General features: G+C 44.5%; 3 protein-coding genes and 1 long non-coding RNA gene across 7 annotated transcripts; 1 reads left to right on the forward strand and 3 right to left on the reverse strand.

Annotated features, from left to right (window-relative positions):
- The first annotated feature begins 41,912 nt into the window (after positions 1-41,912).
- Positions 41,913-63,136, forward strand: LOC132474175 (uncharacterized). Its single transcript, XR_009529612.1, has 2 exons — positions 41,913-41,992; positions 62,847-63,136. It is a non-coding gene; the product is annotated as an uncharacterized LOC132474175 (long non-coding RNA).
- Positions 54,855-192,190, reverse strand: fer1l6 (fer-1 like family member 6). Its single transcript, XM_060074699.1, has 46 exons — positions 191,640-192,190; positions 183,482-183,567; positions 181,584-181,695; positions 181,319-181,373; positions 157,960-158,091; positions 157,494-157,556; positions 157,229-157,307; positions 156,843-156,999; positions 156,454-156,640; positions 156,061-156,162; positions 138,010-138,100; positions 137,743-137,860; positions 137,014-137,233; positions 136,613-136,721; positions 136,221-136,521; positions 135,916-136,033; positions 135,679-135,779; positions 135,450-135,552; positions 135,147-135,266; positions 134,477-134,629; positions 134,142-134,313; positions 114,383-114,507; positions 113,996-114,130; positions 112,941-113,093; positions 112,746-112,850; positions 112,450-112,512; positions 112,222-112,320; positions 111,660-111,909; positions 110,579-110,712; positions 110,278-110,385; positions 86,354-86,399; positions 86,054-86,098; positions 77,933-78,009; positions 77,720-77,848; positions 72,266-72,394; positions 72,028-72,155; positions 71,290-71,460; positions 70,442-70,596; positions 70,178-70,317; positions 69,860-69,948; positions 61,119-61,217; positions 58,987-59,107; positions 57,770-57,890; positions 57,153-57,310; positions 56,726-56,826; positions 54,855-55,372 (listed from the first exon to the last, which is right to left on the reverse strand). The coding sequence occupies exons 1-46, from the start codon at positions 191,672-191,674 to the stop codon at positions 55,192-55,194; spliced, it is 5,676 nt and encodes a 1,891-aa protein (XP_059930682.1). The 5' UTR covers positions 191,675-192,190; the 3' UTR covers positions 54,855-55,191.
- Positions 147,519-149,569, reverse strand: LOC132474725 (putative nuclease HARBI1). The gene is given in 3 exon segments (XM_060075575.1): positions 147,519-147,536; positions 148,519-148,946; positions 148,949-149,569. Coding segments are annotated over 3 exon segments (945 nt in total). The 5' UTR covers positions 149,448-149,569.
- A 7,156-nt stretch (positions 192,191-199,346) lies between the features above and the next one.
- On the reverse strand, positions 199,347-232,247 carry prkag3b (protein kinase, AMP-activated, gamma 3b non-catalytic subunit). Of its 4 annotated transcripts, none has more exons than XM_060074804.1 (13): positions 231,835-232,244; positions 229,911-229,959; positions 219,823-219,938; positions 209,980-210,061; positions 209,836-209,894; positions 208,960-209,005; positions 207,745-207,799; positions 206,867-206,993; positions 203,919-204,084; positions 202,540-202,577; positions 202,227-202,373; positions 200,223-200,316; positions 199,347-199,808 (listed from the first exon to the last, which is right to left on the reverse strand). In XM_060074804.1, the coding sequence occupies exons 3-13, from the start codon at positions 219,901-219,903 to the stop codon at positions 199,792-199,794; spliced, it is 912 nt and encodes a 303-aa protein (XP_059930787.1). In that variant the 5' UTR covers positions 219,904-219,938; positions 229,911-229,959; positions 231,835-232,244; the 3' UTR covers positions 199,347-199,791. The 4 variants fall into 4 exon arrangements, with proteins under 4 accessions (XP_059930787.1, XP_059930785.1, XP_059930786.1 ...); XM_060074802.1 differs by having other exon boundaries at positions 231,846-232,243; XM_060074803.1 differs by lacking the exon at positions 202,540-202,577 and having other exon boundaries at positions 202,227-202,366; positions 231,846-232,247.
- Between the last annotated feature and the right edge of the window lie 16,631 nt (positions 232,248-248,878).

Below are 248,878 nucleotides of genomic sequence, written 5' to 3' on the forward strand. Positions count from 1 at the left end.
ACACACACACACACACACACACACACACACACACACACACACACACACACACATAATACCACGTTTGACTTTCCCTTCAGCTCCCTATTGCCTGTTACAGTAGACAGTCTAAAATATTCTACACGGTTAGACACTGACACCATGTGGTCAATAACTGCTATTACTGTGTGTGTGTGTGTGTGTGTGTGTGTGTGTGTGTGTGTGTGTGTGTGTGTGTGTGTGTGTGTGTGTGTGTGTGTGTGTGTGTGTGTGTGTGTGTGTGTGTGTGTGTGTGTGTGTGTGTGTGTGTGTGTGTGTGTGAGTGAGTGAGTGTGTGTGTGCGGGGGGGGGGGGGTTAAAGAGAGATTTAACCCAAATTATCCCGCGCTGTACGAGGTAATGGGATCCGCCTACACAGCTGCTTTGTTTCACAGCGAGCCAGGATGGCTGTCACGTGGGGAAGGTTTTATCCAGGGTGTTTGAACTGCAGGATGTGATCAGAATCTTCTTGGCAGGGTAATGGGGCAACGAACTTGCCCACAGGTTTAACAACAACAACTTCCTCATGAAATTTGCATATCTCAGTGAAATGTTTCAGAAACTCAATGAAGGAAATCTGCAGATGCAGCACAGACCTAGAGATGTGGGAGCAGCGGATGAAAGAGGCCGAGGGAATATAGACTCATTTGAGAACCTGAAATCATTCATCGAAGTCAACAAGCTCCAGAACACATTGATCCCATGTATGAAAACTCATATGTCGGCCCTACAAAAGCATTTACAGAGGTATTTCCCTGTGCAGGATCCTGCAAAATTTGACTGGATCAGAGACCCCTTCAGTGCGCAACCCGGTATCACGCCAAAGTGTGAAATAGATACGTTGGTCCACCTCGCAAGACGTGTTCAGTGTCACGCTTTGCCTGACCAAAGCGTGAGGAGGAGACGCTTTCCTCCGCTCATCAAAATTAATGGAGGAATAGCACCAACAGGGGGCGAGACGTTCTCCCAGCATTTGGTGAAATTGTTACGTAGCCTATATTAATCTGTATTATCTGAATGGGAAGAGAGAGCGGGAGAGAGAGCGGGAGAGAGAGCAGGAGACGAGAGAGGAGTCTACTACTGGCTAAACACAGGCGTAAACGGTATTATTCTCAATATTGAGTATTAGTATATATTAGTATATATGTATATCAATATTGATGTATTAGTTAATAATCTGTGAAAATAATGTACGTGAAATGTGTTTTATTTGCTACAGTTTTCACGGTGTTCCATAATTTTGGAGAATAAACTGGCTGTGGACATCAGTACGAGGCGTAGGGGAGAGCCGGGTCGATTGAAACACGGGACGATTGAAACACAGCGATTTCCTCGAGAACCACGCAAGGCTTTCACGTCAAATTTCGTCACTACGTTCAGCACGCAAGACTGACCAACCCCACGAAATTTCATGTAATGACGTCCCACCGTTCAAATGTTATCCCCCAACCTGTTTTAGAGACCGCTAACTAAAATCCTTCCTGCGGTATTTTTTTTGTAATAAATAGTTGTGTTTTTTGTCTCATGCCATAATAATATGACTATACAACAGATGAATTAGTACTTAAACCTGTGTTAAAGTGTGCGATGTCAGAGTTTTGAAGTTTAGAGGTAAAAAAGGTTTAAGTGTCAGTAGTCGCTGTCGGGACGATTGAAACACTTGTTTCAAACGCAACAGGAGTCATGTTATCCGGTTGACGTGGTAGATTTTGTTTAAATAAATAAAAGGATGTTCAACTGTGTATCCTTAAACATGACTTAGGACAGGGTAATAAGTGAATTTAATGCAAATTTAGTCGTCCAAAAGAAGAAAGGTGAGTTTTAATCGAAATGTGCATATTGACAATTACGCACAATTACGCACGGGCCAAAAATATATTTTAACCTATTTATATTATGCGGAATTATGTGAACTTTTAGCAATGACGAATACACTACTATGTTGTCCGGTATATTGCATAAAAACAAGAGTAAGTTCAATAGTTTCTTTTTAAAATATGCTGTTTCATTCGTCCCGCATGCGTGTTTCAAACGTCCCGACTAGGCGGGGCGTTTGAAACAGATGTCAACTTACTTTCAAAGTTAAAAAACAGCTCGATCATCCAACATATGTATTAAATTACACTTGAAACTAAGATAACACACATGTGAGTTGTTGATCACATGTTGAAATTATTTGTATACGTAACGTCATCTTTGAAAAAGACGTTTAACTGAAAAGTGTTTCAATCGACCCGGCTCTCCCCTACATTGTTTTGTAACCAGATACAATGATCTTTATTAATCTTTATCTGAATGGGAATTGCAATATATTACGACTGATTAACCATTAAACGTGTTTCTAATGACATTTCTAGCGAGAAATATACTTTTTACTTGCATAATATTCAGTCAGTGATTGTGTCTGATCTTTAGTTTTATAGTTATTAGGACGATTTAATCGTCTCGCTCGCATGTTTCAACGACATCAGGTTGCTATAGGGACGCTGCTTTCGCTGAACTAGCAGCTCACGTGTTTTCTGTGGTTGTGTTATTAAACCGTTACTTTATGCATCTTTTAATGATATCATCTTGTTAGAAACACGTATATCTGAGAGCCAACCCAGTCGCCAAAAGCATACGTTGACAGTTTACGTTTTCGTGAACACAGGATTATGTCGCATTTCAACATAAAATAGCGTGTTATACCTACAGTATCCGTAGCGCTGTGGAGGCGCCTGAAGAAAGCACAACCAACAAGGTTTTAAAGGCGCGGGTCACAGCTTTCTTGGCTACTTTCAAAACCCACCACAAAAACAGTTGGGGTGTAATATGCATTGTATATCTTTATGAAAACTCAGTCAGAACTATTAAACACCAGAGGATGGGCGGGGTTGGGCATTGGACACACACACACACACACACACACACACACACACACACACACACACACACACACACACACACACACACACACACACACTGCATTTCGCTGCTACAAAAAAAAAAATAGAAGAAAAATATTATTACTTTCAAAAACTTGGCCAAAGTGGAATATCTTTTAATTTGGGCTGCTTCTAGGACATTTTGGGTGGATTTTGAATGGTACGTGGGCAGGACGTTTTTTGCAGGACCTGGCAACCCTGTGCTGTTGCCCGAGGTGCTGAAATGCACTGGAACAGATCTGGATCCATGCCCCCCCCCCCCTTAAATAAATACTATGAAATGTGCGGCATATTTATGCAATTTTATGCAATGAAATTGCAGGAACTTGCAAAAAATGCAGGAACTTGCGGAAAAATGCGGGAACTTGCAAAATGCGATAACTTGCCACAAATGCGGTTTGATGAAAAAGAGGGGAAAAAGTGATTCCCCCAACACCCTGTTCTCACTAGGCTACTACCTTAATGTAAAGAGTCATTTCTTATTACTTTCAATGATAAACAAGCGTTCTACATCACAGAAAGTGCTGGGAATATTTAAGTTCTCATCTTGTTTTATTTGAGACCTTAAAACATGGCTCAAATTACAAAACAGTGAGTACAACTTCTGTAGCTTTACAAAAAGAATCTGCTACAACTTGAATAAAAATGAATAAATAAATAAATGTCCCTGTTTTACAGAGGTAGCTTTTGAAAAAGGGACAAAAAAGTGCAATCTTACAACTGTAAAGCTGCATCTAACGCTAGCCAATCATTCCTCATCCTCATCCTCCATCCCCTCTCCCTCAACGTCCATCTCTTCCCCCTGCACCATCTCCTCCCTCTCAAATGATCCACTGCAGACTCGTTGGTTGTGGTACAGGAAGACCAAGGCTTTGAGGTTTTGGTTGGTAGTTGATCTTCGGTTAGACAACACCAGTTTGTAGATGCTTTTACTGCGTTCAGCATCAGCTGAGTTTGAGACAGCATGTTTGTACCGTTTTGCCAAGGAAGTCAGCCCAGGAAGTCTCTCCTGTACGCTATCCCATAACACATCCAAATCCACCACGCCGGATGGTGCAGCTCCGAGTGCTGCTGGACCAAGAGTTTTGAAGTAAGAACCAAATTCATCACTCTGCACTTCAGTGAAACCTGGAATGGCCTTGTAGCTTGCTACGGAGTCATCGAGGAATGCGATGCGGCGAGGGTCAAACACCCTGACCTCCTGGACAAACTCAATGGCCGGTTGCCCATGTGACATGTACTTGGTGAGCTTTTCTTCATCGTTGTCATATGCCTGACCAACTGTGCTGAGGATCTGTGTCTTCGTGGTGTGTGGTAAGACAAACCCTTGAAAGTATTCGGCACACGCCTCATACTGCAGCTCTTTGTTGGCACCAAAGACCACCTGCAAATCCTCCAGATAATTGAAGATCTTTGTGGTCACAGGACGTCTGCTCTGGAAAAATAAATAAATAACACATATAGAAGGAAAGGAATTAGGTCAAGCATACAATATTTATGTTCAATGCAATTAATTTTTTTTACTTTGATCTTACCAAACTATTCATGTTGGTATGTGCAAAGGGGGTTAACTGATAAAGAAAAAGAAATGTTAATTGTACTGAGGAATTATGTGAAGGAAGTCCGGAGTCTCATCGAATATCACAGCAAGAGGTTAAATCCGGTGTAAAATGGATCTGGGATATGTTTAACATGGTAACGAAATGGGATGTTCATTTGGGAGCAAAAAAGTGAATGTAGACGCATTCTTAAATAGGCTGTTTTTAGCCGATTCTACCAAAACACTATAAACTTGGAACGATGGGGGCAAGTCTCATGGTAAAAACGAAATTGCTATTTTAAACCACTTAAAAAGATAGAAGTAGCTCGACACTTCTTTGGTAGTATAATAAGGGTCTTAAAATATAAAACGAGGCATTGATAACTTTGTAAGTGTACAGATTGTTTATTAAAAATGATATTTTATGCACACAATACCATCAGTAGTTATATGAGAAGGCAGCAGAGAGAGAGGTCATGTTTCCCGAAGCTCCGCTAGGCATTGGAAAAAACTACTTGATTCATCGTTCAGATCTACTGTATCTTATTTTATTTCATGATCATAATACCTAACAATATATAGTTTGTTTCCGTCGTCCTCCATCGCTCACTAGGCAACAATACATTTTGGCACTTTTTATGACTCCCGGATCAGACCGCAGAAAAAGCCTTGGACTTTCCTATCGCCAACATGCCTCTGTACTCGGATATCTCAGAGACTGGGAAATGTACAGACTGCACCAAACTGCAACAGACAGTGGCTTTATTTGAAACGAGACTAGCAGCATTAGAAAAATGCAAAGGACTCCTCCAGGATACAGTGCCGATGGGTGAGTTTGCTGAGCTCACTCAGATACAGCAAGATGATCAAAGCTACACTGTATCCTTCCCAAAGCTGGACAAGAGAGAGACAGTTCCAGCTGCGTCTCACTGGCACAGAGTCGGCGCTAAGCCAAAACAACATACCAAAGTGAATCAACAAGTTCACTCAACGCCAAATGCTAAGCTACCCAAAGCTAAAGTTACATGTATCAGCCGGATTAGCCCGTCACTGAAATTAACCCTGCCACTGAAGAACCGGTTCCTGCCACTTCAAGAGTCCACGAACGCGCCTGCCACCGATGCACCCCTGAGCCCCGAGATGCGTCCGGACGGACAGTGCGGACGGAGACGGTACGGACAGAGATGGAACAACCAGTCGCCACGGAGGCGGGCTGCGCATGTGTCTGCCACCGTCCAACAAGGGCCCATCTCAGAGAAAGCAGATGAACCAGACACTCTGATTATAGGAGACTCAACCATCAAGGATCTAACCGGTAAGAAGATCAAAACATGCAACTTCCCATATGGAATGGTTAGTGATATCAACCATAAACTAGCCAAAATCATATTGGAAAACCCCAAAATCTCACAGATTATTGTGCATGCAGGATTTAATGATATTCAAAGAGAACAGTCTGAACTTCTGAAGAGGGATTACACTGATCTATTGGATACACTGGACAAAATACACATCAAGTCATTCATCAGTGGACCCATACCAGCAGTTGACAGGGGAATAAACAGATTCAGTCGTCTACTTGCACTGAATACATGGCTTTCCAGAGTCTGCAATGAAAGAGAAAGGGGGTTTATTGACAATTTCAATTTATTCTGGGGGCGCAAATATCTTTTCAGAGCAGATGGCCTACACCCAAACAGGTTAGGCTCAAAACTGTTGAGGGAGAATCTTCTCTTCTCGCTTTCCCACAAATCTCCATGGTCTGACGCACAGGCCACAGTCAGAGCACAGGTTGAGAAGAAGCGAGACTACAGCATCCCCCACACATCTACTCTGCCACTATCTGACACACAGATAGCAGACAGCCCACAGACCTTGAAGAGAGACAACAGCCCGCCCGACGCCATCAACACTGTGCCTTCCCCCATCGCTGATGCTGGCTTGGCAAGGAACGGCCACCCCCCTCCTCTGCATTCCCCCATCGACGATGACCTCCAGTCTCATCTCTCCCATAGCCACAACAACAACTCCAATCTCTCCTCCCTTTGCGATTTTCCAGCCGAATTTAAGAAACTGGAATATGTTGGCATCAAACTTGCATCTGTGTCAATGATAGCATCGCCACGTCATGGCCACAGGCTGATAACACCCAAGAGGATGGCGCCCCAGCCCCCCCCCCTATACCGATAGTAGTCCTGAGTATTACTGAGACGAAAAAGGGTTCAGCCGTAGACACAGTATAAAGGAAGTTTCACATAATCTGCTGAACCCAAGGTTGCCTACGTCAAAGCAGGGCAACTTTCGCATTCATGCTGTAACCACTAAGAGAGTAAACAAAGGGAGACTTAGACACACTGCTAACCTCACAAATCTCATATCTATTGCCTCCAAACCAAAAACAACCTTAAAGCCTATCAACAACACCATCAGGATGGCTCTACTTAATGTGAGGTCTCTTAATAACAAATCATTTTTAGTTAATGATTTTATTACCACTTCTAAACTGGATTTTATGTTTTTAACTGAAACATGGCTGGAACAAAATAACAGTGCAACCGTTCTGATAGAGACAGCTCCTCTCGACTAACTTTTTTGATGCATGTAGATCTGGAAAAAGAGGTGGAGGGGTTGCTGTTATATTTAAAAATGTATTTCAGGGGAAACGGATGTAATTTGGTGATTTTCCATCGTTCGAATACCTTAGTGCTGTATTGAAATGCTCCCCCAGAGTTCTCCTATTAATTATTTACAGGCCACCCACATATTCTGCAAATTTTTTCGATGACTTCACAGAATTATTGTCTAGCATTTCCACAGAATTTGACTGTCTAGTTATAACTGGTGAGTGTGCAAAAAAACTTTTTACCATTTTGGACACATTTGAACTGTCTCAACATGTGAAAGAGGCTACTCATTGTAAGGGGCACACTCTAGACCTGGTTATCACAAAGGGCCTCAATGTTTCTGATCTCTCTGTGACTGATCCTTCCTTGTCTGACCACTTTTGTGTTTTCTTTAACATATCTTTTATTCCCGACATACAGACAAAATCAAACGCTGTCAAAAAATGGTATATCAATGAAGATTCTAATGTAAACTTTAGAAAACTTTAGTCATAGATGTCATTGCACCTTATAAGGTTAAAACGATTTCTGGAAAGCAAAAGGCACCCTGGAGAAAAGCTGCTTCTGTAACAGCACAGAAAAAAGAATGCAGGAAGGTTGAACGCATCTGGCGTAAAACAAAACTTCATATTCACCATGATATCTATAAAGAGAGCCTCCGTGCCTACAATTTAGACTTAAAAAATGCTAGAGAAACATTTTTCTCCAATATCATTAAAACCAACACTTATGCCGCTTTTCCACTGCATGGTACCAGCTCGACACGACTCGACACGACTCGACTCAGCTCGCATTTTTTGCGTTTCCACCGCGGTACCATGGTATCTGGTACCTGAAGTGGCTGCTTTTTCTAGTACCTACTCGCTCTAGGTTCCAAGCGAGCTGAGCCGATGCTAAAAGGTGACGTCAGCAGACGGCCGGCGACTGATTGGCCAGAGAGTGTGACGAAGTCACGAGAGCGACATGGCAACCATGCTGGTAACATCCATAGCAGCGCCGCAGCCAACATGTTCCACTTCTCCAACTTCTTCAACATGCCAGCTAATAATAGTAATGTGATCGATGTCCTCCATTGTTGTTATGTGGGTTCTTTCCATGTGTGGGTTGCGTATGTGTTGTTTGCGTCGCGTACACAAATACGTCACAGCCCTTTCGCGCAGCCGACCCCGCCCACGTCCAGGAGGTACTATTTGCGGTTGAAAAGCACCCGTGCTGCTACCGTGTCGAGTCGTGTCGTGTCGAGTCGAGCTACATGTGCGGTGGAAAAGCGGCATAATAATGCAAAAACCCTATTTGCAACTGTTGACAGACTGACCAACCCCCCAACACAAATTCCACCTGATCTCCATTCCACGCAGAAATGCAATGAGTTTGCAGCTTTTTATACTGATAAAATTGAAGGTATCAGACACGCCATCAATATCTCCACTTCAAACAAAAATGTTGGACTACCACCCTGTTCAGGCAAAAATAACGTGGCAACATGCTTTAATGTTATAGACTCTCAAAATCTTGTGGAAACTGTGACACAACTAAAGCCATCCACCTGTTGCCTTGATACTATACCTACCAACCTCTTTAAGAATGTTTTCGACTGCCTAGCAGTAGACATATTGCAGATAGTTAACAACTCTCTCCAGTCAGGCAATTTCCCAAAAGCTTTGAAAACTGCAGTTATTAAACCCCTTTTAAAAAAGCGGAGCCTAGATGCCTCTGTTATTAACAACTACAGACCAATATCAAATCTACCCTTCATAAGTAAAATCATTGAGAAAGTTGTCCTCCAGCAACTTCCTGGCATCAACTGGTTGCTATGACACCTTCCAATCAGGATTTCGACCCCTGCACAGCACGGAGACCGCCCTTATTAAAGTTGTAAACGACATCCGTCTTAACACAGACTCTGGCAAAACCTCAATACTAATGTTACTTGACCTCAGTTACTTGACCTACATTCGACACAAATCATGCAAAATAACAATATTGACCATCATTGCTATGCTGATGACACGCAAATCTATGTATCGCTATCACCAAATGACTATCGGCCCATAGATCTGCTGTGCCAGTGAATTGAGCAAGTGAAAGAATGGATGTGCCGAAATTTCCTTCAACTAAATGAGGACAAAACAGAGATAATTGTATTTGGTTCTAAAACGGAAAGGCTTAAAGTAACCCAACACCTTCACTCTCTGTCCCTGAAAACCTCAATCAAAGCCAGAAATCTAGGGGTTATCATGGATTCAGATTTACATTTCGACAGTCACATCAAATCAGTTACAAAATCGGCATATTATCACCTTAAAAATGTGACTTAGAGGGCTCATGTCCACCGAAGACTTACAAAAACGTGTACATGCCTTTATCACTAGTAAGCTTGATTACTGCAATGGTCTCCTTACAGGTCTCCCAAAACAAACTCTGAGGAAGCTTCAGCTTATTCAGAATGCTGCTGCTAGAGTTCTAACAAAGACCAAAAAATTTGATCATATTACACCAATTCTGAAATCGTTACATTGGCTTCCTGTAGGTCAGAGAATTGATTTTAAAATCATGTTGCTAACCTATAAATCCCTACATGGTTTAGGCCCAAAATATTTAACTGATATGCTTCCACTACATCAGCCTTCTAGACCACTAAGATCCTCTGAGACCAATCTGTTAATTATCCCCAGAGTAAACACGAAACATGGGAAAGCAGGATTTAGTTACTATGCAACAAATAGCTGGAATAAACTCCCAGAGGATTTAAGACTTGCCCCAACTCTGAGCACCTTTAAAACAAGACTGAAGACTTTTATGTTTGCTATAGCTTTCTGCTAAATCTTAATTGCATATGTTTTTCTTTTACTTATCTATTATTTTATTTTATTGTATGACAATGTTTATATGTGAAGCACATTGAGTCTGCAAGTTCCAAGCTTATAGTGTTTTGGTAGAATCGGCTAAAAACAGCCAACTTAAGAATGCGTCTGCATGTGCTTTTTTGCTTCCAAACGAACATCCCATCTCATTATCATATTAAACATATCCCAGATCCATTTTACACAGGATTTATCCTTTAATTAAAAAAACTCTCTCCTTTCACCCCTGTCCCTTTAACCCTTTTTTGGAGAATGGTATTAGTTATTTTTTCCTCTTCAGGTCTTCAATTTTAAGTGCAAGTTCTCCAACAATTTTGGACTGGCAGAGCTTTGCAAAATGAAGGAGCCTCTGTTCGCCTTTGATTTCATCCAGGACACTCCTCTCTGCAATGTAGAGCTCCGCTATTGCTGCGGTGTCCTTAACTGCGTTTCTAGAAACGCGTGCCTGATTGGTTGAATTAGTTTAAGGACCCGGCGGTACCTTTTTACAACATCCGATATTGTTGTCACTGAAAATGGAAAATAAATTAACAACAATAAAACACTAATATAAATACAGTTTACTGCTCCCCAAAGATTGTTGTGGTGTGTCTTAGTTGCAGGGTTAGTAAGTACTTTTAGAAAAATGAAATTTTCATAGGGGTGCTAATAATTCTGCCCTAAGCTGTATACACTATATGTAATGTCCAAACCTAAAGAAATACAGCATAAAGTATAGTTTACTTTACCTCGAAGTCCTTTGTTCTTTGACATCTTTGAAGCCTTTTTGCTCTCCTTTTTGTTTTTCTTTTTGTGCTTCCTCTTTTTCTTGCGGCCATCAGAGGAGGAAGAGCTCGTATCCCTGCTACTGGAATCTGTGGAGTCAGTGCTGGAGTTGGTACTCCAGTCAGTGTCTGACTCTGGGTCGGTGGCAGTGTTGTCAATTTTCTCACCTAAGAAATGACAAAAAGCAGAAAAATAAAACTTAAAACAACCTTAAAGTACAACTTTACCCCCAGTCTCAGCATAACTTCTCCCACTGCACAATTTAAAAAAATACGTTCTGACCAAGGTTCTGACGGCTGATAGTCGGGAAGGGGATGGCTGTAAAGGAGGCGGGGTTAAGCTAGCTTTCACTCAGGAAGATCTGAATGACATGATTTCCTAGAAAAACGGAGTGACACAAAGTCTAAAGGTACTGTCGCTACACGATGTGAGCTCATATGCTCATATGTCTATCAGACGTTGTGACATTGAGTGACCCTCATACGATGGGTGAACCCCAATATTGTTGTGGTATATTGTTGTAAAATTCTAGTGAAGCCACATACATTCTTGAAAGTCCTTAAAGGTCCCATGACATGAAAATCTCACTTTATGAGGTTTTCTAACATAAATATGAGTTCCCCTAGCCTGCCTATGGTCCCCCAATGGCTAAAACTTGCGTTTGGTGTAAAACGAGCACTAGCTGTTCTGCTCGCCTTTGAAAAAACGGAGGCTCAAGTGCGCTGATTTGGAATGTCTGTATTCATGACATGTGTGTGTGTGTGTGTGTGTGTGTGTGTGTGTGTGTGTGTGTGTGTGTGTGTGTGTGTGCGTGTGAATACACACACTGTAACGCAAGTGTTTCTTGACGGTTCTTTGACGTGTCTTGTATTTCCACAACGAGACTGTTTTGGGGGTTATCAGAGCCATGGTTGAGAAGGAATTGGGGGAAAGGAACTTTGGCTTTGACTGGCTGAAGTACATGAACTGCGACATGCCGCCGGTTGCCGCGAGGCACCATCGCCCGGCAGCGGGCAGCCGGCAGCCGGCAGCAGGCAGCGCCCGGTTCAGTCGACTTCAGGTTGATGTGAAAGTGGAAGAACCAGAGACGTCGCAGAACCCGACAAAGTCGTTTGTGATTCATAATATCGTCTGGAGGCGCACACAGCTTTTGGCCGTGATAATATGTATTAAATGATATAGATTTCTATGTATTATATGATATTATTTAGATATAGAGCTCCAGGACTGTAACGCAAGTGTTGTACACTTCCTTATTATTTGGATAACCGTTCTGCTTTTGGCGTTATGGCGCATAACACGTCGGACTCTCGTCTCTGGTATTTCTACAACGAGACTCGTATTGGGGGTTATCTCAGCCATGGTTGAGAAGGAATTGGGGAAAGGAACTTTGGCTTTGACTGGCTGAAGTACATGAACTGCGTCATGCCGCCGGTTGCCGCGAGGCACCATCGCCCGGCAGCGGGCTGCCGGCAGCAGGCAGCGCGCGGTTCAGTCGACTTCAGGTTGATGTGAAAGTGGAAGAACCAGAGACGTCGCAGAACCCGACAAAGTCGTTTGTGATTCATTATATCGTCTGGAGGCGCACACAGCTTTTGGCCATGATAATATGTATTAAATGATATCGATTTCTATGTATTATATGATATTATTTAGATAGAGCTCCAGGACTGTAACGCAAGTGTTGTACACTTCCTTGTTATTTGGATAACCGTTCTGTCGGACTCTCGTCTCTGGTATTTCTACAACGAGACTCGTATTGGGGGTTATCTCAGCCAAGGTTGAGAATGAATTGGGGGGAAGGAACTTTGGCTTTGACTCCCTCAAGAACATGAACCACGACATGGAGGAGAAAGGGATTGTTGGCGGCGAATGTCTCCAGCTTGAGTCCCGCTGAGGGACCACCGCCGGAGGCGGAGGTGCCTAAGCGCTGCCCGGCAACGATCCCTTCCTCCTCCTTGTCACGGTTCAGTCTATTCACATTGATGAGGACGTTGAAGAACCAGGAACGTCGGAGAACCCAACGCGGTCGTTTGAGATTCATAATATCGGCTCACACAGCTTTTGGCCGTTATAATATATATTATATGATATAGATATTTATGTAGGCTATATGATAATATTTAGATATAGAGCTCCAGGACTCCTGTGTGTTCTAGAATATTTACAGAACACGGCTAAAGGCTGTGTGCGCCTCGCCATTGCGATACATCCACTGTAAACAGAGCGCATGGTACCGTGGCTGCAAGCTGCTCAGGGCCACACCCCCACCCTCCTCCTTGACCCGCCTCGCTCCTCCTCATTTGCATTATAGCTACAGACACCAAAACAGCGCATTTGGGGGAAGCTCAATGTGCGACTGGCTCGGAGTGGTTGTAACTCTGCACCACGGCTGAATTTCGGGAACGTCTTTGAATACTGTGTTAGTTGCCCACTAATACCTATATTAAAGAATACATAAAATAGCATGTCATGGGACCTTTAAGTACAACTTTTCTCCAGCTTTACTACCCTTGATTTGCTGAAGGCCTTTGCTCAAGCTTGAGCAAAGCATTCTCCTCCTCCAGCTCATTTATTCGGGACTGCAGCTCTTCCGACCTTTTCTTCCATTGCACTTTATGTGGTTGAATATTTTCGATATTACTAACTGCAAAATAGGATAAAAAATAGAATATATGAGTCAAACCTTGTAGGAAAATTTAACATGTTAACTTTTGTACAATGGTATGAACTATACATGTATTACCCAGTTTTGGCATACTACTATCCTTTGTCATAGGTGAATTATCAGGACACACAACGGAAAATTATGGTTACTGACAGAAGTTGATGCATCAAAATGAATGCACCAGGGGCCGTATTCACAAAGGATTTTAGGGCTAAAAGTAGGTCCTAACTGGCGAATTTAGGAGTAACTCCTAAAAATAATGGGCGTGTCACTCTTAAATTTAGGACTCCTAACTTTTTTCACTAAGAGCAATTCACAAAGTATTTTAGGCCTAAAAGTAGCACCTAAGTCTAGGAGAGCTTAAAAGTCCTCAAGAGGACTCCTAACTCAGTAAGACCTATTCACAAAGAATCATAAATGCCTGCGAGACGAAATGTTAGGGCATTAAACTAAAATGTTTGGCCACACTACGTTATTTAGCAACAGGGGAAATGCAACTTTGCAATGCAGACGATTTAAAAATATCGCAACCATCAGTCAGCCGTGCCATAAACTTTCCTTTGGACATTCAACAATTACACAGGATCAAAGCCAACTTCATGGCAATTGCAGGTATGCCCGGTGTGGTCGGTGCTATTGACGGGACGCACATAAAAATAATTGCGCCATCAAAAGACGAGGACGTGTTCGTCAATAGGACGAAAGTGCATTCCATCAACACGCAGGTTGTTTTTGATGCAAATTTTAACATAGCCTACTGGATGTTGTTGCAAAGTGGCCTGGATCTTCAGCTACCCATGATTCGCGCATTTTAATGGAGAGTGGCCTTAGGCAGCTTTTTGAGATGTACCAGTTGGGTGTCACTTGCTGGGAGACAGTGACTATCCATGCAAGACGTGGCTCTAGACACCCTACCTCAATCCACAACCGGGAGCACAGTTAAAGTATAACATGTAAGTGATTACGCATATTACGCTTAGTCCTACGTGTAAAACACATCGTATTGGCTCTTTGACGCCTTTTATTTGTTGAATCCATATTTATTATTGTTTACTGATTTCTTCCATATATGCTAGAGCACACAAACATACACGAAATGTTGTGGAGAGAGGAATTGGGCAGATGAAACGTCGGTTCATGTCCTCCACGGCGAAATACGCCTCACCCCAGAGAGGGCAAGCACAGTCATTACTGTATGTGCCATTCTACACAACCTCTGCAAGCGGAGGAACACAGCCAGACGATGGTGATGATGATGATGATGGCGATCAACATGACAATGAATTTGGCCGTGTGGAACCGAGTGGACCGGCATTTAGGGATCACTTTGAAAACACATTTTAGGTAAACACCTTGGCACAAATCAGTCAACACTTGTGTAGTTCATAACATTTATTTTCTTTTAAATTGTACGTATTTTTATTGTTTGCTTTCTCTCTCTTGAACGTGCAGGCTACAACGTCATTATCGTGGTCTGCACAAAATTGTCATCATGCGTGTATTCTGCTAACTGCACTATAACTACTTAATAGGAATTCATTTCTAGCCTAGGCTATTTCCTTGTTTTTCGGTGATTCAGTGGGCTCGTCTGAACAACCAATCACCGAACTGACTGCTTCTAAACTCGTGCATGAGAATTGACGTAATCCATAGCAACGGCGCGTCACTCTTAGTTCACTCTTTGTGATTTAGTAAGAGTCGGTCTCAGCGGCTTTGTGAATAACTTTTAAGAAAAAACTCCTACGTAAAATGTTTTAGCGCGAGTTAGGAGCACTCCTAGCGGTAAGATAAAATGCTTTGTGAATACGGCCCCAGATGTCTATATTAATGTTATTGGTGTCCAAAATCACACAAGAAATTGTTGGTTATAAACAATACATTTAGCATTGTTAGGCCGCGTTCACATCTAGCGTTTTTTTAAATCTGCCAGCGCTTGTTTTACATTATATTCCTATGGAGCAGAGCGTTTCTGGAAAAAGTCACGGCCACTTATTTAAACGCCTCTCCCAGCGTTTTTTTCTGCCATACGGAGCGTTGAAAAAAGTTCAACTTTCAGGAAGAAAGCGGCCGACGTCAGGCGTCTTTTGGGCAACTGACCAATCACAAGTGGAACATTGACACTTCGTCACGAAGGAAACTCTCAACTGTCAAAACAAGAAACAATGGCACTCGGGAAAGTGCCGGTGGAGCGATTAATAGTTTTAATTACAGAACATGTCGAGATCTACAACATGTCTAATGGGCTCTATCCTGGATACATAGTAGGCGGGTAACGTCGGGTCTAGAATGGGTTCGTTGATAGGCAATAGAAAAAACGCTCTCGGCGCTTTTAGGGCCAAAAACGCTGCCAGCTTTTCTTTTTGTTGAAAAAACGGTTGGCTCAACTTTTCCCTATTACAAAAAACGCTAGATGTGAACGCGGCCTTAAACAGCAAATGAAGTGGATGTTATAAATAAAGACATTTAGAGACAGGACAAAAGGGCATTATCACTGTGGAATCACTTTCACACATTTTTAAAGGCTTTCACACATTAAAGGCATTATTAATAATAATAATAATAATAATAATACATTTAATTTAGAGGCGCCTTTCAAGACACCCAAGGTCACCTTACAGAGCATATAGTCATCATAAATCGTTGAAAAAAAAACAAGACATTGTGGAAAAAAACTAATATTTAGCCTATAGTACAAGCTTTTATACATTCATATTTTGATTATTTATGTGTATGTTTTAAATTGAGATATACAGGTTTTAAAACTATAAATTCTCACATTTTCCTTGAAAACCAAGCCAGTACAATCATAATTCCTTTTTATATATAGCATCGAAAATCGCAATATTGGCCACCATAATCACATCGCACAAATTCTCCAAATCTTCGCCACACTTATTGGATGCACCGCTGGCGCAACAGGCATCTCTGGAGGGACGACTCTTACCAGTCAGACGTTTCGTTACATATTAGTGGTATTAGATCAGTGTCATTGGGAGGGTTTATACAAAGATTCTTGAGTTGAATTTACTACCTTTTTTAATACCTTCACAATATTTTTTAATACCAGCACGACTTCAAGCTGCAACTGTAGCAGCGTGAAGTAAAGTGATGAACAGTAAAGGTACGAACACACCAAACGCGTACCCCGCGTACGATTTACGCACGTAACGCAGCTAAAATGTTGCTTGACCATTTTGTGTCAAAAATGGTCCTACGTACGCAGCTACGCGCCTGTGGCTGCGCTGGATTTAGGAGTCCGAGGAAGGAAACCCAAACGCCGCCGTGTTTGGGTGCATGATAGAGCTTGGATCGGGTTAGATTAAATAATCTCAGATATAAATAACAATAATCGGGTTAAATAACTTCACATGGTGTGTCTGGTGTGTTTCCAGCATTCGTAGTGTTGATCAGCAGAGATATAGTCTGCCAAGACGTTGAGGTTGCATAGCAACCAGAGACGCTGTCCATGCAAGTGAATGGAGCGTTCCCTCTTCGTCATAACTATCAAACCAAACATCCTTCACATTCACCGAGCGAACATTATGAAAGTAAAATTCACATTTCTCACTAAAAATGTTTACATAAACCGGGCGAGGCTAGCCCATTTTTAGGGGTGCTGAAGCACCCCTAAAAAGGGGCTCAGCACCCCTAAAACTTGGGAGTAAGAAATGTTATTCTAAATTTTTTATTTGTTCGTCTTTGAAATTGTTAAATAATGTCCAAAACATACTCTGTAGTTTTTGGTTTAAAATGTATATGTTAAGGAAGAAAATGAAAAAACATCCCCGCTTAGCAAATGGTATCATCCTCTTCTCAACCATCCTCCTCTGTACCTGCACCGCTCCGCAGCCCGACCGTCGTCCAGCGCGACTCACGCAGAGTGAGATCTGTTTAGTTGTAGTGTTGTGAATCAATCAACTAAGTAAGTTGCTCCAAAGCTGTGTCTCACACTTCTTTCCTTTTACCTAGAGTTGTTCCGATTCTGATACCATATCGGTGACTGCTGGAGTCCAGGCACCGTTTACCAGTTAGCTCGGTAGCCCGGTTAGCTCCGTTAGCTCCATTAGCACGGCTACCGTCGAACTACAGCGGTCCATTTATTCAGCAAAAACAGCAGCGCCACAAGTACCTGTGTAGTGCGTACGTGTGTCTCTGTTGTTAAAGTTTATCGTTAGTTTGAGACTCATTTTAACAATCGGGAGTCATGTCAACATGACGTCAGGTGCGTCTTTTCTGGTGTGTGTGCGTCGTCATGGAAACATGAAGCCCTGCCGGTGGTGCGGCGTTTGGACCCGAGTGAAAACATACGTGTGTACAACTGAAAAACGAACGACATAGCACTGTGGGTAGAGTACTGAAAATCTATACTCAAGTAAAAGTAAAATTACCTCCTTCAAAATCTACTTAAGTAAAAGTAAATATTCCAATTTGAAAACCTACTTGAGTAAGAGTAAAAAAGTACTTTGTTTTAAAGTTACTCAAATTATAAGTTACTTTACATTTTTGTATTGGAGTGCTTGGATCAGTGAAAAAGACATAACGTGTTAGAATCAGTAGCGTGCGGTGCCCCTTCATTTCGGTGTGGCAGAAACTACTGCGTATGACCACACCCACAATTTATATATATTTTTTATATATTTTGAGCTACATTAAAACATGTTAACTAAACTAATTGTGAGTAAGAAATAAACTAATAGCCTAATGTTACTGCACGCTTTTGAAGTGCCATCCGCAACACTCGTCATATGATGTCCCTTATAGGGAAGTTATTTCTTCCATATTTTATTTTAACAACAGGCGAGTGCATTGCAAATACATGAAAAGTAGAAATACAAGTCATCAATCAAGCAGACCTTCGATTTGGAACTTGGCCCGACGATGTGTGCAAATCTCTCAATAACAACACTTTTGAAATCAGATATTTCTCAATAACAGCTGTTTAAATCAGGTATGAAATCAGGTATGCAATTTGAATACCTGCTGAAATAAATAAATAAATAGTTTTCAATGCCGAAAGATACAGGCGGAGTAATTCCTAGAATATGACCATGGGGCAGACTACTTTACGACCATATGGGCGTCTTATAGCGCTGATTGCAATTCTTATTGCAGCCTGCAGGGTTATGCGAGAAACATACGGAGGGACGCGGTCGTTGAGCTCCGCCGCCCCACATTGCATGACACGTTAAACTCAACTAGAATCGCCATCATCAATTTGATATCAACAGACCAAAAATAGTCGGAAAGCCTACAGAAACTATAGATAGTTAATGTGACAATCACATTATTAACAATAAACTTGGAGCAATGATTTACTGAGGAACTATTTTTTTGGGAGCATGCTTTTGCAGGGAGTTCGCCGCCCCACCTGCCCATATGGACGGCACACGGCTGGTTAGAATGCGTGAGTGAGTGAGGGAGAGAAAGAGATGCACTCCTAAAACATTTCTTCACAAGTTGTACAACAAAAGCAATATGTACAACAAAAAATGTAATTTAATTTCAAACAAATTTGCATTAAGCTCTGTGCATGTGACAAAAGGCAAGAGCTTTGTAGGAACACAACCAATTAAACACAAACGAGACTGACTTGGTTGGCTGATTGGGCAATCAGATTTATCCAGCCTACGCACATAGCATGCACGCACACTCACAGAGCCAGACACGACAATGACGAAGTTTGTGAGTGGTCTGCAGAATACAGTGTAACATAGTTTCTTTAGAATTATATAAACTATAGCCTACGTGGACCGTTTAGAATTATATAAACTATAGCCTACGTGGACCGTAAATCCGCACCCCCTGGCGAAAATATCTTCCTGCGCGTCTGTATCCATGCGTTTTTAGTCCTCAGTCCCAACGTAACGGTCGACTCACGTTGCAACCTAGGGAAAGCGCGTCGCTAACGTCTACGCTTGTATTACAGTCAATAGGGGTGTAACGGTACACGTATTTGAACCGAACCGTCACGGTACAGGCACTTCGGTGCGGTTACAGAGGTGTACCGCGGTCCGTAAATGTGGCGTACATAGCGTTAATATGGCGAATGTAAAGGCTTGTTTTGCGGTGCGGAACTTAAAACTTGAAGTCGGAGTTCCCCCCGGACCGTTTAGCCTTATTAGGCTCGGCTCGCACGTGCGCGAACTCGTAGTAGCAGTAGCAGAGCGCGATCGCGACTGTGTGTGGATTGATGTCTACTAGCGAACTGAGAGCGAACTGCATGGCGAGCGACAACAGAAAACCGGAGCTTGAAGATGCCCCCCTGTCATTTAAATCCCAAGTGTGGGAGAACTTTGGATTCCAGGTTAATTATCACAATGGGGAAAGACGAGTGGACAAGTCTCCTCTCCTGGAACCGTCACCTTATCGTGGTGGAGAGGTTTGCGTGTCCCTGTGAACCTGAGAGCTGTGTTGTCTGGAGCCTTGTGCTCCTGGTAGGGTCTCTCATGGCAGAGTGGTCTCAGGTGAGGGGCCAGACTAAGAATGGTTCACAAAACTCCAATGAAGAACGAAAAAAGAGGAGATGTGACCCGGCCCGGAGGAAGCCCGGGGCCCCCGTCTGGAGCCAGGCCCAGACGGAGGGCTCGATGGCGAGCGCCTGGTGGCCGGGTTTGCCACGGAGCCCGGTCGGGCACAGCCCGAACAAACTACGTGGCACCCCCCCTCTCTTCATCCCATGGGCCCACCACCTGTGGGAAGACCCGTTGGGGTCGGGTGCGCAGCCACATGGGTGGCAGCGAAGGTCAGGGGTCTCGACGGACCAGACCCAGGCTGCAGAAGCTGGCTCTGGGGACGTGGAACGTCACCTCGCTGTGGGGAAAGGAACCGGAGCTTGTGAGGGAGGTGGAGCGCTATCAGTTAGATCTGGTGGGGCTTACCTCCACGCACAGTCTCAGCTCTGGTACCGTACTCCTGGATAAGGGTTGGACTCTATTCTTCTCCGGAGTTGCCAAGGGCATGAGGCGCCGGGCGGGTGTGGGGATACTCATAAATCCCCGGCTGAGCGCCGCGGTGTTGGAGTTTACCCCGGTAGACGAGAGGGTCGCCTCCCTGCGCCTAAGGGTTGTAGGGGGGAAAACTCTGACTGTTGTTTGTGCGTATGCACCAAACAGCAGCTCAGAGTACTCGGCCTTCTTGGAGACCCTGAATGGAGTCCTGTATGGGGCTCCAGTAGGGGACTCCGTAGTTCTGCTGGGAGACTTCAACGCCCACGTGGGCAACGATGGAGACACCTGGAGAGGCGTGGTGGGGAGGAACGGCCTCCCTGATCTAAACCCGAGCGGTCGTTTGTTATTGGACTTCTGTGCTAGTCATGGATTATCCATAACAAACACCATGTTCGAACATAAGGGTGCTCATAAGTGTACCTGGTACCAGAGTACCCTAGGCCGAAGATCGATGATCGATTTCGTGATCGTGTCATCTGATCTGAGGCCGCATGTTTTGGACACTCGGGTAAAGAGAGGGGCGGAACTGTCAACCGACCACCATCTGGTTGTGAGTTGGATCAGGGAATGGGGGAAATTTCCGGATAGACCTGGTAAGCCCAAACGAGTAGTGCGGGTGAACTGGGAACGTCTGGAGGAGGCCCCCGTCCTAGGTATCTTCAACTCACACCTCCGGCGGAGCTTTTCTGGCATTCCTGTGGAGGTTGGGGGCATTGAGCCGGAGTGGGCGGTGTTCAAAGCCTCCATTGCTGAAGCTGCGGTGGCTAGCTGTGGCCTCAGGGTCTTAGGCTCCTCAAGGGGCGGTAACCCTCGGACACCGTGGTGGACTACGGTGGTCAGGGAAGCCGTCCGACTGAAGAAGGAGGCCTTCCGGGATATGATATCCTGGAGGACTCCTGACTCGGTTGCAGGGTACCGACAGGCTCGAAGGGCTGCAGCGGCTGCCGTGTCGGAGGCTAAGCAGCGGGTGTGGGAGAAGTTCGGAGAGGCCATGGAGAAGGACTTTCGGTCGGCACCAAAGTGTTTCTGGAAGACTATCCGGCACCTCAGGAGGGGGAAACGGGGAACCATCCAAGCTGTGTACAGTAAGGATGGGACTCTGTTGACCTCAACTGAGGAGGTCGTCGGACGTTGGAAGGAACACTTTGAGGAACTCCTGAATCCGAATAACACGCCCTCTATGTTGGAGGCAGAGCTCGAGGTTGATGGTGTTTCGTCGTCAATTTCCCTGGTGGAGGTCACTGAGGTAGTCAAACATCTCCGCAGTGGCAAAGCCCCAGGGATTGATGAGATCCAGCCAGAAATGCTAAAGGCTCTGGGTGTTGAGGGGCTGTCATGGTTGACACGCCTATTCAACATCGCGTGGGAGTCGGGTACAGTGCCAAAGGAGTGGCAAACCGGGGTGGTGGTTCCCCTGTTCAAAAAGGGGGACCAGAGAGTGTGTGCCAATTACCGGGGTATCACACTTCTCAGCCTCCCTGGTAAAGTCTACTCCAAGGTGCTGGAAAGGAGGGTTCGGCCGATCGTCGAACCTCAGATTGAAGAGGAACAATGCGGTTTTCGCCCCGGACGTGGAACTACGGACCAGCTCTTCACTCTCGCAAGGATCCTGGAGGGGGCCTGGGAGTATGCCCATCCGGTCTACATGTGTTTTGTGGATCTGGAGAAGGCGTATGACCGGGTCCCCCGGGAGAAACTGTGGGAGGTGCTGCGGGAGTATGGGGTAAGGCGGTCTATCCTCAGGGCCATCCAATCTTTGTACTCCCAAAGCGAGAGCTGTGTTCGTGTTCTCGGCAGCCAGTCAGTTTCGTTCTCAGTGGGTGCTGGTCTCCGCCAGGGCTGCGCCTTGTCACCAATCCTGTTTGTGATATACATGGACAGGATATCGAGGCGTAGTCATGGTGGGGAGGGGTTGCAGTTCGGTGGTCTGAGGATCTCGTCACTGCTTTTTGCAGATGATGTGGTCCTCATTGGATCATCGGCCTGTGACCTTCAGCACTCACTTGATCGGCTGGCAGCCGAGTGTGAATCGGCTGGGATGAGGATCAGCACCGCTAAATCTGAGGCCATGACTCTTAGCAGGAAACCGGTGGATTGCTTACTCCGGGTAGGAAATGAGTCCTTAGCCCAAGTGAAGGAGTTCAAGTACCTCGGGGTCTTGTTCGCGAGTGAGGGTACTATGGAGCGTGAGATTGGCCAGAGAATCGGAGCAGCGGGGGCGGTATTGCGTTCGCTTTACCGCACCGTTGTAACGAAAAGAGAGCTGAGCCGCAAGGCAAAGCTCTCGATCTACCGGTCGATCTTCGTTCCTATCCTCACCTATGGTCATGAGGGCTGGGTGATGACCGAAAGGACGAGATCGCGGGTACAAGCGGCCGAGATGAGTTTTCTCAGAAGGGTGGCTGGCGTCTCCCTTAGGGATAGGGTGAGAAGCTCAGCCATCTGTGAGGAACTCGGATTAGAGCCGCTGCTCCTTTACTTAGAAAGGAGTCAGCTGAGGTGGTTCGGGCATCTGGTAAGGATGCCCACTGGGCGCCTTCCTTGGGAGGTGTTTCAGGCACGTCCAGTGGGGAGGAGACCTCGGGGAAGACCCAGGACTAGGTGGAGAGATTATATCTCAACACTGGCCTGGGAACGCCTCGGGATCCCCCCGTCAGAGCTGGTCAATGTGGCCCGGGAAAGGGAAGTCTGGGGCCCCCTGCTTGAGCTGCTCCCCCCGCGACCCGACCCCGGATAAGCGGATGACGATGAGGATGAGGATGAGTGGACAAGTCGAAAGCTGTGTGCAGACATTGTTCAACAGCGATCGTCTATGCAAATGGGAACACATCGAACTTGCACAAATTTTCGCCCCCGGTACAATTTTAACGTGACGGCACCATCCAGGTGTTACTGTCACCGCTGCAAAATGAAAAAAAGTTGTTCAAATCGTTCAAACCCAGCTCCCTACACTATTTAATCAACCCCTACACCTGTCTGGGAATTCAGAACGGGCAAATGCCATCACCAGGTCTATTGGTGTTTTCATTGCCTCTGACCTACGAGAGGCAATGAAAACACCAATAGATTATAAAATACATAAGCTGTAATTTAAGTTAAGGCTGCAGTTGCACTTTTATTTAATGATTGATTATATTTATGAGAACTTCAGAGCTTTAGAGAGCTGCAGGAATATGTTACAAACTCTTTGTTTACATACCAGCTTAAAGAGCCTAGACTGAGCATTAAAACTGGATTTTTCATTAATTTTATGTTAGGGTTATTGGAGAATTGCATCATTTTATTTGTATGTTTCATACTGACAGCTAAAACTGTTGTGTTTAATTCGTTACTAATTAAACTTATGTTCGTTCTGTCAAGCAATCCGTTTTTTCACCATAACTATGAACCGAACCGTCCTGTACCGTACCGTGACTTCAAAACCGAGGTACGTACCGAACCGTGACTGTTGTGTACCGTTACACCCCGTCAGCGAAGATAATGTTTTTATCAAAATACTCATTTTAATGAAAGCAAAATGGAAAATGTAATTGAGTAAAGAGTAGAATTCTAAATCAAATATTTACTTGAGTAAGAGTAAAATTACAGACTTAAAAAAGGAACGTGAAAAGTACTCGTCACCCGAAAAATTTACTTTTTTACTCATTTGCGTTACTTGTAATGCGTTACTACCCACCACTGTGTATACCACCAGTATGTGTGAAAACACTCACTGTGGCTTTTTTAATAAATTGTTATTTATTCATAGATTTATATCAGTTATTTTTCAGTTGTGTCTGACTATCAAACTAGACAATAAAAGAAAGTTAAATGTTTTTCTTTTGCTGTATTCATTCATGTTTTACAGAGGATTTAACCTGAACCAGGCTTTGCAACAATAATAATCACATCACCTTCATGCAGGCGTAGTAGTATATACTAACTCCTAGCGTTACTGTGTGTGTGTGTGTGTGTGTGTGTGTGTGTGTGTGTGTGTGTGTGTGTGTGTGTGTGTGTGTGTGTGTGTGTGTGTGTGTGTGTTGCCTGCCAGTGAGCAATGGACATACGACAGTTCTTTAAAAGAAAAAAGACAGATTCAGGTGAGAGACTAGGGATCTTCTTTTTCTTTTTTTTCCTGAAAAGTGTTAAGCTAAAGTAACATAATTTAAACCAGCTATCTCTATGTTGTATCAAATTACTTATAGGCAAAGGTCCCCTGCTTTTCTTTTTTTTCAAACCCGCAACGGAGAATACAGCTTCTCTTGTGAAAGGAATTTGTGATTAAAACATTAATGTGTTTCTAAGCCCAATAATAATAATAATAATAATAATAATAATAAAGATATTTAAAATGACACGCCTCTGTGTGCATTTTGATCATATTCTTAGAATCTGTAAATGGTCTCCATAACATTTTTGTGACATGACAAACTGACCTCAACTCTCCTGCCTACAATATATTCGTGTATGATTGTCAGTGTCAAAGGAAAGAGAGAAAGATGGAGATGGAGAAGGAGAAAGGGAAAGGGAGAGCATGCAAGAAGAACCAGGTGAGAAAACACCAACAATAAATTGACATAGTGAATAGTGGCAAGCAAAACAGTAACTACTCATAACCCTAGACTAACTTATTGGCATTAAGTAGCCTAATTACATTTACTTTTTGTAACATTATTTTACACCACATTTTTTCATATTAAAGGAGGAGGAGAAGAACAGGGAGAGTCCATAAGGGATGAGAGGGAATCGACTAGTGAAAGAAATGAAGAGACTGAGGGAGTGCAACATAGAGACCACCAAGCCAAAGCAGCAGGGACAGAAGAGAGCTGTGAGAGCTGTGACTTAGGGGATAAGGACACTGGTCCTAAACAGTTAAAGCTGCCTCAATACCCTCATACTCAGTTTGGCACACAAAAAAGAGCCTTTTAAGAACAAAAATGTCAGAAAGGATGCACTTGTTAAAGATGGAGTGAATGGACTGGCAAAAGGCACTTGGCAAACTTCAAAAACATGAAACAACACAGTCACATAAGGACAGTATGGTTTGTTGGAACAGCTACAAAGCAAGCCTGTCAAAAGGTAATGTTGTGGAGCAGATAGAGGCAGCAAGTGCCACTGAAATCAGTGAAAGAAGGGAGTACCTAGAGCGTATTTTGGCAGTAACCTGCTTCTTGGGGAAGCAAGGCATAGCATTCAGAGGTCATGATGAAACTGATGAGAGTCACAACAAAGTCAATTTCCATGTGCATGGCACTTTTGACCAAATTTGATCCCTTCTTGCAGAGGTACACAGCCCCTTCAAACACCACATACCTCTCATCTGATAGCCAAAATGAGATGATAGAGTGCTGTTCACAAGAACTAACAGAAAATATCATCAGTGAGATAAAGGGAGCAAATATGTATGCCATTATGGCCGATGAGGCCAGGGATGGAAAGACAGAACAGTTGGCACTCTGTGTTAGGTACGTATCTGTTGAGGGTGCTGTCAAAGAAAGGTTCCTAGCCCTTACAGAGGTGTCACAGTTTGATGCTACTTCGATAACAGCTGCAATTGAAAATCAGTTGGTAAAGAAGGGCATTGCTCAGTTGAAATGTGTGGCACAGACCTACGATGGGGCAGCTGTCATGAGTGGGGATGTTGGGGGTGTACAAGCCCATTTTTTAAAAAAAGCACCCTGAGGCAATTTATGTGCATTGCTATGCACATGAGCTAAATCTTGTTTTATGCCACACATGCAAAGCTGTCTCTGAAGCCACAGAGTTCTTCAACATGCTGGAGAGTCTCTATTATTTCTTCAGTGTCTCCCTTGTAAACCACCATAAGTTTGTAGACACTCAAAAGAAGTTAGGGTTGCAGCCAAAAGAACTTGTGCAGTTGTCAACTACACGCTGGGCATGCCAGCTTCATTCTGTGACTGCAGTGATTGATAATTTGCCTGCTATCATTGAGCGCCTCTCCACAATCAAGACACCTACAGCAGTTGGATTGAGGGCAAAACTCAGTAAATTCTCCTCAGTGTATTTGCTGATGGTTTTCCACACTCTCCTGTCTGTAACAGCAGGATTACACAGATACCTACAGAAGGAGACAATTGACATTGCCCAAGCAGTGACATACAGGGGCGGACTGGCCATCGGGAATACCGGGGACATCCCCGGTGGGCCGATGGCACAAAATATAAACCCACCGGCCCACGCCCATCATCGCATCAGCCCTACAATGGTTAACACAGCGGCACAAGCGTAATTTTCTCCAAGAGCTATACCTATCTAATCGCACTGACTGACTTTTATACTGCTACTCGCAATCGGTCTTTTCTTACTTTGGAAGTCCAAAGTAAGAAAAGATCTCCACCTTATTAATAAACACCTCTAAATTGGTTCTTACGCAGCCAAAGTGTTCTCAGCTGTGCGGATTGAGGTAGAGAATTTGGATTTGCATACATACACGCAACGCGGCACCCAGTTCTACGCATGCGCTCAACCCATGAGGCCCAGCTCTTCGTTGCCTCTTCCAAACTCTTGTTTTAGGTGTTATTAAATATCACTCACTCTAGCTTATATTATATTTTATTTATTTTGTGCCCTTTCCTTTTATTGTTTATTTATATCACATTGAGTTGCATAAAAAAATAAGTTGCCTTTCCTTGCCTTGCGTCATTCTCTAGCAGACTAAGTTGTTTTTGAGAGTGAGAGAGCATGTCGTCGGCACCAAAACGAAAAGGTGGAGCTGAAAAGCTAAGAGATAAAAAGAAAAAATGTCTGGAGGAAGGTGCCTCAAAACATTTAAAAATATCTAATTTCTTTGGAAAACCACCGACTGGTGACAGTGAAAAGGTAAGATGTGGCGTTGACCTTGCCAAATGTGAGCTTTCTATTCCCAGATGAGGTAACGTTCCCTACTGATACCACTGATGTTCACACCCCATCGTATGTTCTGTTCTGTTCATTTCTAATATATTGTTCATACTAATTCTACCCTCTGATTCCAGTTTCTTTATTGTGTGGTCTTTCTCTGCTGACATTCATTCCTTAAGGCTTTGTAGTTATACTTGTATAACCATCTGATACTAGCCAAGAGTTAAGCATATTCATCTAGCAAACTATACCTACCTTGGAGTGTTAGAATAGCCAATAATCATTTTATTCCATGTGTCCATCCAGGCAAATTGGTGGATCCAAACAGTCAGTGGACCACTGACTGTTCGATACGCGCGATCCATTGAGTGGGCAACGCGGCGTGTACTTAGTGGGCCGCGTGCCGTGTATTGAGTGGGCCGGTCTGACAGAAACTCCCGGGCCACTTTTTTCCCCCAGTCCGCCCCTGGTGACATACAAAAATGCAGTGACTGACACCATGAAGCAGAAACGCAGTGATACCACTGCTGCAGATCTTTACTCCAGAACGAAAGCTATGTGTGAGGCAAACCAGATAGCAGTCTTAGAATCATCCTCAGGACAGAGGCGGAAGACAAAGAGAATGGAGGAATATGTTGTTGAGTCAACTTGTGGGGCAGGCAGTGAAACCTGTGGCTCCTCAGAGTCTGAAGATCTCAAGAGGAAACTTTTGTTTCCTTGTCTGGACCGAATGATCTCTGAACTTGAGAGGCGTTTTTCTGGTGTGAATGAGGAGGTGCTCAATGGAATTCAGGCATGCAGTCCAACCTCAGGCCACTTCTTGTCTGAGTCTCATCTGACAGCACTGGCTCTGCATTACCATATTGAACTTAAGTCAGAGGAAGTGATAATTGCAAAAAACTTTCTGAAGCGCAAGATTGAGGCAGGTACAGTTCAGGACATGCTAGCAGTGTACAAACTCCTAGATTCAGAAATGTTCCCTTCACTGAAAGCTGTTATGCAGGTTGCCTTGACAATACCAGTTAGCAGCTGTACATGTGAGCGGTCTTTTAGTGCCTTGCGTTGGCTCCATACATGGCTCAGGAGGACCACAGGCCAAAACAGACTCCAGCACCTAGCTGTGATGTCCATTGAGAAGGAGTTGCTTGAAGGAATTGAACACCAAAGGGTCATTGACAGGTTTGCCACCCTCAAAGTTCGACGACATAGATTAACTCTCCCAAAGTAGAGTGTATCACCTGCATACATGGAAGAGCCAAATGGGGATTCAGGGGAAGTACAATCAAAGATTTCCCTCTCTTTCTTTTTTTATATCTTTAATTTCTAAGTATTTTCAAGACCTGGGTAAAGTAAACTAATCTAATCTAATCTAATGACTGTTGATACAAAAGGAGGCACATGGAGTTAACGGTCAGTAAAACCAGCTGAGTGAAGAGGGTTTTGTGTTTGTTACAGGGGGCTGTGTGAACTGTCACAATAAAGATGGTGTTCTGGAAAGGGCTCCAAAAAAATAAAAAAAATCTTTAGAGTTAGTTGAACCAATGTTAAAATGATTAAGTTATTTTTCAATAGACATATTTTTTGTTTTTGTGTGAAAAAAGGGTGGGTGGTGTGGCAATGGGGCTCATTGAGTGCTCAGCACCCCTAAAGCTCTGACCCTAGAATCGCCCAAACGCATTTAATGGCGTAACTATGTTACTATTTCCACCCAGAATAAAGAAAGATGTCGGCCGTATGCTTCTGTGCAAGCGTCACTACTCTCTGCCAGTGACGTCGGGTCAAGCTCCACGCTGATTGGCTATCGCGGCTAAGCATCACGGATACGAGCGTTGAAAGTTCAATTTTTTGAACTCCGGGCGTAGGCGCGTAGGTGCGTATATACGCAGCTCATACGCGGCTAACGCGGGTAAAATGTTGCTTTAGCGCATGTAACGCATATACGCAGCTCATACGCGCGTAAACCAATGGTTCCCTATGGAAAAATTGCCGATTTTATACGCGTCTATACGCGGGGTACGCGTTTGGTGTGTTCGTACCTTAACAGTAAGGCTACAACACTTTGCCCTTCACAAGCCATGTGACTGTGGGTCAATGTTAGTCACAATGGTGGTAGAGTACTTGAAGAGCCAAATATTTTCTGAGGGGGTACTCATTGTTAAAAAGTTTGAAAACCACTGGCTACCTCACTTTCTCTGTCACTCATACACTTGAATGAATAAACATGTGTGAACATTGAAACTACACCCAGGGGTAGGCAACCTTTATATTTTTGTCCAGAGCCACAAAACGCCTTATAAGTGGAGAAGCCGGTACAATTTCTGAAAAGTATGCTGTTGTGTTTTCTGTTTGAGAATTGGAGAACCTTCAGGCTCACACACACACACACACACACACACACCTTCCCGTGAGGATGGACACTGGGGTTTCAACGGCTTTCAGTGTGCATATTGTATACAGTTCTCTGCAAACCTATGTCGGCATCATGCCTTCAGTGTGTCTTGAACAACCACAAAGGTTGCACATATTATATTCATATTTTATCGTATTTGTCAAAACGCATACTAGACTGTAGATAGATTTGAGTGAAGTTACCAACACAATAGATTGCTGAGTTTTAGTAACCCATATATTGATTTAACATAAATAACATGAATACCTTGTGCATGTGTATATTTATTGCACCTATCTGTTCTGTTTAATGTTAATTTCATATGAAAACTCATGGTTATAATTGCATAAATAAATCTCTGTACAGGGTGGGGATTTCAACATGCAGCCTTTCTTGATGTATATTTGTAAAGGGAAATCTTGTACCTATTTTAGAACATTATTCTATTTTTCTTAGAACCTAACAATTATTCGTAGGTGTGTACTGTCATACCTACATCTCTGACGTTTATAATAAACCAAACCGTTTGAAAATCTGTTGAAAATTGAGCAAGTTATGGTTATTTAAGAAGTACATGTACCACTACCAACACAATGTTACAGGTGAGCAGCTTACTGTGGTAAGATTGCCGCCAGTGGTGACGTTCAACTCCATTGGCCAGCAGCGCGGACGAGACATCTAGTTCTATATCTATCTATGGGTATTAACGTCGTCACCTCCCAGCTAAGCAAAGCTAACGTTACTAGCTCTTGCCGAGCCCGGCCAGAAACAGTTTGAGTATTACAATAACTTTACAAATGTGTCAACCCAACTTACCAGCAGTAGGCATATCGGAGCTTTCTCCTTCATTCCCCCGCTGTCCTTTTGCCCGGGTAGAGCGCTCCGGCCTTTCCACCATAGGCCTATTCATATTTTGAGGCGAGGCCGAGGGTTGATCCGATCTTAACTGATGAAAAATCCTATGCTGGTGCTGAAACAAGAGATAGGCCTAACATTAGTGGTTCACACATACAAGTAATGGCGCCTGCTTTCGAAATAAAACAATAACTGTTGAGAGAGGGTTGATACTTACTAGGGCTGTCACTTTTTATTCGAAGTTCGAATATTCGTTCGAAGGTGGGGTGAAAAGTTCGAATTCGAAGTGTAATTCTCCATTCGAACTGTGTGTGCTGCCGTCTCATAAGAACTTCAGACCATTTTAAGTAGTCTGCTTTCGATCCAGCAGAGGGCGCGCTAAAATTTGATATCAGTTTGACCTGTTGCCGACCCTCTTGGCCTGGCTATCTGTATCGAATGTTGAATCAACATTCGATACAGATTTTTCACCCCACCTTCGAACGAATATTCGAACTTCGAATAAAAAGTGACAGCCCTAGTAAGTATCAACCCTCTCTCAACAGTTATTGTTTTATTTTGAAAGCAGGCGCCATTACTTGTATGTGTGAACCACTAATGTTAGGCCTATCTCTTGTGGGTGGAAAAGTCACAAACAAAGACAAGGCCGTTTGTCGTCTTTGTAAAAGAGAGCTGTCGTACTTATCGACAACATCAAATTTGCGCACTCATCTGCTAGCTTACCACCGAAATGTAGCAGCAGAGGAACAACTGCCGAGCGGAGCAGCACAGAGTGTACAGCCGCGCGAGTTATTGTTAATGTGTAAAAGACAGCCGCACTTGTGTGTCGGAGCTTCCTCTTGTTGTGTTTACAAATGTGTTATCAAAGATGTGTTTTTATCCTGTGCCGTTATGAATTCAGTAGGTATACGTGATTTCCACAAGAAATAAAAAGAGCAACATAAAAAATCAAGACTGTTGTCGTGTTCTATGGGGGGGGGGGGGGGGTCGAATGTATTCGAATGTATTCGAATTAATTATGGACATTCGAAATTCGTTCGAATTTCATTTTTGGAAAAAGTGACAGCCCTAATACTTACCATAGCGACAAGATCCAATTTATTTTGCGCAGACTAATAGCTTATTTCAACGGCACCGAGTTGGCGGTGCGGCTTAGCCAACCGGACGGTAGAAGCGCTTGATTATTATGATTGAGTCAGGCATCAACCAGGGAATCAGCCCAACCTTAGCGGTGGGAGGTGTTTAGATGTAAAAATCAAGCGTACCTCCACATATTGAACCAATAACAGAAAAGTGCGCCAGATTTTCAAATCAGGGACTTTTTGGCCAGTAACATCAGTTATTTCCTCTGCCCACCGGTGCTATGGCTTCGCTTGCGGGAACACTTTTGAGAAAAGTGAATGTCAAGGAGACAAAAAAAACATCACTCAAGTTGATAACATGGTTGCAAAAGAAAAGATTGCTGCAAAGAAAAGTGAAATGCAAAAACTGCAGACACAAAATGAAGATGGTCTACTATACACAGTCCACAGACCTCCACATCTGGTAAGTGTGCTAATGTTATTAATTATTGTTAACTCATGGGCCCATCAGTTGTTTGGCAATCGGCACAACCATTTAGGTTGGAATATGATATTATTGCGAGTTTCCGCGCCTCCACCGCGCAGCAGCTCGCCGCCTCCCTTCATTTCAATGAGGGAACGCGGCAGAGGGGAGGCGGTTGCCCTACCGCTCAGCTTTCCCAAACTGTGTTTGTTCTCTCGACTTTATTATTCGTAAAAGCTCATACAGAGACTATTACACCGGTATACATGTTTTAAAAGAGAAATACATGTGATGAATTTCTGGCCAAGCTATCCCAACGAGGATGATTTGTTTTAAAAAGGTCACTTTTCTTTTTTCGTGTTTTGATTTCCAAACGGATATGGATTGAATGGAAGATACACGGATTTTGGGGCCATAGGATTTGGTGCCCCAAAAAAACAAATGCTAATATTGAAATATATGTATGGTAGTGTTACGCCCCTGTGAGGGGGGTATAGAAATAACAACGAGGACGCAGTGTTGTGGTCAAGTCCAAAGTTGTAATGGTGTTCACAACATTCAACAAACAGTACATTCCTTATGCAATTCCAAATACCAGATATATCTGTACAGTATTCATAAAATGGCATTTTCACAGCATGCAAAACCAAACAACCTTCAAAACAACATTCAAATAAACAGCATATTAAAGTGTGCATTGTTTGAGTACTAAGTACTACATTTAAAGCTTTTCACCATAAGACATCTTTCCATAACTAAAAAGAAAGATAAACCTCTCAAAAGTATTTTTTACTTTAACACATTCTTCAATAAGTATTATTTCAGCTAAAACACACTAACAACACTGTCTAACGACACTTAAACTGAATACTGTACCAGCTTTTTTTTTTTTTTTTTTATATACTTTATTGTAGGATCATTTGTTATTCTGATGAGTTATTTTTACATTGACATCATCCCACAAACATATATATATATTTTTTTATATATATATATATTTATTTAAATGTAAACAATATAAATAAATGGATAAGTAACAAAATAAAATAAAAAAATAGGTAAATAAATAGAAAAAAATTATAAATCTCATCTCATCTCATTTTCTTCCGCTTATCCGGGGTCGGGTCGCGGGGGGAGCAGCTCAAGCAGGGGGCCCCAGACTTCCCTTTCCCGGGCCACATTGACCAACTCTGACGGGGGGATCCCGAGGCGTTCCCAGGCCAGTGTTGAGATATAATCTCTCCACCTAGTCCTGGGTCTTCCCCGAGGTCTCCTCCCCACTGGACGTGCCTGAAACACCTCCCAAGGAAGGCGCCCAGTGGGCATCCTTACCAGATGCCCGAACCACCTCAGCTGACTCCTTTCTAAGTAAAGGAGCAGCGGCTCTAATCCGAGTTCCTCACGGATGGCTGAGCTTCTCACCCTATCCCTAAGGGAGACGCCAACCACCCTTCTGAGAAAACTCATCTCGGCCGCTTGTACCCGCGATCTCGTCCTTTCGGTCATCACCCAGCCCTCATGACCATAGGTGAGGATAGGAACGAAGATCGACCGGTAGATCGAGAGCTTTGCCTTGCGGCTCGGCTCTCTTTTCGTTACAACGGTGCGGTAAAGCGAACGCAATACCGCCCCCGCTGCTCCGATTCTCCGGCCAATCTCACGTTCCATAGTACCCTCACTCGCGAAACAGACCCCGAGGTACTTGAACTCCTTCACTTGGGCTAAGGACTCATTTCCTACCCGGAGTAAGCAATCCATCGGTTTCCTGCTAAGAGTCATGGCCTCAGATTTAGCGGTGCTGATCCTCATCCCAGCCGCTTCACACTCGGCCGCCAGCCGATCCAGTGAGTGCTGAAGGTAACAGGCCGATGATCCCATGAGGACCACATCATCTGCAAAAAGCAGTGACGAGATCCTCAGAGCACCGAACTGCAACCCCTCCCCACCACGACTACGCCTCGATATCCTGTCCATGTATATCACAAACAGGATTGGTGACAAGGCGCAGCCCTGGCGGAGCCCAGCACCCACCGAGAACGAAACTGACTGGCTGCCGAGGACGCGAACACAGCTCTCGCTTTGGGAGTACAGGGATTGGATGGCCCTGAGGATAGACCCCCTTATCCCATACTCCCGCAGCACCTCCCACAGTTTCTCCCGGGGGACCCGGTCATACGCCTTCTCCAGATCCACAAAACACATGTAGACCGGATGGGCATACTCCCAGGCCCCCTCCAGGATCCTTGCGAGAGTGAAGAGCTGGTCCGTAGTTCCACGTCCGGGGCGAAAACCGCATTGTTCCTCTTCAATCTGAGGTTTGACGATCGGCCGAACCCTCCTTTCCAGCACCTTGGAGTAGACTTTACCAGGGAGGCTGAGAAGTGTGATACCCCGGTAATTGGCACACACTCTCTGGTCCCCCTTTTTGAACAGGGGAACCACCACCCCGGTTTGCCACTCCTTTGGCACTGTACCCGACTCCCACGCGATGTCGAATAGGCGTGTCAACCATGACAGCCCCTCAACACCCAGAGCCTTTAGCATTTCTGGCTGGATCTCATCAATCCCTGGGGCTTTGCCACTGCGGAGATGTTTGACTACCTCAGTGACCTCCACCAGGGAAATTGACGACGAAACACCATCAACCTCGAGCTCTGCCTCCAACATAGAGGGCGTGTTATTCGGATTCAGGAGTTCCTCAAAGTGTTCCTTCCAACGTCCGACGACCTCCTCAGTTGAGGTCAACAGAGTCCCATCCTTACTGTACACAGCTTGGACGGTTCCCCGTTTCCCCCTCCTGAGGTGCCGGATAGTCTTCCAGAAACACTTTGGTGCTGACCGAAAGTCCTTCTCCATGGCCTCTCCGAACTTCTCCCACACCCGCTGCTTAGCCTCCGACACGGCAGCAGCTGCAGCCCTTCGAGCCTGTCGGTACCCTGCAACCGAGTCAGGAGTCCTCCAGGATATCATATCCCGGAAGGCCTCCTTCTTCAATCGGACGGCTTCCCTGACCACCGGTGTCCACCACGGTGTCCGAGGGTTACCGCCCCTTGAGGAGCCTAAGACCCTGAGGCCACAGCTAGCCACCGCAGCTTCAGCAATGGAGGCTTTGAACACCGCCCACTCCGGCTCAATGCCCCCAACCTCCACAGGAATGCTAGAAAAACTCCGCCGGAGGTGTGAGTTGAAGATACCTAGGACGGGGGCCTCCTCCAGACGTTCCCAGTTCACCCGCACTACGCGTTTGGGCTTACCAGGTCTATCCGGAAATTTCCCCCATTCCCTGATCCAACTCACAACCAGATGGTGGTCGGTTGACAGTTCCGCCCCTCTCTTTACCCGAGTGTCCAAAACATGCGGCCTCAGATCAGATGACACGATCACAAAATCGATCATTGATCTTCGGCCTAGGGTACTCTGGTACCAGGTACACTTATGAGCACCCTTATGTTCGAACATGGTGTTTGTTATGGATAATCCATGACTAGCACAGAAGTCCAATAACAAACGACCACTCGGGTTTAGATCAGGGAGGCCGTTCCTCCCCACCACACCTCTCCAGGTGTCTCCATCGTTGCCCACGTGGGCGTTGAAGTCACCCAGCAGAACTACGGAGTCCCCTACTGGAGCCCCATACAGGACTCCATTCAGGGTCTCCAAGAAGGCCGAGTACTCTGAGCTGCTGTTTGGTGCATACGCACAAACAACAGTCAGAGTTTTCCCCCCTACAACCCTTAGGCGCAGGGAGGCGACCCTCTCGTCTACCGGGGTAAACTCCAACACCGCGGCGCTCAGCCGGGGATTTATGAGTATCCCCACACCCGCCCGGCGCCTCACGCCCTTGGCAACTCCGGAGAAGAATAGGGTCCAACCCTTATCCAGGAGTACGGTACCAGAGCTGAGACTGCGTGGAGGTAAGCCCCACCAGATCTAACTGATAGCGCTCCACCTCCCTCACAAGCTCCGGTTCCTTTCCCCACAGCGAGGTGACGTTCCACGTCCCCAGAGCCAGCTTCTGCCGCCCGGGTCTGGTCCGTCGAGACCCCTGACCTTCGCTGCCACCCATGTGGCTGCGCACCCGACCCCAACGGGTCTTCCCACAGGTGGTGGGCCCATGAGATGAAGAGAGGGGGGGTGCCACGTAGTTTGTTCGGGCTGTGCCCGACCGGGCTCCGTGGCAAACCCGGCCACCAGGCGCTCGCCATCGAGCCCTCCGTCTGGTCCTAGCTCCAGACGGGGGCCCCGGGCTTCCTCCGGGCCGGGTCACATCTCCTCTATTTCCGTTATTCATTGAGGATTTTTGAACCATTCTTAGTCTGGCCCCTCGCCTGAGACCACTCTGCCATGAGAGACCCTACCAGGAGCACAAGGCTCCAGACAACACAGCCCTCAGGTTCACAGGGACACGCAAACCTCTCCACCACGATAAGGTGACGGTTCCAGGAGAGGAAATAAATAAATAAACAAAACAAATCAATACTACATATAAAAAAAGATAATAATAATAATAAGATAATAATAATAATAATAATAAAATAAAAAACACATACAGTATATATATACACAAGTTAACTCTTCCAGCTCTTCACGACTATCTTCAGAATATTAATAATAATAGTTTAATTATAATCCATATATGTTAACCATTTATTACATCGTTTCAAAAACTCAATTTCTAGATTTCTAGTTGTATAGGTTATTCTTTCCATTTCTAAAATATGATTTATATTTGACTTCCAGTTTTTAAAAGATGGTGGAGTAGGTTTTAGCCAGTTCCTTGTTATTTGTTTCATTGCTGCTATCCTAAGTATCCTAAATAAGTATTTGTCTCTTTCTGATATGAGTTCATCCGGTGTTACACCTAGAATGAAGCATTTTGGTTCAGGTACCTGGTTAATTTGGAAAATATTCGAAATAGAATTTGTAATCAGTTTCCAGAAGGTATTTAGTGATGGGCAAAAGTAGAAAACATGTGAATGGTCTGCATTATTTTCCCCACAGTTTCTCCAACACTCTGATGAGTTTGATGCCTTAAACTTTGATTGTATTTTTGGTGTGATAAAGAATCTTGTGTATATTTTCCATGCATACTCCCTCCAAAACCTAGAGTTTGTTGTTTTATGTATTGTTCCATAAATGTTTTCCCAGTCCTCTTCTTTTAACTGTCCCTCTAATTCTAAGTTCCACCTCAATGCCACAGTGTCTTGTGTTTCATTGTTTTCTTGTAGTATTTTATATATTTTAGAAAGTGTATTCTTGATGTCAATATTATAGTTTTTAATCATAAATTGTACAAAGGGATGCTTCTCATGAATGCCTGCTCTTTTTTGAAAGGTTTTTATATAGTTTCTAAGTTGTAAATATTTGTAGAAATTTGACTGGACTAGATCATATTTCTTTAAAATAACATCAAAGGGATTTACTTCATACTTAGTTATTATTTGTGAATATATTTGTAGTCCTTTTAAGGACCAGACTTTTAAGACATTGTCCATTTTGTTTGGTTTGAAATCTGGATCCCATGCCATTTCTCTAAGATAGAATAATTCCTTATTTATATCATGTTTTTTACAAATTTGTTTCCAAGTACATAAAGTATTGTTAATCCATCTATTTTGTCCTTGCAGTTGTGTCATATCTTTTCTATCAATGAATGGTAATGTTTTTATTGAGAATGGAGTTTGTTCCTTTTCTATCGGAAGCCACTTTGCTTTAATATTATCATTAGTCCATTTCATTATGTTACTTATATGTGTGGCATGAAAATTGGTTTGGAGGTCTGGAAGTGCCATGTTCTTTCGATTTTATTAATGTTTTGAATTTGACCCTTTTCCTTTTGTTATTCCAGATAAAATTAGTTATTATGCCATTCCATCTTTTAAAACTTTGAAAAGGAATTGATGTTGGCAGGTTCTGAAAAAGGAAAAGGAATTGTGGAAGTACCATCATTTTAATTGTGTCCACTCTACTAAAAAGAGAGTTTGGTATAGTTTTCCACCTGTTCAGATCCTGTTTGATTTTGTTCTCTAGATTCTGATAATGAACTTTGTGAACTTTACTTAAATCTTTATGGATTATTATTCCTAAATATTTCAGTTTATCTTGGTTCCACTTAAATCTGAGGTTTCCTTTAGAGTAATCTGTCAATTGTTTACCAATGCATATAGACTCACATTTATTTTCATTAATTTTGTATCCTGAATGGTCACTGTATTCTTTTATTGTTTCCATTAGTTCTGGGAGTGAGTGTTCAGGGGAAGTAAGATATAAAATAATGTCATCTGCATACAATGCTAATTTATGACATTCTTGCCCTATAGTTAATCCCTTTATGTTGTCTTGCTGTCTGATTGCTTCAGCAAGAGGTTCCATACACATAGCAAAGATCAGCGCTGACATTGGGTCCCCTTGTCTAGTTCCCTTATGAATTTGAAAGCGTCTTGATAGGGTGCCATTGACTCTCACTTGAGCAACTGGGTTTTTGTATATTAATTCTAACCATGAGATGAAATTGCTGTGAAATCCAAATGCTTTTGCTGTTTTGAAAATATATGGCCACAGTACTCATATCAAAAGCTTTTTCCGCATCTAGTGTTAATAGTAGTAAATCCTTATTATGTTTTTGGGAAAAGTCAATTCTGTTAAGAGTACGTCTTACATTGTCAGATAGGAATCTATTACAGATAAAACCAGTTTGGTCACTATCAATTAAGTCTGGCAGGATGTCCTTAAGTCTATTTGCTATGATAGAAGTTAATATTTTTTGGTCTGTGTTTAATAATGATATTGGTCTATAAGAAGATGTATCCATTTTTTCTTTCCCGTCTTTATAAATAACTGTGATCACAGATGAGTTCCATGTTGATGCCCACACACCTGATTCTAAGGCAAAGTTATAGGCGTTTAGTAATAGAGGTACCAATAATTCTCTGAACTCTTTATAAAATTCATTGGTGTACCCATCGTCTCCTGGAGCCTTATCTGTTTTTAGTTTCTTAATTTGTTGTGATATTTCCTCTTCTGTTATTCTTATTATGAGATTAGTGTTTTGCAGTGATGAGACTTGTTTTAAATTTAGTTTCTCAAGATATAATTCAGTTCTTGCTGAGTTTGTTTTGTCCGTTTCATCTTTGTACAGTTTTTCATAGTATGTTGCAAATGTTTCTGCAATTTCATTTTTGTCTGTTATAACTTTAGATGTGTCATCCTTTAATTGAGTTATATAAGATTTACTTTTTTGATTCTTAAGTCTAAAAGCTAACATTTTGATTGATTTTGGTCCTCCATCATAGTGTTTCTGTTTCGTAAGAAGTATTGATTTCTCTACTTCCTGTGTCAACAATTTGTCTAATTCACCACGTTTCTTCTTTAGCAGTTTGTTTAATTTCATATCAAGTGATTTTTTATTTTTATCTTCAAGAGCTTTTATTTGTATTTCAAGTTCTGTTTTAAGTTGTTCTCTTTGTTTTTTCTTTAAAGAGGAGTATCGTATTAGTTCACCCCCTAAAACGGCTTTTGCTCCTTCCCATAGAATTATACTGTTAATGTCTTCCGTGTCATTCAATTCCAAATATTCCTTTAAGGTTTTTTTGACTGTATCTTTTAGGTCTCCATTTTGTAGGAGCGAGTTATTCATTCTCCATAAGTATTTCCCTTTGTTTGAATTCAAGTTCACTTTTAAGGTGAGCTTTGCATGATCTGATAGTGTAATTGTGCCAATAGTGCATTTAGTGATATTTATCAGGAAATAGTCCAGTCTATTATATGTAGAGTGTCTATTAGAGTAGTACGTATAATCCTTTGTTCTTGGATGAAGAGTTCTCCAAACATCTTTCATTCCCAACTCTTTACAAGCTCTTCTCAAAATATTTGCATTTTTCTCAGATTTATGTTTAATTCCTGCTGTTGAGTCCACGTTAGGATTTAACACAAGATTCAAGTCACCTCCAATAATAACCATGCCTTTGCCTTGGGTTACTATTAAATCAATAATTTCATTCATAAATTGAGCTTTCTCATCTGGTGGGTAATAAATATTTATAAGAGTTATTTCAACGTTTTCTATCTTGCCCAACACCAAAACAAATCGTCCTTCTTTATCCACTATGGTTTTTGTCTGCTGAAATGGTACATGTTTTTTTATAATTGTTGCTACACCTCTCCTTGATGACGTATATGAGGATGAATAAATTTGTGCATTTGCAATTCTGCCCAGTTTCTTATGTTCCTCTTGCGTTAAGTTTCTTGAAGAAACAATATATCTCCTTTTTCTTTTTCCAGCTGTTGAAGGATCTTCCTCCTCTTTATATAATTATTAAGACCATTTACGTTTTGAGAAATAATATTCAGATCAGTCATATCTTTCATAGATATTGTACACGTAGTTGGGTTTTAAATTTTCACTTTTAGTTAAGTTTGGGCAGGATTGCAACATTTCCATGCAATAATTCAGTCGTGAAGAGCTGGAAAAAAACAAACAATAAAAAGGAAGAGAAAAACAAAATGCTGAGTAGATTTTACCTTGAAAAACATTTGGGGTATATATACAACCAATTTTTAAGTTTTAAGATATCTATTTGATCAAGTTATAATTTATGTCATGATCATCAATTAGGATTATTTACATTGCCACAATGTTTTAGGCTGAGCAGTTGGTAGACTTATACATGTCAAACTTATAGACATCATTTAAATTTCCAATTTGTTTGCAATTTTCAGGGAGTGCCGTCGTAAAAGATGTGGACGTTTGAGGAGAAGTGTAAGGACCAAGTCTCTTTTCTCAAACTCACACTGTAGTCTCTTCACATGGATGAAGTACATTCACAGGTAATCATTTTAGGTTTTCTCCAACTCCAGTATTTCACAGATTACAGTTCTAGGTTCAGAGTGTGTAATGTTTGTACAATTTAAGCTGAAACTATAGTTGCAAGTTGCAACAGTAGTTTTTCAGTAGAAAAAGCTTTGTGACTTGAGTAGACTTACGGATTGATCAAACAAGCACATATTTTCTTTGTGTATGTAAACAGTTCTGATTAAATCTTTGTTTTCTTTGTAGATTTGCACAGGGTTTGCAGCTACGGCAGGTAGACATGCTTCAGGATGGCATCACTAAAAGCACTGCTACACTCTCAATGATGTCCAAAAAACTGCGAAGAATTTGCCTGAAAAGCCTTAAAAGGCACAGGAAAAAAAAAGGCCAGAAAATCGGTGGAGTCAACGCTATCGTCCACATTGACGAGAGCAAGTTCTGCCATAAGCGCAAGGTATATTTGTAATATACTTCACTAAATATGGGGTCATTCAATTTCAACTCATCAAAAATCTGATCTTTCCTCAGTTCTTGTTTTGGATTTTATTAAAAACTTAATGTTGAAATATCAATTGTCTTCAAGAGAAATCTTTAAGCTTTACTTTTAGATTAATTATTGTGGAAGTTTGGCTCTATGAACATAATTTCTGAATTTTCTCAATTTGTATTTAAAGCCTCACCGTTCAAAATATTTTCCCTGGAATGGTTTTAACCAGTTGAAATAAATTATTAATTTAAGTACTTGATGATGTTAATCTAATCAAATAAGTAAGGAATAATCACAGAGAGGCCGGGCAATAAACAGTTTGATATGCCCGGCTCGTGGACGGCTTACCGGCTCGCGGTAACCTTCCGCGAGCCGGGAAGTCTGCCTTTTTCTTATTCGTATTGCATGCTTATTAAATGTATACTCTGTTTAAGTTCATCTCCCTCGAAAAGTAGTTCCCTTTAGAACTACGGTGAATAACGTTAGCTCAGCTGTAGGTAACTCGTTTCTATAGCAACCACACAAGGCTGGATCTGATCACTAGTTTAATAACGTAGTTGCTACATTCGTATCAAGTCAGCTTTAATGACGATCGATCAAACATGCACTCCTTGGTTTATTTTTACTATGGACCATGTTGGAAATGTATGTGATAGAAAACGATGCAAGCGGCGTATTGATCTACTGTGCTCAGTCAGCAGCAAGTAGAACCGACAAGTCAGCGGCCAATATGCCGGATTAATGCACCCCTCCCAGCCAATCAGAATCGAGCATTCTTAAATGAAGTAGAATAAATAGCACTATGTACTGTATTCACATGCAAATCGGCATATTGGAGGGGCCGATGAAAAGTTACAAGGTCAAGACTTGTGTGCTGTATGCATCTTTCAAGAAGTATGGAAGACGCCTCGGAGTGTTTTGATACTATTTGCTATAACTAATCTATGCCTTAAGAAAACATGAGCTACATTATAGTTTTTTCAGGGAGAGCAAGTTGAAATAAGAAATAAAATTAGACCGTAGGCTATATCATATCAAGGTAATAATGCAACTTCTAGGTAACTGTCAGGTAGTTCAATGCATGAAAGAGTTATCAACTCATTCACTGTTGACATGCAACAACACATACTAATAATAATATGCATTCCAAACTTAAAAAAACAAAAGTTTTTATATTACTCCATTATTTATATCATTTGGAAATTAGCATACTCATCCTACTTCTCACTGGCTGTAATATAACATTGAGTGGTTTTCTTGATTATGTATATATTTGACTAGGGTATTATTTATTTTATAACATTTATATTGTGTTTTGGCAGTACGGAAGAGGGCGCTTCAGGAACAGCTGGAGGAGAAAAAGGACATGGGTCTTTGGAATGCTCCAAATCAAACGGTCTGACAGGCGTCCTATTCTTCGCCTCGTGCAGAGACGAAATAAGGAGACCCTTGTTCCTATCATCAAAAAGCATGTGAAGCGCAACAGTCTCGTCGTAAGTGATGAGTGGAGAGCGTATGCCGGTCTCGCCACAGAGGGCTACAGGCATGTCAGGGTGAACCACAGCCAACATTATGTTGACCCTCAGACAGGACTCCATACCCAGAACCTCGAGAGCGTGGCAGAATGCGGGGGAATCGGTCGGAGAAGGCCTTGAAAGAGCAGCTCTGCTTTATTGAGTGGACCTACTGGTTAGCGAGGGAAAATTCAGAAGGTGTCCTTGGCAGGCTTGTCAAGGACATAAGGCGTTCCTATCAGACATAGGAAGCAGAGCTTGGCATTGATCAAAATAGGCTGAAATGGACAGAGGAGAAAGGGGAGAGTGTTTTAATTTATTTTTAAAAGAAAAGTTTTTGTTGTATTTGTTCAAACGGCTTATAGTATTCTTGGTTCTTTTGACTCTTTGAACTCTTCCTTTGTAAAAAAAAGTTCTGTTAAAGTTTATTTATTTTTTTAAATAATAAAGTTGCTTTCTTCTCTGATATGCTGCTTAGATGTTGTTTATTTCACTTTACGGTCATCCAGTGCAAAACTTGTCTCTATTTTGTACTGTTACTAGTTTGTAGAGTGTCTACTGTTCTCAACTGTTTTCACTTTAATTTGACAGTCCTAAGACCTCTCTACTAATGCTTAGTTGAACATCGACTGATAGTTTGTTGAGAATCAACTAGGGGCGTAACGATTCATGCGATGCATCGATGAATCGATTGTCAGTCCTACCGATTCAACTAAATCGATCTGCTAAAATAAATAAATAGAATGAATCGCTTTGGCTTCACCAATAATCAAGATAGATGCTTTAAATCGTTTATGATTAATGTTTTAAGACTTAGTTTACACGTTTATTTTGTGAAGTGCAGCTCGGTAATCCGTAACTCTGTCATCAGCTAGTCAGCTTGCAAGGAAGTCCCACGAGAGTTTTTTTTCTCCCTCACCCTCTACTGGTGCATTTCAAACATAGCAGAGAGCGGCAGCGAGATTGTTAATGCACCAGCAAACTTGAAATCCAAAGTGTGGAAGCATTTTGGCTTCGCAAAGAATAATGGTAAAATTGACAAGGGGTGTGTGACGGGGCGCATAGCTTCCGTCAATGTTGCCTGTGTGTGTTTGTCTTGTTTGACTATGTATTCCGTTACCTTCCTACTGTTTTAAAATCATTTATCAACCATGTCATTTATCATGCGCGCTACGGCAGTTTAATACAATCTTGCAAGAACCATCATTACAACGTTCTGTTTAATACCATTTACCATTAACGTCACCTGTTCTGTTGCAATAACCATTCAAACAAGTATGTCGTTGTCAAATTCCAGGTTTGTTTATTTAGTTTAAAAGTTACATGTTAACACAGCGTAAATGTTCGTCTTATCAGCGTCTCTCTAGACTTTAGCTGTGTTCGAAATCGTTCCCTATCATGGATGTAGTGCACTAAATAGGGTGCACGCCATTTTGTAGGGTGTTCGAATTCTCAGTGGTCCACTAAATAGGGCACTATATAGTGGACTTAAAATAGGGTACATACGATGTTCCCTACATGTTACTCCCGTATACCCAACCCGGTCTCACGAAAAGTCGTGACACTGTCACGTTATTTAATCTATTGAAACGTGTTCAGGATCACGTATTTTCAAAATTTTCGTGTTTTAAAGCACAAATTTCAAACCCATGTATTTCAATTGGAAGTATTTGTCGTGTCACCAGCACGACTTACAAACTAAGGTTCTGTGCAGGAGCGTTCTCCCTAATGTCCCTTAAGGAGCTCCGTACAGTACATTTATTGTTCAAAATTGTGAACAATATGACAGCTTTAGGCCACCCGTTTCTACTTTCACCTTTGATTCTGAGAAATTGTGACAATTCACGGATATAGGCTATTAAATGCAGGTGCGCTGCTCAGGCAAACCGCAAAAGAAAAAAGGGTAGCTGCTTAATCTTAATCTGAATTGTATGTCTTGATGTTTTGATCTAGCCATAGATCTATTGTCTTGTTTTTGGCTATGTGAATGGAAGTCCGCGTCGATGCCTCGCAAGTCCAGTGTCGCGAGCGGACGTGACATCTAGAAGTCATACCGTATAATAATGGGTTATCATTAATATTGATGCGTAGGGGTTGATTATAACTCTTGTTTATTGTTTATACCACAGTCTGGGGGAATACTCGTATTCTGATTGGCTGCAGGGTGTGTATTATCTCCTGATATAGGCTACAGACACCTGCTAAGTAGTTCCAGTCAGTGTTTAGATTCTCTGCCCGAGCGTTTTTACTTTTATTTGATCATTATCATAAATTAGCCTAATCTGAGGAGAAATCTATGCCATAAACAGAAATATTATGGGTCTTTATTACACGGGTCTTCTCAATGCCGTGGAACGCTCCGTTCACTTGCATGGGTCCGGGGATATCTCGGGATTGGTTTCTTTATTAATCGAATGGGAAATGCAATAGGTCTATTTTAGGACCGAATCACCGTTGAACTTGTTTCTAATAACATTTCTAGCGAGAAATATACTTTTTACTTGCATAATCTTTAGTCAGTGATTACGTCTGATCTTTAGTTTTATAGTTATTAGGAAGATTTTATCGGCTCGCTCGCATGTTTCAATGACGTCAGGTTGCTAAGGACGCTGCTTTCGCTAAACTAGCACACACACACACACACACACACACACACACACACACACACACACACACACACACACACACACACACACACACACACACACACACACACACACACACACACACACACACACACACAATGCATTTCGCTGCAGATATTCCCTCAATTATTATTACTTTCAAAACGTTGGCCAAGGTGGAATATCCTTTTTATTTGGGCTGCTTCTAGGACATTTTGGGTGGATTTTGAACGGTATGTGGGCGGGACGTTTTTTGCAGGACCTGGCAACCCTGCGCTGTTGCCCGGGGTGCTGAAATGCTCCGGAACAGATCTGGATCCACTATGGCCAAAAGACTTGTATGCCCTCCCCCCCCCCCCTTAAATAAATTCTATGGCAGAATAAAGAATAAATTCATGCATTAACATTCAACTTGAACATGTGTTTTTACAGTATAGCGTGGTGGAGGGCTGACGTATGTTGCCCAACCCGGAAGTGAGCGTCGCCCTGGTTTCCCTTGACAAAAAGCCAACGGGTTTTTCCATTGGATTTTGGATTATTGCAGAAAAATTAGCATCTTTGAAGCACCTCCTCAAAAACTGAAAATAAATAAATAAATAAAAAGATCTGTGCTCCAAAGAACGAAATGTAAACCAATGCATTCTGAATAATAATAATAATAATAATAATAATAATACATTTAATTTAGAGGCGCCTTTCAAGACACCCAAGGTCACTTTACAGAGCATATAGTCATCATTCAAAACTATGTAAAACAGACTAGGAATAAAAGAAAAACAGAGGTTAAACATGAATAATAATAATAATTAATAACACTCAAAGACGCCTACAGTGAAGGGGGGACCTCACTAACCACCACCAATGAGTAGCACCCACTTGGGTGATGAATGGGAGTGTTTCTCCGATTTTTCCATGCTACACAGAACGAAATGTAAACCCATGCAAATAAAGACTTCATGTTCATAATCATTTAAATATCATTAATCTCCTGAGTGTGTCGAGTGGTATTCTATTTTTTTCAACGGGGCTGCATCCAGTCACTTGACCGTCATGGTTGCTATGGTGGTTGCTATCGACCGCCCCCTCTAATCCTTACATGGTTCTAAAAACCACGCGGCAAAGGAGCTGCCGTCCATTGTGTTGTTTTTGTCGTAAACTAGGGTCAGATGGTTAAAAAATAGACAGATATTTCAAGGTATCCTTAAAAGGCAGCTTGGATGTTTTTATTTTGTGCAGTTTAGACTTCTTCTATAACCTATTTTTGAAAGCAAAACACCAAGCTCATTGATTTAACGAGGCAGGGTTATTTGAAACAATTTATTGAATAAATATTTATAAGAGGTCATTCCTTCTCCTGAGTTTGCTTCCTATTTATGTCTAGTGTACACCCCTACTGTCAACAAGCATCACCCCCCCCCCCCCCAATTATACTACAATGATCAATTAGGAGGCCGAAGCCCTAAAGGAAGTGATGCAATGGGTGACTGAGTCGACAACATTTAAGTAAGCCTTGGGGTCTCTTATATATCAAAGGGGGTCTCAAAGGACGCATATACGCTTCAACCTGTGGCTTACAGGAAATGACTCAGCAAGTGCTCCATCTTGTTGCACCCACCCAGCGGCTCGCTTGCAAGATTTTGGCCTGAAGTTCTTCCCAGACCTACACCGTAGCCATCCAACCTGCATATCGGAGAATCAGGCCTCTCTTTAATAATGACAAAAAGTTATGAGAGGAATACACATGAACTTTTGTTGTCTCATAAGCGGCGTGGTGTCGGCTGCTTTTGACCTTTTGACCCCAGACTTCTGAGGGAATAGCTGAATCAATTCATTAGTCAATCAGAAGTATGTAAATATCTTCCCGGTGTCGTAAGAGGGCGACCAAGGTGTCCTTCAACATCTACGCTTCCAGGCGATTGCAATGGTGCCACACATGAGCATATTCGAACATGTTTAATGGTAGTAATTAGCTGTCGAAATTGGAGGCCTTAATCAATAATGAGCAGCTATTGATTTACTTTCCGATAGAAATTTGTGACAAATTACATATTATTTAGCATCTACACGTTGAGCTGAGTCCAATGACACCAAGCATGACACTCTAGCAAATGTATTTTACATGGTACATATGGTCTAGGACATGATCTCGGTGTGGCAAGAGGGCAAGCTTGATCTCATTGGACTCAGCTTAACGCGTAGATGCTAAATAACATGTAATTTGTCAAGAATCTCCATCGGGAAGCAAATCTATAGCTGGTCATTATTGATAAAGGCCCCCAAAATTGACAGCTAATTACTACCCCGAAACATATTCAAATATGATCATGTGTGGCACTGTTGCAATCGCCTCGAAACGTAGATGTCAAAGGACACCTTGTTTGCCCCCTTACGCCTCCGGGAAGATATTTTCATACTTCTAATGGATTGATTCATATTTTAAGGTTCTCGGAGTGAGACTTTAGGCGGCTGCAGCAGAAGTGTTGAGACGAAAGATGATATCAAGACATTTATAGAATATTCCGATTCATATTATGATTCTTCGTCATAACTATCCGACCAAACATCCTTCACATTCACTGAGCGAAGATTATGAAAGTCCAGGCCCCCACTTCCTGCACTCGGGTTCCGACTGGGCCAAGTTTCGGGCAGGAAGGGCCCTCCGGGTCCGACCGGGCCAAGTTTCGGTGCGGGGGTCCCAGTTAGGCCCTAGAATAAGGTATTCAAATTTCAGGGCGGTACGACCTTCCTATCTCAAAAACTGTTTTTCCACCACATTCTGGACCATTAGGTCTTGCAGGCAACACTTCTGAGGGGCTTTGTCCAAATGACAGTCCATTTGGGAAAACTTTTTTTCTCTAAGGGCTACAATTCCAAATCTCGGATATGTCGTTCTCTGGGCCCCGGGAAATGTGTGTAAACATTTCAGTATCCCTAGCTATCTCGAAAAGGCCGGAAAAGGGGCGTGACCTCCATCAGTACAGTAAATGTACATAAGACAGAGGTTAGTTTCTAGTCCCCATTTTTTGTGGGATGGATGTGTACATTTGTGGCTTAAGGTGCGTAGACACAGCTGGCCTGTGGCCACGTTTTTGAAGTCTGGGGTCAAAAGGTCAAAAGGAGCCGGCACCACGCCGCTTATGAGGTAACAAAAAGTTCATGTGTATTTCTCTCATAACCTTTTGTCACTATTAAAGAGAGGCCTGATTCTAAGATATGCATGTTGGATGGCTAGGGTGTAGGTCTGGGAAGAACTTCAGGCCAAAATCATACAAGCGAGCCGCTGGGTGCAGGTGCAACGAGATGGAGGGGGGCCTGGACTTTCATAATCTTCGCTCGGTGAATGTGAAGGATGTTTGGTCGGATAGTTATGACGAAGAATCATAATGTGAATCGGAATATTCTATAAATGTCTTGATATCATCTTTCGTCTCAACACTTCTGCTGCAGCCGCCTAAAGTCTCATTCCGAGAACCTTAAAATATGAATCAATCCATTAGAAGTATGAAAATATCTTCCCGGAGGCGTAAGGGGGCAAACAAGGTGTCCTTTGACATCTACGTTTCGAGGCGATTGCAACAGTGCCAAACATGATCATATTTGAATATGTTTCGGGGTAGTAATTAGCTGTCGATTTTGGGGGCCTTTATCAATAATGACCAGCTATAGATTTGCTTCCCGATGGAGATTCTTGACAAATTACATGTTATTTAGCATCTACACGTTAAGCTGAGTCCAATGAGATCAAGCTTGCCCTCTTGCCACACCGAGATCATGTCCTAGACCATATGTACCATGTAAAATACATTTGCTATAGTGTTTCATGCTTGGTGTCATTGGACTCAGCTCAACGTGTAGATGCTAAATAATATGTCATTTGTCACAAATTTCTATCGGAAAGTAAATCAATAGCTGCTCATTATTGATTAAGGCCTCCAATTTCGACAGCTAATTACTACCATTAAACATGTTCGAATATGCTCATGTGTGGCACCATTGCAATCGCCTGGAAGCGTAGATGTTGAAGGACACCTTGTTCGTCCTCTTACGACACCGGGAAGATATTTACATACTTCTGATTGACTAATGAATTGATGCATATTCCCTCAGAAGTCTGGGGTCAAAAGGTCAAAAGCAGCCGGCACCACGCCGCTTATGAGACAACAAAAGTTCATGTGTATTCCTCTCATAACTTTTTGTCATTATTAAAGAGAGGCCTGATTCTCCGATATGCAGGTTGGATGGCTACGGTGTAGGTCTGGGAAGAACTTCAGGCCAAAATCTTGCAAGCGAGCCGCTGGGTGGGTGCAACAAGATGGAGCACTTGCTGAGTCATTTCCTGTAAGCCACAGGTTGAAGCGTATATGCGTCCTTTGAGACCCCCTTTGATATATAAGAGACCCCAAGGCTTACTTATATGTTGTCGACTCAGTCACCTATTGCATCACTTCCTTTAGGGCTTCGGCCTGCTAATTGATCATTGTAGTATAATTGAATGCCCTCTTTCATATATATGATACCTCCACCACCGGGACGTGGCAGCAATTCTCCAAATCCATATGGGGAGGGGGGGGGGGGGGATGCTTGTTGGCAGTAGGGGTGTACACTAGACATAAATAGGAAGCAAACTCAGGAGAAGGAATGACCTCTCATAAATATTTATTCAATAAATTGTTTCAAATAACCCTGCCTCGTTAAATCAATGAGCTTGGTGTTTTGCTTTCAAAAATAGGTTATAGAAGAAGTCTAAACTGCACAAAATAAAAACATCCAAGCTGCCTTTTAAGGATACCTTGGAATATCTGTCTATTTTTTAACCATCTGACCCTAGTTTACGACAAAAACAACACAATGGACGGCAGCTCCTTTGCCGCGTGGTTTTTAGAACCATGTAAGGATTAGAGGGGGCGGTCGATAGCAACCACCATAGCAACCATGACGGTCAAGTGACTGGATGCAGCCCCGTTGAAAAAAATAGAATACCACTCGACACACTCAGGAGATTAATGATATTTAAATGATTATGAACATGAAGTCTTTATTTGCATGGGTTTACATTTCGTTCTGTGTAGCATGGAAAAATCGGAGAAACACTCCCATTCATCACCCAAGTGGGTGCTACTCATTGGTGGTGGTTAGTGAGGTCCCCCCTTCACTGTAGGCGTCTTTGAGTGTTATTAATTATTATTATTCTTCATGTTTAACCTCTGTTTTTCTTTTATTCCTAGTCTGTTTTACATAGTTTTGAATGATGACTATATGCTTTGTAAAGTGACCTTGGGTGTCTTGAAAGGCGCCTCTAAATTAAATGTATTATTATTATTATTATTATTATTATTCAGAATGCATTGGTTTACATTTCATTCTTTGGAGCACAGATCTTTTTATTTATTTATTTATTTTCAGTTTTTGAGGAGGTGCTTCAAAGATGCTAATTTTTCTGCAATAATCCAAAATCCAATGGAAAAACCCGTTGGCTTTTTGTCAAGGGAAACCAGGGCGACGCTCACTTCCGGGTTGGGCAACATACGTCAGCCCTCCACCACGCTATACTGTAAAAACACATGTTCAAGTTGAATGTTAATGCATGAATTTATTCTTTATTCTGCCATAGAATTTATTTAAGGGGGGGTGGGGGGGCATACAAGTCTTTTGGCCATAGTGGATCCAGATCTGTTCCGGAGCATTTCAGCACCCCGGGCAACAGCGCAGGGTTGCCAGGTCCTGCAAAAAACGTCCCGCCCACATACCGTTCAAAATCCACCCAAAATGTCCAAGAAGCAGCCCAAATAAAAAGGATATTCCACCTTGGCCAACGTTTTGAAAGTAATAATAATTGAGGGAATATCTGCAGCGAAATGCATTGTGTGTGTGTGTGTGTGTGTGTGTGTGTGTGTGTGTGTGTGTGTGTGTGTGTGTGTGTGTGTGTGTGTGTGTGTGGTGTGTGTGTGTGTGTGTGCGCGTGTGTGTGTGTGTGTGTGTGTGTGTGTGTGCTAGTTTAGCGAAAGCAGCGTCCTTAGCAACCTGACGTCATTGAAACATGCGAGCGAGCCGATAAAATCTTCCTAATAACTATAAAACTAAAGATCAGACGTAATCACTGACTAAAGATTATGCAAGTAAAAAGTATATTTCTCGCTAGAAATGTTATTAGAAACAAGTTCAACGGTGATTCGGTCCTAAAATAGACCTATTGCATTTCCCATTCGATTAATAAAGAAACCAATCCCGAGATATCCCCGGACCCATGCAAGTGAACGGAGCGTTCCACGGCATTGAGAAGACCCGTGTAATAAAGACCCATAATATTTCTGTTTATGGCATAGATTTCTCCTCAGATTAGGCTAATTTATGATAATGATCAAATAAAAGTAAAAACGCTCGGGCAGAGAATCTAAACACTGACTGGAACTACTTAGCAGGTGTCTGTAGCCTATATCAGGAGATAATACACACCCTGCAGCCAATCAGAATACGAGTATTCCCCCAGACTGTGGTATAAACAATAAACAAGAGTTATAATCAACCCCTACGCATCAATATTAATGATAACCCATTATTATACGGTATGACTTCTAGATGTCACGTCCGCTCGCGACACTGGACTTGCGAGGCATCGACGCGGACTTCCATTCACATAGCCAAAAACAAGACAATAGATCTATGGCTAGATCAAAACATCAAGACATACAATTCAGATTAAGATTAAGCAGCTACCCTTTTTTCTTTTGCGCTTTGCCTGAGCAGCGCACCTGCATTTAATAGCCTATATCCGTGAATTGTCACAATTTCTCAGAATCAAAGGTGAAAGTAGAAACGGGTGGCCTAAAGCTGTCATATTGTTCACAATTTTTAACAATAAATGTACTGTACGGAGCTCCTTAAGGGACACTAGGGAGAACGCTCCCGCACAGAACCTTAGTTTGGAAGTCGTGCTGGTGACACGACAAATACTTCCAATTGAAATACATGGGTTTGAAATTTGTGCTTTAAAACACGAAAATTTTGAAAATACGTGATCCTGAACACGTTTCAATAGATTAAATAACGTGACAGTGTCACGACTTTTCGTGAGACCGGGTTGGTATACCACAATGCAATGCGGTTATATTTTTCCAGGGGAGAAGAAGAAGCTGAATAACCGCGAAAATGAATACATTTAATGATGGAGTCTCCGGCTTGTGTTAAGAAATGTCATCAATTTATTTGGGATTTAACATAGAATATTTAACATTGAAAATGAATTAAAAAATGTAACAAGGAAATGTAACATTCAACATCAATACAACCTCCAGCCCGGTTTGTTTAGATGATGTCGGCGCATCACGTCACACAAATATCAGGCGCATTTACTGACGCAAATGACGTTTAGAAATGTTCAGCGTAGTGTCCGAATTCTCGTTCCCTATTCCCTATATAGTGCACTATATCATGTACACTATATAGGACATAAGGCGTATAGGGAACGAGTGTATAGGGAACGATTTCGAACACAGCTTTTGTATTAGGGAATGTGTGCCGCGTCAACGGGGTTTAAATTAACGTCATAACTTCCGGGTAAACCGGAAGTGACCCCGAGTTTTTGTAATTATGTTTATTGCAGTTTTTGTATATTTTGGCTATGCCAAAATCTAGCAATAATATAAAGGTCCAGTATGCTTAAGTTCGAATTGATGTTTTTGTGACTCTCAAGCCCATTCAGTTTGCTTAGTGAAAAGTATTTTTCTTTTTGTTGATTTTCGTTTTATTGCCTTATGGGCCTTAAATTGGGAAAATAAAAGATCCCATCTTTTTCCAAACTTCTCGTCGGCTCCTGAGTGATTTTCCACCTAGTTCAAGACGCTCCAACACATCTACCCATGACAGGGTGTCACATTATTGCATGTTTATTTCACTGAGAATTTTGGTTCAAAGTTACTGAATCGAATCGTGGTTTACAGAATCGAATCGAATCGAATCGTTCCAAAAAAAAAAAATTGTCCTTGAATCGAATCGCCAACTACTGAATCGTTAATCGAATCGAATCGTCTGAAGCCATAGATTCACACCCCTAATAATATGATATTATTTAGATATGGAGCTCCAGGACTCCCGTGGGTTCTACAATATTTACAGTACACGGCTAAAGGCTGTTTGCGCCTCGCCATTGCGATACATCCACTGTAAACAGAGCTCATGGTACCGTGGCTGCAAGCTGCTCAGGGCCACACCCCACCCTCCTCCTTGACCCGCCTCTCTCCTCCTCATTTGCATTAAAGCTGCATACACCGAAATGGCGCAATTGGCGAAAGCTCAATATGCGACTGGCTTGTAGTGGCTGTAATTCTGCACCAAGGCTGAATATCGGGAACGTCTTCAAATACTGTGTTTGGGGCCTACTAATATCTATATTAAAGCATCCAAAAAGTAGCATGCCATGGGACCTTTAACGCTTGCATTTTATTGGTCACACTTGATTACGTTACTGTTGTGGTGACAAATCAAGTACATGTACTAACATTCCGTTGTCGGGCGGACTTGACAGGAGAGGGCAGAGGCAGGGGGGAAAGAAATAAACAAAACGGGCAGAGCGAGGGGCACCAAGGCCACAGTGGCCGATGGGCATACGATTTTCAGAAGGGCATCAAGGCCAAAGTGCGGGGCAACGACGGCCATGGCCGTCGTGAAATTCCAACCCTGCCCCTGACACATGGGTCAGGGTCCTGCTGACATGGGTCAGGGTCTGGCTAGTGAAGTGTGGATAGTGTGTTTGCCTGTTTACCCGGATGATCGCTGGTAAGGGTTGTATGATGTCATCGACATGCAACCAAAATGATGAAAAACGAAGCTTAACTCTGGGTCTGGTTCATTATTTGATATTCATAGTATTTCAATCCTAGAAACCCGATGTGGAAATAGATAATGGTTCTTGTTTTAAATTTAAAAAATCACTACTAAATATCACAGATGTCAAAAATTGCTGCTTTTAACAATTATCAAGTATAATTCTTTGATTCAAACTGCTATCTACAGCAATGGGTATGTTAACATAATTCATCAAATAAATATTGAGAGGATAGAAATAGGAAAATAAAGTGAATCATTAAAGAGCCAGTGTCCCAAAAATACAAAAATCAATTGCTTTAAACGTGGTGATATTATTGTGAACATTGCATTTTATACCTGAGTACCTGTTAGTGTACACATCACAACACTGCAAACTAGCACGTTCTAGCGACTTTTCAGAAAACCAATAGCGACTTCTTTTTTTGTTAACACTGGTTAAGCTTCTCGGACACCAATAGTATAAGGCCATGTTGTGAGTGGATGTGTGGAACTCTACCTAAGCAGCTGTTTATTTTAATGTCTGCGTCCTAGTGAGGATTAAATATTGGACACTTATAGTACAACACCTACCACCTAAATACAACATCTCTTATTTTAACCCTCATACACTACAATGGCTCTAAGAAATATCACAAAGTTGCTGTGTGTTTTAATTCCAACTGAAACATTCGGTTTACTTGCTCTTTAAATACTCTCCTACTAGATATACCACCAGTTTTAGCATGTTAGCTTTTACCAAGCTATACACTTGCAGTATTAGCATGTTAGCTTAATTCAGGCTATAAACCAACAGTAGTATCATGTAGCATCAGGTTATCCTTTAATTAGGCTGTCAACTAACAGTATAAGCATGTTCTCTTTGTTGCAGCAGTGGTAATGGCTAGAGTACATATTCAACTAAACATACAGTTATAGAAGACAACTAACTGATAATGTGGATACTATAAATTGTGTGTTATCCATTGACAATCTTCTGGGAGATGGCACCTGGCAGCGTGTAGAGGATCAGGGCAAGGAAGAGGGCAGTGATGAGGAGGATGAGGGCGGCGATGATGTACTTCTTGTAGTTCCGCCAGATGAGGTGGAAGAAGCACTTGAAGGGATTCACAAACCACGAGAAAGATGTGTCTGGACGGCTTGACACACACACACACGCACACGCACACACACACACACACACACACACACACACACACACACACACACACACACACACACACACACACACGCACACACACGCGATCACATGGTGGTGAGTACAAGTCATGTCCTGGATGTTCCCCTAAAGCCAGATCGAAATTACCATATGAAAAATAAAATGGCACACTTAGTGTCGTAAATAATTATGACAATAACATACATTTGCATTTTTGTATGAATGGTTGTCAGGTTGGGGAAAGTGTAGTGCAGAAGTAAATGAACTAGAAGTAGTTTGGTCTCTGCACCCTCAGTCTCAGTCTCTACAGTCAAATACTGTAAAAATACTCAAAATACCAGAGCTTGGATACTCAAAATAGTAGAGTCTAGTCCAGGTGGGTCTAGTCCAGGTGGGTCTAGTCCAGGTGAGTCTTGTCCAGGAAAGTCTAGTCCAGGTGTAGGTACGGCCACACTGAACGCGTTACGAGCGTTAGAGGCATAGAAAATCTTTTTGCATTTTCTATGCATTAGGGAACCATTTTTGCATAGGGAACCATTGGTTTAGGCGCGTAGATGCGTTACACGCGCTAAAGCAGCATGTTGGCCGCGTTAAACGCGTTTTACGCACCTAAATAACGCGGCCAACGCACCAAAACGCACAGAGTTCCAAAAAATTTACTTTTTACGCTCCTACGCGTGACGCTTAATAGCCAAACAGCGTTGAGCTTGACCCGATGTCACTGGCAGAGAGACGGAGCCGAGGACGCACAGAAGCAGAAAGAACATAGACGACCAAGTCATCGTTTCAGTGTGTGCTGAAACGATGAGGAGGTGGTGAAACTCTACCAGCTGTGAGCGCCTACAGAGGATGTCATGCACTAGAGTTTAGATTGTCTGCCCGAGCCCGAGCCCGAGCCGACCCGCAGGCCGGGTCGGGCCGTAAATAATAGTAGTAACAAATGTGTAACAAATGTGTACAAAGTTATTACATGTATTAAAAGAAATGTCGGGTTGAAATCGGGCTCGGGCTCATGATTAGAGTTAATGTGTCGGGCCAGGCGGGACTCGGACAGAACGTGCACGGGCCGGATCGGGCTTGATTTTCTGGGCCCAATCTAAGCTCTATCATGCACCCAAACACTGCAGCGTTTGGGTTTCCTACTCTCCTCGAACTCCCACAACAAATACAGCGCAGCGATGGTGGTGATCTCAGCCATGTTTGTGGAGCAAAAGAAAAGAAGCGGAGGAAAATACGTTTTGGGCGGGCTCATCTAGCTGTGTAGGCGCGTTAGGCGCGCTGAACCATTTTTTTGACACACAATGATCAAGCGTCAGGTTAGGCAATGTCTTACTTTGGTTTATCCAGAGGTTCTGGTTCCTTGCGGGCTCGACCAATCGGGTGATTCTCTGCCTCCTCTGATGTCACCAGGTGAAACTCCGCCTCCACCTTACCCTGGGGCCGCATCATGCCAATCAAACATTGCAGATGGGTCATAGATGTATGAATGAAGATCTTTGTATACATGTGTGTGTGTTTGTAGTGTATATATGTTTGAGAGTTTGTGTGGGCTAGTAGATGTGTAGTCTATAGAATATGGTACAGTGAGGTCCCCAGCCTTCTCTAAGGGCCCCAAGTGTAGTAGTGTGTGTTTTGTACGGTGAGGTCCCCAGCCTTCTCTAAGGGCCCTCACTATAATGTTTGTGTGTGTGTGTCGTACGGTGAGGTCCCCAGCCTTCTCTAAGGGCCCTCACTATAATGTTTGTGTGTGTGTGTCGTACGGTGAGGTCCCCAGCCTTCTCTAAGGGCCACCAGCCCCTGGATCTCTTCTGCTGGAAGATGGAGATGCGGTCCCCTGCCTCCTGCAGCGCCTCTTGCCTGCAGCTCTTAGACGACTTACCCCCCCTGGGGAAGGAGTGGAGGTCCAGCTCCACCGAGCCTGCCACAAACAAATACGTAGACACACATATACACTACCATTCAAAAGTTTGGGGTCACTTAGAAATGTCTTTTTTCAATGAGGATTACATAAAATTCATCAGAAGTACAGTCTAGACATTGTTAATGTGGTAAATTCATCAGAAGTACAGTCTAGACCTTGTTAATGTGGTAAATGACTAATCTAGATGGAAACGGCTGATTCTTAATGGAATAACTACATAGGTTTACAGAGGCCGATTTCCAGCAACCATCACTCCTGTGTTATAATGGTACATTGTTTACCTAATTGTGTTAAAAGGCTAATTGATGATTAGAAAACCCATGTGCAATTATGTTAGCATACCTGAAAACTGTTCAAAATAAATGGGGTCACCCAGACAATGAATGGGAATTTCATATATTTACCCCCCCCCCCCCACACACACACACACAAACACACACACACACACACACATACCTAGGAAGTCATCTGAGGACAGCCTCTCGAAGTCCCAGACCTGGAGAACCAGAACGGCCGGCAGCTTCTGTTCAGAACAGTCCAGAGAGAAGATACTGCTCCGCTTGGAGATCACCAGCACCTCCACACACACACACACACACACACACACACACACACACACACACACACACACACACACACACACACACACACACACACACACACACACACACCTCCTTAATATCATCAACAGAAAAAAAGACGGACCCGCCCCAATCAGGTGTAAGACGGCTTGCAGTGACAAAGACAGGAGCGCACTGTGGTTTGACCATATTGGTCATGAAAACAAATAGCTCATTCTGAAAGGGGTCTTTCACATTACTCTTGTTCTGAAAACTGGACATTTGACCATTTCCATGCTACGAGAATATTCAACATGTTTTTCCCTTATTACAGGACATATGTATGACACATTTTCCAATGTGTACTACATGAGCTTGAATTAAAAAGCTAAAAGTGAAATATCAAACTATTTTTTCATTTTAGATTGTAATAATTTCCTATACTTCCTATACTAGATACTGAAGTTCAAAGATTTAAATGATGCTGGAGGATGAAACAACAGCTCTCTCTCATCTGCTCGCCCTTATCTACCTCATGTTCATATCCTATCTCCTGCTGTCTGTGTCTTTCTGTTCTCTGTTGCGCAGCCGTCCCTCATCACAGCTCACTGAGAATATCCCTTGTCCTCATTTTATTGGCTGTGTATACAATAAGTTGTTACATAGTCCCTGAAATGTAAAGTATCGCTGTATCTGATATTAAAACGGCTGGGTCAGAATGTGCTGAATCAGTCTCATTCGCTGCTGAGCATATTTTCAACTGAGTGGAGTCGTACCTTCAGCTCATACAGACGCACAGAGCAGCATCCAGAGACAGAGACCTCTCTCCTTACAGAGCAGCCCTCCAGAGACAGAGACCTCTCCACACATAGAGTGGCCTTCAGAGGAGAGACCTCTCTCCTCACAGAGCAGCCCACAGAGGACATAGACCTCTTTCAACACATAGAGCAGCCTCCAGAGACAGAGACCTCTCTCCACACATAGAGCAGCCTCCAGAGGACAGAGACCTCTATCCACACACAGAGCAGCCTCCAGAAGAAAAAGACCTCTCTCCTCACAAAGCAGCCTCCAGAGGACAGAGACCTCTCTCCGCTCTCCTCTCTCTCTCCTCACCTTCTCAGCGGGGAGGTAATGGAAGGGGAACACGAAGCGCCAGTTGAAGTTTCCTTCTCCAGTCAGAGAGTTGTAGTGAACGTCTGTCTCCTGTCTGTCCTCCTCCAGACCCTTCAGCCATCTGAACACACACACACACAAATCAACACATGTCCATACAGACACAGACATGCTCACACACGCATACACATACACACACACACACACACACACACACACACACACACACACACACACACACACACACACACACACACACACACACACACACACACACACACACACACACACACACCAGAGTTTAGATTGTCTGCCTAAGCCCGACCCGACCCGCGGGCCGATATTTCCCACCTCTATCCTCGGGCCGGGTCGGGCTAGGCCTTTGATCGAGCGTTTGTTGTTTTGATCATTGCTTTATTGGCCTATTCTGAGGGGAAATCTAGGCCATGAACAGAAATATTATAGGCCTAAATACACGGGTGTTCTCAATGCAATGGAACGCTCCGTTGCATGGGTGCACTTGCATGGGTAGTAGTCCGGTAACTTGTCAACCCCAGCGTCTTCGGTTGCTAAGCAACGTCAAAGTCTTTCACAGACTATTTCTCTGCTGATCAACTCTACTAACGAATGCTGGTAACAAATAAATTGTTAAAAGACACACCATGTGATGTTATTTTCTCGTTTTGGCAAGTAGCCTTGTAATAAATGGGATAACGTATAGAACGTCGCCGGTCATTCTCAAAAATAAGCCCCTTCAGGGCGAAGCAAGACACCTCCGCTGCACGTCGGTGTCCTGTTCCCCTTACTTTTTAAGATATTCTACTTTTAAACTATTATCTTTTTTTTAACATGGGAGTCAATGGGAGGACGGCAGAGCCTGGTAGCCTACTTCAAATGTTTAAGATGTAACTAAATCAATTTTCAACTGTTTATCTTCGTTCAAACCATTTAACAAATCTACACACTTGTATCTTCAATAATATCGAAATGGAATTTCGATATCATTTAAACTTTCTTCAGAATCACAGTTTTAGTTTCAAACCGTCATATTCTACAGTTGGTCCCATTGAAGCCGTCTGCCCATTCTGACATTTAAATTATTTAAGTCATCGTAACTCGGTCTAATTTCAACCGTTTTCCCTTCATTCAAACCATTTAACAAATCTACACACTTCTATCTTCAATAATATCCAAAACGGAATTTCAGCAGATTGGGCTACTTTTGGAGGACGTTCAGGCAGTGTTGCCAGATTGGGCGGTTTTTCCCACTCTATTGAGCTACTTCTAATCTACTCTGCATTTTTAGCAATGCTTTGCGCATTTCATTCAGCTGTAACTTTATTTGTGTCCAACCATTTACTTTTTCTTGAATGGTGTGCATGTTTACATTGTTTACTCCATTTAGACTTTTGGACTTTTGTTCAAATCCCTTCACTTGATTTAAGCCATTTAACGTTTCTTTATGTCTTAAAGGTTGGGTATGGGATTTGCGAAACGCCAGCAGATTTTGAAAATACACAACTCAAATGGTCCTACCCCCTCTCCTTCAGCGCTGACTCTGACTCCACCCATTCCAAGTACATGGACGCGCAATAATGCACGAGCGAACACAGTGCGCGAGAGCGAGCCATTAGCTAGTTAGCTAGCTCCAGTAGCTACCGCAGGATAACAAGAAACAGAAGCTTGCTCTGGGTCACGAGCTTTGAGTACGTGCATGAAGACGTCACACGCGGGGGGAGGGGGAGTGCAGTACGACCGTTTGATTGACGTACTTACTGTCCAATGCCACTCGGTGGGTCTGGAAATCATTGGCTGGAGTTTTTCGAGCCCTGCCCGTTCCACAGGGTTATGATAAGGATTTCAAGTAATCTTGCAAAAATGGCCAAAAAAGAGGATTCAATACCCAACCTTTAATCTATGTGGTTTAATTAAAAAATATTTTCAACCTCACTTTCTACTACAGCACTCACCACATATTCTGCAGGAAATGCATTTTCTAGTTACAGTTAATGTGTCGGGCCGGGCTCGGACAGAACGTGCTTACAGTAGACATCTCAAAGCCAGGTCAGAGCTGCATCAGCTGGTGTGCTGCTACAACAAAGTCCAATCTATCAGTCACTCTAATGACCCACCCTTTGATGTAGATGTCGCTGGACTGCTGTCCCGTCAAGAAGTTAGTGTCCTCCAGAACCACATCCTCAGTGTTCCAGATGATGATACGCAGCTCATACCTACACACACACACACACACACACACACACACACACACACACACACACACACACACACACACACACACAAATGCCCTGTATTAAAGGCATGCTACTTTATGGATGCTTTAATATAGATATTACTTAGTGGGCCCCTAACACAATATTTGAAGACGTTCCCGAAATTCAGCCGTGGTGCAGAATTACAGCCACTACAAGCTAGTCGCATATTTAATGAGGAGAGAGGTGGGTCAAGGAGGAGGGTGGGGGTGTGGCCCTGAGTAGCTTGTGGCCACGGTACCATGCGCTCGGTTTACAGTGGATGTATCGCAACGGCGAGGCGCACACAGCCTTTGGCCATGTTCTGTAAATATTCTAGAAAACTCCTGGTGCTCCGGCGGGATTCCTGGACCGCTGCATCTAAATGATATCACATTATACATAGATGTCTACATCATATAATATATATTATCACGGACAAATCTGTGTGCGCCTCCAGACGATATTATGAATCACAAACGACTGCATCGGGTTCTCCGACCTCTCTGGTTCTTCCACTTCCACATCAATCTGAAGTAGAGTGAACCGCGCGCTGCCTGCTGCCGGTTGCCCGCTGCCGGTTGCCCGCTGCCGGCTGCCCGCTGCCGGCTGCCCACTACCGGCTGCCCGCAGGCAACAATCCCTTTCTCCTCCATGTCGCATTTCATGTAGGCCAACTTCAGACGTCAAAGAACCGACGTGTTATGCGCCATAACACCAACAGCAGAACGGTTATCCAAATAACAAAGAAGTGTACAACACTTGCGTTAGTGTGTGTAACCGCGCGCGCGCACACACACACACACACACACACACACACACACACACACACACACACACACACACACACACACCAGTGGTGTATAAAGTACTCAAAAGCCATACTTAAGTAAAAGTACAGATACCTTACTGGAAAATTACTTAAGTAAAAGTAAAAGTCACCTTTTAGAATAGTACTTAAGCAAAAGTATTAAAGTATCTGATCTTTACGGTACTTAAGTATCAAAAGTACTTTTCTGATATTAAATGTACTTAAGTACTGAAAGTAAAAGTACAAGTAACCGTTATCGAAACTCCTCCCTATAACTGCCCTCGTCCAATCATGCCTTAGCACTAACTGGCTTGATAGATACCTCGCCAGAGATGGAATAAGAATAAATAATCTTTATAGGTTATTAGCTAGCTTGACATATTATATACAAATATTACCCAGCGGTGAAAGAACCTTACTAGTTTAAAATGTTGTGCTGGTGGTATTTATTTTGAGGTCGTGAAGTTTCTAATTTTTTGATTGAGACCTGTATGATTTTGCTTCGATTATTGTTGTTTCCCCTTCGTTGTTGATCTTTTTTGAAAACATCCTTCCACTGCATATTGCAGTCCATTTTGCCATGATCTGGATGCTGTCGCGGAGTTACTCCAAAAAAAAATCACTGACACTGACAGATATCGTAGCCCGACCTATTATCCCGCAAGCGCTGGTACACGTTACTTAATATTGATTTTGGTGTCATCCAGGATCGCGGATTTTCGGAAAACTTAAGTCCCTGCCCAAAAAGGGTATTTAAATTAGCTTTGTAGCAAAAATGGCACATATACAGCGTATTGAAGTGTATAAGATAGTGTTGTAATACTGCGTGTACAAACCAGCCTGAAACAAATAGTAGAATTTTGATAGCCCTTGCCCTCGTCCTAGCCATGCATTTGTGTGTTGACAGTCGTAGGAGTTTTGATCGACGTAGCAACAGTAACTAAGCAAGGGGGCTTTGCGAACGTGCGCTGGGACAGCTGATTCGCCAAACAGGCTCGCAGTCTGTGTTCTACCACAGTCCCCGACGTTATTCTCATATCTCTCATGATTCTTTTTTTTTTTTCTAAAGATGAGTTGATTTTGTAACGAAGGTTTCAAGGGAAATGTAGCGGAGTAAAAGTATCCGTTTTCTTCGCAAAATGTAGCGAAGTAAAAGTAAAAGTACAGAGAAATATAAGTAGTAAAGTAAAGTACAAATATCCAAAAAAACGACTTAAGTACAGTAACAAAGTATTTCTACTTCGCTACTATGCAACACTGACACACACACACACACACATGGCGCTCGCATGGTCGCAGCTCAATGTCTCATTGGCGGGCCAAATCCTCTGGGTGGGCAAGGCAGAGAAAGGGGAGGTAACTTGGCCCCTTATCACAACATATGGGGCCACTTTCCAAATCAGCACGCCTGAGGTTAAATTTTTTCAAAGGCCAGCAGGATACCTAGTGCTCGTTTTACATCAAACGCAAGTTTTAGCCACTAGTGGACGATAGGCAGGCTAGAGGAACTCATATTAATGTTAGAAAACCTCATAAAGTGAGATTTTCATGCCATGGGACCTTTAAATGCTGAAGGATTTAAGAGTTCTATTTTCAGTTTAAGCGTCCGTTCTGCTTAGTGGAGCCTGGGACTCCTAGTCTCCCCCTGCATGTCGGTCACATGGTATATTTCTGTGTAATATTCACTCACTTAAAGTTTGGATATGAATGCATTTTATCTCTACGCCCCTATCCACCCTCCAGCCTTTCTATTTGGAGTCAAGGGGCTAAGATCTCCTGCGGGGAAGACCAGCTGTGGGCCGCTGACAGGGACCCAGTGAGGCCCTGCAGGCCACACAACACACAATGGGGTTTTCATTTACTCTTCAGGTAGTTTGATGTTCATTGAGCCTGTATTGAGGTCTCTGTTTGGTGCCGCGTCTCCATGGTAGATGTGGAGGTTTATGTAGCGCCGAGAGAGAATACTCCAGTCCACCCCTGGGTAGGTAAACCTGAGAGAGCCTAGTCCCCCAGTCCACCCCTGGAGAGAGCCTAGTTCTCCAGTCCAGCCCTGGAGCCCTGGCAGTATACCTGAAGAGGGCCTAGTCTTACAGCCGAACCCTGGAGAGAGACTAGTCCCCCAGTCCAGCCCTGAAGAGAGCTGAGTCCTCCAGTCGACCCCTGGAGAAGTATACCTGAGATAGCCGAGTCCTCAAGTCCACCCCTGGAGCCCTGGCAGTAGACCTGAAGAGAGCTTTGTCCTCCAGTCCACCCCTGAGAAAGCATAGTCCTCCAGTCCAGCCCTGAAGAGAGCCGAGTCCTCCAGTCGACACCTGAGAGAGCCTAGTCCTCCAGTCCACCCCTGAGAGAGCCTAGTCCTCCAGTCCACCCCTGGATTCCTGGCAGTAGACCTGAAGAGAGCTTAGTCCTTCAGTCCACCCCTGTAGAGAGGCTAGTCCTCCAGTCCACCCTGAAGCCTTCACAGAGCTGAGTACTCCAGTCCACCCTGAAGCCTTCACAGAGCTGAGTACTCCAGTCCACCCTGAAGCCCTAGCAGTAGACCCACCTCGGCCAGGTCAGACCCCATTGCCCTCAGCATTTTGAATAAAATTCCCTGTTACTATTTTCACCCCCAACCTGTCATCGGTTTTCACCACCAAGCAGACCTTGATCAAACCGATCAATGCATCTGCCAACACCGTACAGCAAACACATATTTTCTTGACACAGTCATCGTGTACAAGCCCATAACTTTTAGGATTGATGTGTATTTGAAAAGAATGAATGAATGCTAAAAAGAATGAATGAATGCGCACGCGCATGTGTAAAATAATTAATGAATGCGGACGCGCGTGTGTGCGTCCATCTGTTTAAACACACGCAAACTAAACACGTAACGCATAATACAGTCCATGGCTATGTATATTAAAGGGGGTACACATGCATACTAGGAACACAAGTCGGTAACGATAATGCATACAATACTGGTAAGAAACGATGTTTGTTAATGTATTGCGTACATCATTAAATAGAATCACAGTTACCGCATATCATATGTGTGTCAAGTTTTCTTTGCCGAAATTTAGTTTTTGTTGATGCAGAAAATGCTTTTCCATGTGTGAATTAGGCCATATTATTGGGACATAAACTGAGCCATTTGAAGTTTGAAATTCATGTGGTCATGCATCTGTCTCATCGGAGACTGCAAACGCGCTGTCAAAATATCAACTCGTCAAGATTAAAATGCTCTCATGGCTCTTAAAGTGGATCGGAGATGGCACTCTCATTGGTTTATTGCACGTTACACCCAAACCATGCCTACGGGTAATTAGGCTACTTCAGACCAACCCATTTTAGATTTGCGCCGGGCACAAGAGTCATTCATGCGCTGGTAAAATAGCAACATCGCCATAGAACCACCCACAAAGCTACTTGCACTTGGCGCTTCTCACTTGCGTTTCAGACCTTTAAAATAGGGCCCTAGGTAACATGGTAACTATGGTAACACAGGAAGGGCCAAAACACAACTCACTCATGCAATGCCATTATCAACCACTAGCCGTCTAGAGCAAAAACAAATTGTGGAGGCAGAACAATAGTTGCAAGCAACCATATCGGGGTCCTACTGTCTGACCATATGACAGTATGACCGACAGTATGACCGTATGACCGACAGAATGACCATATGACCGACAATATGACCGTATGACCGACAGTATGACCGACAGTAAGACAATATGACCGAGAGTTTGACAGTATGACTGACTGTATGACCGCATGACCTACAGTATGACAGTATGTCCGACAGTATGACCGTATGACCGACAGTATGACAGTATAGCCGACAATATGACCAATATTGATAAACCAGGGGGATATCAATATCGCAAGACATTTCGGGAGGCTCAAGGAGGAGAGTAAAGTGTAGTCTTGTGGTGGACTCTACAGACATAATTCACCATAGCCCGTGTTATTTACATGTTTTCGTTGTGTTATAGGGACACCGTCTCTTTGAGATCACGTCACTTGTGTGTTGATATGACGGTCGGCGCGATGTTTGAATTTAACAGGTTTTTTTTGACAAAAAGAACAACCTGCCGTTGCTTGTCGAGGTGAGAAATCGTCTCTTCCCTTATTTTATTGCAATTTATATAGTTTATAGACAGAACGTCTTACCTGGGAGAGTTTGTCGATGGCGGAGCCGTTATGTTTAAAAACATAACGTCTTACCTGGGCGAGTGTCGCTGCGGTGTGTGCACGTGTGTGTGTTCTTACCTGCGTGTGTGCCGATGGCGGAGCCGTTAAACGTCTTACCTGCGTGTGTGTGTTTGTGCGCGTGTGTGTGCGCGCTTCCGTGTATGTGTCGCTGCCTTTGTGTTGACGTGCGATGTGTGCGCATCAGTGTTAATTTTGTCAGCTATTTTAGATTTAGTCTTAGTCTTAGTCTTTTGACGAAAATGCTTAGTATATTTAGTCACATTTTAGTCATTGTTTTCCTTTGTAGTTTTAGTCTAGTTTTAGTCTACGAAAAGTCCTTACATTTTAGTCAACTTTTAGTCATTACTTTTAGTCAAAATGTTTTCTCTTTTTAAACTAGTTCAATTAGGCTAACCCTATATAGGCTATATGGCTATATGCTAAGTTGTTCCACTAAAATAGAGTACTAAAGTGAAAACATTACGTTGTCCTGGCAACCGGATTTTCAGTTCTAAACAACCGAACGAGAGATGGCGTTCTCCATTGCTTCCATGTGTTGTTTCTTTCAAAATTAAAATAAATCAATTTCAAGAGGTGAAAATCACTACCAATCGAAAAATGTCGAGGCGTTCATGTATTCCCCTGGGGTATTAAAAGGAAAAGTTTGCAAACGTTAGTTTAGTTTTTTTTTTAATATGAAGACAATCTATTCTCAATATTACTTACATCATTGGTAAAGCAAACTCACAAATCAATTCGCAAAAAGATTGTTCCTTTTCTATAAAAGGTTTGTGTGGCATAGGATTTCCCCTTTTTAATTTGGTTTGTGTAGAACCGAAAATCTGTTGCTCTCGAAACGTGACGTCACACTTTAGTACTCTTGTCTGTTCAGCCTTCAAAACGATAGCTGGTAAATTGTGAAAAATGCATTAAACAGTAATCAGAAAACGCGGTTATATGCTATAAACCCTATAGTATCATGGGTATAAAGGCTGGGACGAATGTCAAAGTCCACCTTATGTTGAAGTATAGACCGTGGCGATTCCCATTGAAACGAATGGCGCGGTGATTTTCTTCAAAACGAGAGCCGGTAAATTGTGAAAAATGAATTAAACTGTAATCAGACAACGGTTATATGCTATAGACCCTAGTATCTGTGGAATAAAAGCTGGGAAGAATTTCGAATCATGTACAATGCATAACGTTAGCTCATAGCTGAGTGGACCATACCTCCCGTTGCCAAGTCGTAGCTAAGGTCCGTCCTATTTACTGGAGGAGTGAACAGTTGCATAAGAACCTTACGGGAGTGTACTGATTGGAAAATATCATGCATTTTGAATGTCCAAATAGCACACCAATAATGTTTTCGTCCTGTCTCGTCTCGTCAACGAAAACAAAATGACATTTCGTCATCGTTTTTATTATCACAGATCTATTTTTAGCTCGTCAACGTCTCGTCTTAGTCACGGAAAAAAGGTCGTTGACGAACATTTTTCGTCATATTTTTCGTTAACGAAATTAACACTTTCGTTAACGAAATTAGCATGCTTGTGTGTGTTGTGGCAACCCGCTACCCCAATGAGCCGGGTTCCAGGTATAAATCACGCTTGGCAGTGTGGGTTAAAGCCGATCACGGCATTTATTGCAGACAACTTAAATCTCATAATGTAGACGCGGTCTCTAAAACCGGCGAAATATCAGGCTATTCCTCCCGATTAGGAACGGCACCGGGAGGTGTGGCCCGATCCCTGCCCTAGCCGTGAACACCCCCTGTGGTGTCCGGACGACCACGTGGCAGGTCTCGTATGTTCGGGTGTCCCCGTGTACGCATGTCACCTCCATGGGTGACCCTTCCCTTCCCCCCGCCAGGTCGGGGCGGAGGAGGGTGACCATGCTGCCAGTGTCCAATATGGCCTGTGTGTGTTTGGTCATCACCCTCGCAGGCACGGTTGGGCACCCGGACGCTTCCTTTGCCCAACAGGTGTCCAGCATGCAGGGCCGGCCCGTCCCCACGTCCGCGTAGGCCGACGGCACCGTCCCGTCCCCGCGCTGCGACCTCGTCTCCCGCTGCGACGCCGGCGGCAGCAGTGTCCCTTGTGGCGGCGCCGGTGTCTCTTGCGGCGGCGGCGTCTCTTGCGGCGGCGGCGTCTCCTGCGGCGGCGGCGGCGTCTCTATTGCGGCAGCGGTGGCGTCTTTGCGGCGGCAGCGTCCCTTGCGGCGGCAGCGTCCCTTGCGGCGGTGGCGGAGGCGTCCCTTGCGGCGGCGGCGGCGGCATCCCTTGCGGCGGCGGCGGCGTCCCTTGCGGCGGCGGCGTCCCTTGCGGCGGCGGCGTCCCTTGCGGCGGCGGCGTCCCTTGCGGCGGCAGCGTCCCTTGCGGCGGCAGCGGCGGCGTCCCTTGCGACGGCAGCGGCGGCGTCCCTTGCGACGGCAGCGGCGGCGTCCCTTGCGACGGCAGCGGCGGCGTCCCTTGCGACGGCAGCGGCGGCGTCCCTTGCGACGGCAGCGGCGGCGTCCCTTGCGACGGCAGCGGCGGCGTCCCTTGCGACGGCAGCGGCGGCGTCCCTTGCGACGGCAGCGGTGGCTCTTGCGGCGGCGGCATCTGTCCCGTCCGGGTTCTGCATTACGAATTCGTGGGCTACTTTACCGGGGGGTTGTAGCGGATCAGCGTGTGCCTGCATTCTCCACCATATGTGGCAACCCGCTACCCCAATGAGCCGGGTTCCAGGTATAAATCACGCTTGGCAGTGTGGGTTAAAGCCGATCACGGCATTTATTGCAGACAACTTAAATCTCATAATGCAGACGCGGTCTCTAGGGCCTCCGTGGGCCTCTAGCTGCTCGCGGACCCGAGCGCTTCCTCCTTCCTTGCTCCCGTTCCTGGTCTCCCCAAATGTCGGTCCTCGTGCTCCTTTTATAATGGCTCCTCGGCTTTCGGCCAGGTGTCCCCCAATCAAGCTGATTGGGGTTCGGTCGGTGCTCTCCGTCGCCGGCTGATGGGTGACAGTGGTATCGGCCATCCAGGACCAACCCTCGGGCTGGTCCGGGCCGAGGTTTACGGGGCGGGATGCCACAGTGTGTGTAGTGTTTGCGCATGTGTGTGCGTTTCTGTGTATGTTTGTGCGCAAGTGAGTGCTTGCGTGTGTGTTCTTACCTGCGTGTGTGCCGATAGGGTCGGCACACGAAATCCTACGGATTTCGTAGGACCCCTAATAATAATAATACTAACAATTACATAGGGCTCCTACGGATTTCGTAGGACTCCTTATGATAGAATGGCAATACCTGCATGTATCATTTTAATATCCTACTTCTAACATAACGTCATATTATAGGTGAATTTTGATTATATTAGCCTATTTATTTAAATTTTTTATTGCACTGTATTTTTACTGTTAAAATTGTCATTTATATGGTTCCAACTGAGTTAGTTAACATGAAACCAGTGAAGTAACTGGATATCACATACACACAGACACACGCACGGGCACACACACCCACACACGCGGAAACACATGCAAACAAACTCACACTCGCACACACATAAACACACACACACACACACACACACACACACACACACACACACAAACAGACACACACACAAACACATGCACGGGCCAAGGTACGCAGGGCTCACCCTTTGGGCTTGCGTGGAGAGATGTCCACTGAGGGTCCAGGATGAGGAAGATCCGCAGGATACATATCTACCCACATCTGGACTTGACCCTGCGCACACGCACGCACGCACACAGGCAGGCAGGCAGGCAGTTAGGCAGGCAGGCAGGCAGGCAGGCAGGCAGGCGCACACACACACACACACACACACACACACACACACACACACACACACACACACACACACACACACACACACACACACACACACACACACACACACATTATAAATCCACCCCATCCATCCCTGGTCTTGCAAACTCACCCCCCACCCCACTACCTGGTCTAGGCCGGGTCTGGCCTTGTTGAACAGGGTCCGGGTCTCGATATGCTCCGGGACCAGCCTGCAGCCTGAGGGCATCTCCCCCCAGCGGTGCAGGATCTTCAGAGACAGGTGCTCGTAGGACTCCACTGGGACGTCTGGGCAGGAGAAAGTCCTCATCACAATCTTCATCATCACCATCATCTTCATTATCATCACCATTGCAATCCTCATCATCATCCTGATCACCACTATAATGAAGATGAGGTTGTCCCCTGGTACCTTCGTCCATGAAGACGGTCTTGCCGGTGAAGACCTTGTCCTGGACTGTGATCCTGCCGGGTCTGAACAGAGGCTCCTCCAGATGGCTGTCTCTGCACAGCTTAGCCAGCAACTCAGAGGGCTTCAGACTGTCTCTCCAGGCGTTGTAGCCCGCCCTACAAGGTACAGATACATCTATAGAGACCAGCAGCTCAGAGGGCTTCAGTCTGTCTCTCCAGGCGTTGTAGCCCGCCCAACACATACAGATACATCTAGAGAGACAAGCCGCTCAGATGGCTTCAGACTGTCTCTTCACGCATTGTAGCCCGCCCTACACGGTACAGATACATCTTACACCTCATATAGAGACCAGCAGAACATCGCACACCTCATATAGAGAGACCAGCAGCATATCTTACACCTCATATAGAGAGACCAGCAGAACATCGCACACCTCATAGAGAGAGACCAGCAGCACATCTTACACCTCATATAGAGAGAACAGCAGCACACCTTACACCTCATATAGAGAGACCAGAGGTATGTACTGAGTCTATATACAGATCTAGTATTTCTACTTGATATACTCTATATTGGGTCTAGATGGTGTCTAGTACAGGCTGTATTCGCTGGGCAGGCCGCGGGTGGCTAATTTATATACTCCATACATATACATATATATGTATAGATAGTTATTCTAGTACAGGCTGTATTATATAGCTATATTCTTCTAGTACAGGCTGTATTTGCTGGGCAGGCCGCAGGTGGCTACATGATATACTCCATACATGTGTATATTGTGTATATATATATATATATATAGTTATTCTAGTACAGGCTGTATTATATAGATATAGTTCTTCTAGTACAGGCTGTATTCGCTGGGCAGGCCACAGGTCGCTCGGTGACGGCTATAGAATCGGTTCTCCAGGTCGATCCTGGTCTCTCCAATCAGATCGTCTCCTCCCACCATGTCATAGTCGTAGATCAGCACTGATAGGACTGAATCCTGGGGGAAGACCGCCTGGAACTCAAACGACCTGGGAGCGAGGAGTAGAGAGGAGATTATAAAGGAGAAGGGAGAAGAGGAGAGGATAGAGAGGAGGGGAGAGAAGAGAGGATGGAGAGTAGAGGAGAGGAGGGGTGGAGAGGAGAGGAGGGAGAGGAGAAGGGAGAAGAAGAGAGGAGGAAAGGAGGGGAGAGGAGAAGGGAGAAGAGTAGAGGAGTGGAAGAGAGGAAAGGAAGAGGGAGAAGAGGAGAGGAGAGGGGAGAAGAAGGGAGGAGTAGAGAGGAGAGGATAGAGAGAAGGAGGTAGAAGAGGAGGGGAAGAGGAGAGGGGACGGGAGGAGTAGAGAGGAGTGGATAGGAGAGAGAGGAGAAGATAGGAGGGAGAGGAGAGGATAGGGAGGAGGAAGGAGAAGAGGTGAGGAGGAAAGGAGAGGAGAGAAGAGGAGGAGAAGTGAGGAGAGGATAGAGAGAAGGGAGAAGAGGAGAGGAGAGATGAGCAGAATATCTACTGTATAATCTATAAATTTAAGAAATTCTGTATGAATACTGAGAGATTGCTTGACCCGTTCCAGTCAAGTAAAACTAGTATAACTGAGTACCTCCCGAACACGGGGTTGAGCTGCTTGGGGATGTAGTTCTCTCTGTCCTTGATCTCCTTCCTCCCCAGGCGGAGGACTATGTATGGGTCTGACTTCCCGTCCGCGTCCGCAGGGTGCAGGTTTGATGCCTGGAGACACACAACACAAAAACACAACAACATGACAACGCAATCAAAGACAACACAACAGAGAAAAAACATCACAACATAGATCCCCAACTGTAGGACTCAGGTCTCACCGAGACAACGTAGACCCGGATCAGGACCTTGGCGGGTCCGTTCGGAGGGATTCCTCGGTTGACCCGTAACTGACCAAGGTCCTCCTCCTCTTCCTCATCCTGGTCCAGCTTGATCAGAAAGAACCGGGCCTGTAGGGACGCACATCCACCCACATCCATCAGATGATCAGAGCCTGAAACATCCAAGGCCACTTACCTTACCCTTCTGATCCATCCCGAGCACATACCCAGTCCTCACAGCATCCTATGTTCAAACCCAGGTCTGAAGACCCCCCGGAGACCTGGGAGGCTACCCAGAGAACACATCCCTGTCCTCACACCGTCTTATGTTCAAACCCAGGTCTGAAGACCCCCCCGGAGACCTGGGAGGCTACCCAGAGAACACATCCCTGTCCTCACACCGTCTTATGTTCAAACCCAGGTCTGAAGACCCCCCCGGAGACCTGGGAGGCTACCCAGAGAACACATCCCTGTACTCACACCGTCTTATGTTCAAACCCAGGTCTGAAGACCCCCCCGGAGACCTGGGAGGCTACCCAGAGAACACATCCCTGTCCTCACACCGTCTTATGTTCAAACCCAGGTCTGAAGACCCCCCCGGAGACCTGGGAGGCTACCCAGAGAACACATCCCTGTCCTCACACCGTCTTATGTTCAAACCCAGGTCTGAAGACCCCCCCGGAGACCTGGGAGGCTACCCAGAGAACACATCCCTGCCCTCACACCATCCTATGTTCAAACCCAGACCTGGAGATGGACCCCTCTGGATACAACCCAGAAAACTGTCCGCATCGCACAATGAGTTTGTGTTTTACTGTTTCAATGATTATTTCTCATGTTATCATCAAGTTTATATAGCCCTCTGTGTAAACTTTATTAATCTGGGAAATATACGAATTATTGTATTAAATGTCGACAGAAAACACAAAACTCAGATATGACAATTGGATCTGTATGTTGTGCTACTGGAACGATATTGGTTTGGCTTCCAGATAGAGAGCCCTGAAAGAAGCTAAAGGACTGGCAGTCACACATTCCCATCTTCATGAGTGGGAGTAACACTTTCTTACTAGGTTTTTGTATCTGGTATTCATTTGCAAACATGAATATAGGCCTTCACCATAGGCGTCGATTTCGCTAGGGACGCTGGGAACCAGTACCTACTAGTTTTTGTAAAGTTTCATGTACCCACCACTTAAAAAAATATATTATATTAAATATATTTTTTGTATAACTGACCGTTAAGTTGTGTTTAACTGGCTAAGCATTGACCACTGTCAGAGAAAGTGGATTTTTTGCATCTGATTCACGTCTTTCATATCACTCCGCAATTATCAACCCCAGCGTATTTGTTTGCTAAGCGACGTCAACGTGTTTGTCAAACTATTTCTCTGCTGATCAACACTACGAATGGTAACAAATAAATTGTAAAAAGTATATATTTTTATTTTATTTATATAGCACTTTTCATACACAAGGCAGACACACTGTGTGAAGTAATATTTTCGTTTTGGCAAGTAGCTGTGTAATAATTATCCCTGGTCATTATCCCGTTCTATACATTATCCCTGGGATAATGAATAGAACGCCGGTCATCATTGAAAATAAGCCCCTTCAGGGGGTCGCAAGAGCCCCCCGCTTCGCGTCGGGGTCCGGTTTGCCCTGTCTGGGCTTATTTTCCCGATAATGACCAGCGTTCTATACATTATCCCTAACTTATTTTTGTATGAGCTGCCAGCATGGCTTGGACAATGGATGGGGTATTATTACCAATACTCTTTGGCTGGGATGCAATGAGGCATCAGACAATCATTTTAGCCTGAATACATACGTAAAAAGCACCAGGTTGCTAGTACCATGGACACTATCAGAGCGATAACCTCTTGAACTTACTGGATGTGGTAGGCTTCACCACGGGATGCATCTGCACACCACCGCCACATTAATAAAGGTAAGACGCAATATTTATTGCTTAAGATTTTGTTTTTTGCACTCAGGTGGTCGGCTATTTTAACTCTTGCAATTTATGTTAGCCATAGCCACCAAGTAGCCTAACTTATCCATGGTTTGCGTTCGTACAGTGTTGGTTATAGTGGAGATGAAAACACTGTTAGACACTACCAGCTTTAGGATTAGGACTGAATATGCCACAGACAAATAAAGTGGCATTGTGGCTGACCAAACTTCCTCTTTTCCCCGGCCCGGACATGTCCACTTTTTACGTCCCGTCCGGGGCGTCCGGGTTTTTTTTATTAATTGATGATAATGTCCGGTTTTCGGACATTATCTCGTCGCATATTTGTTTTTGCCTCGTCGCATATTTGTGTTTCTGGGTCTTTCACATAACCTACTAGTTATTACCATTGTATATGTCTATGGTTATTACTGCCTTCCAAGTTCTGGAAATGGTATCTCCCTTACGTTCCACCTTCTTGCGCGAGCTGACTGTAGAGAGAGTCTGTCATTGGGCGACCGATCTCAGGGTTGCCAGAGCCACGATAATTATCCTCCAAATACGACCATTTTGAGCCTTTGGTACGTTACTTTGCCATTTCCAATCTGGCAACATTGAGCACCTTGCTGCTTCCACTCTGTTTACAACAGCACATTACATCTGCAGCCATGCCTAAACGTAAATGTAAGTTCACGGACGAACTAAAGAAAAAATACCCATGTTTTCGCCTCGGCCGTGATGCTTCGGCCCCCCCCCCACCCCCCGCGAAGAAATGTCCTCTTTTTCACAAACTCAAATCTGGTCACCCTAATACAAATACATATTTTACTGTTTAAATTAATATTGCTTTCACAGGGCTCATCTCTTAAACACATGTGGTAAGTCAAGGTGATTTAATATCAGGTTAATAACAAGGCGATGAACGGATTTTAATTAAAGACCTCACTTCATATAACTGTAATGCATGATATTTAACCTCATATAATGTTATGTTATATGAGGTCACATGTTTAATAAGTAACTCTTTTGTACGTATTGCTTGAATGTATAAGAATGTAGTACGGGATAAGATAAATGTTAATGAGGACCGGGGAGGGCCCATGGATTGGATTTTAGAACTCTGTGAATGTCTAGGAAGTCACAGAGCTCACGGCCCGGTTGGGCCAGTTCTTTTGCAAACAAACTCAGGTGATGTTGTTACTCAGCACAGTCACAATAAAGCCTTGATCATCCAACCCTAGTCCTTCTCGCCTTCTCGACCTCTCGTGATTTGTTCGAGTATTAGACCGTGGCTTTTATCCACGACATTAGTAAGCTACATGGGTATGCCCTCTTTCAGAACCTTTCATGCACAAAAGAGAAAAAAATAGTGCATCCTCATTGTACCCAGCACTTCTGAAAATGCACTTCCAAATGCGTCTCTGTCCCCAGCACATTTCAAACCAAACTGACGCCCATGGCCTTCCCATAGTCTACTATCTGGGAAGCCGTTCAGTGTGAGCCATTCATTGGTTTAGGATGTGTGGTGTGTATCAACGAATTAGGGTTATCATCCTGCGGAACCAGTGGTAGTGTCTCAATGTCTGCTGCTGCCTGTTAATAGTGAAAGCGGTGTGCGAGACACAGAGGGCTGGGGAGCCAAGCCCCCCTGATTGTCCCCCTGACCCCTGACTCTAACCCTACTGCAACATTTTGGAACAAGACACGGGCATAAGAATTATGTCAGAAATTGGAGTCAAGGATTTGTGGCGTCGTAGAATCTTCCAAAAAAAAAGATTTTTTCAAAACACTACACACAATTAGCACAACCACACAGAAAATTAGCAGAACACCTCAGACCGAAATGAAACACTCTTGTCAAAACGATACAGTCATTTATCAAAACCATATTTTGTCACCATATGAAACAAACACGCTTCAGATGACTGAATTCTGTCTGAACCAGTTACACACTGCTGGTGCTAACCTTTAACACTTTTTGGCAATTCTACTTCTCAATGTTTAGAGTACTGTATATGAAGTACACCGCCGTTGAAACGTCCTTATGACAGATGCCAGTGTATATCTAAGATTTTTCTGAACTCTCCAGTCTCCCTCAGCGTCAATCCATGGTTAACGACATGGTCGACTAGTGTTGGTGTTAAATTTGGTCCTGTGTATGTGTGCACGTCTAAGTATGTGTCTATGTTTGTGTGTGAGTGCACTGACCAGTGTGTGCATGTGTGTAGCTGTGTGTCTAAGTGTGTGTGTGCAAGCATTTGTGTGTGTGTGTGTGTGTGTGTTAAGTTAAGTTAAGTTATCCTTTATTGTCCATTCTTGTGGGAAATTTTTTCACTGCTTTAGACCAATCCGGGAGCCGGTGAACACACACACACACACACACACACACACACACACACACACACACACACACACACACACACACACACACACACACAGAAGAGAGACCATGTCAGAGGTCCACACACATGGGGGCACACAGCACATCCGGAGCAGTGGGCAGCCGCAGTGGGCAGCCGCAGTGGGCAGCCGCAGTGGGCAGCCGCAGTGCAGCGCCCGGGGAACAGGTGGGGGTTTCAGGTGCCTTGCTCAAGGAGCCTTAATCGTTTGATAATTGTGTGATACTTTTGATTTTAGTGTTTATGCAATCGAAAAATACTATAATAAAGATCTCTCTTTGTAACTGTCTGCAGTGCCGCCTAGTGGCGTTACAAGATAACCAACCTCACAGACTACGTCGGTATAACCTGCACTGCAGACTGTGGCTCTGGAGCTTTTCCAGTTTTGAGATAATTACTTACGGAAACATGTAAAAGCTAAAACTAAGTCGATTATTCGATCATTTTGGAAAACAGCTAAATAATAATAAGTAGGGACATGCCCGTAGCAGAACCCCCCCCCCTCCCCCAACACAACTGAATTAGAAGTGCAAAGATACTTCCTGAACTCAGAGACATCGTTGTCAAAAGTAACATTACATAAAAAGTAAAGACAGATGCAGGGATTTTAAAACTTTTTAGCATAGCATACATTCAAATTATTATAGGGAGATGCCACGGCAGTTATCGCACACACACACACACACACACACACACACACACACACACACACACACACACACACACACACACACACACACACACCACAGTCTCATACAACAGTCCGAGAGTTTAACTCTCTCAGCTTTTCCTGAGTAAATAGTGATAATTATTCTTATATCATCAACATAACTTCCTTGCTACAGTGGATGCTCAAATTCCCACCACCAAAACACCTCCATTAGGCTGTATGATAAAATCCTAAAATAAGAAGTCACATTTAGATTAATACAACATGTGCATGCAGGTGTGTGTGCGTTCCTGTGTGTGTGTGTGTGTGTGTGTGTGTGTGTGTGTGTGTGTGTGTGTGTGTGTGTGTGTGTGTGTGTGTGTGTGTGTGTGTGTGTGTATGTGTGTGTGTGTGTGTGTGTGTGTGTGTAAATGCGTGTATAAAATCATTACCTTGAACTTCCCCACAAATCTCTGGTCATTGGAGCCATCGGAGTCATTGGCCTTGCCCCGGTAGAGGTCAAACGAGGTCACCCAGTCATCGAACGGACCGAACACCACCTCCAGCTCCTTATCATACAGCTACACATACACACAACAATATAAGAGGATATATGTGTTTAACAGCGTGTATGTTTGTATGTGGGAGCGGGAGTGTGTGTGTACCAGTAGTGTAGCTAGTTTGGTTGGGGTCAGCGCTCCTTCTGTTTTCTGCTTCTTCTCTGTATCTGATTGGCTGCTGACTGTCAAATCAAAAGCATCACAGCCAAAATAAATAACAGATAAATAAACCATGACTTCTGTCCTGTTTGGGATGTGGCCTCGGTAAAGCAAGGTTACAGATGTAATTTGGCCTGGTGCCTAGGCTGTGAGGGTCAGGCTGACTTTAGAGACGTCAGAGAACTCGACACAGTCGTTTGTGAATCATAATATCGTCTGGAGGCGCACAAAGCTTTTGGCCGTGATAATATGGATGATATGATATAGATATCTATGTATTATATGATATTATTTAGATATAGAGCTCCAGGACTGTAACGCAAGTGTTGTACACTTCTTTGTTATTTTGATAACTGTTCTGCTGTTGGTGTTATGGCGCATAACACGACGAGACTCGCAGTGGGGGTTATCTCAGCCATGGTTGAGAAGGAATTGGGGGAAAGGAACTTTGGCTTTGACTGCCTGAAGTACATGAACCACGACATGATAAGATAGACTTTATTGTCTTTGTACATTCACCTATACAACGAAATTGGGAGTGCCAACTGAAGGTGCATTACATACAAAAAAAAAAAAAAAAAAAAGCAATTTAAGTTAAAAATCAGCTAAATAATAATAAAAAAAATAAAAATAAGAAAAACATTTGGAACAAGACAAGGACAGGTGATGTCAGAATAAATACATATAAAGGCCGTAAGCATATTGCACTTTATAGAAAGTGAGGAATCGGTGTTTCAAGTCTAATGGGTGTTAAGTGTCCTGATTGCCCAAGGAAAGAAGCTTTTGTTCAGTCTGTTGGTTCTGCCCTTCAGGCTCCTGTACCGCCTACCAGAGGGCAGTAGGCTGAGCAGGTGGTGGCCGGGATGGAGGTGGTCACAGATGATCTTTCTTGTTCTTGAGATGCATCGTGAGCTGGCAATGTCATCCAAGGAGGGCAAAGGAGAGCCAATCGTTTTTTCAGCTGACCTTATCACCCTCTGTAGCCTTTTCCTGTCAGCCACTGTACAGCCAGCATACCACACAGTGATGGAGAAGGCCAGCACACTCTCGATGGTGGAGCGGTAAAAGGTCACCAGCAGCTTCTCCTCCAGTTTGTTTCTCTTGAGTACCCTCAGGAAGTGGAGTCGTTGTTGGGCCTTCATCACCACTGCTGATGTGTTAGCTGACCAGGATATGTCCTCAGAGATGTGAGTTCCCAGGAACCCGAAGGTGGAGACTCTCTCCACACAGTCACCATTTTGTGGAGAGGGGCAGGGTCAGCTCTGTGACGCCTGAAATCCATTATAACCTCCTTTGTTTTTATTGTGTTAAGGGTCAGGTTGTTTGCAGCACACCACTCCACCAGCCGCTGCACCTCATCCCTATAGGCCGACTCGTCTCCTCCGGTTATGAGCCCCACCACAGTCGTATCATCCGCGAATTTGGCTATTGTGTTGGTGGGGTGGGTGGGAGTACAGTCATGAGTGTAGATGGCATACAGGAGTGGGCTCAGCACGCAGCCCTGTGGAGAACCCGTACTGAGCATGAGGGTGGAGGAGCTGTGGGTGCCAATTTTAACAGACTGCGGACGATTTGTAAGAAAGTCTTTTATCCAGACACAGGTGGCGGGGGGGAAGTCCAGGGCAGCTAGCTTGCTCACAAGGATGTCAGGGATGATGGGATTAAAGGCCGAGCAGTAGTCGACAAAGAGCATCCTTACGGAGGTCCCCGGGTGTTCCAGGTGGCTGAGTGCAGTGTGGAGGGCTGTAGAGATGGCATCATCAGTTGATCGGTTTGCTTTGTATGCAAATTGGAAGGGGTCAAAGGTTGAAGGGAGGCATTCTTTGATGTGATGAGTCATAAGCCTCTCAAAACATTTTGCAACCACTGGTGTTAGTGCAATGGGTCTGTAGTCACTGAGGTTATTGATAGTTGAATTTTTGGGGACAGGGATTATGGTAGCCAACTTGAGACATGGTGGGACGGTGGCATGTGTCAGGGACAAGTTGAAGATCTTAGTGAAGACCACTGCCAGCTGATCAGCACAAGCTTTGATTACTTCGCCAGGCACTCCATCAGGTCCAGTGGCTTTTCTTGTGTTCACTGACCTGAATACACGACTCACTTGATGTTCCTGGATAGTGAGTGTGTGTTGGCTTGTGGTCGGAGGGGTCAGCATGTCTGTGTTGGGCCTTGTAGCCTCAAAACGGGCAAAGAAATGGTTTAAATCCTCTGCCAGCGAGGCGTCGGCACTGATGGTCACTGAGGGGCTGCTTTTGTAGTTTGTGAGATGTTTTAATCCCTGCCACACTTGACGAGGGTTGTTGTTTGTCAGATGGCCCTCAACCTTCCTTTTGTAGGCCTCCTTCGCACCTTTAATTCCTCTCCTTAGGTCCGCTCTCACCACGCTGTACAGGACATTGTCCTTTGTTTTGAAGGCGGCGTTTCGGGCTCTCAGGAGTGACTGGACTTCACTTGTCATCCAGGGCTTTCGGTTTGGATAGACTTTGATGTTCTTATCAACCGTCACATTGTCATTGCAGTATTTGATGTATGACAATACGGTGTCAGTGAAGCGCTGTAGATCCTGTTGTTCAAGGATACTCCAATCTGTGTGAGCGAAGCAGTCCTGCAGTTGGGAGAGTGCACCCTCTGGCCAGGTTTTTACAGTCTTTATGATCGGCTTGGTCTTCCTCCTAAGGGGAGTGTATGCTGGGATGAGGAGCAGTAAAAGATGGTCAGACAGACCCAGATGTGGGAGGGGGACTGCTCTATAAGCATGCTTTATGTTAGAATAGACACAGTCCAGTGTGTTGTTTCCTCTGGTGGAGCACCGTACATACTGTATAAAATTGGGAAGGACTGTCTTTAGGCATGCTTGATTAAAATCCCCAGCGATGACGTGTACCCCATCAGGTTGAGCTTGCTGCTGTTTATTGACACTATCATGTAGGTAGGTAAGAGCTATGCTAATATTTGCATCTGGTGGAATATAGACCGCAGTGATAATTACCACTGTCAGCTCTCTGGGCAGATAGAAGGTTCTGCAAACTACTGACATTGCTTCTATGTCCGGGGAGCAGTGAGTGTCTGTGCTCTTACTACTTGCGCACCAATCATTGTGAACATAAACACACAGTCCCCCTCCTCTGCTCTTTCCGGAATCCTTGTTCCTGTCGGAGTGTTGGATAGTGCGTCCCGCTAGTAGAACTGACGCATCCGGGATCAGCTGATGTAGCCAGGTCTCCGTGATGATCATAACACAGCAATCTTGAACAAAGCAGTAGGCTGCTAGATGTAGTTCCAATTCGTTGATTTTGTGAACGATGAATCTTGCGTTAGTCAGGAAGATGCTGGGTAACGGGGGTTTGAGTGGCTGTTTCCGTAGCCGGGCTAGAAGACGTGCTCGGCAACCCCGCTTCTGCTTGCGCTCCTTGCGCCGCCTACGCCGCTTGCTGGGGCCAACGACAATCCAAGGGGACTCCGGTGGCCGCGCTATGTCGAGCGGGATGTTGTGATTCCGCTGGAAGTCGCTCGTAACTGCAACCTGACAACGTAATCCGATGTTCAGGAGCTCTGTGTGGCTGTAAAAATGTTTAGCTTCACACCACTTGCATGGATCAATGGCGGCCGTGAGGCTTGCCACAGTACAAGCAGTGTTCCTGTCTGTCATTTTAGTGTCTGCGTTATTTGTTTGTAAAGTGTCGTGCATAATCCAGTACACCCGATCGGAGCTTCTAAACCTCAGATCCACCTCTCACAGTGATCTGGGCACATCTACATCCTTGCTGGAGAAGAAATTACTGGAATTAAACATCTACAGCGCAAGCCCCTCAACACCATGGCAGCCGGCCCGAAAGGGCCGCCGCTCCAGCACCTCTGCCAGGTTCAGGAGACGCCCTCACCGGCCACCGCTCCCTGCCTTTCTGCTGTCAAACGTAAGATCCCTCCGGCACAAAATGGACGAATTACAACTTATGATCCAAACAGACAAAGACTACAGTGACTGCTCTGCCATCTGCCTGACAGAGACCTGGCTGGATCAATCAGTACCAGACCAAGCGGTAACTCTTCCAGGTTTCACATTGCATCGTTCCGATAGATCTTCCAAACTATCGGGCAAGGCAAAAGGCGGTGGGGCTTGCATCATGATAAATGAACGCTGGTGCACAAATTCTACTGAACTCACACATGTATGTTCCCCTCACCTGGAATACCTCACTGTCAAATGCAGACCATCATTCCTCCCACGGGAGTTCGCATCAATTATTATGATCTGTGTTTACATTCCACCTGAGGCTAACGCTAACACCACCATAGCCGAGTTAGCCAACTACGTCTCCTCAGTGGAAAATTCACACCCGGACACAGCAGTCATCGTCCTCGGGGACTTTAACCAGACCAACCTATCATCTGAGCTCCCCGGCTACCATCAGCAGGTAAATTGCCCCAGCAGAGGGACCAACACGCTTGACCACTGCTACACCTCCATCAGAGAGGCTTACCGTGCTTTCCCTAGGGCTCTGCTGGGCAGGTCCGACCACGCAATGCTGCTGCTAATTCCAAAATACAGGCAAAAAGTTAAATCCTCCAAAACACCAACAACCTTTCTCCGGTGCTGGTCCCCCGAAGCCATTGAACAACTTCGGGGTTGTTTCGCGTGCACGGACTGGGATGTTTTCCATGCCGCAGGTGACCTGAACGACGTCACCGAAGCAGTGACGTCATACGTCAATTACTGCGTTGACCTGTGCATTTCACTCAAAAAAGTCAAACACTACAATAATATTAAACCGTGGTTCAACAAGGATATTAAGATAATAAGAAAGGAGAAAAATACAGCACATTTGACAGGAAATAAAGAACAATATATGGCTGCCAAATACAAACTGAGATCTGCAATAAGAAGAGCCAAATCCAACTATGCCACTAAATTAGAAGAACAAATCTCTAATAGTGACACCCGCTCTATCTGGAAAAAATTACAAAACATGACAAACTACAAAAAGAAACCCACCCCCACACCTGACAGCGACAATCAGCTTCCTGATTCAGTTAACACTTTCTATGGAAGGTTTGAGCAGGCACCGGTTCCACCACCATCTCTCCCAGACCCCCCCCCCCCCCCCCCCTTTCACCATTTACGAGGAGGAGGTAAGGAGCACCTTCAAGGGACTTAAGAGGAATAAAGCCCCCGGCCCAGATAACATTAGCCCCTCCGTTCTCCACCACTGTGCTGCGGAGCTGGCTGGGGTTTTTACCAACATCTTCAACTCCTCCCTCTGCCAAAGCTCAGTACCCAACTGCTTCAAAGAATCCATCATCATCCCAGTTCCCAAAACCAAGACCATCTCCTGCCTCAATGACTACAGACCCATTGCCTTGACATCAGCAGTTATGAAATCATTTGAGCGCATCATACTAAATCACCTGAAATCTGTCACCACCCCCCTCATGGACCCATATCAATTTGCATACAGAGCCAACAGGTCAGTTGAAGACACCGTCATCTTAGCAACTCATCACATTCTGAACCACCTGGAGTCCGCCAACACATATGCCCGCATCCTGTTCATGGATTTCAGCTCTGCATTCAACACAATAAACTACAATAAATAAATACTGGACATGAACATCGACCAAAAGGTGAAGATCAAAAATACCACATCCTCCCCTCTCTTCCTCAGTACAGGCACACCCCAAGGCTGTGTTCCCTCACCCTGGCTATTCTCCCTTTACACAAACAAGCTCACATCCCACCACAGCTCTGTCAACCTGTACAAGTACGCGGACGACTCAACCATCATAGGACTCATCACCAACAACCAAGAAACAGAATACCGTGCACAGATCAACCAAGCAGTGACCTGGTGTACAGACCATGATCTCATACTCAACTCATCAAAAACAACGGAACTCATCATCGACCCAAGACGCCAACCATCCCCCAAAACTCCTGTACTCATTAAAGTTGAATCCATCTCCATCACTGACACATTCAAACTCCTTGGAACCCACATCAGCAATAACCTCAAATGGAAAATAAACGCAGACCACATTTACAAAAAAGCCCAGCAAAGACTTTTCCATCTCCGTCAGCTCAAGAAGTTCAGGGTAAGGTCCCATCTTCTGCTCCACTTCTACACAGCCATCGTAGAAAGCATCCTCACCTTCTCCATCACAGTCTGGTTCGGCAGTCTAGACTCACTCTCCCGGAAGAAACTACAACGCATCATAAATAGAGCATCCAAAATTATTGGCACACCCCTTCCATCCCTTGATTCACTCTACCACAAACGGACACTACGCAGAGCACGGAAAATCATCTCCAACCCCACTCACCCTGTACACTATGCCTTCCAACTACTGCCTTCTGGGAGGCGTTACAGGACAATTGCCTCCAGAACAACCCGGTTAAAAAACAGTTTCATCCCAACTGCAATAAACTTTCTGAACTCGGAACGTTAAGGATTAAGCATGGCCCTTATGTATTGTGTAGTGTGTATTTCATGTTTGTACCTTGTTTAGTCAAAAATATATACTGAAAAATAGTTTTCAGCCTGGTGTGGCGGCCATGTTGGATTTATAAATGTTGAGCCATTTTGGGACATGTTTGAGCTTCATATACAGCATATTTGGATTCAGCACCCCTTAATACCCCTAGAAATGTCATATATTATAAATATTCACAAAATGCCTTTAGGGTTCTGATTTTGTGAAAATTGACCCCGTCGAGACATCTTCCCTTTAACACAGAACGAGAACATCTCAATAACACAGTATGGTGAATTATGTCTATAAAGTCCACCACAAGACTAAACTTTGTTGCTAAATTTAATATTACCCTTGAGCCTCCCGAAATGTCTTTACACTTTATCGCTCAAATGTAATATTACTCTCCTCATTTAGCCTCCCAAAATGTCTTGCTCTATTGATGTCCCCCCTCCCCCCTGCCGACTGTAGTTGTTTTATTTTTCTAATGTTTTGTTTGTATTTTATGTGTGACAAAAAACATCTTTAACTCTCACGTTGGTAGCCAATGTACAATCCGCAATCTTGCCCTCGCACCCCCCCTTCTCCCTCTCCCCCTTCCCCACACAAGCCCGTGCTTTATTTCACTTTAGCTGCTTTCACACATACATGTACATCCTGATATACTCCTGCTATTTTCCTGATGGGCCGTATTTGTATCCTGACATTTGTACCCTGAAAATCCCCTCGATAAGTAGTAGTAGTATTTTCTCCGTAAGGAAATGTAAATAACCTTGTATGTGAATGAGGAGTAGAAAGTCTGTATTTCTCACACAACTTGACTGGGGGTGTTAATGACGCTTCGGTCTGCATTTGCAGGTCATTGAGTGGCACCCTAAATGATAGTCTGTTTTATCGCTGAATGGTTAAAAAATATTTTTATGTTGGCACTGCTTTTCAGTCAATCGTGTTAGTTAGTTTGTTATTAAGTTTAGTTGCTGCCTTAGCTGTTTTTACACTTTTATTTCACTAAGGTGCTTCTGAAAATTAACACAATTTTCAGTTACAGAAGAAGCTGTTATTATTTTCAACTAACCAATAGTAGTTGCCAGCCTAAAACTAGAAAGACATAATAATAATAATAATAATAATAATAATAGATCATGAGTTCATGAGTTAATCAGTAAATGTATTAATGAGCTAGGGTAGGCCCCTTCTTTTAGAAGTATTTCTTGTTATATTTGCCCAAACTCGGATGCATCAATATATCAAATGCTCTGAAAAAAAGAAAACTGTAGCATCTGTGGTGGTCGCAGGTCAGCCAGACGCTGTCTGTCTAGCTGCCGTTTGTCTGCCCATGCACTTATTGACTGGAATCTTCCACAGGCAGACCCATCGCTAAAGCTGGGGTGCTAAATATAGCGTGCTAAATATAGCACGCTAAAGCTAGCCCTAGTCCCGTATTTAGGGGGGATGTGGGGCTTTAGAGGGAGGCCTGAAGGGAGGGCGGGACTTTCTCTGTTGGACAATTTCTTCAAATTGCCTAGCCTAACTTTATTATGAGATATGACTATGGGATAAAGAGATAATGTTGAGTTGAAGTTAAGATTTTCTCACCCAAACCAGCGACGCTGTCACTCAGAAGATTCTGGAAAGAAGAAGCTGCAAAACACGACAATATGCGTGTGAATGGAGGGAAATGTGGTCAATCAAAGGGCTTTACAATCTGTGCAATTTGTACAATCCCAGAAGTTTGGTACACAGAGGCACCATGCAGGGAACGGCTGTCAGGAGCAGGGCTACTGGTGCACCTGGCACCTAGCAATCCAACCAGCAACCCTCCGCTTGACACCATCTGATCTACCTCTGAAATATGTGTGCGTTGGCGTGGGTGTGCGGGTGTGTGTGTGGGTGTACCTTTATCAAACACCTGGGGGAAGGGATGAACTTCTTTCTGTCTTGACTGAAACAAAAAGACAACAATAAAAATACATTAAATAGATTATGCAATGCTCATTTCTCTCTACCTGCTGTAGTCTCTCTCTCTCTCCCTTTGGTAGAGGAGGTAAACAGACCTGTGAGGAGGGTGAAGGGTTTTATATGACTATTCCGTTTTTAATGGACCCACGTTTTACCGATGATAATCAGAAGGTAACAGAAGGGGGATCGATTTACAGGGCAAATGCCCAGTCCCTGGGCTCAGGGGCGGACTGGCCATCGGGAATACCGGGGACATCCCCGGTGGGCCGATGGCACAAAATATAAACCCACCGGCCCACGCCCATCATCGCATCAGCCCTACAATGGTTAACACAGCGGCACAAGCGTAATTTTCTCCAAGAGCTATACCTATCTAATCGCACTGACTGACTTTTATACTGCTACTCGCAATCGGTCTTCACACTCGTGACTATTTTTCTGACTATAAGTGTCTTCTAATATGTGTTTTACAAAGTAAGAAAAGATCTCCACCTTATTAATAAACACCTCTAAATTGGTTCTTACGCAGCCAAAGTGTTCTCAGCTGTGCGGATTGAGGTAGAGAATTTGGATTTGCATACATACACGCAACGCGGCACCCAGTTCTACGCATGCGCTCAACCCATGAGGCCCAGCTCTTCGTTGCCTCTTCCAAACTCTTGTTTTAGGTGTTATTAAATATCACTCACTCTAGCTTATATTATATTTTATTTATTTTGTGCCCTTTCCTTTTATTGTTTATTTATATCACATTGAGTTGCATAAAAAAATAAGTTGCCTTTCCTTGCCTTGCGTCATTCTCTAGCAGACTAAGTTGTTTTTGAGAGTGAGAGAGCATGTCGTCGGCACCAAAACGAAAAGGTGGAGCTGAAAAGCTAAGAGATAAAAAGAAAAAATGTCTGGAGGAAGGTGCCTCAAAACATTTAAAAATATCTAATTTCTTTGGAAAACCACCGACTGGTGACAGTGAAAAGGTAAGATGTGGCGTTGACCTTGCCAAATGTGAGCTTTCTATTCCCAGATGAGGTAACGTTCCCTACTGATACCACTGATGTTCACACCCCATCGTATGTTCTGTTCTGTTCATTTCTAATATATTGTTCATACTAATTCTACCCTCTGATTCCAGTTTCTTTATTGTGTGGTCTTTCTCTGCTGACATTCATTCCTTAAGGCTTTGTAGTTATACTTGTATAACCATCTGATACTAGCCAAGAGTTAAGCATATTCATCTAGCAAACTATACCTACCTTGGAGTGTTAGAATAGCCAATAATCATTTTATTCCATGTGTCCATCCAGGCAAATTGGTGGATCCAAACAGTCAGTGGATCCACTGACTGTTCGATACGCGCGATCCATTGAGTGGGCAACGCGGCGTGTACTTAGTGGGCCGCGTGCCGTGTATTGAGTGGGCCGGTCTGACAGAAACTCCCGGGCCACTTTTTTCCCCCAGTCCGCCCCTGCTGGGCTTGTGACGCAAATAAGCACAGGGAGGGAGCAGCACCAAACATATAAGCTGTAATAACTGCACATAGCCACAAGAGGAGCAGGACCAACATATAAGCTATAATAACTGCACATAGCCACAATATGGTAGCCTGGCTCCGCCCGCCTAAGTACTTCCGCTCAATTTGAATTTCCCTTCAGTACTAGGTCTGGACCTGCTGTATGTAATTTGGTTTTCTGGTGCCGCCACAGCGGCCGCCAATCAGCGAACAGAGGGCGTGTCTGAGAACAATGACGATAAAGTCGTACGCCAGTTTGAGTTGTTGTTGTAGGTCGGTAGTTGATTTACAATGTGCAATTTTTCCCTGATAAATTAAATTCGACGAACAAAACCTGCAGCTGTCGTTGACGGACATTTTCGTGCAGACGCACAAGGTGTTTGGTTTGTGTACAACCTGCGTGTGATTCCCGGCGCATGACATACGTCACAACCAAATGTTAGCGATTGGTTATGGCAGATGCAGAGTGGCACTGGGCAGATCCAATCATTTTAAACTTCAACAGACACCCGCCTTCAAGTGAGTTAACATTTGTCAATTGATTAGGTCCAGACTCTCTGTACAAATGAAATGAAATGAAGTGAAGTACGAGAGTCTGGTAGAACCAGGCTAACAATATGGCAGCATCATCCCACATATGAGGAAGCCGGAGGCAGGTTCTCAAAACCTTAGCCAATCAGAGCACGTACTACGTCATATAAACCACGCCTCCTCCAAATTTAAACAGCTGCACGCCCCAAGGGGGGCAGAAACACACGGTAGCTCATTTGCATAGATGACCAGCCGAGTGTCTTTCCACGCGTGTATATACAATTTCCCTCCTTTTACTTCATAGTTACCATACCGAAACTTTACCAAATAAAGTGAGTTAAAAGCGATCCTGATTCGATTACCTTTCTAAGGGTTTTATATTTCTTATCATGATTTTAGTAAGCCTATCAGAACACCAGGTTCTGATACGATGTTGATCATTTTGTATTTATCTTCTACTCCATGTATTGATCCTGCTCCTTGCTTTTATTGATTTTATGTAAAGCACTTTGAATTGCAAATCTTGTACGAAATGTGCTACATAAATAAAGTCTTACTACTTACTTACTTCAAAATGAACACGACAATTTGGTGACCCTGACGTGATTCTAAAGAAGGAACGAGGTCCGAGACTCGGAGAGGCGCGGCGGGTGCGATGCTCGGCATCCCTTCCACAGGCGCTACATAACAGGTAAGCAGAACGTATTTGTTAAGTGTAGTACTACTGTACGCCCTTACTCATCGTGTCCATTAGAGGGCAGTGTTGACTTTACCTCTGTGTTACCTGACACTTCCTGTTCCGGTGTCTGAGTTGTTACATGTGACGATGTCGAGGAGAGTGGCAGTTCAGTCGCGTTACACCCGCCTGTCGATACAATAAATATGCCTACAAGGCTAAAGGTAAAATGTGTCTGATGAGAGTTTGATTACATCTCCACCGCAACGCACTAAACTCATCACTATTGTCTAAAAGACTGAATCTGCATAGGATTACATATAGGAATATTGGGTGAAAATGTTGTTGAGCCACCGTCCTGTCGCGACGCTCCGTAGTCCCGGTCCTGGGATTAGAAAAGCATAACTCGACGTGAAGTTAAACGATCGCAGAGAACTCTGAAGGAGATTTAATAAAAATAATAAGATCACATAGAGCAGCGGTCCGCGGACCGGTACCGGTCCGTGGGTCATTTGGTACCGGTCCGCAGAGAAAGATTATTTATTTATTTTAATTATTATTATTATTTATTTTTTTTTTATTCACTTCGCAATACTGTCACTCTTTTACATGCCATAAGTCTATATGCAGTTGTTAGATTGCATATAACATGTTTGCATTTTTGGCAACCTCTGCGCCCCCCCCCCCCCCCCCCCGGTCCGTGAAACTTTTCGGAGAATCATACCGGTCCTTGATGCTGAAAAGGTTGGGGACCGCTGATATAGAGGATGGAAAGGGCCAGAATTGTATAATTGGTACTGTGACAGACGTCTGCCCCAAATAGGCCTATTAAAAGCCGTTGGCAGACGCCTGGCTATATAATCATACCGTGAGAGATCTCTGGCAAATAAAGACGTTGGCAGACGTTGTATTTTCAGTTGTGATAAGACGTTGGTTTGGAAGTCATATTCCTAGCAGCAGTGTTGGAGCGTTACCTTAAAAAAGTAATTAGTTATAGTTACTCACTACTTGTTCCAAAAAGTAACTGAGTTAGTAACTGAATTACTCCATAATAAAGGTAACTAGTTACCAGGGAAAGTAACTATTTGCGTTACTGTAAAAAAAAGAAAGTTGCTATATGTGAAAGAATTTGAATTTTTCTGAGTAGTTATCACTTGGCCTTAATGTGTTAACTGGTTGAACTGCCCATTCAAGGCCCTGATATGCTTCCAACTGAGGCCCCGTCCACACTTACCCGGGTAAATCTACAAACGCATAAATATTTATCCGTTTAGCCCTTCCGTCCACACTAAAACAGAGAATTCCGACGCTGAAAACGATGCTTTTCGAAAACGATCGCTGAGGTCGATAAATGTAAAAACGCTGGGTTTGCGTTGTAGTGTTGACAGGGTAGATGGAGGCTTTCAGAAACGATGACGTTCGGTTGCCATGACACTGCCACAAGCTTGCGCTCGAGACCGAGACACTCATCAAAAAAATGGCAGGTGAAATGCAAATGATGATCTCTCTTTACAATGTACTAATTTATCTCCAGAAACCACTCGACATATTGGCTCAAACATATTCGTTGCTCCAACTCCGGAGGCGAGCGCTGTACTTGATGTTCTTCAGTAGGGGTGTGCATTGGCACTGCCCTCACGATTCGATTACGATTCACCAGGTAACGATTCGATTCAATTCAATTCAACAATGCATTGCGATGCATTGTAGAATCGACTGCACACAATAAGGCATCGACTGCACACAATAAGGCAAATCTTTTCACCTTCCACTCCCAAACCTACTGCAATTTAATACCAGGCTTTGTCCTTTCTGATAATTTCCTTATAAAAAGGATGATATATTTCATAAATTATTTTATGTTGCTCCACTTCGACAATCAGTCTCTCGTCGTCCATGTTGCCGACCCTCTGATTGATTGACTGCTGACCTGGTGCCACTGGTCATGACGTTATGTTGATGTCAAGTTGTGATAGGCTACATGAGCTGATGGTGCGTTCGAGTATTCTCTGCGAACCGACTCGGATCTCGGATCTGACGCCACGCCCACACTTCAAGCGTTTTATTATTTTGCTCGGTCGTTGGAGGAAAACATGGACGCCACCCGGAAAGCTGTTGTCGCGGTAGCATTGGCAGAGGACCAGGCGATCCAATATAAGTAGGCTATAGGCCATAGTCAAGTCAAGTCAAGTTTATTTATATAGCACATTTAAAACAACAGTAGTTGACCGAAGTGCTGTACACAAATACAATATATTTGTGTACATAGGCAGAGATACGGACGCAGTAAGGTATTGCAGTAATACGAGTGATTGAAATTACAATTTAAGCCACCAAAGTGGTCCAAGCACAATGAAAACAGTTCATACTTCAAGTCACAATGGGCGCAGCCATCTTGAATTCTGTCTCGGAATTTCGCTCGGTCACTACTGAGTTCAACCGAGATGGCGAGATCGCCGTCCGAGGAAAAGGGGCGTGTTTGTGCTTGTCGCTAGGCAACGTCCTCGGACCTCCGAGACGGATGGATATTAAAACGCACCATGAGTATTGTGTTTTATTTTGAAAATTGACCGGATGCTCTATGGATTTTACTTTTTCACTTCCTGCCCGGCTCAATCTGCTCTGTTGAAATTGATGCGGTTCAGCAACGGCTCGCGTCAAAATTCGAAGTGCTATGGAATGGTAGCGCTGCGCCGCTTCTGGGACGCTGCTGAGCCGGGGGAAATGGTTTCACTGATTAGAGTGGCAGCGATCAGCAGCGGTGACCGCGGCGCAGCCGTTCCGCCGCGCTTACGTCCCCGGTGGAAATCAGGCTAGTGTATACTTCACAACTCTATTGTCCACTCGAGGCCCGAAAATACAGAGCGACATCGATTATGGCATCAGCATCGATGCTGAATCGTGCATGCCCCGCATTGCGATGCATCGCCAAATCGATTATTGTTGACACCTATTCTTCAGTGATGGTAAAAAACCCGAAGACGACAGTTCAAATCGTACTTGGAGCGGCGTTTCTGGACAAGACCGAGTCAAAAATGATTAACCAGCTGATCAACTGTAAATATCAGATGATCGCGCGCCTGTAATCTAAACAGAGAGTACCGTAACCATGACAACAACTGTTTATCAAAATAATTTCAGTGTGGAACGTGGATGCAAAACATTCCGAAAACGATATGAAAACGATAGTGTGGACGGAGATAATTTTCATTGCATGTGCGTTTTTACATTTACCCGGATTAGTGTGGATGGGGCCTGAATTTCAATTTGCTTGGTTGCGAAGGCTGTGGAACATCTGCTGAATACTACAGAAAATGCCATCTTTTCAACGGATTGCTCCGGGCCCTGTACCACGAAGCTCGCTTAGAGGGTTAGCGAGGTATGTTGAGCTCCAAGCCTGGGTTAGTTGTACCACGAAAGTCGATCTCTTTTAGCGTCGCTGTATCACCATGGTGACTTATGCTCGCAACCAAACCTGGTCGGGAGCAGTTTTTCGGCTTAGTCTAGCCGGAGATCGGCTACTTAAATCGGCGTGCGCAGCTTCCTAGCCCCTCCTCTGACAATGGCGTCACCATTTGTGGGTGTTCCCGTGGACCCCGGCGCACTTCTCGTACAGGTGTCTCTCCGGAGACAGAGGGTTTTACGGGACAGAACCGATCCCTTGGCATTGTCTGACGATATTCAGATTTCAGACTTTATTGTCATTGTGCAAACAACGAAATTGGGGTTCTTCATGAGAGATACAGATTCTCATCAGAGGGTGTTCGTTATTTGATCGTCCTTTTGGACCTTATGTAGACAATGATTACTGTTGCGCATTGTGTCTCCGTGACAGTGTGCTAGAGTGGAGGTAGCGCGTCAGTCTTGAATTTCTGCGCGGGGGGTTCGACTCCCAAGTGATGCAAATTTATGTGAAGCATAAAAAGTCCTAATTCTCATGCATATGGAATACTTATTCACTAAAGCTTATGGAATTATATTTTTGTGCTTATTTCGAACTTGAACCCATATTTTCAAGGCCGTGCTGGCACCACATCTATGGGGGTAAAATGCATGATGATAGACCGGCGAATTTGAACCCCGGTCGCTGGCGTTAGGGTCTTATACTAATCCACTACGCTACAGCCGCTACCTCTCAGCGGTCGAAAACATGCGATACATTTCTTAAATAGGGTGTATTTAAAGTGAATTCCCTAAATGATAGAATAAGGCAGGATGGACGTTGCTTATGCATTTTTAAATCATCATTCTATTTGGATTAATGGCGAACAATTCTGCATTTGGCATAGTTATTTTACAGACAATATGCAGAATCTTTTCACTTATACTCATATAGACTGCTTGATCTACCGTAAAGGTGAGAAAAATGACGCAAAAAACGCCCCTTTCACGTGAACGCGCACTGAACCTAAAGCGGAAAACCTGGTTCTACTAATTGAATCTAAAGTGAGCTTCGTGGTACCATTTAACTCTGATTGCGAGTTGCGGCTCTGTCGAGCCAGGTTTTCCCAAGAAAGCCTGGGTATGTTCAGCGAGCTTCGTGGTATAGGGCACCGGACTCGCCATTTCTGCTGCTTCATCGAATCTGTTTGGTGTGTGCGTTTGGGTGTGTGTGGCGCGCGTGTGCTGGCTTGCACTGGCTCCGATTGGCTACCATGAAACATGACTCTGCCTTAGCCAATCATAATCGCTTATCTCGTTGTTAACCCACCCGGGGCCTGTACCACGTAGCTCGCTGAACATAGCGTAAATCCTAGCGGAAAACCTGGCTCGACAGAGCCGCAACTCGCAATTAGAGTTAAACGGTACCACGACGCTCACTTTAGATTAAATTAGTCGAACCAGGTTTTCCGCTTTAGGTTCAGTGCGCGTTCACTTGAAAGGGGCGTGTTTTGCGTCATTTTTCTCACCTTTACGATAGATCAAGCAGTCTATGGCTGTTTCCCAATGTCAAGGAAGCATGCTCAACGGCCGCCCTTTTAAGGACGCTACGTCATAGAACGCCGACAAGCACTGTTCCAATGTTGAGGACACTCGAAAGCCGCGCCATTTTTGCGTCCTTTGTTTTTGAGAATTCCGAGATTTTTGAAGGATGCATCGCTGCATCCTAGACGAGCCAAAACTACCCACAATCCTCTGCGTTCACTGGGCGGGTTCTTGAAAATGGCAGAGCAGTACACGTTCAAACGAAGTGAAGTTATATTAGTTTTCAGAAATATTTTGTGCCGTATTGCTTTTTATAGATTCATCATGTTAATGCAAATAATCAAGCCTAAAGACCTGTGCCACTTTTCAAACTTTTTTGCAACTTAATGATACGTTGCTATATTTTGCATGGACGTAGCTGGTGTTAAACACCACTGTCACCAATGTAAATTTACTCGCTCACAAGATTACATTTTTTATGTATACCTATTTATGTTTGTGTTGAATCTTTTTTTTTTAGGGTCAGCCCAGCAAACTGAGGCTTTTGTGCGCCTTAGGGTGGCGCACAAACATTTGTTTACCGGTGGAAGGGATAGTGCCACTATCCAATGTTGTACAATTAATGCACAACCGATCATTTGCAATGTTTGTAATTTTTAATGAACGTATTTAATTGTATTTTATATGATATACTTATGTGTTCAAAGCACTGGTAGATTGTAGGCATATATGAATGAATGAATCAGATCAGTTAAATAATATATCCAAATAAATACACGTTTATCATCTCTTTCTTTGTCTTTTTCCCCCTGCATAATAGTAATCAACCGTACTGTAAATGTGATGCATGAATTAAGTTCTCAGACAATTTCACTTAGTTTTATAAAAATTGAATGGATTTTCCTTTTAATAAAGACAATTCGATCAACCACAACAAAGCTTTTGTGACTTCCCCAAAGAGGCTCCATGCGAAGGAGACATGACCGCATTCATAACAGACAAAAGTCAAATAAATATCGATCAGCTTGATTGCTGCCATGTTTTATTCATAAGCGCACATGTGTTTACAAGCGGACACGCAGTATTAAAAAGCGGAAGCGGAAGCGCTTCCACACTACCAAGTCGTTCCCAAAGTCCGACGTTACAAACGCTAGGAAGCACTCGATCTAGCACTCTAGTCTCATCTCCATAGGACGCGACTAGCAAGGACGCGTCCTAGCAAGGCTGCAGCCTTCACTTTGGGAAACAGCCTATATGCGTAGGCAAGTGAAAAGATTCTGCATATTGTCTATAAAATAACTATGCCAAATGCAGAATTGTTCGCCATTAATCCAAATAGAATGATGATGATTTAAAAATGCCTAAGCAACGTCCATCCTGCCTTATTCTATCATTTAGGGAACTCACTTTAAATACACCCTATGTAAGAAATGTATCGCATGTTTTCGACCGCAGAGAGGTAGCGTTTGTAGCGTAGTGGATTAGTATAAGACCCGAACGCCAGCGACCGGGGTTCAAATTCGCCGGTCTATCATCATGCATTTTACCCCCATAGATGTGGTGCCAGCACGGCCTTGAAAATATGGTTTCAAGTTCGAAATAAGCACAAAAAAATATTTCCATAAGCATTGGTGAATAAGTATTCCATCTGCATGAGAATTGGGACTTTTTAAGCTTCACATAAATTCGCGTCACTTGGGAGTCGAACCCCCCGCGGAGAAATTCAAGACTGACGCGCTACCTCCACTCTAGCACTCTGTCACGGAGACACAATGCGCAACAGTAAGCATCGTCTACATAAGGTCCAACGAGGACGATCAAATAACGAACACCCTCTGATGAGAATCTGTGTCTCTCATGAAGAACCCCAATTTCGTTGTTTGCACAATGACAATAAAGTCTGAAATCTGAATATCGTCAGACAATGCCAAGGGATCGGTTCTGTCCTGTAAAACCCTCTGTCTCCGGAGAGACGCCTGTACGAGAAGTGCGCCGAGGTCCACGGGAACACCCACAAATGGTGACGCCATTGTCAGAGGAGGGGCTAGGAAGCTGCGCACGCCGATTTAAGTAGCTGATCTCCGGCTAGACTAAGCCGAAAAACTGATCCCCGACCAGGTTTGGTTGTGAGCATAAGTCACCATGGTGATACAGCGAAGCTAAAAGAGATCGACTTTCGTGGTACAACTAACCCAGGCTTTGAGCTCAACATACCTCGCTAACCCTCTAAGCGAGCTTCGTGGTACAGGCCCCCGGTCTCCTCACTAGCAGTTTGTGTTTGGAGCCAAGGGTGCGTTCGGATTACGCAGTTTATTCAATCAATTCATAGTAACGCACTGCATTTTTCGTACAGTAACGGTAACGGCGTTGTAACGATGGAAATAGTAATTAATTAGATCACCCCGTTACGGAAAAAATAACGGCGTTATGTAACGCCGTTCTTTTAAACTGCGTTATTACCAACACTGCCTAGCAGTAGGAAAACATGCTCTAGTCACACAACAAACTGCTAACCGCAAGGGGATGAAGCTTGGAGAACATATTCCTGGCGGTTGTAAGATCTGCTAACCCTAACTGTAGGCCTACGTCCACACCAGAAGCATAACGTTTTGCTGCGAATATTTCTGTTCGCTTTGGTCGCTCATGACGTACAATTCAAATTTGCAGACGCATTTAAAGGAGCCGTATGCTTTTAGTACAGACAACATTAAAACACTAGCGGTTTTAATGTTATGTTGACTGAGTACGAAAGCAAGGTTTTACAACTGCGTATAGAAATCTGGGGAGACCAGTAAAGTTATTTGTAATTGTGATAAGATGTTGACTGAGTAGGAATGCAATATATATTTCTAACTCTGAGGAGTTAAGCCAATTTGCATGTATCATGACACTTTTTGTGAATAACCCTGATATGCATGCTTGTATGTGCGCTTGGATGCTATTTTTTCCTTTTGGGTGAAGATTTAAATGTCCCTTTGTCTAACTGTGCGTTCTCACCAAACGCGAGGGGGCGACAAGATCCCATACAAAGTGAACGTAGAGACGAGGGCGAGGGCGAAATTCAGATTTGTCGCACCACAAATCAGAATTTGTGGCGTTTTGATTTGTCGCGCCACACTTTCGCCGTGCACAAGCGAGCGCGTTCACAAGGATTTGTGGGGTGACAAATTCGCTCGAGTTGAAATATAATACGTAACAGCCAATCAGCGTTCAACCGTCAAACTCAGTGCAGTGCAGTCCGGGGTGAACTGCAGCATGGAGGAGAAATTGATTGTTGCCGTTTGCGACTCCCGGAGCTCTATATATAATAGTATATAATATAACATAATTGTATATATAATATCACGGCCAAAAGGTCTGTGCGCCTCCGGATGGCCGTAGCGTAGGGAACTCTCATAGGGATTGGGCTTCTCGGGGTTTGTTTACCGGCGTTGCTATGATTTCCGGTCTTGTGTATTCCAACGGTTTATTAGGTAGGCCCATCTAATAAATCTCTGTCTAATCAATGGTATCAATTGTTTGACATACATACATATATATATATACACATATATATATATATATATGTGTATATATATATATATATATATATACACATATATATATATATACACATATATATATACATATATATATATATATATATACACATATATATATATATATATATATATATATATATATATATATATATATATATATATATATATATATACCAGTGGCGGCTGTGAGGGACTGGTGTGTGAGGGAGGAAGGACTGCTCGCTTGGTTGCCATTGGCCTGTTTGCACTGTTGGTGTATGCTGGCATAAGAATGGGAGACTCAAGTTGTTTCAGGTTGAGGGATAGTTATGTGAATAAAATTGATACAAAGCCACCAGTGGCATCACTGTAATTTGAAAGCTGGTGGGCAGCATGTCTTTGAAATGGAGTACAAGGGCAGAAGGAAAGGATGCAAAGCCCATTAGTCAAATCAGGCCTTCTCTTGATTTGTACAAGTAAATAAAAAAACCTGGGCCAATTTTTGCCCTCAATGACTGAAGTTATTGGTTGTAATTTATCTATGTTTATTTTCAGTTACAATTGTTTTATGAAAAGACTCAAGACCAAAAGTGATGCCATTTAAAATGCATCATGCTGAATCATTCACCCTTTCCACAATATCAAACAGAACGGTCAGAGTAACAAACTAGTAAAAGAACGAGAACATTATTTCAAACAACCTGATCTATAGGCATGGTGCCTAGCAAGGAATGTCGCATAGCAGCACCAACGTGAACTTGACACTTGTCGTGGCGTTTGGTTGCCCTATAAAGATTTTTGACATCAGTGAAACCATGAACAGGCCACGTTGGAGATTTGCCATTATTCATTAGCAAACAGGGCCAGCAATACAGTTGATTGCTAGTAATGCTACCAGTAAGCCATGAGTACCTAGCAAACCATGTAGCACCCACAATACTGACGTTGCCATTACTTTTGGTGACCTCGATTTTTTTCTTTGGTCGCTAACTTAAAGGGACTCTCACCTTTGTTGCATTTTTACACTTTTTTTGGATAAGGTTAAATTGGTATTAATAAGGTAATAACACTCTAATATGCAAGACAGACCCACCAGGAGTAAAAACAAACAATTATTTTACTCTCATAATATTTAGTGAAAACTTCAACCAATAAAATTCTTCGGACCGAAGGACCTTATTGGCCAACAGACCTTTCTGTTTGCTGCATGGATATATAAGGTTTTCCGTCTGCTTCTTGTGGCGCATTCGGGCCCGCGTCATCAAGGCGCGTCCTCAACTAGAGGGTTTGTTTTGATTCCACGGCAGACAGTAGCGAGTAGCGACCGTAGCGACCGTAGCGACTGATGATGGCAGACCAAAGTGGTCCACGGCGTACTGAAACTGCACCATTCAGTCCGATTAGGGGACTCATCTCGGACTCAGACTCACAGAGTTACCCTCCTCTGGAGCCTCAGGAAGACCTCCAGACTGTTGGCCATCAACTGCACCATTCAGTCCGATTAGGGGACTCATCTCGGACTCGGACTCACAGAGTTACCCTCCTCTGGAGCCTCAGGAAGACCTCCAGACTGTTGGCCACCAACTGCACCATTCAGTCCAATTAGGGGACTCATCTCGGACTCAGACTCACAGAGTTACCCTCCTCTGGAGCCTCAGGAAGACCTCCAGACTGTTGGCCACCAACTGCACCATTCAGTCCGACAAGGGGACCCGATTCGGCCTCAGAAGCCAAGTGGTCCCGCTCCCCTGGATGATTCTCAGGACCTCCAGACCGTTGGCAACCAACCGCACCACTCAGTCCGATTAGGGGACCCGTTTCGGACTCAGACGCGACGTTGTCCCGCTACTCTGGAGCTCCAGGAAGACCTCCAGACCGTTGGCACCCAACCGCACCACTCAGTCCGATTACGGGACCCATTTCGGACTTAAGGCCGATTTATGCTCAGTTACGTAAGCGCAAGCGCAAGAGGCCCTTGCGCACCCCTTGCGCGACTTCTCACGTCTTGCGTGCGTCGGGCGATTTTTCTAGACTTGCGTCATTTTTTACGTAAGCTTTTACGCGAGCCGCGCAGCCTGCAAGGCTGTGATTGGTCTGCTGGTCTGGTTACTACTTCCTGTCTGGAGTATCACATTTCCTGTTTTCATACCGACATTTTTAAAAGCCAGAAGGCAAGGACGATTTTCCATTTCGATTTTCATACAGCAAGAACATCAAGAGCCACCGACATCAAGATGAATCGACAGCAAGAGCTCTTGAGCGAGGCAGTGCGTCAATACGAGCACTTGTACAACCCATCGCTGGTGGGCTACAAAGACACACAGAAGTGCTCGAATTCGTGGGATGAGATAGCATCCAACATGGGCATGCCGGTCGGAGTGTGTGTCAACAAGTGGAAAAGCATACGGGACAAATATGTCCAACAACTTCATCACCCCTGTTCCTCTGTCTGTTGCCATCATTCACTGTGTATGGGGAGAACACGATCTGGCACATAAACAAACCAACGACTCCCACAGACAAAGACGTCATTCTCGAGGTCGTCTTCAACGAAAAACTTTACTCCACATATTACTCCACCTACTGTTCTGGCGGTAAATTGCTTGGCAACACGCGCAACCTAAAAGGGAGCATGAATTGCTTTGAGTAAATTTTGCGCAACAACGTAACACCAACGCTGAAGCAAGCAGCCGCCTTCAGACGCGACGTTGTCCCGCTACTCTGGAGCTCCAGGAAGACCTCCAGACCGTTGGCAACCAACCGCACCATTCAGTCCGATTAGGGGACCCGTTTCGGCCTCAGACGCTACGTTGTCCCGCTACTCTGTTTGTAATGCTCATACACCTTTCTTATACTCAGTGGGACCACTGTCCTTCAACATGGGGCCTCAAAACGGTATCACACGAAGCCCATAAAATTACAGTGAGCCACCTGCTAAATTTCTTGTTTACTAGACCCCTGGTAGATATTATGACCCCTGGGAGTCTAAACATAACCCATGGGAGTCTAAACATAACCCATGGGAGTCTAGAACTTTTGTACTCTAAAAAATAACGCTTAGGGGGTGGGGCATTGGAGGAAGGCGGGATGATTTGAATGTGCTGTAATTCTCAAATGCAACAAAGGGTTAGGGTTAGAGTCTCTTTAACACTGTAACTCAATGAATGGAATGCTTTGTAATTAAACATGAACAATGTCCTCTGTTTCCAATTTTTCCATTGTACACTTTATTCGCAAATGTTAGAATCTCGTTATCCTTCAGATGATTTCACCTGCTTTGCGTCTCTTAGACTGAACGGCACTGGGTTTGTTATCGACAGCGTTGCCAGATTGGGCAGATTTACCGCCCAATGATACATTTTACAGCCTAACGTGGTTAAAAGTAGCCCAATTGGGTGGGAAATCTGCCCAATCTGGCAATACTGCTCACCAGCCAGGGATCCTGCTTATTGGTTCATAGCGCAGCCCGAATAGATTTTTGCGTGAATCAGACGCCTTAAGGTCACACCCACTCAGAGGAGGACTTTCCTTCTCTCTCCCATTGAAACCCATGTTATTCACCGGCCGCCAGTACTTTTGGGGAAATGAATGGGAGTCAACGGAGGCTGAGGGAGGACCTTCTTCCCTGAAGTAATTGTCAATAGGCGATAGGGGGAGCTAATGTCCCTTTACCCAGGAAAATAAACATTATGTATTCAAAGGCATTAAAGTATTCATATTTAAGGGCATTTATTCATTACAGTAGTCTGGGCAATCTACATTTTTTTATTCTCAACAATGTTAGGGAGGATCTTCCTCCCTCTCCACAATGGAGAAGCCTCCACTGATATATACATATTAGGGATGGGCACGAGTAGTAAATTCCAAACTCGAGTGATCGAAGGAATTCCTCGAGGATCAATCGAGTACTCGTTTAATCAAATCTATTTTTAGAATGCAACGCATCTGCAGCAGGAATAGGCCTGATGATGAACGGCAATATTACCAACCAAACATGTAATGCTTATTCTACATCAAAACAGTCAGTTATCAGAGTATTCATTATTTATTTTTGCAAACGTTCAAAACACATTTTCCTTACAAAAATAAATATGCGTCTCACAATTTAAATCACGTCGAACCAAGGCCTGTAACAGTTAAAAAATAAAAAAAACGAAACAAGTAGCCTAACCATTGCAAATAATTTAAAGCTGCAAATAAAACGGCAGCAAATGGACTATGGAAATACTCAGCGTTGTGATCTTCTCTACACGGCCGGGATTTCAGTTGCGTCTTGCGGCGGTGAAAATAGCCGACACACTTGGTTGCTGCGGGTCTGCTTTCCCGAACTCACCGTTGTGTTTCAGGAGCATATGTTGCCGCATAGTACTTTCTGGTAGCTCGATTTCGCTTGGCCTATTTTACATTTCACCTTATGATCTCCTATTTCTTTAAAGTATTTCAATTCTTCACTGCGCTTTGCTTTAACCGCCATCTCTTAACTTTTTGAATTCTGGCATGCCTGCACACGGCACGGAACGCGCCACACAGAAATGTATACATTTCATTTGCTTTGTGCCCACGGCATGCATTAGTGGCGCCGACAGAAAATTGATACATTTGCTTCAGAAAACTTTGTTTGTGTGTGTACATGCAAACTCGAGTTTGCCTGTCCACCAACCGAGTTCATTTGTAACGAGGAGTACTCGAGTAATCGATTCCGCACGCCCATCCCTAATACATATATATGCATACATATACTCACAGCACAGAGGAGGTAGATAGAGAGTGTGTTCTACTGTAAGTGAATGGTGGCCCTATGCCATAAAATACATATATATATACACATATTCCAGCTTTACAGATAAGGGCACTGTGGAGCTTTTAGGCTTTGATCAATTTGTTTTGTTTGTTTCCCCACCGCCATATTTGGAGTTCTTAGTAGTCTCTGTAGCTAAAGTCCCACCTAACGACTCCCCCTGCTGGCTGAGAAGAGAACTATCCCCAGTTCTATCTCAGCGACTCCCCCTGCTGGCTGAGAAGAGAGCTATGCCCAGTTCTACCTCAACGTCTCTCCCTGCTGGCCAAGAAGAGGACTGACATCAGTTCTACTGAAGTTTTCCAGCAGTTTCCCTTTAGGATTGCCACTTGGGGTCCAGAAGGGACTACAGACAGTGGTAGGGTTGTCCACCAAACCATGGGCGGAGTGGGTAGAACACCTCGTTGACCACTTCAATCTTGATGAAGAGAGGCGGTTAGGCAAGGAAGAAGATTTAGAAGACATGAAGAAACAACTCAAAGCAAATGGAGAGGTCCCAGCTGCATAAAAAAGCTAAAGACGCCTGGGAACCCCTGGCCATGATGTCCCTGTCGACCCAACCAACGGCACCAGTGTCTCAGGAGACCCCGCTACCTGAATGGCTACAGACGGGATACCAACCCACCAAATACCCTGGGTACATGATGGCCACCCTGCAGCAACAATATCAGCAGCAAAAATACCAGAACCAGGGATACAGAGGAAGAGGAGGAAGAGAAGGAGAGGCAGAACGCCGCAACAGAATAGTTTCATTGCTAGCAACAAGGACATTGGATCAAGGATTGCCCCTCTTAACACTCCGACATGGCCTAACAGAGGTTTTTATCACAGCAACACTAGCCCCAGAATCCCCCTGAGGGTCCGCCCCCACCGGGCGCTTCCATGTACCCCGTACAATCATAGGGATGCCCAGAGGACAAGCAGGCGAGGAAGGAACTAGGGCTTGGACTACCTACAGTGGAGGCGTATGTAGGTGGACACCGATTCATGTTCCTAGCGGACTCAGGAGCATCTGTATCAACAATCGGAAGTCTCGCAGGGAGCCCACCTCCACTATCTCGCCGCTCTTTAAAGAGCATGGGGTTCTCTGTAAGGCTGGGGGTAAACGATTATTTATCAAACGATTAATCGGGCGATTATTTTATCGATTAGTCGACTAATCTAATGACCAATTGGACGTTTTTTTTTTTTTTTCTGTTGCTCGATTAATAAAAACCATAATGTATCTCAAATAAATACCAAAAAATTCTTAATAATATACTTTATTTAATACGGAACCCGTAAAGGGACATGAAAAAAATGTGTGCGCATACTCTCTTGCGCTCCGCCTCCAACTACGAGATGGTGAGTTACATCTTTCCTGCTGTCGGCTCCCAGACCGAGGAGCACAGGTGATACATTCCCTCCAGGTCCGATGCGCTCTCGGGGGCATGACCCTTCACTTTGACCGACAGTGAGTCTGCTTATAGGTCGGAATATGATGGAATGAAGCGGCCACCGATTCTTGACAGGCTGGGTATTTTATTCTTACACACAACCGGACTCGTTCATGACTTCACTAGACTGACACGCACGCTATCGCTCGCTCTCCTCGCTCGTCCACCTACTCGCTGACGACACACACACACACACACACACACACACACACACACACACACACACACACACACACACTGCCAGTGATATGCGCACAATGTTTCCCCATGCTCATGAGATACTTTCTCGTGCGCACGAGATACTTTCTCGTGCGCACGAGATACTTTCTCATGCGCACGAGATACTTTCTCGTTTGAGATGCTCCAACATTGCTGTCGTGCTCTTGTGATATGCCAACTCCATTTGGCAAAGAGTGCAAATCACAACACCTTTCCGTTTAGGACTTAACTTGAAGTATTTCCATACCTTTGATGATTTTGTGCGCGGACATTTTCCTTTATTGTGACTTTCGTCCATTTCTCCGTCGAAAATAGTCGACGGAGAAATTTGACGTCGACGAATTTTTTACGTCGACTCGTCGACGTCATCGACGCATCGCTACAGCTCTAGTTCTCTGGGAAACCCATGGAAAAGCCGTCCACAACCCCACCCCATATACTGGAACAGAGAGGATCTCATTCGTTCCTCTATGCCCCATCATGCCCCATCTACCTATTAGGCAATGACCTGATGGGTTCGCTGCAGATAACATTTGCCTGCGACTCAGGGGGCATTACCCTATACCACCACACCAGCCCGGCCCCGCACGGAGCACACATGTTCATGTTAATAGATGACCCAAGACCAGAAACTCAGGAAGATACCACCATCTACTGAGAGGAAGTGACAGGGGCAGCACAGACGACTCCAGCACTGGACAGGACATATGAAGAATGGAAGATGTGATTCCAGGAGATGGGGGAATACAATGAGCTGTTGGACCCATTACACTGCACACTCAACAACACCCACGAGCAGGATCTGCCCTACGACGAACCGTGGTGCGACCAGAAGAATGGGAAACTGGAGGACCTAAGATATGGAGATATATTCCAGGGCCCCGTAGGAGTGGCGGCAGAAGTCGACCTAACACCAGAACAACAATCGTGGTTCAAGCTGGAACCGGAGAGCGGCCCTCATGACTCCCTCTTAGTCGGCACCGACCACCAACCCAAACAACTTGGACCAATGGTAAAGAGGGCACAGGCGGTCCGTGAATGGTACACCACGGACAACAAATATCTTTCCCAATGCATTCTTCTGCCTCCCCCTAGCAACTGAGTCAAGACCCTTCTTCGCTTTCATGTATAGACACCTACACGAGAATGCCACAAGGGTTCCGATGCACCCCCACCATTTTCAACGCCTGCCTAAAGAAGAACCTGGCAGAACTGGTCCTTCCTTCTGGAACAGTCCGACCTCCTCTTGGCAGCTGAGACAACAGAAGCTTGTCTACAGGACACCAAGGCCCTACTGCTGACAATAGCAGACAAAGGCTACAAGCTCAAGAAAGCCAAACTACAACTGGTAACTTTCCTAGGGAAAGTAATAGGAGGGAATAGTAGAGAGATCAGCGAAATACACAAAAGCGCGATCAGAAATTACGCAAAGCCAAATACGGTCTTGCATCCCTGACTACACCGCTGAGACAACCAAACTGCGACAGCTTATCACCAAAGCAGGACACGGAAACCTGAAAGCCCCGTTGGAATGGACCCCTGAGGCGGAAGAGGCATTCACCGGGCTAAAACAAAGCAGTCTGGCCACCCCAGACTACAAGGAACCCTTTCACTTAGATGTGTCAGTAAGAGACTGTGTGTTCAACAGAGTCCTGTGGCAGAAATACCAAGGAGAGCGAAAAGTCCTGGCCTACCACAGCTCTGCTCTGGAACCACCAGAAAAAGGACTCCCTGAGTGTAGAAAAGCTATATGCGCTATCGCCAAAAGCCTGGACAAGACGGCCTACATAGTAATGCACACCCGGTGGTTGTCCATACTCTCCATGGGGTGAAAGCATACCTTGATAGTTCAGACTACACAATCACCACAACCACCAGGAACGCGAAACTGACAGACACCATGCCCGGCCCCAACGATGGAGAACCCCACGTGTGCGCCAAAGAAATAGAAAAGGCAGTGAAAATCCGACCGGGATTGAGGGCGGAACCCCTTGATCCAGTGGACATAACCTTGCACACTGACGGATGTTGCTACAGAGCCGCCAACGGAGAAAATGTAACAAAACTCTGCATGGGTCGGTGGCCAGGGCGCTGGCAGGATTACAATCCCTCAGGTTACAATTGGCAGAGAACTCCGGCATTAATGACCCTTTCACTGGATGGTTGGAGAACCTGTTTGGTAGGTGGAAGGGCTTGATCCAGTCGGTACTCGTCGCGGGGATAGTGGTAGTGACCGTGTTAGTTGTGGTTGGTAGCTGTTGTATTCCCTGCGTACGAGGGCTACTGAATCGGCTGATCACCACAGCAGTGGGAGCTCCAGAAGCGCCAGGTGCCATCCAAGCTTACATGGGGATCAGATATGACCCGGTGAACACGGACGAGATATCACCTGAGAGCCCCGAACTGATCCAGCTGCAGTATATAGGATAGTCATCACCTATAGTTACACCTGCATCTAAGAGAATCAATATTCCTGGTTTACTTGAATGCCGAATTATTAAACAACCAATGCCGGTTATGTTTGTTATTGTATAGTATTGTTTGGTTGCAAGTGTAACATGTTGTTGTTGTATCACTGAACTGATAATGGGACTGTTGAATTTCTTTGAGCCAGTTGGTTACGTTCCTTACGTATGTTCATAACTTTTGGTCAGCCGAGTGGACGATTGGACGTACGGAGGAGGCCAAAGTGAATGCCATTCCATAAATAGGAGAACGCGATGTGGTTTTGCCTCCATAAGGAGTTTTCCATCTACTAATCGGCTGGTGGGGTTGATGATTTTTTCTATTTTTGACTTTATATTTTCGGTTTGTTAAAGGTTGGGTATGGGATTTGTGAAACGCCAGCAGATTTTGAAAATACACAACTCAAATGGTCCTACCCCCTCTCCTTCAACGCTGACTCTGACTCCATCCATTCGAAGTACCTGGACGCGCAATCATGCACGAGCGCGAACAGAGATGCGCGAGAGCGAGCCAGGCTAGCGTAGGTTTTCGTTTAACAACATCGGCTCAACAACTACATTCAGCTGTAAGTTGCACCCAGTACCGCGGGAAGTAGGGGTGCTGGGGGTGCTGCAACACCCCCTGTCCGAGGCCCTGTCTTATCACAGAAAACGATCATTTCTAAAAACTCCGGCCAAAGTGGAGATTTCTGAAAACGCCGGTTATGTGTTGTCGTGTCAACGGGGAGAAACAGGATTTTAGGTTCTGAAACGTCACATTATGCACCAGGAAATGCTTAACGTCATGTGAGCGCCCGCTGTACCGTATTGGTCCGAATACAAACACAAACCCCATTGTAAGACGACCTATATTTGGAAAAATGATTCAGATCTTGTTTTTATGAATAAATAAATTGTATTCATTTAAATAATATACGAAAATAAAAAGGCATACAATAAAACACTGCATTGCCACTAAACAGTAGTAGTAGTAGTGCAAATAGGCCGTACTGATGTGTACACCAAAGACTATTCCTGACACTCCTCTGCCCCGCTGTGTTCGCTCTGGCTGTGGTCGCTCCGAACTGTTTCGGCCCGTGGCAAAGCGAGTCATCCTCGCTGCTGTCCAAGGCATTTTGAGACGCAGCATTTATTTAATGCTCATATGACCTAGTGCTGAAAAAAGGTTAGATGAAAAAGTGTGAGGGTAGCGGTGGTGCGCTAAACTGTGAGCAGCTGGATGTGAACCATGGTGTGAAGGAAGTGAACACAACGATCGATTTTCAACTGTGCGCGCATGCACTGGTGTAATTGAGCTGCGCTGCTATATATCTTTTTTATCAATGTAACGAGTTGCGAGTCTAGTGCAGGCTGAGTTTTTTTTTTCCAGCACCCCCTGCTGAGAATACGTTCTCGCGGCTATGGTTGCACCAGATGTTATAAACATTAAATGGTCACATAAATCATTACTATTTTTAGAAAATGTATGTTTGTTTCATATAATTGTATTGGAAGTCCTGGTTTTCACTAGGGTTGCCGCGGTGTGGACATTTTCACACCGAGTAATACACTCGTCTCAACACCGGTATTACCGAGTATAAACGGTATAAACTTTGAAACTAGGTCAACCGCCACACAAGCATCGGTTTTTAGACCCTTCTCGTCCTTCAGTTGCCACCAACTGCTGGAAAAAGAGTTTTCCTTCTCTTTGCTGGTGGTGGTGGTGGTGGTGGGGATGGTGGCGTCTTGTCTGCCATGGAAATTGTCTTCTACTGCTAGGTCCAAATGTGGATTCAGTGGTTCCAGTAGCTACCGCAGGATAACAACAAACAGGAGCTTGCTCTGGGTCACGAGCTCTGGGTCACGAGTACTGCACGAAGGGGTCGCGTGCGGGGCGCGGGGGAGGGGGAATGCAGTACGACCGTTTGATTGACGTACTTACTGTCCAATGCAACTCGGTGGCAATGGAAATGATTGGCTGGAGTTTTTCGAGCCCTGCCCGTTCCACAGATGATTGACTTGTTTAATTTTCATGTCAGTACTTTCTGTCTGTAAGCGGGTTATGATAAGGATTTCAAGTAATTTTGCAAAAATGGCCAAAAAAGCGAATTCCATACCCAACCTTTAAGTGGTGCTTATTGCTTAAATAATGGTCATCTGAGATGACCAAGGAGGGAATTGTGACGCAAATGAGTGGGTGGTGATATACAGGCCACGAGAAAAACTGCAGACCTCCAACGGAGGATATTGAAAGGAGCCATAACTGTGATTGGGAGCGTCAGAAATCAAGCCTTATCAAAGAGACATCCTATTTGTGGGGAGATGGAGACGTTGGTTCATTGTTTAACTGACCCGGCCCTTTCTTTGCTCTCCTAGCCCAGTTATTTACCTGTATTTGCGAAAACTTTTCAGTGATGAAATTAATATTTGGAGAAGGCAAAATGTTTTATTTTTTACCTAAAAATCCATTGACGCGATTCTGCCCGACTGGGAGCATTGCCAGAAGCGTTTTTGCTGCAAACAAACAACAACATTGCCCAGATGTAGGATGGCCACACCAGGTGTTTACACCAAGCCCCGCCTCCCTGCCAGGCATGGCTGCAGGTGTGTGCCGGATCCCTCGGTGTCGGTGTATGATGTTCTATAGCCGATATGCTGAGTTGGTGGGAAGTGCTGCTCTAAAGTGCTGGAATTTAACTATGTTACGTACATTTCCTCAAACGGCATGAACTGTTTTACGTGTTTGGAATACGGACATTTCAAGAGATCATGCCCGAATACGGAGCGGGGAGGACAGCCTTCTGGGGCCACGAACACGGCAAGTGAGTCGGTGGCGGATCAGACGTTTGAGGCACAGCCAATGCAAGTTGAGCCAGTACCGCAGCAACACCACCGGCACCTGTGGTTGACTCCCGGACAGCCGGTACTGCACCAAAACCACCGGGACCTGTGGTCGACTCCCGGACAGCCGGTACCACACCCACAGACCGGGGTGAAACTGACAGAGAAAGAGTTGGCTCTGGCACCTTAGCAGCCAACGACTCGCGCGGCCTTGCTGGAGGTAGACGCTATGGAAGGCGCGCAGGAGACGGCGGGCCTACCGCAGCCGCAACCGTCCAGCACACCAGGGCAGAGTGGTGGCAAATGAAGGGCAAAGAGAGGTATGAGCCAGGCGGAGGCGAAATCTGTGCACAAAGAGCACTCCTTGGAGAGAACCAATTTTGAGATAGATGTAAATAAGTACGAGGATGTTATCATGGAGGATGTGCAGCAACCTGTAGAGGGGGCTAGTGTGGATGTTCTGGAACAGCTTTTTCAGAGGGGCGAGAAGAAGTTGTATTCCATAGAAGATTCCTGGACGTCATAAAGGGTCATCGGAAAATAAATATTGAATGTTTTTCCCTGACTGTAATTTTTTTCTGTTGTCCTCTACTGCAGCCTTAAAAAATCCACCATGACAGAACTGAACATGCAAAGCGTTTCAAGAAGCTAGTGCATTAAGGAGCTTCAAAGTGCACTAAGGGCTAAATTGAGTGTATTGTCTGCCTCTCTGTCCTTCTGTCATTTTCTTTGTTTTTGTTTGATAAAAAAAAAAAGGTTTATGATGGTTTATGACATGTCTGAGTGATTTGTCCAAATTAAAAGTCAAAAGTCTCTTGCTCTCTCTCGCTCTCTCTCAATGACTGTGGGGGTCACTCTACCTGCTCCAGTCGCTATCTCTCACTGTCTCTCTCTCCACGAGTGTGAGGGTCTCTCTACCTGCTCCAGTCTCTCTCTCTTCATGAGTGTGAGGGTTTCTCTACCTGCTCCAGTCGCTCAACAGAGGCGTAGTATTTGGACCACCAGTCGATGACGTTCTCAGCCGACTCATCAGCGATGGTTCTCTTCTTACGCTTGGAGGAGCGGAAGCTCTACACACACACACGCACACACACACACACACACACACACACACACACATAGAGACACACACAAGAAATATGAATACGAATAAATAACAAGATCAACAATAATACAGACTATTCGATGTGTGTTTGTTAGTGGGGACTGCGTGACCGTTTCTGGGTGTGTTTGTGAGTGGGGAGTGAGGGTGTGTTTGCTCACTTTTTTCTTCTTGAGAGAAGCTTCTGTCCTGGCAGTGGCCAGGGTGGGAGGAGGGGCTTCCTCCTCTACAGTGATCAGGATGTCCTGATTGGTCGGTACAGTAGAGCCGGTCTCTGAGCCCTGCTGCAACACTTCTGTTGGACCAGACACAGGTCTGATGACCGCAGAACACAACGGTCCTGAGCTGACATCAGCGATCACACCTCCTCACTCAGCCTGGAGCCACAGGACTGTGTGCTCTCTCCTCTCCTCTCCTTCCTTCTCTCTCCCCTCGTCTCTCTCCTCTCTTCTCCCTCTTCTCTCATCTCTCTCCCCTCCTCTCTCCTCTCTTCTGTTTCCTCTATCCTCTCTGCTCTCTCCCCTCTCCTCTCTCTACTTCTGTCTAACACAGACTAACTATGATATTCAACCTGCTGACCACATGATCGTCCAGTTGAACGCAGACATTGTTGAGTCTGTGTTAGATGATCCTCAGCTCATCCACAACTGTATGTAAACAAATGTATATACATACATAAATGTAGACATAAATGTCTAAATAAGAACGAATAACTCACCTGACCTGCAGATTGAAACATCTTACCTTATTTATTAAAATACATATCTTATGTATTGAAATACATACCTTACGTAATATACATACCTTATGTATTCAAACACAGACCTTATGTAAGTACATACCTTATGTATTCAAATACATACCGTATGGAAATGAATACCTTATGTGTTCAAACACATACCTTATGTAAACACATACCTTACGTAAATGGATACCTTATGTATTTAGATACATTCCTTATGTAAATTCATACCTTATGCATTTAAATACCATCTGCTCTACATATTTGACTCCAACGTATTTTAGTCTCTCCGTTATCCCTACCCGTTATTACTGAACACATTTTCACCAGATAATTGTTATCCTTCGTCTGACCGGAGCAGCCCTATGGAGCCTAGTTTACAAGGTTTATGACCCCAGTTGTGTGTTTGCCTAGCAGAGTTCAATATCCCAGTGTGACCCAAGGTGTGTTTTTACCTGGCAGGGGTCATGACCCAATCGTGACCCCAGGTGTGTGTTTACCTGGCAGGGGTTCAGGGGAGGGTGTGGGGCCAGGGGGGGCCTGTGGGGAGGCAGGGCCGGGGGGGGCCCTAAGGGAGGCGGGGCCGGGAGGCCCTCGGAGGGAGGCGGGGGAGGGCGGCGCTGGGGTGTATTTATAGAAGGTAAGGTTGTTGATGATGTGGTTTCCCACCAGAGTGCTGCGACCGAATGCACGCCAGTCCACCACACTGATGGAGAGAGGAGGGTGGAGGAGCTCGTTCTCTGGTAGCTCCTGGGGGAGAAGGAGGCGCAGGAGAAGGAGGACAAGATGGTAATGGAGCAGAAGCATGAAGTATCTCTTGAAGCTGAGTGAAGGGTGGGGTTGAGAGTGAAGGGTGGGGCTGTGAGTGAAGGGTGGGCTGTGAGTTAAGGGTGGGGCTGTGAGTGAAGGGTGGGCTGTGAGTTAAGGGTGGGCTGTGAGTTAAGGGTGGGGCTGTGAGTGAAGGGTGGGCTGTGAGTGAAGGGTGGGCTGTGAGTTAAGGGTGGGCTGTGAGTTATGTGAGTTAAGGGTGGGGCTGTGAGTTAAGGGTGGGCTGTGTGTTACCAGCCTGATGGTGTCCACCAAGGTGGTGAAGTTGGGACTGGACTTGTAACTCTGGATCACAGAGGATCGCAGTGTTTTACCTGCACACTCTATGAAGACCTGCACACACACACGCACACACACACACACACACACACACACACACACACACACACACACACGCAACAATTGACATATTGGTGTGTTTACAGCATGGATCGAGGTTTGTATGTGTGTGTGTGTGTGTACCTGAGGCCGATCAACAGATAGCAACTGAACTTTCCTCAGCTCACGCAAACCCCAAAACAGAACCTGTTACAGAAAACACATCTTGAAGAAATAGGTGCACACACACACACACACACACACACACACACACACACACACACACACACACACACACACACACACACACACACACACACACACACACACACACACACACACACACAGACAGACAGACAGACAGACAGACAGACAGACAGACAGACAGACAGACAGACAGACAGACAGACAGACAGACAGACAGACAGACAGACACTGACCTCCAGGCGATAGTGGCTGAGGACGGGGCAGACATTAGCAGGCACACGATAGATTCCGCCCACTTCCTCTAGCGGAGGAAGCCCTTCCTCCCCAGACTCTGGGATCTGAAGAACAGCCAATCACTTCTGGTCTACGTGTGCGGGCATGTGCGTGCATGTGTGTGTGTGTGTGTGTGTACGTGCGTGTGTGTGTACCTCCAGCAGTTCGAAGGCAGCGAGCAGCTCTCCTCCATCCTGGGAGCCGTGATGCAGTCTGCTGTACTGCAGCTTGGGAGCGCTGTAGGGACCCTGCCTCCGCAGGGACACCTCCGCCACCGCTACTGTGGACCCCAGGTATTCTGCCTTACCCTGCACACACACACACACACACACACACACACACACACACACACACACACAGGGGTTTTAACTTCTCGTCCCCCCCCCCACGTGTCATGAAAGAATGGCGCCCCTGCTTCCACTCCCTATTTTCTCAGTTAAACACAGAAATCGACTACATTTCAACTACAGTACAGACACCTTTTGTTTGAGTGTCTGTACTGTCTGTTTGTAATCCTCTTTGTAAAGAGTCTTTGAGTACCAAGAAAAGCGCTGTAAAAAAACAATCTATTATTATCATAAATTTTTTCCCATAATGCATGTGAAATTAAGCCAAAAAAATATGCTCTCCTTCTCCGGTAACGCAGTCATACGTACGCAATGCTTTTCTTCTTCGTCGTGTTTCTAATATTATGCGCTCAGAAATGTGTTACATTATCAACTGGGGTTTCCACATTATACAATTATATAATAACAACTAGAGGTTGAGCGTGCGCAACACGCGCGCGGAAACTCTAGTATTTATAATGTCAATACATAATATGATATATGATATATATGCTTTATGACGTATATGAAATATTATATACATAATGATAAAGATACATTATGCTAAATGACATAGGTAAGAGGATACATCTATAAGATAAAATATATCAGATCCAGATATATGATATCAAGGCTCTATGATGCATATACCTTATGATCTAGCAATTAGATATATGGATATGATATGTAGTATTGTAACAGACTAGGGCATCGATGAATATGATATACATGATAAAGATGTATTTAATATAGATGTATATGATCTAGATGTATATGATATAGGTGTATGTGATCTAGATGTATGTGATCTAGATGTATATGATCAAGATGAATGTGATAAAGATGTATTTGATATAGATTCATGTGATGTACGTGATACAGACCAGGGCGTCGTCGTCGTACACCTCGATGACGATGCGAGGCGGTTCCTGCTGGATGAGCTTCAGGTCTCCAGACAGAAGCAGTCGATCCATCACCAAACACTGGTTCCAGGTAGGACTCAGGGTCTGGTTGATGATCTGACATACAGGAGAAGAGAGACAGGTGAGACTGGAAGACAGATAAACAGGTGAGAACTGTAGACAGATGGACAGGTGAGACAGGTAGACAGGCGAGGCAGGTAGACATATGGACAGGTAGATAGGTGAATCAAGTAGATAGATGAGACAGGTATCCAGGTGAGACTGGTAGACAGGGAAGACAGGTAGATAGAAGGACAGGTGGACAGTCAGGCAGATAAGACAGGTGAGACAGGCAGAGAGGCAGCTTACGTTAGTAGTGAGACAGGTGGACAGACAGGTGACCCTGGCAAAGGGGTCAGACAGGCCAGAGGTGTCTGCGGCGATGAGCCCTCTGGCCTGGTACATGTGGCATCGCAGCTGGAACTCATGCTGGCCTGAAGACACACGATACGATAAGTGAGTATGATGAGAACCTTCTGGATCAGTTCAGGGTCCACCGTCACTATGGTCTGTGTTTGTGTTTAAGTATTCAGACACAAAGAGGAAGTAGCAGTGCTACACATTGTTACACAATGCTACCCAGAGATCCGGTCATTATATGGTCTGATGGGTTCATGGCAAATACAGAGCCTCAGCAGTCTGTCTTTAACACAGACTGAGAAGAATTTTTATTCTTAAAGACTTTTCTATTTTCATTCCAAAACCCCTCATCCTCATCTTCAAGACCGCTTATCTGGGGTCGGTCACGGCATTAGCAGGGGGCCCAAGACTTCCCTTTCCCGGGCCACATTGATCAGCTCTGAAGGGGGACCTCGAGCCGTTCCCAGGCCAGTGTTGAGATATAATCTCTCCACCTAATCCTGAGTCTTCCCCAGACGGCACCCAGTGGGCATCCTCACCAGATGCCCAAACCACCATCAACTGACTCCTTTTTAAGCAGAGAAGTTGCTTTTACTTCATTTTTTACTGCATTGTTTTTATTTTTAAATGTATTATTCCGAAAAATGCTTTAGTTTGTCATGTTCACCTCGCTCACATTACCAACATTTCCACATGAATCCAGTTCAGCCTCAAACATCCATATTTGCAAATGGGGACCAATTTCAAAATAGGGACCAAAGTCTCTAATCACCATGACAATGGCCTTATTGGCGCTTTTCTCAGTATAATTCTACATAAACCCTGTTTTCTATTTAGTTCTAGAGACAACCAAAAGAAGGTCTGAAGAACACGGCCATTTCTAAAGTGAATACTGTCTCCCTTTTTATCTGGTTGGTCAATAGCTGAGCGACCAGAGCCCTCGACCCCGAGGCAGAATGGTTCCCACCAGCTAGAGTTGGTGTGAGGAACGTCAAGGCGCAGTGTGAAGGCGCAGTGTGGAACAGGAAAGGAGCTGCAGACTTGAACACTAGGGGTGTGACGGTACACAGAAGTCACGGTTCGGTACGGAAAATTAAAAAAAACTGCTTGTTTCTCAACACGTAGATAAGCAGCAATGAAAACACCAATAAACTTGGTTATGGCATTCGCATTTCTGAATTCCCAGACAGGGGTTGTTGAGATAGTGTTGCGAGCTGGGTTTGCACAGCTCGTTTTTTTTTCACAGCAACGGTGATAGTAACACCTGGATGGGGCCTTTTCAAATGCGTGTGCATGTTAAAGTGCTGTACGTAGACACAGAGAGCCCTCTCCATAGCCGGAGAGCCTGTCGGAGACAGCTTACGTGCGCATCCAATGTTTTTTAACTATCCGTCGACGCCATGGATGCAATGGAGACGGCAAGGGCTGTGATTGGTCCTCGAACAAAATCATTTCCTGAATCACTTCTCCGGTTTGACTTTGCACCTTAATTACTTTGTACATTGTTTACTTTGCACCTTAAGGACCAATAAAACACCAAATAAGATTTGAAAAGCTTTGGAAGTTTATTTACAACGCTGTAGTCAACATATAAGACAGATCGGGTGGCGAATTGCATTGCATATCCGACATCCCGACGGAGAGCTGCTGAGCGGATTACAGAGTCAGAGTAGTATACTTTGGCTAAACGGTCCGGGTGGAACTCCGACTTCAAGTCTTAAAGTCTGCATCGCAAAACAATCCTTTACATTCGCCATATTAAAGCTATGTAGCCTACGCCACATTTACGAACCGCGGTACACCTCTGTAACCGCAACAAGTGCCTGTACCGTGACGGTTCGGTACAAATACGTGCACCGTTACACCCCTAGAATCTACCCATTTCTACTACATTCTTTTGAAATTTCGCCAACTATCAGCGCCATTTGATTAATTGTAAGTATTGAACATAAAATTAAGATTTATTAAAATATTTGTTGGAAATTCAACGTGTTTTTCATACACGTACAACGCAAAGTCATGGTAGCCATGTAACTTGACACCGCATGGTTAGCTTGCTAACAAGGCAAGTCGGGAGCTTAAATAATGCTGACGTTTTTCCATTCTTTTGAAATTTCGTCAACTATCAGCGCCATTTGATTTGCATTGAAAGTATTGAACATAAAATTAAGATTTATTAAAATATTTGTTGGAAATTCAACGTCTTTTTCATACACGTACAACGTTGTAAGTTATATTAGCGATGTAACTTTAACACTGCATGGTTAGCTTGCTAACAAGGCAAGTCGGGAGCTTAGATAATGCTAAAATGCCAGTTTAATATGTACACACGAATCCTCTCCTGCATAATAACTATTTTCAGTTGACTGTGATATGTCTGTGTTAGTGTGTGTCTATTATGGAAAACGTTCAAAAGTCATTGATAACATCATCAAAATATCATATCATGGAATTAGTAACATTAATATAACGTTCAAATAACGGCAGATTTATTTACTGTAGATGTTGACATAAAGTAGTGCTAATATGTGCAGATGTGGCTTTCTTCACTTCATGTTTCTTCAGACATTCACAGACGTCTCTCTGGACCCAGCGGAGTCTTCTTACTTAGTTACTTACTTACTTATTACATCATGCTGATACAATATTAGTGAAATTTATTTTAACAAAATTGTACAAAATTGATTTTGTAATATTTAAAAAATATTTATATATTATTCCGTCTGAAACACTAAAGTTCAATATAAAGAGGTGTATCCTATTTGTCCAGTATAGTAATCATTTCTGGTATTGATTCTGAGTCACATATTAATTGGAAATTGTATAATGGATCCTTAAAAAATTATCAAATGTGTATGAAACCCGGATATGGATATAACCACCAAGTGTTGTGCCTCATCCTATTTCACTAGGTAAGTTTCCTTTTGTTGTTGCTAGGAACTAAAAATGCTTGATTGCTCCGTATTGAATATTATTTGAGTATTTGTGTTAAAAGAAAACGTGTTTTCAGGTTGCTTCCCCGAATATGACTTGGCAATGTAAGTTGTGTTCAGCTCATTTTACTACCAGAACACACTTATTTAAACATTGTAGATTGCAGCACAGCCACTTATCAAGAGTTAGTCCACTACTATGCCTCCATAATGATTGCATGTGCACATTTTATGCACTTGGTGCGCTGAGAACTCATTTGTTAAGAGACCATACTCCAGAACATAACAGCAGTGCAGGGCAGAGTCAGGAACCTGTGGAAGTCAAGTGCCCTTTATGCACATTTCAGCAACCTTTTTCTGAATCTGTACTCCTGTCTCACATAAGAACACTTACAAACCACGATGGCAGAACGCACCGCTCTTGCCAACACGCATAGCGGTCGGAGAGAGGGCGAGCCGACAGCTGAGGAAGACCGTCCAGGAATAACCCGTATTCCTCTGCCCCTACCGCCTCCACACTGCGTGTGAACCAAGGGGGGCTTCCCATGAAAGGGAGGAGGCTCAGCGAGCGTAGGAGACGTACCAGAACTAGCCGCTGTAAAAACAACGAGCTGTCTAGACGTTGCGCTCGTGCCCGCTGAACAGGGAGCGAGCCGACCGGCCGCAGCAACTGTGCGCATGCGCTGTCCGCAGGCTGTAGCCACAGCGCGCGGACCCGTCTCCTCACCTATAATGTGGGGAACCAGGATACCGGTACAAGCGGCCGTATCCACGGGCTCGTGCAACGAGTCTCTGATCCGTCCACGAGGCTCCAAAGGACGCCGCTTCTTAGAAGCAGGTGAACCAGAGGCCATGTGAACACGCCGTCCGACCGCCACCCTACAGCCACCGGGCTGAGAGGGGGAAAGAGGCAACATGGAGGAGCGCACCACAAGCGTAGGATGCAGGTGGCCTGAGGAATATCGCTCTTTAGGTACCATGTACTGCCGTTCGGCCGAACGGTCTTTCCTTTTTTTTTAATAGGGAAAGAAAAAGTAGGAGCAAGCGTCCGGGACTTCCCGGTCAGTGGTGCTGCTGCTCTCCCCGTGCGCGGCGGCTGCGGCTGCTGCTGCTGCTGCACCGGGGCTGGAGTCGGAGGCGGCCCCCTGGAACGCTGGGACCAGCCTAGACCCCCGCCGGCCTAGAGCCCATGAGAAACGCCCCGAACCGGGAACGATTCTCACAGACTGACTGCTGGTGCGCGAGCACCTCGGAGAACCTGGGACCAAATAGGCCATCCGGCGCTAGTGGACCCTGGACGAGGCTGGCCCGCTCTCGTTCCGGCACCGCAGTGTGGGAGAGCCATATGACCCTTTGAATCATGGTAGCCCACGCCATATGCCGGCCGGCCGAAACGGCTATCGGCTGGCATAGCTGGAGGATGGCGCTGGAATAGCGGGAAACCGCCAACCATCTCGCGGCTTCCTCCGGGCCGTAGGCCTCCCTGTCAGCCGACAAGGAGACCATGGCAGAGGAGAGCAGGGCGATGTTGTTGACCGCCGCCGCAGATTGAGAGGCACAAACGAACACCCTGTCCGTTAGGCCGACAATCTGCTTCTGGAGGCGGTCGGGGGGCAGCGGCTTTTTCGTTAGGGAGCCATCCGGCGAGGCCATCCGGTAAGGATCTTACCGGAGCCTTCAGGGTCGAAGGGTCCTCACCTGCAGCAATAAACAAGTGCTGCAAAGGCGGGAACAAGGGGCACTGGGTAACCCGCCGGGAAAAAGACCTGCATATCGTCAGATACGGGGGTGAGAGGCGGGGCCGGCATGGGAATCCCTTTGATGGCCGCCGCCTCACCCATGATCTCCCGGAAGAGATCGGTCATCCGTCGCGGACCCTCGTGTTGTATGACGGTGGCGGTTGTAACCCGAGAGCGGGAAAAACCGGACGCCGAGTTGCTGAAGACGTCGTCCAGGGAGGCGTCGATGATGCCATCGTCGACGTCAGGGCCGGCCCTGAACAGGTCGATGGCGTCAGCCAGTTCCACCGCAGGGGAAAAGAAGAGATGCCTGGAGAGGATCCCCTCTTCAGGCAGCTCCCGGCAGGCGACACAGGAGACGGGGGCCGCCATAGCAGCCGCGGCGTGGTCGGCGCCGAGGCACCGAAAGCACGCCAAGTGTCCGTCACCCGGTGCCAGGGAGGCGGGACAGGAGGCGCATAGGAGTCCTGAAAAGGACCTAGCTCCAGGAGCGCTCTCAGGTGGCCCTGAAAAGGGCCGTTTGTCCGCGGCCTCGCCCGAGCCGCTGCCACCGGCTTGGGAGATCCGTGTTGAAGTTCTCATCTTCTTAATAGTAGTTCTCAATTTCTCGCTGATAAGCACAAGTGCTGAAAGAAAAGGGAGGATGAGCGACGGTATACACCGCGTTATATAGACACGATACCGTGGGAAATGTCACGCTGATAGGTGCATAGTTAGAATTTTCAGCACGGGACAAGCCCATAAGGCGAAGCCTAGACGGCGTAGCCTACATGAAATAGAACGTTTGTTTGGCCTTTGGTCCGGCCTTCACGATCTACGAAGGCCACACCTTCATAGTCCGTGTCCTTCGAAGGATGCGTCCCCTGAATTGAGACACAGCCATCATCATGGGAACACTCAATGAATTTGGTGACCTTTGACCTCTAGACGGCGCTGTAATTAATGAAGATGTGTTTTAACTAGTGCTGTCAGTTTAACACGTTATTAACGGCGTTAACGCAAACCAATTTTAACGGCGTTACATTTTTTAGCACGCGATTAACGCTCTTTTGGCTTGGCAAACGTTGTAGTTGTTTCACCTGCTGTCTAGCAATAACTAGTTGCGTTAGAAAACCATACCGGATCTAGCTACACCGGAAACAAAACAACAAGCACGCCACACAAACTTGTTGGGGCAAGCAAGGATACGAAGTGGATCCTTGAAAGTGTGTGTTTGTGTTTGTGTGTCACTCTGTTCGAGCCTGCACGAGAGTTCAATGCTGTTACGTCTTTCCAGAGGTGTCAAGTAACGAAGTACAAATACTTCGTTACTGTACTTAAGTAGAAATTTGAGGTATCTTTACTTTACTCGAGTATTTTTTTTTCTGACAACTTTTTACTTTTACTCCTTACATTTTAACACAATTATCTGTACTTTCTACTCCTTACATTTTTAAAACATTCTCGTTACTCTTGGTTACGGTTTTGTTTCAAAAGTTTCAAATGTGCGCCATCCAAATATACTGATTTCTAGCGTAATTGGATGAAGCATAGAAACCCATAACACTCATTGGCTTCTCTGCGTATGACGCAAAACAAGAGGCTGTAGTGCCGAGAGACGGGAGTCGGAGGCGGAGTATCCAGCACAAAGTTTTAATGAACACAATACAAAAAGACGTTCATTCGTAAAGTCAAAACCGGACTAAACTGGACGGTCGTTCCGTCCGCTAAACGGGTCCGTGCTAAACACCCCCCCCACCCATAGTTCCGTGGGTGAATTATGTTATCCACCACAAGGCTAATTTAAATATGCAAAGCGCGGCAAAGGTCAGTGTCAAAAAGATATACTGTTGGCAACTGTCACTGCGAGATGGCTGAAGGCTTTGAAGACAGAGGAGGACATCAAACGCTTCCACATCCCTGGCCCTATCTTGAAGAGGTGTTTGATATTGTGGGAAGCAAAAACGACTCATGGTGCATGCGCTGCAAACTTTGCCAACCAAAGAACCATGTACTTTCAGCTTTCAAGAACTCTCCGTCTAATCTCAAAAAACATATAGAGGTAAGCTCTGTATTATTATTATATTATAATAATGGTCGATTTAAAATGCTTGCAACAGCTTGACTAGCATATAAACATGCCAAAATAGTGCACTATATAGGGAATAGGGAACGAGAATTCGGACACTACGCTGAACATTTCTAAGCGTCAGTAAATGCGCCGGGTATTTGTGTGACGCAGAAAGATGCGCCCACATCATGTAAACAAACCGGGCACTCACGAGGAAAGCTGGAGGTTGTATTGATGTTGAATGTTACATTTCCTTGTTCATGTATTTTTTTTATTAATTTTGAATGTTAAATATTCTATGTTGTCAATTATATGAGGTCCATTAGTTTAGCTGTAAATGTTTAAAAAATATATATATATTACGGTTACTTTTTACTTTTATACTTTAAGTAGATTTTAGAGCCTGTACTTTTCTACTTTTACTTAAGTAAAGCGGTTAAGTTGATACTTTTACTTTTACCAGAGTCTTTTTAAAATCCAGTATCCATACTTTTACTTAAGTAACGAATGTGTGTACTTTTGACACCACTGCGTCTTTCTGACAAATCGCAGTTCGAGGTCGACCTGGGCTGTACCACTTCGGGAGGGGCCGCTCAGTTACTCCCCTCTAGACAATGTCGACATGGTTGCGACGTTGACAGTTTGTTGAGTGAGTGAGAGGATGCGGGCGCACAGGTCAGGCTGCCGGACGGTGCTGCAAGGAACTTTTATGAATGCAATATAGTTATCCCTCAGTAATCAGCCCGACAGCCCCGAAACATTAACGGCTCACCGGGAATTCACCCGACTCTCCCGATTACCACTCCGCCACCGTGCGTGTGTGCGTGCTTGTGCTTGTGCATGTGTGCGTGCGTGCGTGCGTACGTGTGTGTGTGTAGGCGTTGTTCAATAGTCTGGCAATGTGTTTAGGCCTACGTACGGTAGGAATATACACACTGGTTTAAATAATAAATGTGATAGTATTTCCCATCTTTGCTGAGCAAGAGTTTTTTCGAAAGTTCAGTGATTGAAACAAATAAAGCCTGGGCTATTGAAGTTTAATGGTAGGCCTACCACTGTCATGTACCTACCCGATGTCCAGTGGACCGGGTTGAATTCACTGCGGGTCTCTCTTACTGTCCTTCTCAACACTCTCTGATCTCACTAAAAGGCTAGCAGCAAATCAGCAAATCAAGGGATATTTATAATATAAAAAAATGTGTGATTAATCGCGAGGTATGACATTAATCGTGATTATATATTTGAATCGCTTGACTCCTCTCTCTTCACATGAGTATAAAAACTCATTTACAATGACTGGTGATACTGTCAGACCACCCGATGTAACTAATAAATTATTTCTCATGGCAACATAAGAATTTGGCCGCCATGTTGAAAGTTGTCAAAATCAATAGTACATATCCACAGGCCACAAATTCTGTCCAATCTTCATGAAACTTGCCATATATCGTCTTCAGACCAAGTTGAACAAATGCGTCCAACAGCTTTATCAAATTCAAAACCGTTTGGCCGTGACAGCCAATCATACTTGACGGCAAAGCCGCCAAACAGTAATTAAGCCTGTTCTCAGCAACTCTTTATCATATCATAGCCAAACTTGGTACATAGACTCATGACATAATTCTGGGGACACCCAAACAATTTGGTGACCTTTGACCTCAGGGGGACGTCAAAAAGGAAGTGATCTTATATCTCTGTGTAACCAGGGTGAAACAACATGTTTTAGTTATGTTGAAATGTCACCAAATTCTGATTAATAAGAAGCAAATATGTGTTTAGGCTATGTTCAAGGTCCCTTCTGTAACCTGTTCCAACCCCTATGTTAATGTGTTTTCTATACCTGTACTGTCGCTTTAAGAAAAGTTCATGTTTTAGTGACGTATATGCAGCGCCAAGCTCAGAATGCCGTTGGCTATCTGAGTGGAGGTATGTTGATGTATTTGTCGTCACATTCTGAGCATATAAATCGTTTGTATATAATGTAAATGTTATATATGAACATGCTACAGCACTGTTATGAACATGCTACAGCACTGTTATAACAGCTAACGCTTTGAAAATGTACCTTTTGAGAGTTTATTGTAGTATGTGCATCAGAGTTTGTTTGGTTGCTAGGCGGGAATGTGGTCCTGGCTATGACGGTTTACATGACGATGACATGATTTTCTTTGGCTCATCCAGGTATGAATGTTTTATCTGTTTTGTGTATATTATCTATGCGGGTTATGTTTATGTTTGTTGGAGTGCAGTCAAATCGCATTCATTATGCTATTTTGTTTATTTTTATGTTATTATATATTGTGAGAATGCCGTTGGCTATCTGAGTGGAGGCGGGAATGTGGTCCTGGCTATGACGGTTTACATGACGATGACATGATTTTCTTTGGCTCATCCAGATCCAGATCCAAATAAATGAGAAACCCTCCACTTGTTGTCCAGCCGTCCTTCCACCCTTCCAACGCATTCGCCAGAACACAACGCAGATCGACACTCGTTACATTGGTGCCGTGACCTTTCAAGGATTGGTTAAAGGACGACATCACCTCGTTCGCCGAGGAAGCTGCTGCCTGCCACTGGCCTTTTGTGGTACTGAGGTATATCCATGGAGAGTGCTCAGTGATTTATATTATTTTGAATGGACGATTTCTTTTATTTTTTTATTTTTATATAGGCCTATCCACGTGTGTCAATGCTGAATGAAGTAGGTGTTTGCACATTGTGGACTTTTTGTTTCATCTCAGTGAACTGATTGAGTGCTAAAGAAAAAAAGAAAAAGAAAAAAAAGGCAGTTTGAGCACGTTTGGCAATTGTAAAGTGAAGTACTGATTTAATGTTGTATATATGTTTGCCAGTTGATATGCTTTTCTAATACTGTCGTTTCGTGCTCTCGATTTATCAATTGTGATTTCGTTGGAATTATTATTATTATTATTAATTTTTCCATTGTGTTGATAAAGTGGCATTTAATATGGCAGAGGGCAGAACACACTTACTGGGCAGTGGGGGTGATGATGCTGAGCGCGTTCCTTTTGAGTGCCAGTTTGGTGTGGGGAGGGGATTTTTGAATCAGCCCTCAGAAACCAGAACACCAGGGCCTGGAGTCACGGCGTTGGGCACCCCCCAGTTGACCTCGACTCGGTATATGGACCGTGCCATGCCAAGCCATTTCAATCAGAACCCAGACTTGGGTGCGCTCATTACACAGTTAGCTGAAAAGCTGGGTGAGTCCATCACAGCTCACCTACAGGCTGATAGGGGCACAAACAGCACGAGTGCTCCTCTGCCAACAGAGACAACACTGCCTAATGTCAGTGTTGTGCTGCAATCGGCCGCAAAGGAGCCCCCCTTATTCAGGGGCGATGGCTCAGATAAATTTACAGTTCACGAGTGGGAAGATCTCATGACCCTGTATTTAAAGAGACGTGCCATCCCAGTTCACGAGCAATCACAAGAGATTCTGGCAAAGCTTATGGGCAAAGCAGGAGATGTGGTCAGAGTAAAGCTGCGTAACACATCTATCAATCACTCTACAAATCCACATGTGATTTTTGATACTCTGAAACAACATTTCAGTGAACTGTCATACTCAAGCATGCCCCTGTCAGATTTCTATAACACACTGCCCACACCAGGTGAAGATGCTATGGAGTATTGGGTTAGGCTAAATAAAACAGTGGATGTAGCGGACGAGTGCTTGAAAAGGCAGGGTCGTAGCATTGATGACCCGGGCCATGAGGTCAGCATGATGTTTATCAAACACTGCCCGGACCAGTCTCTCCACAGTGTTTTCAAGTTCAAGTCTGCTGGCAAATGGTCGGCCTGTGAAATTCAAGATAGGCTCGATGAGCACATGCAGGATAAGAAATCAAGAACTGCAGCTGCAAGGCCACTAAGGCCAAGTGTTGTGAAGCACAGAGCTCATTCGTGCCATGTACCTATGCTTGAAGAGGCACCTCTCTTGAACACTGCTGCTCTACCAAGACAGCCTTCAGCCCCTTCGACCACTGCTGGTGTCGACAATGACTGCATGAAGGGTTTGGTAAACCTGTTGGACCGGCTGGTCACAATGCATACCCAAGTGCCTGCCAACCGTGGCACCCAAGCTGCCATGCCACGCTCTTTCCAGAGAGAGTGCAAGGTTTGTGGGGCTCCTAATCATTCCACATTGTCCCACTGCAAGCAGGACAACCTATGTTTACAGTGTTTGTGTCCTGGTCACTGGAAGAGGGACTGTCCTCAACGAACAAACCAGCACCGCTTTCAGCACAATGGCCGTGCTGGTGACCACAATCAGCGGCCTAACCAGCAGCCTGACCAGCGCCGCTCTCAGCCTGATGATAGCGCTGGTGGCCAGCCTCAGCAGTTAAACTACTAAACCCACACCTGGAAGGGGCCGGTGTGGGTAACGTAAATGGAATCCCTTCTGAAACCTGTGACCTAGCTCAGTTATATGAGGAGAGCTGTGCCAAAGCACCTAAAGGTACAAGAATAGCCATTCAAGCTACTCAGAGAATCAAAGCTTTCGGAGAGCTGTTCTATGCTCCAGTCCTCGTCAACCACAGTGTGCAGCTTAGAGGCATGTGGGACTCTAGCTCTATGGTATGTAGCATCAGTGAGGAAGCAGTAGAGAAGCTCAGATGCACTGATGTTTTGCCAGAGAAGCAGTACCCCGAAGAGAACATTGTCTTGATTGGCTGTGGTGGTTTGCGAACGCAGCCTGAGGGCTTTTATGATTTGGAGATGCAGCTGTATGGCGTTCCATGTATTGTATCCACTTTGGTTGTGTCTGGCCAACAAGATGACCTCATATTGGGCTCGAATATCATCAAATATGTCACTCATGTCCTGAAGGGTGGTGGCGAGTACTGGGATCTTGCATCTGTTCATGACCATCAATCTGACCCCGAGATCGGTCACTTCTTGTCCATGTTCACAAATGTCGAGCGCTGGAAGGGGAGCGCAGTCCCAGAAAAGATAGGAACTGTCAAGCTCACCCAGGCAGTGACCCTCCTACCCAGGCTTGAGCACTTGGTTTGGGGCAGACTCCCTGCCAAGTCGCCTATGTCACCTGGCAGCACTGTTGTTGTGGAGCAGACCAACTCAAAAGCCATGCCACGAGGTGTTCTAGTGGGTCGTCTTGTCACACCTCTCTGGGGTGATAGATGGGTGCCAATGACAGTTGTGAACCCATCTGACAAGGCGATCACGCTGAAGAGGAATTGCAAGTTGGCTGATGTGTTCCCGTGCTTAGCAGTCGAGGATCTTGATGTTTTCCAGGGCTCACAAGCAGCTTCGGAGAAGAAGCAACCCGACACCGAGAAACGACAGTATGATGCTTCTTCCAGTGCTAGTCTTTCATCCCAGGCCGGCAAAAGTCTGTCAGAGTTGGGTCTGAGCGACGTCGATGTAGCCTCATGTCAGGTTAGCGAAGCTTGTAAGTCCCAGCTCAAGCAACTGATAACTGACTATCAGGACATCTTTTCCAAGCACTCTCTTGACTGCGGTGAGGTCAAGGGTTACACACACCGCATCCAGGAGAGTCCCTCCAGCCCACTATCAGAAGTTGAGGCAGGCTCTCACTGATATGGAGGAAAAGGGAATCATCAGAAAGTCCACAAGCGAATATGCATCTCCTTCTTGACATTTAACTTCAGATGGTTGAATGTCAGAACCATAAAGGACGCACATCCCCTGCCTCACCAGTCAGACTGTCTCGCTGCCCTTGGTGGCAACTGCTTCTTTAGCACGATGGACCTCACCTCTGGCTTCTTCAACATTCCAATGCATGAAGAAGACAAGAAGTACACGGCTTTCACGACTCCTCTCGGGCTGCATGAATACAACCGCATGCCACAAGGTCTGTGTAATAGCCCTGCTTCCTTCATGAGGGTGATGACTGGGATCTTTGGGGACATGAACTTCACAAAGCTTCTGTGTTATCTCGATGACCTTCTTGTCTTTGCCCCAACGGAGGAAGAGGCTCTGTCCAGACTCGAAGCAGTGTTTCAGAGGTTGCGGGAGAACAACCTGAAACTGGCTCCTAAAAAGTGAAGCAAGTCAGATTCCTTGGCCATATCATCAACGGTGGGGGTGTGTCCGTCGATCCTGCCAAGGTGGAAGTAATCAACAGAATGCAAGTTCAAGACCTCATGGACGCAGATGGGTGCACGCCTTCTGTTCGGAGACTCAGATCATTCCTCGGCATGGTGTTCTACTATCAACACTTTATCCCCAACCTGTCTTCCACTGCAAAGCCCTTGTTTGTGTAACCCATGCTATTTCACTCTCTCTGCTAATATATGTATATGTCATTTTATATGAATGTATATATTATAATAATATATATAATGTAGTGTGTATGGTGTATATCTATCGTATATATATATTCCCAGTATATTGTAGCGACCAGTGTTCACGTGCTACAATGTATTCCTGACGGCCGCTAACTGAAACGGTTGCCTGGAGACCGTGTTTTGTTGACGCTGGTTCTCTGCTTGACGCGTAAGAAGAGCGAACATAGACTTGAAGAGCGAATATAGACTTGAAGAACGAACATAGACTTGAAGAGCGAACATAGACTTGAAGAGCGAACATAGACTTGAAGAGCGAACATAGACTTGAAGAGTGAACATATAGACTAGAAGAGAAACGAAGAAAAGGTTATATTCCTGACGGCCGCTAACTGAAACGGTTGCCTGGAGACCGTGTTTTTGTTGACGCTCCCTAATAGAGCGAACATAGACTTGAAGAGCGAACATAGACTTGAAGAGCGAACATAGACTTGAAGAGTGAACATATAGACGAAGAGAAACGAAGCAAAGGTTATTACGGAAGAAATAGAAGATATGGAGGAAGATTTGACGTTACTTTGAACAAGAGAACAGCCTGTCATCGACTGGCCCCTGCTCAAGAGCGTTCGGCCGTAGCGGTAGTGGTAGGAACAGAACGCCCCCTTTCATTGAATCGAGTGCACTCAAAGACTTGCTGGGTACCCATTTTATTTAGTTTGTTATTTTTCTTGGGGACCTCTTTTGGGTTCAGTGTATTGAGTTCAGTGTTTTAGGTTCAGTGTTGTTATTATTATTATTATTATTATTGTGTAAATAATCTGATTGATTCTGATGGTTAGATATGGTTAGATCGTTAGATAAAAGGTCAAACGTGCCTCACTGTGTCTGTGTGTTATTCCTTTTATCAGAGTTCTATTAAGAATACAAGCCAGTCTCCTCATAACCTGGGATTGATGCACCACTGCATTGTTATATTACCTTTAAAAATACAGTTGGTTACATTTGCACTTACAGCTGGTCAGAAGAGGCGAGGGAAGTCAGCTAAGGATCGAATGTCCCAATCTGCCTACCGTAAGCTTTCTGCTGCGGATTGGACAGAGGAATGTGCAAGCGTTTTTGAGCACATGAAGGCCAGGCTGTTGGACTGCGTCATGCTGGCTCATCCGGACTTCGATGAGCCATTTATCTTGTCAACAGATGCGTCTTTGGATGGACTTGGTGCGGTGCTCTCCCAAGTGCCCCGAGGAGAATCCAAGGCCAGACCGATTGCTTTTGCAAGCAAGACCCTCAGTGCGTCACAGCGGAAATATCCAGCTCACAGGCTGGAGTTCATGGCCCTGAAGTGGAGTGTGTGTGAAAAGTTCAGCCACTGGCTGAAGGGTCATAGCTTCACCATTTGGACTGATAATAATCCCCTTACTTACCTTCTAACGAAGCCGAAGCTCGACGCATGTGAGATCCGCTGGGTGTCTAAGCTGGCGTCGTACACCTTTGATCTCAAGCACCTGCCTGGGAAGAAGAATGTGGTGGCAGATGCCTTGAGTCGCGATCCCTTTGCGAAAACCATTGGCCGGAGGCTGCTTAGGGAGCCCTATTCCACTCTGACTCAGGAGGCCGATGAGGTGGAAGAGGATTCTGTGCAGGATGTTTTCAGGCTCAGCTGCCAGTCTCAAACCCTCAGACTGGAAAACCATCCACTACCCAGGACGGGGTATGACACAGCCGAGATCAGAGCTCTTTGTCAGGCTCACTGTGCCTGGAACGACACAGCAGAGTCCAGGGCACTCTACTTAACGCAAAGAGTCCAGCAACTTTCAAGTGGTCAGGATGCGCTGCCCATGTTCTCTGCCCAGGAGCTACAGCTGTCTCAAGAGCAAGATCCAGTCATCTCCAAGGTGTTGCCCTTTGTTTCCACCAGGAGACGACCGTCTAGGCGAGAAAGGCATGGTGCTGACGCAAAGGTCCTCAGATTGTTGAAGCAATGGGACAGGCTAGAAGTCCATGATGGAGTTCTGTATCGGGTCTCAAGAGATCGTGTTTCCAAACAGCGACGATCCCAATATGTGTTGCCTCAGAGTCTAAAGGACAAAGCATTGTCCGGCATCCATGATCTGGCAGGTCATCAGGGCCAGGATCGTACTCTTTCGCTTGCAAGACAGCGTTTCTATTGGCCTGATATGGAAAAGGATGTGAGGGCACATGTAAAATGCTGTCAGAGATGTGTGTTTGGGAAGTCACTGGAACCAGCTGCTCGTGCTCCTCTGGAAAGCATCAAGAGTTCAGCTCCAATGGAGTTAGTGTGCATGGATTTCTGGACTGCCGAAGACAGCAAGCAGCGGTCTGTTGATGTTTTGGTAGTCACCGACCACTACACCAAACTGGCTCATGCCTTCCCTTGTGCCAATCAAACAGCGAAGCAAGTCGCAAGGAAGCTTTGGGATAATGTGTTCTGTGTTTATGGTTTCCCGGCGAGGATACATTCCGACCAGGGCGCCAATTTCGAGAGCAACCTGATTGCAGAGCTCCTCCGATTGGCTGGTGTTGCAAAATCCCACACGACTGCTTACCATCCGATGGGCAATGGGGGAACCGAGCGATTCAACCGTACCTTGGGCAACATGCTCCGCGCCCTTCCCCTAAAGGAAAAACAGCAATGGCCACAACAAGTCCAGACCCTCACGTTCGCATACAACGCCACCGTCCATGAGACGACGGGTTACGCACCATTTTTCCTCATGTTTGGGCGTGTCCCTAGACTGCCGGTGGACGTCATGTTCAGGCGGGTTCTGGACGACCCTGAAGTTGTTGACTACGACACATATGCAAAGTCCCTGCTTTCTTGCTTGAAAAGTGCTATGGAGATCGCTCAGAAACATACTTCCTCTGAGCAGCAGCACCAGACCCGGCAATACAACAAACGAGCAAAGGGCACTTTCCTGTCAGTGGGAGATCGTGTGTTGGTATCAAATAAAGGGGAACGAGGAAAGAGAAAGTTAGCCGACAAATGGGAGGATGGAGTGTACACAGTGGTTGGGGTGAATCCCAGTATCAACTTCTACAAAATACAGGATGCAGTGGGACACATGAGAGTTGTGCACAGGAATCTCTTACTGGAAGTGAACTTCTTGCCTCTTCCTGGATTGTACCAAGCGGAGTCTGCTGATGCAACTGATCAGTCGTGGGGCGAAGAGGATTCTGATGAGGAAGATTGCGTTGCTGATGGTGATGAAATGGCTTCAGTGTCTGGAGAATTGACTCAGGGTGAAATTGCCGAGGACGTGTCAGATTCCAGAGATGAAGAGGAACTCTCAATCTCATCACTTGACGACTCACCTGAGTCCGAGTTGGCTGTAAGAGAAGAGCATGCTCAGCCTAGTCCAGCGCTCAGTCCGGCTGCTGTTATGGATGACTGTCCACCCATCTCAGTCGCTCCGCACAGAGCCACACTGCCATCTCAGCATGCTGACACCTCAGGTCGCACTGACTCTCATGCACACACTGAGGATGATGGCACTGTCAGAACACGTGCTGGAAGATTGGTGAAATCAGTGAACAGACTGATTGAATCTATGGTTCAGAAACCTTTTTTTGAAAGGTCCAAGTTTTTTATTGACGGCCGTTCCCAGCTGTTTTAGATATTGGGCCTTTAATAAGCGTTGAAACTGCTTATGTGATAAGTTTTCTTGGGGCCAGCTTTGAAGTTTTATACACCTACAGATGTCTATGGACTAAGTATTTGTGGCCAAATGTTGTGTGGCGTACGAGGCGTCACATTAAGCTAAAGGAAATCTAGAGATTTGATCAACCTCTTTCTTTCCTGAACCTTGTATTAAGGTAACTTTCGAGTTGACTATGTGGACTAGGTCCATCTTTCATTTGTGCCAGGTTGTGTCAGTGATAGACTTTTTGTAAGCCTGAGAAGACATCCTTAAATCAGGATGTTGGTGAATTTCAGGAGGGGTGTATGTAACCAGGGTGAAACAACATGTTTTAGTTATGTTGAAATGTCACCAAATTCTGATTAATAAGAAGCAAATATGTGTTTAGGCTATGTTCAAGGTCCCTTCTGTAACCTGTTCCAACCCCTATGTTAATGTGTTTTCTATACCTGTACTGTCGCTTTAAGAAAAGTTCATGTTTTAGTGACGTATATGCAGCGCCAAGCTCAGAATGCCGTTGGCTATCTGAGTGGAGGTATGTTGATGTATTTGTCGTCACATTCTGAGCATATAAATCGTTTGTATATAATGTAAATGTTATATGAACATGCTACAGCACTGTTATGAACATGCTACAGCACTGTTATAACAGCTAACGCTTTGAAAATGTACCTTTTGAGAGTTTATTGTAGATATGTGCATCAGAGTTTCCGTTTGTTTGGTTGCTAGGCGGGAATGTGGTCCTGGCTATGACGGTTTACATGACGATGACATGATTTTCTTTGGCTCATCCAGGTATGAATGTTTTATCTGTTTTGTGTATATTATCTATGCGGGTTATGTTTATGTTTGTTGGAGTGCAGTCAAATCGCATTCATTATGCTATTTTGTTTATTTTTATGTTAGTATATATTGTGAGAATGCCATTGGCTATCTGAGTGGAGGCGGGAATGTGGTCCTGGCTATGACGGTTTACATGACGATGACATGATTTTCTTTGGCTCATCCAGATCCAGATACAAATAAATGAGAAACCCTCCACTGTTGTCCAGCTGTCCTTCCACCCTTCCAACGCATTCGCCAGAACACAACGCAGATCGACACTCGTTACATCTGCAAGGCCTTCATGTATCCAAACCAAACTTGGCTCATAGTCTTATGACCCTATCCTGATGATGCCCCAATAATTGGGCTGATGATGCCCAAATAATTGGGCATCATCAACGCCTAGTGGGGCGTTGTGAACAGCAAGTCTATTCGGGCCCTTAGAAAGCAACTTCAATGTATTTTCATTGTGATAACCATTTGCCAGTAGCTTTCATTGTAGGTGAAATTACTGAGACGGTCGTCATGTAGCCACCTAAACGATTATGTCTGTCCAGCGAAATTAATTTATGGAGACCTATTTTGCTTGACCCCCACATTGTTGCTCACAGCTATATCATAGATCAGGCATCCCCAAACCCATGACCAATTTAAAATAATAAGAACGTTTTATTTTTTTATTTTTTTATGATTTCACTATACAAAGCATGATTATGTTAGTAAAATTATTTCTCGCTGAAATACAAATTGAAAGGCAGAATATTCTGTAGTACAGCATAAAAACAGCAAAAAGCAATGATCTTCACAGAGCGAAGATCATGCACTCACCGAACTCCCCCCCTCCTTCCGTCTGTCAAGGCATGTGCGTAATAGCGTCACTCAAAAAATAGCCAATCAAATTTTTTGTTTACCGGAAGAGAAAATTGGAATGAGAAAATGGCTTGCTTGAAAACAAGGAAAGTTTACCCCGAAAAACAGACACTTTAAAGATGAATGGACTGACCAATACTTGTTCATTCTCCCGCAAGGCAGTACAAAACCTTTGTTGTGTCTTTTATGTGTTGAAACCGTGGCGCTGATAAAAAGCGGGAATATTAAGCGGCATTACGAATCCAAACACAGATCCTTCGAGGAAAAGTATCCCCAGAAGTCAGAAGTAAGAGCGTGGAAAATATCCGAGCTGAGAGCTCAGTATGAGAGGTCTACGCGTGTCTTCACACACTCATTTACAGGCCAGCAATGTGCAAATGAATGCTCACTTAAGATTGTATGGATTTTGGGGCAACATAAAAAAACTTTCAGTGACACGACTGTTGTGAAGGAGTGCTTGAACGCCGCTGCCGAGACGTTACTTGAAGGTAAACAAAGGGATGAATTGTGTGAAAAAATAAAGCAAATCCCAATGTGAGCTGCAACGACAACTAGAAAATCCGAAATGTTATCAGATGACGCACTGTCACAGCTTCATGCGGCTGTTCAGAGTGCCCCATCCTTAGCCATTGATGAGTATTCAGATGTAACGGATAATGCCCAACTTTTGGTTTATATGCGATTGTTTCATCAAGACAAGAAAGAGATGGGTCTAACACCACTTGAGACACTGTTTTGCTTACTTGAAATGAAGGCCTAATGCTCTTTTTGTGTTTATTTGAAATGTAGGTCTGGTGTACCTGTTTTACTTACTTGAAATGTAGGCCTAATGCACTTTGTGTTTATTTGAAGCGTAGGCCTAGTGTTCCTGTTCTGCTTACTTGAAATGAAGGCCTTATGCACTTTTTATGTTTACTTGAATTGCAGGCCTAATGTACCTGTTTTGTTTACTTGAAATGTTAATATGTGTTACTTTGTCTTACTAGTTTTTCATGGTTAAAAGTAAGCTATTTGGAAATTGAAAATAAATACATCTGAAATTACAAGGTAATATGCCGTGTTGATTGTATTTGACAAAAGAAGGCTATTAGGACGTGGTAGGTTCGGACCATTCTTGGAAGGAATTTTTAGTAACTAGACCTTGTTAAATTTTAATTGAAGACCCCTGTCATAGATTATTATTGCTTATATTAATAATATTACTTTAATTATTGGATTCTAAGGGGTGTCGTTTGGGACGCCCGCAAATTCACCCGAGAATTCTGACCTACCGCATTTAAATGATTATTTTCCACAGTTAATGCCCCAGAGAAAACTCCAGAATGTTCCAGGTGCCTCTCACCTGCAGGTACCAGGTGCGTGGGGGGTCCCAGCGGGTCCCAGACCTCTGTGATGGGGTTGAACCCTGCAGGGAGGTCCTCCAGCAGGTGTCCAGACTCACTGCAGCTGCCCAGCCAAAGGTACACATCCAGCTTAGCTAGGACCGACCAGGGAGCCAAACGCTTACCTGGGGACTACACACAAACACAATGTAGTAGTGTATCTGGATAGAACCATTTCAATAGTATAGCTATATAGTATCAATGTGTGTGTGTGTGTGTGTGTGTGTGTGTGTGTGTGTGTGTGTGTGTGTGTGTGTGTGTGTGTGTGTGTGTGTGTGTGTGTGTGTGTGTGTACCTTGAGGAACAGAGTGTGTATCTTGCCACAGTCCCTCCCTCTCTCTTCAGGGTTGCCTGAGAACAGGAGGTCTCTGGCCCTAAGGCGGCTGTAGGCCACTCGCTTGTTGTTGCTTAGCAACCACACAAACACATCTGGCAGTGTGTGCTGAGGCTATAACCAAAAAATACACAGTCAGGAAGAGAGGAAGACCCTAGGGCCCCCAGCAGCCCAGTGGTCAGGGCTCCTGGAACGGTCAAGCCCCCCCTAGGGCCCCCAGTGGCCCAGTGGTCAGGGGAACATGTCCAGCCCCCCCTAGGGTGCCCAGCAGCCAGGTGGTCAGGGCCCATGCAACAGTCTAGCCCCCCACACACTTTAAGCTCTTATACAGTTGCATGCCCCCAGGACCCAACTACACCTGCTCCTTTACAATTACACTTAGGACACTGATCCAGAGCTACTTACAGTAAGTGCATTTGTCAGAACATTTCTCCTGCGATAGGTTAGCCTGACCACGCAGCTTATGACCTCACTATCTGGATCTGGGAACATTTATATATATATATATATAATGCATCTCAAATATGGACTTGCTCAGGATATTGGTCAGAGCCAGGCTTCACTGTGACTCTACTGTGCCCTTCAAGACCTAGCTTCTGAAACAGAGAGACAGACAGGTAGACGGACATACCTCTTCCACCAGGAACTGGATTTGCCTGCACAGCTTGGTGGCCTCCTGCAGCAGCCCTTTTATCCCTGATGAGTTCCTCTTCCTCTCGGTCATCACCTCCACCTCTGCAATAATACCTTCCTGCACACACATGCACACACACATGGAATTTAACCACTAACAACATGTCCATTTGTGTGTGTGTGCTTGTGCGAGTGTGTGTGTGTGTGTGTGTGTGTGTGTGTGTGTGTGTGTGTGTGTGTGTGTGTGTGTGTGTGTGTGTGTGTGTGTGTGTGTGTGTGTGTGTGTGTTAGCTCCTCCCACCAGTTCCTGTTTACACATAGTGAGTCGTTTCCTGTCCAGCTGAGTCAGGTGATTTCTCTTCAACTCCACTTTCAACTTGCTCTGCACTGTCACAATGAACTTCCTACACAAACACACGCACACATGCAGGACGCACGGACGCATGCATGCAGGCACAGACACACACTTGTGTTAGAAGTGAAATAGCATGATTAATACTTCTCAGACTCTGATTGGTTGGTTTGATTACCTGGCATCGAAACAAAAGCCTTGGAGAACGACCTTGAGGATTTGCTCCGCCCCCGGATCTGACTTCCTGTTCAGCTCTGCTGCTGCGGTCACGCCCTTTTCCTGAGGATTCCCAATCAGGACTCAATCAAGACTTTAAAACGACCAGTATAATTGTCTTTAGAACTATTCCTAAATGTATGCCTAGTCTTTGTTTGTGTGTGTGTGCGTGTGTGTGTGTGTGCGTGTGTGTGTGTACCAGGTGCAGAGCGATGTTCTCCAGCAGGTTGGAGGTGAACAGGCGGTAGGTTCTGTCCTCCCAGAGACTGACCACCTGCACACACGGCTTCTGGCTCAGAGGCAGATGCAGGTAGAACCTACACGCAAACACACACCCACACACACACACACACGCACGCACGCATGCATGCACACACACACACACACACACACACACACACACACACACACACACACACACATACATGCTCTTATGAATAAAACATACACACGCACACACACATTGTATTTGTTATGTGTTTGTATATGGTGAACATGGCGTACTTGCTTCCCTGGGCAAGGAGGGGTTTCTCTGCAGGTGTGCAGGAGTCGGTCTGGGTCTGTGGAGAACACCTCCTCGGGGGCTCTGGGGTCACCCCAGCTAGCAGAGACTTCCTTGGAAAATCAGGGGTGCATCCACCCAGCGCAGACCTGCGATAGGAGTCAGGGGTCCCCCCAGTCAGGAGGGGGGAGGAGGAGGAGGGAGAGGGGGCCAGCCTGTCCGGGTTCTCCGGGAGAGACCTCCTGCTGCCCCCGGAGCCCCCGCCCGACGAGCAGGGGTTCTCCAGCACATTGCCGTGGTTACCTGGGAGACGGATGCATCAGGCCTTGGTTACCATAGCAACACATCCCATAGTGACACCAGATACCCCTAGCAGAAAGGAGTAGAAACTGACCGACGGAAAGCTCAAAGCTGATTGGCTTGTCTCCAATCTTCCTGTCGATGAGCGTGGCTTCAAACACGCAACCGAAGAGCAGGAAGCTTTCTTTGTCCTCCTCGTTCAGCTGAAACACAGCAACCCACACTCACTCTCTCTGACACATGCATTCTGCTAGGATTAGATTGTGTATTCCTCCCTCTTGGGGCGCAAATAGGAACAGCATATATGTTTTTCTATTGTTCGATCGGCTTCTTATGAGGTCATCAATAAGATAAATAATGAACAAGTGCATTTTTACAAACCACTAACAAGGGCCTCTTTGTCAGGTGAGCCTCATTTAGGAGGTTAAGGGCTAACCGTTAGGAACACGTTACATCGCCATCCCTCCCTCCACGTGAACACTCCTCTCTCCCTACCTGTGGCGGGGGCTCTGCAGGTAAGACCTCTGCCTTCCCCTTGTCCTCCTCAGCCCCCCCTCCTCCTGCTCCTCCTGCTCCACCTGCAGTAGTCTTGACCTCCTTGCCCCCGCTCTTCCCCCCCTTGGACTCTTTTGGTTTGACCAATCGGCTGAGTTTGGGCTCCGAGCCCGTCCCCCCCGCCAGGATCTCTACTGCCAGCTCCAGGTAGACACGCCCCCTGGAGGAGCAAGTCACAGGTGAGTCTGGAAACACACCTGGAAGCACTCCTGGTAACAAAACCTGTAAACGCACCTGGAAAAAACACCTGGAGCCCACCTGGAGACACACTTGGAAACGCACCTAGATTCACACCGGGAAACACACCTAGAAACACACCTGGAAACATACCTGGAAACACACCCTGAAACACACCTGGAAAAACACCTTGAAGTACACCCTGAAACACACCTGGAAACACACCTGGATACACACATGGAGAAACACATGGAAAAACACCCTGAAACACAGCTGGAAACACCTGGAAACACACCTGGAAACAAACCTGGAAACATCCTGCACACCACCCATCTCTGGTGGATACAGGGTTCATTCATATGGTGATTAAACAGCATCTTAATGTCATATATGGTCATTAACTTGTGTGTTGATTTATATTGGTAATAAAGCAGTTGTAATATTGCGATGAGTTTGTTAAGGGACTGTAAATGATCCAGGTAATGTCTTCACCTGTAAGACACGCCCTCTCCTATGCCTTCGTTAAGCTCGGGATTGTCGTCAACCAATGAGAAGTTACGGGCAGATCCATACAGATTGATCCAAGCCGGACCGAAGGTAGGCAGGAAACCTGGAGAGAGAGAGAGAGAGAGAGAGAGAGAGAGAGAGAGAGAGAGAGAGAGAGAGAGAGAGACTTTTCAGGAGAGAGGCACTTTTCATCATCAACGCTTTCTCTCTCTCTCCCCCCCCCCGCCCCCCTCTCTCTCTCTCCCTCCCTACCTTTGTCTCCATCCTGTTCATTGGATATGCGTCTCAGGTCGATGTAGTGGGTTCCTATAGCAACGTCATTCATACTGCCCTCATCCCAGACCTGGTGGACGGAAAGAGATAGAGAGTTATGTAATGTCTTGCTCCTGGGATTAGGGTAGAACACTTTTTTGTGCTTTGATTGTGCTCTGGTTCACTTGGTAAATAGTTGGTTATCTCTGGTTAAAAGAAGTTCCTAATTGGGACATATATATGGTGCAGAGGAGGCTGGTCTATAGAGGCAGAGGAGGTTGGTCTATGGAGACGGAGGAGGCTGGTCTCTAGAGGCAGAGGAGGCTTGTCAATAGAGACAGAGGAGGCTGGTCAATAGAGGCAGAGGAGGCTGGTTTCTAGAGTTAAATGCTTGCCTCTAGAGGCAGAGGAGGCTGGTATCTAGAGGCAGCGGCTGGACTATAGAGGCAGAGGAGGCTGGCCTCTAGAGGCAGAGGAGGCTGGTATATAGAGGCAGTGGCTGGACTATAGAGGTAGAGGAGGCTGGTGTATAGAGGCTGGGCTATAGAGGCAGCAGTGGCTGTTATTAAGAGGCAGAGTCTGGACTATAAAGGTAGAGGAGACTGGCCTATAGAGGCTGGTCTACAGAGGCAGAGGAGGCTTGTCTCTAGAGGCAGAGGAGGCTGGTATCAAGAGGCAGAGGCGGGACTATAGAGGTACGGGAGGCTGGTCTATAGAAGCTGGTCCATATAGACAGAGGAGGCTGGTCTCTGGAGGCAGAGGAGGCTGGTTTCTAGAGTTAGAGGGGGCTGGCCTCTAGAGTTAGAGAAGGCTGGTATCTAGAGGCAGAGGCTGGACTATAGAGGTAGAGGAGGCTGGGCTATAGAGGCAGCGGTGGCTGTTATTAGGAGGCAGAGTCTGGACTATAAAGGTAGAGGAGGCTGGCCTATAGAGGCTGGTCTACAGAGGCAGAGTAGGCTGGTATCTAGAGGCAGAGGAGGCTGGTATCAAGAGGCAGAGGCTGGACTATAGAGGTACGGGAGACTGGTCTATAGAAGCTGGTCTATAGAGGCTGGTCTATATAGGCTTGTTTATAGAGGCTGCTCTATAGAGACAGGAGGCTGGTCTATAGAGGCTGGTCTACATAGGCAGAGGAGGCAGGTCTAATGAGACAGAGGAGACCAGTTTATGGAGGCAGGGGAGCACATTTCAATTTGTCTTTAAGAAGGCTGTTGGATATATCCACTGCTGGTGAGCAGAGAAGCTTAGAGCTTTTGTGCTTAGCATTTTAGTTGGCTGTGCTAATTCTAATTGTGTTATTACTAGAAAGTAGTGGCTCACATAAGCTTCGTAATTTCCATACGTCACAATTTGGGTGGTGCTGAGGCTGCATGAGCTTCTTTGTGTACTTAAAGGCTAATCATTGTTAGTGACAGCTGTAGCGTCAGGACCCTCAAAACGATGACCCGGGGAAACAAAGACTAATGGTGTGTTTCCACCGAACGGTGCGGTTAGGTCCAGTACGATTAGGTGCGGTAGGTGTACTACAGTAATGCCAAGTTTCCACTGCAGGGTGCGGATCGGTTCAGTTCGCAAAGGTGCGGTACGGGTTGCGTTTCCACCGCCAAAAGTGGGCGTGACCCGGACTTAGCCGTACCCGTTTTGGCCTCGTTTTCAGTACTCCTCCGTTGGGGTACTGAAAACGAGACGAGACGCCTGAAAGGTTCCCGGGAAATTCTAGCTACACACCCCCTCCGTTGATTGGTCGACAGAATCGTCACTTCCGGGCGACGTGGGGATAAAAACAAGCAAACAGTAGCCTCGAGGTATCATTCTTTACAATGAACATGTCTCGTAAAACGCTTGCTTGGTCGAACAAGGAGGTGGAGACGTTCCTCTGCATTCTTGGGGAGGAAGACGTGCAGAGGGAGCTTGATGGAGCAGTGAGGAACGAGAAGGTCTTCCAGCTGGTTTCTGGTCGAATGGCGATTACGGGTTACGAGAAGAACACTGAGCAGTGTCGGCAGAAATGCAAAAAGCTCCGGGCCGAGTATTGGAAGGTGAAAGACCACAACAACCGCAGTGGCGTCGACTTTGGTAAGTCCTAACAATCACGTTGCTAAACATACAAAATTATGTTGTTTTACGGCTTTATATGATGAAAGTTGAGCTGCATCTAACCACACCTACATTGCCACATTTTAGTAATCGGAATTGGAGTGAAATGATGCATTGTGTGTACCTGCATATCAGTACAATGAGAAGTTGATCAAACAATTTGTATGATGTCTACTATTCCTTTCTGTTACAGCCAAAATAAGTAGGGCCAGTGATGTTGCAGAGAGCATCCGGGATATGCAGGCATCTGATGAGAGGCGGCAGGAGCGGGAAGAGGAGCGGCTGGACCGTAGACACCGGGTCGCTCGAGAGGAGGCCCTACAGGATGCCATGGATGCTCGACCGCATGAGGATCAACGAGCAATGCAGCAGATGGCGCAAGTTGCAGCGTTCAACACAGCCTTCCTCCAAACCTTCAGCCAGATGGTGCAGGCGTTTGGACACAGCGACCCTGTGCCATGATCCAGCCATTCAGGGCCTGACCCTCTGAAACTTTCTTTTTTGTGTGAAGACTTTTTTTTATGTTTTAATATGTGAATAAATATTCCTGTATTTTTACTGTTTAATAAAAAAAAAATACTAAAGCAGGAGTTGCTTTCTACACATTTTCCATATACACATTTTATGGTCACCTTGAAGTTGAGTTTGCACACCCACAGTTCGGAATGGCTCACATTTCACACATTGGGAAAGTGGACAGCATTGCTTAACTTTTCAATTAAAATAGGGGAAACCAGTAAGATGCCTGGCGTATTATATAGGACAATAATTGGTTCTGCGCTGTAAAATCGATACTTAATTTGAAGTTAAGGTTCAGATTTAGTTTGAACATCAAAAAGCCATATTGCAGTGTTATTAATGCAGTGGCACTTTTGATTTTAGTGAAGTCGCCGAACCAGTCACCCTCAACTCACTTTAAATAGCATCAAATGTTATATACATGGAAACACACAGCATCCTCATTTTCACAATATGAAGAGGCAGATTTAAGCAAAAGGTTTTTATTAGTCAAATATATACATGTACAAAATTGCAAACTGGTCAAAACTTGAATCTGCATTTATATTTCAATGTTCAAATGGCGCATCACACCCTCTCTGACTTCCCTACCCTCCTCTTCTGCCCCCTGTGCAAGTGGGACCATAGGCTGTGCTGCCACAGCTGCAGAGCCTATGTACCAGTTCCGTCTGGTAGTCCTCTGCATGTTTCTCACAAAGGTTGTGGAGGGCACAGCAAGCCACATTCCTCGTTTTGGCCAGTTCGATGCTGCTATCATTCCTTTTCAGAAGGCAACGCCACCTCCCCTTAAGTCTTCCAAATGCATTCTCCACAACAACACGTGCCCTGCAGACTCTTTTATTGTACAGCAGTTGTCAGGGAATGCTTTGAGGAGCCAGTTCTGCAACGGATAGGCAGAGTCCCTTAGAATATAACCCACATTTACCCCGGCAATGTTCTCAAAACTCGAGCGTCATGCATACTCCCAGGCATTCCTGCACATACGCTCCAAAACAGTCCTTTTCCATCGATAACACCTTGAAGGATGATGGAATGCCAGCCTTTTCTATTGAAGTAGTCAACATGGCACTCCTGTGGGGCTATAATGGGTATGTGTGACCCATCATTGGAAGCAACACACTGCGGAAGGCCCCACTTCTGCTCAATGTAGGCTGCCATTTCGTTCTGCAGCCTACATGCAGAACGAAACAGTCGTTCTGCTCACACCGAAAAGATGGCATATGCTCCTGTATTCACCGTTGGTTGCCAGCTTCCACAGTGCGATGGCAACTATTTTCTTTAGGGGGACACACAGGCGAAAGTTTGTGTCCTGCCTCTGCAGCACTGGACGCATCTTGTTGCAGAGGTACATGAATGTTTCTTCTGACATCCTGAAGTTATCCACCCACTGTCTGTTGGTGAATTCTGGAACAATCGATTCCCACCAGGTACTGGCTCGGCTGAAAGACCAAACAGCCTGCGGCTGTGAATGTGCAACAGCTGAAGCATCTGAAAGACACAAATAGCAAACATAATTTAATAAACAAATGTATTGCTTGTGTTGCAGAGGTGTATTGAAACTAAGGAGGTGGGGTTAGCAAAGTTAGTTTGAGGCAGTTGAGCTTCACTTTTCTATGTACTCAACAACAATTCAGTTGGAAATATTCTACTCTTTACTCGCTCATTCATCCGATTGCTAAAGTTACTTGGACAAATGCGATTTATCAACACGACAATATGGAGTTTATAAAATATGGTATCGCTCCTGGTTTAAGAGAAACGTTTTGCAATTCAATGAAGGTTAGGCTGTTGTAGAGAATCTATGACTGACCAACAAGACGATAAGTTTGTTAGCAACAGCACGTTTGATGAAGTACATGGTTACACGCGTGAATAACTTTTTTCTTACCCGTATGCGTCGTCGCCTTTGTCTGGTCAATAGGCGGCTTTTATCGGTTGCATCCTGAATCAGCTCCAAAAATGTCAGCTTTTTTTTGGCTGCCTTGTCCTTGTCCTTTCAGCCTCCAAACTCGTCGAACAAAGCTTGCATTCGGAAGTTGATTAACTGCCATATGAAAAGCATAAAGGCCAGGAACTGTTGCTGGACGACTTCCATGGTAGCTCTTGGTTTAATATGTCGCGTTTTATTGAGCAGGCTACAATGTGTTGCGCTGCCATGATGTCACAATGTTTACCTAGCTGCCGCGGCGATCGACATCCGGCCTACCACAAAGGGTACTGTCGGCAGTGGAAACACGACCTCGGAACTGAGCTGGGCTATACTGCCCCCTCCCTACCGCACCTTTGCGAACCAAACCGTTCCGCACCCTGCAGTGGAAACGTGGCATAAGATGCGGTTAGGTGCGGCTCAGTCACGGCTCGCGTTTCCACTGCCACTATCACGGCATAAACCCCGGGTTTAGGCCGGGGTTTAAGCCGGGTTTTAGCCGCTAGTGGAAACGCGCCATTAGTCTCACTACAGGAGTCACCCGAGGAAGATCAAGGAGGACCAGCAACTATATCTCATGCCACCCATCGTAGCTATGTGCCGTACCATGATCATCATCAGGAAAACCAGCCAGAGAAGACGACACCCTAGATCACCTGCTCGGCGCAGCAACCCTTCCAATCTGCCACCCACCGCTCTCTACCTACAATGACTTCAAAGTGATGGTAGGACTCTGGAACTGCCAATCAACGGTCAAGAAGGCAAACCCCATCTCGCCCTATGCATTCTTCATGACTCTCAACTTCCTATCCCTTACAGAGACTTGGATCACTCCAGAGAACTCTGCCACTCCAGCTGCCCTCTCCAACACCTACTCATTCTAAAACACCCCCAGACCATCGGGGTGAGGAAGAGGGAATGGACTCCTCATCTTACCAAAGTGGACCTACCAGGTCCTTCCACTGGAAAACTTGACCAGATCTGCATTTGAACTCCACTATGTCCCTGTCACCCTTCCTATCAAGCTCTACATTGTAGCAATAAACCATGCTCCAGGCCCCCTTTCGCAACTTCTACGATGACATGGATGCCCTTCGCAGCAGCTTTTCAGAAAATGGCACACCACTGGTTGTCCGGGGCAACTTCAACATCCTGCAAGAGAAGTTGCACTCACCTGAAATGACCAGCTATTTCAACACCATTGGCTTAACACTCACCCCTTCTCCTCCCACACACAGGGCCGGGAACCAACTTGACCTGATATTCACAAGGTCCTGCGGTATCTCGGCTCTCTCCGTTACCCAACTCCCTGTGTCTGACCATCACTTTGTTTAATTTTCTCTCCCGTTGAAGTCCTCCCCCTCCCTCCTCCATACTCCTCACATTGTCACTACCACCTCTCGAACGATTCTCTCAACTATCCACAGAGGAAGCCTCCGACACCATGCTATCCTCTCTCTCCTCCTCATTGGACTCCCTCTGACCCTTCCACTCCAGACCAGCGCAATCCTCGCCCCAACCACCTCAGCTGTCTGAATCTTTGCGGGCTTATAGAGCAGAGTTGCAGGCAGCTGTAAGGGAATGGAAGAGATCAGAATGTCCTCATGGTTTATTTAACTACCTTCACCTCCTCTCAGACTTCACTTCCACTGCCTTCTACCGGAACCAAAATAAATTCCTCTGCTGAAACTTCTTTCCATGTTCTCTTCCCTCCTCACCCATCCCCCCTCCCCTTCCTTCCTCCCTCACTGATGATGACTTTGTTGCATACTTTACCCAGAAGGTGAAGGACATCAGCTCCACTTTTACCCTGCCACCATCCTCCCACACCCTATCCCAACCTCTGTTTTTACCCACTTTATCCACCCTGTCCACCCACCCAGTTTACGGCACCTAGCGCTAGTGCCCCCTGCTCTTCTATGCCAGTACTACTAACTAAGTGATAGGAGATATCGATTACATCCAGCCTATAGGGTAAATCTGGCAAATTTTCAGCGAGTAGCTTAGCAAACTAAGCTACTCGCTTAGCAAATTAAGCAGCTCACATCGCTATAGTGAAATTGCTCTTTTGAATGTCAGATCTCTCTTAAACCTTTTTTTTTTTATCAATGATCTTACTTGCTCATATAACCTTTATTTCTTGCTCTTAACTGAGACTTGACTAGAACTGGCAACATGTATGCATATTTTCTGTGCCTACAGTCATAATTCAGTGACTTTGTCTCTTTTGAACACTTGAGCGCAATTATTAAGGGTTCTCCTCAGATTATATTACTGATCATTTACAGGCCACCAAAGCACTCAAAGTTTTACAGGCCACCAAAGCACTTCTAGAAGAACTAGGTGAACAACTGTCTGCCATTTGGTTGACTACTGTCTGCCATTTTGTTTGACTGAGTATGACTTTGTCATTATGTCTGGGGATTTCAATGTGCAAGTTGACAATCCAGAAAATGGCTATGCTAGTGAACTGCTCTCACTACTTGACACACTCAACCTAACACAGCATGTACAGGGGCCAACACACTTTCTTGGTCATACACTTGACCTGGTCAAACTCAGTAGATGACTTGATGGATCACTTTTAATCCTGAATGTTAGAGATTATGAATGACATAGCACCACTAAAACTTTAAGAACTCAATAGAAAACAGCCCCATGGAGACAAAACCCAACTGTAAGACTTTTGAAGAGAGATTTTAGGAAGGCGGAAAGACAGTGGCGCGAAACCCACGCTCCCAGTTCACTACAAAATAAATAAGGAGATGCTTCAAAATGTTATTACTGAAACAGAAAGAACCTTTCTCTTCTCTAGCATCATAATGAACATGAACAACAATGCTCGAGTCCTGTTCTCGACAGAAGAAAAACTGACCAATCCCCACCCCCTCAACTAGGACCTGAGCTCATCTCCAACAGCAGGTGCAATGAGTTAGCGTCTTTTTTCAAAAGCAAAATTGATCAGATCAGACTGAACATACTATCTCACTCACATCACTCAGCAACCAGAACCAATATCTATAAGAACAGGAGCAATAAACCCTATGTCTTAAATCAGCATGTTTGACACTGAACCTCTTGAGAAAACGATACAAAGCCTCAGCTCCTCCATGTGCCCATACTCTGCCCACCATTTTCCCCTCCTAGTGCCAGATATGCTTAAAATCATAAATTCATCTTTGGAGACAGGCATATTTCCCAAATCCCTAGAAAATGCTTTTATAAAACCACTCTTGAAAAGAACAACCTAGATGCATCCATAGTTTACAATTGCAGGGCCAAATTTTACCTACCATTCATCTGCATAATTATTGAAAAAATAGTTTTTAATCAACTCACCTCTTTTCTGACACTGAACAACTGCCTTGACAACTTTCAGTCAGATTACGACCGCAGCCTTTGACAAATGTGGACAATAGCATATTCAGTGACTTGAGCACTTGGTTGGCTTCACTGGTGTTGTAATCAGGTGGCTTAAATCCTACCTACTGTACAGGAGCTTCTTTGTTACAGTTGGACACTGTTCCTCAACATGAACATATTTGACCTGTGGAGTTCCCCAGGGCTCAATCTTTGGTCCACTATTATTGAACCTCTACATGCTGCCGCTTGGTAAACTTATAAAAAAGAACTCAATCTCCTACCATACTTACGCTGACGACATGCAAATGCATCTACCTCTAATCCCTAATGACTATGTCTCCGTTGAAACTCTGTCATTGTATTCAAGAAATTGATAAATGGATGTCACATAACTTTCTACTGCTCAACAGAAACAAAAGGTGGTCGTTTTTTGAAAGAAGGAGGAAAGGCGAAAGATTTCTGCCTTTCTTGAAAGAAAAGGCTTAATAGCAAAAGATATTTTAAAAAAACATAGGTGTCCTTAGAGATAATTATCTGAATTTTAGCAGTCACATCAAATCGGTCACAAAATCCGCATACTTCCATCTTAAAAAAATTCAACAAACTTAGAGGATTTATCTCAAAAGCGAACTGGAAAAAATCATACCATACATATCATCTCTAGTAGGATTGATTATTGCAATGTGCTTTTCACAGCACTTTCCAAACAGTATAAAACCACTTCAAATTATGCAGAATAGTGCAGCCATTGTTCTCACTAAAACAAAGAGAAGAGATCACATCACCCCAATCTTACGCCCCGTCCACACAAAGCCGATTTCATGGCGAAATCGCAAAGGTCTTGTACGGTTCGGCCTTCCGTCCACACGAAACCGGCGAATCCGCTGACCGAAACCGTAAACTTCTGGTCAAATCTACCCGGTTTCGTTTTGGATTCGTGTGGACGCCTGAAACCGTCTGAAATCGTAAACAATGACGTCATCGCCCCACCCCTCGACCCTCTAGCCCAGGGATTCTCAAACTTTTTCACAACAAAGACCACTTGATCATAAAAAAAAAATCTGCGGACCACCTAACCAGCCGGCCAGTCCCCCCCCCCCTCAAAAAATACCTTTTAAAGCAGCCTATATTAGGCCTACAATAGCATATTATGTTTTATGTTACAAATGATGTCTGCAAAAATATTACAATACAAAATATGTAATAAATAGGATACTAGCAAAATTAGGCTAGGCTTCTACCAAATAACTTGACCTTGATTTTTGTGAGATTTATGTGTAATTACTGTTTCATATTAATCTTGTTCAGAGCTATTGCCTTTGGTTGTACTGTGATGAATAAAATATGGGGAGTTGTATAAAGAGAATTTATTGAAATACCAGTGTCAGAGTTAAGTCAATGTGAATTCATCATTAAAAGAGTGAACTATTAATGTTAATTTAACCACAATTCGTTTTAATAGGAATCAAATCTTTGTGAAGCTATGAACTTTAGCACTGCTGATAAAAATGTCACAATTCAAATAAGCATAGCAGCTTTACAGGTAGCAGCAGTCAACAACTAATGGGAGGAATGCTGTTGCTTTTGCTGTTGCATCACTGACTCAATGTCTGTCTCCACACTGGAGAGTTTCAGTCTCATACAGGGGGTTACATTGATCTTTTTCCTCTGCTTGGTTTTCAAACCAACCAGTGTGGAGAATCCAACTTCACAGTTGTTGGTAGTTGAAAACGGCATTAACACTTGCAAAGCAGACTCAGCCAGCTCAGGATGCTCAGGTTGGATGAGAACCCAGAAGTCTGTCAAGCATTTTTCTCTGAATGCCATCCTCAAGGTTTCATCTGATGCAATGTCCACAAGACTATCAACCTTCCGTGCAGATAGTTTGTGAGATTGGTCTCCAAATGGATTTCTGAGCCATTCAAGGTCCACAGCCAATTCTGGAAAGTATTTTCCCAATTGCATGTACATGCCTTGCAAATGTTCCTTGAAGGCTGCAAGTGTGTTGCCATCCAGAACCTCTTCAGCTTCGAGGACAAAATCGGCTAAAGTTGGGAAACAGTCAAACTCCTGGGCCCAGTTGTTCAAAAGTAATCCAGTGGGATTTCGGATAACGGATTGGATCAAATCTTGAAAATGGGTTGCTCAAAACTAAAGATGGATTCAGAAAGAAGATCAGATCACGTAATCCGATCTTACATTTGATCTGGATCAAACCTTCCTTTTGTGTTGTTCAAAACTTTGAAGTTGGTTTGGGATACATTTGATCCAAAAAAACAAGATTATCCTGATCCCACCAGAAGGGTGGATTCAGTTGTGATTTTCTGAATTTTCTGAGTTTTTTAAACAAAATGAATGATGACAAAATCAGTTTTTTGGCAAATGATATACATTTATTCATATTTCGGATGAATTCAAATCATAAAAATGATAATCAAAATGATAATGATGAGTAAAAATAAAGAAAAGCTATGATACATTTGTACACAAAAATTGTACACAGTTATTCAAAGTTAAAAGTAGTTTCGTACCATTCCCTCTCTTATAGCATGTCCAGTGTGTCCCTCACTAGGTAGGACCATTCGTGGCTGTTCTGGGTCTACATCAGGCTCATGAGCGTCACTGGCATCGCAAGGGACATGACGCCTGGTGGCGATGTTATGCAGAACAATACAGGCCAGAATTATGTTGCATGCCACCTTAGGTTCTACTCGCAGGTAGTTAAGACAGGCAAACCTTCTCTTCAGCACTCCATTTAAGCGCTCAATGGCACATCTTGTTTTGCAATGTGCAATGTTGAAGCGTGCTTGCTCAGGTGTATTTGCAACCGGAAAAGGGGTCATTAGCCATGGTAGAAGTGGGTAAGCGCTGTCTCCCAATATAATGCCATTTGGCCGGTTTGTTTGGAGCTCTCTGTATAGTGCACTCTGTCTTAGAATGCGTGCATCATGGACAGACCCTGGCCATTTCACAACACAGTTGGTGATGATGAGGTCGGCGTTGCCCACAAGTTGTACGTTGATGCTGTGCCCCCCTTCCGATTTACATACTCCCACTCCCTCTCACGAGGTGCTTGGATATGCACATGTGTACAATCGATAACTCCAATCGTGTTAGGCATGTTCCCCATGTGAAAAAACTTGTGCTTAGTCTGAGCAATCTGGTCATCCTTGGGAAAGGAAACAAATTGATTGATCAGACTGCCCAGTGCCGTGGACACAACATTCACCACATTACTCACAGTGGATTTGTCCACTCCCATATAGTCTCCTATTACTTGGTAGAAAGTCCCACATGCGTAAAAGCGCAGTGCAATTAAGCACTGTTCCTCCACGGACAAAGCATGACTCCTTCGGGTTTTGTGTTGGAGTGTTGGTCTAATCAGGTCTGAAATGTACTTGATGTCATCTCTCCCAAAGCGAAAACGTGCATACAGTTCATCTGAAGTGTATTGCTCAAGTGGTTTGGCACGCTCAGCGTACACCCTAGCAGGGTGCCTTCTCCTATGGTACCGATGAACAATACCCGCCATCTGGATGCCTCTGTAGGTTAAGAGAAATGTGTGCGAAACATGATGTGTTTAAGTGGTCAAACCAATTAACCAGCAACAAGCTAATTACTAGAAGCCTAATTGATCACAGGCCAAAGCAATAATGCCCAAGGCGTTAAGAGAAATGTGTGCGAAACATGGTGTGTTTAAGTGGTCAAACCAATTAACCAGCAACAAGCTAATTACTAGAAGCCTAATTGATCACAGGCCAAAGCAATAATGCCCAAGGCTTATAAGATCAGTGGAGAAATCATGGAGACCAAGGAGAAATCATGGAGTCAAAAGGGCCTAATTTCACTGTGGCAGAAACGTACGCACTACTGGAGGGTGTTCGGGCCAATTTTGCCACAATAGTAGGTGGTTTCAGCTCGGCAAAGGGTGGGGAGGTCACCAAGAAAGGTAAAGACACCATTTGGGAAGACATTACCAACCGAATCAATGCCTTGGGGTCTGGCCAAAAGAGGACCTTAAAACAAGTAACACTGCGCTGGAAAAACCTGCGGGCCAAGGCAACCAAGGACCTCAGTGAGGCAAAAACCCTCGCACTGGTAACAAGCCATATAAAAGGGGTGAATACACTGATATGGTCCTCGATATCGTCGGAGGCGAAAAGTCAGAGGCTCTGCACGGTATAGAAGGTGTAGAAGGAAATGGAGAGGCCACAATGACAGAGGCTGGAGAATGTGAGCCGAACCCTCCTGCAGAGGAATTTGTCCTGGACCTTACTCCAGCGATTGAGGAGGACGATGGATCCCCCCTGACCATGGAGCCAGTTGTTTCTAGAGTTGCTAAAACAAAGCGTAAACGTTCCTCGGGCCAGGATGGTGACGCCTATGAGGTGCTTCTGCGAAAGGAAACTGAAAGAGCAGAAATTCAGATTCAACTGGCAAAAGAGAAACTCCTGCTAACCCAACTGCAGCAGACAAAAGTGAAAATGGAGATACAACTCCTAAAGGCAGAGGTGGAAAGAGCTGGTCTTTGTCCTGTAAATGATCCTAACATTTTTTGAATATTGGACAGTGCTATTTTTTGTTCCGTGGAGGAACAGTGCTTAATTGCGCTCGCGCTTTTACGCATGTGGGACTTTCTACCAAGTCAGGAGACTATATGGGAGTGGACAAATCCACTGTGAGTAATCAGGTGAAGGTTGTGTCCATGGCACTGGGCAGTCTGATCAATCAATTTGTTTCCATTGGACAGTGCTAAAATTTGTTTATTACCAAAACTAAATAAGGAATGTAAATGTTTCAGTTCATTATAATTTTTCTGTTTCTTAAAATTAAAACAAACAATGGCTATTTGTGGCCACCTGTATTTTTCGGTGTACTTGTTGTTCTTTGCTAAGCCTGTAGGCTGCACTGTTGGTTCCATTCTAAAATTCGGTAATCGAGATTTGGTAATTCTGAAATTTGGGATTTGGATCACTTTGATCCTATCCAAAGTTTCTTTGAAAAACTGGCATAAAAGTAATCTGGATCAAGTGATCCTGGATAGCAAAACATGGGATTTCCAAATCCGGAGCAGTTTGATCCAGATTAAATTTTTTGAACAACTGGGCCCTGGCGATCAAGACGCGCCCACCACAGATCCATTTTGATGCGAGTGGCTTTAACTTTGTCCTGCACTGTAAAAAACGTGAACGCTTTTCCTTGCAGTGCTAAATTCAGGTTGTTAAGCGTGCTGAACACATCAGCAAGAAAGGCTAGTTTTGGGAGCCATTGAAAGTCATGCATTCTGCCATATAGTTCATCAGTTTGATGCAAAAACAACTTGACTTCATTGCGCAGTTCAAAGAGGCGGGTGAGAACTTTACCACGCGATAGCCAGCGAACTTCCCATTTCTTCACACAGAACTTTAAAAAGACGTGAGTTCAGTGCCCTGCTTTTAATTAAGTTGAAAATTGTTACGGCCTCGTCCAAAACCTGTTTAAGACAGGGTGGCATTTTTTTACTGCCAATTGCTCTCTGTGGATACAGCAGTGCGTCTATGCGGCAGAGGGAGCGACTGCGCGTATACGCGTAACCAGGCCCTTGTGATTGGCTGTCATCTCCGTGGCACCATCAGTGCACACGCCAACACACCTCTTCCAATCAATGTTAATCGGCACAATGAAGTTGTTAAGGGACTCAAATATTGCCTCTCCTGTGGTGTTGGTTGGTAGGGATTGACAGAAAAGCAAATTATCGTGCACAGCACCCGCATGTATGTACCGCACAAAGCAGAGGAGAATAGCCTTGTTACCGATGTCCGTGGACTCGTCCAGTTGGAGAGAGAAAAAAAAGACTCTGACGCAGGCGTGTCACCAGCTGATATTGGACATTTGCAGCCATGGATGTTATTCTCCTCTGGACTCTATCATTGGACAGAGGTACTTTGTTAAGTTCCTCACTCGTTTTCTCACCTAGCATTATGTTTGCCATAACCTTTGCAGCTGGCTTAACAGAGGTCTCGCTGATTGAGTGAGGTTTGCCAGCTTTCGCAATGAGTAGGGAGATCTTGTATGAGGCTTCGGTAGCTTTCGCGTTTTCCCCTGGCATAAAAAACTCTGTGGCATCCTTTCTCGCGTATCGCTCAAGCTCTTCGCGTTTTCTCTCCAAAAATTGCACAGGTTTCGAGGTGTATTCCTTGTGTTTTGACGCAAAGTGACGCTTGAGTTTGGAAGGTTTCATTGCTTCATTAGCTAATAAGTCATAGCACAGAACACAATGAGGTTTTGGATCCTCAGTATCTCCAGTCCAGAAAAATCCAAATTGAATGTAATCACTACTGTATTTACCTTTTCACTTTTGCATTCACTTTTTCAGAGTGTTGTGTGTTTTCCTGCTGCAAACTGTTGACGAGCTCAATGTGAGAAGAATGTCTTTGCACCTTGTTGCTTACATTGTTCGTCGTTTCTCCGGATTTTCTCTTCAGCCACCGATCCATGATGTTTGTATTTTGAACGGTTCACTTCACTCTTTGTTAGATTCTACTTTATTAGTCAGGAGGTCTTTGATATGAAAATCATATTATTTGAATGGACGCTAACTACGTAACCTAGGTAACACAGGCTAACTGAAGAGACATGACTCAAAACGCAGGTTTGCATTAGACAAATTGAACAAAATTCTTAGGCTTATTTAGGCTACATTTTGATTCACTTTTAATTTCGAAAACATTTAGAAAACAACTGTACTCGGAACTTTGCAACATAGATGAAGGTCTTTTGAGAAATACTTTTTTTTTTTTGCAATCCTCCCGCGGACCACTTGCGCACTTTGCGACCACACTTTGAGTATCACTGCTCTAGCCAATGGACTGGCAGGACTCCCAGTCGACATTCTGTTGCAATTTAGTTACTTTATAATCTAATGCGAGTCGCAACAGCATCTCGCACTCATGGTCAGACCAGACAAATAACTCTACCTTCTTCGCGTTCGCCATCGTAGAAGAGCTGTTTGTTTGTGTTGTTAGTGGTTCGGGGGGCAGCCTTTATGCGCATGCTCGCCTCTTCTTATTTAATTTTCTTCTGGATTTCTGTAGCAGAAGCAGCGCCCATTATGGGCCTGGCATGTGTTCTACAACGTTTCTTCAGATCTACCCGGTTTCGCTTGACTCCGTCTTTACGGAGATACTCCGAAACCGGATAGATCGACACCGTAGCGGTTTCGTCCGTTTCGGCTTTGTGTGGACGGGGCCTAAAAGTCCCTGCACTGGCTCCCAATTAGCTACAGAATTCATTTAAAGCACTTTTGCTTGTTTTTAAATCTGTGAAGGGGGTTGGGCCAAACTAGTCATCACAGCAAATCACAACACAAGCAATTACTGCTGAAGCAGCTTTTAGCCACTATGTCCATCTCTGGTACCAGCTTCCAGAGAACAGCAGAAACTCCCCAACTGTCGCTATTTGTAAAACCAGAGTAAAGACCAAACTCTTTCAAACGTTTTCTGCAGTTAATGCACATTGTTTTGATATGTAATTTTAATTCATTTAATTTATTTTTTGCTGTTGGTGTTCCATGTATATACATTTCAAATTGTACTTTCATTATTGCTAAAATTGTGAATTGTTTAATATATTAGTCTCTTTTTTTGTGAAGCACATTGAATTGTCTGCGTGTATGCAATGCACTATACATGACCCCCCTCTTCCGGGACCTCCACTGGCTCCCTGTAGTAGCTCGAATCAGATTCAAGATGATAGTACTGGCATACAAGGGGGTCAATGGAACTACCCCTGCCTACCTCCCAGCGTTGGTTAAATCACACAATCCAGCTCGAGCGCTCCGCTCAACTACTTCAGCTGGACGTCTGGTACCGCCATAGCTTAGAGCAAGTAAAAGTCGTTCAACAAAGTAACAACTCTTCTCTGTTTTGGCACTGAAGTGGTGGAACGAGCTCCCTGCCGAAGTAAGGGCCGCAGAGTCACTCACCAGGTTCTGCTAAAGACTCAAGACTCACCTGTTAAAAGTTCACCTAGACTCTGCATAGCCACCCCGTCCCACCCCTCCTTGTTGAATGTTGCACGTCCTGGCAATTAATGTACGCACTTATTCTATGTCATATTTAGTTATAGTAATTAGTTATGTAGCAGCTTAACCTAGCTATCTTTGACAAAGTTATATTTTTTTCTAGGGCTGGGCAAATCATTTTAGTTTTTTAGTTCCACTTACTGCCTGCTACAACTGCAGTAAGCGACAGCCTGTTTACAATTCCCTAATCTGTGGTGCTACTTATATACATTTAAATGCACTTGTGGTAACTGTTGGTTTACAATTGTTTACAATTACCAAATCTGCGGTTTTCCGTAAGTTTCAAGACCACTTGGTCTAGTTTTTGCTTATTAAGTACATTTGGTATGAATGATAATGTGTCATTCCATTTGATAATCTAATTTAATTCCAATTAGAGTGGATTTAAAATAGAATTTTAAAAGTGTGATTAATCGTGAGTTAACTCGCCAATACTATGTGATTAATCGTGATTAAAAAATTGTATCATTGCCCAGCCCTAATTTTTTCACTTTCTTATGACAAAGGAGGAAGAGGAAGGGAAGGGAGATCAAAGTAAAAGAAAGCAACATGGGTTGAAATAAACCCTCACCAAATCACAGTGGCATATATAAAACACTGTTCTCTCTTCTGATCATTTAAAAATGTAATCGTTAAACACCTGGCACGTAACATGTCTTAAACAATGTTCTGGTTTTGAACCAATGGCTTTGGATTTTCAAATGTGGGTTGAGGGAGGAGCAAACAACACCTTAGTTCTCTCTTCCAAACGAGATCTCGACCTTTGCGGGACTGAATAAATAAAGGTCTGAACATCCGTGTCAGGATAGACCAAAATGTTTTCGGTCAGATAGCTCCAACTTATCCAGAGTGCTGCTGAGTTTAACTAAGACTAGAAGTTACATGGCACAGTAACGGGATCACTGCACTTCCTTCCCTGTTGGCCAAGAACTGAATTATAGATGACATATTAAACCACCAGCTGTGAGTGTGATTAGCCGTTTCAAGACGTTTTGAAAATCAGCCTCTTCTGACATCGCAATGGTGTGTCCACCTAGATGTGTGCTTTAAGGGTTAAACTAGAGCTCTCTGGTCTTCAGAGACCTGCTCCCGGTCTTCAGAGACCTGCTCCCGGTAGCCAGAGACCTGTTCCTGGTCTTCAGACACCCCCTCCCGGTCTTCAGAGACCCGGTCTACAGAGACCCGGTCCCGATCTTCAGAGACCCAGTCCCGGTCTTCAGAGACCCCCTCCGGGTCTTCAGAGTACCGCTACCGGTCTTCAGAGACCCGCTCCCGGTCTTCAGAGACCTGCTCCTGGTCCCCTGGCTGGACTCGATGGAACAGGTCTGCAGTGAGCAGAACCTCACTGCCTAGTTGTTTCCACAGCTCCAACAGAAAAATTATATCTGAATATATCTGATGTATCTGCATATTACATTACATTATTTTTTATTTGAAATCTATTTAAATAATGTTCCTTTTATCTTCTTTAAAGCCATACCGTGTGTTTTTGTGTGTGTGTGTGTGTGTGTGTGTGTGTGTGTGTGTGTGTGTGTGTGTGTGTGTGTGTGTGTGTGTGTGTGTGTGTGTGTGTGTGTGTGTGTGTGTGTGTGTGTTCAAACCAACATCTATTTGATGAATAAATGCTCCGTCCACAAAAAGAAAAGCTGCTTTCCATCCTCCAACCTCTAAAGTCCCCCAGTGGTTAGTGAGGCACTGCAAGCCCAACCTCTGTAGCCCCCCAGTGGTTTGTGGGGCCCCGCCCGCACAACCTCTAAAGTCTCCCAGTGGTTATGGAGGCACTGCCAGACCCAACTATAAAGGCACTTTGATCTACCATGAGCAGCCTGGAGCTAAAGCTAGCTCAGCTCCACCACAACCTGCAGCTGGGGCTAATGTTATGAGGATGGTGAGGATGATGTGGTGAGGATGATGTGATCAGGATGATGTGGTGAGGATGATGTGGTGAGGACGATGTGGATGATGTGGTGAGGACGATGTGGATGATGTGGTGAGGATGATGTGGTGAGGATGATGTAATGACGATAATGTGGTGAGGATGATGTGATGAGGTTGATGCGATGAGGAGAACCCTAACCCTCACCTGGATCTTCATCCTCTGACAGAGCGGAGGGAACAACTCCCTGAAGACGATCTGTTCGTTCCACACAGGGTCCGCCGTTGACTTCTGGGTGGACGTGCGGCCCTGGCGTCACAGCAAAAGATCAGACAAAGTGAGAATGTTAACAGAGCTGGAGGTATGATGGGAGAACTGGAGTAGAGACCAGAGAATAACCAGATATTTGGATCGCTCCCTCCCTCCCTCCCTCCCTGCTTAGTGTTGAAGAACGCTGGAGAACTCCATCCACACACTGGGGACTGATTGGTCAGAAATGCGCCAGCAGTGTTTCACTAATAACACACCAATAATAATTTCTACCAAAGAACCCTGAAGCTACAGTAGTTAGCATAGCAGATAGCATGAGGATGGACTGACGGTCTGCCTGAAAAAGCTGACCACCACGTAGGGGTCGATGAGCGCCGTGGCGTCTCCGATGAAGGCCTTGGTCACGTTGGCCATGATGCTGGAGTTGTTGCGGGGAAGGCCTTCTGCCCTGAAGACCCGGACGTAGAAGCGGGCCAAGGGCCGCTCCCCCGGCAGACCCTCTGGGAGCAGCAGGTTCCTGGGGACAGGTGCATTCTGGGTCATGGAGGATGCCCGTGGGCCTTGGGCAGCAGATGTTATCATTCAGATGAATATGATGCTTCACTGATCCTGGATCAGTAAACGTGTCTCATTGGGGTGTTCAACAAGTGTGATCTATCTGATCACCATGCTAACGAGACCTTCAGAGGTCTCTGGAGGTTGGCGGTACTAAATCTCACTTCTCGATCACTTCCTCTGCATCGCTGGCCTTCTGTCCAGGGGGCGTGGTATCGCCCTTCCCTGACACGCTGATGTCACACTTCACGTAACCTTTGACCCCTATGCTGAGGTTACTCGGGTCAGTAAGCACCGCCCACTTATTGGTGAACTGGTGACCTAGAGAGAGGAGAGAAGGAGAGGGGAGAGGGGAGAGGAGGAGAGAGGAGAAGAGAAGAGGAGTAAAGTGGAGGAGAGGAGGAGAAGAGAGACCATGTAGGGTCTGTACCAAAAAAACTATCTTTAGGGCAACTAGTCTACTGTAGCAAACCTAGCCCTGGATGGGGCGAGGTAGAGCAGGCAGAGCAAGGAGTGAACCCAATGAGAGTGTGGATGAGGAACTGAGCACCTGGCTGCCGATAAACTGTGCCCACGTCAAGCTTAAAGGTCCCAACAGAAAAACTCCTTAACATCTTGGAATGGACCACCTAGAGAGAGAGAGAGAGAGAGAGAGAGAGAGAGAGAGAGAGAGAGAGAGAGAGAGAGAGAGAGAGAGAGAGAGAGAGAGAAAAAAAAAGGGTGAGTAATGTTTGCTCTATTCTAAAGTGAGTGGATCAATATATTATCTTGGATCAAAAGGTAACTTCTGACTGGTGGTTGATGAGTTGACTTACTGATAGCCGGATGACCTTGTCGAAGAACAGCTCTTGATGGGCGAAGAAGTCAAACACAAAGTACTGCAGAAGAGAGAACAAGCATTAGCATGAGCACTAGCATGAAGGTTAGCATGAGCACTAGCTTGGAGGCTAGCATGAGCACTAGCATGAAGGTTAGCATGAGCACTAGCATGAAGGTTAGCATGAGCACTAGAGTGGAGGTTAGCATTAGCATGAAGGTGAACATGAGCACTAGCATAAAAGTTAACATGATCAGGAGCATGAAGGTCAGCAGGAGCATCAAGGTTAGCCTGAACAGTAGCATTAAGGTTAGCATGATCAGGAGCATGAAGGTTGGCGTGAGCACTAGCATGAAGGTTAGCATGAGCAGGAGCATGAAAGTTAGCATGAGCACTAGCATGGAGGTGAGCATGAGCACTAGAGTGAAGGTTAGCATGAGCATGATAGTAAGAAGAGCCTGTACCTCGTTGAAGAAGGGGGCGTTGGTTCCCTCTTTAACGGACGTCTGTTTCCTCTCGTCTCCGATCTCGATGACCACGCTGGGGTCCATATTCTCACCCACCAGCTGCCTAGCCTCAGTGATGTTAACAGCCACCTGAGAAACACACACACACACACACACACACACACACACACACACACACACACACACACACATACAAACACACACCATTAACATGTCATTTAGTGATACCCTTATGAATGACACATCTGTGTCTAACACTGTGTAACACCATGTCTAAAACTCTCTAAAACTGTGTCCAACACCGTGTCTAACACTGTCTAACACTGCTACAGTTTCTCTCGATTGTATACACACAAAAAATTTAACTATGCACACAATTCTGAAAACTTGCAGCTCATGTATCAACTACAAGACTCCAGACTGCTAAACTCTAAGCACAATTCCACTGTTTTCACACCCTTGGTTCATCTGGAAACTATGGCCTTCAAAACATTACAACTAATTACCAATAAGTCTAACTCACTTCTCACCTGTTCAAACTCAACTGGCAAAACACTTCAATCATGTGTCAGAGCATAAAAGAGGCCTCAGGTGAGCTCTACTGTGTTGTAGATATGGTCCTGATTGATCTGTTTCACCTCATTTGCATTATTATTATTGGCCTACGAAAAGCTTTTTATGCAGTCAGCGGAACATTTTACTGTATTACAGTGTTACGTCATTATAGGGGCAAATATTGTATTTGCAGAGCTGCGCTCTTCTCCGCTCTTGATTCCCCTCTACAGGCTGTTTGTTCCCGCTGCGGACTGATTGTGGGTGTGGCATCGGGGATATAACCTGTCCCGATCTCTGGCGGATGATCCTGCACGGATCCTGCTTCCGTGTCGCAACGCCAGGCTGTTTCACACTTTGCCACGCCGGCACTTTGCGTCTTATGTATAGAGCTAATGGATATATACCGTCTGCAAGTTGCTGTTAAGCACCCATTTCCCATGTGGGAACATTCTTGCTTTTCCTATCATAGCTTTATAACTGCTATGTGTAAAGAGTTCACCGTTCAAAGCTAGATGTTTATTGCGGTTGCGATCGTAGTTTCCGGTTAGTGCACCAAAGAGCCAGGTCCCTATATCTACCATGGGGTGGCACTGTAGGCTATGGTTAGACAGTCATCCATTTTTCCACTCGTGTTTTCATTTCATTTCATCCGTTCATTTTTGGCCTGATTGCGATTGTTTTTTCCTCCTAAAGCCTATCACTCGTAGTCATATTTGATTTACACGCGTTTATCCTTGCTCCTACGGAGGAGGCTCTGTTGTCCATTATGTGTGATGACCTTGTTAGAGTTGCAGGCCACTATTTGAAGTGAGATCGAGTAGTGCTTGGGAAGGGGAATGTTGGGGAACCACCTACGTCACCTACACTTGGTAAAGTTCCTCCTCCTACACCTAGTAAAGCTTCCATTGAGTTAAAGCGGTTACAGTTAAGGGAGATGGAAATTGAGTGGGAGCATGAGAAAAGTATAAGGGAAGCTGAAAGACAGAAAGTTCGGGAACAAGAAAACAGAGGGCACAAATTGCGTTTGAAAGATCTTGAATTGAATCATGCTTTACGGTTTAAAGACATGGATCTCAAGGCTCGCGAGGCTGGTATTTTATTTAAATCTGAGCAGTTTGATGTAACTCGCAATATTCGTGTTGTTCCACCTTTTCGTGAGGACGAAGATGATAAGTTCTTTGCACACTTGGAGCTTGTAGCCACAACTCTTAAATGGCCTAGGGAAGTCTGGACAATGACACTGCAGTGTGTCTTCAAGGGAAAAGCGCAGGAGGCTTATTCTGCGCTGTCTCTTGAAGATGCAGCTGACTATGAAAAGGTTAAGCAGGCTGTTCTGCACATTTATTCCTTGGTGCCAGAGGCTTAGCGGCAAAGGTTTCGCCCTTATCAGAAACCTGAACGCTCTTTCGTACGTCGAGTATGTTAGAGAGAAGGAAATGCTTTTTGATCGGTGGCTAAGTTCCCAAGAAGTGTCAACCGTCCAAGCCCTTCGGGATTTAATTATTCTTGAGGATTTTAAGAACTGTCTGCCAGCATCCGTCGCTACCCATGTTAGTGAGCATGAAGATGTTAGACCTGCGGGTGCAGCCGTGCTCGCTGACGAGTATGTGGTCACGCACAAACGTGTCCCCTCTTTCTCAAAATTTTCACAAAACGTTTTTAGCAGTCCAGAGGTGTTTAAGAAACTCAAGAAGCCGTGATCTTTCCCACTCTTCAGCTAGTTGTGCGTTGGTGCCTAGATCCACCAGCCCGACCTGTGGCTACGGTAAAAAAACCTGGTAATGTTGTTGCTGAGTGTTACAAATTACAGAACAAAAACAGGGCAGCTAATCAATCAGCTTCGTTTAATACAGAGGTCGGATTGTGTGTGCCAACCCCGCCTCTTTCTCAGAAAGACACCGATGGTGGCAATCCCGGCTTTGCGCCTTTTATCATGGATGGATTTGTGTCTCTACCTGGTGAGCCTAGTGTGAGCGTTCCGATTAAATTCCTGCGTGACACCGGGGCGTCACACAGCTTCTTTTTTCAGGATGTGTTGCCTTTCTGCGACAAGAAGTTTACTGGCGACAGTCTTCTTGTGCATGGGTGAGAAGGCCTTCGTTTGTCCTAATGCCTAATGCCTTCGTTTGTCCTAATGTTCTTGCTTCAATCAGGGGTGTGGGCGTGGCTGAGTTAGGCTGATTGGGTGCTGGTACACTGGCGCCCTGCAGCCTTTAAAAGATCTTCCGCTCTGCCCACCGGGGAGGGCGGCAGGGCCACACCCACCTGACGGCTAGTTCGTTCCATGCCTGTGTTGGAAGGCAGACGGCTACCGCAGCGCATTTGTGTTTGGTTGTACTCGTATTCGGCCTGTTTTGATTTGGCGCAGACGTTTTGCACATGTGATTTTTTGTTAATCCTTTGTTCTGTGGATCAGAATAAACTGCTATTTGTTCATGGTGAACCATGCTCTGACCCACTCATTTGTGCCACATCCTGTCGGGCTGTGACATACTTGGGGGCTCGTCCGAACGCCGACATCGTAGCCGATTTGGAGTAACTAGTTGTAGAGTGCGCCGAACTTTCGTGCATTTCATTTTGAATACGCCGGTCAGTTCTTGGTTCAGAATAGTGCATATTGGTTCATGCAAACCGTAGTGTTGTGTATAAGTGAACGAGTAGTTGTATGGTTGGTTGGTTGGTTATGTTGAAGAGGCTGTTGCGTCCTTCAATTAGTGCAGCGGTTCTCAAAGTGTGGGGCGCGCCCCACCGGTGGGGAATAGACACGTGACAGGTGGGGCGCGACAAATGGGAGGAAATTTCACTAGCCGCGTTTACATGGACATTTCTGATCCTATAAGATTTCTAATTGGAATAGATCTATTCCTGTCAATCCAAATGTACTGTATGTATGGCATTTACAAAAGTGGTAAGTGTACGTTCGTATGTCTCTCGCGCACGGTGCTTGCACACCTCTGCACAGCAACCGCCCTTTAACCGCCTCGCTGCCGGAGGGTTCAGCGCGGCGGTGTGAAGGGCCAGGCGTTTTCAAAAGCGGCTGCTGCTGCTTCTGCTGCCGCCGAAAGTTTCAACACGGGGAAAGCTGAGCGGTAGGGCAAAATCTGTGCGCGTTCACGTGGGCGGCAACCCAACCTGGTTTTCAGCCGCTTTTGTAACCGCCTCCCCTCTGCCGCCCATCCCTCATTGAAATGAATGGAGGTGGCGAGTTGCCGTGCGGCGGTGTGAAAGAAGCTTTATGTTGCTCTGGGCTTATATAATAAATGTAAGGGATAATGCTGTATAGAACGCCGGTCCTTATCGGAAAATAAGCCCCGACAGGGCGAACCGGACCCCGACGTGAAGCAGAGGTGTCTTGCTTCGCCCTGAAGGGTGACGTTCTATAGATACATTATCCAGCTTATTACACGGCTCCTTGCCAAAATGAAACAATATCTTCACACGGTGTGTCTTTCAAAATGACCATTCGTAGTGTTGATCCGCAGAGAAATAGTCTGCCAAAGACGTTGACGTTGCTTAGCAACCAGACACGCTGGGGTTGGTAAGTGACCGCACCCACCCCAAACCAATCGGAGTAAGTGTATGTAGATTATAGCGGACTACACCACCTCTTATATTCCGCATGGAATTCTATTCCGATCAGAGAATTGTATTCCGATTGAGGCGTATACATGATAATTCTTTTTTTCCGATTGAGCTGTTCCTCCACTTCTAATCGGATCAGAAGTGTCCATGTAAATCTCTATATTGAACTTGCTGTTATTTGATGTTATTGAGTTAGAATTTAGATACAACATGATGTTACTTGATGTTACTTCAATAAATTTGAAAATGTTAATCTTTGCATATTTCATTAGCATTGTGTCGGGGCGATGGGGGCAGGTGGGGCTGGAAAATTCCCCCTTGTCCAAATTGGGGGATGACCGAAAAAGATTGAGAACCAAGGAATTAGTGTTTGCCACGTCGTACTATGAGACATCGCTTGATTGTCTTTTGTTAAACTTTAGTTGAGATTTTGATCAACAAATTCCCCTGTGCATGTCTTCGGATGCCGGTCTGTTATTTTGGTTTGTTTTTTTTGGTTAGTTTTTTTGGGGTGGCACGAGGCTTAGAGCAGTCGTCTCGGGGGCATTTCCCTTGTCCGCGGAGTTACTGTCAACTGGTGGCTCTTTCGGACTTGCAGGTTCTTTGCTTAAAATCCCCATTCTCACGCCACTTGAAGAAGGTAAGGTCTACTTTTACTTAGGTCTTGGGGGGGGGGGGGGGGGCGACATTTGTTGATTGGGAAATTAAATTGAAGTTTATTGGTAGGCAGATCGCTTGTGTGAACATGGTTGCACAAATTGAAACTGAGTTTGTCCGCACTCCGTCTGCCGAGTTATTGAACTCAATGACTAAAGATCAGTTACTCGAGGTGGCGGACCATTATAACATCGTAGTATCAGTATTACAAAGAAGGTTGAAAGAAAGCCTAAGGTGTTTAGTTGTGGCCGGGTTGGTGGATCAGCAGGTGCTGCTGACTACATCGATACCTGAGTATGACTCCGCAAGGGTTTACTTTTGAGGAGAAAAAGGTTCTGCTGGTATTGCAGCGTGAGACGGAGATTGAGAAAACTCGCCTCATGCAAGTTACGGAGGTTGAGAAGCTGCGTCTCACACAAGAGCTTGAAAAAATACATCTGGATCAGGAGCAACAGCGCATCGATATCATGCGAGAGGGCAGAACTCCAGGTGGCCAGTCACCTGCGCCTAAGTTGAACGTAGGGAAAAATATTTGTTTAGTTCCGCCGTTTATAGAGGCCAAAGTGGATACTTTCTTTCAATTGTTTGAGCGGGTAGCCGATGCGCACGCTGGTCAGACGTGGAGAGGACGTTGCTCCTCCAGTGTGTGCTGACCGGCCGAGCTCAGCTCGCTTATTCGTCGCTGTCTGTGGCAGAGAGTCAGGTTTATGAGATTTTGAAAACAGCAGCGCTTAAACCCTACGAGTTAGTGCCAGAGGCGTGCCGCTTTCGTTTTTGAAGTATGCGTAGGGAACATGAGCAAACGTATGTTGACTTCGTGAGAGCCTTAACTTTGCAGTTCACTTGTTGGCGAAGATCGGAAGACATTGTTACATTGGATGGTTTAGTTGATCTATTTTTATTAGAACAGTATAGAAACACACTCTCCGAAGGTGAGGCTATGTTCATTCTGGAGCGCAAGGTGTGCACCGCTTCTGAGGCAGCCGCGCTGGCGGATGAGTGGGAGTTGATACACCGTTCACACTTAGATCAGACAATAATTGATAAGGGAAATTATCGGTCATGGCCTAATTATACGCCAATCTTTGACAGTCAGGAGCAGTGGTCTACGAAAAATTCGCAGCCTGCTCGAAAGCCACCGCAAACCCAATAAGAGGCCTTTTCTGGATAAGGATACGTGTGTTTTTGTTTTAGAAAAGGTCACTTGAAGATGCAATGTCCGGTGCTCAAAGCAAGGGAAGCTCAATCGCTTAGCTCAACTGCTGGGGCTTCGATCCTGGCTGTTCCTATGCCTGCGATCGTTGATGTCGAGTTGCCCACTGGTCGGCCAGCGTCCGCCTCTGTGTGTGGCAGACCGCGAGGTGATGTTTGACCCATTCATATCTGATGGCTTTGTGTCGCTTGTTGGTGGTAATAAAGTCCCTGTGAACATTTTAAAGGCCCACTATGCAACTTTTTTAGCCAAAATTACATTCAGTATGCAGGTTGAGAGTTATGCTGATGGTTCTGCATCCATTTCTGGGTCGATTGGTAGGTGTGTCTTTTGCCCATGTCGCCTCTCCAGTGAAAAAGCGCATATGCAACTTGCTCTGTTCGGACCGACACAATCCGGATGTGACGCAGCGGAAGTATCCTCGAAAATGTAGTCAGATTGTAGTTTCGAAAATGCTTTACGGCACAGACACACACCCAAACATGGCACCGGCTAGATATAAACAGCCAGTTGCGAGGCAATTGTTGCATTCATCATGGATCAATCGACTGATAAGGGACCCAAGAGGCGACCGTCGGTGGAACAAAAGAAGAATGGACCAGAAAAGAGATCAGACACGAGTGAAAGGGGAACTATGCAACTTTTTTGGCTTGATTTACCTTAATATAACAGGCTAAGAGTCATTGCGATGGTTCTATTATACATTTTTGTTCGATTGTTCGTTGTTTCGATTCACCCTTGCGCATCTTGGCGGAGAAAAGGAATATGTTTCTGCCGGCGACCCGCCGCCCACTCTCGCGGGAGTCTCGGGTCTCGCGAAGTAACGAATTGCTTTACGGCACAGACCCCCAAACACGGAACCGGCTCGATATAAACACAAGTCACTAAGGGATTGTTATATTCATCATAGATCAGCCGACTAAAAAGAGACGGAGAAACTCAATGTCGGAGGAACAGAAGAAGAGAAAAGGGAGACTGACCGGCAGAGAGGCCAGACACGAGTAAACGTTGGGCAAGCTTTTCAGGAATAGCGTGAACTGAAAGAAAAAGAAGACTGCAAATCAGACGCCGACTCGGCCGTGTTGCTTTTGAAATTGAAAGTACCCTTGGGTGGCCTTTGTCTTCGTGGTATTCTTGATGTTGATAGTCTCTGTACAAATGTGTTTGCTCAACCATTTTGTTGTGAGCCCTGTAAAAATTGTTTTCTCGACCGTTTTGTTGTGAGCCCTGTATGTTTCTAGCTTGCTTGGTTGCAACCATATAAACACCTTTGTTTCCATGGGTGTTTTGCTGTTCGTCTGTCTCGTCCCCCAGATACAGGCCAAACCTCTTACACTGATTGTTCTGTTCAACCTAAGATAAAACAATTATAATCTAGGATATAAATTCTCCCCGTCAACTATAAAAAAGGATGGATTTATGTTTATTGCAATACAAACACACCCTTTTAAAAATTGATAACCTTGCCTACACTTTATGAACATCTACTTCGGACATGGCTCCACGCATTCGCCGGCTTCTTTGAAAACAAATGCACATGGCTCGCGTAGAAGTGCATGGGGAAGGGTCGTCAACGAGTTGTTACGACAGTGTTGTGAAATATCTACTACGAAGCTGTAGGGGGCGCTGTGTAGAGAAATGTGCGTGCCAAAACCAAGAAAACAGCGAAGAAATGCCCGAAGTTGCATAGTGGGCCTTTAAGGGATACTGGGGCTAGTGGCTCTTTTATATTGGAGTCTGTGTTGTCTTTCTCAAATGAGTCATACACTGGAAGTTCACTGTTAATCCGTGGAATTGGCTTAAACACAATTTCCGTGCGTTTGCATAAAGTCTCCCTTGAGTGTGAGCTGGTACAGGGTGACGTAGAGCTTGGTGTCGGCCTGCTCTACCTATCGACGGCATCTCCATGGTGCTTGGGAACCAACTGGCAGGTTGACGCATCTGGGCAGATGCGTCTTTTCCTCTGGTCGTTACTGAAGAGCCGCTGTCTACCGACGAGAGTGTGCAAGAGTACCCAATGGTATTTACCGACTGTGTAGTTACGTGCTCTGCTAGTCAGAAGACTGACAAGGTGCAGTCCACAAAAACGGAGACGTTTTTTTCGCTCGCTGATTATCCTGTCTCTGTTTCACGTGGGGAATTGGCAGAAGAGCAAAAAGCAGATGAGACATTGGAATCGCTTTTTGAACTCGTTGTTGACAATGAAATTCGTAACAAAGCGGAAGGCTACTTCATCAAAGACGGCGCGTTGTTGAGAAAATGGTCTCCTCATGCCGACTGTTTTGTTGGTGAGCCAATTGTCCAGGTGGTGGTGCCTGTTAAGTTCCGTCTGCTGGTATTCAAAACCGCTCATGATAAGCTCGCTGGTCATGCTGGTGTGCAGAAAACGTATGACCGTCCTTTGCGCTACTTCCATTGGCCGCCAGTTAAGCACAACGTTGCCAACTGACCCAATGTAACTTTGAAGCCTGCTCCCTTTGCGTCCGATTCCGACTGCGAGTCAACCATTTGAACACCTCATCATTGACAATGTACGGCATCTCCCTCGCTCTAAAACAGGTTGTGAGTACCTGCTCACGGTTATGTGCCAGACCACTCGCTATCCACCTGCTTTTCCATTGCGTTCTATTAACATGAAAGCAATTGTTAAAGCACTTAGTCAGTTTATTTCTACTTTCGGGTTCTACTACTCGCGGGCGAAAGTTATTCAATCTGACCGTGGGAGTAACTTTACGTCCAAATTGTTCAAAGACGTTCTCATACAATTGGGAATAAGGCAGAACCTGGCAACTGCTAATCACGCTCAGAGCAAAGACGCTTTAGAGCGCTTTCATTCAACGCTGAACTCACTGCTTCGTGCGTATTGTGTCGAGTTAGATCGTGATTGGGAGGAGGGCCTGCCCTGGCTGATGTTGACAGCCAGGCAGGTCACTCATGAGAGTACTGGTTTCAGTCCGAATTATCTTGTTTTTGCGCACCGTGTGCGTGGGGTGTTGTCAGTACTCCATGATCAATGGACCGATTCAGAACCGCCTGATAATTTGTCTGAGTATGTTCTGGGGTTCCGCTGCCGTCTTTCCTCTGCCTGTAGAGTGGCTAGGGAACGGTTGGAGGAATCTCAGAAAAAAATGAAAACACTGTTTGATCGTCGCACCGAGCACAGAACGTTTGTGGTCGGCGATCTAGTGCTCGCGCTGCTTCCGGTAATTGGCTCACCGTTTCAGGCCAAGTACGCTGGGCCGTATAAGGTCCTGAATTGTGGTCCAAATGATAATCATGTGATCTCGACCCCCGAGAGGAGGAATAATACTCAAAAATGTCATGTCAATCTCTTAAAGCCGTTCTATAACCGTGAGGAGCAGCGCGCTTCGCAAAGGGTCGATCCCGTGGTGCTAGTGGACAGCTCCTCTCCATTTCATTCACCTTTGAGCGTAGCAGCCTCAGAGGGTGGGGAGTTGAACACGGTTGATTGTGCGTTTACATGACCCTCAAGAAAATCGAATTATTGGGTCAGTCCAATTATGATTGGATTATTAAGATGCATGTATACGCCTTGGTCAAACTATAATCAATTTGAATCGAGTTACTCATAGTCGAATTAAGACACCTAGATTATTCGATTGTTAGTCGAATTAAGTGTGCATGCATCGGGTCGGATCGCATGGATTTGGATTTTGCGTTCTGCGCATGCTCAAGATTTTTCCCGGGGGCCGTGATCCGGAAGTATAAGGAGACGATAGTCATGTTGTTGTCACCATCGGAAAATCAGAGAAGGCAATTTATTTTAAAAGGTGGCGAAGACAATGTAGGAAGCCGGTCTCGTGCAAATGTAGTTACCCCCTGTGTATCATCATCAACATGCATTCAGTACAAACTATGCTTCTGTTGCGAGAGTAGCGTATGTGTGTGCGCGAGAATGGCAGTGTGTGTGTGTGTGTGAGTGACTTCAGCGAGTAAGTGGATGAGCGAGGAGAGCGAGCGGTTGCGCGTGTCAGTTTAGTGAATGAACGAGTCCGGTTGTGTCTTAGCAAAAGACGTGTACTGTTAAGTTAGTGGAACTACGAATAAAGTACCCAGCCTGTCAATAATCGGTGGCCGCTTCATTCTGACCTGTAAGTAGACCTACTGCCGGTCAAAGTGAAGGGGGTTACCCCCGAGAGAACATCGGCCCTGGAGGGAACGTCTCCCCTGTGCTCCTCCACTACGGTCTGGGAGCCGACAGCAGGAAAGGTGTAAAGGTGCGGCCACACCAGACGCGTATCTCGCGTACTTCGCGTATGAAATCGGCATTTTTTCCATAGGGAACCATTGGTTTACGCGCGTATTACGCGTAATATGCGTATAAGCAACATTTTACGCGCGTATTGCGCGTATGAGGCGCGTATATTTACGTGCTATACGCACGTATATCGCGTACATTTCAAGAGTTCAAAAAATTGAACTTTTTACGCTCATACGCATGACGATTAGCCATGTTGCCCAATCAGCGTTGAGCTTGACCCGACGTCACTGGCAGAGAGTAGTGAGCTTGGACAGAAGCATACGGCCGACATCTTTCTTTATTCTGTGTGGAAATAGTAACATAGTTACGCCATTAAATGCTTTTATGGAAACATTTCTAGCGAGAAATGTGCATTTTACTTTCATAATGTTCGCTCGGTGAATGTGAAGGATGTTTGGTTTGATAGTTATGACGAAGAGGGAACGCTCCGTTCACTTGCATGGACAGAGTCTCTGGTTACTAAGCAACCTCAACGTCTTGGCGGACTATTTCTCTGCTGATCAACACTACAGACACTACACGAACAGAAATGGAGGTGGATCAAAATATCATCGTCGCCGTGTGCGGCCGTCCTGTCCTGTACGACACCACGATGGTGTCGTACAGGGACAGGAACAAAACAGAGAGGGCGTGGGTCGACGTGGCAGAGGATATTGGCGTTCCTGGTAAGATCAGTGAATAATGTGTGTGTGTATTTTGCTTGGCTTCAGCTATCGGTTGTGTTGTACTATGAAAAAAGTTAGCGCCGGTTAGCGGTAGCACCAGTTAGCAGTAATATTAAGTGATACTACTACAACAGACTGTCCCGCTTGTCAGGTTACACAACTTAATATGTATATATGTTCTTGTCAGTGGACGTATGTCGCAGGAGGTGGAAGTCACTCAGGGACAGGTATAGCGCGTATTGCGCGTATGCGACCATTTTTGACACAAAATGGTCAAGCAACATTTTACGCGCGTATCTCGCGTAAAAAGTACGCGAGATACGCGTCTGGTGTGGCCGCACCTTAAACACTTCGATTTCACCCAAGGCTGAATTAAAAGTAGGCCTACATGTCTTTCTAAATGTTGGTCATCAACGAGGTTGTAAAGTAGTTAGGGATGGGCAACGATCGTCGAATAGTCGGAGTCACGTAGAATATCGAATAATGAATGTGACTATCGTTATTTATTACACGGCTCTTCTCAATGCTGTTGAACGCTCCGTTGACTTGCATAGGCCTTTACAACTTCCGGTGGTGAATAGCGTCCTCGGTTGCTAAGCAACGTCAACGTCTTTGGCGTCTATTTCTCTGCTGATCAACACTACGAATGCTGGTAACAAATAAATTGTAAAAAGACACACCGTGTGAAGTTATATTTTTGACGTGTCTAGTTCACCGTCATGGAAACTGGATTCAGTAAAATAAATAAATAAATGTAGGTCTATCTGCCCACGTTGAAATAATTTTGATGCTTAATGTTGATGGCGCAGTTGTTGAAATAAACAAATTGATTTCATGCAAATCATAAAAGCCTCTCCTGTGTCATTGTGTGTGCGTGTATCCGAGGTGCGTGCGTGCGTGGGGGGTTCTTGATTGACCAATTTTCGAATATTATTCGAATACTTCTCAGCGAATATCGAGTAGTATTTTTGCCAGAAATGCACATCCCTAAAAGTAGTAACTTCGGGCACATCTGTCAAAATAAATGTTTTTTTACGCTCTTTATTCATTCATTGCGCCGCGCTATTCTCTGATATTATGAATCTTTAAGACTGCTTCAGGTTCTCCGACTCTCTGGTACTTCAGCAACCCATAAAGACTCGTAGGGAGGGTTATCTCGGCCATGGTGGAGAAGGAATTGGGGCAAAGGAATTTTGGTTTTGACTCTCTGAAGTCCATATTGAAACAAGACATAGAGGAGAAAGGGATTGTTGCTGTATGCGGGACAGCTGTCAGTTCACTTCGGGTCCATTTCTCTGACGCTCCATTGTTCCGTCCTCTCGGTCATATGCGGACTCCTCCAGCTGGACTCCTCCCGCTGCTCCACCACCGGAGGAGTCCGCATACGACCGAGAAGTCGGAACAATGGAGCGTCAGAGAAATGACATGGACCCGAAGTGAACTAACAGCTGTCTACTGAAAAAAAAAATCTTGAATGCTGCGGCGGCCTGAGTTTGTTGTTGCTAGTGACGTAAAGAGGTCAACCGGTGGCTCTATTACCACTAGTTGAAATGGGCACAGCGCCACCTATCGTACCGGGTAAAGAAATGCTTCGGCCAATGAATCGATTTTCTTAGCGCCATGTATACTCAGACAATTGTAGTTGTCCGATTGAGGAGCATAATCAAACTATGGCCTTAATCTGATTAACCTGTGCATGTAAATGTACTGAAGGACGTTTAAAGAATTCGGAAACCTTGCAAGCCTTGTCGTCAGTCCTTAGCCATTCGATTCAGAGCCAAGAGCTCACTGATTTGCTTGGAGAGTTTAAAGTGTTGTTCTCTGATGTGCCTACACAGACTGATTTGCTGGAGCACGATATCGATGTTGGGGATGCTGAGCCTATCCGGCAGCGTTTTTATCGTGTGCCCATCGAGAAAAAGGAAAGTCAGGATAAAGAGGTTCAGTATTTGCTCGATAATAACCTTGCTGAACCGTCTTTCGCCAGGTGGTCTTCGGCATATTTATTGGTTAAAAAGTCAGACGGTACGCTCCGTTTTTGCACGGATTATCGCAAGCTTAACGCTGTAACTAAACCGGAATGTTTCCTTTACCCTGTATAGAGGATTGTGTTGATGACGTCGGTGCAGCCAAATTCGTAACGACGTTAGATCTCCTTAAAGGGTATAGGCAAGTGTTGTTAACTGAGAGGGCTCGTGAGGTTTCCGCTTTTGTCACGCCAAAAGGGTTATTTTCTTATCGAGTCATGTCGTTCGGGTTGCGTAATGCTCCAGGGACATTTCAGAGATTAATGAATCGTTCTGTGGCTGGGTTGGAAGGGCTGGGTTGGAAGGGGTTATTGTGAGTAATACCTGGTCGACGCATCTGAACATCACGTCGAACGCACGTCGAACATCCCGTATGTTTCTTTTTGCGTAAATTTAAGAGCTATCAATTAAACTACTCGGAAATTGAGAAGAAGGCCCTCGCGCTCGTTTGGGCGCTCCAGCATTTCAAAGTGTATGTGGGTGGGCATTGTTTGCCTGTGGTTATTTACAGCGACCACAACCCACTCGTATTCCTACATTCTCTCCAAAATTCGAACCAACGGCTGATGAGGTGGAGCCTCTTTCTTCAGCCATACAATTTGGATATTCGTCACATAAGGGGCTCTGAGAATGTAGTGGCAGATGCATTGTCACAAGCCTGTGTGTGTGTGTGTGTGTGTGTGTGTGTGTGTGTGTGTGTGTGTGTGTGTGTGTGTGTGTGTGTGTGTGTGTGTGTGTGTGTGTGTGTGTGTGTGTGTGTGTGTGTGTGTGTGTGTGTACAATTATTTTCAGTGCCGGTGCTTATACTCGTCTGTGTTTTTTTTCACTTTATTTAGATACCTGGTAATGGTGAAATGGGATGTATCTTGGTATTCAATGTAGGTTTTGTCTAGAACTTAAATAGTTTATTGACCTTATGTTTGGGTGTTAGGTTGCTGAATAATTATTGCGTTCACTTTTGGTGTCGTTTTGGGTTGTGGGTAGGACCAGCAGAAACCAGGGTTTTCCGTCTTTTTAGGGGGAGGGTGTGACGGCTCTCTGGCCTTCGTTTGTCCTAATGCCTTCGTTTGTCCTAATACTTGATGTTCTTGCTTCAATCAGGGGTGTGGGCGTGGCTGAGTTAGGCTGATTGGGTGCCGGTGCACTGGCGCCCTGCAGCCTTTAAAAGATCCTCCGCTCTGCCCACCGGGGGAGGCAGCAGGGCCACACCCACCTGACGGCTAGTTCGTTCCGTGCCTGTGTTGGAAGGCGGACGGCTACCGTAGCGCAGTGGCGGCTGGTGGTCAAAATTATTGGTGAAGCAAACCCCGTCGACCGACGCACCGAAACGAGAACTGATTCCCAAAACAAGAGAACTGATTTTTTTTTTAAACATGTAACAAAAATATGGTTACGTAAATAAAATATACAAACAAACAGAGCTTCGTCTCCCCGCGACCTTATATTGATTGAGTCTAAAACGTTCTCATCTATTCAGCCAATGGGAGTGCAATCGCGTTGCAATGGCACATGGGTAAACAAATGATAAGGCACCATGATCGCTGTAGGCTTCAATATCATGCAAGCACTTTGTTTTCTTTTTATTTTGTTCTACACCACGATTGCATGCTTTAAACATGACACGGGGCCAACAGTAAAGGTGTTTTTTCAGCAAACTCCCTGTTAGCCAGTTTACCTTGTCATACATGGAGCAATTTAAAATGCTCCTTACCGTAGCACCAACGAGCTGTGTTGTTTTCACAGGAGGTTTTGTTCTACCCTCTGCTTTCACTCGTAATTTGTCCTCATATGAAAATGACTGAAAAGAATCCTGTAAAATGCAGTCAACAGTGTTTATCCCCCCATCATCACCGTTAGTCCAATCCATCTTGCACGTGAGCTAGCGACTACTAGCAAAAAACCCTACCCCTAAACAACACTAACCTAACAAAATCCTCACCTACACAGAAAAAAAAAAGTGTATCTTATTAAATTAATGTTCAACAAATTATGTAGGCCTGTGTTCGTCAATCGTCACTTTCAAAGTCAGTTCACGATAGCTGCCCAATGAAGGCGGTGACTGGCCGGAGTCACCGCCACTGCTTCACGGTCGGGACTTATCTGCCATAAGGATCAATTGAAACGGAAAAAAAACACAAGCTGCCTGGGGTTCACTCGATTTACATTGAAGTCAATGGAAATAGTGGTGAAGCAAAGGAAAGTCTGCTTCACTGAAATGATCTGTTCCACCGCGGGTGGCGCTGTTGTGACTCATCGAATTGATTTCAGGAAAACAGCTCGTCTTAGTGACTGTATTTCTGTTTCAAAGCACTGAAAATGGGATTGTTGTAAGATTTTTGGTTTATTTATTTAAAAAAAAAAAAAGCACTGCTTCACCTGTAGTCTTATAGAAGCCTCCACTGCCGTAGCGCATTGGTTGTACTCGTATTCGGTCTGTTTTCATTTGGTGCAGACGTTTTGCGCATGTGAGTTTTTGTTAATCCTTTGTTCTGTGAATCTGAATAAACCACTACTTGTTCATGGTGAACCATGCTCTGACCCGCTCATTTGTGCCGCATCCTTTCGGGCTGTGACAATGGGTTTGAAATGGGTTTCGTTAATGTCCCTTTGCATGAGATATCCCTTATTTCTGATTTAGTTACTGGCAACGTTGCCGTGGGTATACGCCCTCCTTTGCCTATTGCAAATGTAGCCATGCTACTTGGTAACGATCTGTGCGGTGGCAAAGTCTTACCTGGCCCTATTGTATCTCATTGTTCCCTGAAAGCATTAACCTCTGATGACCTGTCAGTTAATTTTCCTGAGGTTTTCACCTCTAGTGTTGTTACTCGCGCCATGGCGAGAAGCGCTAAAGAGACTTCTATCGAGGATGAACGCGATGCTTTAATTGACCTTAGTGATTATTTTATGGCTCGACCTTCACTCGTGGACGATAGTTGTTCCACTCAGAATTCTGAGTTACTGTCGTCTCCTTCTGCTGTTCCTAAACTGTCTGAGTAGAGATCTGCTTAGCAAGGAACAGAAAAATGACCCCTCGCTGTCGACGCCCTTCTCTGAAGTTAAGTCCGACGAGGTAATTTCGCCTCATGGCTATTTTTTGCGAGATGGTGTCTTGATACGCAAGTGGAGGCCTCTTACGGCCTCAGCCCAAGATGAGTGGAGAATTTTATTTCAGATCGTTATCCCTGCATCTTTCCGTGATGAAGTTTTGAGTTTAGCTCAAACCAGATGTAGTTAATTTGCCATTTGTGTCAGATCACAGGTAAACCTAATCAGGTGATTCCACCCGCGCCATTGCAGCCTATTCCTGTTGCATCTGAGCCCTTCGAACACGTTATTCTGTGCTGGGTCGGTCAGTTACCTCGAACAGAATCTGGAAACCAGTGGTTACTGCATGTGTAGCTTTGCCCGTTTTTTTTTTTTTTTTTGTTATCATGGCCCAATTGTGGTTATTGTGGCTTGTTTTCGACCACACTGTTCGCGGACCGTTGTAAAATTCTAAAATGCGCTCTCGGCTCGGTCGTGCATGCCAGTTGGCCAGAGAAAACCTGGGCATCTGTCAAAAGCAAATGAAGAGATCGGAGTGGAAGTCTATCTCCGTGCTCTCGAAGCTGGTGATCAAGTGCTTGTGCTGATACCTTTGATGGGCTCAGCTTTGCAGGCCCGTTACAGCAGTCCTTATCACATATCACGTCCTTATCACATGTAAATTACCTCAACCACCTTCTCTCTAAACCTGATCGCAGGAGAAAGAATGCTTTATGTCACATAAATCGTCTAAAGTCGTACAGTGATCATGCGAAAATCTCAGCAGCTCACGAATTAGGATCACCGCACTGCTTTACTTCAGCACCGTCAGTGGAGACGGTGCTGAAGTTACGGCTTCGCTGGTGGTCGCTTCTCCGTTGAAAGACGAGGGTTGTGTTTCAACTGTTGGAGTTGTTGAAGGGAGAAAGTAATTTTCTGGTCCACAGCGTCCTTAATTCATTGTTGTCTGGTTTGTCCGAATCACCAGGTGACGATTTGATTCTTCCTTTCTTTGTGCTCTTGCTCTATGTTTTTACAGGGGCACAACCTCGAGATTAGGCACATTGGAGGGCGCGTTGCGATAATGTGGTTTCAGATTCCCTGTCTCGGGCATATATGTTTGCATCATTGTAAATATATTGTGTGTTAAGGTGTGTTAAAAAACAAAAAAATAATTGTTACACCTGTTAACCATGTTTGTTTACCTTTTTCTAGTTGTGTCAATGTGTTGCGACATTGGCGAACGACAAGTAGTTTGTAACTATTTGTTCTCAATGAGTGTATTTTTGTAAGTTGGTATTTTTGTAAATGTTCATATTGATTTTACAAACTTAAACCCCCAATTGATTTTCTTAAGGGTGGGGGTGTTACGGCATTAAAGGGGCAGATATTGTATTTGCGCAGCTGCGCTCTTCTCCGCTCTTGATACCCCTCTACAGGCTGTTTGTTCCTGATATAAGCACACCTGTTCCAATCTCTGGCGGATGATCCCGCACGCATCCCGCTTCCGTGTCGCAACGCTAGGCTGTTTCACGCTGTGCCACGCCGGCACTTTGCGTCTTATGTGTAGAGTTTATTGATTATACTGTCTGAATTTCCCATGTGGGAACATTATTGCTTTTCCTATCATTTATGGGTTGGTGGTTGGTGATGGTTGTTTTCACATTTTTAGTTCAGGTTAGAGCAGCGTAGTTAGAGGACCCGGCAGACTCACCTACTTTTTATTTCTGGTCAGGAGAAAGATAGTTTGTTCCCCTTGTTACATTGGTATATTGTCAGAACAATGTTGCAGTACCAACTATAGGTGTTCAGTAGGGCTGTAACGATACGCGTATCGAAACCGAAATCGCGACACTCAAAGCCACAAACAAATTGAAATTTGCTACATAGCCTAATAAGAAGCGCTAATAAGGATATTTGACTAAACCAACCAAACAGTTGAGGGTTTTTGCCAACCAGCAAAAAGCATCCTCCAACTGCAATCTTTGGTTATTTATTTATTAATTTAGCTATACTTTAATAGTATTCTTTCTGTTCAAATCTGTTCAGTGTTCCAAATTATTTGTTATTAAATGTTACATTAAGTTAATTGGTACATAAGTGTTGTTTAAATAAAATGCTTTTTAAATTTAAAAAAATCGTGGGATGTATCGAACCGAGGGTCAAAAATCGTGATACAAACCGAATCGTGAGTTTGTGTAGTTACAGCCCTAGTGTACAGTATGACTTTGGGAAGAGTGTTTGAGTGTTGCCCATTGGAGCTCATTGGATAGACAAATATTTATTGTATCCTATTCTGCTGCGATTGTCTCAATGCAATATTTATATGATATATTCACAGTATCGTATTACAATATGGCAACAGTCTATACTATATGTACCACCTAATTACAACTTTAAAAAAATAAAGCTATTTCTAAGCAATTTTATACATTGGAATATGTTACATGGCCTCATGAAGCTAAAAAATATGTAAATATAGCTGCATGCCTCAATGTGGGTGTCAAGCATAATGGGAGTCGATAAGCTAATTCTGCCGGACGGACGTAATCGGCTGGGTGGCTACATGACGACCGTCTCGGTAATCGGTAACCTCATTCTGCTGGACGGACGTAATCGGCTGGGTGGCTACATGACGACCGTATTGGTAATCGGAGGACGTAATCGGCTAGGTGGCTACATGATGACCGTATCGGTAATCGGACGGACGTAATCGGCTAGGTGGCTACATGACGACCATCTCGGTAATCGGTAATAACGACAGCTGGTGGAATGAACTACAGCATTATACGAGTATGCGTCAATATTTACCAAATGGAAAAATGACCCCACCTACGGTTAAGGCCGCATTACAGTCTGCCCGACAGAATGAAACAAATATATAGGGGTATTCGGAACAATAAACCTAAGAGAGACATAATGTAAACAAGCATCCGTTCTGGAGGTGATTCATGAAGCATCTAATCCAGTAAGAATTGCAGTTTACATTGTAAATGGGCGGAATGGTAAATATATTCCATTGCGTTATACATTAAGTACCGCTTGTCACCACACGAGTGCAGTGTCTACCCATTAATGAGCGCTGTTCAGCACAACTAAAATTGATATTACAATTAGGGCATTTAGCAGACGCTTTTATCCAAAGCGACTTACATCGGTTAATACACACATTGACACGCAGAGTCAACCATGCAAGGCGACAGCCAGCTCATCAGGAGTAGCAGTTAGGGTTAAGTGTCTTGCTCAGGGACACATCAACAATCAGCTAGGAGGAGCTTGGGATTGAACTAGCATCCTTTCGGTTACAAGACAACTGCTCTACCTCCTGAGCTAAGCCGACCCCCGATATGATGTGGGTTCTGATTGTATGCAGTATGAAAAATCGACATGATGATTTCATATGATTGATATGTTATCAGTTTTATATAACACAGTATATGACGACCATGATAAAATGCATACGATTAGATATAATTTTATGTTAAAGGGTTGCTGAGAACAAGCTTACTCCCTGTTTGGCGGCTTTGCCGTTAAGTTCGATTGGCTGTGATGGCCAATTGGTTTGGAATTTGAAAAATCTATTTGGCACTTTTGTTCGGCTTGGTCGGAAGATCATATAGGGCAAGTCTCATGATGATTGGACATAATCTGTGGCCTGTCGATGTGTAATGCTGATTTTGACTTTCAACATGGCGGCCAATTTCTGATGTTCCAATGGGAAGTACCGTATTGGTCCGAATATAAGACGGCCTTTTTTCCCCTCGAAATAGGTCTGAAAAAGTCGGGTCGTCTTATATTCGGGGTCTAGTATTCAGAGCGCAGTTTCTCTTCGCCTCTCCCTTTAAATGTCAATACACATTCGCGGCCGCAGGTTGCGCCAGAAATTGGTTCCGGGAAGAAGTAGTCCAGCGTCCTTAACAACCAGACCGTTACCGGTGTTTAAAGACAGGCTGACCATTAGAGACAAGTGGCTCAAAAGTGGGTCAGGTCAATCAACAACAGCGGAGGAGCTATGATGCCAATTTTAAAATAATGGTCGTCAATAAGGCAGAGTCAAGTAACAACTGCCAAGCTGCCAAGAAGTTTGGGGTCACGGAGTGTAACGTAAGAAGATGGCGAGCACCAAAATAACGTCTCAAAGACGTCAACAGTCAGCGCAAATCCTACCGTGGTCCTCAAAGTGGCCGTTTCAGTGAGGTTGACCGGAGAGTTTTTGAATAAGTCAGAGAAAACGCGCTTTGGGCGGAGCCGGTGGAAGCGGAGCAGCTGGGGAGCGATGACAGCGAGAGCAAACACAGCGGGGCAGAGGACGTGTGTGAGCGATAGAGAGAGATCGGAGGAGAAGTTTGGCGAATTTTAGTTAAGTTTAGTTAAATATGTGGCCTGTATTTTTCTATGTTATTTAAAAATGTTCCCAATGTTGCTTGATTATTGCTTGATATTAATTTTGAATCATACTGTACATATTTTGCCTTGAAAGTGCCGTGGCCTTTACTGGCATTATTATTATTGTCATTAATATAACAAGTGTTTAATTCACTGTTCTTTGTTCTGCAAATCTTTTTTTCGAAATGTTTGTGTTGAAAAACGGGGGGTCGTTTTATAATCAGGGTCGTCTTATATTCGGACCAATACGGTATTTTATGAGCTATATGGGGCGGTTTGAGAGTATCACCAAACATAGAAAATGTGTTCGAAATATACTCATGTGACGAGAGAGGAGTTAAAACACGTCGTTGTTAATTATAGCACCCCCTAGAGGTCGATTATCATCAAATTCATTGAGTGTCCCCACGATAAGGTCTTGGGTCCATGTACCAAGTATGTTTATGATATTTGATATCAAATTTGATTGGCTGTAGCGGCCAAACGGTTTTGAATTTGAAACATCTTTCATATTTTTATATAAAGCATGGCCGGAAGATATTTTGTGCCAAGATTCGAGATGATTGGACAAAATGTGTGATAGGAGTAGTATTTTGAAGGTTTTTGACATAAACCAAGATGGCGGAAAATCCGTCATGGCGCAAAACGACGACATAGGGTGCGTTAAACTCTGCTTGGCCCAAGGATTCCAATGATATCTTGTTTGTGAATATTGGATGAATGGGTCGAAAGTTAGAAACATGAATGCATGTCGAACTTGACCTGTTGGTGGCGCTAGAGCTGTTGGGCTGCCATGTTGGGCAGGTAAATAATAATAATAATAATAGGAATTCATACGAAAACAATAGGTTGTCTCGCAACTCCGTTGCTTGACACACGAATAGTGTTCTGATGGAAGTGTTTTGAATTGATCACACCAGTGTTTAATTAATGCTCTCTAAGAGATATTCATTTGATAGCTGTCTTTACTGTTTGGTGGAAAAAAAAAGTTTTGAGAACATTTTGTGGAGTGTTGACTAAATGATTAACTCTTCTCAGGTTTGTGTTTAGAGTTTTGAGAAATTGAGCTATAGGTTCAGATGAGATAAACTGTAATTTAGTAATCATGTACTCAAACTAAGTATAGTAAGTATGGGAAGCATGGATATCGGAACACACCACATGTCTAACAACGTTTCCAATACCGAGTCCAACACCGAGTCCAACACAGTGTCCACCACCGTGTCCACCACCGTGTCCACCACCGAGTCTAACAACGTGTCTAACACCATGTCTAACACCTTGTCCAACACTGTCCAACACCGTGTCTAACCCTGTCCAACAGCGTGTCTAACACTGTCAAACACGTGTCTAACACCGCGTCTAACACTGTCGAACACTGTGTCCAACACTGTCTAACACTGTGTTTAACACTGTCCAACACCGTGTCCAACACGTGTCTAACACTTTCTAATACTGTGTCTAACATCGTGTCTAACAGTGTCCAACACCATGTTCAACCCAGTGTCTAACACTGTCCAACACCGTGTCTAACACTGTCTAACACCGTGTCTAACACTTTCAAACACCGTGTCCAACACGTTTCTAATACTTTCTAACAACGTGTCTAACAGCGTGTCTAACAGTGTCCAACACCATGTCTAACACTTTCTAACACCGTGTCTAACACGTCTAATACTGTCCAACACCGTGTCGAACACCGGGTTACCAGTTTTTGCATGTGCCACATGCATGTGGCATGTGCCAATTGCTTGGCACATGCTTAGACCAAAATAACACAACTTGAAGTTATTATTACTATACCTTAAACACATGTAACCATACCTTAAACAAAAGCGCTGCTTAGCACTTTAGTTGCAATTGTGCAACACACTTGCTCCTTTCTACAACACACTGGCTCCTACACACTACTTCATATATAAGACAATTAGTTCAAAAATGAAATCTCAGTGTAGGCCTACCAATGGGAAAACACATCTATTCAAAATTCAAAACACATTGGGTAATTGAAAATGCTTAGATACACACCTGAAAACATTTACTTACAAAAATAAAAATCTATCAGCCAGCAACAAAAAGGCCAAAAGGCAATTGTGCACGTCCCGGGGCAGCGCGGGGGAAATATATCGTTGTGTGCCGCCATAAGCCTTCTAGGGTAACTGCAACATCATGCAAAAATTGGTCACTACAATACCCAACATATCATCACATTTCTATATGCACTTCATGATGCAGCTGAACTGGACGGATCAGAGTTGCCGAGGTTTGTTGGGATAATGTTCGTTTCCATCGGGCTGTTTTGGTCCAGGACTGGTACACCAACCATAAACAATTTGAAATCGTATACTCGCCATTTCTAAATGCTATAGAAGGTTTTTTTCGGCTTGAAGATGGCATGTATATGACCGCCAACGGTTATATACATGTAAGGTCAATCCATGGATGGATTCGGCACACAAGGCGAGGATCCATAAGCCCACCCACGCACAATTGCCATGTTTTTCTGTGTTTACAGTACTGTAGTGTTTTTTGATTCATTTATTTTTGATTTTTGCTTGAACCGAATTTACTGCACTGTAAAGTACCGTACTGCAATGTTTTGCATGTATTGCGTATTTGATTTTTTGGTTGTTGTGAAAATGTGCCTTCTGTGGAATGGAATAGAAACAGTGAATATGAAAGACTGCAGTGTTTTACATAAAGTCGGCTAGTGTATTGCTGCTGATCTGAAAGTGTATTCATATGATGCAAGTGTGTATCATTTTGTCATCAGAGTGACATTTTGACAAAGGATTGTTGTTTCGATAGAAGAGTTTCAATTTGACATAGATGTGAATGGTATATTTGTGTCTTATCTTATTTGCTTGTGTGTTGAGTTTTGACCCAATGAGCCAAGTTTTGCCAAATGTGTTCAAGCAATTGAAAAAAACTATAATGGGATCCATTGACCGGTAAGGTTTACCTGGAAGCTCTGCGGCTTGCTGTCTTCTTTCTGGATTTGAGTGTTCAGAGGACACCTGGGGGAGAAGGAGGGAAGGAGGAGAGGAGGGGAGGAGAGGAGGAGAAGAGGAGAGGAGGAGAAGAGAGGAAAGGAGAGAGGCGGAGAGAGGAGACTCGGGTGTTGAGAGGAGAAGATTGAGGAAAAGGTAAATGATCAGGAGCTGGTATTTTGTGAAAGCAAATGAAAGAATCAAACAATCTATAGAGTCAAACAGACACACACACACCTCTTGGTGGAGGGTGGGTGTGGGGGAGGAGGATTGGGGGAGACGCCTGGCACCTCCTCCTTTGTCCTCCCCTCCTCAAAAGGAGCTGAAGAACTGGAGGCTGTTTCTACATCTACACACAAATACACACTCATCAACAACGCAAAGTATACATATATCTCTATAGCCCCCAGTCTATCACACCTACAGCTCTATACACACATCTCTATAACCCCCAGTATATATCTCCGCTACAGCTCTATACATATATCTCCATACCCAGTATATCTCACCTACAGCTCTTTACATATATCTCTATATCCCCCAGTATAGCTCACCTACAGCTCTATATCTCTATAACCCCTAGTATATCTCACCTACAGCTATATACATGTATCTCTATAACTAGTATATCTCACCTACAGCTCTATACATATATTTCTATACCAAGTATATCTCATCTATAGCTCTATTCCTATATCTCTATGACTAGTTTATCTCACCTACAGCTCTATACTTATATCTCTCTATCAGTATATCTCACCTACAGCTCTATACATATATCTCTATAACCCCCAGTACATCTCACCTACATCTCTATACATATATCTCTATAACCCCCAGTACATCTCACCTACATCTCTATACATATATCTCTATAACCCCCAGTACATCTCACCTACAACTCTATACATATATCTCTATAACCCCCAGTACATCTCACCTACATCTCTATACATATATCTCTATAACCCCCAGTACATCTCACCTACATCTCTAAACATATATCTCTATAACCCCCAGTACATCTCACCTACAGCTCTATACATATATCTCTATAACCCCCAGTACATCTCACCTACATCTCTATACATATATCTCTATAACCCCCAGTACATCTCACCTACATCTCTATACATATATCTCTATAACCCCCAGTACATCTCACCTACAACTCTATACATATATCTCTATAACCCCCAGTACATCTCACCTACAACTCTATACATATATCTCTATAACCCCCAGTACATCTCACCTACATCTCTATACATATATCTCTATAACCCCCAGTACATCTCACCTACATCTCTATACATATATCTCTTTACCCAGTATATCTCACCTAGAGCTCAATACATACATCTCTATATCCCCCAGTATAGCTCACCTACAGCTCTATATATCTATATATCTATCTATCTATATATATATATATATATATATATATATATATGTATATATATATATATATATATTAGAGCTGTCAAGCGATTAAAATATTTAATCGTGATTAATCGCATTAATGTCATAGTTAACTCACGATTAATCGCAAATTCTTTTTCTATGCTAAATATCCCTTGATTTTTTGGTCCCATAATTCTTCTCATTTTAATTCTCTTATCAACATGGTGAAGTGCATCGGCTTGCCTTGTGCAAATGATTTTTTATTGATAACAACATTGCCATATACTGATCAAAACAGGATGATACAAAAAAAGAGCCTATAGTGCAATTAAACGACTGCATTGAACAAATGTCATTTGAACATAGCAGTCAGGCTACTGCTTCTTTGTTTTGAGCCAAAGGATATATATATATATATATTTTTTTTTTTTATAAAATAATTGCGTTAATCGCGCGTTACATTTTTTGACGCCGTTAAATTTGGTTTGCGTTAACGCCGTTAATAACGCGTTTAACTGACAGCTCTAATATATATATATATATATATATATATATGTAACGGTTATAGATATATAGATATATATATAGAGAGCTGTAGCTGAGATATACTAGGGGTTATAGTATAACCCCTAGTATATCTCACCTACAGCTCTCTATATATATTTCTATACCCAGTATATCTTTCCTACAGCTATATACGTACATATATCTCTTTGCCCATTATTTCTCACCTAAGGCCCCCTCATTGGTCAGCACCAGGCCAGTGTTCACCTTCTTCTTCTTCTTCACCTTCAGACCAAACATCCCCTTTGCCTTCCTGTTGTTATGACAACCACCATCACCATACCCCATCAGACACGTTACTACTGTCATTTATTAATTTAACACACATTATTACTACATTACATTAGACACAATAATGAAATATGAGATAAGCTACAAATGAATTCAAAAGTCAATAAAAGTGAAAATGTTGACAATGAGAGTCCTGGTATCAGAATAAAAGGAACTGCTTTGTATAACATCATGACAGTTAGTTGGGTCATCTATAGAAGTTCCGTGACTGTGGAGAGCAAAGGTTTGTTTCTCACTGGATTTGTCATCTATAAAGGTTAAATAATAAAATTAGCCAGGGTGCCCCTCACAAAAATGTGGGGAAATTTTGGGAGAGCCCTTTATCCAAAATGGATGCTGTCAGCGAAGCTGGAAATTAACTTTTTAATGGATTTGCCCACAGTGCTGCATTATACATGGTTTCTGAGACTATTTGGGTCAAGAAATGTACAAATGATCTAGATTTGTTGATTTGACCTATTTTTTACCTTCAAATTCAAGATTATTGAATTAAGGCAAGGCAAGGCAAGGCAACTTTATTTATATAGCATTTTTCATACACAAGGCAGACTCAAAGTGCTTCACATATAAACATTGTCATACAATTAAATAAAATAATAGGTAAGTAAAAGAAAAACACATGCAAAAAAATAGAAGTTAAGGCATTTTAGTATTAAAATAGAAAATAAAGGCAAAGTTAAAAAAGCTTTTTTAGAAAGTGCAATTTTAACTAAAAAGACTCCATCTGAATCTGTTGAATCTCCATGGTGACTCCTGTCATCATCACTGCTACTCTCATCTGAGCAGTCATGAGGTGTGAGCTGCTGGGGCAAGGGGGGCAGGATGTGACGCACTGGTCGACACTTTCCGTTCACTAGTTCCCAGCCGTGACCAATGAGAGAAGGATGCTCTTGGAGGTTGTAATGGATCTGGCAATATGTAAGGTAGTTGGACCTTTCCATATGAAGATTCAAAGAGTCATCATCAGGTGGGAGACAGATTTTACTCTTATTCTTCAGTTTGTGCAATTTGGCAACTGGCCTGCCCGCAGCTCACATCTGCATAAATGATGGATAGGAGAAATGCCTTCATATCCGCTCTGACTTCATGTTTTAATTCAAAACTCTCGCCAACTCGTCCCAGGAGCTCTGTTGCCCCAGAATTTATCTTCACCTTCTCCAACACCTTCTTCTTCCCATGCCCATAGAACCCTGAGGTGTGGTCACTTGCCAGTGATCACATGGAGAGGTATGATGATATCTGCAACCTCTGCCGAGAGCATAGCACGGCAGTTGATTAACGCATGCTTGCGTTTAATCAGCAGATCACCTCTTACTTGCTGCGAGCCGTAAGCTGCTTGGACATACACATCTGTGTCCCCACAGTCTAGAACAACAGGTCCAGTGTACTTACTGGCTCTCACCTTTGCATAGGCAAAGAGCAGCATTGTATCTGCTTCTGGATGTCTGAAAACATAGTCCCCATTAACTACGCCAGTGCTCAGGTTGGTTGACGTTTCTCCCTCGCAGTATATGATTTCCCCATGCACCTGAACCGCTTGTCTTTTCATCTGTTCCTTTACAAGTTTCTGTAGTCTGACCTTATTTCCGGAATTAACCATGAGTTGGTTGAACTCAGCAGCACCTGGGAACCTGTCTTCTGGGCTTGGGAGAAGCATTGCGCATTGACCCATCTACATTGTAGAGTGAAAGGCTCTCCTGAGTCACTCTCCTCTCAAGGGCTGACTCAAGTTGGATCATTCATTCCTGATCCCTCTGCAAGGTCCACTAGGCCTGCCAGCGCCGATCACTCCATATGGGCAACCTTCATATGAGCACCAGATGGTGCACAGATAATTTCTCCAGTGAAATTTCGCCTCTTATTCCTGTTGATGGTTGCAGTGAGAGGCTTGATCTTTGCAAACACTCGCTCTTGCAGGAAGGTGACCTGAGCTTGGCCATCTGGAAGTGCTGTCTTTAGGTCATGCGCTAACTCTGGTGAGGCGACAGGGGCCAGACTGTAGCGACCTCAGTATAGGTGAAGAGATGTCAAAGGGCTCGGCTTCAAAATCCTTCATGCATGCCAGCAGGTCCTGAACTGCCTGCTCAACCTTCCTCATCCTTGCTGGCTGGCATTCAACATGCTTCCTATGGCGGCGCTGGCACTTGAGGCTCTGCTTCACAGTAGACTTCACCAGAGATGGGGGGACTCGAGTCAAAGACTTGACTCGAGTCCGACTCGAGTCGCCAGTTTTGCGACTTGTGACTTGCTTGACCAACACTAACGAAAGACTTGACTTGACTTTGACTTGCCCCTTCCTGACTTGTGACTTGACTTGACTTGAGTCATGCGACTTGCCAAGTCATTGCAGTCTAGTTAAATATTTTAAATAATAATAATAAAAAAAATATTAGATGAACATTGTTTTATTGTGCGCGAGTGCTCCTGACCTGCAACCTGGCAACCCGCCCTCTTCCACGCAACGTGACATTCCTGCATGAGTCTAGTGAGTGATCATGAGCAGAGATGGAAGGCGCTCCGACCAACATCCCGAAAATAATCAATTTTGGCTATAAAGATTACACAACAACACAAAATAAAAGAGGAGCGACATGCAAAATCTGCAATGTCAAAATTACGGATTTGCCAAGCACCACGTCGAATTTCATCCGACATTTCAGGACGGCACATAAAGAAAGGTGAGTAACATGTTGCAAACCTAGATGGATTAACGTCCTTGATTGTCATTTTGCTACTTGGCTGCTGACATAATGACATTAGTGAGAGTACTACCCCACACAAATAAAAAGCTGTTTGAGATTCATTAATGTTGAGCTGATTCATTACGTAACTTATCTTCTTACATTTAAAAAAAATGACTCTGAAAAACAGGTTTGATGAAATACAGACATTTGAAAAAAACGAATTTGATAATGACTTGACTTGACTTGACTTGATGATGAGACTTGACTTGACTTGCTTGACTAAAGCTGTGCTTGGACTTGACTTGCTTGATCCTCCTTACTGACGACTTGGACTTACTTGAGACTTGAGGGCTAAGACTTGCGACTGACTTGAGACTTGCATGTATGGGACTTACTCCCATCTCTGGACTTCACCCTTGCAACATTGTTTGCGTTTCTTGTTGTTGAGAATAGTTGCTTCTCATTTTGTAGAAGCTGAATCCATCCTTTTTTTAGCTTTGAGTTCAGATTCATATTTGTTTCTATCCAAAGGTCGAGTGGCTGACAGGAGTAAGGTAGCCCTGTAATTGACTGGGTGAAGTGAATGTTGAAGAATGCCATTCTCTCATCTGACAGCGAGGAGAGCATTGCCCAATAATCTGGCAACCACCTTCCATAATCATGGTTGTCGTGTGCCATCAGTCCACGCAGCATGTTGTATGTTGACACTAGGTACGCTGTACCATTGCTTGCATGACATGCATCAAGACATTCAACAAGTGGGTCGGTCATCTCCAGGAATGAGACCCAAAAGTCCCCCATGTCTGTGCCAGGTTTCTCATAAACTATGTTGATCAGCTCCTTTACATCACCATCCTCCTCAAGATCCTTGTGAGCTTTCTGTAGAGCCTCCTGAGTTTCAGTGAGTGCATTGCGCAGGGTCTTGAGATTCTCCTTGATGTCCTCTGATAGCTCTTCATGCTCAAGAATTTTTGCTGGTCGTTTATGTATTAGAGTCTCTCTCCAGAGCTGGATGCAGCGCACACCTTGCCTGTAGTGCTTCCCTCGTAGTGCTTGGTCAACAGAACCCTCCACTACTACCCCTGCTGTAACCAGAGTGTCTGCCATTCCAGAGCCTTTGAATCTCTTATAGACAGCATATATGTAGGACATCTGTTGGTGGAAAGCGCTGAGGATTTGGACAATGTCCTTGAACATTTGCGCATTCTCTGCCTTGAGCTGAACGATTGTCTTGTAAGTGGGCAGGTCACCAACGAAAAAGGAGAATGGAATATTCTTCTTGTGCATGGCATTCATTTGTTTAACCATAATGTCATGCACCACTGACTTGCTTGGAGGTTCATTCTAGGTTGTGTGGTAGTAAGGCTTGCTCTTGTTGTGTGGTAGATGATGGCAAGACTGAGCACCCCTGTATCCCGGAACCTTCGGCTCTTCAGGGGGTGGTCTTGAACCATCAGTGTCTATGCGAGACAGTGCATGTATGACAGAGCGAGCATGCTGTGGAGCTGTGCCATTCACTGGTAGATCTACCATGGGACGAGCTGGTGGCTCACTCTTGCTACCAGGTGGGCATCTGCACTGATGGACCTTTGTCAGCTCTGCACACTTCTGCCTTAGCTGTGCAGAGATTTCCTTCTTCTTGGAGAGCCTTGCAGCAGGAACTTCATCTGGTTTCTTGTTATAGCTCTTTGACTGCACCTGCATAACATTTGTTCGATGAGCTCCTGTTGAGTTGCCTGTCAGGGTGTCAATTTTGAAGTCATTATTGTCGATAATAACAATCCAGGCTTGCCATCTGCAATTTCCTGTGGGCAGGTTGATGATGCCTCTATATCCATGAAAGCCCAGTGCTCATAAAGGAGCAGCGTGTCTGCATAGCTGATGCAGGCACCACTCTTGTGTGGTTGAGTGTCTACCAGATCTTTACTCTGTGTCATGCCATGGACATTTACACCCAGGTTGATAGCAGTGGTAGTGCTCTGTCCAGTAATGTGGTAGGTGATCATGTAGGCCAGACTGAGTGTGGCTGGGCTGAGGTCGGCAGTTTTTCTCTGAGGCTGTTTTAGCCAAGTCAAAAGCTTCAACAGCAACTCACACAACTCTTCATCTTCCTCAAGATGATCAATGCAAGGTGGCCAGGGAATAGTAGGTGTGACATTGATCATCTTCGATAGCCATGGAGCCTAGTTCTGGAGGAGCTGCTCATCGCTGATGCCAAGGGATGAGACTGCAGCCTCAATGTAATGACCTCCTCCCCCAACATCATAGACCCACTCGCTTTTGTTAAGCTCACTTCTATCTTTGAAACCAATTTTGTCTTGATACTCATTAATGAACAGGTCCTTGACATAAGATGATTTAACATCGCCCACTGCATAGCCATACTCACTGACTATGCGTTTGCGTCTGCTAAAAGAGACTGTAGTGAATGGATCTCACACTCAGTAAAGATGACAGATTCAACATGTCTAAAGAACAAATTCTTTGCCTCTGAGAGCGACACACTCTGGAGATGCATTGCATCATCTGGCTTGAAATATGTATTTTGGATATGTTTCATCCAACAGACATGGTGGTACATGATGTCATTTGCAAAAGGATTTGACAGTGCTGATGTTGACTCAATGAGCCTTGTGAGACGGTCCCTCAACTGTTCATCTTCTATAAGGACTGTGTGGTGCTTGAAGGCGCGCCATGCTCACTGTGTGTTGATTCTGAACAACTTGCTTTGCACTCTATTTGGGTGCCTCTGGTCCTCACCTTGCATGCACCACACACACTTTTTCTTGTCGTGAAGAGACCCACTCACAGATGAAAGCAGGCGCTTTGGTGATGGTCCCTCTGACTCTTTGTAACAAAGAGCCTTCTGAGCTGGCATTTCAGAACTTGAATACTGAGCAATGTCCTTTTCTTCGTTTGTGCGCCGTCTGGCTTTTTCAAGCTTTTCTGAAGATGAGATGGAGATATAACATGACTGATGTATGTAATGATTCCATGGTCCATCTTGCCACGAAGTGGTGGTGTAAACATGACCAAATTTGTCAAGCTTTGGATTGTAAGCTGTCCCATTTTCCTTGGTTGATTTTATCAGATGACTCACAAGGCTTGCCACATTTCAGCACAGATTCATAGGACATTGTGCCTTGTTTTTCTTGCTACATTTATATAAACCTAAAAAAGAGAAAAAAAAAGACTGCAAAGTACCAGAGAAGCTAGTCATCAACTATTTTGCTAGGGTAGGCCTATTGGAGCTGAAACTAGCATTGTTGCAAACCCGAATCATGTAAGTAGCTAGCTAGTTAGGGGAGCGTGTCTATGTTCCCCGGGTCCTATGTTCCCCGGGTCCTATGTTCCACGGGTCCTATGTTCCCCTCTTGGGGAACTGGGGAACATAGGACCCTTTTTTTAAAAAAGGGTCCTATGTTCCCCGCTTTTCCCAAAAAGGGTCCTATGTTCCCCGATATGTATGTGACTGGGGAACATAGGACCCTTTTTTTAAAAAGGGTTCTATGTTCCCCGGTCTATTACTTTTTCCACCATTTCTGCCAAATTCCGGCCGAGATAACTACGATTGCATGTCTTTACCTTTTGTGGAAGAAGGTGAGACGTCGGAGAACCTGACGCAGTCTATTCATACGCTGGTAAACAAACCCTGAGAAGCCCAAGCCCTAAGAGAGCCCACAGGCGCACAGAGCTTTTGGCCGTGATACTATTATACAATTATATTATATTATATACTATTATATAAAGAGCTCTGGGAGTCGCAAACGGCAACAATCACTTTCTCCTCCATGCTGCAGTTCAACCCGGACTGCACTGCACTGAGTTGGCTGGTTGAACGCTGATTGGCTGTTACGTTACACATGTCACTCAGTGGCCACGCTGTTGAACGCCGATTGGCTGTCATCACGCGAATGTCGCGTCGAAGTTTAAATATTTTTAAAGATTGATGGATTGCGGGGAACATAGGACCCTTTTCCCAGAAAAGGGTCCTATGTTCCCCGCTTTTCCCAAAAAGGGTCCTATGCTCCCCGGTATGTATGGCTACAGGGGAACATAGGACCCTTTTTGGGAAAAACGGGGAACATAGGACCCGGGGAACATAGGACCCGGGGAACATAGGGATGACCCCCTAGTTAGTTACTTGTCAGAACTGCTGGTTATCATATTAATGCTAGATCAATCTAATTCGATATGTTGCTATGTTACGCTTTTTTCTATGACAAGCAGCTGGATTATGTCAGTCAACATAAATTGAGAGAAAGCTAAGCTAATATTAGATAGGTACCTAATTTAGCTAAGACTAATTATCAATGATAACTTCTGCACATAACATTATCTCTTTGCTGTCATACATTCATAATGATAAAATAATATTTGGACTAGTGAATAATGTTGAGTATATAAGAGCTTACCTCAAACAAAGTGTGTCAATGCAGCAAGTAATTTTCCATTGACATGAAACCGTGGAAACGTAAACATTACAGAGAGAGAGTGTGTTTGCACATCGCTTGGATGTGGGGCTGACTGATTGGGAGACAGGTATGCTTTTTTGAATTACTGCAGAAGACAACTTTAGAGATATTTTATGCCATTGAGAAGTGTTAATTATTTTCCAGTTCATAATTAAATGAAGGGACCAATTGATCAACACAATTCAGGTAACTAATAACATCAGCAAAGTTTGTTTCTCATCAACCACAAACCTTGATGACTTCTGCATAGCCTACTTGTAATTGTACTGTCCATAACTGAACTCAGTATGAGCAGACCTTTCATTTGCCTAATATGTGCCTTAAGGCTGTATGACGATTTTGAAAAATTGACAGCCATCTTGAATTTGAAGCTCAAAAATAGGTCATATCATGAAACCATGTATTATGCAGCACTGTGGGCAAAACCATTAAAAAGTTACAATTAAAATTTCCAGCTTGGCTGACAGCAGCCATTTTGGATATAGGGCTCTCGGGGGCACACCGGCTCATTTTTTTATTCAACCTTGGTGGTGACAAATCCAGTGAGAAACAAACCTTTGCTCTGTACGGTCACGGAACTTCTATAGATGACCCAACTAAGTATGTGTGTGTTTGTGTGTGAGTGGTGTGTATGTGTGGTTTTTAGTGGTGTGTGTGTGTGTGTGTGTGTGTGTGTGTGTGTGTGGTTCTGTGTATGTGTGGTGTGTGTGTGTGTGTGTGTGGTTGTGAGTGGTGTGTGTGTGTGTGTGTGTGTGTGTGTGTGTGTGTGTGTGTGTGTGTGTGTGTGTGTGTGTGTGTGTGTGTGTGTGTGTGTGCGTGCGTGCGTGCGTGCGTGCGTGCGTGCGTGCGTGCGTGTGTATGTTCTGGTAGCTCACCTTCGGCGTGTTGCAGGACTGTCCGTAGCGTCCATTCAGCTGAAGAACAGAAACACCAGAAACTCCTGTCCTACACGATCACAGTCAGGATCCAGAACCTTCTGCTCTACACGATCACAGTCAGGAACCCGATCCTTCTGCTCTACACAATTACAGTCTGGAACCAGAGCCTTCTGTTCTACACCTCAAGAAGGAGAGCCAACAGCCTCCTATCCTACACCATGATAACCAATAACCAGAACCTTCTGTCCTAAACTACAAGAACCAGAACAAAGAACCTTCTGTTGTACACAATGAGAACCAAACCACAAGGAAGCCAGAAAGCAAGCAGGTCACAGTGGAGGTTTTCCCAGCGGCTCCTCCAGTCAGTTCAGGACTCTCTATCTCTCCTCCCCTTCTCTACCACTCTGTCTGCTCTCTCTCCCCCTCTATCTTGTCCCCCTCTCATTTTCTCCTCCTTAGAACAGAAACCATGTGATTCTGATGACAGGATCAATCATCACATCAGTGTCCCCCTCCCTCTCCCTCCTCCTCCAGGATTAACCTGAACACACATTGTGCTTCAGTTCATAGAGAGATGTGTCTGTTCCACCCAGCCTCACAGTTTAATGTCTTAAGACACATGTCCCAGTAGGAATGTCCTGCCTCTGCCCTTACATCTTCCTCCTGTTCTCTGGTTGTTGAGGTGAGAGCTGTTCGTCGAGAGCATTGTGTTTTTAGGACGGGAACAACCCTTCTAATTCTGGCTGTAATTTTTAATAGCTCTGCATTCCACACAATATACTGACACTGTCTGACATGACCAGAGTGCTGGTCTATTAGATTGGCTCCCAGGGAGCTCCTGACCAGAGCACTAGTCTGTTAGACTGGCTCCCGGGGCCCTCATGACCAGAGTACTAGTCTGTTAGACTGGCTCCCAGGGGCTCTCATGACCAGAGCACTAGTCTGTTAGACTGGCTCCCGGGGCCCTCATGACCAGAGTACTAGTCTGTTAGACTGGCTCAGAGGGGCCCTCATGACCAGAGTACTAGTCTGTTAGACTGGCTGCCAGGGGCCCTCATGATCATGTACCTTAGGTTGTAGTACCTCAGGTGTATTCTAGAAGTACCTCGGGTAGTAGTACCTCAGGTGTATTCTAGTAGTATAGGTGATTATCTTAACAGACTGAAGGTCATCAGTCTGTCTGTGAGTCTGTTTGTCAAGAGGATCCGGGTCGTTAAACAAACAGCTTGAGTCCAGAGTCTTTATGGCCAATTCCTGGCCATGTGAAGTTTATGCAATGCAATTACTTTGGCTGCATTCTACAAACTAGTAATAATACTAATGGTATAATGATGGTAATAGTTTTAATGCTAAGTAAATACTACTAATTACATTACTATGATGTATAATTAGCCTGGTGTTTTATTTCTCTGATTTTTGATCTGACAAATAGGAAGAGTGTGTAAATAAAACCAGGGGACATCCCTCAGTCAATAGTCTGGTTTCATCTGCTGCGTGTGTGTTGATGAGGATCAGGAACAGGATGTGAGAGGTAGCTAGATATACAGTCCCACCCCTGGTAAATACAGCTCAGTGAATCTTAGCTGAGCCTGCACAATTCACAGCCAGCTGCACTTCTAGCGTAGTGTGACACTCTACCTCCTTCTCAAATAAGCTATAACTGCTATAATACTGCAATAGCCGCTATTTTAAGCTAAAAGCCAGTATGGCCACTACAGTTAAGGCATGTATGTAACATTTCAGCATTAAAGTATCGCAAAACGACTACACCCAAGTTACATATTGAGTTGGGGTGTGTACTAACATTATCCAAATCGTTTCAACAATGTATTTGTAGTGTTTCTCTCTCTCTCTCTCTCTCTCTCTCTCTCTCTCTCTCTCTCTCTCTCTCTCTCTCTCTCTCTCTCTCTCTGAGTTGGTTGTTTGAGAGCAGAGCTTGTTGAATTTAGCGTTTCTGGCCATGTTGGCCGGTTATTTACTTATCTATTTTCTACTAAGTGGCTACTGCGCATAACATTGTTGAACCAGAAAAGCTGACTTCGATTGGCTCTGCGCATCACCAGCAGCAGTTTTGCTGCAAACAAGCATTTGTCGTGAGGTAAGATGGCTACGCCAGGTGACCCACTAGAGCCAGACTCACTTCCAGGCTGCATGTGACCCACCAGACCCAGAATCACTGCCAGGCTGCATGTGACCCACCAGACCCAGACACACTGCCAGGGTGTGACCCACCAGACCCAGACTCACTGCCAGGCTGTGACCCCCCAGATCCAGACTCACTGCCAGGCTGTGACCCACCAGACCCAGACTCACTGCCAGGCTGTGACCCACCAGATCCAGACTCACTGCCAGGCTGTGACCCACCAGACCCAGACTCACTGCCAGGCTGTGACCCACCAGATCCAGACTCACTGCCAGGCTGTGACCCACCAGACCCAGACTCACTGCCAGGCTGTGACCCACCAGATCCAGACTCACTGCCAGGGTGCAGGTGCATGCTGGTGTTCAACCTTATTCTGTTATCCACCGTAAACTGTGACCACAGGGTTCGCTGTTTCACATTTTTTGCAACATGCACGAGTTTGAGGTGTAGACAGGCATAAAGTTGTTCACGTGCGGAAACATGCACGAGTTTAAAATGTATAACTTTTTATCGTCAATCAGAATGGGGTAATTCGTTTTATGTCACCGGTCATAGCACATTGAGTGGCCGAAGCAAAACAGTTAATTTGCCTTTCTTCGTTACGAGCCCCTCTCTGATTGCTCAAACTGTGGTTCTGTTTTGAACGAAGTGTAGTGGCATTCCGTCAAATTTGTCATCCTCTGTACCACTTGTTGGAGTCAACTAACAGTGTTTGCAATGTGAGCGAAAGACAAGACAATGTTCCTTAGTTTTAAAATGGTTACTTGAAAGTCTTCAAAACAAAATACACGTCTTCACACGGTATAATGCATAGTCTTACGCACGGTCAAAAAACTGTGTAGCTTCCATCAATGTCAGACTCCAAACTGAATTACATCACCGCTGTTGCTACGTAAAAATCCCAAAATATAGAAAATAACGTATTCACATCGCTAAATTGTGCATTTTATCAGTTTTACACATTTTACACACTCACATGAATTAACATGAAATTACTGTATGCAGCTTTTAATCATTTTAAAATAAATATTTATTATAAATCAAATACTGGCATATTGGCTCTTACAGCCTGTATAGATGTGAAGTGTGTGTATGATTGCAGTGGATTTGCAGCGTAAGGGTGATTGTAGTGGGTTAAGAGCACAGTTTATTCGGCGATTGGGAACAGGTGTGGCACGCAGTTTCTTCCTCTCTTTGCCCGGTCAATTTAGTCCGGAGACGGCGAGCCTACCAACAGTCGAGCCAAGCAGAACGGAGTGGTGGAAAACGCAAAGCGAAGCGCATTTCAAGACCCAACATAACATTACCTACAGCTGTAAACTACCCCACCTAACATTATCTACAGCTGTAAACTACCCCACATGCATTTACCTAAAGCTATAAACTACCTCATCAAACTAGGTCTGACGACGTCATCAAACTCAGTCTGATAACGTCATCAAACTAGGTCTGACGACGTCATCAAACTAGGTCTTTGGCTGTTGTTTCTGCTCCTAGTGGCAGGAATAACATGTTATCCCTTAAATGTTGAGCCTCATCACACTGCCTCCTTGTACCGTTGAGAATTTATTATACAATTATTTTGTTTTTTAATAAGGCTTATCAGAATCAGATCAGAATCAGAATTCTTTTAATGGCCAAGTATATTCACACATACAGGAAATTGACTTGGTGTCGTTGGTGCATAAGACATGAGACATAACATAACAACAAAAAAGCATAAACAAGAACAAAGGACAAATGTTTTTTAAGATAATAATAAATAATAATAAATAATTGGGCATAGAAGGGCAAGTTAGTTTGAGTACGTAAACCCAGAGTCATTGTGATGCAGGGGGCTTGTTTGTGAGCCCAACTGCCGTGGGGAAAAAACTGTTCAAGTGGCGAGAAAGAGTTGGATCGCGGTCTGCACGTAACAGCTGAAAGCCGGTCAGCTGTGCTGCAGAGTCCGGTGTAGATTCAGTCAGCCAGGATTCCGTAAAACACATGACAGAAGAGAGAGAAAAGTCCCTATTAGTCCTGATGAGAAGACGTAGTTCATCAATTTTTTTTTTTTTTAGTACATTCATATATCTGTGACTGCTTATCTTTGTTCCAAATTGTACCCTTAAGGTACGGCCACACCAAACGCGTTACCTGCGTACCACGCGTATAAAATCGGCAATTTTTCCATAGGGAAGCATTGGTTTACGCGCGTATGAGGTGCGTACACACGTATCATGCGTACCAAGCAACATTTTACTCGCTGTAGGGGCGTATGAGGCGCGTATATCAGTGGCGGCTGGTGGTTTTTAAAGTGAGGGAGGAAGGACTGCGCGCTTGGTTGCCATTGGCCTGCTTGCACTGTTGGTGTATGGTGGCATAAGAATGTGAGACTCAAGTTGTTTCAGGGTGTTTTGGTGAACTACAAAATAGCAGGGAGGGAGTTATGTGAACAAAATGTATACAAAGCCACCAGTGGCATCACTGTAATTTGAGAAGGAAAGGATGCAAAGCATATTAGTCAAATCAGGCCTACTATTGATTTGTAAAAGTAAATAAAAAAATCTGGGCCTATTATTGGGCCTATTTTTGCCCTCACTGACTGAAGTTATGTTATGTTTATTTTCAGTTACAATTGCTTGTAATGCTACCAGTAAGTCATGCGTACCTAGCAAACCATGTAGCACTCACAACACTGACGTTGCCATTACTTCTGATGACCTTGATTTTGGGAAGTGGTCTACCTCTTTCTGAATGAATGGAATGGTTTTTGTAATAAGACGTTAACAAAGTCCTCCGTTTCCAATGTTTCCATTGTGCATTTAGGATCTCGCTATCGCAGATTTCACTTGCTCTGCGTCTCTCAGACTGAGCACCGCGGCAATGCAGAGACCGGGTTTGTTATCGACAGCGTTGCCAGATTGGGCAGATTTCCCGCCCAATGATAATTTTCCCAGCCTAACATGGTTAAAAGTAGCCCAATTGGGTGGGAAATCGGACCAATCTGGCAACACTGCTCAACATCCAGGGATCCTGCTTATTGGTTCATAGCGCAGACGGATAGATTTTTGCCCGAATCAGACCCCTTAAGGTCCCACCCAGTCAGAGGAGGATTTTCCTCCTCTCTCCCATTGAAACCCATGTTATCCACTGGCCGCCAGTACTTTCGGGAAAATGAATGGGAGTCAACGGCGGCGGAGGGAGGACGGTCCTCCCTGAAGTAATTGTCAATAGGCGATAGGGGGTGCTAATGTCCCTTTACCCAGGGAAACGAACATTATATATTCAAAGGCGATAAAGTAGTCATATTTAAGGGCATTAATTCATTACAATAGTCGGGGCAATCAAATTTTTTTATTCTCAACAATGTTAGGGAGGATCTTCCTCCCTCTCCTCAATGGAGAAGCCTCCACTGGCGTACACATACGCGCGTACACATACGCGCGTACACATACGCGCGTACGCGAGGAGTTCAAAAAATTGAACTTTTTACGCTCATACGCGCCGCAATAGCCAATCAGCGTTGAGCTTGACCCGACGTCACTGGCAGAGAGTAGTGAGCTTGGACAGAAGCATACGGCCGACATCTTTCTTTATTCTGTGTGGAAATAGTAACATAGTTACGCCATTAAATGCTTTTATGGAAACATTTTTAGCGAGAAATGTGCATTTTACTTTCATAATGTTCGCTCGGTGAATGTGAAGGATGTTTGGTTTGATAGTTATGACGAAGAGGGAACGCTCCGTTCACTTGCATGGACAGAGTCTCTGGTTACTAAGCAACCTCAACGTCTTGGCGGACTATATATCTGCTGATCAACACTACGAATGCTGGAAACACACCAGACACACCATGTGAAGTTATTTAACCCGATTATTGTTATTTATATCCGAGATTATTTAATCTAACCCGATCTAAACTCTATCACCCAAACACGGCGGCGTTTGGGTTTCCTACCTCGGACTCCAGAGCAGCCATGTCCATGGCAGCCACGGCCGGCAACTTTCTTTATTCTGGGTGGAAATAGTAACATAGTTACGCCATTAAATGCGTTTATGGAAACATTTCTAGCGAGAAATGTGCATTTTACTCTCATAATGTTCACTCGGTGAATGTGAAGGATGTTTGGTTTGATAGTTATGACGAAGAGTGAACGCTCCGTTCACTTGCATGGACAGAGTCTCTGATTGCTAAGCAACCTCAACGTCTTGGCGGACTATTTCTCTGCTGATCAACACTACGAATGCCGGAAACACACCAGACACACCATGTGAAGTTATTTAACCCGATTATTGTTATTTATATCCGAGATTATTTAATCTAACCCGATCCAAGCTCTATCATCCACCCAAACACGGCAGCGTTTGGGTTTCCTTCCTCGGACTCCTAAATCCAGCGCAGCCACAGGCTGGGGGGGGGGGGGGAGTTTTGGGCGGTCTCATCTACGCGCGTATGCGTACGCGCGTATCTGACCATTTTTGACACAAAATGGTCAAGCAACATTTTAGCTGCGTTACGCGCGTACATGGCACGCGAGGTACGCGCTTGGTGTGTTCGCACCTTTACGTCGTCTAGTGCAGACTTTCATAACGTCCCATAAAACAAGTTACAAAAAGCACGGTGAAGCTCTTTCTGCTCTTACGCACGTCAGAAGTACAAAGACAAGGAACCAAATGTTTTTTTTATTCTCTTGCTTTTTGTTAATTCAACCTTTTAAATTTTGAGACTGTTGTTATTATCTTATATAAGATAATGACAACGGTCTCAAAATTTAAAATATATATACAGTTATAAGCAGATAAACGCGTTATTAATGGCGTTAACGCAAACCAAATTTAACGGCGTTAATTTTTTTATCGCACAATTAACGCAATTTTTTTTGGGGGATTTTTTTTTTTTATTATTTATTTAGCTCAAAACAAAGAAGCAGTAGCCTGACTGCTATGTTCAAGGCAGTATGTTTGTATGTTCATCGTTTAATTGCACTTTAGGCTTTTTTTTTGTATCGTCCTGTTTTGTTCAGTATATGCCAATGTTGTTATCAATAAAAAAACATTTGCACAAGGCAAGCCAATGCACTTCTCCATGTTGATAAGAGCATTAAAATGAGAAAAATTAATGGGACAAAGAAATCAAGGGATATTTAGCATAGAAAAAAAGATTGCGATTAATCGCAATTACTCGCGATTAATCCTGAGTTAACTATGACATTTATGCGATTAATCGCGATTAAATATTTTTAGCGCTTGACAGCACTAATGTATATATATATATATATATATATATATAGGGTTAGCTAACCCTTATATAATAAAACGTTATTGCGATCGTTAATGCGTTATTGATGTTCATTGTATCTCTTGTAAAGCACTTTAAGGTGCATTTCATGCTATGAAAGGGGCTATATAAATAAAGCTTATTATTATTACCTTATTATAATTTTTATTTAATCATGATTGCTATAAATAAGCTATTCCTGCTACATGAAGGTATAATAAGCTATACCTGCTAACTTCAGGTATCCCTAGTTTGGCTGCTACATTGAGGTATAATAAGCGCACAACACAAACAAGAAATCCAACATTGATCGTGTTTATTAGAGTGAGTGTTGATACTTTGGTGAAATTACATTGATCATTTTATAGTAAAACAAGAGGTCTTCATCTTTGACCAAGCCCAGTGGACAGCAATACGACATCCAGGTCATGGTAGAGGCGCCAGCGCAGGAGTTTTATCACATCAAGTTCTTCATCCTTCATTGGTAAGACAACAGGAGTACAGATCTCCTGCCTCTACTGGGTTGGAGCTCATGGAGAGTTGGCTTTTCACCCTGAGCTCTTGAGGTTGGCGCCTACCTCCGTCAGTCTGCCAACTAATGCCTTGCTCAAAGACACATCCAGGTCAGCCCACGAAAGCTTCTTCTTCACACACTCTTCTCTTCCCCCATGTCATGGGAAGGTTTCAACTACCGCCCCACCAAGACGCGGTGCTTGGTTCTAATGCTAGTCTCCAACTTCACAATGCTAAGGAACATATATGTCTGTAAAAAAAGGAAGAACACAAAGCTCACCAGACATGGGGAATAGACACTGTCATATGTTCCAACCACGACCACCAGAGGGCAGAGAAGACAAGAGCAAACCAGATAGGCCACCAACTAATGCAAAAAATACTCTATGATCTCCTCATTTGCTGTCCCAAATTGTTTTAAGACGAAATGCACCCTGATCATGGAGGACATGATGGAAGATCAGAGATCAGAGATTCCTCAAAGCATTGCTTGAGATTTACGGGGCTCATAACAGATTAGCTACACATGTTTATTCTGGTTTATTCAGGTGTTGCATATAAACTGGTGTACATACCGAACAGGCGCTAAATCATGCACAGGTGTTTATAACTGAACAGGTGTTGAGTATGTGACCAGGTAAACAGGAGTGGAAGGCATGGATACCTGCAGGGTTGAGTATCAATGCCTGGAGGAGGTCAGACAGAGACACGATCCCTTGGACCACATCCTTACTGTCCACCAGCACCAGCCGATGCACCTGAATCACATTGTAATACTTTATTTGATCTTGTTAAACCTTTATTGAACAAGGTAAAAGACTCATTGAGATTTAAAATCCCTTGTCCAAGAGAGACCAGGGGCCTGTACTACGAAGCTCGATTAGAGGGTTAGCGAGGTATGTTGAGCTGAAAGCCTGGGTTAGCTGTACCACGAAAGTCGATCTCTTTAAGCGTCGCTGTATCACTATGGTGACTTATGCTCGCAACCAAACCTGGTCGGGAGCAGCTTTTCGGCTTAGTCTAGCCGGAGATCGGCTACTTAAATCGGCGTGCGCAGCTTCCTAGCCCCTCCTCCGACAATGGCGTCACCATTTTTGGGTGTTACCGTGGACCTCGGCGCACTTATCGTACAGGCGTCTCTCCGGAGACAGAGGGTTTTTCGGGACAGAACTGATCCCTTGGCATTTTCTGACCAAATTCTTTATGAGAGATACAGATTCTCATCAGAGGGTATTCGTTATCTGATCGTCCTTGTTGGACCGTATGTAGGCAATGCGGCACAAAGAAGCCGTGCACTTACTGTGTGTCTGTGTTTCAAGTTCGAAGGTGGCCCCGCACGTTCAACGTACATTAACCTATAGTCAAGTGCCGTGTTGTCCATTATCCCTTATATAACCGCTATGTAGGCCTAGGCATTTTTTATTCTACAAATTCATATTATAGCTGTGAGAATTGTTAAAAAAAATGTCCTCCATAGTCGCCCTGGAGTCACAGGGCGAAAGAGTCTCCTGCAAGAATCAGGGAAACCTAGACATTCTTTCCAAAAATTAAACATTTAGAAGAATACGTGATACTTTGCTTTGATAGTTATATACCTCTGATTGGAGATTGATTGTCGGCGGCTCCTCCAAAATAATGTTACCTTCAACTAAAAATGACACAATTATTTTACCCTCAATCATTTCACATTTGATTAGCAAGACAATTATTTATGTCCATTACCAATACATGAATACTCATTACAAACGCCTTTGATGTCGAGGCAGTGGGGTCAGAGGACATCCCCCCTTCCACCATCATCGGCCGACCTTCGATATTGGCGAGAGCCAGCTCCTCCGAAGTGGTGAAGGGCGGTGGAGCGGAATTAATTTGGGTTTTCTTTTTATTTGCTACAGGTAATCAACATCAGATTAAAGGTTGGAGCCTAGGCCATTGCAAATCATTGGCTAGATTCACCTGAAATTATTCAAATGGATGCTTACAACATACCACATTGAATAATATTTTTATATTTATTTTTGACTTGGCCCCATGTTCGTAGGAGCGTGCTGGCCCCACATATGGGGGTAAAACGCATGATAATACATGATATTTTTTAGACAATATGCAGAATCATTTCACTTATGAATTAACACGGTCGGCTATTTTTTGCCAGCACGCCACCCTAGCCATATTATGGGCAACCGTGTTCCCCTTGGCTGTGATTTGAACTTTGTATTCCTCGTAGGAGTTCATAATAATTCACTGCTCGCCTTGGGTGAAATACACCGCTCTCGCTCGATTCATTTTGCGTAAGGGTGAGTCAAATGACGCGATAAACGCCCCTTTTATGTGAACGCGCATTGAACCTAAAGCGGAAAACCTGGTTCAACTAATTTAATCTAAAGTGAGCTTCGTGGTACCATTTAACTCTGATTGCGAGTTGCGGCTCTGTCGAGCCAGGTTTTCCCAAGAAAGCCTGGGTATGTTCAGCGAGGTTCGTGGTATACCCCCCTGGCCAAGAGGGCAGCACAAAACAAACAAATACATTCATTTTTGTACAAAGAAAAACACAAAATTTTCACACAATTAAAAGACAGTTTTGGGATTAGATAGTTGTATATGTTTATATTCATGCAAATATATGATTATATATATATATTGACATATGTGCATATACATTGAATACCTCAGCCTTAGCGATGCGGTCTATGATGGTCTGCAGGGTCTCGTAGGGGTAACACTTGAGGACCCCCTCCATCGAGCAGGACCTGCTTGCCAGCGCCTCCTGCATGCTCATGTTCAGGTTGTTGTAACTCTTCTGGGCTGCTAGATTCTGATCAATCAAAGAACCCACACACGTGTTAGCTTCACTTTACACCACAACTTCAGCCTAACTTCACTAGAGACCATCATGTTATCGTGCTAGTTATATTATAAATACAGACACACACTTTCATATTCTTATATTCTAGCCAGCTATGGTATAGATTGACACTTACGATAACATCAAAGCGTGAGTACAGAGCCACAACTTTCCCTGGTGAGAGAGAGACAGCCAGACAGGTAGAAAGTTACATAGCTGATTCTTGAAATGTTTGAGTAAGAGAAGCTGGGAACCCTACAAGACTTTGATACATCTCTGGCCATTTATTTTATGTGTCTGAATTATTATATTATATATTTAATTTTGAGAAAAAAACTAAACTCCCAATAGACCCTAGGTTCTTAGACTGAGGTGAAGATCCGTTGGTATAATCGTTAGTTTATGCTCACTTTGGGCAGGAATATCTCCTGACCACTTTAAGCTTTGGTTATGAAACTCAATAACCCATAACCCAAAATGGCATGGTCAAATTGTTCTTATCAGCTTCAAGGTGCCAATAAGTAGGGTAACTTTAACATCATCAATCATCAATAAACGTTTACCTGGTTTGATTAAAGAAACATAGGTCAAGATGAACCAGTCTAAAGGTCATCCAGGACTGTAAGGGCGCTTCAACGATCGATTGAAGAGGCCTATCACCAAGAAGAAGGTTGTAATGGCTGGTTTAGCCTTTAACTCCGATAAGCAGAAATGATAACTCCGGAAACCTGTTGTGTGGACATTTAAGAAGTGTACCAGAGGTTTTTTGACTGACGGGGCTCTGGCCCCGGTCCCCCTCACCAAGAAGGCCCCGGTCCCCCTGGTCCCCCTCACCAACAAGGCCCCAGTCTCCCTCAACAACAAGGCCCTGGTCCCCCCCGGTCCCCCTCAACAACAAGGCCCTGGTCCCCCCCGGTCCCCCTCAACAACAAGGCCCCGGTCCCCCTCAGCAACAAAGCCCCGGTCCCGCTCATCAACAAGGCCCCGGGGTGAGGGGCCTCCTCTGTCCCATGTATCTCTCTCCTCTCACTCTGACACATGTATCTGGTCTCCTCTGATTCATGTATCTTGTCTCTTCTGACTCATGTATCTGGTCTATTCTGACTCATGTATCTGGTCTCCTCTGACTCTGACTCATGTAGTATCTGGGCTTCTCTGACTCATGTATCTGGTCTCCTCTGACTCATGTATCTGGGCTCCTAACTCTGACTCATGTATCTGGTCTCCTCTGACTAATGTATCTGGTCTCCTCTTACTCATGTATCTTGTCTCCTCACCAACAATTGATGTCTGGTTCTTACTTGACCTTTAGTTTGGGATTTTATCGATGGTTGTACAAAGGTGGAGGGTGTGGCTGTATCCGTGGTGGACCTGAATCTGTCTTCATAAACAACCCTGGGCAATGACCGCCACCAAGTTACCAAAATAATACTGCAATACATACATAAACTAAATCGTTTGATATGCCAACAGTAAACCTAGATGTTTTACAGCAGAGGTTTCTCTAGCGAGAACCTTTTTGGTCGACCACCGGTAGAGCAGACACCCGTCGCTCTACGAACACAGACAGGGCATCGTAGACGGTGGCCGAGATCAGCACAGTGGCGATTTCCTTAAATGTCCCAATTGCCACCTCCTGGATCCTCTTTTGAAGGAACCGAGGCTTAGGAAGCAAAGAACCCTGAGGAAAGAGGAGAAAGACCACACCTCAGTAGATAGGAGACACCTTAGGAAACAGAGCCCTCATGACAGAGGAGAGAGGAGACACCTTAGGAAGCAGAGAGCCCTCAGGACGGAGGAGAGAGGAGACAGCTTAGGAAATAGAGAGCCCTCAGGACAGAGGAGAGAGGAGACACTTGGGCTTAGGAAGCAGCCGGTGTCTACTGGTTGCTAATAGTGAGTGGCAGGCGCGTCGTTAGCAATTGAAAACATCCGGGGCTTTAGCCCGGGGGGGAGCACCGTCCTGACTCCTGCGTGCTACGGTATCTTAATTAATTAATTAATTAATTAAGGGCGCCCCCAACACATAGGTCGCCTATGCCGAGTGCCAGCGGCAAACATTTGACATTAGAATAGCCTATATAGCCTGCGTGCACCTACCCGATGTCAGGAAGCCATCGCTGCTCCGACGGACCTTTCTCCCCCAGCCAGGCAACGGCAAGTAAGTAGTGGTCTGCTTTTATGTTTCATTTTTAAGTTATTACTTGTTGTCAGTGTAGGTTTAATGTTACGGACAAAAACATGCTTTATATTTAGTCAGCATTGCAGAGTTCTAATGTTTTCCCGGAATATCCATTCCTAAACTGTTCACGTCATGTTCTTTTTAAGATCGCATGAGATGATATGTGCTATCGCGCGACCTGTAACCAGGACGTAGATTTAAATAATGAAAAAATTATCTTCCCAGACTGTTTCTGTTACTTGCTTATGCTGTATGCAAGTTGTGTAAGAAGCTTATCTCCATATAAATCTGAGCTGTACATGAATCTGTTAATGAAGTCTCATTTCGACTCCTTCCTCCACTTCACTATTCATGTTCTGTTGCTTGCAGTTAACTACAGCCGCCCTTCCTGGGTAACGCCACCACCAATCCCTGGTCATCCATTGAAGCCATCTCTCTCACTCTGTACAGTCACACTGTTGCCGCTTCATTCTCATTGTCTCATAATCTCATTATTAAGGCTGCTGTGGATGCTTAAAAAAATAAACATTTTTCTCTTAGGTAAAATCAAACCAGTGGGATGTTAGATTGAAAACCTCCATAGCAATGTATTAAAAATTGAAATCCTTGAAGTCCTATGCGTAGTTTCTTTTTTGGGGATTTTCAAAATGAGGTACCAAGCCAGAATGGATTGTCAACCTACTGTTTCTCAACCCTCTCCGATTATTACTATGAGTAGTAGTATTGCATGCATACAGTACTCACATCAGCGCCACAGTAAGCCTATAGAGGCTGCAACCATTTGCTTCTCAAAAGATTGTAGTGTTTTAGAACGAACGACCACTAGAGAGACAAGACAGGCGCCGCTACTATGCTAGCTACTAGGTAGTAACACCAGACCAGCATTAATCAATCAAAATTAAGCTATCGACTGGCTGCTTTTCACAAACCAGAGCTGATCGAAGTGTTCTCATCAGGGGTTGGTGGAGATGATGCCACACTCTCCACCGCTTGTTCTTGCTCTGCCCTTTTATTCCTAAGAATTTTCTTATATCCATCTCTTATCAACGATATTTTATAACTGTACTTGACCTGAGAAGACCTCTGAGAAGTGGCGGGCGCCAGGGTGTTGCCATAGCAACACCAGAATTTGTTTAGCGACACCAAGTTGGCTAGATTTATTATGTATTTTTATTTATTTTTTATTTATAAGAATGAAAGAAATTGTGTAATGAAAGAATAAAACAATGATTGATGCATTTTTGTTTGAATAACATCTTGCTCCCGCGGCCAGTGCCAACGCCGGCATTGCAAGGGGAGGGATATTATGTAAATTCGCAGGAGGCGGGATAAGTGCGGCCGCTGTCACTCAGGTTTGTTTTGGTTTGACGCAGACAGCATGGAGGCAGAACAGACCGCAGAAGTCAACGCGATCGTCTTCAATGTTGCTGCAACGATGCAGCATATATTCAGAAGAGCAGCCAGTACTAACGTGTATGAAAGCAGCTATTATTATGTATATATATATACACGTTTCTTTTTTTCTTTTTTTTACGGCAGAGATCCGGGGCTGATCCCAAAAGATCCGGGGCTATAGTCCCGAATGCCCAGGTCTAACAACGCGCCTGGTGAGTGGTAGTTCCCTGGTCATGCTATTAGAGAGGGGTAGTTCCCTGGTCATGCTAATAGAGAGGGGTAGTTCCCAGATCGTGCTAATAGAGAGGGGTAGTTCCCTGGTCATGCTAATAGAGAGGGGTAGTTCCCTGGTCATGCTATTAGAGAGGGGTAGTTCCCTGTCCATGCTAATAGAGAGGGGTAGTTCCCTTTTCATGCTAATAGAGAGGAGTAGTTCCATGGTCATTCTAATAAAGAGGGGTAGTTCCCTGGTCATGCTAATAGACAGGGTTAGTTCCCTGGTCATGCTAATAGAGAGGGGTGGTTCCCTGGTCATGCTATTAGAGAGGGGTAGTTCCCTGGTCATGCTATTAGAGAGGGGTAGTTCCCTGGTCATGCTAATAGAGAGGGGTAGTTCCCTTTTCATGCTAATAGAGAGGAGTAGTTCCATGGTCATTCTAATAAAGAGGGGTAGTTCCCTGGTCATGCTAATAGACAGAGTTAGTTCCCTGGTCATGCTAATAGAGAGGGGTGGTTCCCTGGTCATGCTATTAGAGAGGGGTAGTTCCCTGGTCATGCTAATAGAGAGGGGTAGTTCCCTGGTCATGCTAATATAGAGGGGTAGTTCCCTGGTCATGCTAATAGACAGGGGTATTCCCCTGGTCATGCTAAGAGACGGGTGGCTTACGAAGATGTAAAGGAACTTGAGTATGCGTTTGTGGGTGAGAATGTGTAGAACGTTGCCAGACAATGGGTCAATGACCGGAAGCCGGTGGATCTTATGCTTCAGCAGAGAGTAGACGGCCTCAAACAGACTGCAGAGAATCGGAAAGTGCCTTATTGCGTCGTAGGCTTCACACCTAGGCCTACAAATCTTTTGTAGGGCTTTTTGTGCATAACAATTAACATAGTAAAAAATATATAATTATATATTTACAAATATTAACATTAACCATATAACAGTCCCTTCAGAAAAATGCGGCGTTATTTTGTGATTATGTGGCCAAAAATCCATGATTATGCGGCACGTTTTCTTAAAAAATGCGATGAAATATGCTGCATATTTATGCTATTTTATGCAATGAAATTGCGGGAACTTGCAAAATTTTCAGGAACTTGCAAAAAATGCAGCTTTTTGATGACTTACGTCACTTCATAACGTTCCCATGGCAACAGGGGGAACGTTTTTTCATCTTTCTGCTAAGATATATGTGACTTTTTTGCAACGAAAATGCGGGGATTACGAAATCAGGCAAGCCCCGCATATTTTGCGCGGCATATTTGAAAAAATGCGGCCCCCGCATGAATATGCAGACTTTGGCTGATTATGCATTTAATTATGCGATCGCATAATCACGTTTTACTGGAGGGACTGATATAAACACAACATGTCAAATATGTAGAGCAAATGTATTAAACAATTTAAGTTACTATATTTTTCAACAAAATGTGCAGATGTTCACAGTATGGAGTATAACAGTAAGGAATACGTTTGAGAGAAGAAGGAAATGATGTAGCATGGTGTCAGTCTGCTGATCTTTCTCCCTGTTTGTCTGTCTGTCTTACCTGGCATTAGGGGAGATGCTGATCAGACTGTTGACAGAGTACTGCAGATAGATCTCTGTAAGACAGACAGACAGACAGACAGACAGGCTAAAATATCAACTTTAGGGTAAATAATGGGTCATTTAAATCAAATGAAGGTAAAGTGATGTAGATGATCTACCTACTAGTGACTGGCAGGGGTTTAACAGTCAGAACCTCATCAAACTGGATGCTTCACTGTATACATTTCTACAGTTTGGGACGGACGGAAATCGTAAGGGTCGAGAAAAAAAATTGACACCTTATTTTTATCAGGCATGTAATTAAGTATTCACAGAGTATGCCTCACAGTTATTCTAGCGGTTGGCTATTATTCCGGATTGGTAATGCCTATATCTACTGTCTCACGTCCAGTCCCACAAATTTGGGGGAGATAGCCTAAAAATGTATTTAAAATTCTGAACTTTGGTGTACATGACCTATTTTGCATGCTGGAAATGTTTGCCTCTTGGACTTATAATGTCTGTCAAGACATATTTTGCTGTACAGTGAGAATTTTGGAAAACCTTCAAAAATCGTATTTTTCAGAACTATAGCTTCAAATGCAAATCAGTTTGGATGAGCATGATCTATGGACTTGACTGTATTCGCAAAAAAATGCTAAGCTAAGCGCTAATGCTCCATTTCCATTGCAGGTCAACGTAAGAAGGAGGAAGGAACATGAAACTTGCAAGGAACATTGAGGGACCCTCCCTTAACATGTGTACATAGTTTGTGTGTCTCTCTGCAAGCCTGACTGGGCCTGTCTCTCTGTGTGTCTTGAGTGTGAGTGTGCGCGATTCACTTGAAAAGGGCGTCCGCTGGGATAGGTTGCGCGTGGATGCCTGTGAATACCTCTGGTATTGCTAGTTATTACAGATACTTTAAATGAGCAGGACTCATTATACTTTATTATATACACAGCCAGTAAAAGGGAGGATGGGTATAGATCAGTGCTTGATGCGCTGAGTGATCGTCAGTAGAGAACATAAGTAGAGAATGGAGTGGGTAGAGTCTGGCACCGCCAAGCAGCGGTCAGTGAATCAAAACAAGAAACACACCAAACCTGGAACCTCCCAAACAAGAACTTAAAACACTGAAGGGACCCAAACCGTGACTTACCTGAACTGTTACACCCCTAGTTACCAGAACTATTTACAGGCAACTAGTAACTGGGGGTATTAAGTATTTTCTGACCTCTCCATGTCTCGATCTTGTGTTCCTCCAGCTCATAGATTTGCACCTGGAAAACAAATCAATCACTATGGTAACCAACACCATCACTATGGTAACCACCATCATCACTATGGTAACCACCAACATCACTATGGTAACCACCATCATCACTTTGGTAACCACCAACATCACCATGGTAACCACCATCACTATAGTAACTACCACCATCACCATGTTTACCACCATCATCACCATGGTAACCACCACCATCCCCATGGTAACCACCATCATCACCATGGTAACCACCATCACTATACTAACCAACACCATCACTATGGTAACCACCATTATCACTATTTTAACCACCACCATCCCCATGGTAACAACCACCATCACCATGGTAACCACCATCACTATAGTAACCAACACCATCACTATGGTATCCCCCACCATCCCCATGGTAACCACCACCATCACCATGGTAACCACCATCACTATAGTAACTATCACTATGGTAACCACCATCACTATAGTAACCACCAACATCACCATGGTAAACACCGACATCACTCTGTTTTTCCCAACACCATCACTATGGTAACCACCATCACTATGGTAAGGATCATCACAATAATAACCATCCCTACCAATATGGTATCAACCATCACTATCACTCCTGCTACAATCACCATGGTAAGCAACATCACCAAGGTAATTGCCATCAGCATGGTACCACCATCACTATGCTAACTACCATCACCATGGTAACCACAACCATCAGTAAGGGAACCACCGTCACCATGGTAACCAGCGTCATTATGCTAACTGCACTGTGTTAGTTCTAATGATTTGGTTGCGTTGGTTCTTCATCTCAAAGGTCCTAGAGTGACGACTCACCAGGGGAGATGTGTAGTAACGCTGCAGGATGTTGATGAAGTCTGTGATGGTCAGCATACCTATGGACACAGGCAAATACATACCCACCAAATTATTATAGTCAGCCAGACAGCTGGCAGGCTGGCAGGCAGACAGACAGCTCACCTACAAACACCTGCAGTTTGCTGTCCCAGAGAGGAGCAGCACGGACGCCGTTGGCAACCAGAGCAAAGAACGCTTTCTTCACCTGAAACACAATATATATACACATTATATAGACATTATATACATATATGCATCATAAATATGTCACCTGAAACACAATATATATAAACATTATATGCATTTACATTTTGGGCATTTAGCAGACGCTTTTTTTTCCAAAGCGACTTACAATAAGTACACTTTATCATAAGAAAGTGAAACAATATATCACTATCGGTACCTTAAAGATGTTCACAGATCCAAATGCCAAGCACTAACAATCCCTAAGTTAACCCATTCCCCGTATACAACAAAGATAGCTAGGATAAGATGCTACACAACTATGCCTCCGATGCCGTAGCTCTCGATCTTATTGAGCAGTCGTCTGAGTGGGACGGTGTTGATGACTATATGCTCTGTAAGGTGACCTTGGGTGTCTTGAAAGGCGCCTCTAAATTAAATGTATTATTATTATTATTATTAATGCTTTTTGGAAGTACATGTATATAATGTCTGTGCATAGGCCATCATCTATTGCTTGAGTCCATTGGTCCAGTACCTTGAGGAGTTGGAGAGCCGTGGATGTACCTCTTATGAATCCTTTCTGTCTCTTGGATAACAACTTGTGCTGGAACATTCTCTTGCAAAGTCAGGAAACAAAGAGAGCGCAAACAACCTTGCTACCCAACTTCCGTTAGTTTGGCCACTCTGCTCCTTCAAAATAAGAGACCTCTGCACATCTAGTAATGTAACTCAAAACAAGAGTCTCTGCTTGCAATCTAGCGCAACAGCATTACACTGCTACATTTAGGATTGGTCAGGTATGATGTGAACCAGGATAGAGCAAAGTCAGCGATGCAGAGTGGCGAGGAGGATCTGAGGGTTCACCGCGGACAAGTCGAGGAGAATGAGAACCGATGAGAGGGACAAGGCTCTGGCAGCCCAGAGTGACACGGTCACCGTGAGGAGAGCTGTCTCAATGGAGTGTGCAGTCTTGAAGCCTGACTTATCAGGGTCAAGCTGATTGTTTTGTGAGCGATAGGAGGAGGTTGGTTAGAGATGGCCTGTTCCACTGTTTTAGAAAGGACTGAACGAAGAGATATCTTTATGTAGTTCTGGATGTCGGTGGTGTCAAGGGTCTGTTTCGTGAGGAGCAGCTTTATTCTGGCAGTCTTGAAGGATGCTGGAACAAGGCCTGAAGTGAGGGAGGAGTTGATAAGGGGGTGAAAAATGGCAGGATGTCGCTCGAGACGGCCTGGAGGAGTTAGGAGGGGATCGGGTAAAGGGGGCAGAAGGTGGCGTGGTTAGACGTAACTATTCTGTTGACATCTTCGGAGGAGAGAGGGATAAAGTGGATAAAAAACAGTAGTGGTGATAGGGTGTAGGAGGATGGTGGTAGGGGTAAAAGAGGAGCTGATGTCCTTCACCTTCTTGGTAAAGTATGTAACAAAGTCATCAGGAGTGAGGTAGGATAGTTTCCTGGGGTTGGAGGCGGAGGAGTTGATTTTGGTCTGGTAGAAGACAGATTTGGCTGTTGACACAGTGAAGGTGAAGTCTGAGAGGAGGTGAAGGTATTGAGATATATCATTAGGACAGTCTGATCTCTTCCATTTTCTCTGCCGGAGGTTAGCATGGTGTTGGAGGCTTCCTCTGTCGACAGTTGATGGTTTTGAAGACAGGACAGTTGAGGCAAATTTAGAGGGAGAGAGAGATTTGAGGTTACGTCGGGTTGTTACAATATGAGGTGTGTGAGTGTTAAGTCAAAAGTGGCAAAAGTTGGTTATTTCAGGTGAGTGCACCCCATCAAGTGGGGTGCCATTTCCTGGATATAACCTGAGAAAGGCATCCATCTTCAAATGCAGATCTGGTTAAGGGTTCCAGTGGAAGAACCTGGTAGGACCACTTTAGCGACATGAGGATTCCAGTCCCTCCTCCTCACCCCGATGGTCTTGGGTTGTGTGAGAACGAGTAGCCGGTGGAGAGGGCAGCAGGAGTGGCAGAGTTCTCAGGAGAGATCAAAGTCTCTGTAAGGGCCAGAAAGTGGAGAGTCATGAGGGATGTGTAGGCCGAGATGGAGTCTGCCTTCTTGACTGCTGATTGGCCGTTCCAGAGTCCTCACATCACTTCGAGGTCAATGTAGGTAGAGAGCAATGGGTGGCACAGATTGGAAGGGTTGCTGTGCGAAGCAGGGGATCAAGGGTGGTGTCTTCTCCGGGTGGATATCCTGACGATAATTGAGGTATGGCACATAGCAACTTGGCTTGCCCAGCAAGCTTCCTAGGTCTTCCTCGAGGGGTTCCCGCAGAGACTCCCTTAGTCTTTGTTTGGAGGGTCCTGAAGCTACAGCTGACGCTAACTATGACAAGCCTTTAAGTGTACAACCAAGCTCAGACTTAGCACCGCCCAGTAATCAAGCCTATTGTTGTCACCTGGTGACCAAAACTAGCTTGAACGCCCAGAGGGGTATTCCATCAAAGTCGCTAACGAAAGCGGCGCTTAGTTGATTAAACCTGGTTAGAACTAACGCCAACTTCCACTTGAGGCTAAAGCTGTTCCATCAACCCGGTTCAGCCGCGCCTTGCTCAGGTTAGTTCAAGCCAGGCTTAGGTAACCATGGATTACGAACCGTGAATGTCGAATCATGGATCAAATGTCCGAAAAGGATCAAGCGGGATCTGTTCCAGGGGCGAACAAAAGCTGCTTGCGGAGGTCTATGAGGAGTAAAAGCATATAATAACTCAAAATGGGAATGCCGTAACCATTAAAAAAAACAGGGGGGCTGCCTGGCAATAAAATCGCCGATCTTTTTAATGAATAAGTAGCATTAAGCGTAACATATTTAAATGTAATGCTGACCGAAGATTAAAAATCAGGGAGAAATTCTTGAGGTAACGTGTCGGACTTGCACCCGGTCGTCCCGGGTTCAATCCCCACTTAATAAGTAAATTAGGAAGGATTACTCGAGAAATCAGAAACTGTTCATGCCATTTATTTTCCATTTATTTGAATATTCTAAATTGACTGACCATAGTATTTTTCTCAACAGAAGTGATCTTTGCTGCCTGCCGAGAAACTCACCTGAATGGAATTTATGTGGCTGCAATTTCCCATGCAGCACTGTCTTTGTCATTTTGACAAAGGCTTATCAGTAACATTAATATTAACATTAACTTCACCATGGGTTTTTGAAAGTTATATTTGGGTTCTAGGGATATTGTAAGTAGGAGGGGGAAAAATAATCGATTCTTCGATGCATCGTGATTCTCTCTAGAATGATCTCTATGCAGATAAATGAATAATCGGAATAAAAAATATATATGTATTAAAATTTATCGTCAGTGTGTATTGGCCAATCTGATTTGTTTTGACACGATTGTCTCATCTCATCTTCATCCGCTTATCCGGGGTCGGGTCGCGGGGGGAGCAGCTCAAGCAGGGGGCCCAAGACTTCCCTTTCCCGGGCCACATTGACCAGCTCTGACTGGGCGATCCTGAGGCGTTCCCAGGCCAGTGTTGAGATATAATCTCTCCACCTAGTCCTGGGTCTTCCCCGAGGTCTCCTCCCCACTGGACGTGCCTGAAACACCTCCCAAGGGAGGCGCCCAGTGGGCATCCTTACCAGATGCCCGAACCACCTCAGCTGACTCCTTTCTAAAGGCCGATATATGCTCTGTTTTAGACGTAACGCGTAAGCACGTAAGATACATAACCCCCCCTTGCGCGGTAAAATATCCCCACTTACGTGCTTAAGTGCGTCGGCCCAAATTCCTGACTATGCGACTAAAACACTACGGCCCTACGCAGCTCGCAAAGACTGTGATTGGCCAGCTAACCACATCCTTTCAGGAGTCTCACATTTCCGGTTTTACAGCATAATAGCGCCATTTTTAAAAGGCCGTGACAGAAGCGAATGAAGAATTTTGAAGAAGGAGAAGAAGAAAACACAAGAACGAATTATGATAATTATAAACAGTACCGCGGGAAGTAGGGGTGCTGGGGGTGCTGCCGCACCCCCTGTCTGAGGCCCTGTCTTATCACAGAAAACGATTATTTCTAAAAACTCCGGCCAAAGTGGAGATTTCTGAAAACGCCGGTTATGTGTTGTGTCAACGGGGAGAAACGGGATTGTAGGTTCTGAAGCGTCACATTATGCACCAGGAAATGCTTAACGTCATGTGAGCGCCCGCTGTACCGTATTGGTCCGAATATAAACACAAACCCGACCTATGTTTGGAAAAAAGATTTGAAGACCAGATCTTGTTTTTATAAATAAATAAATTGTATTCATTGAAATAATATACGAAAATTAAAAGGCATAGAATAAAACACTGCATTGCCACTAAACAGTAGTGCAAATAGGCCGTACTGATGTGTACACAAAAGACTATTCCTGACACTCCTCTGCCCCGCTGTGTTCGCTCTGGCTGTGGTCGCTCCGCACTGTTTCGGCCCGTGGCAAAGCGGGTCATCGTCGCTGCTGTCCAAGGCCTTTTGAGACGCAGCATTTATTTAATGCTCATATGACCTAGTGCTGAAAAAAAGTTACATGAAAAAGTGTGAGGGGAGTGGTGGTGCGCTAAACTTGTTCTGTGAGCAGCTGGATGTGAACCATGGTGTGAACACAACGATCGATTTTCGACTGTGCGCGCATGCACTGGTGTAATTGAGCTGCGCTGCTATATATCTTTTTTTATCAATGTAGCGAGTTGCGAGTCTAGTCCAGGCCGAGTTTTTTTTTCCAGCACCCCCTGCTGAGAATACGTTTCCGCGGCTATGATTATAAATATAAACAAGCCAGCGATTTCCACTTCCACAGATTCGTTCGTTGCTCCCCCTACTGTTCTGGCGGAGAATCCCCTTGCAACACGCGCAATCCTTAAGGAACCTTACGGGAACCGTAAATCAAAACTTGTCTAAAACAAGTCCCTTGTGTAAATTACGTGCTTACGTCTCTGCGTCTAAAACGACCCTAAATAGGCCTTAAGTAAAGGAGCAGCGGCTCTAATCCGAGTTCCTCACGGATGGCTGAGCTTCTCACCCTATCCCTAAGGGAGACGCCAGCCACCCCTCTGAGAAAACTCATCTCGGCCGCTTGTACCCGCGATCTCGTCCTCTCGGTCATCACCCAACCCTCATGACCATAGGTGAGGATAGGAACGAAGATCGACCGGTAGATCGAGAGCTTTGCCTTGCGGCTCAGCTCTCTTTTCGTAACAACGGTGCGGTAAAGCGAACGCATTACCGCCCCCGCTGCTCCGATTCTCCGGCCAATCTCACACTCCATCGTACCTTCACTCGCGAACAAGACCCTGAGGTACTTGAACTCCTTCACTTGGGCTAAGGACTCATTTCCTACCCGGAGTAAGCAATCCACCGGTTTCCTGCTAAGAGTCATGGCCTCAGATTTACCGGTGCTGATCCTCATCCCAGCCGCTTCACACTCGGCCGCCAGCCAATCCAGTGAGTGCTGAAGGTCACAGGCCGATGATCCAATGAGGACCACATCATCTGCAAAAAGCAGTGACGAGATCCTCAGACCACCGAACTGCAACCCCTCCCCACCACGACTACGATTGTGATTCAGCCTATGCATAGCATGCACGCAAACTCACACTCAGACACAAGAACTCCTAATTCAAGAGCAGCTTTTTCTTTAATGACTGAAAAACTGAAACCTATATTTTACATACTTCCATATTGTGTTGTAATGCAAGCTGCATTGATTATTGCATTGTTTAAAGAAAGTCATATTTGTGACAAATCTTTTTCTCTAATAAAATATTAGATAAGTTAATTCATCTGTGGATGTCTTTAATGATCAGCACAAAAGTAGGAAGTGATTAGCAAACTCTGAGTAGCAAACTCAGATGTATATATATATTTTTGAAAATCACGCATGGAAATGTGCATAAAAAATTGTTAAATCAAGATGCATCGATAATTGTTTTATAATCGAATCGTTGACCTCATAATCGGAATCGAATCGTGAGGTGCCAAGAAATTCCCAACCCTAATTGTAAGGCATATTTATTATATAAAAAGTTAATTGTTAGGCCTAATTTCTCTGATATAAAGGAAATTACAAAAATATTGATGTAACCAGGACGCAAACTCTGGTCGCCCTTACTACAGACCGGATGCTAGACCACTTGCCCAACTGCTGGTTCCCAAATTTGATTGTGTTTAGAAAATATCCACGATAACAATAGATAGCAATGCATTTTATTATTTTATTTGCGTAATTTAATCTTAGACCCTTAGTGAAAATATAGGCGGTTTGTACTTCATATATAATCAGGAGGACTAGGTTTGGCGGAACCTTCTGATGGTACACTTGTTTCCGACAGATGGGACTTCCCTGAAACACTGCTCAAGTAAGCCTGAAAGTTAGCCTGGTACCGACCATGGACAGCGGACTAAACATGGCCGCCGATTCATTCCTATGAAAACTGCTCAATGGTGCAGAGGAACATCAAGGAGAGGTTTGCTTCCGCATCATGGGCGCCTAGCCACTCCCTCGTGCATGACGTGCCGGATGCAGAAATATTCTCGTTGTCTAGCATTGTAGCATCATCAACGAGAGGTCTGAGCGAGCACAGTCGCATTGTTTACCAACCATGGAAGTATAAGTTAATAACCCCCCCTGATGATTCTCTATATGTGATCTTTAAATTACACTCCTCCTGCCAACTGGACAATTATTATGCCGGGCCAAAACAACATTGGTTTCACTACGACTCATTTGTGGCCCCGTTTACACGAAGCGAAAACGCAGATATTTCCACGCGGTTTGGCCTCTCATTTACACGAAAACGCTGTTTTTATTACAGAAAACGATCATTTCTAAAAAACACCAGCCAGAGATTTCTGAAAACGCTGGTTATGTGTTGTCGTGTCAACGGGCTGAAACAAGGTTTTAGGTTCCGAAGCGTCACATTATGCGCCAGGAAATGCTTAACGTCATATGAGCAGATGTTTACAGTTTGTTTGGCTATCATGCATGCTGTTAAGGTGGAACTCATTTTTACGTTTATGCAAAGCGACCTTAAGGAGTAACTCCACTTCGCTGTCTGTCCACACGAATGGACCTCGCGCCATATTGTTTGTTTGAAAGGAACAGGAAGACGCTTGTGTTATTCGTTGTTGTTGATTCTGAGGATTCTGATTGGCTTGCATGGCTTTATCCTTCTCCCTACACTGCCGCCCATAGGTTTGGCATAGTTATAATGGCGCTCGACAGCGTATTTATGCGTTTTGATGTAAACTACAACTTTTTTGAAAACGATGTGTGCACAATGTTATTTTTGAAAACGGAGGGGGGGAAATATTTGTTTCTCTAAATACCCTGCTACGTATAAACGTGGCCTCAGCTGCCCACTCCTCCTTATCCTGCAAACAATACATCAATAAAATAAAACGCTTGAGGTGGCGTTTTGAAAACTTAAATTTCATCAGTACATGGTATAAAGATAATTATGAGGCTACATTGATATCCAGATTTTTTTTGCGGAGACACATTCCTGTTCCCCACTGTATTGGGGTGAACGGGGATATCTACTTATGGGACTCTATGAATCGAGGGACCCGTCCACAGCCCGCTAAAACAGCTGCAATACCAGGCTTGGCCGCTGAGCACTGCTGGATTGCGGAAGTATGCACTGCTCATGGGGGCCTGGTACCGACCAGGTTAGTTTGGTCGGATAAATTGCCATGGTTACTTAGCGGAGATACTCTTGAGTCACGTTGATGGAACGCAACTCTAGCTTAAAATAGCAAGGCTAAGCAAAATAAGGCTGGCTTTGCCTTTAGCTTGGTTGATGGAATACCCCTCAGGCCTGACCCACCACCCAATACATAACATAACACTATCAAACACAACTTGAATGTTGGATACACTGTTTTCTTGCATTGTTTAAGCACTCCTGCATGTCTGGCTTGTATACTATCCTTCTTGTATAATGTTTCCCTGCATATATATTTTGAGCATTTAGCCTTTTTTACTATTACATATTCATACTTCATACTTTTTTAACTCTTATTCTATTTGTAACATGGTGTTTGCTGATGCTGGATGTGCAATTTCCGGATGGAATCTTCCCTTATAATTACCACAGAACTGATTAGTCAGAATTGATTGATTGATCACTGATTATCACCCCAAAGCAAAACACTACAGGGCTTTGTGACCTGAATGACAGGAGCCTGGTGCTTAACCAGTCAGTGAGAAGGTAACTTCTGCTTTGGATACCTGGAGAGCTAGAAATCACCCGTCAAGGGTCATCGTAGACGGACTGAGAGATATCATCAGGAGACGCCTCTTATAACCAACCTGGAGAGGAACTATTAGAATGCACACTTAGGTCATCCGTGGCCTGCTGGTGAAGGAGTTGGACCGGTAACCGCAGGGTGGCAAGTAGTCCCAACCGGTACACAAAAAATATGGGCGGGGGGAGAAGTTGTGCAGCACTCTCCTTTGTCCTCATCCACGGATGAGGTGTCCTCCACCTGAAACCCCCACCTGCTCTCCGGTCGCTACACTGCGGCTGCCCACTGCGAGTGCTGGACCAATTTACATTCAGTCATAAGCACCCAAGGCCACTAGTGTGCCAAGAGGGAAAAAGTGATGATGATGATGACACTTAGTTTGAGGGTGAGCATCAACATCCAACAATAGGATTTGTATTTAAAGGCTTCCTTTGTGTTGATTCCACATTAATTCCATCATTTTTAATTTTAATATCCATTATTAAGAGCTTAAATCTTTGTAAAAGATTAGAAAAAAGGTAAAAGTGATTAATGATTAATCATTATTAATCACAGCAAATTGTACAAATGTAATAAATTTACACTACACCTCATTATAAATACCTTATACATCATTATAAATATATTACATGAAACACAATATTCATGCACATTATATACATTATTTATACATGATTATAAATATATCACCACAATTTATATACACATTTTATGCATTATATACATCTTTATAAATATATCACCTGAAACACAATATATATGCACATTTTATGCATTATATATACATCATTATAAATATATCCACTGATTATATAAATACATAAAAATACCTGCCAACCATGAAATATATTACATAAACATAAAGATATGTTCACATTAGATAGATAAATGATATACACACAATTATACATACATGAAAAGGCCTACCCAAGATAAAATACGATTGTTAGTGTTTTAGTTAGTGTTATTAGGAGCCCACTGAATTGCGCTAGGACCTATTATTATAGTAAGTGTTATTAGGGGCCCAGTGTGCTAGGACCTATTGTTACAGTCAGTGTTATTAGGGGCCCAATGAGCTGGGACCTATTGATATAGTTTGTGTTATTACGGGCCCACCACAGTGTGCTAGGATCTATTGTCATATTTAGTGTTATTAGGGCCCCAGTGTGCTAGGACCTATTGTTATAGTTAGTGTTATTATACTTGATTAGAAGGGAAGTCCATAAACAGAATGGCCCCCAGGAGCCAATAACTACAGAAAAGGGTGCGGCCTAAAACCTGGTAGAGACTTAACTGCTTTTATCAACATCAAGATTGACTCCTTTGGTCTTGAGACCAGTAATAATGTGGTTTAGGAAAGCATTGTGAACACGATGACATCCACATTGTAATCCTACTTATCCGAATAACAAAACATACCTTGAGGGTGGTGTCAAACATCACCATTTTGGAGCTGGTGGGGATAATAACACAATGTACCTCGAGGGTGGTGTCGAACACCACTAGTTTGGAGCTGGTGGGGATAATAACGCAATGTACCTCGAGGGTGGTGTCAAACACCACCAGTTTGGAGCTGGTGGGGATGGCGTCGTAGCAGCAGTGGCTCTTCATGAAGTTCATGTAGACCAGCCGGTCCTCAGCCTCAGACAGAGGACCTGGGGACATAGTTGTTTATTTTTTATCATATGTCATATTAAATTCAAACATTGCGCCACCACAAGACTACCGAAATGTCTTGCGATATTAATAATAATAATAATAATACATTTAATTTAGAGGCGCCTTTCAAAACACCCAAGGTCACCTTACAGAGCATATAGTCATCATACAATTTTTTAAAAAACAAGACATTGTGGAAAAAGATAAATAAATAAATAAATAAACATAAGCAATAAGAAATAAATAAAACAAAAACAGGACAAAACTAAAAAACAATCAAAACAGTGATCAGTTAGACGTTGTGTGCGAGTTTGAACAGGTGAGTTTTGAGTTGTGACTTGAAGGTTGTAATGGTGTCTGACTGTTTTATGTGTGGGGGGAGGGAGTTCCAGAGCCTGGGTGCTGAACAGCTGAATGACCGGGCACCCATTGAAGTGAGTCGTGATGTGGGGATACATAGTAGTCCAGCAGAGGTTGAGCGGAGGGAGCGGGAGGGAGTGTATTCTTGGAGGAGGTCGCAGAGATAACTGGGGGCTAGGTTGTGGAGAGCTTTGTAGGTGAGGAGTAGGGTTTTGTATTGGATGCGGTAGTGTACTGGGAGCCAGTGAAGTTGAATGAGGACAGGGGTGATGTGGTCAGATGATTTGGTGCGGGTGATGATCCGGGCGGCTGAGTTCTGAATGATCTGCAGTCTGTTGATGAGTTTGGTGGGGAGTCCGGTGAGGAGGGCGTTGCAGTAGTCACACATGTAGTCCCCCCACATATTGATATCCCCTTCCCCTGCTGACTGTTTTGGTTGTTTTATTTTTCCAATGTCTTGTGTGTAGGCTATGTGGCACTGTAGGCTACTGCTACCTGTCTTGGCCAGGACACTTGAAAAATAGATTTTTAATCTCAATTACGTATTTTTCTGGTTAAAAATAACATTTTAAGCTCTCACGTCAGGTAGCCAGTGTACAATCCATAATCTTGCCCCCCCCCTCCATTTCCCCCTCCTCCACAAAAGCCTGTGCTCTATTTCACTATAGCCAGGTAATTTGCTGCCTTAGCTGTTGTTACGCTTAGTTTATTTCACTTATGTGCTTCTGTGAATGAACACGATTTTCCGTTTCAAAAGAAGCTGTTTGTTATTATTATTTTCAACTAACCAATAGTAGTTGCCATGCATTTTAAAAAGTTCAATGCGCTATGAACCCTGAATAACAGTAATAGCTATTCAACAATTGATTTGCATGAATAGTATACTACACTTTCCATTTAATAAATACCCCTGTAACCCGGGTAGGAAATGAGTCCTTAGCCCAAGTGAAGGAGTTCAAGTACCTCGGGGTCTTGTTCGCGAGTGAGGGTACTATGGAGCGTGAGATTGGCCGGAGAATCGGAGCAGCGGGGGCGGTATTGCGTTTGCTTTACCGCACCGTTGTAACGAAAAGAGAGCTGAGCCGCAAGGCAAAGCTCTCGATCTACCGGTCGATCTTCGTTCCTATCCTCACCTATGGTCATGAGGGCTGGGTGATGACCGAAAGGACGAGATCACGGGTACAAGCGGCCGAGATGAGTTTTCTCAGAAGGGTGGCTGGCGTCTCCCTTAGGGATAGGGTGAGAAGCTCAGCCATCCGTGAGGAACTCGGATTAGAGCCGCTGCTCCTTTACTTAGAAAGGAGTCAGCTGAGGTGGTTCGGGCATCTGGTAAGGATGCCCACTGGGCGCCTTCCTTGGGAGGTGTTTCAGGCACGTCCAGTGGGGAGGAGACCTCGGGGAAGACCCAGGACTAGGTGGAGAGATTATATCTCAACACTGGCCTGGGAACGCCTCGGGATCCCCCCGTCAGAGCTGGTCAATGTGGCCCGGGAAAGGGAAGTCTGGGGCCCCCTGCTTGAGCTGCTCCCCCCGCGACCCGACCCCGGATAAGCGGATGACGATGAGGAGGATGTAACCCATAAATTGACTCATTTTATAATGTTATCAAATGGTCTTACACTAGCTGCTTTGCCCATAAACGTGTAATTCCTGATATTCTCCTGATATTTTCCTGATGGGACGTATGTGTGAACAACATATTGGGACATTTGTACCCTGCAAATCTCCTGAATGATACAACCCCTGAGGTAGTACTTTCTCCGTAATGTAGATTACCATATTTGTGAATGAGGACTATAAAGTCTATTTCCCACAGCACTTGAGTGGGCGTAGTGATGATGTTTCGGTCTGCATCTCATTGAGTGGCCCCTAAATGATAATCCACCTGTTGCCTTCTGTTCACTGATAAAATATTTAAAGGTCGGAATGACTCTGCTTTCCAGACTCATTCTTGGTGAACGCTAAAAGGTAAGTCTTATCATAACCCTAAAAGTAAACATCATACAATTAATTACAATACTTCAAAGCTGCATGCGTGTATAGAAAATGATTTTATTTAGGGTTGCCGCGGTGTGGACATTTTCACACCGAGTAATACGCTCGTGTCAACACCGGCATTACCGGTATACACGGTATTAACTTTGAAACTATAGGTCAACCGCCATCTTCTCCGTCAACTCTCCTCTCACACTCGGTGACAGCGGCTGGCAGCGCGCCAATTCTCTGCGTCTTATAACGTTCTTTATACAACGGGGGACCTAAATCCAGCGATCTGATTGGTTCCCAACTGTTGTATAATGAGCGTATACATAACTGCTATGACGCCCAATCATTTTGTGAAAGTATCACTCCGCGCCTTGAAGAGGAAACCGTTACAAAGTATCGTAAGAAACGTTATCACACGGAGATTTAGCTTGACCATGGAGGAGGGGATTCACCAGCGGGGAAATATATCCTTCGACCTCCGGGAAGGCCTCACAACCGATGAGTGGCTTCGGTAGCTTTCCCCGGAAAAATAGCAAAATTATTCACGGCACGCAGAGCTAAGAAAAGAGGAAGTCGACCAATTAGAAAAAGAGCGAAACGAGTCGAACACCGTCAAGCAAACGAGGTGGGCAGTAAAATGCTTAGAAGAGTGGTGTGCTGCCAAAGATGTTGATATAAACTTTGCCACAATCTCAAAGGAGCGCTTAAATTGCATTTTAAGAGATTTCTATGCAACTGTCAGAAACGGGAAAGGGCAAGCCTACGGATTAAGCAGTTTCATCTGTCTCCGGGCTGGCATCAACCGCTACATTAACGACCCACCGCTCAGTTTGTCCTGGTGTCTCATCAAAAACACAGACTACCAGCAACAATGTCTTCACTGGCGTGGTAAAAACTATGAGGAAGAAGGGACTAGACACCACAGTCCACCACTTGGCGATTTGTGAAGAAGACTTAAATGCGATGAAGAAATCACTTGATCCTGGCACAGCGGGGGGGGCTTGTGGACAAAGTTTGGTTTGACGTTCAACTGCACTTCGGGCGGAGGGGAAACGAGGGCAATCGACTGCTGAAACCGTCCTCTTTCGCCCTGAAATATGACGAAATTTTTCTAAAATATGCCACCCTAACGTTCAACGAACCTTCTAAGAACCACAATGATCCTCAAGGGAAAAACAGGGAGAGCACAAGAGGGTTCATGTATCAACTGCCAGGCGACCCTCTCTGCCCCGTCTCGTCTCTCCGCAAATACATCTCTCATCTACCTCCAGACGCAGAAGTATTTTATGTCCACCCGAGAAAAAATATTATCTACCGTGCTGAGGAAGTTTGGTAAGTAAAATAAATGGTGACCATATTTTTCAAGGCTATGACTAGATTATGATAAAAACTAAAAACGTATTTACTGTGTTACAGGTACACTCGAGAGCCAATGGGTGTAAATCACCTCGCTAAAATGTTGCCGAGAATATGCAAGCAGGCCGGGACACGGAGATACACCAACCACTGCCTCCGCAGCACCACTATCCAGATGCTTTCCGACGCAGGTCTAGCATCGAGGGAGATCATGGCTGTAAGCGGACACAAGTCCGAAACCTCTCTCCAGAGGCCTGTTTCAGGTAGCTGGTTTAACATACTCTGAGTTTAATCCTGCGCTCTGAGTTGGTTGACTCAGAGTTCAGGGTTGAAAAGAAACTCAGTGTTTTCGGTTTCAGAACAGGTGATCAGCGTTGGGTTAATCAACTCTGAGTATGTTCACTCTGGGTTGAGGGCGTGCCTGTTGACTCTAAAGAGCCATCATCAATGAATCTCTGATAACATGATCAAACATGGACCAAAAGCGTAGATCCACTTACTTTCTCCCACGGAATTGGAAATTCTAATGAACGCGTATGCCGAGCAGTTACCCAGAGAGAGCTTGGCCTGAAATAGCTGAACAAGTCAATGCGTGAGTAAAATAAATTAGTAAAATAAAATAAAATAAGAGGAAAGTTTAATATCTTCCACTTATTCAATATGTAAATGGTGTGTATGTGTGTGTGTGTGTGTGTCAATTTACGCAACCCCGAGTTGCCCCAAGAGGACTTGGCAGCAAATGAAGATGAAGTACAAAAATATAGTTCAAACAGGTAAACTAATGTTGAATTGAAATCAAATCAATTGTGCGGTTTTGCCTGCTGTACCTAATTTAACAGCTATATTCAACATGTGATGGGCCTATATTTAAGCAGTAAATGTAAGTAGTACATTTCCCAGCCACCCCCAACACTGCCTATTGTCTTCAAAATAGCGCTTACTGAATATTAGGGTAACATTTTCCTCCATGTTAGCAAATCGAAAAAAAAGCAGAGGCCACCTCTGCAGCCCTCACAGAGGCTGAGGAGATGGCCCTCAGACAACAGAGTATGCGTCCTGTGGCTGAGGGCATCCCTGGGGAGAGCTCCTCTGATCCCTCCCCCCCCCCCACCCCCCAGGATAGAAGTGCCTTTATAAGAGGTTGGTTATTCAAAATAATTAAATATGTACACGCAACTCAGCATGTTGCAAATTGGATGGGGCAATATTCTGCGCTCAAGTAATAATTTCAGTCTAATCATCTTCTTCCATGGCGTCATCGCCCTACTTGAACCAGATGCCCTCACCAACCTCCATGCAATTGTAACAATTCAAAATATGCAAAAGGATGCTTTGGAGATCCAAATTTTGGAACACAAGTTAAAGTTGAGTGAGGTGCAAACTGGGATACTGTTCCCTGCTCTAAAAACATACCCGATATGAATGACTTTTTGTGCTTTCAGGAAATAAAGAAATCCTCATAAAAAGTAGAGTGTATTTATTAGAACACGGGCTGTGGTGGGAAAAGTTATTTTGTTGAACAGTTTACTCAAAGGGTTTTACTTCAGTGAACAATGCAGACGATTATGCGGAGCATGTGCATGTAGAGAAGAACAGCATCTGGTTAAAAGCAGTACCAGGGTCTTTTCTGCCTTGCATTCTTAAAATTAGTTTCTTGACTTGCAGCAGTAATAGGTCCGTGGTTAGTCAGCTACTCTGATCATGGGAAAGCCACAACGTTAAAGTGAATGTAGTACAGAGCGGGCGGGAAGCACGGGGCGGTTCATTCTCCATATGTGTTAATTGCGTAAAAAAAACAAACTTAAACTTAAAGCATGCCCCCGGTGCGTTTGACAGTTAACATGGGGACTGAGAAGGTGGACTAAATAAATGATAGATTGCGCTAAAAAACGATAGCGCTCGTGAAGAAAATTATCAGGAAAAGAAAGTATATCCAACCGGGTTCTTAATAATTGTTCCTCACGGAGATTCCTTCTGAGGATCGCAGCCTCTACATCCACAGGCTCTCGTAGAAAAGGACATGCCATTTCTAACACTTCCTTCTGTCGGAGAGCTGCCTTCAGCCTATAGACAACAAACTCAGAGTAGGTCTAACCACCTCCCGAGCAGGTTAGGTCCACGGCGTATGTTGCCGCAGCAACTAACTCTCGGTTGCGCTGAACCTGCTACCTGAAACGGAAAACCCAGAGTTTCCACTAACTCGGAGCGAACAAACTCGGGGTTGCCTCAAAACCAGCTACCTGAAACAGGCCTCAGAGCTACTGGAAACCGAAACTTGGGGACCGGAGAAAGTGGAGCAACATCATCGCCGACGCCGCAGAACACACAACCACACTTGAAAAATTAAAACAACTGATGTCTGACAATTTTTCAATGGTTGCACTATCAACGGCAACGTACAAATGAATATAAACGAATAGGCAAATAGTAGCCTATAACCTTGTTTAGTGTCTAAGTTAAAACGTTAATTATTGTAAATAAAATGTCAAACCGTATTTTTACTAGTGTGTGTGTGGAGTCATTTTGCCATAATTTTAACAGTTGTATAAAAGCAATAGCACAGTTCACTGAAGCCTAAAATCGGCGAGTGAACTGCTCCATAGGATAAATTGCCGGCGAACCGCTCTATCGGAGCCTTCTCTCGGAGGGACGCTAAAGTGTGTTGCATAGCGACCGTCGATGCATAGCGGCAGCCAGGAGGGACTACTTTTTTGTATTCTTTAATAAAACGGCTACTTTGACTTTCTTGGTTTCTTTTGTAGTGTGTCTATGACTTTCGTTTCGCCATAACAGTAACCGTTGTATAAAAGCAATAGATCACTTCAGTCAGTGGCATGTGCTCATTATACCACTGTGAAGGGGGTCGCCGGCCCTCCGCTGCGCGTCGGGGCCGGACAACGCCCCTTAACAGTGGTATAATGAGCACATACCACAGCCTGGCGTGATCTATTGCTTAAATATATAATAGTATAATACAATTTTATGTATCATAATATCACGGCCAAAAGCTCTGTGCGCCTCCGGATGGCCGTAGCGCGGGGAGCTCACGTAGGGATTGGGCATTGCGGGTTTGTTTACCGGCGTTGCTATGGTTACCGGTCTTGTAAGGAAGCACGTCAATTCTCGGCGCGACAATTCTCCCGCACAGAGCAGAACTGTGGCCTATTCTATACATTTTAATTTTCTTAATTATAATTATATTATTAATTTTTACAGAATTTGTTTTTTATTACTGAAAAAAATTTAAAATAAAAAACTCGGTGTTGCCGGTGTGCAACACCGAGTAATCGGTGTTGGCCTCAACACCGGTAACACCGGTAATACCGTATACCGCGGCAACCCTAATCAGAATTTAAATTTGCAAAACACTAAGGGCATTGCATTCCTCAAAACAATTCGTACAAATAGCAAAGCACCATGGATTTCATGCAAAAGCCAGTCTCTTGCTCAAAATCCTTAGTTAGTTTCTCATAAGTAAATATGTGTCAATGAACATGTCATTGCCATCACAATGACAAGTCCTTGTGTCATTGTGTACGGATAAGACTGCTTAGTCATGTTGTCAATATAACAGTGTACTCTGGAGGGCTGTTCTGATGTAAACTATGGCTGAAGTTTTGAAGACAATTATTGTAAATTGTAAGTTACACCTTAGTGTATGTGGGAGATTGATTGCAAGAGACTGGACAAGATTCACATTTACGCTTTGACTGTTTGTACTGTAATTTGTTGAAAGACCATGTCATTGCTAGAAATGTGAACATATGAAAATCTCCTTAGGGTAAACTGTACATGCATTGCTGTAGGAATTACAGTGCAGTCTTCCTACATCTCCTGATGTTCCTGTCTGTTGGGCCACAAATTCTCATTCTAACGCAGCCTCACTCCTCTTCCTCTTCTCTCTGGCTGTTGACCCTGTTAAATTCCTTGTCCTTCCATTGTCAGACAATGTAACATTGTGTTGTGCTCCAGCTATATATATATACTTGCCAGTTCATGGTTCAGGCGATGCACCTTTGAGCTATTTCAGTAAACAGGTTGATTTTGGTTGATCCAACACTTCACACATTTCCCCTCTTTAGAGAGGGTCAAGATTCACCTGGTAGCCATTTACCAATTCAGGACAGATTTAGAAAAAAGTCTAATGGAAATGTATAGAAATATGTTGTTTGTTGTACTTGTTCAACCATTTTGCATGTAAAGACTTATGCAATGAACTAATGCCTAAATGTTGTGGGGTGAGACTAGAGACCCATTACAATAAATGTTGATCAACATGACATAAGCAATTGATAATGTAGGAAAGAGCAGAGAATTGTACATAAACATTTGCATGAATGTACCAAAGTATTTGCAACTTGTTCAAATAAATGAGAATCTGCTTTTTTGATGTGCACAAGTGACACAATGATGTGAAGATTGAACAGGTAGTTTTGAAAATCTCAATTCTGATTTGAGAAATGTACCAAAGCGACTGAGAAAAACTAACAGTTAGCTGAACATTATAGGGTTAAACACAGAAATCAACTACATTTGCCCAAGTGTTTGTTATATGTGAAAGGAAGCAAAAAAAGACTCCATCTTTCCCTTGTAACGCAGTTTTTCGTGATGCCTTTCTTCTATTTGTGTCTAATTCATGCTCCAATCTTACATCGATCGATGCTTCAGATGTTGTGGATGCAACGCGGAATATATGACGCATCGTTGCCGCAACATTTAAGATGATTGAGATGAAATCTGCCTCCATGCTGTCTGTGGTCAAACAAAAGCAAACTAGAATGACAGTGGCCGCACTTATCCCGCCTCTTGCAAATTTAGACCCTACATCATATCCCGCTCCTTGCGAGGGCACCCCCCTAAACCCCCGTTGATTCTACTGATATCTGAACGACCTCGATGTCTGCATGTAAAGCATCAAGTCTGAATCACCCTCATGGTTGAATCTCCTTATATGAAATTGTGTGAAAACGGCTTATAAAGTTCATGAGTCCCTGAAAAGCCTTTGACATTCTGGGATGATTACATCAAATGAGTCCAGGGATTACATGCACTCTAGACATTTAGATACTATACCAGTTATGATGGATTTATAACGTGGATGTTGATGTTTACCATGTGGATGTTGATGTTTACCATGTGGATGATGATGTAAACTATCACGTGGATGTTGATGTTTATCACGTGGATATTGCTATTTATCATTATCACGTGGACGTTGACATTTATCATTATCTTGTAGCTGTTGGTGTTTATCATTATCATGTGGTTGTTGGTGCTTATCATTATTGTGTGGTTGTTGGTGTTTATCAGTATCATGTGGTTGTTGATGTTTATCATCGATCACGTGTAGGTTGATGTTTTTCATCATCATGTGGATGTTGATGTTTATCATCATCACGTTGATGTTGATATTTATCATTTTCACGTGGGTGTTGACATTTATCATTATCACATGGATGCTGACATTTATCATTATCAGAGGATGTTAAAGTTTATCATTGTCATGTGGATGGTGGTGTTTTTCATTGTCATGTGGTTATTGGTGTTTTATAATCATGTGGATGTTGGTGTTTATCATTATCATGTGGATGTTGGTATTTATCATTATCACGTGGATGTTGAGGTTTATCGTTATCATGTGGATGTTGGTGATTATCATTATCATGTAATTGTTGATGTTTATCATTATCATGTGGATGTTGGTGTTTATCATTCACATGTGGTTGATGGTGTTTATCATTATCCAGATGTATTCATGAGATGTGTTGAAGGTTTAGATCGCTGCTGGAGGTCACACCCTGGCGGTATGGCCACGCGGTGTGACCCTCTGTCTAGCAACACGACCACTTGAGTTCCACCGAGCACACACTGATCAGGGAACTAAAAAATATTTTGTACGCCAAAGTTTCAATGAAATTGCAATGCAATCCACATCATTAATCCGCACGTGAATGAATGCACTCTTCTGGATGACGGATCACCAGAAAAGCTGAATTGATTTCTGACCCCATCAGCAGTCTGATATTATACGAAGGAAGTCTAACTTGTTCAACCAGTTTGAGCCGGTCAGGGGATTACCAGTAAACCAATATTGATCGTGTTACAAAGTTTTGAATTTGTAAAGAATGCAAAGCATAATAACATATTGTTCATACACCTTGACGTCAATCATATATCGGCCAAAAAACCCTGTAATTAGTTAAATTTGTATTTAGGCCGCGGTCTAAATTCGCGGAATTATGATAACACACACACACACAAACTACCTGAGTTGATCCAACTGGGGCCTCCATCCCCTACCTCGAATAAGGGAACCTGGAAGAAGGACAGACGGATAGAGTAAAATACAGACAGACAGACAGACAGAGTAATAGACAGAGTAACAGACAGAGTAACAGACAGAGTGACAGACAGACAGACAAACAGACAGTAATAGTATCCTGATACAGATAGACAGACAGACGCAAAGAGAGTGATGGTGATATCCTGGTACAGGTGTATCCTGATACAGGTGCGCAGCAACCAATAACGTAATAAAGGCCAATAACATAAAAACTGCCAATTACGTCATAATTTAAATGTAATAAAGCCAATAACGTAATAACTTTTTTCCAATTATGTTATAACTTATTGCGTTATGGGCTACAGATTACAGAAGAGTCAATTTGGATTTATATGTAACTCTTAGGGTTCCATTATAGTACTCATGTGCAATTTGTGCATCCGTGACCACGCAGACGCTTCGATGCTGGAAGGCTAGGGCTGCGGGAATGAGACGTTAGCTGACCAATGACAGCCCTGTTGTCTACATCGTTCTGAATAGCCTTGACGGATAGTAACATTTTTTGGAGGCACACGTCGGCTAAGGAGAGGGTCTCCGGCAGGGTTTGCAACGATGGAGAGGGTTCTCCATGGCTACGGAGAGCACTTTACGCAGTATCATAAACAAGGCTTTACTTTTGCTCTGAGATTCTTGAATCGGCCAAAAAAGGTTTGGGGCCAGCCTGATCTGCAGAGCGACATTAGATCGCTTGCAGATTTGGCTGAAGATGTAATAACTGAGCTGATAATGTAATAATACATAAATATGGCTGCAACCCCCCCCATTCAATATTATCATATCAGACAGCTTTATTCACCAATATTCATAACCTCTCTCTCTCTGTGTGTGTGTGTGTGTGTGTGTGTGTGTGTGTGTGTGTGTGTGTGTGTGTGTGTGTGTGTGTGTGTGTGTGTGTGTGTGTGTGTGTGTGTGTGTGTGTGTGTGTGTGTGTGTGTGCGCCAGCCTGGGTTAGCCCAGCCGAATCTGCAAGCGATCTAATGTCGCTCTGCAGATCAGGCTGGCCCCAAAGCTGTTTTGGCAGATTCAAGTAAAAGTAAAGCTTTGTTTATGATACTGCGTAAAATGCTCTCCGTAGCCACTCAGAACGATGGAGACCGCGGTCATTGGTCAGCTAATGTCTCATTCCCGTTGCCCCTTGTGTTCCAGCGGTGAAATGCAATACCACAATGAAAACTGCAACGCAGAACTTTGAAAGGCTCACAAATCCGTCGAAGCGTCTGCCTGGTCATGGAGTTGGACACACAGAGTACTGTAACGGAACCCTAAGAGTTACATGCATATCCAAATTGACTCTTTGCTCCTTTAAGGCATCCTGTGGAGTGGTATCTGTAAGGTCAGATATTTAATAATGTTCTGCAAGATGCAATCATAATGCTCGATGTGATAGTTTTTCTCCAGAAATTTAAAATAAAATAAAGTGATACCTCAGTTATTATATTATTGGCTCAGGTATTACATTTCTGAAGGATTTCAATACAAGGCCAATCAAGTAATAACCAGCCAATAATGTTATAAGTTATTCGATTATTGGCAAAAATGTATTACGTTATTGGCAAGTTATTAGGTTATTGGCTTCATTACGTTAAAATTATTACGTTATTGGTCGTTATTACGTTATTGGTTGATACAAGGTGTATTCTGATACAGGTGTATGTATACCTGCAGGGCTCCACATTTAAGGTGAAGATTCTATTAAATGTTCACCGTGGTCCAGAATCTCTGAGATGTTTCAGGTGTGGCTCCTTTTCTCCTTCTTTAGTCTATCGTTAAACCCTTTGGTTTGAACACGCTCTCTCTCACGTACAACACACATAGACACACAACTCTCTCCCACAAGGGCAGTGTACCTGGGTCTTACCTCAGCAAAGGGCTCCATGGCTGGGCAGAGAGGAGCAGGATAGCGGGGGGTCTGGGGTCCTCTGGAGGCCAGGCGGGCAAGGAGAGAGAGATCCCAAGTGTCCTGGACTGTGGGGGTTGTTTTACGATTGTGGTCAAAACACCACTGAGAGTCTAAGCACGATCCAGTGCTAAAAGTAGGGCCAGAGAGTATCCGGAGAGAGAGAGAGAGCGCTAAAGTAACTGGAGAGAGAGAGAGAGCGAGCGCTAAAGTAACCGGAGAGAGAGCGAGAGAGCGAGAGATTAAGTATTCACACAGAGAGGGGAACTCACTCTATGCCTTTAAGTTATTTAATGTACATATTGACATTCACACACACCACACGTACACACTAACAAATACTCAGCATACCCAGCTAGCTCTAGCTAGCAGTTTGAAGCTAGCTGTGGTAACTGGTTATTAATAGCTTGTTCTTGGACGTGTCAAACTTCTAGAATATCTACGCTTCCACGGTCCATAAATAGGCCACCAGGCCATGGCCTGTGTTAGGATCCCTGGGCCCCGGATCAAACCTCCCGATTGGCACCAAAACACTTGCCCCTCTGAACAATATAGACCGTGGCTCTGCAGGTAAGTTGGGAATCTGGCATCATTTACAGTATAAGCCTCAGGAGGCTGTCCAAAACATAAATGGAGGCTTATATCCACTGGAGTTTACAGTCTAAAAGGCCTTCCAGACTCTGGATGAATTCCGGAGAATCAGGTCCGGAGATGATCAGGAGTTAACCTTTCACACATGCAACACATGTATAATAAGATAAGATGATCAGACGTGTTCACACATAATGGAGATACTCCTTATTCTCCCTGTTTCACGTCAATCGCATGATAGAAACGAGATAGTGTTGAGTGTGGGGATGATGGCTGGTTTCAGCAGCCTCATGTGGCGGGGTCTGATTGGACTCTGGGGCTGGGTGAGGCTGCTGTTGCACATTGAGTAATCATGTGCACAGGTTGAACCAACCACCACACTCAGCAAGAGTTTTTCTGGTTGGCAACATGGATTACCAGGCCATGCATCATTATCTACAAATCCTACAACATTTTCCACATCACCACCCTGTGTCCTTTGCCTGGAGGAGCCCAATATACAGGGATGCAAACACATGTAAAAAAAGAGAGCTACCCGAAGTCGGAAAAAATATATGACAGCATGATATCCTATTATCATGAGAAGGCCTATGCTCTATGCTATATGCCTAGAAAGATAAAAAAATATATATTAGTTACTCGGTTAAAGTGACTTTTTAAACTAAGTTAATTTATTTTCACACACACACAAACACACACCTCTGCATTGGATATGCGATCACAGGTACAGGTACTGGCAGTGTAGGCCTGGCACTGTCCCTGATCTTATCTGCTGCTTAGGGGGTTTCTGGAAGAGGGTTTCGGAGAAGCTGTGCAACACTTTGTGTACTTATTGTTGTTGTCACTTTCCTCAGATGAATGTCTGCCTTACAGTGTGCATACAGGGCATGTACACCCCTGCTGGCATAATTAATTTCTTTGAAAAAAAAAGACAGTGGAAAGTTATGCTTCACTGAATTCACCTCAGTCGTGGCTTCTAATTTTAGGCATGACCACTTCCAACTGCACTTGCAACCGGCGTCCTGCTGCTGCTGCATCCTTCTCAGATATTTCCCACGACTATCCTCGGGCCGGGCCTTTGATCGAGCGTTTTTATTTTTATTTTTAGCATTGGTTTATTGGCCTAATCTGAGGAGAAATCTATGCCATAAACAGAAATATTATAGGCCTTTATTACACAGGTCTTCTCAATGCCGTGGAACGCACCGTTCACTTTGGTAGTAGTCCTGACTTGTTAACCCCAGCGTCTTCCGTTGCAAAGCGACGTCACCGTCTTTGCGGACAATTTATAATTATCGCTCTGCTGATCAACACTTCGAATGGTGGTAACGAATAAATTGTAAAAAGGCACACCATGTGAAGTTATTTTTTTAGTTTTGGCAAGTAGCCGTGTAATAAGCGGGATCATGTATAGAACGTCGCCGGTCATTATCGAAAATAAGCCCCTTCAGGGCGAAGCAAGACGCCTTCGCTGCGGGTCGGTGTACTGTTCGCCCTGTCGGGGCTTATTTTCCCGATAATGACCGGCGTTCTATACATTATCCCTTCCATATATATTTAGCAGAGTAGGCCTAGTAACAAATGTGTACAAAGTTACATATGTGTTAAAATAAATGTCGGGTTGAAATCGGGCCCGGGAAATCACGCCCCTTTTCCTCGGACGGCGAACTCGCCATCTCGGTTGAACTCGGTGGTGACCGAGCAAAATTCTGAGACAGAATTCAAGATGGCTACGCCCATTGTGACTTGAAGTATGAACTGTTTTCATTGTGCTTGGACCACTTTGGTGGTTTAAATGGCAATTTCAATCACTTGTTTTACTGCAATACCTTACTGCGTCCGTATCTCTGCCTATGGCCTATAGCCTACTTATTTTTGACACAGCTTTCCGGTTGGCGTCCATTTTTTCCTCCAACGACCGAGCGAAATAATAAAACACTTGAAGTGTGGGGGCGTGGCGTCAGATCCGAGTCGGTTCGACAGAGAATACTCGAACGCAGCATAAGCTTTACCGTGCGCATTTGCATCCAATATTTAACCTTCAGTCGACGCGACGGCAAGGGCTGTGATTGGTCCCCTAACAAAATCTCTCAGTCAGTCAGATTATGGAATATTGACACCTGCACGCGCGCACCGATCGACGCACGCACCGATCGACGCACGCACCGATCGACGCACGCACCGATCAATGCCCCCCCCCCCCTACCACCACAAAAAAAACTCTTCGGATCTGCACGAACCACACAGGTCCCCAAAATGTATGATAAAAAACCGACTCGCGCCGAAAAGCGCGCCGTTTGCATATCTGAATATAACCTAGGGGGAGTGTGGCATGGACCTTGCTCCAGTCAACATTTCAGTTTGAAGGGTAAAGTCCAAAGGACACTTGTTGGACTAATACAAAAAGTTGAAACAATTTCCCTATTCCAAAATGGTTGGGACTCGTATTTTAAGCAAGCAAAATAGAGTATCACTCTGAGCATGCTCTGCTCCATTGAAGTGAATTTATGTTCTGGTGTGATTCTATCTATCCGAGCAGTGGTGTGTTCATTGTCGGTCAAGCGTACGGAACCAATGGTAAGGGTTTTTGGGTTTCATTTTGGGTCCTTGAGATAAAACATTTTCCGCATTTCAAAAGAGACATGGATGCAACAAATATCGGTGAAGTCTGACTGCGAGTTATTGCCCCCCCCCCCCCTGCGGTGGAAGTGGTACTTTACCCTAAAGAAACCCGCTTCTGCAAGGCCATTTTAAATGGACAGTGACGCCATTCTTTGATCTATCGCTAAAAAGCCTCCCAGGTTAACTGAGGGAGATGCCATTGATGAGCCCTACAGAGTTCTAGGGAGGCCCATCAAGCAATGAAGGTTTGCCCTCATTACAGCACCCCCATGGGCAAAGTCGTACCAACCATTTGGAGAGCTCTTGACTTCGCTTGACTTATGAATCTAATAATAATCAATCACTCCCGGGTATGGAATCATATATGTAGCAAAATTCAAATGGCAATGCAATTTGCAAATCAATCAGTCATTCCATTATGCAATTGACAATTCATTATGCAATTTAATAATGTAATTTGTAAATACGGTATTCAAAGTGTATTTTAAAATGCAAAGTGATGATGAAATTTGCAAAAGTTATAACAATAAAAATAGAATAACATTTTGTCATTTTGAGTTCCTTTATTCAAATTGAAAAGCTATAGCGTCCCCAAGATTGCAATGCACTTCGCCACGCTCCGTGGGTTGTGAAATTCTAATTACATTTCAATCCGCAAAACGCTTTGCAAAAGATTTAGCAAAACGTGTCAGCCCATCACGTCTGTTCTGGCACCTGAGCGCGTAGCGATGCACACAACACCAGAGCCCTGTTTCAGGTAGCTGAGGCCTGTTTCAGGTAGCTGGTTTAACATACTCTGAGTTTAATCCTGCGCTCTGAGTTGGTTGACTCAGAGTTCAGGGTTGAAAAGAAACTCTGTGTTTTCGGTTTCAGAACAGGTGATCAGCGTTGGGTTAATCAACTCTGAGTATGTTCACTCTGGGTTGAGGGCGTGCCTGTTGACTATGAAGAGCCATCATCAATGGATCTCTGATAACATGATCAAACATGGACCAAAAGTGTAGATCCACTTACTTTCCCCCATGGAATTGGAAATTCGAATGAACGCGTATGCCGAGCAGTTACTCAGAGAGAGCTTGGCCTGAAATAGCTGAACAAGTCAATGCACGAGTAAAATAAATTAGTAAAATAAAATAAAATAAGAGGAAAGTTTAATATCTTCCACTTATTCAATATGTAAATTGTCCTGTCTTGTCTGTCCTGTTGTAAACTCCACTGTACCAAAACAAATTCCAAACATGTTTACTTGTCATGGCAAATAAAGTCTTCTGAATCTGAATCTGAATCTGAATCTGAAATTGTGTGTATGTGTGTGTGTCAATTTACGCAACCCGAGTTGCCCCAAGAGGACTTGGCAGCAAATGAAGATGAAGTACAAAAATATAGTTCAAACAGGTAAACTAATGTTGAATTGAAATCAAATCAATTGTGCTGTTTTGCCTGCTGTACCTAATTTAACAGCTATATTCAACATGTGATGGGTCTATATTTAAGCAGTAAATGTAAGTAGTACATTTCTCAGCCACCCCAACACTGCCAATATTTAATAGGATTTAGATATATTAGAAGGCTACTCCTAGGCAAAATGCATTATATATATATATATACATATATATATATATATGTCTTCAAAATAGAGCTTACTGAATATTAGGGTAACATTTTCCTCCATGTTAGCAAATCGAAAAAAAGCAGAGCCCCGGCAGACTGGAGGGGGTCCACCTCTGCAGCCCTCACAGAGGCTGAGGAGATGGCCCTCAGCCAACAGAGTATGGGTCCTGTGGCTGAGGGCATCCCTGGGGGGAGCTCCTCTGATCCCCCCCACCCCCCCGGATAGAAGTGCCTTTATAAGAGGTTGGTTATTCAAAATAATTAAATATGTACACACAACCCAGCGCGTTGCAAATTAGATGGGGCAATATTCTGGCTCAAGTAATAATTTCACTGTCTAATCATCTTCTTCCAGTTACTGATGGCGTCATCGCCCCACTTGAACCAGATGCCCTCACCAACCTCCATGCAATTGTAACAATTCTTCACCTTCCACAGATTATTAATAATGTCTTGGTAATTGCTGAACACAACCGTTAATGTCATTACAGGAAGATGATGGAGAAACATTGTCTGCGGCATTCGAAAGGGAAGAGGAAAGGCCTATTGAGGTTAACACCTTTTAAAAATAACCTCTAAAAGTTGATGATAGCGTTGTACAATTTAAAACTGACATCTTCTTTCTCTCAAACAGGATGAAATCGAATCCAATGAGAGGCCATCCACTTCTAAATCACAGCTTACCTCTGTAAGATTCTCCCTGGAATTATAATGAAACGCTCTACTTGGCACTGTGAAATCCAATCTCATCTTTTGCATTCCTATAGCTTCCAGTCAAAGACTTATATAAAATCTATCTAGAAAAGCAAATACACAAAGCAGACTTGGAAATTGACCACCTTAGGCAAAAGATGCAAAAGGATGCTTTGGAGATCCACATTTTGGAACATAAGTTAAAGGTGGGTGAGGTGCAAACTGGGATACTGTTCCCTGCTCTAAAAACATACCCAATATGAATGACTTTTTTTGTGCTTTCAGGAAATAAAGAAATCCTCATAAAAAGTAGATTGTCTTTATTAGAACACGGGCTGTGTTGGGACAAGTTATTTTGTTGAACAGTTTACTCAAAGGGTTTTACTCCAGTGAACAATGCAGACGATTATGCTGAGCATGTGCATGTAGAGAAGAAGCATCTGGTTAAAAGCAGTAGGCCTACCAGGGTATTTTCTGCCCTGCATTCTTAAAATGCGTTTCTTGACTTGCAGCAGTTATAGGTCCGTGGTTAGTCAGCTACTCTGATCATTGGAAAGCCACAACGTTAAAGTGACTGTAGTACAGAGCGGGTGGGATGCACGGGGCGGATCATTCTGCAAATGCGTTAATTGCGTTAAAAAAAAAACTTCAACTTAAAGCATGCCCCCGCTGCGTTTGAGAGTTAACATGGGGGCTGAGCAGGTGGTCTAAATAAATGATAGATTGCGCTGAAAAACGATAGCGCTCGTGAAGAATATTATCAGGAAAATAAAGTATAGGCCTATCCAGCCGGCGTCTTAATAATCGTTCCTCACGGAGATTCCCTCTGAGGATCGCAGCCTCTACGTCCGCAGGCTCTCGTAGAAAAGGACATGCCATTTCTAACACTTCCTTCTGTCGGAGAGCTGCCTTCAGCCTTATAGACAACAAACTCAGAGTAGGTCTAACCACCTCCCGAGCAGGTTAGACCCACGGCGTATGTTGCCGCAGCAACTAACTCTCGGTTGCGCTGAACCTGCTACCTGAAACGGAAAACCCATTAACTCAGAGCTAACAAACTCGGGGTTGCCTCAAAACCAGCTACCTGAAACAGGGCTCTGGTTTTGAGGCAACCCCGAGTTTGTTAGCTCTGAGTTAATGGAAACTCTGGGTTTTCCGTTTCAGGTAGCAGGTTCAGCGCAACCGAGAGTTAGTTGCTGCGGCAACATACGCCGTGGGTCTAACCTGCTCGGGAGATGGTTAGACCTACTCTGAGTTTGTTGTCAATAAGGCTGAAGGCAGCTCTCCGACAGAAGGAAGTGTTAGAAATGGCATGTCCTTTTCTACGAGAGCCTGTGGACGTAGAGGCTGCGATCCTCAGAAGGAATCTCCGTGAGGAACGATTATTAAGACCCCGGTTGGATATAATTTATTTTCCTGATAATTTTCTTCCCGAGCGCTATTGTTTTTCAGCGCAATCTATCATTTATTTAGACCACCTTCTCAGCCCCCATGTTAACTGTCAAACGCACCGGGGGCATGCTTTAAGTTTAAGTTTTGTTTTTTTATCGCAATTAACGCATGTGCAGAATGATCCGCCCCGTGCATCCCACCCGCTCTGTACTACAGTCACTTCAACGTTGTGGCTTTCCCATGATCAGAGTAGCTGACTAACCACGGACCTATAACTGCTGCAAGTCAAGAAACTCATTTTAAGAATGCAAGGCAGAAAAGACCCTGGTACTGCTTTTAACCAGATGCTATTCTTCTCTACATGCACATGCTCAGCATAATCGTCTGCATTGTTCACTGAAATAAAACCCTTTGAGTAAACTGTTCAACAAAATAACTTGTCCCACCACAGCCCGTGTTCTAATAAAGACAATCTACTTATTATGAGGATTCCTTTATTTCCTGAAAGCACAAAAAAAATTAAGTAATTTATATTGGGTATGTTTTTAGAGCAGGGAACAGTATCCCAGTTTGCACCTCCCCCACCTTTAACTTATGTTCCAAAATTTGGATCTCCAAAGCATCCTTTTGCATATTTTGAATTGTTACAATTGCATGGAAGTTGGTGAGGGCATCTGGTTCAAGTAGGGCGATGACGCCATCAGATGATTAGACAGTGCAATTATTACTTGAGCCAGAATATTGTCCCATCTAATTTGCAACGCGCTGGGTTGCGTGTACATATTTAATTATTTTGAATAACCAACCTCTTATAAAGGCACTTCTATCCTGGGGGGTGGGGGGATCAGAGGAGCTCCCCCCAGTGATGCCCTCATCCACAGGACGCATACTCTGTTGGCTGAGGGCCATCTCCTCAGCCTCTGTGAGGGCTGCAGAGGTGGACCCCCTCCAGTCTGCCGGGCCTCTGCTTTTTTTCGATTTGCTAACATGGACGAAAATGTTACCCTAAAATTCAGTAAGCGCTATTTTGAAGACATATATATATATATAATGCATTTTGCCTAGGTGTAGCCTTCTAATATATCTAAATCCTATTCAATATTGGCAGTGTTGGGGTGGCTGGGAAATGTACTACTTACATTTACTGCTTAAATATAGGCCCATCACATGTTGAATATCTGTTAAATTAGGTAGAGCAGGCAAAACAGCACAATTGATTTGATTTCAATGAAACATTAGTTTACCTGTTTAAACTATATTTTTGTACTTCATCTTCATTTGCTGCCAAGTCCTCGTGGGGCAACTCGGGGTTGCGTAAATTGACACACACACACACACACACACACACACACACACACACACACACACACACACACACACACACACACACACACACACACTTTACATATTGAATAAGTGGAAGATATTAAACTTTCCTCTTATTTTATTTTACTAATTTATTTTACTGACGCATTGACTTGTTCAGCTATTTACTGCCAAGCTCTCTCTCGCGCTCTCGCTGCCGCGGCGGAATTGCTTTTTTTTGTTAAAATGGGTAACTGTTCGGCATACGCGTTCATTAGAATTTCCAATTCCGTGGGGGAAAAGTAAGTGGATCTACGCTTTTGTTCCATGTTTGATCATGTTATCAGAGATCCATTGATGATGGCTCTTTATAGTCAACAGGCACGCCCTCAACCCAGAGTGAACATACTCAGAGTTGATTAACCCAACGCTGATCACCTGTTCTGAAACCGAAAACCCAGAGTTGCTAGTCAACCAACTCAGAGCGCAGGATTAAACTCAGAGTAGGCCTATGTTAAACCAGCTACCTGAAACAGGCCTCAGACCGCTAAACACTTTTCCCCACAAAACTTGAAGACAGGATCAATGATGAAAGTCCGTAAAGGATGTTGTCGACATCCACTTGTATGTCCATTTATTGATAGTTGTTGAACAAGTTGTTGCAGGTTTAGAAGTGTGAAACTGAAAATGAACCAATATGCAAATTGGTTAAAAAAACGTACTTATAAAGTTGTGAAATACAATGAAATATGAACGTAAATAATTACATAAGACATGGATTAATTAAGTTACCTACAAACAAAGCTTCTCCAAGGCTTACACGGATGAATGACGTGAGATAAAAAGAGATGTTTCACCGTGTGGATCTCTCTCTGGCTCTCAAATGACAGATCAAAATGGCTGCCGAAATAATGACAGATCACGTGACTAACAGAACTCTTATCAGCCAATGAGAATGAACACATATTAAGAAACTACGAAAGGACTGAATACAAGTAATGGCCTGCACGGGGCTCTAAAGTGCCTAATACAAACTCAAAACGTGTAACGTAACACTCCCCGCCTGGTATTGAACACAATAACACCTTAAATGACTAAACATCAGGGGGTCAATCAAGAGTCTGTGTGGCCCAAATGGGTCATCAGCACCACCACTTCAGTGATAGGGCGAAGAAAGGTCTTGGAAGTGCCTCCTCTAGTTATCTTGAGCTCCAACTTCCTGATCTTTCCGTCACTTCCAGGGAAGGTTTTAGTCACCAATGCCATGGGCCACTGGTTTCTCTTCAGCTGAGTATCGTGAAGAAGCACTAGGTCTCCCTCCTTGATGTCGGGCTGGCTCTTCTGCCACTTAGAACGACTCTGGAGGGTTGAGACATACTCACGCCGCCACCTTTCCCAAAAGGTGTTGGCCAAGTACTGGACTCTTCTCCATTGCTGACGGTGTAAGTCTGCGTCGACGAAGCAGCCTGGAGGAGGATATAATAATAATAATAATAATAATAATAATAATAATACATTTAATTTAGAGGCGCCTTTCAAGACACCCAAGGTCACCTTACAGAGCCTATAGTCATCATAAATCGTTTACAAAACACGACATTGTGGAAAATAAATAAAAAAAATAAAACAAAAACAAGACGAAACAAAACAAACAAACAATCAAAACAGTGATCAGTTAGACGTTGTGTGCGAGTTTGAACAGGTGAGTTTTGAGTTGTGACTTGAAGGTTGTAATGGTGTCTGACTGTTTTATGTGTGGGGACAGCAAACCTTCTGGGTAAGAATCGTGTTGGGAGTCAGTAACGGAGCGTCTGCATCGGTAGAGATGGTTATCAGAGGTCTGGCGTTGATAATGGCGGACACCTCTGCCATCGTAGTAGACAGAACTTCGTGTGTGAGTAGGCAAGGTTGAGTCTGACTTAGCATGGAATCCAGAATCCTTCTTGAGATGCCAATCATCCTCTCACCGCCCATGTGTGATGAATGAGGCGGGTTAAAGATCCATGTACAACCCTCTGCACTGAGGAACTTATGGCGCGTTTCCACTGCAGGGTGCGGAACGGATCGGATCGCAAAGGTGCGGATCGGGTCGCGTTTCCACCGCCAAAAGTGGGCGTGACCCGGACTTTGCCGTACCCGTTCCGGCCTCGTTCTCGGGACTCCTCCGTTGGGGTACCGAAAACGAGACGAGACGCCTGAAAGGGTCCCGGGAAATTCTAGCTACACACCGCCTCCGTTGATTGGTCGACAGAATCATCACTTCCGGGTGACGCGGGGATAAAAACAAACAAACAGTAGCCTCGAGGTATTATTCTTTACAATTAACATGTCGCGTAAAACGCTTGCTTGGGCGAACAAGGAGGTGGAGACGTTCGTCTGCATTCTTGGGGAGGAAGAAGTTGTTTACGATGTTTACGTAGCTGCCGCGGCGATCGACATCCGGCCTACCACAAAGGGTACTGTCGGCAGTGGAAACGCGACCTCGGAACTGAGCTGGGCTATACCGCCCCCTCCCTACCGCACCTTTGCGATCCGATCCGTTCCGCACCCTGCAGTGGAAACGCGGCATTAGAGATGTTGCGCTCCTGGTTGTCTTGCAAGAGTACTTGCAGCTCTTTACAGGCTCCCTTGAAATTTGTGCCACAGTCTGAACGAATAAGCTTCACAGGACCCCGGATGGCAAGAAATCTACGCAGAGCGTTGATGAAGCTTGATGTGTCCATGGCTTCAATGAGCTCTATGTGAACAGCACGTACACTGAGACAGGTGCAGATAACTGCCCACCTTTTGCTGTTGGCAGCGTCTCCACGGGTGCGTCGAGTAGAGATACTCCAAGGACCAAATACATCGATGCCTACGTTGGTGAAAGGAGGCTCTGTACTTAGGCGATCTGGAGGGAGGTCGGCCATCTTTTGCTCTGCTGTTTTACCTCTGAGCTTGTTACACGTGACACACTTGTGTAGAAGCTTTGCGATGCACCTCTTGGCTCCGACCATCCAAATGCCGTCTGCACGTATAGCTCCCTCCGTGAAGATCCGGCCCTGGTGTTCGACTCTCCTGTGGTAGTAGCTGGTAAGTAGAGCACCGACGTGGCTGCGACCAGGGACAATGAGAGGGTGTTTCTCCTCCGCGGTAAGACTTGAGCGTTGAAGCCGGCCTCCGATTCTCAAGAGTCCGTCACAATCGATAACAGGATCCAACTTCCTCAGTGGACTGTCGTTAGGAATGCTTATCCCTTGCTGCAGACAGGACATCTCAGTGCGATAGGTTTCTTTTTGAACACATCGAATGATGACCCGTTTTGCCTTCAACAGATTGTCGGATGTGTGTGCTTTTGAACATTGATGCCAGCCTTTACATTCTTTGTTTCCAGTTGTAGTGCTGGATCCGATGACCTCTGTGATGTGGATGAGTGTGGCTATGGCTCTGATGAGAGACTGCCATGTTGAAAACCGTTCAAACTGCTGAGAGCCCAGGTTTGGGCTGGTGCATGTGGTGAGGTGAGATCGCACTTCTGCGTCAGAGTCTGGGTCCACAAGGCTGAAAGGTGTTTCCTGTGGGATGTCTTCTTTAGACGGTAGCAGCAGAAAGTCAGGCCCGGTGAGCCAGCTCGTGTTGGTGAGCAGTGCTGCATGTACTGGTCTGGTTGCTACGTCTGCTGGGTTCTGGCCGGTGGGTACGTAGTGCCACTGGTTAGGGCTTGAGAACTTCCTGATGCGTTCTACCCTGTTACTGACATACACGTAGAACCGGCGAGTTGCGTTGTAAATGTACCCAAGCACAACCTTGCTGTCTGTATAGAACCGTACATCATCAAACTTCAGATCCAACTCTCTTGAAGCCAATTCTGCTATCTCAACCGCCAGGACTGCTGCTCCCAGTTCAAGCCGCGGGACTGTATGGACTGACATCGGAGCTAACTTTGCCTTTCCTATGACGAATCCTACATGGACCTCGCCGCTGTCGTCTAGCACCTTGAGGTAAGCTACTGCAGCAATGGCCTTCACAGAAGCGTCTGAAAAGATGTGTAGCTCCACGCGCTGGGCGTTGGAAACAGATGTGCTTGTGTAGCAACGAGGAGTCCCAAAGCTTTCAAGGGCTTGTAGTGAATCCCTCCAAGCAATCCACTCCGTTTCCTTTTCAACAGGGAGCGGCTCGTCCCAATCAACGCTGTTGTGGGTGAGTTCTCTCAGAAGGAGCTTTCCTTGTATGGAGATTGGTGCCACCAGGCCAAGTGGATCGAACAAACTGTTCACACAAGCAAGCACACCTCTGTGTGTGAAGGGCCTATTGGTGTTGGCGACCCGAAAAGTGAACGTATCTCTGCTCAGGTCCCAATTCAATCCTAGGCTGCGCTGCATCGGTGGAGAGTCAGTTTCCAGGTCGAGGTCCTTCAAGTCCTTGGCATACTCAGAGGATGGAAACGCTTGCATAACTGCTGGACAGTTGGACGCAATCTTGTAGAGACGTAGGTTGGACATTGCTAGCATACCTCGTAGGTCGACCGCTTGAGACACAGAGGGCAGAGATTTGAGGCCATCGTCTACATAGAACTCTATGTACGAACTCTTTCGCTGCGTGACCAAACTCCTCTTCTCCGTGTAGAGCAGCTCGTCTGAGGCCGTAGGTCGCTACCGCTGGAGACGGACTGTTGCCAAACACATGGACCCGCATCTGGTATTCTACAACCACGTCTGTAGGTCGTTGTTCCTGAACCATAGGAACCTAAGAAAGTTCCTGTGATCTTCTCTCACAATGAAACTATGGAACATCTGTTCGATGTCGGCGGTGAAGGCAACCTGTTCACATCGAAAACACATCAGAACTCCCAGCAAACTGTTGTTAAGATCTGGTCCGGTCAACAACACGTCGTTCAGAGACACAGAGATGTTTGGCGCTGGAGTCAAACACAACTCTGATTTGACCTGGTTTGTGGGGGTGATACACTCCGAATGTGGGGAGGTACCAGCGCTCCTCTCTGTTAGCCAACAGAGGAGCGAAGTCTGCATGATCTTGATCGAAGATACGTTGCATGAAGGTGACAAAATGCTCCTTCATCTCCGGCTTTCTTCCAAGCGTGCGACAAAGAGTTGAAATGATTCAGAGCTTGCTCTCTATTGTTAGGCAGACGTGGTCTTGACGGGCGGAACGGAAGTGGGGCTACCCAGCTGTTACCGTCGTTGATGTAGCTCTCTTTATCCATTAACTTGATGAACAGCTTGTCTTCAATAGAGGGAGCGACCTTGTTGTCATCTTCGGTGCGTTGGAATATCTTGCTTCCCAAGGAGTCATCGTAACCGCATCTCACTGACTCGCAGCTTTGCGAGTCAGTGGTGAGCTTGACAGTTCACAGAGACTGTTGGTGCTTTGGGTCTTCACAGTGAGTTTCTCCTTAACTGTGAGATGGTTCGGACAGGGTGAGAAGCGTGAATGGCGGCCGTTCTCCAGAACGTGAGTGCGGAACACACTTGCATGTTTGGGTTTGTGAGCTGTGCCTAGGCAGACCTCACCGATGATGACCCAACCAAGATCCAAGCGTTGGGCATATGGTGCGCTATTAGGTCCGTTGCGCTGGTCTCGTACCTTGTGAGCCTGTAGGACATCACGCCCAAGGAGAAGAAGGATCTGAGCCTCTGGGTCAAGCGGAGGAATGTGCTCAACAATGGAATTGAGGTGAGTGTGATATTTTGCTACTTCTGGGGTAGGTATCTCGGACCTGTCTTCCGACACAATGAGTGTCGGAAGATCTATACTGAGATTTCCATCCAAAGGTTGTGCGACAAAGCCTCTGCCTCTCCTACCTGACATTTCAGTGAGACCGGCACACATACGTAATGTGTAGGGAGCCTCTGAGATTTCAAGGTTAAAGAGGTTGAAGAACTCTGGCCTGGCGAGTGACCGGTTGCTCTGGTCATCAAGAATGGCGTAGAGTCTCACTGACCTGTTTGGTTCTCCCTTAGGATGCACTGTGATGAGGCAGATTTTAGAGCAGGAGCTAGGTCCGTTGTTTCCTCCACAGATCTCAGTGCACATGGAGTTCACTGTAGGAGGAGGTTCCGACTCCCCGCCGTTCTCTGCCGAAGGGGACTGGTTAGCCCAAGGAACTGGCCCAGCGTGAAGAGCCGATATATGCCTGTCGCTGTTGCACTCCTTACAGTGTACTTCTGTTTTGCAATCTTTGGCATCGTGTTTGCTTGAAGAACAACATCGAAAACATATACCAGCTTCTTTGAGAAATGCCTTGCGTTCTTCGATATGTTTGGATCGAAAGCCTCTACAATGTTTGAGGGGGTGAGGCTTTTGGTGGATGGGGCACTGTTTACTGACATCAGGCCTAGCACTGGAAGTCTCTGTTGTGTCGGAGTCAGAAACCGGAGAGACATCCGTTATATGAGTGGATACAAAGTTTCTTGTCTTCTTATCTGCAGCGTCTGTCTTAGTTGTTGTAGCAGCTGAACTGGCAAAAGAGAAGCTTGGGTCGTTGCGGATGTAGGCCTCTCTGGAGACGAAGTCAGCAAAGTAGGTGAAAGGTGGGAAGAGCACGTTGTGCGCTAACTTGTAGTTACTCTTAGAAATCCACTTTTCTTGGAGGTTCCATGGTAATTTTTCCACTATGGGGTTCAGACCTCTAGCTGTGTCCAAGCAAGCAAGTCCAGAGTTTAGGATAATCCCTGCTGTTGATTTTGGGAAACTTCTCCACTCTGTCAAAGAGAGCCTTTTCGATCATCTCTGGTGAGCCGTAACACTCCTGAAGACGAGACCATGCCATTCTCAGGCCTTGAGTTGAGTCGTTGACGTGGACAGCTCTTATCCTCTTGATGTGCGCTGAAGACTGCGGGCCTAACCATTTATTGAGCAGATCGAGCTCTTCACTGCAGGTGAGATCAGTTCCTCTAATGGAGTTTAGGAAGCTCGACCTCCATGCCCAGTAGCTCTCAGGTTGATCATCGAATTTGGTAAGACTGGAGCTCAATAGTTCACGCCGAACAAGGAATTGAGGTACCTCACTGAACCCTGTATGGTCACCATAGTGAGTATGAGGAGCCTGTCTGGGGTGAGTGGACGAGAGTGGCTGATGTGTCCCCATTGGGTAGGGGATGTGAGGTTTATCATCAGGAGCAGCGTTGGTGCCTGGTTGGTTAAGGCAGGTTGCCTAGACCTGTTGAGGTCTCCATCGAAGGAGTCTTGATTGTATTGCCTTATGCTATTAACGTTAGCAGGGTTACGTTGTTGAGGCTGACGTGTTGGGTCGGTGGGTGTAGACTCAGAGGCTGCATTTGAATGACACTCAACGTAGTTAAACGTTCTTTCACGTGGAGATTGAGTTGGAAGAGAAATTATAGTTCTGGAGCCTCTCTCCAATTCTGCTGCAGTTGACTCAAGAGCTTCGGCTTCTGCTGATGCAATCTCTTTGTCTAGCTTTAGGGTAGCAAGAGTAGCGTCCATACAAGCTTTTTCTATTAGTAGATCATTTTCTTTTTGAACAAACGTGGTGCGGGCACGTGCAGCTAATACTTTAGCCCTTGCTTTAGCTGCAGCTAGGCTAGCGGAAGAAGACCTTGAGCTTGAGCTGGAGTCACCAGAGAGACTTTGTAGCATCTGCTAACGTAGTGTCTTTTTGTTCTTCCATTCGTGAAGCAGCTTCCTTTTTAACGCAGTGAGATCACACTGATGCACTGGAACGGCTAACGGAGAATATCTCTCTTGATCGCGGTAGGTATCCGTTGTTTAGAGCCCGCTGTGATGCTGTTTTTTCACTGTTCTGGCACCTGAGCGAGTAGCGATGCACACATCACCAGACAGCTAAACACTTTTCCCCACAAAACTTGAAGACAGGATCAATGATGAAAGTCCGTAAAGGATGTTGTCGACATCCACTTGTATGTCCATTTAATGATAGTTGAACAAGTTGTTGCAGGTTTAGAAGTGTGAAACTGAAAATGAACCAATATGTGAAATACAATGAAATATGAACGTAAATAATTACTTAAGACATGGATGAATTAAGTTACTTACAAACAAAGCTTCTCCAAGGCTTACACGGATGAATGACGTGAGATAAAAAGAGATGTTTCACCATGTGGATCTCTGGCTGTTTCCCAATGTGAAGGCTGCAGCCTTGCTAGGACGCGTCCTTGCTAGTCGCGTCCTATGAGACTAGAGTGCTAGCTCGAGTACTTCCTAGCGTTAGTAACGTTCAGACTTTGGAACGACTTGCTAGTGTGGAAGCGCTTCCGCTTTTTAATACTGCGTTTACGCTTGTAAACACATGTGCGTTTATGAATAAAACATGGAAGCAATCAAGTTGATCGATATTTATTTGACTTTTGTCTGTTATGAATGCGGTCATGTCTCCTTCGCATGGAGGCTCTTTGAGGAAGTCACAAAAGCTTTGTTGCGGTTGATCGAATCGTCTTTATTAGCTCGATCTGCTCACTAAATGGTTAGGCCCGCAGTCTTCAGCGCACATCAAGAGGATAAAAGCTGTCCACGTCAACGACTCAACTCAAGGCCTGAGAATGGCATGGTCTCGCCTCCCTAGACTTCACTGCTCCCTTCCATGTGAACATAGAATAATACCGAGGCTGCTTGTTTTTCCCGGTAGTAGCACCAGCATTCCTGAGGTCCCATGAAGACCTGAGCCTCCATGTCTGGGACAGGAGAGCTTCTTACATGTTTGATCTTTGCATTTTTTAAGAAAAACAGGGGAGGTGATATTTCAAATCGTTGACTGACCGCAGCTCTTCTGTAGCTTGAAGGTAGTTGGGTGTTCAACTGTG

The sequence above is a fragment of the Gadus macrocephalus genome, chromosome 16, assembly GCF_031168955.1.
Source record: "Gadus macrocephalus chromosome 16, ASM3116895v1".
Classification (NCBI taxonomy): Eukaryota; Metazoa; Chordata; class Actinopteri; order Gadiformes; family Gadidae; genus Gadus; species Gadus macrocephalus.

Coding starts and splice junctions, on each gene's coding strand:
- prkag3b (XM_060074802.1), bottom strand. Junction 219,939..229,910: donor CCCCAGTTGGATCAACTCAG/GTAGTTTGTGTG, acceptor CTATGTCCCCAG/GTCCTCTGTCTGAGGCTGAG. Junction 207,800..208,959: donor CAAGATCGAGACATGGAGAG/GTCAGAAAATAC, acceptor TCTGTCTTACAG/AGATCTATCTGCAGTACTCT.
- fer1l6 (XM_060074699.1), bottom strand. CDS start 191,674: ATGGACGCTACGGACAGTCCTGCAACACGCCGAAG. Junction 157,308..157,493: donor ACAAGGTCATCCGGCTATCA/GTAAGTCAACTC, acceptor CTCTCTCTCTAG/GTGGTCCATTCCAAGATGTT. Junction 157,000..157,228: donor CACAGTTTATCGGCAGCCAG/GTGCTCAGTTCC, acceptor TCCTCTCTCTAG/GTCACCAGTTCACCAATAAG.